Genomic DNA, 238,959 nt, shown 5'->3' with positions numbered 1-238,959 from the left:
AATATCCTCATGTTGAAATAACTGGTGGTGGGAAACTTAATATCCTCATGTGGAAATAACTGGTGGGAAACTGCATATCCTCATGTGGAAATAACTGGTGGGAAACTGCATATCCTCATGTGGAAATAACTGGTGGGAAACTGGGAAACTTAATATCCTCATGTGGAAATAACTGGTGGGAAACTGCATATCCTCATGTGGAAATAACTGGTGGGAAACTGGGAAACTTAATATCCTCATGTTGAAATAACTGGTGGGAAACTGGGAAACTTAATATCCTCATGTGGAAATAACTGATGGAAACTGGGAAACTGCATATCCTCATGTGGAAATAACTGGTGGGAAACTGGGAACTTAATATCCTCATGTGGAAATAACTGGTGGGAAACTGGGAAACTTAATATCCTCATGTGGAAATAACTGGTAGGAAACTGCATATCCTCATGTGGAAATAACTGGTGGGAAACTGGGAAACTGCATATCCTCATGTTGAAATAACTGGTGGGAAACTGGGAAACTTAATATCCTCATGTTGAAATAACTGGTGGGAAACTGGGAAACTTAATATCCTCATGTGGAAATCACTGGTGGGAAACTGCATATCCTCACATGGAAATAACTGGTAGGAAACTGCATATCCTCACGTGGAAATAACTGGTAGGAAACTGCATATCCTCATGTGGAAATAACTGGTGGGAAACTGGGAAACTGCATATCCTCATGTGGAAATAACTGGTAGGAAACTAAATATCCTCACGTGGAAATAACTGGTGGGAAACTGGGAAAATAAATATCCTCACTTGGAAATAACTGGTGGGAAACTGGGAAACTTAATATCCTCATGTGGAAATAACTGGTGGGAAAATTAATATCCTCATGTGGAAATAACTGGTGGGAAAATTAATATCCTCATGTTGAAACAACTGGTGGAAAACTGGGAAACTTAATATCCTCATGTGGAAATAACTGGTGGAAAACTTAATATCCTCATGTTGAAATAACTGGTGAAAAACTGGGAAACTTAATATCCTCATGTAGAAATAACTGGTGGGAAACTGCATATCCTCATGTGGAAATAACTGGTGGGAAACTGGGAAACTTATTATCGTCATTTGGAAATAACTGGTGGGAAATTGCATATCCTCATGTGGAAATAACTGGTGGGAAACTGGGAAACTTAATATCCTCATGTGGAAATAACTGGTAGTAAACTGCATATCCTCATGTGGAAATAACTGGTGGGAAACTGGGAAACTGCATATCCTCATGTGGAAATAACTGGTAGGAAACTGCATATCCTCATGTTGAAATAACTGGTGGGAAACTGGGAAACTTAATATCCTCATGTGGAAATAACTGGTAGGAAACTGCATATCCTCATGTGGAAATAACTGGTGGGAAACTGGGAAACTTAATATCCTCATGTTGAAATAACTGGTGAGAAACTGCATATCCTCATGTGGAAATAACTGGTGGGAAACTGGGAAACTTAATATCCTCATGTTGAAATAACTGGTGGGAAACTGGGAAACTTAATATCCTCATGTTGAAATAACTGGTGGGAAACTTAATATCCTCATGTTGAAATAACTGGTGGAAAACTGGGAAACTTAATATCCTCATGTGGAAATAACTGGTAGGAAACTGCATATCCTCATGTGGAAATAACTGGTGGGAAACTGGGAAACTTAATATCCTCATGTGGAAATAACTGGTGGGAAACTGGGAAATAACATGTTGAAATGGTGGGAAACTGGGAAACTTAATATCCTCATGTTGAAATAACTGGTGGGAAACTGGGAAACTTAATATCCTCATGTTGAAATAACTGGTGGGAAACTGGGAAACTTAATATCCTCATGTTGAAATAACTGGTGGGAAACTTAATATCCTCATGTTGAAATAACTGGTGGAAAAATTGGGAAACTTAATATCCTCATGTGGAAATAACTGGTAGGAAACTGCATATCCTCATGTGGAAATAACTGGTGGGAAACTGGGAAACTGCATATCCTCATGTTGAAATAACTGGTGGGAAACTTAATATCCTCATGTTGAAATAACTGGTGGGAAACTGGGAAACTTAATATCCTCATGTTGAAATAACTGGTGGGAAACTGGGAAACTGCATATCCTCATGTGGAAATAACTGGTGGGAAACTGGGAAACTAAATATCCTCATGTTGAAATAACTGGTAGGAAACTGCATATCCTCATGTGGAAATAACTGGTAGGAAACTGCATATCCTCATGTTGGAAATAACTGGTGGGAAACTGGGGAAAATGAATTATCCTGGGAAACTGGGAAATAATCCTGGTGGAAAAACTGGGGAAACTTAATATCCTCATGTGGAAATCACTGGTGGGAAACTTAATATCCTCATGTTGAAATAACTGGTGGGAAACTGGGAAACTGCATATCCTCATGTTGAAATAACTGGTGGGAAACTTAATATCCTCATGTTGAAATAACTGGTGGGAAACTGGGAAACTTAATATCCTCATGTTGAAATAACTGGTGGGAAACTTAATATCCTCATGTTGAAATAACTGGTGGGAAACTGCATATCCTCATGTTGAAATAACTGGTGGGAAACTGCATATCCTCATATTGAAATAACTGATGGGAAACTGGGAAACTTAATATCCTCATGTGGAAATAACTGGTGGGAAACTGCATATCCTCATGTGGAAATAACTGGTGGGAAACTGGGAAACTTAATATCCTCATGTGGAAATAACTGGTGGAAATAACATGTGGAAATAACTGGGGAAACTGGGAAACTTAATATCCTCATGTTGAAATAACTGGTGGGAAACTGGGAAACTTAATATCCTCATGTTGAAATAACTGGTGGGAAACTGGGAAACTAAATATCCTCATGTTGAAATAACTGGTGGGAAACTGGGAAACTTAATATCCTCATGTTGAAATAACTGGTGGGAAACTTAATATCCTCAAAATAACTGGTGGAAACTTAATATCCTCATGTGGAAATAACTGGTAGGAAACTGCATATCCTCATGTGGAAATAACTGGTGGGAAACTGGGAAACTGCATATCCTCATGTTGAAATAACTGGTGGGAAACTTAATATCCTCATGTTGAAATAACTGGTGGGAAACTGGGAAACTTAATATCCTCATGTTGAAATAACTGGTGGGAAACTGGGAAACTGCATATCCTCACGTGGAAATAACTGGTGGGAAACTGGGAAACTAAATATCCTCATGTTGAAATAACTGGTAGGAAACTGCATATCCTCATGTGGAAATAACTGGTAGGAAACTGCATATCCTCATGTTGAAATAACTGGTAGGAAACTGCATATTCTCATGTGGAAATAACTGGTGGGAAACTGGGAAAATGATTATCCTCACGTGGAAATAACTGGTGGGAAACTGGGAAACTTAATATCCTCATGTGGAAATCACTGGTGGGAAACTTAATATCCTCATGTTGAAATAACTGGTGGGAAACTGGGAAACTGCATATCCTCATGTTGAAATAACTGGTGGGAAACTTAATATCCTCATGTTGAAATAACTGGTGGGAAACTGGGAAACTTAATATCCTCATGTTGAAATAACTGGTGGGAAACTTAATATCCTCATGTTGAAATAACTGGTGGGAAACTGGGAAACTTAATATCCTCATGTTGGAAATAACTGGTGGGAAACTGCATATCCTCATGTTGAAATAACTGGTGGGAAACTGCATATCCTCATGTGGAAATAACTGGTGGGAAACTGGGAAACTTAATATCCTCATGTGGAAATAACTGGTAGGAAACTGCATATCCTCATGTGGAAATAACTGGTGGGAAACTGGGAAACTTAATATCCTCATGTGGAAATAACTGGTGGGAAACTGCATATCCTCATGTGGAAATAACTGGTGGGAAACTGGGAAACTGCATATCCTGCAACTGGCTGCTGGACTTCCTGTTGCAGAGACCACAAGCAGTAATGTCAGGGGACAACACTTCAAGCACTCTGACCCTGAGCAGGGGGGCCCCTCAAGGGTGTGTGCTCAGCCCCCCTGCTCTTCACACTGCTAACACATGACTGTACAACCACTCACAGCTCCAACCATCTGGGGTGAAGTTTGCGGACTGACACAACACTGGTGGGCCTCATCACTAAGGGGGCGATGAGGCTCACTACAGAGAAGAAGTAGACCTGCTGGCTAAATGGTTACCAAAAGACAACAACCTCCTGCTAAATGTCAGCAAGACCAAGGAGATTGTTGTCAACTTTCAGAGAGGCCACAAACAACTGCCACCACTGTCCATCGACGGAGATGCTGTGGAGAGTGAGCAGCACAAAATTTCTGGGGGGTGCACATCAGCGACGACCTCTCCTGGACCACCAACACAGCATCACTGGCGAAGAAAGCCCAGCAGCGCCTCTACTTCTTAAAGCAAATTGAAGAAGGCAAGTGCCACGCCTCCTGTCATGACTACATTCTACAGAGGGACCATCGAGAGCATCGTCTCCAGCAGCATCACAGTGTGGGGCGAAGCTGCACAGATCAGAACAGGAAGACCCTCCAGCACTGTTAACACAGCTAAGAGGATCATTGGAGCACCACTCCCCTCCCTACAGGACATTTACACCACCCGCCTCACCCATAAAGCACTAATGATTGTCAAGGATACAACCCACCCTGCACACAAACTGTTCAGCCTCCTGCCCCTCTGGAAGCGGTACAGGAGCCTCCTCCCCGCACCACCAGACTGGCAAGTAGCTTCATCCACCAAGCAATCGGGATGCTGAACACTCTACCCACTCTCCCATCACTGACAGCCCCCCCCCACCAGCCAGCCAGGAACCTAGGAAACTAGGATCCTGTCTACCCTAACCCTCTCCCCCAACACCGCCCTGTGGAACTGCACTGTGTGGGCAAGCCCTAACGTGTTGCTGCTTCACATCAAGCCTGATATACTTGAAATTACTGCATACTGCATATCAATGTAATTATACAGGTCACACAAGCACAAGTTTAAACTTCATGTAACTGTTAAGACTATATAAATATACAACACAACTACCTCTATTATTTTTATATATATGTCCTATATTTCTATTTTGATACATACATGTTCTATATTTTAGTCTTGCACTTTAATTTAATGTTTATTGTCTATGGCTATGTCTATAGTATGTCTATGTCTGTATTTAAAGCATGTCTATGTCTGCATGGGAAAGTAAGAAACGAAATTTCAATTCTTTGTATGACCAGTGCATGTAAAGAAATTGACAATAAAAGCCGACTTGACTTGACTTGACTTGACTTGACTATCCTCATGTTGAAATAACTGGTGGGAAACTGGGAAACTTAATATCCTCATGTTGAAATAACTGGTGGGAAACTGGGAAACTTAATATCCTCATGTTGAAATAAATGGTGGGAAACTTAATATCCTCATGTTGAAATAACTGGTGGGAAACTGGGAAACTTAATATCCTCATGTTGAAATAACTGGTGGGAAACTGGGAAACTGCATATCCTCATGCGGAAATAACTGGTGGGAAACTGGGAAACTTAATATCCTCATGTTGAAATAACTGGTGGGAAACTGCATATCCTAATGTGGAAATAACTGGTGGGAAACTTGGAAACTTAATATCCTCGTGTGGAATTAACTGGTAGGAAACTGCATATCCTCATGTGGAAATAACTGGTGGGAAACTGGGAAACTGCATATCCTCATGTGGAAATAACTGGTAGGAAACTGCATATCCTCATGTGGAAATAACTGGTGGGAAACTGGGAAACTTAACATTATTATCTTATTATAACTGCTAGCAAACATTAGAGCCATTCCAACTGTCAGTTATCGTCAATTATCTACTTAAATAATTTAACCATTTAAATTATCCACCTATTTAACCGTTCAATCAATCCAACTATATTAAACCTCATCTACCTAGCAACCAATATAGTTTGTTTTTACTCTGTATGATATTTTACATCATATTTTTTGCATTTTCATGCACTGTATTTCCTTCAGGAAATGCTTTTCTAGTTTTAAACTTAACCTTCCTCTGATTTTAATCACCTCAGTTATCAATCAAAGCAAACAGGGAAAAGAAATGGCAACACAATCATGAAAAACACTCAAATAAATAAATGTGCAGATAAGTCTGAATTAAAAGCAGCACTGGTTGAAGCCTGGAAATATTGTAAACAAAGTAACGTTAGCTTAATTTGCTAGTGTATCATAGTCTGGTTAGACTGTTCAGTTTTGTGTGTTTAAGTTTCAAATGAATACTTTTTCTCCTTGGGACAGGCCCGTTTGAGTCTTGGAAAATACTTTTCCATTTGCATCGGGATTGAGTTGATTAGAACTTAGCAGTCAATTTGAATGCAAAAGTTTTAAACAAATTTGTGCAGCCTGCTAATGATGCTAACCGGATTTAATAGCAATTTAGCCAGTCATCTTGGACGATTAATGTTTGGATTACATGTTGTGCATGCTGAGGAGGGATGCGCCTGTTGAGAGGGAGAGAGAGAGAGTGTACGGGGAAGGAGAGTCTGTGATGAGGTAGGCCTACTTCTATCGCCTACTCTGGTAGAGTTTGACATACTACAATGCAAGATATATTTAGCCTATTTATTTATGGACAACGTAAGGCAGGAGGTGTGTGTTGCTTTTAATTATGAATGTTCTATATCGAACGTATTTTTTATTGATATCGATTACATGTCTATTGCGATACATATCGCTATCGTTTTATCGCCCAGCCCTATCTCAATAACAATTTTAACAATTTTAACCTTTCGTGCACATAGTCTATTGACATTGATTGATACACTGCCCTCTGGTGGACAGAACATATAGAACTTAAGTTTGATACCAATATCGGTCTTACTGGAGACATTTAATGGTTAAAATATTATTAATACATATTCGAATATATTCGAATTTTAATATTAATAAACAAACAAACTTCGAATATGATTTTTGGGCCAAAGTCAAAGCCCTAGTGCATAGTAAAGGTAAGGTAATGGCGGCCTTGCATTGTACGATTTTGGTCTGTTTTCACAGTCGGCGACTAAATTTACAAAGTCGGACAGAAATCATGGGAGTTGTACTGGAATCGCGCCGCGCTCCCGTCAATTAGATCGTTAAGTGTATGGTATCTTAGCGGTTTTAAGTCAGTCGGAGTCAGTCCTTTTCTAGTTTTGCCGTTACAACAATATCTAGTTCTAGTTTTGCCGTTACAACAATATCAAACATGTTTAACATGTTTGATATTATCGCAAGTCTTTCTAGTCGTAGCTCATGCAAATAGTGACATGAACTATAAAAACCAATAGTACCTCTCTCCAACACCAAACAGGAAGGGGCAAAGTAGGCGACAGCTGTAGCCTATATGATCATTTGTTATTCTTATAATATTTGTCATTTCTAATACATATTTAGTCGGCTCTTCCGCGTGACAACTCTATATCGGTTAGGGATGTCACGCATGAAACAATGCTGCAGAAACACGAAAATACGACTTTGAGTTTAGTAGGCTATCATTTCAGTTCCTGTTTATCTATTGCACGATGGGTAATAATTTAAAGGAATCTAGTTGCAGTCTTGTAAATAGTGACCCTGCAAGATCCATAGTCATTGCAAAATCATAGTCTGTGACTTAAAACTCTACTACACTGTAAAAAATGACACAGTAGGAATGCATGAAAAAAATGAGGCAACTTATTATACACGTGAAAATATCTAGGAAAAATATAACCCTATTATTTTTAAGAATATAGACTTTAACAAATCATGGAAATTTACTTAAATTATTCATGTATACAAAAAAGAATGTGTAAAATATCTCAATGCAATTAAGCATATTCAAAATAAATCAAGGAAATTTCCCTGATTTTTTCTGGTTAATTTCGCATGATAAAATCACGTGCAATATAGTTGCCTCACTTATTTTGAGCAGTTATGCATGTTTTAAATAAATCTATTACCATACATTTTAAAGGATGTGGTGTATATACACAATTAGAGAATCAGTATGTTATTTAACAGCATTTATTCAGTGTAAATTAAACCTGACGTTGAGAAAAAAAATAACAATAGCTTGGGCATTTAAAAATATTCAGATGACTGACAGAGCTATAACAAACATATCATCTTCATCAACATCTACACAAAATCCTCCAACTCTCCGCAAAAAAACAGTATGGTGTCTGGCCGCTCAGCCAAACTGAGTAATCCCGGACAAAGGGGCCTTGGTCAGACAGGTAACCAAGGACCCAATGGTGACTATGAATGAGATCCAGAGTTCCTTTGAGAAGATGAGAGAAGTGTAAAGAAGGACAAACATCAGTTCAAAATTGTTTTTACACAACAATTCTACTACCAAATTTAGTTTTTTTCTTGTCACGCTGCAGGCAGGTTGTGTGAGAGGCTATATGTGCACAATAATGCTTCTACTTTGTTTTTTCACATTACACTGTAAAAAATAATAAGTAATGGTTACTTGAAAAAAGGGTGGAAACTCGTTGCCTTAAATAAGTTAAGTAAACAAAACTTTTCTCTTCCAAGTTATGTTTACTTGATGTCTACAAGTAATGCTTACTTAGAAGAAGTTATCCTTACTTAAGACTTTAAAGTTCTGGTTACTTACTTCCAACTAGTAAAGTTTACTTCATGCCCTCAAGTAAAGCTTACTTGAAACAAAGTTGTATTTACTACTGTTAAATGAGTTACCCTTACTTTAAGTTGTAAAGGGTACTTTTAGTTGGATAGTAAAGTTTACTTGCAGAATATACACAAATAGTTGGCACTATTAGATTAGATAACTTTATTGTCATTTTGCAGAGTACAAGTACAAAGACAACAAAATGCAGTTTGCATCTAACTAGAAGTGCAAAAAAAGCAGAAAAATGCAATCTGATATACAAAGACAGGTGGTGCATAGACAGGATAAGAAATATGCGGTGTAAACAGTAGTATACAGTTGGTTTACAGAAGGTGGTTTAGAGTAATATAAATTAGGTATATAAATATGTGCAGTGTATTAGCAGAATAAATATGGATATTCGGTATGAACCATATAGACATATATGTACAGTATACAGCTATGTGCAGTGTGGTAACAGTACTGTAGTGCAGAAACAGTAACATTATAACAGTAGTAAGAATACGTGTATGTGCAGGATGAATAGTATGAAGAGCAGTAGAAAATGCCAGGTATAAGTGTAATTACAGTATGTACATTTGTAAATAAATAGAACACTATGGGTGGAATAGGGTAGTGCAATTGTCCTTGAGGGGTTGGGTGTCCCCGTCCAAGGTTTCCATGGTCATGGTGGACACCTCAACAGGCACAGGCAAGGAGGCATTGGGCGGGGGCTTAGTTGGTTGGTTGTCACCGGGATGCAGAGCTAGAGTTCAGTAGGGTGACAGCTGCAGGGAAGAAGTTTCCTCTGAACCTGCTGGTTCGGGTGCAGAGAGACCTGTAACGCCTCCCAGAGGGGAGTGGGGTGAACAGTCTGTGGTTGAGGTGAGAACAGTCTCTGATGATACTGCGGCGCCTTACGCCAAGCATCACTTGCCCTGGATGGCCTTGATGGAGGGGAGTGAGGAACCGGTGATCGTTGGCCAGTTTTCACCACCTTCTGCAGTTTTTTCGGTCGTATTCTGGTGTAACCTCCATGTTTCAATCAGTAGTGTTTGAGCAACTGACCTCTGACTTCACATCCAAACAAGCACAACTTACATGTCCAGTTCATTGCTCTGCATTTTCAGTTTTCCAACTGCAAAAAGAAAACGAGGGCAACATTATTATCAATATGCATCTATTGGCCATGTTTAACAGCTGATTAAGTTTATCACATTAAATGTTAATTTAAATTATTTCTCCAGAGACCTAATTAATACTGTTAAGCTAAAAATATTATGATTTGGCAACTTAATTTTCTCTATTGCTTCAGGCCTAGTACATTTATCACAATAGAATTTAAAATGTCAATCATACGTTGGAATTATATGGATGCCATTTTGCACCTCAATAACGGCACATTCGTTCAAATTCCACACACTGCAACCTAAGTCCTCTTGCTAAATCACAACGAAAGATTTTAGATAAAAGACCATGGCTTTCTCAGTCAGTAAGGTTATGAGTCCAATTATCCTAATTGTTTTATCAATACAGTAGGAATATCGACGTAAACCATACACAGTTTAATCTTTACACTTTTGAATCAACTTAGCATGCTAGCAAGCGTTTCTCATGAGAAATGGCTAACGTTAGAACTAAACTTCATTAAGAGAGCTCATGAAGACAACTGCTATTGGCAAATTTATACAGCCTAGTTCTAGACCCCAGGCACCACCACTTCCTCATAACCCGATAACATAAAAAAATATCAAAGGGCTTGAATACCTAGAATATTTGTTTTCTGCTCTGCATGGTCTGAGGCAGTGTTAACAAAGATCTTTGGTGTTAACTCGTATAGAAGCTAGCTGCTATCAGTTAGCTGCAAACTGTTAGCAGCTAGCGCATATATCGGCCACTTAGCAAGTTGAACTTAACATTACCCCAGCTGTTAATGAACCCGAATGTACAGTTTTGCACAAATGCTGTTAGTTCAACCTATACTGTAAACATTTGACACATTAATACATACTGTAAACTTACCGGACAGAGCAAGTCACTGGTGAAGCTGCGTTACACTCCCATCCCAAAAGTCAGCACCACCGTAACACTGCCGACCGTTGGCTGTGGAATCCAGAATGCTCCCTCTGCTAACTGTAATGGCGTGTGCACTGCGTGAGTCCAGTTTACTCAGGTCTGAGTTGTGAAGCTTACTCGTGTATCTCAAGTTTTAGACCCCATTGTTGCAAGTTCGGCACATTACTAATGTTACTCTAGTAAGAACACTAGGTCAGCCTATAGTAAGTAAAGTATACTTGTGTTACTGCAGTAAGATGTAGTGTCATTTTTTACAGTGTACAAAACAAAACATACCCATGCATTTCAACAATGTGGCTGACAAGGATATGATGCCGTCTTGTGCAGTGTGTCAAGGTGCTCAATCTCTTATACTCCTCCATTGTTTCCTCTCCCCCTGAACTCTTCTCCAGAACCTCCTGGACCATCTATGGGTAAAAGAGAAACAATAACGGTGATACACTTGTAAAGAGAAAACTTACCTGCACCCTCTAAAAACACAGGAGATGTATTAAAGTGTAACTCAAGAGTACATACAACCTAGGACCCGCAGTAGCGCGGAGGTACATTTGTTTTTCTAAAGTATTATAAACTTTTGAAAGTGTACAGGGAGATTATATCAAGACCTGTATCTGAAGGAAGAAAATTGCCTAGATTCATGTTCCGTTAACGTCAAATGAGCGGGCGCGTTCGATCTTGCAGCACTGGATCTGCAAGCAGATCTGGCTGAATCTAAAAAACATGCCTTACGTTCAGCCAGATCTGTGTAGTGCTGCAAGATTGAACGTGCCCGTTGATTTGACACTACCGGAACACGAAGCCAGGCTTCCGCATTTGGAGGACAGACAAGGATTTCTCCTAGTGAGACTTTACTTTTAAATGCTCACCCATTTGGCCTTTTCTGCTGCATCCCCTATGGCAGAGGTGTTCTCTCCTGCACCAGGAGATTGATGTCCCTTGTTTGAAGAGGACCTCTCCATATTACTTCAGAAAAGTGAAGAATTTAGAGTAAAAGAACCTGCTGGCACAAATTCTGCAAAAACACAAAATTGGAATCTTAAAGGGACACCAGGCAAGCCTGATGCTTTTCTCTCTGAAACTCCCCGCATTTCGGTCTGAAGCTCTTTTCCTTTTCTTTGCATCTTCCGTCAAAGGGTTTTCGCTGCTTCTTCGCCGGCTCTGCCATTATACACCGTTTGCAACAATCGCTAGCGTTTCGTTAGCCTCCCTCTGTGCTGTGGATGCAGGATGGAAACTGAAACTGCTTCGATTAAGCGGGTGCGATACACTGAACTTGCAAGCGGGATATTCTTCCTACAGGCAGTAGGGCGGTGAGAGAGTCTTCATTTGCCCTGTAATGAGTCATTTAACCATATACCGACTTACGAAGATGAGTAATTAACACGAAAACGTTGCCTGGTGTCCCTTTAAAGGGTTGCTTTAAGAGTTTAAGAAATTCAGTTTCCAATTTTAGTTAATTTAATTCAACTAAAGGGTAACAAAATCTTTTTTTTACCTTACCCACTGGCCAAGTGATCTGATATCAGATGCATGCAAACATTGATTTCAAATTTATTTCATTCAAATACTGTATGCGCATGAACACTAGCTAAGCTCACATAAAACCTCACCTTCTTCAATGAAACTTTCATAAGAAAAACCAGGCTGCAGTTTGAGGTACTTTTTAGTCCACAGTACTAGACCTTGATGAGCATTTTGCCAACCCTGTTAAAACAAACAAAATCCATAATTATATAAACACAAGAACCACAATTGACTATCAGCAGTATCAACTAACTAGCAAAGGACTTCCAAAATTCGTTCTGAAATCATTTACCATGTAGGCTACCAAATGTTTTAACCGCAGACAGACAGAAGTGTGTATGTGTTCAAATATGTTAACATAATCGCTAAATCACCCAAATAAAATAATATCAGTGGCATACTATTGCTGAGAATGGACAATGCACCTAACCTTAATCGACAACACTAAAGGCCCATTCACACCAAGAACGATAACTATAACGATAACTATAAACAAATATCGTTCTCGTTAACATGAATGACGACGTTCACACATAAACTATAACGATAACGACATGAAGAGCGATATCGTTGGGGATCACTTTCAGAGCGATTTTCACAACGATAAAATGCTAATAGCCAATCAGAACCCATCGAATTTTAGCCCTCACATTTATTAACACAATGAGAGACTTTGTTTATTGTTGTTCAGTGTGAACGCTTTTATTGTTATGATTATAGTTATAGTTATCGTTCTTGGTGTGAATGGGCCTTAACAGTTACCTTACACCACGTGTATGCTACAAATGCCTAATAGAATGCCCTGGTGGTCTCAGCTAACGTTAGCTACAAGCAAAATATATATAACCTGAATTAAAAGCAAATAGTGTTCAGTTCAATCAAACGTCAATTAGTTGACAGACTGCTTTAATTAGTCAGTCAACAGATCCCTTAGTGCCAGACAAGCCTTTGGAACCACACTAGATCGCTTAGAACAGTGGAGTCCTGGCTAACTAATGTTAACCAGCTACGTTAGCATGTTAGCTATTCCCTCAGTGGTGGCTATTAAAATTCCAACCGTCTTTTCAAATTCGTTACAGAAAGATTAAGACGTCGTCGACTCCAATATTATATTAATGTCAGTTTAGAGTGTCCCAAGTATTACAAATGATTATAAACTTGGCCATTTCAAATTGATGAGGTTATAATATAACCTACCGAAGTTAAGGTTAGCTTGCTGGTTAGTTTACCAACCATCTAGGTACAGCTAGCAACCTTGCTACTGTTAAGCTAACTTCACCAATATTTCCTAGTAGGTCAAACACGTTGGTATGAAAATATATACCTGTGATGTGACATTACTTAATTGTATATTTGTAGTACTTTTCATGCTAGCTTTCACAAGTAGCAGGAACAAATTACTTTACCTTTTACTATTCCATGCTGAACTTCAATGGCGTCCGTCTTCGAGGCATTCTTTTCAAAATCTCAACTGTTTTTCAGATGTTTAAAATATTTGAGGAAAAGGCTGCACATTTATCAGTGAGAAATTGTGCAACTTCAAACAATTCTTTTAGGGAGCATTTTCTCTGAATTTTTTTCTCGCAAATGTAGTTGATTTATTTGGGGAAAAACATAATAGTTATTTTTTTAAGGCGACTGCTTCAAGAAATTAAGTCATACTTCATTTTTTTGGTGTAATTTCCGTGGCACCAGGATTCATTTTTTACAGTGTACTTGTCTTTAGATGTGAGAGGGTCTGAGACTGTAGTCTTTCAAAAATCGGTAACACTCCATAATAAGGTGCCATAATAAATAGCAAACTAGTAATTACCTAACCCTTTGTTAATATTTGTTAATTGTTACATATCTATTTGGCACAAGTTTTTTAATCATTAATTAAATATTAGTTGTTTGCATAAAATCTGTATGTTAATGTTTTAGCAAATCTATTAACTAATATTGTATTTATATGTGTAAATAGTTAACTAAATGTCTTTTTGCCACTAATTAAGTTATTTCTTGCATCATTTAAACGTTAAATGTTTATTTGCAAACTATATGTTAATAGAAAAGTTAATGACTTATTATTATTTAACTAATTGTTATTAAACTGTGCTTCTGCCTAGGGGTCGACCAATTATCGGCCAGGCCGATTATTAGGGCCGATATTTAGGATTTTTATAATAATCGGTATCGGTCATTTTTCCCACCGATAAGCCGATATTGAAATGGATAGAATGAAAGAATGAAACGCGCTACATTGTAAAGCGTCTCTCACTCCCTGCATTTGCTACACTGTGGTCAAAAGCATTGTCCCGCCCACTACACCGTCTGATTTGTTAGTTAGCACGAATGCAGCCAATCAGAATCAAAGACTGAACACAGAGAAAGTTTAGGATTCTCACTGAGGCAGACTGACTGGGCTTAAGCTGTACGGAGCTATTTTTCGAAGGTAGCCTAAGGAAGGTAGGTACCTTACTGTACATTGCTGAAGTTGCAATGAATCACAATCATCTACACTGAAGTTACAAAAACACCACTTTGTAAGCTATTGTCTCTTTAATCCGGATCAATAAGCTCCCACTTCCTTTATTTAGCGAATTCCCGATTGATGCACGTTAGTGCTGTTTGATGAAGTTGCAATGCTGTTTGCTGAAATTGCAATGAATCACAATCATCTACACTGAAATTACAAAAACACCACTTTGTAAGTATTGTCTCTTTGATCCGGATCAATAAGTAAAGCACCCACTTCCTTCATTTAGCGAATTCCCGATTGATGCATGTTAGTGATGTTTAGCCTACTAGTTACAAACTCAGGTGCTGCGCATCGCAAGTTCTTTGCCTCTGCCTCGTCCATTAATTGTAAATAACGGGACACCTTGGCAGACGTTATCCCTTAGGCCTACATAGTAGACAAGTCCTAAATTATGCGATAGTGAACGTCAAAAAGTCTAGTTGCTCCTTTTTGAAACGGACTGTCAGAAAAGACCAGGGTACAGGCGCCAAGGGCCAGTCGTAATTTAATCCGACCTGAAGTAAATCGCGTCCTGAGCTGGCTATTAACGTGCCTTTTAGGCTAACAAAAGTGTATCATACACAGGATTTACACTTGTGATGCAAGTTGATAGACAATTGTGTATCAAAAGAAGAAAGGAAAGTTAGCATAATAAGTGCTTTTGAATGTTTTTTTGCAGCATATCGCCTTTACTATCTACCCTCCTTTTTGACAACTGACATCGGTTTTTGGTAATTATTGGTAATAATTGATATCGGTATCGCCCCTGAAAAAACCATATCGGTCGATCCCTACTTCTGCCTATCCCAATATGAACTGCTCTCCATAGGACCCTTACAATAGATAGATACTTTATTGATCCCCAAGGGGAAATTCAAGAAAAAAACATGGAGCTACCTTGACATGCTGCCACTGTTGTCGGTGCCGGAACCGCTTGCAATAAAGTTGGTTAAGCTTAATTAATATATTAGTAGTATATAAGCGTGGGGCCCCTTATAATAAAGTTGGTTAAGCTTAATTAATATATTAATAATATATAACTATCAGTATGGGGGACCCTTATAATAAAGTTGGTTAAGCTTTATTAATATATTAGTAATATATAACTAGTCAGACGGTGAAGGGACTGAAACCAAAACTGGCTTATCACATTTATTCCTTTCGGAAAAGTTGAAACAAAACAACAAGTAGTTAAATGGGCTGTATTACATGCATGATTCCTATACCATCACTGGCAGCCCTACTAGCAAGGGAGACATGCGACATGGAATGTCAAGGTGCACTGAACGACAGTTTATTAATATTCTGAGACTCACTAAACACTCACAGACGTAGACCATAGGTAATGCATAAACATAATGCTAAACTAAATGTACATTCATTTCCTGCTAAACTGAATTGCACTTTCCATGCACACTAAGCTAAACTACACTGAATGCATGGAAAGTTGCTAGCGGAGTTTACAGCTAGTCACATTAGACTCAGTGTATGAACTCGTTCGTGGTCATAATGAAAACATTAATAAACGTTCTCTAAGTTGCTAGAATTGCACCCAAATCTTAACAATACATGTAAAGTTACTTAACAACATTTTACAGTTACAAAATTAAAACAAAGTGGGGAGAGCTTTATACAGTCAACCTACGCAGTGCAAAGTAGGGGTGTGACTTTCGAAACCGCCTCGAATCAGTGTCGAGGCTTCGAAGCAGAAGTGTTTCGAAACACTGCTTCGAAACGTGGTTCAAAACAGCCATGTCATGTGACCAATACTTCGAAACATCGTTCAAAATCCCCATGTCATGTGACCAAAGTTAAGTGAACCTTCGGTGCATTTCACCGGTGTGGGCAGGCGTGCCCGCGCATTCAATTAACAGTGTAGACTATTCTTAAGCAATAACCATGACGGTGTAGTGGTTAGTGAGGGCGTTTTTTGCACGGTAGGCCTAGCCCAGGCTGCTCAAATGTGGTTCCCCATCCAGTAACTGACCAAGGGCATGACTGCTTAGCTTTTGACAAAGACTGAACACAGGTAACACAGCAAGCCACAAACTTCAAAGACTACATCTCCAATACGAAGCATTTCACAGATTTGTTTCACCCTAAACAGTTCTGAGGTGTCGGAATTGTTTCGAGCGATCGGAACAATTCGGCACAATTGCTTCGAACGTGTCAGTGTTTCATAAAGCCTCGCTTTTATGGAGTTACATTTGTTCCACTTTTATGAGCGAGCAATAGCACAATTTGAGCACAGAAAAATATTTTGAGCGAGCACACAAATTATATTTTGAGGAAAAATGAAACTCGAGCACAAAAAAACTTGTAGTTGAGCAAACAGGAATCTATGTTGTGCTCCACAAATGTCTTTGCCTGTTTGCTAATATCAATATGTATGTGCAACATCAGCCCCCTTTCTTTCAGTTTCACTGTACGTGCTCACATGTTCCTCCGCTAGCTCAGGAAATCTCTGTCGCGCTCGCTCAACTTCGTCTGTCTGCTCGCTCAAAACTCCAGTAGGGGTTAAGTCATTAGGCTTGTTCGACTTCGGCTGAGTCTGACTTGGTCTGGCTTACTAAACGTAAACGTGATCTTCAGAGGCTAGCCGGGAGGAGCTACAACAGAGGGCAGCTCATCCCGGACAGAAAGGCTACAGTCTGCCTGACGTGACTCGCGGGAGACATCGCGGGAGATATCGCGGAATGTTGCTTGCAATAAACACAGCAGAACTTTCATTCTTACTCATTAAAATGAGCATGATGACTGACGAAATGAATTCTTATGATGCAGTTTAAATAAACCACTGTTGTCATACAGTTAACAGGCCTGCTTTGTAGCACATAAATTCAATATCAAGTGTTTTCCCTATATGTGTGTCTATCTATTTAACCAACAGCAGAAAATAACAGAATATCCAAACATTTTCAGTAGGCTAGCCTACCATTGTTGCAGAAATCATGTATGAGAAGGTATCCCTTCGATTTCTGTTTATTTTCGCATATTCCAACATAAAGAAGCAGCATGAGACTTCTGTCAAAATCGTCATGAGGACATTCCTCCCAAATGGCCCTATCACGTCTTTGAACTGACGTCATGAAGGCGTGTTTCAGCTCGTGCAGCTCGTGGAAGGCAACTGCAAGATCTGTCTGCAGGCTAAGACTCCCGCGATATTTTAAGGCCATGTGACATGGTGTCACGGTGGTAAGTCCCTCCCCGGCTGACAGAAGTCGACAGAATTTCTAACCAGCAAGCATTGCGTCCATCCCAGTATGCATTGTGTTCAACCCAGCATGCATCACATCAAGTCAGATCTGCCGCAAGTCGAACTCGCCTATTGAGAGACCTCAGACCATAGACATAATATACATAGACACCGCATCGACCGCTACTCCTTACTAGTGCTGACGAGATTTGGAGCCGCCATCTTGGACCGGTCATCCACTCCACTCAGTGTAATCTGTTTGGCCGGTGAGATGAGCTGTCAGTGCACTTAATTAATCATATCTCACTGAATACCGAACAGATTCTCCATGTTTTTTTTTGCTGCAAAGGTCATACATGTAGCTATGATACAGGACACATGATTTAGTGTATTTTAATATTCATAGTGGGTTTAACAGTAATAGAATATTCTGATATATGATATAAAGTGACCTGACGTCCGATATCAAAACTGGGAACATAATCCATGTTTGACAGCATAGACAAAACTAGTTTGATACAAGTTTAATGAGTTAAATATAGTTCACAGTTGACAGAAAAGTTCCATCAACAGCATTATTCACAGTCCACAGAAAGGTTCCATAAACATTTAAGTGAGATCAGTGCCATTCAGACATCTGAGGGGTATTCCAAGTAGGCCTATGTGGTTTAGTGACACACTTGGGTAAATTGACTCAGAATAAGTTGTAAACCTCCCAGTAGAAAAGCTGTATGATACAGGAAACATGGTTGTGTGTATTTTAATATTCATAGTGGGCTTAACAGTGATAGAATATTCTGATATATGATATATTTGTCATGAGCTCTCTCTCTGCCTGGTAACACGTGCTGATTGAAGTCTGATGACCTCCACTGGGTTCAATATCAACAGCATTTGTTAGACAAGTTCCATAAATATTGTAAAGTGCAAGTTTGTAGGTTTGTTTCTGATCCTTAAAAAACAGACATTGGTTTGGCATAGTAAGTGTAACAGTTCATCAATTCAAGACAAAAAGGTGACTTGTCACTTGTACAGTGTCAATGGGTTCATCAACAGCATCTGTTATTTACAGTTCACAGAAAGGTTCCAGCCCCAATGAAGAGATTAAATAAAAAGGAATTAAGAAACATTTTAGAAACTGCTAAGATCAACCCGTTCATTGCAATCAGTAAAGAATCAGGGAGTGTCTTCACAGGCTCAGTGAGACAGAGTTACCGTGATGCAGTTGGTTCTATGATTTCGACAACTGGTGCATGTCATTTTGTATGTTCCCACCTTGCTAAAATTGCTTGGGTACACTTTGGCTGAGAACAAAAGTGCTTCAGACAGCAGGTGGGCAAATAAGATGGCATAGTAAACTGGGTACTCCATAAAAGAGGACTGAGTCAACCAGACGATGGGAAAATGGGACACAGAGTGGCGAATGCAGGTGATAAAGGTGGAGCTCATAAATCAAACATTCAGTCACAGTGTAGCAGATGCCCTGCAGTAATGCAATGTAGAGCTGCACCTTCCTCAGTTCCAGGGGTGTGAGGAGACCGTTCAGTTCATTCGTGGTAGTCCTTGAGCAGGGCAGTTGTTCTGGGGAGATATAAAATAAATAAATGAATAAAAAGGGATTTGAGATGTATCTTATTTTTGTTAGAGTGAATTACATGTGAATAATATGTTGGGCAAGCTACTTGGGAATTGTAGTGAGCAAAACTAGTGAGAAAAACTATCAGTTACTCTGCCATGAATAAAACTTCACTACACAAAACTACCACCCCAGTCAAATGTAGCAAGCTTAGTAACACAAACACAGCAGTAGGCTAGTTCACTACATAGGAAGCTACTTTAAATTGTGCTAATTTCACATGACAAAAGTGTAGCTTGTTTGGCCAAGCTACTTCATATAAAGAAGTTAAGCTATTGAAAAGTTACTTTATTTAGGAAATAGTGAAGCTACCATCAACACACTTATTACTAGCTAAGCTACAAGTAGCAACTGCCCGATAATGGGCTACAGTCTGTGCCACTTGTGTAAAATTCGCCGGCCAATGTTATATTAGTAATATTTGATTCATTTCTACAATAGCATTCTTGTGTCAGTTGTAATGTAAGTCAGTGTTATGGAATATGACTCATCAAGTCTCAGTTCATAGCCGGGTGAACACCTGAACACCTAGCAAGTAGCCTAGCTAGCTGGCTACGATTTACATACAATAACAAAGATCCTTGCTCCTTTTCAACTCTCTGGTAATATTGCATTCACAAAATACAACCAATAGTACGATAATGTTAAATCTTACTTGTGAAAAGTAATCCCCCGAGCCCTGTTTGCGATGGTCCGCCGATTTGAGCAGGAATATGCTGCACATTGCTCTGGCATCTTCTTTCTTCTGCTGCAACTATAGCGGCTGCATTTCCTGTTTCCAGCAGCCAATGCTGTGTCTACTCTGGCACAAAAGGATCTGGCTCAGACGTCTATTTTTTACTCCTGAAGAAGTAAAAAACTACACGTGGAGGCGTTATTTTGACAGACGTTTTGTCTTGAACGGCTTGCCATAATTTAGAGACGAATGACCGCGTCGCAGGAAGTGCATCATAACAATGGGACGCCAGACCCTCTTGTAACAGCTGTACTCAGTGATACTGCAGACTCGTAAAAGTAGTTAGAAAATAAGGCAGAAAAACGACAAGTTTCCTCATGATGCTTCCTTATGTTGGAATGTGCAAAAATGTACAAACAATCAAGAGGATGCCTTCTTGTATGTGATTTCTGCAACAGTGATACTGCAAACGTGTTGATAGCCTATTGTTGATTCATATGCTGTAGCCTAAAGCATGTCACACAGTAGCCTAGCCTACAGAAAACACTTAATTGATGTGATATAATGATAACTTGTATGCCTACAATGGTTTATTAAACATCATAGTCATTTATTTAGTCAGTCATCATGTTCATGTTAATGAATAGGAAGGACACCTAAACGATAGCCATAAACCACAATTTCGCGCAGTATCTGCCGTGAGTCCCTATGCGTGAATCACGAGCTCCTTCCAGCTGACTGGCAGATCTCGTGGACAGTCAGTCGCGATCCGATTATTTAATAAATAAATATTAATTAATATTAATATGAATATTAATAAAAAGCTTCTACCTAATGTGACTATTTTTTCCATGAACTGTAAAAGAAAACACGTTTTTTCCAGCTGTATTCTCCATAAAGAGTAAAGAATTTTCCCAATAGCAAGAGCAAATTTATCGTAAAGACAACATTTATATTAATGTCTGCATTTTCATAAAAAAAATAACATTCTTTTTCTGAAGAGTAACATTGCACAACCACACAGCACTACACATATTTTCTAATTCTATCCAAAAAAACCTTGAGTAGATACATTAAGTAAAAATAAATGACAAGCAGTTTCAAGACAACCACAGAAAACACACATGTCAGATATATCATCTCTGTATCTTTTAAGCAAAGAGTTGGTGGGGTAAAATAAGTGGATTATTTTAAAATAAATTTCTTTGATTTTGTTGTTTAGAACATATTTATTGTAATAAGACCAAACCCTATCCCATTGAATATTGTCAAGATGCCACCCCAATAGCACGAGGGTGTGACAGGGTGAAGTATTATCTGTCTTAACCATTTATTGTTACATTTTCTATTTTTTATGTTAATACCATTCAGTAAAATATCTGTCTGTAGAGTTGATTGCTCATGAGTTCTAGAACCCAGCAATCTCAAAAAACCATCAGGCAGTGCAGCAAAGACTATACTGTATTCTCTGGGATGTATTGGGATAGCAAATTTGTTTAAAAATTCGGAAAAAGTCAGATATTGGCCATTTACATTGATTAATTGAGAAATAAAAATAATGTTGTTGTTTACCCACTTTTCATTAAATATTGATTTATTTTTATATTTGACAAGTTTGTTGTTCCATATTAAGTGTTTATGTGGTGAGAAGTTATGCTTGTAGGTGAGAAGCCAACATAAAAGTGCCTGCCTATGAAAATTGGACAGTTTAATAGGAAGTTTGTTAATATCAAAATTACACTGGAGCAAAAATTCTATTCCACCAACTTTCTGGAAAATAAGATTTGGAATTAAATACCACAACTTGTTTTTGGTTTTAACGTAATCCTTAAGGCATTGCAGCAAATCACCTAGACGTCATTTTTTACCTCTGACGTCAGACACAAAGTGTTTGCGCGTGGCACACGTAAAAATTTGACGTCTGACGCTCAGATGTCTATTTTTTACTCCTGAAGAAGTAAAAAATCTACATGTGGAGGCGTTATTTTGACAGACGTTTTGTCTTGAACGGCTTGCCATAACATACTTACCAAAGATGCATTTTCATGTGGCGTTCTCCAATGTTCCTTCTTTCCCGATACATACAGTCGGTTAAGACGTTCGGAAAGGTTACCGCCCCCAAAAGGGGGAAAGCATGCTAACATCACACGATGGAAGTCAATGGGCGAACTCACTAGCATTTAGACTTTATACATTCGTTTTACATTCAGGTGGAGTTCTGCTTGTTTCTGAACACAATACTTTAAAGGAATTGTGTTTACTTAACTGCCCAGTGTATGCTAACAACCATATTCACCCTCGATTGCCCAATGTTGACGACAAATTTCTCTGGAAGCTATACAATGGTAGCATCATTAGGTTGCTAACTGGCTAATCGTCAGTGTAACATAGGTAACATCATTAGGTTGCTAACTATATCGTCAGTGTAACATAACCAACTGGTACACATTACTTGTTAAAACTATTCCCACAGACATTGTAGGGAATGTGCATTCATGTGAGAATAAATTAAGATGCAACTTATGAGTATGTGGTGTTACGGTAAAAGGCTTAGCTTGCTAAATCGAGCTACACAGTCCGGCCATTGAAAGCAGTTCTACAATGAGTACACTCGAGACAGTTCTGGCCGTTTAACTGGAATTGGCAAAATGAGGGAACTTAATGTTACCTTAACCTCGTTGACACACAGATAACTCTCAGTTCAAACGTGTTTGTGCCGTTTATTGATGTTTGCTAAAAGATGTAATATTTTTATAGGTGTTTTCTGTACTCAAGCCGGTGCACCGCCATTAGATTACATGCAATTGATACGTAAGTTACGCATGTAACTATGGATCTGTGAGACCGAGGGATGACCGTCACTACGGTCTAAAAAAGGAATGATCACCTTCGTTCTGCCTATCACCAAGACCATATGTCAACAAAGTCATGCCCATGACCTCCGGAAGCAGAACTCGAGCTTGTAAATAGCGGAGATTGCTCCCGGTTCAGTCTCCTACCTTGAGCGCCTCAGGATGGTCCAAGCGACAAGGATAGTGACGGTCATCCCTCGGTCTCACAGATCCATAGTTACGCGCGTAACTTTACGATCTGTTTCGACCTCACTCTGACCGGCCACTACGGGTCAAAAAAAGGGATGACACATACCAAAAAAGTCGCGAGGAGCTCTAAGCTAACCATTAAAACCTTGCTCGGTCACAGACATGAGGGCAGCGTCGCCAACCGAGCTGGGCGAAAGTGACATCCACCCTATAAAACCTGGTAAAAGTGCAGAAATTAAGCCCATGAAGCCGCTGCACAGATTTCGCTTGCTGGTACCCCCTTAAGGGCAGCCCAAGACGTAGCCATACTCCTGGTGGAGTGAGCCCTTGTACCCGAAGGGACCGGCATTTCCAGAGCCTGGTAGGCATGGGAAATAACCTCAACCAGCCAATGCGACAGCCGCTGTTTGGAAAGCGGTAGTTCCTGCTTCGCCGCCCCATAACAGACAAAAAGTTGAGTGTGTTCCCTCCTCAACGACTGCGTACGGGCCAGATAAGCTCTCAAAGCCCTGACTGGGCACAGAGTGAGCAACTTGTTGCGCTCTGCCTGTGAGGCAGCAGACGGCTGGAATTGGGTCAGCTCCAGAACCTGGTTGATAGACTGCTGACTCAGAACCTTAGGCAGGAAGGCTGGATTAGGCCAAAGTGACACGCCAGTGCCCCTGCCTGCCACCTCAGGCAGTCTTCGCTGACGGAGAGGGCGACAGCTCCCGACTGGCGCCCAAAGAGCCAGGAGAAAGCTAGTTTTCAGAGACAAAGATCGCGGATCTGCATCTAAAATGGGCTCATACGGGCCTTCAGTAAAGAGACATTAAAACGGTGGGCAAATCCCAGTTTGGTGCCCGCAGTGCTTAACTGGACGCGAACCGGGCGGGCCCCTTTAAAAACTGACCAATCAGTGGATGCCTACCCAAGGGTCTGTTATCCGCACCCTGGTGAAAGGCTGAAATGGCGAGGCATAAACCTTCACAGTACTGACCGCCTTTGCCTTGATCCAAATAGGACTGCAAGAAGCAAAACTTGTGGCACAGGGCAAAACCGCTGGCTCAAGACCCAAGCTGGCACACCAATCCCGAAAAGATCCTCCACCTGAGTGCGTAGCAAGCTCTAGTAGAAGGAGCCCTGGCGTTGTTCAGAGTCTCCTGCACAGACTCAGCTAGCTGTTCAATGACGGACTCTGCAGGGGCCAAACCCACAGGCACTGGGCACCTGGGTTCGGATGCCAGATCTGCCCGTCTGCTTGTGACAGAAGATCCGCCCGGCAGGGTAACTTCCATGGCTGACCCTTGGGGAGCCGGAGAAGGTCTGGGAACCAGGCCTCGCGCCACCGTGGAGCAACCAGCAGAACTGTGTGTTGGCCCTCCCTGATCCTCCGCAGGGACCTGAGGTACAAGAGGGGATGGAGGAAAAGCATGCACAACAAGCCTGTCGGCCAGTCTTGTGACAGAGCATCCAGGCCCAAACTGCCTCCCTGTCCCACGAGAGAGTACCACTCTGGGCAGTTAGTCGTTTCTGCCGACGCAAACAGGTCCACTTGTGCAGTCCCATACTGAGCCCAGACCTGGCTGACCACCTCTGGGTTCAATCTCCATTCCCCCGGGAGTGGCCCGGTCCTGGAGAGAATGTCGGCCACCCTGTTCTCCACGCTTGGAACGTGTACTGCCCTCACTGAAGCCAGACGCTGCCATGCCCATGACAGCAACTCCTCCGCCACCTGGAGGCACCGCCAGGACCTCGTGCCGCCTTGGTGATTGACATGACACACCGCCGAGGTGCTGTCTGACCTCACCAGAACCTGTTGGATTCGCAACCCTGGCAGGAACCTCTGCAGGGCGAGATGGATGGCCTTCAGCTCGAGGATGTTGATGTGCTCTGACGTCTGCTCTGCTCTGCTCTGATGTGCCACACGCCCCTCGCTGACAGCCCTTCCCAGACAGCTCCCCAGCCTGTCAGAGAAGTGTCTTGTGAGGAAGGCCCCCCAGTGGAACACCCTGGAGTAAGAACCTCCTGTCCCTCCAAGGATGCAGGGCTTGGATGCAAGCAGGAGACACCCGCAACTTCACATGCCTGTCGTCTCTCGGGTGGAGCTGAAAGGCATTGAACCAACACTGCAGGGGGCGTGCGTTCAGCAGGCCCAATGGCAGTAAGCTGCCGCGGCCATTAAGCCCAACAGCCTCTGGACTTTGTGGGCGGTGACCAGTCTGCCCAGCCGAAAGCCTGTCAGAGGCTCGGTCAAGCTGTCTGCCCTCCGTGAAGTGAGAGACGCCGTCATGCTGACCGAGTCGAGGAGGACACCAAGGAACCGCCTGCTGGTGGGGCTGCAAGTTGCTCTTTTTTCCAGTTGACCGTGAAACCCAGGGCCTGGATATGGGTCAGAACCGTGTTGGTGTCGCGCACCACCTGCACCTGAGATGGGGCACAAATTAGCCAGTCGTCCAGGTACGGTGGGATCTTTAGGCCTTGACCTGCAGGGGCTAGCTCGCGGCTGCCACCACGCCAGTAAAAATTCTGGGGCCAGTGAAAGGCCAAATGGGAGGACCTGAAACTGGAACACCCTGCCTTGGAAGGCTAAGCGGAGGAAGGACCTGTGTGCTGGGCAGATAGGGGGACGGAAGTACGCTGGTCTTTTAGATCCAGAGACGAAAACCACTCCCCTTCCTGGATGGAACGAATCACTATTCCAACGTGGACCATTTTGAATGGCAGCACCTTGAGGTACTGGTTCAAGGGCCTGAGGTCGAGGACCGGCCGGTAACCTCGGGCCTTTTGGGCACAATAAAATATTTGGAATAAAATCCAGTGTGCCGTAATGCAGCGGCATTCTGAGATGGCCCCTTTCAGAAGCAACTCCTGGACCTCCTTGACAAGCACGGAATTTAAAAGGAGGTCTTTCACAGACGCCATCTTGACCCCTGAAAACATAGGGGGGCCGCCGAAACTGTAGGCGTAACCGCGGAGTCACCGTGAGCCACAACCCAAGAGTCTGGCACAATCCCTTCCCAGGAGGTCCTGGACAGCTGGGAAGGGCAATCGACGGGCAGCCCCGATCCCTAGGCAGGACCGCCACCGCGGCCTGCACCTCTGCCTGCCCCGCCGAGGTCTTTGCTGTCCTCTGGGCCAGGGAGTTGGGGCTGAGCTCTGGTCTGGTGCACGAAAAGTGCCGGGTCCCGCTGGGCAGCATAGTTTATACTTACCTGTGGTAGCCGGGCGGGCTGCCACCGCCCATACTTACCTGATGCTGCCCTGTGGGGAACCGGAGCCCCGCCTGTGGCACACACGCTGACCAGTTTTCTAGAAGCCAGCCTGTTCCACTCTGTCCAGCACCCCCTGGGAGTCTGGATGGAACACATGCCCAGGCACCACGGGAGACCTTAACAGGTCTGTCCTGATGGCATCAGGGAGAGAGGTTTGGGCAAGCCACACCTGTCACGCACAGCAATCAAGAGAGGCCATAGCACTCCCCACATCACGCGCCAGCTAGGAGTGGGCTGACAGTGCTGCATCCACCAGGGCCCTTGCATCATGGTCCTCCGGCTCATCGCTTTTCGCAGAGCCGCCAGAGTGATAGCCAGGGCGCTAGTTCATACTGGCTGCCCGCTGATGCGCCAAAGCAGTGACTGATGAGACGGTCCGTCTTGGCACACTCTTTTACGCTGGCAGCGTGGATTGGGAGATGCATTGGCAGGCCCCAGGGAAGTCCAGGCGGCGATGGACTGCTCGACCGGTGGCATATCCCCTAGCCCTGAGTCGGCCGGATAGGCAGCCTTTGCCAGCTGACGGCAACCTGATTCATTGGGGCTGTAGCGTTTTACCCCATGCCGCCCGCAGCACCTTCGTAATCCACTGCCACGGGTATACAGGGTGGTGGGCTGCTGTGCGAGACGCCTTCCCAGACGCCCCAAGGGAAGCCATGTTCGGCATAGGGGCCTGAAGACCCAGGATCTTGGAGGCACTCAACACCCGTGACATCAAGGAGCCGACGGGACCTCCCCTGGCACCGCGGATTCATCAGTTGGCTCCACCATGTCTGAATGTAGCTCATCCAGGAGGCCGCCCCCGCTACGCCATCGATCGAGAACGAGGGGCATGGGAGCGACAGCACATCCACATCACCCAGATCAACATCCGCACCATGGCTCTCAGGCCTGATGGGGAGAGACCTTCCTGGCCAGGGGGCAGAGAAGGGATGACGCGGCCCTGGAGACCCTCCAGCCTGTCCATCCTCCCAGCCAGAGCCTGGAGAGCTGAGAGAGAATCCAGTTTACTCCGTGCCACCCCTCGGGTCACGCAGCTGGAGCCGAAGCTTTAGCAGGTCCAGGGACCTCCACCTGATCATGCCTGGAAGGGGACTCATGTTGCCGTCCCATTTGTGCGTATGCAAGCCACGCCATGCCCATGAGAGTGGGATGGTCGGTCGGGTGAGCCGCCTGTCCTGTCCACACACGGGCCACATGCCTGGTCAGCCCGGGCGGAGCCGCTCCTCCCCAGAAGGTCACAGCAGGCGCCGCAGGGGCTGTCGACATCCTCCAGGAGGTGGGCGGCCCAAGGCAGGCGGACACTCTCTATGCCCGCCATTGGGGCCATCGCGGCCCTACAGACTCTGCAGTAGTGTGCCGCCATAGCCTACCACAGAAAAAACACAATGCAATACAACACAATACAATACAATAAGGCACTTACCTTGGCCGCATTAACGACTGGGTCGCGTAAGCAGCAGCCCGTGAAGAGATACAGCAGTGGTGTAATACAGTACACGGGTGGCCGGAAGCAGCGTGCGGACACGCTTAGCAGGGTCACACTGGCTCCAGCTAGCTGCGGACAGCAGCGACGGGTACACAACAACAGATACACAAAGAAGGCGGCAACTAGTGCGCTAACGCGACGACGACGCATACCAGTGGACAAATGGAGAAAAGACAAAAGCAGCCCGCAGGCAAGACTGCACCTAGCAGACACAAACAGCTAAACTTACCTTTGCAAGTAGCCTAGCACACAACAACAAAGCTAACAAGAAGCACACAGTAACATTACTGCCGCCGAGCACAACGCCGCTGATCAGGCCCACACAGGTTCCGCTGCCAGAGCAGTAAACAGAAATAATAACGGTGGCCCACGAGGCGCGCGGAACCACTCCAGCAGGCTCACACCAAGCCCAACTAGCCGCGGAACAGCCAGATAAGGTACACAGTAGTTAACAAACAACAACCCGAAACCTGGCACATAATAAAAGGAAAATAACACTGAAACGGGCCCGCAGCAAGCGCCAACGCAGGCAGCAGGTTTTCACACTAGCCCCTCCGCGCGGTATGGGGTGAACTCAGGAAAGGCGCCAACAAGTTAAACAAAGTTTTCCTGAAAAACACAGGTTACCGCCACATGCAGACTAACAAACACAGTCAAAGCAAGAAAGCAGTGAAAGTATCGCACTAATGCATCACAGGTCTCAGATGAGGCGATCAAGGTGAGAGACTGAACCGGAGCACTCCGCGCCATTTACAAGCTCGAAGTCGTTTTATTCGGAGGTCATGGGCATGACTTTGTTGACATATGGTCTCGGTGATAGGCAGAACGAAGGTGATCATTCCTTTTTTGAGTGAGGTCGAAACAGATCTAATATTTCCCCCCTTTGGGGCGTTTCAGCCACGGTAACGACTGACACTAGTAAATGACGCTAGGCGTTGTGGACTTCAGCAGCCAATGAGAATTGGACTTCAGCCCCTGAATTTTCTGATTGGTTGATGAATTGTGGAACAAACGTAACATTGTCGACATAGTTTTGAGCGAAAGCACACAGACGGGTTGAGCCGAAGCGACAGAGATCTCCTGAGCTAGCGGAGGAACAGTTTATGTGAGCACGTACAGTGAAACTGAAAGAAAGGGGGCTGATGTTGCACATATTGATATTAGCAAACAGGCAAACATAGATTCCTGTTTGCTCAACTACAATTTTTTTTGTGCTCGAGTTTCATTTTTCCTCAAAATATAATTTGTGTGCTCGCTCAAAATATTTTTCTGTGCTCAAATTGTGCTATTGCTCGCTCATAAAAGTGGAACAAATGTAACTCCATACGCTTTGCCCATCCCTAGTGCAAAGCATACCGCTTCTGATCAGCTATGGCAACAATACAAGGACAAAACGCAGCAGAGCTGCAGTATAGCGTTTCTCCAAAGGGGGCTCCAAAACACCAATCTCAATAAAAAGCCATAAATTCCATAAATTATCTACAAAGCTAATCAGAAAAGCTAGATAAATAATAATATGTCATTAACTTTTATATTAGTATATAGTTTGTAAATAAACATTTAACATTTAAATTATGTAAGAAATAACTGTTAATTAGTGCCAAAAATATATTTAGTTAAGTATTAACATATATTAATACAATATTAGTTAATAGATTTGTTAAAACATTAACATACAGATTTTATGCAAACAACTAATATTTAATTAATGATGAAAAAACTATTAACTTGTGCCAAATAGATATTTGAGTAACAATTAACAAATATTAACAAAGGGTTAGGTAATTACTAGTTTGCTATTTATTATGGCACCTTATTATGGAGTGTTACCCAAAAATCTTTTCCAAATCTTTGCAAATCTTTCCAAAGTCTGTCAGTGTAAGGAGGGCTTAAGGTGCTCTGTCTGAGTGAGTGTCATGGTGATGGTGCAAATGAGTAACGGCTCCTACACACAGCTTCGTGCGTTGCGTTGCTGGAGACGCATCCCATTCACTTTACATGGGCTCACGTCATCCATTGCCGAACTGAATTGTGGGTCCGTTGCGTCGCGTTTCTCCCGTCGCTCACGTTGAGAAGTTCAGCTGTTGCTGCACCGGCCAATCAAGCCAATCGACGGATGGCACCAACCAATCAAATTACTGTTTTACTTCAAGTCTGCATTTGCATTGCTACCGTCGGGAACACCCACTGGCATGCGTTGACAGAACGCAACTGTGTGTAGGAGCCGTAAAGCCAACTGTGCAACAGTGCAAGAATAAAGTCAATATATATCTATATATCTATATATATTAGCCTGGGTGTTCCCATGCTGCCTTGCGCGCGATTTGATTCACGCTGCTAAGGCAGCCTGGAGACCATGGAGCAAATTTTCGCCTGAGATAGGGAACCAATCACAGAACAGGGGGGAAAGCAAGACGATGATGAGCTATGCACAGACGATTTGATAGACATCCGTGGTAACCCAATAAACGGATCTGGGCATTTTTTTCAAATACGAGAAAATGAACGTTTGGTTCCCAGACCACGTCTCATTGAGAAGTGGTGGCGCTAGCCAGGCTATATATGTATAACTATATTAAGAAAAGGTATAAGTGTGGCCACAGTTCGGCTGTGGCATGGGGGGGGTACAAGGGGGGTACAAAGAAGTTTATTGTCACATGCATATAGTTACTGGAAGTAAGAAATGCAGTGAAATTATGTCTGGTGTCAGCCTATTTGTGCATTAATGGGGGGTAAAAAGTGCAGTAGAAGAGGGGTTTAGTAGATTAAGTGGCAAGGGCTGCATAAAAAAGGTGGGGAGGATTGGGATTGGGTGGGGGGCACCAACAAGAAGCACCCAAGAGCAACAGGGCAAGGAAAACTCCCTTTACCAAGGAAGAAACCTTGGGCAGATCCACGGCTCAAGGGGCTAACCCAACTGCCAGGGTCTTAGTGTGTGTGTTGGGGGGATGACAGGGGAGATGGGATAGTGTGCTGTGTATGTGGGGAGAGGGCAGTGTGCAATATGTGTGTTGGAGAAGTTTCCTCATGAGACAATGACTGAGCTAGGCAATCAAGGACATGGGTAGATGGAGGAGAAATCAAAAATAATAAATAAAAAGTGTGCAAAAGTTGGAGAAAGTCAGATGTGTGTGTGTGTGTGTGTGTGTGTTTTGACGTGTGATGAAATAAGAAAATAAATAAAAGGTCTGTAGCATAGGGAGAGGGATGTAAAAGTGCTAAAAGTCTTGTAGGTGTGTGTGTGGGGGCGGGGGGGGGGGGGTCATGAGTGCTGAGGAGTGAATGAGTGCAAAGTCAGTATAGTGTGAGTTCAGAGTTGGGAAATGTTTGAGAGTGCTGAGGCGTGAATGTGTGCAAAGTCAGTATAGTGTGAGTTCAGAGTTCGGATGGCCTGGGGATAAAAACTTCTCCTGAGTCTCTCAGTTCTGGCTTTGTGACTACATAGGTGTCTTCTTGATTTCAGCGGTAGGAATAATCCATTGTTAGGATGAGAAGAGTCCTTCAGAATCTTTTGGGCTCTTAGGAGCACTCTTCTGGAATAGATATCTTGTAGAGCAGGGAGTTGAGTTCTTATAGCACGTTCAGCTGAGCACTACTCTCTGCAGAGTACTACAATCTCTAACTGTGGAGTTCCCATACCAGGTGATGATGCTACCAGTTAGAACACTCTCAACCGCTGAAGTGTAGAAGGCCTTCATGATGGATGTAGAAACTTTGAATTTCCTTAGCTGACGAAGGAAGTAGAGTCGTTGTCTGGACTTCTTCAGAACATATTGAGTGTTAACAGTCCATGTTAAGTCTTCAGTAATGTGGACACCAAGGTATTTAAAACTTGTGACTCTCTCTACAGGTTGCCCACTGATCATTAGTGGGGTGTAACTGTAGTTCTGCTGCTGCCTTCTGTAATCCACTACCATTTCCTTGGTTTTATTGATATTCAGTGTCAAGCTGTTAGATTGACACCACTGTGCCACCTCATCAACCTGATCCAAGTAGAACTGTTCATTGTTGTTACTAATCAGGCCCAAGATCACTGTGTCATCTGCAAACTTGATGATGGAGGTATGACTACTGTTGGCTTTGCAGTCATGTGTGTAGATGTTGTACAGCAGTGGACTCAAAACACAGCCTTGGGGAGCAGTGCTGATGGTTAATGAGTCAGATGTCAGACCCCCCACTCTAACCACTTGTGAACGGTTGGTGAGGAAGTCAAATATCCAGTGACACAGGGTGGTGTTCAGTCCTAAGGCCTTCATCTTTGTGACCAAGGTGAGAGGTACTATCGTGTTGAATGCTGAACTAAAGTCAATGAACAGCATCCTCACATAATTCCCATTCCCCTCCTCCAGGTGAGTTAAGGTGGTGTGCATGAGGTTTGAGATGGCATCCTCTGTAGACCTGTTGGCTCTGTAAGCAAATTGGAGGGGGTCAAGGAGGCAGGGAGGGATGAGCAGATAATGTTTTCACAAGCTTCTCAAAACACTTCATCACTGTAGACGCCAGGGCTACTGGGGTAGTTATTCAGACATGATGGACTTTTGTTTTTCGGTACTGGAACAATAACAGACTGCTTGAGGCAAGTAGGAACTGTCTCTTGAGCCAATGATGTGTTAAAGATATAAGTGAACACAGGAGCTAACTGAGCAGCGCAGGATTTCAAAACCCTGTTAGAAATTCCATCCGGTCCAGTAGCTTTTCTACAATTTACCCTCCTAAAGGCATTGCTCACATCGACCTCAGAGACACAGAAAGGTGCATCCTCATTTGCTTCACATGCTGCAGCTAGTCCAATATAGTCTGTGTTTTTCATGTCAAAGCGAGCATAAAAAGCATTAAGTTCATCAGGGAGGGCTTTACTCACATTCATCATAGGAGGGGACTTTCTTTCAAAGCCAGTGATGGTTCGAGTCCTTTCCACACTCTGCTGGATCACCCTCCAAGAAATCAGCTTCAACTCTGTCTCTATAGCGCCGCTTAGCATCTTTAATAGCTCTACGTAAACTATAAGATGCTGCTTTGTAATTTTTTACAAAATCCCCCTGCTTTGGGGAGGGGTTATGCATACTGTATGTGCTAATATAGCACGCAAACAGTGAGGCAGAAAGACAGTGTTAAAAAGTGGCTAGTGGACAGACAGTATCCAAACCTTCCTCAGTCTGTCTGTTGTGCAAGGCAGTGAGCGAAGTCTCCAGCTGATCAGGCTCTTCTGCTTTACAATGGAGTGGATGACACTCATTGTCCAAGACATTGATCAGTTTGTTCAGGGTCCTTTTGTCAGATATTGAAGTGATGCACTCCAGTTCAGCTCCTACTACAGAGCCAGCTTTCCTTACCAGCCTGTCAAGTCGCCCTGCATCCTTCTTCTTTGTGCTTCCTCCCCAGCATACCACTGCATAGAAGAGGACGCTGGCAACAGTGGCGATTACTGCTCTTTGGAACAGGGGAAGCTCTGACAAAAATGGTAAATTATTAAATTAATATTATTAAGGTGCTATATTGTTCTTTGAGGGCAAAAAGTATCTCAAAACCCAGAATAGGCCAAACAGTAAGCTATAGAGTTGGCATGGCAGACATGGCATAATGTAGCCTACACCGTTATATAGTGCGCTACCTAACTTAGCCTAAATACACAGCTGAAACCAAAGCAAGTCACAAACTCTGTAACTCCACATTACGGTTTTATTTACAGTATGCTATTTACGAAGACAAATAGAAACTGACTGTATTGCTCCCAAATTATGAGAATTTGAGCTGCAACTTGCCTTGCCTCTCGACTTCACCTGCCAACACTAACGTTAACGCATCCCTTGAACTTGAACCACTTCCAGATTGTGACATATGCTGTCAATCAAAAAGAGTCCAGCCTCTATGATGGTTCCTCCAATCATCATACAGAAGCTCGGCGTCCGGGCCATCCCACTGTCCCATTCACTCCCAGAGACGCCGGGCTTCCCTGGAAATGACGATTTTGTGGCACTTGTCCAATAAACGTGTAGCTTTTCTGCACTGAGGTCAGCCCACTCTGTAGTGCCATTGAAAGTCCAGTGAAGCCGAGCGTCTATGGGTTTTTTGCATGGTTTTTTGATGGATCGTGTCGTCACAGCAATGTATTACGGGTGCACAATCACGATAAATGACCAGCAAAACCTTATTGCTGAACAAACTAGCCATGGAGAGAAGGTGGAGTCTAAATTCCAGAAAGGAGACCTCAAAGATGTATGGCAGGGGCTAAAAGTCATGACTGACTACAAAGCCCCTGGTCCACCATCATCCCCATACCCAAGAAGCCTAGACCAGCCTGTCAACGACTATTGCCCAGTTGCACTCACCTCTGTGGTGATGAAGTGTTTTGAGAGGCTGGTCAAAGCCCACATCTGCTCCTCACTGCCCAACACCCTGGACCCTCTACAATTTGCATACCGGCCCAATAGATCCACTGAGGATGCCATTGCTCACATACTACACATTGTCCTGTCACACCTGGACAAGAGCAAAGGGAAAGTGTTGAACTATATAAGACTATTATGTGTTGACTATAGTTCAGCATTTAATACTATCCTTCCCTCCACCCTCATCTCAAAGTTCAGTAGCCTGGGGCTGAATGGCGCCCTTTGCAGGTGGATCCTGCACTTTTTGACAGAGAGACCTCAGGTGGTGAAAGCGGGCAAGCACATCTCATCCTCCCTAACCCTCAGCACAGGGGCCCCCCAGGGCTGTGTTCTGTCCCCTCTGCTGTACTCCCTGTATACACACAATTGTGTAGCCACTGCAGACTCCAATACCATCATTAAGTTTGCTGTAGTGGTAGGCCTAATCCACAACAACGATGAGACGGCCTACCTGGAAGAAGTGAGGTGCCTGACCCAGTGGTGTCAGAGGAACAATCTCCACCTCAACGTCAGCAAGACTAAAGAGATGCTGGTGGACTTTGGGAGGAAGCAGGCGTGGGACTACACTCCCTTATCCATCAACGGGACCCCTGTGGAGAGGGTGGATACATTCAAACACCTCCAAATCACCGAAGATCTGACATGGTCTACCCATCTGGACACCGTGGTAAGGAAGGCCAGGCAGAGACTGTACCATCTAAGGAGGCTGAAGAAATTCAAAGCATCCAAAACAGTCCTGCAGAGCTTCTACTCCAGCACCATTGAGAGCATCCTGACTGGGTGCATCACCACTTGGTATGGAAACACCACCATGCAGGACCGTAAGGCTCTGCAGAGAGTGGTGCGTTCAGCTAAACGTACCATAGGGGGGCAACTCCCTAACCAAGGGGACATCTACACCAAGCGGTGTAAGGACAAGACCACCAAAATCCTTAAAGACCCCAGCCACCCAGACTATGGTCTGTTCTCTCTGCTTCGCTCAGGAAGCAGATATTGTACACTGGCTGCAAGGACTGAGAGACTAAGGAAGAGTTTCTTCCCCCGAGCCATCCGGTACCTAAATGGCACTGTTTAAGCACTTTTTATTGTGTATACCACTGTTCCCCTGTAGAGAATACCACTTCTTCCCTATCTGCAATAACCCCCTGACATCTTGAATGTATTGTTTCTTGTCTGTCACTGTTTTTGGCAAGTTGTTCTATGTCAGTTTGTGTGTTTTTGCTTGGCATGGCGCTGACTGTAACATTTCACTGCATTGTATGTATGTGACAAATAAAATCTGAATCTGAATAAAGATAAACATGTTTTCAGCATGATCTAGTTGGAATAGTAGGCTAGAAGCTAATGTAATAGTGTTATTTGATGCGATTTTCTGTGATATTTTAGAGGAGGCTGAGCTTCCCCTGTAGTCTTAGAGCAATCACCTCTGGCTGGCAACAATAGACTGGTAAAACATCCTGAGGAGCTTGCTGCACACATTGAAGGACCGCAGCCTCCTCAGGAAGTACAGCCTGCTCTGCCCTTTCTTGTAGGGTGCGTCAGTGTTGGCTGACCAGTCCAGTTTATTGTCCAGGTGGAGACCCAGATACTTGTAGGTGCTTACCACCTCCACATTGACCCCATCAATGGAGACTGGTAGCAGAGTGGGCTTAGACCTGCGGAAATCCACCACCATCTCCTTGGTCTTTGAAGTGTTGAGTTGAAGATGATTGAGTTTGCACCATTGCACAAAGTCCTCCACCAGGCTCCTGTCCTCCTCCTCCTGCCCGTTCCTGATACACCCCACAATTGCAGTATCATCAGAAAACGTCTGCATGTGGCATGACTCGGTGTTGTAACAGAAGTCAGATGTGTACAGGGTGAACAGGACTGGAAAGAGCACAGTTCCCTGTGGCACTCCGGTGCTGCTGATCACAGTGTCAGAGAGACAGTTCTTCAGTCTGACGAACTGTGGTCGCTCGGTCAGGTAATCTGTAATCCAGGTTATCAGGTGAGCTTCCACACCCATCTGCAAGAGCTTGTCTCCCAGTCTGAGGGGTTGGATGGTGTTAAACACACTTGAAAAATCAAAAAACATGATTCTTACAGCACTTTTCCCCTTGTCTAGGTGAGAATGTGTCCTGTGTAGAAGATAAGTGACGGCATCGGGGGTCTGTGTGTCTGATGGCTGTTGACTGAGGTCGTTGTCACCTCCTTGTTCATGATCGCCATGTGGGGGAGGGGTGCAATATCCAGTGATGGTGGGGGTACGATAGCCTGTAATGGGCGCCATCTTGGGAAAACAGTCACACAACCAGTCGAACTCTCTCTGAGATGTGAAGTGAATCTTGCCTGAAACGTTGTTGCTGGAAGAGACGTTGTATACGCGAGATGTAAATGAATCAGAAGGGACGAGGAAGGTGAACAAACACTATGTGTGCTAAGTGAAGAGAAGAAAAGAAAATGGTTTGTGTTTGTGCTTTTCCCGGCTGCGATAAGAAAATGAAACATTACAATAGGGAAAGTTTTCACAGATTTCCTTTGCAGGACAGCGATATATTGAAGCAGCCCCCCCCCCCCATAAATGCACAAATAGGTGACACCAGACATAATTTCACTGCATTTCTTACTTTCAGTAACTATATGCATGTGACAATAAACTTCCTTGTATCCTTGTATCCTTGTACTTCTCAGGGTGCCCCACACACATGCTTCACCCATCTCTGGGGTCCCTCACACTGGGGTCAACCTATTCTGGGGGTCCCTCATACAGCTCACACACTGGGCAAGCTTCCAATGACCTCACGGCAAGCCATCCCACTTCTGATGGCTTAGTAAGCGCTTTCAGATATAACCTCCGGAGTATATGAGGAGGTTTGTCAAACGGAGGTCCTACCCTTCGGATGATTCAGATATGATGCTAACCTGCGGACCTAATACTGACCTTATACGGACGTATGTGTGAACGATACACGCACATTACAGAATCTCCGTGTGGTTGTCGAGTGAGGGGTGGGGGCTTGTAGAGTTCACAAGATGCGAGATATGACGAGAATAATATGCGCCGCTGCCTGTCACAGCTGCTTTTGTTTTACAAAATGTAGCCTATGCATTATGTAGGCTAAAGAAGAGAAATCTATTGTGCATAGGCTAATACTTGAAGTAGGCTAGTCACATAAGTGCCCACTTGAAATTGACCTAGCCTACAGTATTTGTATGTGTGCTTCAAATAAACACATTTATCTGTTTTCAACGTTATGTACCAGAATTACACTGTAGCTATAGAACCCCAAATCTGGTTTGCGTTGGAGAGAGAGAGCATGCACAAACTTTATGGTAGGCTACCAGCCAATTCAGTAGGCTAACTCAAGACTTCAAGATCATACAACGTTTTTAAGCAACAAACAAAATACTAACATTAATAACAGTGAAGTTGTTCGTTTTTTCATGGTTTATTTTTTCCAAAGGCATCCTCTCCCCATGTGTCGCATTTACGTAAGGAGCTTGGAACAAAGTTGGGTTTTCTTCGTTTTCATTTTCTCTAGGCATATATGCTCAGCAAATATCAGCGAGCTCAGCAGGTCATGAAGGCTATCAATGAACAGAAAACCGTGTTGGCTAACAATTTATTAAATACTCCTGTTATTGTCGTCCACGACGTCACTGTAGGCTACTGCCTTTTCAGCACCTTCTGCTTATGATGATCCAGTCTTCTGAATTCGTTTGTCCTTGCCATGCAGTTGGAGGCTAACGTGTCTCTAACGTTCCCTTCAGGTGTTCTATCAAAATGTTGTATGCCCTCATGGACAGTAGCTCCGTGATGTCTGCATCTTTCCAGGTCGGAGATTTTCTGGACAGCACTATGCCACTCCATCATAACACTGGCATTTAAGTCAGATCTAACCACATGGACGCATCGAAAAGAAACGCCACCAACACGCCCTCTCACTAGGTGTGAATTTTAACCGCATGTTCTACTCCTCGTTCAGACACAGCACATTTACATAATGTCCGGAGGAAATACTAGGGGGGGGAGTAGTATAAACACCGGGTGAATTCGGACTTCCATATGACCGGTTATGTCGTTCAGATATACGGCCCCACCGTTTAACATCGGCAGAACCTCCGGTCTTACACGTATGTCTGAAAGCGCTTCATATGTAGCGAAGGGAGAGAGAAGTGACCCCCACCCGGTCTTGAACCCGGGTCTCCGGGGCACTACACCTGCAGCTTGACCGCAACGCCAAAGAGCCAGGCCCGTTGTATAGTAGTATAGTATATATACTCTTTTGATCCCATGAGGGAAATTTGGTCTCTGCATTTATCCTAATCCGTGAATTAGTGAAACACACTCAGCACACAGTGAACACACAGTGAGGTGAAGCACACACTAATCCCGGCGCAGTAAGCTGCCTGCAACAACAGCGGTGCTCGGGGAGCAGTGAGGGGTTAGGTGCCTTGCTCAAGGGCACCTCAGCCATGCCTACTGGTCGGGGTTCGAACCGGCAACCCTCCAGTTACAAGTCCGAAGCGCTAACCAGTAGGCCACGGCTGTCAGAGCGCATACTCAACTGTAGTGACGGTACTCCATAACTTCATAATATCCAGGAGAGCCCCCAACCCTCCCAGAAGAATTCACCTCAAGAAAAGTGCTGTACCGAGAGCCGAGAGACCTGTTGCGGATAATCTGGATGAGGTAATGTGTGAATTTGTTTGGTCATTGATCTACTAGACCGTAATTGTATAAGCTAGCCATTCGTTTGTAGGAACTACGTGGGGGAGGTGCAAGACAAAACTTTATTTTCTTGCTGTTGCAAGCCTTTGCTGTAGGTATACCTTCATTAAAACTGTACATTTAGTGGATTGCATTTCCATTGCCACAGAGAAAGGTTCTTGGAAAAGTTGTCCAGGTGTGCTAACCTGGCTGTGCTGTGATATGAGTGCGGCTGAAGTTGGTTTGTAGTTTGTGGGGGATGGTTGGTTGGTCTAAATTGGGACAGCTGGTCAAAATTCTATGACGCTAAACAGCAGCATTTATGCCAAGCATGCCATTACTTTATTCTGAAATAATTTGGGTTTTTTTCAACATCTGTAGTAGGGCAATTCCATGCAAAACTGTCATGTCCATAACGACAACTAAATGCCATGGTATTTGTATGATGCGAATGATTATGTGAAATGTTTTTCATGTAAGTTCTACAACCAAGAACAGTGAATGCTCAAATTTCAAGTAATCATCATTCACATCATACCATACAATAATGTACAATACTGTGGCATTGTGTTGGCGTAATGGACGTGACCATTAGTGGATTAGTGGATATACCATAGTGTGGAATTGCCCAGTATCTTACGTACATTAGTTTAATTTGCAATGCTTTACAATTGTAAGTGCATTCAGATGTGTGTGTGTTGATCAATGTACTTGTGTACTTGTACAATGTTCACATGTTCTGCAAGTGGTTCTGAACCCTCTGCTCAAGAAATTATATCAGATCTAGCTGCACTCCGACAGTCTACCCCAAAGAGGCTCCAACACGCAGATAGTGTAGAAGCAGCCCGGTCAAGGAGGTCCAGTCCACCACCTGCCTTCAGACTTTCACTATCAACTCCTGAGCATGCTTCAGTCAGGCCACGTACAACACCAACGTCCTCTGGAATGTATGTCGCATGGCCTCCAACATGGGAACTGTCAGAGGTAAGCTCTGCATCAAGTTGATAGTCGAGTAGTGTTGACATTCACCAATGGCAACAATGAAGTAACGCTGTTTTTATAAATGACCAGGATATGGCTGCAGCATCAATATCACATTGGAGTCCTACCCATACAGGCAGTGGAGCTATGTCTTTTTCAAGTACCCTTGGCCTCTGTGATAATGTTGATTAGATTCCGAAGTAAAAGCTTGATTTTTTTCTAACTATGTAATGTCACACGAACAGGAAGACATGGAGGAAGGTTCAGGAGCATCTGTTCATGATCTAAGTGTTAGCTTTGGGGAGATGGAGATGGACGATCCTGCTGATGCTTTCAGCCATTGAGTGACACTACTACTTCCAGCCAAGGATCAGGTTCGGGCTCTGCTTCTGACCAAGGGACAACCAGTGGATGGGCAGGAAGACAGAAAGTGGACGAGTCCAACTTACTAAAGCTCTTCAAGACCTGCCACATGTGTGATACAGCTATTGAAGAGAAAAGGATGGTGACACGAGCCAGCCAACTGAAAATCTATTGTACATGCCTACATGGACATTCAGGGGAGTGGGCATAATGTCCTGACCATAGAGACATGGGACGAAACAATCTCCTGACCTGTGCGCCAACACTGTTTACAGGAGCCACATACACTGACATAAAAGAATGGGTGGATCTTATGAACATTCCGATTCCTGGAAAAACACAACATCCAGTCAAAATATCTAATTCCTGTCATAAACAATGCCTACAAACACCAACAGCAAAAAATCATGGAGCGACTCACTCAGCTGTCTGCCTCTGGAGAGAAGATTTGAGTTATGTGGCGATGCAAGGTGTGACAGTCCAGGTGAGCAGGATCACTAATTGAACTTTGGTTGGACTATTAAACATGCTTATATATATTTATATTTATGAAGGTAAATGTATTTATTTTCCAATAGGTTTCAGCAGTAAATATTCTACCTACTCTTTCCAAGATGACACCTCGAAGAAATTGTCCATTATGACTTGGTCCAGGTAAATATGAATGCATTATTCTTATGTTAAATGACATTACCATGGCTTTGACAAAGCCTGTAGTCGGAGGCAGTTTCTCAGGCTTGATACTAGTTATATCTCACAAAACTGAGTACACCCCTCACTTTGTAAATATTTTATATATTTTCATGGGACAACACTGAAGAGATGACAATTGTAGACTACAAGGCTACAACGTAGAGTTAGGCTACAATGTAGAGTAGTCAGTGTACAGCTTGTATAACAGTGTACATTTACTGTCCCCTCAAAATAACACAACACGCAGCCATTAATGTCTAAACCACAGCCAACACAAGTGAGTACACCCTTTAAATGAAAGTGAAAATGTCTAAATTGGGCCCAATTATCCGTTTTCCCTGCCCGGTGTCATGTGACTTGTTAGTGTTACAAGGTCTCAGGTTTGTGGGGGAGCAGGTGTGTTAAATTTGGTGCTATCGCTCTCACACTCTACTATACTGGTCACTGGAAATTCAACATGGCACCTCATGGCAAAGAACTCCCTGAGGTTGTGAAAAAAAATAATTGTTGCTCTACATAAAGATGGTTAGGCTATAAAAAGATTGTCAACACTCTGAAACTGAGCTGCAACATGGAGGCCAAGACCACACAGCGGTTTAACAGGACAGGTTACACTCAGAACAGGCCTCGCCATGGTCAACCAAAGAAGTTGAGTGCACATGCTCAGCGTCATATCCCGATGTTGTCTTTGGAAATAAATGTATGAGTGCTGCCAGCATTGCTGCAGAGGTTGAAGGGGTGGGGGGTCAGCCTGTCAGTGCTCAGACCATACAACGCACGCTGCATCAAATTGGTCTGGCTGTCGTCCCAGAAGGAAGCCTCTTCTAAAGACGATGCACAAGAAAGCCCGCAAACAGTTTGCTGAAGACATGCAGACTAAGGACATGGATAACTGGAATCATGTCCTGTGGTCTGATAAGACCAAAATAAACTTATTTGGTTCAGATGGTGTCAAGCGTGTGTGGCAGGAACCAGATGAGGAGTACAAAGACAAATGTGTCTTGCCTACAGTCAAGCATGGTGGTGGGAGTGTCATGGTCTGGGGCTGCATGAGTGCTGCACTGGGGAGCTACAGTTCATTGAGGGGACCATGAATGCCAACATGTACTGTGACATACTAAAGCAGAGCATGATCCCCTCCCTTTGGAAACTGGGCCGCAGGGCAGTATTCCAACATGATAACGACCCCAAACACACCTCCAAGATGACCACTGCCTCGCAAAAGAAGCTGAGGGTAAAGGTGATTGACTGGCCAAGCATGTCTCCAGACCTAAACTCTATTGAGCATCTGTGGGGCATCCTCAAATGTAAGGTAGAGGAGCGCAGCGTCTCTAACATCCACCAGCTCCATGATATTATCGGAGTGGAAGAGGATTCCAGTGGCAACCTGTGAAGCCCTGGTGAACACCATGCCCAAGAGAGTTAAGGCAGTGCTGGGGTGAGGGGTGTACTCACTTTTGTTGCCAGTGGTTTAGACATTAATGGCTGTGTGTTGAGTTATGTCAAGGGGACAATAAATGTACACTGTTATACAAGCTGTACACTCACTACTTTACATTGTAGCTAAGTGTAATTTCTTCAGTGTTGTCCCATGAAAATATATAATAAAATATTTACAAAAATATTAACTCAGTTTTGTCCTAATGAGTTGCTCACCGTCCACCCTCCGCATTGGACTCTCTCTCTCTTTTTCACACACACACACACACACAAAGAAAGGCAGAAAAGAACAGATCTCGGCTTGTGAAGTTTTGTTTGCGTGCAACAGACTGTTTCTATAATCACAGATACAGTAGAATGAAAAATGACTGCTTTGGACCATTATTTGCCAAGGTATGCTCATGCATTTTGTAAAATGCCCTATGGAAACTCCCCATAGGACTTTTGGACCATAGGACAAAATGCATACTGTCAATAAAAGGTTTACTGTGTGGCAGCCTTTAGGTGTAGAAGCATAATCCTGGTCTCAAATGAAAGGTAGCACTTTGAGGTTTATTGTGGACTATTTAGATTGTATGTTAGATGTTCTGATATAGAACGACTACACAAAATATGGAATATTTTTGCATTTTCTTTGTTGGTTCAATGGGTGTGTATAAGATGCATGCACAACTAATATTGGATAAAACAACATGAATATTCAATTTCTATGGATTCCTGTGAATATTTCAGTACCAATATGCTGCATCCACTTATTGCTAAGGATACACACTGCAGCTAGAAGGTAGGGAAGCATCAAAGGCAGAGTAGGGGGAGGAGGGCTAATCTGACAAAGGGAAGATTAATCTGACAATGTAAAACACTATACAGATTGTGGATGAAAAAGGTTGTCATATGGTTTCCAAAGAGTCCAAGCTTTCAAATGGTGTACTGTAGGCTATAGCATTACTATGCTACATTGCAATTGAGAATGTTCGGGGAATGTGGGGGAGGGGGGTAGGTGTTCCAACTAGCTGAGCAACATAGGTGACCACTACTGCATAATTTCATGGAGTGTAGGCCTACTCTATTTTTATTTCTGAACTGTGAAATTCAGCAAATATGTGGTTGTAAACTTATTGCAGTGTCATCATAACTATTCCACCTACATATTCAATTCTGAGGCTGAGGTCTCAGAATTGAGGTCAGCTGAGGTTTAGTGACGCCCCTGTTAGGGGGGCTGAGCCCCTTCAAGGTCTGATATAGCCTAGGCTACTAGAATCGCCCCTGCCGATAAACACAACCAAGAACAAAACCGAATAGTTTCTAGCAGAAATTATAATCAGAAGTTAATTTTCACCAAAAACCGGGACAATTCGTGTCCCAGAAAATAGTAATTATCCGGGATAGTCACCCAAAAAAGAGATCAATCCCAGAAAATCCAGAGCCTAGCCTACTAGCCCACTGAGTGAAGACAATCTTTTTCCCTCGGTAGGAATAGGCCTAATCTCACTTTCAGGGCTGGACTTTCTCCTGAATGGACTTTGACCTAAGAGGCTAATTTATAGGCTACGCTACAAACCGACCTAACTTAACCTCAATTGATCGCGCTTTCCACTTTTCTTCTTCACAGCTGTATTAAACGCACCGGTAAGTAGGGGAGAACTGGTACAATAACATCGGTTGATGTAACAGTGTTTTATTCTCAAGATATCGTGTAGCTACGGCAACGTAAACAGACACATATTATACAATGATCTACAATCTTGCAACCATCAAAATATGAATGGTCTAGCCACAACATATAGGCCTACGATATTAACCAAAGTGCAAAATTCAAGCATCGCATTAAAAAAAAAAAAAAAAAAAAAAAAATACGAAACTGTTTGTTAATGCGCAAGGTAGGCCTACCCCTTCTAATGCGTACATGGGTCAAAAATGACCCGCATTAATTTCCTATGGTTGGCAAGTCATGCATAGTTGTCTGTTTATTTGCTATATTTTAAATATGTAGGCTATTTCATCCTTCAATATGTCAGATGTCCATTAAATAACTTGTTTGTGATCACTGGCATTGCAAATCATATTTGTTATTTTTCATTAATTTAACATTAACAAACACAGCTTTTGCATTATTAGCTTTTGCCTAAACCAGTTTTCAAACATGGGTAAAAGACGACCCACATTAATTTCCTATGCTATTTCATACAGTTTGTGTGTTCCTTTCCTATATTTATTGAAAGTCATTTTTTATCATTCAATATTGCTTGTATTTATCAAATAGGCCTAGCTGATTTTTTGATTGCTACATAGTTATTTTTACTTTTCCTGTTTTATTTTCTGAACATAGTTTTTTCTATTACCCCTTACAAAAATGACATGTTTGTGGCAGATTTGCAGCACATTTGCAGTGATTTGTGGGAAACAAATTAGATCACTAGAATACTGCTAGAAGTTTGCCAATATTGGCCGCTAGAGGCACACCTCCAGCAAAGTTCTGGCAACAGTGACAAGTTTTCTACTAGTGGCAGATGTGTTTGCCAGTGATTTGCCACCACACTTAGCCAGTAATGGCAAACTTCCATGTGCCCTTCATGCATGCACTTCTTTATATGTGTCATGAGAATACTTTGCCTAGCTCCATTTTGAACATCCACCATAACTCCACCGATAAAATCAGGAAGCTGATCAGTTAAACTGGTATTGGCATTGAGGGTGACAACATGCAGCACTCTGGACCAGGGAACCATGAGCCATATTTATGTTCTCTGCATAGATGAGTAGACATACTAATGAAAGCAAAGATAGAGATTGCCCGTGTGTTTGTAGTGTTCTTGTCCAATGTACTGGATGTAATTACCTTTGATACTAACTGCCAGTCATGTGGACTTGAGTCACATGACTTGGACTCAAGTCAGACTCGAGTCATGATTTTAATGACTTCAGACTTGAGTTGATAAAATTCGACATGACTTGCGACTAGGGTGACCATTTTCATAACACCAAAAAGAAAGGACATTATGCGGCATATCAATAAATTACTATGGTGTACATAGGACTCTGGTATACTCTCATTTACAATACAATTTTGTGTGGTTTAACTATTACGGACGGGCCATCTCTAGGCTTTTACCCTGAAATCGCACTGTTCTTATACTCTAGAAGCCACTGTTCTCACCCAATTTGGCCCACCATCAAATGCTTGACCTCTTTGGAAAGCTGAGACAGTTGTTTCAGTAGAGACCATCAGAATAACTGTGTGATGTACTGACACAGGGCTACAGAGGTTAGGATATAGTTTTTTCTTCTTGCCGGACTGCAAGCATCTCTGAACTGACCACAATTCAGCCCTCTAGGTCCCTTAAATGGAGTTAGAAACACAACTGAGCCCTAGCACCAGGTCTCGTGAAGCTTTGTGCAAAAGTAGATTAATATAGAATGAAAATGAGTACTTTAGACCATTATTTACCAAGGTATGCTCATGCATTTTGTATTTTTTGCCCTATGGAAACTCCCCGTAGGACTTTTGGTTACCCAAAATGCATACTGACAATAAAAACGGTGTCCGTTAAAGTTTAAAGATGATGTTTGTGTAGCTGAATAGGAAAAAATATTACTGAAAAGTCAAAAAGTGTTTATTCACAGTATTTGCATTTATAGAATGCCTTGTGGTATGTGTGTGCCGCTACCCTCACACGCATTATGCACTGTAGGTGTGTAGGGCACCAAGAGACAGAGGAAGGACGTTTACAATGTCAAAATGCACCAACAGCATGTTACATAAAGATGATACTTTTCGGGTCCTCTTCATTAAGATCCAACTTGAACTTATGCTACTCCATTTAATTGAGAACGCGTCTGAGCACGCACAGAGGGAGAGAAAACAAGTGGCAGGTTCCAGCTGGCTTGTCATTGTTGATGATGATTGATATCTTCTTTTAAATATAAGAAATGTATAGGCTATATTTGAATGGAGCTGGTAAAAAATGATCATGAGAACGTGTGGACAGTGGCACACAATGGGCTTAAAGTGACAGTGCACCATTTACAAAAGAGTTAAACAGCATCAAATGTGTAGTATTTCTTAAGAAATTAATACTTTAAAACAAAATTACTGTCATTATTGTCTTTTAAATAATATAAAAGTGTTGACCTTGGCTTCCCTTATGAGTCGCCACTGGCAGACAGCCTAATAAATTGTTTGCAGGCAAATCTGTGGCCTAGCGCAGTAAAATGCCATCAGTCAAATTATTACTCATCCTTACAGTGGGTGCTGCACTGTGTCATGTAGCTATCCGTTTTGTACAGATTACTCAGGTATGCACATGTGTATATTACACAGGTATGCGCATGCATATATCGTAAAAGATGACAGAAACATTGAACATATTTTAATCTGTATTTCTAAAAAAAATACTGTGGATTAGATGGAAGTGTTAAAATTATGATCGATAGTCTAATAATGGCATTATTAAGTTAAGAGTACCTAATGACTTGTTTGGGACTTGGACTTGGACTCGACTTGGCCTTGGATCACTTGGACTTGGACTCGACTTGCCCTTCTCTGTATTTACTTGGGACTTGACTTGGACTTGACTGCTAAGACTTGGGACTTACTTGTGACTTGCCAAACAGTGACTTGGTCCTACCTCTGCTAACTGCATAATACCCTGATAATAAGCTGGGCAAAGAGCTTGTCATGCCACACAGGATAAGCAGTGTGGAGGTCACACTCAAACACATATAGAGCCCTATTTTTGCTACCTGGCGTATGACGGAAAGCGGATTATTATCCCAGCACAAAGTTTATTCTTATCTTGCACATCTAGTTTTTTGAGCAACGCGCCAAGGGGTGTGGCAATTAACGGCATAAGGAGGGGTCTGGCGCGTTGTCTAAAATCGCTAGCGTATACTACCTAAAATACATTATGCCACTGACCAAGAGAAACCTGGCCAAAAGTCCATGGCGAGTTGTTTGTTTATATGTTATTTTAAGAGCGCATTATCAACAGTGATATGGGCAGGTGCATGGCAGTGAGCGTAGTCTCCAACTGGTTAAGCTCTTCTGCTTTATGATAGTGCTGTGGAGTGGATGACAAACATTGTCCAAGATGTTGATTAGTTTGTTCAGGGTCCTTTTGTCTGATATTGAAGTGATGCACTCCAGTTCAGCTCCCACGCCAGCTTTCCTTACTAGTCTGTCTAGTTGCCCAGCATCCCTCTTTTTAGTGAAGGACCGCAGCCTCCTCAGGAAGTACAACCTGCTCTGCCCTTATAGAGTGCTTCCGTGTTGACTGACCAGTTCAGTTTATTGTCCAGATGTAGATGCTTGTAAGTGTTTACCACCTCCACATTGACCCCCTCAATGGTGACTGGCAGCAGAGCGGGCTTAGATCTCCGGAAATTCAGGACCGTCTCCTTAGTCTTCGCAGTGTTGAGTTGTAGATGGTTGAGTTTGCACCATTGCATAAAGTCCTCCACCAGGCTCCTCCTCCTGGCCATCCCTGATACACCCCACAATTGCTGTATCGTCTGAACATTCTGCAAGTGATATGACTCGTGACTATGTGTTGTAGCAGAAGTCAGACGTGTACAGGGTGAACAGGACTGGAGAGAGCACTGTTCCCTGTGGTGTGAAGGGTGCAGTCCAGTCCTTTATTTGGCGAAACGCAGGTGCAAATAATCTCCTTTACTTTCTTTGGTTGTATAGTCTGCGATTCACATTAGTTATTGGCATAGCAGTGACGGACTGGGATTAAAAAACGGCCCTGCCATTTTCACCAACCAGCGGCCCACACGGGGACGCACATGCACGCGCGTGCACGTGCCCGCAACACACAGATATAACTTCACATGTACGGAGCTAGTAATCAAGGATCTTTGGTTTTGTTGGTAAATGGGAAACCCATGTATAGATCATCAGAGCAGCCGCTCCACAAACGTGTCTTAATTAACGTCATGCAGTTAACAAGGTGCGAAGGAGCTTGCTCTGCTCCGCAACCCTGTCTATCACGTCATCAGCATCCAAGTTCATTAGGACCTCTTTCTCTGTCGCCATCAGCATAAAGGCCTCCAAATTATCCTGTGACAATCATGTCCTAGGCGATTCTTGATGAATTTAAGAGTGGAAAAACTCCGTTTGCATGCCACTTGAGTACATGACGGTGTTAGTAGGAATTCATATGCTAACCATATATAGTTGTAGGCACAGGTAAAGAGGTTTAACTGCTGGAGAAGGAAATGGCAAAAGATTGTACAATTCTTGCAGGTAGCACATTTCTTGCTCACCAGGTTTATTCCTATATCTCCGCGGCATCATCAAAGTCTGACGCTACAGTCTATGCTTTGACTGTATAGGCTACTCGTTTAGAGGAGACTTTTTCAAGCTGTCCCAGTGCGTGGCGAGATGTGTCAATTCCGACTGTAGATTTTCAACCGTAGCATTGGTTCATGTAGCCTAACTTTTGTAAACCAATAATAAAATAAAAGATACAGGCATATTTATTGTATTCCAATTTCAATCAATGCACTTTTTAATCATTTGATTGAATAAGGTTACAAAAGAATGTAGACTGATGTAAATATTGAGGGTCACCATGACTGTAGTATAGAGCAGGGGTCTCCAACCTTTTTGGGAATGAGGGCTACCTGAAGACCCGAAATCATATGGAGGGCTACTCATTTGAAACAAACATACCCTCACCCCTTTTTTGCGAGGGTAGTCCTCCTAAATAATAGGCCTATGTGATTTTTACTTTTAAATTATCAATATATGTGCAGGCCTAAACGTCTTTATATATTAAGCAACTGTATTTTCAAATTTAATATCAATAACCTACAGTATGCAACACTACCAACATTTTTGTTCAGTTTGTTCATTTCAAAGTTTGCATGGGGAATCTAATCTATTTTTTTTTTTTTTTACAAAAAAACTATCTTTTTGTGCAATTAATAATTTGGGTTACAATTTGTACCCAATTTATACCCACCCACCATTATGAATTCAGGGGTTGTTTAAGTTCTGATTTCAGTGGACAATTCGGTTTTAACATTTCAATAGTAATCGCCCACACCACCCTAACATATGAAAACTCCTTTTAAAGTTATTGCACACCTGAAATGATCCATGATCTGACAAAAAAAGGCTCAGTCATGCATGCTATAACATTTTCAGCGCTATTATACGGCAGTTGCCTACGGAGGATAAAAGGCCTGTGAGCTAAAGCAATTGTTTTTCAGTCCTTGAACAATCATGCAAGAACCGTATTTGACGAACATGGAATGGCCACAGAACTTTTGCAAAGATATGCTTCCACTGGCTACACCAGACAAGCAAGTTTCTTCCCCCTTTACTGTCCGTTGTTGTTTAAAGATTGAATGGGAAACGGATTTGGAGCCAAAGGCTAAAATTTAACGCAGCTACAATTTGTAAGGCATCACCAATATCAATTTAATCTTACAGATGTATGGCTACATACATTCTTAAAATGGTTCTGGTCTAGACTTAAATATCTATTGAAAACAAAAAGTGCGCTGGGGGCGCCTCATAGCCGTCCAGGTAGCCCGCGGGCACCGCGTTAGAGATCACTGGTATAGAGACTCATATCTGGTATAAACTGATCAGTTTCCCACTGTGAAGAAGGAAAAGGGAGTTAGAGATAAATGGCTGATTCGAAGCCATTTAACACTATTGATGCTTGATAGTGGGTCGAGAGATAATGTGAAACCGGCCTTGCGATGAATAGGCCGCGCAAACCCGACAAGCATGCCGCTCCGTGATTGGCCGGCCCAAACGGCTCACGAGAGGCCGCAGCCCTTCTGGCATCTGCCCAAATGCCAGACCGTCCAGTCCGTCACTGGTTATTGGCTATCACCACAAGTGCATAGGCTACTAAATGCTAGGCTTACCCAAGTTCTAGACTATTCCGTCGCCACATTTATAATATTGCTATAATATCTTTGATACTTTTTTCCTGCATCAAATCGTGCATTCTCATTTAGTGCGCATCTACTGTAGGCTTAACATGATTTCTAAGCGACTTGTATGCTCATATCTGACTTCACTAGACTATGAATGCATTTATTTATGTTGTAAGACATGTAAAATAAATACTAAAAGACACCAGTACTATGCAAAAATTCATTTAAACTTAAACCGCACTTCCCTAATAACCTCTGACTAGTTCTCTCGTGTCAGTCACTGACAGTAGCTAGAATGCATCAAGAAAACACATAGAAAAACACTGTTAAGTCCACCAAGTCATGATAAGCTATTAGCGCTGCGCAGCACCAGTTGTGATATTTAGCCTACTGAGTGTAATCGTAGGTAATGTCATGTATGAAAATTAGTATTGCTAGGCAATACTATAACAAGTGTCAAGTCCAGGGCAGCTGAGGTGTGGCGATGACATCATCAATACGCAAGTATGTGGTTTCGCCGTCCAAATGAACACGCAAGGGGTACGGTTTCAAATGTGTTTCACCCTGGGACCTGGTTTCAAAAAAGTGTGGTTTCGGGCAGGGCGTTTACAGGATTCGTTTGGACGATCGGTTACAGATCGTAGCATAACTCACAGCACAGAACACACTTACCACAAGCATAGTTAAGTAAGGGAATACATGTCAATAACACAGTATGGTGAATTATGTCCATAGTGTCCACTACAGTGTACTATAGCCTAACGGAAATTGAGTTGGAAATACTTAATGAGTTTCTAACAAAAGTAGGCTGATATATATTTTATGTTTTGGCCCGTCAGTTGAGTTCAAAATAAATGGACACAACGAAATAACACTTGATTTTTGTTAAAAAGTCAAGTCAATTAATCAAAAAATTAGTCGAAAGATTAGTTGAAATTAGTCGTTAGTGACAGCACTAAAAACATGGTTTAGTGGAATAACTGTTCCATGGTCTTGTGTGCAAGCCGATTCCTTCAAATGTGCCGATGACTGTCAAAATACCAATGCGCTGTTTAAAGTTGTGCTGCTCGCTGTTAAAGGGAAGGACAGATGTCATTCTCATTGAAAACTTGCCTTGTTGAGCCATCCGCCCAACGTTGATTACGAAAACACTCCCAACTGGACATCCTAAATTTAAATAAACTTTTCGCCAGTGATCATGCGTTTTAAACTACGATAATAGGGCCCTCAGTTCACCTAATTAGTTGTGAACTGTTCCTCCTTTAGTTGTCTTTATTATTACCTACACTATTATAGCCTTTTGTTGCCCCCGTCCCAACTTTTTTGAGACGTGTTTCTGGCATCAAATTCAAAATATGCTTATATTTGAAAATCTCCTTCAGCAGTTGATATATTGTCTTTGAACTATTCTCAATTAATTGACATGATTTGTAAATCATAGCATTCTTTTTTTATTTACATTTTACAAAGCATAAACATTTTTTGGAATTCGGGTTGTATGCTGATAACTGCATGTATTTCTTTGTATTTTTTTCCAGACATGCGTGTAGCAGTTATTGGTGCCGGAGTCATTGGCCTCTCAACTGCTCAGAGCATTTATGAGCAGTACCATGAGCGAGCTAGTCCACTGATCATAGAGGTGTACGCAGACCGTTTCACCCCTCTTACAACAAGTGATGGAGCAGCTGGGTTTTGGCAGCCATACCTCTATGACAAGGGCAACAATCAGGAGATGTGAGAATTTTACCCAAATATTCTGAAATTCAGTATATTTTCTGCAGATAACATTGTCAAAGATTCTAATATTTCATAAAATGTCAATGAAAACCAGTTCCTATCACAAAATCCATTTTTAAAATATGAAGTATTTAGCTGTGAAGCCACTGAGAAACCACAAAGAAAAAGTGTAAAAACATATAGGAATTCTAGGGCATAATTATGTGTGTTAACAAACTGTTTGTTTTCAAAGAGGTTGCAATTGTGCGTGTAAGTGCTGCACTGTTTATCCATGAGGCATCTCAATGAATTTCAAAAATGTTTTTGGTAAATATTTTCTAGGAAATGGAACAAGGACACCTTTGATTATCTGCTAAGCTTCCTGCGTTCACCAGATGCTATACAAATGGGTATCTTCCTTCAGTCTGGCTACAACTTGTGTACAGAGTCAGCCCCTGTGAGTGCTACAACCATCAAGTTGTGGTCCTATATATCCAATCTATTAGTCAGTGCTGCTTAAGCGTCTGTTAACCCTACAGATCTGGGCCCAGTTTCCCGAAAGCATTGTAAGCCTCGGTGATAAAGTCCCTCTTACGAATGTCTTAAGATCTGCAGACTGTTTCTCGAAACCATTGTTGCTTAAGAACATAGATCTCGTAGATCTACGGGTGATCCAGAATACTTGTTACTGACTAAGAGCGTCTTAACAGGTACTTCTTACTGAGGTCACCAGCAGGACATACTGGGAATTTACAACAAAGAATATAATTATCCAACTCATTTTGGGCATGCATTTTCACATCAAAATAAGCCAGTATGATTTGTTGTTGTTGTGGAGCGCATGAATTTGAATCTCCCACACCAAAACACTATTGCGCAGGCAGCACACACAGTGGGACTCACAAATAGCAAAGAATAGGCGTGACTGATGTAGCCTACTAAGTAGACTATAGCCTAAGCCAATATGGTCATACATCTTGCAACAAATAAGATAACAGTGCAACAATCTAGGTTAATCTTAAATAATTACTATTATTTATTTATTCATTTATTTATTTATTAACTATTATAATTTATTATACCAGACCTACAGACCCTCTTCCCCTACCTCAACAGAGGACCAGGCCCCTCCACAACTGCCCAACTCAGAGGCCCCCAACCACTCCTCCCCTTCCACCACAATGACAGCTCTCTCCATCCTGGAGAAGGAAGTTAACAGAGTGTTCAAAAGACAGAACCCCCGCAAAGCAGCGGGACCAGGCTCTGTTTCTCCCTCCACCCTGAAGCACTATGGCGAGCAGCTGTCTCCAGTGTTCACAGACATTTTTAACATCTCACTGGAGACATGCCATGTACCAGCCTGCTTCAAGACCTCCACCATCATCCCCGTCCCCAAAAAACAAAGATCACAGGACTGAATGACTACAGACCAATCCCACCTTAAAACCATCACAGACCCACTCCTGGACCCCCTGCAGTTTGCCTACAGAGCCAACAGATCTGTAGACGATGCAGTAAACATGGCCCTCCACTTTATCCTCCAACACCTGAACTTGGCAGGAACATACGGCAGGATCCTGTTTGTTGATTTCAGCTCCGCCTTCAACAGCATCATCCCAGCTCTGCTGCAGGACAAGCTCTCCCAGCTGCATGTATCTGACTCCACCTGCAGGTGGATCACTAACTTCCTGTCTGATAGGAAGCAGTATGTGAAGCTGGGGAAACATGTCTCGGACTCCTGGACCATCAGCACCGGTTCCCCTTTACCCTTCTCTCTGTATACAAACAGTTGCACCTCCATCCATCAGTCAATCGTCAGTCAAGCTCATAAAGTTAGCAGACGACACCGCCCTCATTGGGCTCATCTCTGATGGTGATGAGTCCACCTACAGGTGGGAGATTGACCATCTGGTGTCCTGGTGCAGACAAAACAGCTTGGAGCTAAATGCTCTAAAGACAGTGGAGATAGTTGTGGACTTCAGGAGGAACCCAGCCACACCCGCTCCCATCACTCTGAGTGGCTCCCCTGTAGACTCTGTGGAGTCCTTCTGCTCTCTGGGCTTCATCATCACCCACACCTCGTGGGAGCTGGACACCAGTGCTCTCACCAAAAAGGCACAGCAGAGGATGTACTTCCTGCGACAGCTGAAGAAATACAACCTGCCAAAGCCAGTGATGGAGCTCTTCTACACCTCCATCATTGAGTCCATCCTCACCTCCTCCATCACCATCTGGTATGCTGCGGCCTCTGCCAAGGACAAGCGCAGACTACAGTGTATCATTTGCTCTGCTGAGAGGGTGATTGGCTGCTGTCTGCCATCCCTCCATGATCTGCATGCCTCCAGGGCCCTGGGGCGGGCAGGTAGGATTGTGGCTGACACCTCCCACCCCGGACACAGTCTCTTTGAGCCACTCCCTTCCGGCAGGAGGCTGTGGTCCATCAGGTACCAAAACCTCATGGCAAAAACTTAGTTTCTTCCTAACTGCAGTTGGCCTCATCAACAAAGCCCGGGTCCCTCACTGTCACTAATCACTTAACGCTTAGGCCTCTATCATGATGGTCTAAAGCACAGTCTAAAGTCTATAATCATGATTCAAAGCTTATTCCTACCGTAGACTTGAGTTTTTCGCCATGCCCGTCTCTTTTTTTGAACAACGAGCCAAGGGGTGTGACAATTAATGACCTAAGGAGGGGTCTGGCGCATTGTCTAAAAATCACTATCGCACCTAAAACGCATTATGCCACTGATCAAGAGAAACCTGGTCAGAAATCCATGGCGAGTTGTTTATATGTTATTTTAAGAGCACATTATCATATGATATGGGCAGGTGCACCACCCACCCTGCTTCTCTCATCCACAAACGCTCACCAGCGCAAATTCATGCAAAACATTACATATTACATGATTACAATGGGAAACATAATTAGAATAAAGATATTACACAATGAGTAGTTCACTATTATTTGCAAATTGGTAATGACGGATAAAAATGATTAGGCGAGAGGCAAATATGAAGCACAGCTGAAGACACACTGACACGAGATGTAAGCAACAACTCCTCTGCAGGATAAATGTCTTTAGGTTTTTATTCAGTCATTTGAACATTATTGGGGTAATTGTTGCTTTTTTCAGGCTGTTTTCGATGGTAACCTATTTTCAGTCAATAGTGAAAGTGTGTATAACTGTTTTGTCGTTGACTATGAGACCACAGTGAAGTTTGTCAGACACCAAACAGGACGAGGACCACAAAAGCGTCACGTTAGAATGTTTATTTAAGGGTTGGGGGTTACAGGGGTTTCAGGGGTTCCGGGAGTTCCAAGAGTCTGCGTGTGTGTGTTCCCCCAATAGCCGAGCAGCAATGGCAGGAGCTGGATGATCCGGGAAGTCCTGGGGGAAAACACACACACAACAGCAATTGAAACGAAGCAGCAGTACAGTCAAAGGGCTAGGCTGTATTCAGTAGAAGAGAGACGGAAGGCAGGTCAAGATTACGGGGCTGGAGATCAAAGAAGTAGTCGGCGGGTCTGGGTTCACAGGCAAAGAGTAAGAGTCGTTTTCCAAGACAGGCAGGTAACTGGTGCGGGTTTGCAGACGATCTGACAAGTGTGGACTGAAAAGCAAGGCTTTATATACCGGGCATGATGAGTGGTGAATGCAGTGCAGCTGGTAGGTAAACGAGGGTGAGGCAGAGCAGAGCAGGAACAGGTGGAGGTCATCAGACTTTAATCAGCGCGTGTTACCAGGCAGAGAGAGAGCTCATGACAGAAGTTGGTTTCACTTTGCCAATGAGTTCAAATAATAGACGAGTGCAGATGTGTGTAGGCTATATACTCTGCTAGTTTTTAATAAAGCATGGAATACCTGTTCCATACGGTCTTGCGTGCAAGCACAGTGCCGGTGACCATCAAAATATTGATGTGCTGTTTGAAGTTGCGCCACTTGCTGTTAAAGGCAAGGACAGATGTGACTCTCATTGGTTTAAAGGATGTTGTGCCCAAAAACATAAGGCCCACCTTATGCCCACCGCCAAGCACCGGGCATTTGATAACGTTTCATAACTACACCACACCCAAAGTGGACTGAACAACCCACAAAATTTGTTTAAACTTTTCGTCAGTGACTATGCATTTTAGAATGTCATGAGAGGGCCCTTAATCTGTTTCCTTGCCCCCCACTGACACCATACAGTCACGCTGCACTAATAAGAGATATGTGATTACATATCATCATTAGGCTATTATAGGGAAATTCACAATCACACCCAGAGAAAGTTTTTCATTTCCGCAAAGGAATTCAAACGTGAATTTGCAAGTGAGACTTGTTAAGGTCACTTCAGGGCAGACGAAAAGTAACAGCGAGCAACACTGTTGTTAGATCCACTTTAGCGAAGCATAGGGTGTGTGTTTATTAGTCTATTCTCTTTTTCGATGCCCTGAATCGGGTATCAATCATATGATGAGATGATGAGAGATGATTATAAAGCTCGCCCTAAGAAACAAATAGCAGGTCTGCAAAAATAGCACAAAAAGAAGCCAATACGTCTGCTATACCTTTCATTTTCTCTGACTGTGTCTTGTCACTTTCTCTCTCTACCTCTCTCTCGCATAAAATCGATTTGCAGGAGATTCTAATTCATGCGCTCCACCACAACAACAAATCATACTGGCTTATTTTAATGTGAAAATGCATGCCCAAAATGTACGCATTTATGCAGGTACGCAAAATGTGCACAGGTTGGCAGGTCTGTTTTGCGCTATCTTAAAAGTTAAAACCTTTATAAACCTTTATAATAAAAAGCAAAATTTACTTCAATGCATGATGATGTATGCAAAATAATATTTAACCTTGTACTGATGAAGTGAAAAATTACACTGGATTCATATGTCCACTCTCAACACACACTAATATTGGAAATATGTATATCTCAGAATTGTCAAGGACCATTTGTTTTTATAAAAAAAACACAGATAATGAAATTTCAAGAAAGTATAATGTTGAGTCTTTAAAAAAGTCAATGCCTTCTACACAAGGCAAGACAGTCTATATTACTCTTCTTCCTCCTGTTATGATTTATTTTCCTATACTGACTGGTAGACATTATCCACTAGAAGTGTATTATAGCATGGAACGGATCCCTACCCAGATACACCATTTACTTAAAGGTGCTCTAAGCGACGTTGGGTAACGTCACTGGAACAGTTTGTTATGTTTTTATGGTCCAGGCTGGACCAAGTTGTTTTTGTTTCCATTTTTTGAGCCTGGGCTGTCCACAGATACCGCGTTTTTTACAGTGTATTCAGGGCACAGGTAGCTAGCGGATGGTTAGGTGATTTTTGCTGCATGTGACTAAAAATGTTTTACCGTAGAAACTGTGTAACATTGCTTAGAGCACCTTTAAACTTAGCTTACTGAAACAGAAAGCGAAACTACAGAAAGAAATTGTAATTTTTAAAGGTTTCTTTATAGTTATCCAGGAAAATATACTCATGTGAGAGATGAAACTTGCATCTAATCATATTCATATCATATTGATATGGCAGCAGGTGAAATGGATATGCCATGATGACTGAATACTGAATCAACTTACTCTAATGGAATATTTATATTGTTTTTTTTAGGAGCCTTCATTTAAAGACATTGTGCTGGGTTTTCGTCAGTTAACGGAGCGGGAGTTGGAGATGTTCCCTGGCTATAGGTAGGGTATTATCTTATTATCACTTCTGACATTTGTACAATAAAGCTGCCACTGATTACACTGATTACAGCTTGTTTGCCTTTGTTTAATTTTGTGCACATCCCCATTTTAATCTGTTTTTATTTTCACCATGACTACTAAAGATACAATTGCAACTCTTATTTCTATTGCTTGTAAGTAACTCACCTGACCTGTTGCTGCTTTTAGATAGATATATAATTATTTTATTAATCCCCAAAGGAAAATTATGGTGTTAAAGCAGCAACTAACAATATTAATGTATATCCCACACACATCCACACAAGTAACTATAATTTCAGATATGGGGCTCTGTCGTGCACACCAGCACAATTGACTTTGTATACTCGCGCATTTGTCTTTCCTATTGTGCAGTCAGCGCATATTGGAATTTTCCCTCCACAGGTACATGTGCGCCTATGGGGGCGTTTCAGCGAAAAGAGGGGGCGTGTTCCGGCGTAAACGGTCCCTGTTGATATTTTGCTGTTTCAGAGAACAATTCCGCCACAGACCAGGAACCTCATAGTCTAAAGTCAGTGGCGCAAATTCAGATGCTATTTTAAGGGCGCATGCATGGCCACAGGCCTGCAGAAATGAATGCTATGCACACCGATCTACAGACACCCTGTGCACAGATGGAAACATTCAAAGCCTTGATAATATTTGTCCATTTCCCGGTTTTGTTCGTGCATTGGTCAACTAAAAATTTAGTAGCCTATATAGTACATCTATGCAATATCTTTACAACAACGCCTAATTACGACCTATTAATTTGGACAACTTTATACAGCCCTATAAAGGCTAAAGTTACCTGTAGTTTTGTTCCATTTTACCGTTGTGTATGGCTTTAAACATCGTGTTCGCTTTAACATCAGCCTATAAGCATTATTCCAGCTGCGCTAAGGTTTTAAGCACCATAATTTTGCCTACCTTGTTGTAGCCCATCTGAAATAACTCCAAACTTTGCTTTGTTCCCTCCATCCTTTCGTTGTTTTCAAAAAAATATTTTATATCCATGATGGCCTTGAAGTCTTGAGTTTGTGAATTCGCTTAAGTAAGCTTATTATGTGCTGTTAACCAGCAACCATAGACAGTAAAAGAAAGCAGCAAGTAGCCTTGGCTACAATTTCTGTAGTTGCTGCGTACATTCATTGTTATTCTCTCTCCTGCTCAAACAAAAGTTGTGCGTGCATTAAGTTGATGATGACGTGTTTACAAACTCTACTTTACATAAAATATTGTAAATAGCCTATTGTCATGCAGTTAATGGGATACTGTGCAGAGTTGGAAAGGTCAACTTAGAAACTGTTTCTGTTGCCTGATGGTAAGGTACAACCGTAGCTTACACCTGCATAAGCGCTTGCTTGGGCGCCTGTGTTGCGCAATGCACTTTGCTCCTCTCATCTATACGACGCAGTTCCCATTTCTCCAAACTATACATAATTACAAGGACAAATATTGCTACACGAGGATAATCAGTGAGGTGTCCGATGTGAAAAAATAGGTATAAATCTAGCGTGCACATTTCCACGAATCACGGATGTGTTGATGACATAAATTAGGAAATATTAGAGGACTTAATAAGACGTGATGTTGAACTGCATGCCAATGCCATTTAACCCAAATGCCCCAACAGCAGCACGGGAGAGGAGAGCTTATCTGACAGATCTGCATTGTCTATACTCTATAGTGAGGTAGATTACATTGCAAAAATATCACCATGCATTCATAACCTCGTGAATCAGTGAGCGTGATCCCAAAACATCGGAAAGTGACATTTCTGTATTACATTTTGTCAAGAGGAAAAATCAATAGCAAACTGTTCCCAACTGACTATAGCGCTGTAAAATAGAAACAGCGCCCAAGATCCGCCCACAAAGCGATTTGCGCGAAGTCAGTTGCGCTAAAGTGCAAGATATTAACGTTTTTCATGTGACATATTCTAGGTTCTATAGCTTTGTTTACATCCAGCTGGTAGGCAAGGGACAAGTTGAACCCATTGAACATCGTTGTCTGCAGCTGCCTCTCAGTAGGCTACATCTCTGTATTTCAGCAATGTCAACATTTCAGGCATCAATAAAGGTGATGATGAAACGTTATCCCATTGTTCAATATTTGATAGCCTGTCACAGGAACGTTGTTTCGCTAAAATCGCCCTGATTTGGTGCATTTATCTGTATCGATAACGTTATGGGAGAACCTGCATGTAGCCTAATGGTAGCCTGACTTTTTTTCTCTGTTCAAAACTCGGTTTACACGAAGACAATAGCCTTTCTTAGAAGCTGTGAAATTTGACCAGAAAGGAACATGTCTTCCTTCTGAAAACAATATTTGATCATTTAACTTCACCTGAACAGCGACAGGTCTTGGTAGGCAGTAGACTCAGCAGACGTTAAAACGGTAGCCTACTGTTATAGCCAGAGTCAGTCAGCATCATGTAACATTAATGGCGTTAGTCATGAATCCTGTAACATATTATATCATATAACAGCGATGGCTTATTCGAAGACGATCTGCATGGATATATAACCACCCAGAAAAACTCAGAATGTGAGTGATAAAGTTTATTAATTGTATGAAACTTTTCATTAGTTATCCATAGCAGCATCGCCTATATTAGGCTGTTATGCTAGCTCAGCCTTTAAATATGTTGTTATTTTGGTCATGTGGACTTGATTAAACGGGTAAAGATAATTCATAAACTGCTTATTTCTTACATGACTGAAGCAGTAGCCTAGGTTCAACAGTGGTGTTTGAGGTTGCTGTGTTAAGTTGTTGTGTGTGATCGCTAAACAATTAGGATCAAATCAGTTTATTTTGACATACGGGAGTTAGCCTGACCTGTAACGTTAGCCTATAGCACATAAGCCTATTCTGTTTTCATTTATTAGCATTTGTTGTGATTATATAATCAAATGACACTCATGATAACTTGAAATAGAAGGACAGAAGATAGGTGATTGATGTCCACAAGCACGAATTTCACGAGACAAATTAGAACAAACTGTTCCGGTAAAAATAATCTTGCCATGTTTAAAATGCTGCACTTTTTCCCTTCATAGCCTATCTCTGGCAATTAATTTTTGAATGACCGTAAATAGTAGTATTTTAGCCTACGTCTTCGTAGACAGTAGGCTACACCATTAGGCTATCTTGAGAATAAGACTTCACAGCTGCTAACGATCATCCTCCACAACCACGAGGATAGGTAGGCTAAACGGCCGTTAAATTAGCTTTTGCTTCTTATTGTAAAACCAACTGTTAGGGCCTACACAAGTGGTCGGCATCCCGGTCAATATTTGATATTAAAATTTCAATTTTGAAGCTATTTGTAACTATGTGTAGCCTATGCAACCCGACTGTTGTAGGCTTGCCTACCACTCTCTGCAGTGCCTTGCCTACCATTCTAGCCTACCACTCTAGTTGTAAACAAACGGTCACATGACATTATGACGTAGGTGCAAAACCTTAATAGCCCATGAAGTGTTTGTGCAATTGAGTCATTGTTTGGCATAGCAGTGGGCAGGAATGGCTTTCAACAGTCCATATTGCAGCAAAGTTGAGGCAGCCTCCAGCTGAAAACACTCTGTTGTCTGACCAGTAGTTCATGCATCATTTGTGAGGAAGCAGTTTTTGCCACTTCTCTCAATAACCAACTCTAGGGGCTCCAGTGAGCCAGCTCTTTTAATCAGCTTGTTCTTTTTTGATGTCGTTCGCTGATGCTGCTGCCTGAACAGAGGGCTACAAAGAAAATTGCACTAGAATTAGCAGACTGGTAAAACATATTCAACATTCTGCTGCACATTAAAATACATACGTTTTCTCAAGTAGTCTGCTCTGTCCCTTCCTGTAGACAGCCCCAACGTTGGTGCACTTCCAGTCCAGTTTCTTGTCAGGCATTTAAAGCCTACTTTTTCACTCAGTGTTCAACTTAGCCTTGACCCTGGTCCGGGACCACGACTCTTTTTTTTTCTTGGCCACATTTAATTTGTGAAATTTGTTTCCACACCTTGCCACAAACTGTCCACCAGTTCTTTATTCTCAGTCTCCTCTCCATCCTTTACACACCCCACAACTACAGATAACAGGTTGCAGAATTGTGCTGGAAGGTCTGAGGTTTGTAGTGTAGAGAGGAAAAGTGAAAGTACAGTCCCCTGCAGTGCTCCTGTGCTGCTAACCACCTACTCAGCAGGCTTGTACAAAATTCCAGAATTGAATTGAAACTGGCTCTTAAATTCCAATTCAATTCTTGAATTTCCCTTGCATTTCAATTGAGGCAATAAACAGGAAGCAGAATTGCAATTTGAATTTTGCACAACCCTGCTACTCAGACACACAATTGATAGTCCTCAGCACTATTAATTGGCTTCAGGGATAATAACTCCTGCATTTCCTGCATTTCACTGATCACTAAATGTATCATAACTTTTGAAAGGTTAAGGATATTCCAATTCAGTTTGTTTTGTTAAATAAAATGAATGAACAATGAAGAGGGTCACCGGAGATGTATAGTATCTTTCAGGTGGCTCCTCTACTTTGTGCCATGCCAAAATGCTCTTGACACGGCAGTGTCAGTTTTGGCAGGGATGTAGTGGAGGCTAAACGCAAATAAACACAGTTTATCCACCTCTGAAATTTTAGAATTGCATATTATCCATATTCACAATATATACACTCATCAACACTCTAGGAACCATTTAATACCACTGGTATTATTATAAACTTTGGACAAAAACCTCCACCATCATCAAACATGTTCTAAATGCCTTTTTTAAAATCTGATACCGCATGGCACAGTCCACCTCACTGAGATCACAGAATTCATAGTTTACCCACCTCTTATTTTACCACTACATCCCTAGTTTTAGGGTTAGCCACGGTCAAGTCGGCCGCTTTTGGCAGGCCAGGCATGCCCGTCAGTGGCCTAGGCCATAGGATAATGACCAGTCACCCCCTTGGCTTAAACAACAAATCAAATGGCAGCTTGAGACTAAAATTGGACTGGTATCAGAACAAAAACTACATTTTATGTGTATTTAAATACCGTGTACATATTTCCTGTGTTCTCTGGTCATTCTAATTAAGAGTGAGAAATAAACAATCCCAACAATGGTCCTTCTGGCATTACTGAAGCAAAACATGTAAAATTTAAGACATAGAGCCCTATTATGACAGTCTAAAGTACATGGTCACTAGTCCAGTCCAGTCCACATTGGGAGTGTTTTCGTTATCAAACGTTGGGCGGATGGCGCAACAAGGCGTTCCTAGGTTTCTTAATCAGTCATGGGTGTGTTTGATATGGGTGTGTGCGAGACCGTATGCAACAGTCAATCCACTAAACCATGCTTTACTAAAATCTAGCATAGCATAGCCTTCACGCATTTGCACTCGTCTGTTATTTGAACTCATTGGCCAAGTGAAACTAACTTCACTGTGGTGTCAGGCAAAGACAAAACAGTTATACACAGTAAGTTACTTTCACTATTGACTGACAATGGGTTACAATCGAAAACATAGGCTGGAAAAAGCAACAGTTACCCTAATATTGTTCAAATGACTGAATAAAACAACATTTATCCTGCAGAGGAGTTGCTTATATCTCGTGACAGTGCGTCTTCAGCTGTGCTCCATACGTGTCTCTCGCCTCTCCCCTAATCACTTTTAACCGCCATTACCAATTTTCAAATGATGGTGAATAACTACTCATCATGAGATGTACAGTATTTCGTAATATGTTTATTCTAATTATGTTTCCCATTGTAATCATGTAATTTTTAATGTTTTGCATGGATGTGCGCTGGTGCGCGTTCATGGATGATAGAAGGATGGTGCGTTGTGCAACCGCCAATATGACTGTTGACAATGCGCTCTTAAAATAACATATAAACAACTCGCCATAGACTTCTGACCAGGTTTCTCTTGGTCAGTGGCGTAATGCATTTTAGGTACCTTGCACCTTAGCGATTTTTAGACAAATAGACGTGCAAAATAAGAAAATAAACTTTGCGTCGGGTGAAAAACGAGTTTTACGCCATGCGCCAGGGTGCAAAATAGGGGCCTAAGACTTTTGCACAGTACTGTACATCTATTTATTCCCTCACTTATCTACCTTCACAAAGCTGAACACGCAGTGCGGTTCCTAATTGAGTAAGAAGACAGACTGGGCACAACAATACCAGCCACTCTCTGAAACAAACTAGAGACAGAACTTTATACAGTATTTTGGAGGAAGATCAGAGAATAATGATGATTACTGAGGTCTCACAGTTGTTTAGACAGGCATCTGCACAAGTGCAGTGGCTGGTGACTTTACGTCAAGTTCAAGCTGTTGGATGCACTGTGTGCCATTAATCCAAATCAGAGGAAAATACTCACAGCAACCTTCTCTGAACCTGGCGAGCTCTTTTCCATCATTACTTGATATCTTTGAGTTCTTCTGTAATTGAAGCAATTATTTACCAGGCATGTTCATTTGATTAAAACATTTATTTCTCTCTTGTTTAACGATGTAACCTGCATTGTGTTTACTTTCCTGGACTCAAACCAGCAACTTGCAGCACCTCATATTGGGAGTTACCGGTAAGCGTATCCTAGGGTGTTAGCGCTCTCAATAGCACATCTCTTTAAGGACAATTCTGGCAATTCTGGCTCAGAATGTCCTCTAAAGGTTTCATTTTGTGTGGCCTTCAACGAGCCTTAGGGAACGTGATTTTGTACCTTTATTTTATTTGTATAATTATGCAGGGTCCAATGTAATATTCCCCCCACACATTATTTATTTACTGGCCCAGAAAAGTTATTTTTACACAAAACTGTATATTTTAGTAGCCTCACATGCTTAGCTACAACTAGTTTGCATCACAGCTGAGCTGAGCTGAGCTGACTCGTGATGGTGACTGGCAGAAAAATGGGCCAGTGAGCCATTGTTTTATGTTGAACCCTGAATTATATTTACACTAACACTAACTCACTGTGTTCATTATACTTGTATTTATTCATTTGGCTGAGGCTTTTATCCAAAGCGACACAATTATTGCAAGGACAATTCTCCACTGAGAAACACAGAATTAAAGGGGAACTATGCAGTTTGTTTATCTTAATTTACCTTAACTTCACAGCTTCGGAGTCATTGGAATAGCTATATGAGTTTTTCTGGGGCGAATGGTGGCCGTCTTGCTTCCCCCTAGCAACTGTGAACAGAAAAACCACCCTTGCAACTTTGGGCCGGCAGACTCAGAGACAGAAAGTCTCGCAGCCTCGCGATGTAACAAATTACTTTACTGCACTAAATACATACAGTACATGCCAGGCACCGGCTAGAACAAAGTAGCGATGGCGATTCTCAGACATTCGTCATGGCTGAGCTAGCGAAAAGAAGCAGAAAGCGAGTAAGTTGTCGGAGGAACAGGGAAAGAGGAAACTGCAGACTGACCGATTGAGGAGTGTCATAAAATACTCTGAAGCTGTAGGGGGAGCTCTGCAGAGATACCTGCGAGCAGAAAGCGAGAAAACGGTGAAGATATTGCCAAAACTGCATAGTTTCTCTTTAAATGCATTCCTCAAGGACACAACGGTGAAAGACGGGAATTTAACCCACAACTTTTCTGGTTACTGCATGTTCGCCCAGCTCCTTAGCCACTATACTACTACCACCCCATTGTGTTCCATTTTAAAAAAGCTCATAACTTAAGCTAACAAATTATTTTTGTGTAATGAAATATTTCTGTTGCATCACTGAGAACCTCACATTTTTCTACTCTATGTGCCTCCTGATTTTTTTTCGTTGAGTGCCACCACTTGTACAGTCCCTCCATCACTGTCATACTATCCCTCTCTTACTGTCAATTCATCGCTTTTTGTTTATGCTAAATTGGATATGTTAATATGCCTTACGATTCAGAAGTACCAGAAGAATTGTCTGTGCATTACCTTATCATTTCTCCAGTTTCCGCTACAAGGTGGCGGAGTAGGTATTGCACTGACTGCACAAACAGTCCTTCTTTGTACCTTTCTTTTCTTTACTTCACACTTACAAATGTAAAATACTTTATTTTGTCTCCAGGGAACCTCCTAACAATAGTATAGAAGTATAATGATATTTTGAGTCTAGAATTATAATCTATAATGATGATGATGATGATGATGATGATGATGATGATGATTAATAATAATAATTGTGGTGTTATTATTCCTATGTTAACTATTAATGATAATGCTGAATTTCTTACAGTCATGGATGGTTCAACACTGCACTTATGGTTGAGGGAAAGACCTACTTACCATGGCTTATGGACTGGTGGGTGGACCCATTTTACAAATATATTTCAGAAATCTCTTCATTTTCCTTAATCACTGCATCACTGTACAATTTGTGATTTCATTTGAGGTCTCCTTATTTGACATAATAAAACACAACACAACACAGCGTTGTTGTGATACTAACTTACTTTTTTATTTTCAGGCTAATACAAAGAGGTGTAAAGTTTTGCCACAGGAAGATAAATTCGTTTCAGGAGGTTTGTTTGTGTTCCCAATATGCAAGAGTTCATTACAAGGAGAGGTGTCTGATATGGTTGTAACTTTGGGTCAAAATATCTACAATCTTTACAAAATGTTAGTAAATTTATAACAACATTTTTAGTAGATTAAGATCGGCCACTGTCACGCAGTAAACACTGCTGCACTCCTGCAAGTGTACACCAGCGAACTCCTCTGGCATACAAATAAGAATAATAAGAATAAGAATAAGAAATATAGCTGCAAGCAGCAATGAGGGGGCCAAGCAGTTAGGCTGGAGTTGCCATGGCAACTCAATGTTGTTACATCAGACATATGGCCGTAAGCTGTCAGAGTAAGTTTCATGTCTAGCAACAAAGATTGCCTGAGATATAAGGTAACTTTTTGTTTTGGCGGCATCGCAGTGGATTTTTATTGGCTGTGTTGGGCAAACGCTTGTGAATATGGCTTCAAAAATAAAGACATATCTAAGGCTCAGTCTGAACAGTATTAAAAGACACTACTGGTAAGTTTAATTCCAAACATGCCAACAGTTACAAGCCAAAATTCATTTTTGCTAATTGCAGTGACCCCTAGAGGTCAAAGGTCACCAAATCTCTTGAGTGTCCTCCTAATGGGGTCATGAGTCCATGTTTCAAGTTTGGTTATGATACATGTAAGGGTTGCTGAGATATGAGCTCACTTCCTGTTTGGCGGCTTTGCCGTCGATTTCAATTGGCTGTTACTGGCGAACGGTTTTAGATATGGCTATAAAAGATATGCCCACTTTTGTTGGGCATGGTCTGAAGATGGTCTGTGCCAATTTTGGTGAAGATCAGATGAAATTTGTGACCTGTGAAAACTTTTTAGTGTTTTTAATTAAATCCAATATGGCGGCTGAATCTGATGACATCACAAGTTGGCTTTGCCACCAATTTTGATTGGCTGTCACGGTTTTGAATTTGAAAAATCTGTTCAATAACTTTTGTTCGGCTTGGTCTGAAGATCATCTGAACTGTGTGAGGCGTGAAATTTTAGTTTCACTTTCGCTAAAATCCACTATGGCAGAAAATCCATGATGGCGGAAATTGACGTCATAACTGGCGTTAAACTTGGCTTGGTCCAAGGATTCCTACGACACCTCCTTTTTGACAATCGGGTCAGCGGGTCAAAAGTAACGTACGTGAATGAACGCACATCCAAATTTGGCCTGTTGGTGGCACTAGAGTGCTCGAGGTGGGGACATGAAACTTGGTGAAGTTACTCATGGCACTGTCCCCAATCAGTGTGCCAAATTTCACAACTTTTTACCACACGGTTCTATGGGCTGCCATTGACTTCAATGCCTTCGCATAGAAATGGGGAACACCACAGGTCAAGGACGTTGTTTTTTTGGTACAGTTGCCGATGGCAACAAAGAAGCTCCTTTCTTGTAGGTATGTTGTATTTAGTCTTTTTGCTAGATTTTTTGATCTTCATATAAGATTAATAACACTTGGTTAGATTTGATTAGATAAGCAGTTTTTGCAGTGCAGTGTTTTAGTCTGAGTAGTAATATGTTGAGATCAACAATGTTAAAGGCTGCACTAAAGTCCAATAACTTAGGACTGCTGGTTTGCCTGCATCTCTATTGAGGTGTATGTCATTTAAAAATGTTATATTATACAGAACCAAGACTTTATCATGGTCAGAGAAATTAACTCTGGTCATTAGGACACTATCTCATCCAAGATTAAATATCATCTTGTGTTGTTGTGTCACTTCAAACCACTGCATTATACTGGTCAATGTTTAAAACAGCTAAATATAAGTTCAGGTAAATAATACTCTGAACCTTATTTCTCCAGTTGGCTGACAGTGGTTTTCAAGTCATTATTAATTGTACCGGAATGCGATCTGGAGAGCTGCAGCCTGATCCACAGCTCCAGCCAGGACGAGGTCAGATCATTAAGGTTAGAGCTGAAAAAGATAACTGCACAGGTCATTTCTAAATTCCTCTGCAACTTGAAATAACTATTGTCATTTTGACATAACAATGTGCTATTGTCACCAGGTGGATGCTCCTTGGCTTAAGCATTGGATTCTCACACACAACTTCGCAAAAGGCACTTATAACTCACCTTACATAATACCAGGGTAACTAATATATCTCTATCTAGGCCAGAGTTTTTATATGTTTTAGGTACAATTTACAAGAGATAAAAATTGGTGCCGTAAAGAGCTAGCACTCCAACACCGACAATGACTTATGCTTTAGAAAGACGACTTTTGAAAGACAACAATATAAGTATATATATATATATATATATATATATATATATATATATATATATATACTCTTTTGATCCTGTGAGGGAAATATGTCACCCTATTACGCAAGAGCAGGTGAAGGTAAAGTGTTTAGATGCGTAGAAGTATTTTCAGGCAGGTCATTGGGCTATATTTATGTGGAACACATAATTTATAAGAAACACAATAAAAATCACAAATAATTCTGTATTCTGTACCTACTTTGCCTCTTCCGGTGCCAGACAGAGCTCATATATTGGTCTTTATATTGCCCACATCACACGGTTCACGACTGTGAAATCATTTGGAAATCGTACGGTGTAAGGCTGGCATAAGTGCCTATAGAATTTGGGTCATTACAAGACAAAGGACACTAACAGTGTTCTGTTTAGTTGTCCTACCGTGTCAAAACGTAGTACCATTTGTTGGTTTATTGTAGTAAGGCAGGCGATCAAATATTTTGTAGCAAAACTTCAAAATAAACAACGAGACAGGTAGACTAATACATTATTTTCACTGATCTACAGCCTACTTTCAATTTCAACCTTATGTTTTGAAAACAACAGGAGTCAATAAAATAATATAATTATTACAAAATTCAAAGGGAGGATAAAATTAGAGGATTTTGAGGTCAGACAGTTGAATGTGATATTTTTACAATGGACATTTTTAGAATGTGCCTGTGCATTAGGCCAGTTGCGGAAAAGGCCATTTAGTTTGACATTTGATGATAAGTTTGATGAAATTATTGATTTTGTTCCTAGTTAAATGTTGAAGATTCTCATAAATTTCCCTTTAATTCATAGTAATATTAACAGATTATGAAATATTTTAAATTCAGAACCTAACACTGTAAAATGGACTATAGGAGTCGTTTGGTGACTGTGGGAGGAATCTTCCAGTTGGGGAACTGGGATGAGGCAAATAACTCCATTGATCACAAGAAGATATGGGAGGAGGCCTGCCAGCTGGAGCCCAGTCTTAATGTGAGTCTATTTTAATGTGAGACCTTAAAAGGTTTCATGTCTATTGTTGTATATTTATTATGACCACCGCTAGGGCGCTAGTGCTAGGCGGTCATATAGGAGTTGTCAACATTTTTTTTCAACGTTTCCCAGAACACCGTAATAACAGGGCATATGAAACTCTTGCACTGGGCCCCTCGCAAGCTGAAAAATTTAGTTTTGGTAACATTTATGATATAAGGGTACATGAATTATCATGAATGAAGTCATTGAAATGAGGTCATACAGTAGTCTGTCATTCATGACCTCATACATGAACAACACATCAACTAAAGTAAACTAAACTATAAAGTAAAGTAGTAAAGTATACTACTCATGCAACAGAGAATATAGATAGAGAAAATATTTTCAATCCTTTAAGTGTGGCCGTGTAGATAAATCTTTGTCTATCTTTACAGCATGCACGAATTGTAGAGGACTGGACAGGGCTAAGACCTGTGCGCAGCAGTGTTCGACTCGAAAGGGAGTCTATTCAGTCTGGTCCAGTCACATTTGAGGTAAGGCTTCCATAGCATCATTATCAACAATCATTTGGAAGTATCATACCATCACAAAGTTTTAAGTGTTTATCCTGTTGGAATTAGAAACCTTATTAAAGGTGCAGTCAAGGAATTTACTCAATTTCAAATGAATCATTTTTTTTGTCACATTCAACAATCATCTCCTCGCTAGCTGCCTATTCAGTGAGTACACTGTTAAAAACCCGGTTTCTGTAGGCAGCCCAGGCTCCAAAAACTGGAAACAAACAAAGTGGGGGTAGCCTGTAGCCCAAACAAAAACAAAACGTGTAATTTCTCTGGGAATACTGAAGGCAGGGGTGAGCTTCCTCTCTGGCGTGTTTTTTTTTTTTTAATCCTTGTTTTTTGCACAAAACCATCTGCTAATAAATGTAAACATACACACAGAGCAACTTCCTGCACAATCCCTTACTGCACCAAACTATTTCGATTGTACTGTGTATGACTGGGTTCACTTAAGTCAAGTCATTTTTATCCTTAACTTGCCCAGGGCTGAATCTTCTAATGCATATTAGAGGAACACACAAACTTTTTTGGAAATTAGCCTAAATGAACTGTATACCATCACACTGGAGTAATGTAGCCTACCGTATTTTCCGGACCATGAGTCACACTTTTTTTCATAGTTTGTCAGGTTTTTTAATACTTATAGTTAGGTGCAACTTACCGATATATATGAAATATATATGTATATAATTTAACATGAATTGACATGAACCCTACATGAAACATTACCGTCTACAGCCGCGAGAGGGCGCTCTAGGCTTGTGGAATGAGATCGGGAGCTTGGTGAACTTGCAACATTTCAGACATTTTTTCATCCTTCAACCCAAAAGTTAGAGGGGGTTCGGGAGTGTCACCAAATGTATTAAATATTGTTATGTAAATGCACAAGTTCTGCACACTTTCAGTCAGAGATTAGGGTTAGCACTAATCGTAAAACACATGTGCATACCGTAAAATCCTCAAATTTACAGGCCGGGATTTTATTTACAAATAAAGTTCAGCCCCCAAATAAACCGGGGTAATAATTGCCTACATTGTTTCGATTAACTCAATGAAATAAAAGAGCTCTTCTTAATATTTTATATTGTTGGTTGTTTTAATGCTGTTGCCAATGAAAAATCGTTGTCCTACACTGGGTATCCAACACGTTGCTCTCAAGCTACCAGTTGCTTGCCTGGTCTCGCAATAAACAGTAGGTGGAAATCCCGACACTCTTCAACTACATGAAACTTAACAGTGAACCATCAAAAAACCCCAGATTTTAGTGCCTATCAGTCCCAACATTTAGCAATATAATCAAACAGTCCAAACGTAAATTAAATCCCAAACCAAATCTTCTGCTTTTGATACCGGTATGATGCTCCAAACGAAACACATGTCTCACAATAAAAAAGAAGGCAATACAATGCACAAAAGAAATAAATGCCTGCCTTGAATACAAGCCTGCCCCAAATAAATGCATGTGCTTTGCGCAGCTGAAGTAAATAAAAGACCCCTGCCGTGATTTAAGGATTTAGGAGTCCGTCTGCTAAACATTTCTCACCCGTTATCCAGACATGCATGAAAACATTTGAAAACAATACTCTAATAGGTTATTTTGAGAATAATGACTTTCTCTTCATCATTATCCTAACTGTTAAAACAAGGCAGATATGACGAGGCATTAGAACAATGTTTACAGAGATACACTGTAAGGTTGGCTGCAATGATTATGCAGACTGTTATGATTGACTGACACATGTGCGCACACGCACATTATCAAAATCATACGCCAGATGCTTTAGGTGATAGTCTTTATACATGGGTTTAGTTAATGATCAGGCTATAATAATACCACACACAGTGGTTGGTGTAAACCGGGACATTTACAGGGGCTTTTGTTGGGACTCGGAATGTTATTTTAAACACGTTTATTTTCTCTCTTGCTCTCTCCGAGGTAGCCTGCCGAGTGTAATGGATGCCAGCTAGCTTAGCTGTGCGTGTGGATCGTTGGTAAACCTCACTCCCGACACCTCAACAGTGCTACTGGCATGCGTGCTAGTAGCCTGGGCTTTAAGCTCAACTGTCAGCACGCTCGACTCCCGATCCGAGGTGCTGCTGTTCGCGGGTTCGAGTCCGGGCGTGTGCAGGGCTGATTCCCGCAGGTTAGATAGATAGATACTTTATTGATCCCCAGGGGAAATTCAAGTTCAAGGTTGAACACAATGCAGGTTTGGTGCCATGACCCGGATCGGGAGTGAGGCATTTTTGACTGATGCAACTTATAGTCCGTAAAATACGGTATGTTTTAAGAATACAGTTATATTGTAACACCTTTCAGACATTTAAGCAGCCTTTGGAACTAGCAGTCAATGTATCATACATTCACAACTGTCATCCTACTACTTCTGCGTGTTTACTGATACTTGCCTCTTTCATGGTCTGTGCATCTCTAGGATGATGATATTTTGCACCTCCAATATTGTCACGTAATTCACTATCTATGAGGTGATTTTTTTATACTGGGATAGTCCTAGTAGGTTTTAAGATTATGGTGTGTGTATTTTACAATAGGCTAACAAAACAGTTTTTAATACGCACATCCAGTTATTTTATTATTCAAAAGGTCATCATTGAGTAAACTGCAGATTTTTCAGTGATACTTAGACGGCAACTAGTGTTTTACTTTATCTTCAACTTGGTACTGGTATAGGTCTCCTGAGAAGGTTTAACAATGCAAACTGTCTAGTACTGCATATTCAGAACAAAATGTTTGAGTCATTAAAACAATTCAGTAATGACCTCATTGTGCAGTAGCAATGCCTAGGCCCTACCATCTGACACATGACTATTCTTTTGTTTTACATACTGTAGTAACAGGTACATGTAGTATTAACTTGTGCATTGAAGATCATGTAACAATCAAACCTCCATTAAACATTATTATATATTATGTTCTATTTTGAACATGTCATTCATGTTGGTTTTTAATTGGAGTGAATTAACACCAAATTAGCACCCTCTTTAAAATGTTGGAGTTGGTGTCAGATGTACCGGTATTTATTATTTAACGTTACGTTTTTCCCCTATTTTTAATGTGTCATATGTTGTGATTAACACCTGATTACAACGTTTAATACACATTTCTAAATAGGGTTTCTTCTACTGGTATCAAAAAACATGTTTAGAGAACGCAGTGTACAGTTTTGTTGAACACCAAGGTACAACCTAAATCAAACGTTGGATTTGGTTCAAATAAAGTGTTTTGCTGGGTGTACCGTGGACCGTGGGTGTATTTCAAATATGTGGTTTAGTGACAAACTTACTGGGTTGACACAGCCATTATTACAAGATGAAGAAATAAAAAAGCCATTGCAAATATTTATGATTTATGTTGGGACAATTATGTTGATCATGACAGTTTTGTGAGTTATATATACATGTGAGTTATTAGTTAAAATGCCCCAACAAATGTCGTTATCACAGGTTATCCACAACTATGGCCATGGAGGCTATGGGCTTACTATTCATCGTGGCTGTGCCCAAGAGGCTGCAAGACTTTTTGGGGAGATCCTGAAGCTGAAACAATGGGAGAAAAAGTCACATCTTTGACCCAGCAGACCAACAAAGCAGCATTACGTTGATATTTTAATGTTAACATAAGTGAAAATGAAGGTTTTATAGAAGGTTTTAAAGATTAACACAGAATTATTGTTATTGAGACACATGAACCAAACAAACTGGTAAACATGGGGAAATTGAAGTAGAGTAAATCTCAATAAGAAATAATTCCATCGGTTTTTAGATGAAAATAATATCTTAAGTTGCAACATTAATTTAATTATGTTGTTTAGAATGATGTAACATGGAATTTAAGAGAACTAAGAAAGTATTATGGGGGTCATCATCATATTCAGGTGTATACTTTACTTACTGTACCGATGGAGTGTTAAAAGAGCTGTATAGATAAAAAAAAATCATCTGAAATTGATCAGCAAATTAATGAGGCTTTTGTCTGTGGATTTATTATTCATATTCTTATTTTGAATATGACTTGCTCCAGTCTTAACAGCAATTTCAATTTCATTTCACTTATAGAGCGCCAAATCATTACACATGTCTCATGTCGCTTTACACAATGTTAGACAATCAGAGAAAAGAAAAGAAGGCCCATGGGTAACGGGCGAGGAAAAACTCCCTAGAATTGGAGATACATATAGAAAGAAACCTTGAGCAGATCCACGACTCAAGGGCCTGACCCATCTGCCTAGGGTGGTTGTACAGCGTGAGGCATGAAAAGTCCATGACGGCACTATGCTATACGGTAGCAGCTAAGGCAGGTGAAGGGTAGACGACACCAGCGCAGGTATGGTCAGTGACCACCATCGCACGCATGACTGGGGCGCCAGTCACACAAGGACATTGTTGGGTGGTCCATTCCAAAAAACCCTGAGGTGGGTGAAGTTCCACACTGCACCATACCTAACTATGGGAGGCACTAAAGAGGTATGTTTTAGGTCTAGACTTAAAAATAGGGAGGGTGTCTGCTAATCGAATTGAGGGAGGGAGATTATTCCAGAGGAGGGGTGCGCGGTAGCAGAAAGCTCTGCCTCCTACTGTAGTTTCTGAGATTTTTGGGATTACAAGAAGTCCAGTATTCTGTGATCGTAGCGGTCTAGGTGGGTTATATGGGACTAGGAGATCTTTAATATATCCAGGTGCCCGGCCATTTATGGCTTTGTATGTTAGAAGTAATATTTTGAAGTCAATACGACTTTTAACAGGCAGCCAGTGTAGAGATGCTAGGATAGTGGAAATATGTTCACAGCTCGTCTACTCTCCATATGCATCTCAGTTCTACACATACACTCAAGTCTCTCTCATCTTCTCAGTCCATCCATGTGCACGGGCCACAGCATTATACAACAATAGGTTATGTTGCTTAGATACAGTTAAGCTACTTGGGTACATTGTAGACAAGTAGACATTGTAGACAAGTAAGGCCTAAATATTGTAGCCCCAGTATCTATTAATGGCCTATCTTAAATTAACATGTTCAATTTAAGTTCCTGCAACAGTGAACAGTGGATACATTTGTGCCCCCTTGGAAAAATATGATGTCCGTCCGTGAATTGGTGTCTGCTGCCAGGTCTGTCTACTGTAACTCTGAAGGAGCTGGCCAATATAACTTCCCAACATGTTGCCGTGTTCCTTTAAGTTGCATTCAGTCCAAGCTATTTGCTTTCCCCTTTGTAGGGGTTTTCTCCACTCTGGGGGCGGTACACACCATTATGACTAGATGCTGAATATATCTATGGATTGAATTGATTGGATCATCTTTAATGTCCCCATGGGGCAATTTGGTTCACAACAAGTAGCCAGCACAAATACACTCAATAACATAAAACATAAGATAATAAATAAGGACATAAATACAAATGATATAATCAAATATAATCAATATTCAAAATATAAAATCACATAATACTTGTGCTTAATCACAAATATGGTCCAATCTGAATGTAAACATACAATGATGGCAAGTTGACCGTTTGTTAAAAATAACACCAACTGTTAATGGGACAAATGATCTTCTCTGTTAGACTTAGCCCGCTAAGAAAAGAATACCTCCTCCCTGATGGCAGGAGGATACACATACCCTGCTGCTGAGATTAGTGACAGATATCTTCTGACAGAGATTAACAATTTTACCAAGTCTATTTTTGTTTGTCACAGTCAGGTTGCCAAAACAGCAGAAGTTAAAACTGACTCAATAAAAGATTAGTACAATTGTGAGATCTTTCATCATTGAACCCCTTCAACTTTTTGATTGACCTTTTTATAGCTGGAGTCAGTATTGGCATCGAATGTCAATTCATCATGTTAGATGTTGCCATGGACAACGTCATGGTCATGCAGGAGACTGACAATCACAGACTCATTAGCATATTCACATGGGTTTCTGTGACCTTATTGTTAAAAAAAAAAAATGGACCAGCCAACATAGTGCCAGATTCAATGTCTGAAAATCGCAACACCCTGTGAACTAGACTATGGGGCTGCATGCAGTTGAAAGCTGATGAGAAGTCAACAAAACATAAGCGCATGTATCCAGCAACAGGTGCCCAGCAACAAAGTCCAGCAATGTCCTCAGCCCCCTTGCTTGGTTGGTATTGAAATTAATTCAGGTCAATTATGCTCTGTGTCATGGACAATAGACTCCTCTTCGCAATACACTCAAAAATGTATCTTTCATGTGGTATTACATTAGAAGAATCTTGTACCCAGTACCCACTAAAATAGCATTAGTTTGTGTGGGTGGGTATTAACGCATTGCATTGTGTGTTAAACAAATGAAAGCCCCAGCTAAAATGGTAGCCCTGTCAAGTATTTTTTATTACATTTGTCTTACGGTTATAGTCTCATAGTCCCTTAGTAAATAATTCTGTTTATCCCCAGAGACAAAAAATACTATTTTCTGATTGGCTGACAAGGTGACTAATTCTATATCTGGTCATCTTTGAAGTCTGGTAAAAAGTTGGATCACCATTCAATTTCAATGGTCTTTTGATTGAAAATAACAACCATGGTATGACGGTTGAACTAGGCAGCAGGCTTCGCAACAATGGAATCAACTGTAAACAAGCTACCTACCCATCGTTATCACAGTCAGTAACCAAAGAAAGTAGTACAACAAACTCAACAAGTCGGATTATTTTTTAAAACTCCACTTCACATTGTAGAGTTCTTTGCCTCCACCTCGTCCATTAATTGTGTATATATCGGGACACCTCTGGGCCATTATCCCTTACATAGATATCTTCACAGCATAAACATCTAAACAGCAGTCACGTACACACTACATGACACAGGTAGGCCTACTTAATTGTAACAAGTACAAATAGGCTACAAATACACAAGTATTGCATTACAACCAAGAGCTTTCTTTTTAAATTTACCTCTGCTCAAACCATTCATACCATTTATATTAACATTATGGCCTCTTTTGTCTTATTATCTTATGTCTGGCGCATCAGAGTGCCAGGCTGATTGTAACTGTTTTTGCTAGTTTGTTGCCAATGCAGTTGATCAATATACCCTCAGACGCACACGTTATGTAAATAGCACGAGGTGTGGTCAGGTGCAGCCATCACACATTGCTATTTTGATGCCACTGAAAATGATGATGCCACTTATCAAGAAAAACTTGGTCTGAAGTGAAAAGCACAGTATGCTATGGTTATTTTGAGAGTGCACTGTCAAGAAGTCTTGCTTGTGATCTGTCTAGTGACGAGACCCAATGAGACCCTGGTAATGAAATGCAAAATAATTGGGGTAAGTGTTGCTTTTCAGCAACACTTTTCAGGCTGTTTTCGTTAATAAATAACTGTTTTAGAAATGTTTTGTTATTTTCCTACAAGTGCAATTATTAGGTGAGTACAGATACGTACTCTGCTTGCCAAACACATGCACCTATTTTAGCAATGAAAGCTTTGGTGGAATACTACTATTCAAAAGAAAATTGTGAGTGCAAGCAATGTCTTCTACAGAGTTAACTCGTCGTCATAATACCAACACTCCTTGCTCTTAAAGGAATGGCAGATGGCACCCACATTGGTTTATTTGGATGTTATGCCCATAATTAATTAAGAAACATAATAACAACCCTTTTGAACCATGCGCCAGGCGTGTCAAACTAGCAAAGTGGACTGGACACATCCTAAATGCACTTAAACCACATGCTTCAGACCATGCGTCGTCAAAATAGGCATTATAGTATTAGCATAATTCTCACAGCTTCATGTGACGGGAACATGTAGCATTCTCAGTTTCACCAGGTGATTCCTTTTCATTGACAAACCTTGACAAGACCGCTGCAGTGTCAAATTAGATTGCATGGATCAATTAGCTGTAGTCAAATGACTACAGTGAAAACAATATTACCCAGTTATACATTTAATGCTTTATCTGCACCAGGGCTACATTGTCCTGAAGGGTTACTGTACATAGGCCACAAGACCAAGCCTCAGTGAGATTGTAGGGAGCAATTGACACACATTAATATTGAATACATTTTTTGCCTGTTTGCTCGTTATTTTGATCTATTGACAAATTTGTATTTGTTGCTAGTGAATGCAAATGTGAAATGTCAGTAACAATGGAAAAGTACCAAATACAATTAAAATACAATAGACCTCAACAGTCCCGCCCACAACCGATTCCGGAAGTAAGAATTCAATACAATTTCTCCATTGACAATTGGAGTATACGCCGTAAAATCCTAACTGTCCATGGTAGACTTAAAACCAGCTTCGACATGACTAAGCGATTGTTTATGCTCATATAGACGCCAGACGCCCATTTTCACGAAACTTGGTGGAAATGTCTAGCATGAAACTGCAGATTCAACCCTGTCAATTTCTTTGACTAAGAGTAATTCACAAAGCATTTTAACCCTAAAAGTAGCACCTAAGTCTGGGACAGCTTAAAAGAAGTTGAGAGGACTCCTAACTCCCTAAGACCTATTCACAAATAATTCTGAACCGCTTTTAGTGGCATTTCACATTGCAATGTTATGAAATAACGGTTACAGGAGCTCTCAATTGCGAGGGAATAATTGTAAACCTGTCACTCCCGTGTTATGATCAGCCAATCAAGGTGGTCACTTCAATCAAGCTTGTGCATGACTAATGACGTCAATCATAGCAACGAAGACTCATTCTTAATTTAGGAGTTCATTAGGAGGTCATTTTTCCTTACTAAGAGTAGGTCTGAAAGGCTTTGTGAATAACTTTTAAGAGAACTCCTAGCTAAAATCTTATGAGTACTCCTAGTGGCAAGATAAAATGCTTTGTTAATACGGGCATATATGCTTCAACATTTCATGGGATCCTCCTTGGGATCCATGCAACACATTAACACCAAGGTTCATGAAAAATGGATCTAGTTTTTAAAAAATCCTGCTAAAAAACAACAGCAAAAACACATGGATGAGAGGTAATGATGAAAACCACCTTTGTGGATTTAAACATACTGATGCTGATCTATGAATATCAGATTACATATGGTTATGATTGACTGGAAGATATAACACTTGACACAAACAAATAAATGAGCAAAATCATTCATATCAAAATAAGTACATGCTGATTTTTTGTGTCTCTTCTCTTGTGTTTTGTCTATTCAGTCATTGGGGTTACAGTTTGGATTGAGGACACCACCAGGACTGTTGACAGAGTCTCGACCCATCATCTCTTGGCCCCACTCACAGTGGCTCGACTCCTGCAGGCCCCGGCCTGTGGTCTCAATAGGCAGCAAGCAGGAGGCAATCGCTGCCAGCAGACAACAGCAGCAGTATACAGACAGGGTGAGATACACCGATTTTTCCAACATTACCTGAGATTATAACAGAAAGCATATTAAATTACAGAGGAAATTCTTATGCTAGGACTACATTTCAGATGAAGTTCCAAGTATTTATGATGTCTGTACCACAAGATTTAAGAAAAGTTACAAATATCATGTATCGAGGGTGCATACACTTACAAATGATCCATATTTATTAAAAGGTAACCTTTGGATACTAGCTGGTGAGCTAACTTGTTTTAAGGGTGTTTGACATTACATACTGTTTTGTGAGAATAGATTCCAGAGATTTGGTAACAATTGATTTCATGCGAATACATTAAAGGAGATTATAGTCCCAAAGCAGCATGCAAGTTCTGTTAGCATTCTGAATCAGCTGGATAACTGCACTGTTCAGAATTCTGAATGGCCAATTTTACCAAATTACACATAGAAAGAAAGGGATCACTATAGATGTGGACATAAAACATGCTGCTGTATACCAAGTTGGCATTCATAAGTACAATCAAGCACATGCTGTGTATTGGGATTGTATCTTAAATAACCATTTGCAGAAGAACTAAAAAATAGATGTATTAATAAGTACAGTTTCTGCACGAAATGTCAAGTATGATGCTTAAAGGAGAATTCCGGTGTGATATTGACCTAAAGTGTATCGAAACATGATACCGAGTGTGAACGTATGTCTCATAGCCCATCTCGGCTTGTCCCCTGCACTCCAAAATCTGGCTAGTTAGCCGATGCTACCAACATCTTTTTCAATAGTGGTGCTTGACATCCGGGCTAACCATGCAAATAAATCACTGTTTTACACCCATTTCACGAGGGCTCAATGTATCTCCACTTCATTGGTAGACTTCAGAGGCCCTGACATTTAAAGCGAGACATTGAGAACTTTGAAAAAGCACTGGTAGTTTACTTACAAGGCGATTTATACAGACAGTATCTTCCACGAAGTTTCATCTTGAATTTAGTCGCGATAAAGTCGAACATAGTAAGAATGAACAGGTATGATAAGGGATCCAGATTCCAAAAATAATTCAGTGGAAATGCATGGATTCCAGTTGCTGCTACTGGAAGAAACTGGAATCCATGCATTTCCACTGAATTATTTTTGGAATCTGATCCCTTATCATACCTGTTCATTCTTACCGTTGCTTCGAATTTATCGTGACTAAATTCAAGATGGCTGCAAACGTTAAACTTCGCGGAAGATACTGTCTGTATAAATCGCCTTGTCAAACTACCAGTGCTTTTTCAAAGTTCTCAATGTCTCGTTTTAAATGTCAGGGCCCTAGGAAGTCTACCAATGAAGTGTGGAGATACATTGAGCCTCGTAAATGGGTGTAAAACAGTGATTTATTTGCATGAGTTAACTACCGATGTCAAGCACCACTACTGAAAAAGTTGTTGGTAGCATCGGCTAACTAAGCCAGATTTTGGAGTGCAGGGGACAAGTCGAGATGGGCTATGAGACATACGTTCACACTCGGTATCATGTTTCAATACACTTTAGGTCAATATCACACCGGAATTCTCCTTTAAGACACTGTAGAAGGTAATTGTGTTTTACTGCACCTGTGCCACAAAAGGTGTAATAAGAGCCCCAACTCTTGCCATTCCACTGCTTGTGCCCAAACCCAGGGCTCTGGTGGCAGTAGGGTACACCTTTAAAAGCCATTATAATCAAACTCAATTAATAAACTGAATCAAAGTGAAACACAAATTTGGGATGCAGCATCTATACAATTTATTCACTAAAAGTCCCCCCCCTGATTGTCATCAGGGGGGGAAACTTTGCCATGCTATGCAGTTTCTAGACAATCTAATTCACCTTCTTAAGACTAAAATAGGTATTAAAGTAGGGTAGGTGAGTAGTTTACCTCTGGGGTATAAACATAAGCAGCCTGGAAACCTCCTGCAATGAAAGCTCGTGCGATGAATATCAGTACTGTCAGAAACGTCCTGCCACAGACAGATAGGACCAGCCGTTACAATCATAGATTACACCCCATAATGTTTAGCACCAAATGCTATAATACTGTCATATTTTAATATAGTAGTTTATTTTTATATAGTTGTGCTCTTAAGTTTACACACCCTGGCTGAATTCATGAAATATTGGTCAGATAACCTGTTTTATTTACAGGTAGTGATCAGGTGAAGCCATTCATTATTATCACATGATTATGTGTGCAATTTTTTATATTAATAGCTGAAATTATCACCCAAATGGTCCTGTACAAGTTTTCGTATCCTTGAATGTTTGGTTTGATGAAATACAAGTTGACCCACCAAAGTTTAATTGGATATCAATGGTAAGTTTCCACACCTGTGACATGTTTGATTGTAATTAGTGCCTGTAGGATAAGAAGGCCTTGCATAGAGTAATCAGGTGTGCAGAGAAAATCACCAACACTGCACTTCCTGGACTTAGATAGATAGATAGATAGATAGATTAGATAGAAACTAGAAAAGCATTTCCTGAAGGAAATACAGTGCATGAAAATGCAAAAATATGATGTAAAATATCATACAGAGTAAAACAAACTATAGGTAGCTACAGCTACCTAGTTTGGTTGCTAGGTAGATGAGGTTTAATATAGGTGGAATGACTGAACAGTTAAATTGATAACAGTTACAATGGCTGAACAGTTAAAAAGTTCAGTAGTTTAAAGGGTTAAATTGTTTAACAGTGAAATATTGTAGTGAGGACTTTTATTTTGAAACAGTTTTTGGCAGAGGAAGCAGTTGAACAGGATGTGTAGTCTTAATAGGGCCAGTTTGTATGCTTAAAGCCTGAGACTGGCAGTTGATCCAGGTGGCCCGAACACCTGCCATAGGATTCTAATTGCTTAACGGCCGTATTGTGATGTCATAATCATAATGTTAAGTCAATGGGGAAATTTTGATTAGTTTTTAATTAATAGTTTAAAAAGTATAAAAGTTACAAAGCTGAAAAATACATAGCACCCATGTCCTAAGTAAGACCTAACGTAACATAGTTTGAATGAAGTTTCTACGTTAAGCGGTTGAAGCTGCATTAAGTCGCTGTTAGAAGAAGAAGAAGAATAAGAACTAGAAAAGCATTTCCTGAAGGAAATACAGTGCATGAAAATGCAAAAATATGATGTAAAATATCATACAGAGTAAAAACAAACTATATTGGTTGCTAGGTAGATGAGGTTTAATATAGTTGGAATGACTGAACAGTTAAATAGGTGGATAGTTTAAATGGTTAAATTATTTAGGTAGATAGTTGACGATAACTGACAGTTGGAATGGCTCTAATGTTTGCTAGCAGTTATGCTAACTATGTTAACAAAGATAATAATGTTAACCAAGTTACTATGCTAACTAGCATGCTAACAATGTTAAAATGTTAAGTATGCTAACCATGTGACTTAGCTAACTTAGCTAATCATTTTTAGCAGTTATGCTAACTAGCATGCTAACATGCTAACTATGCTAACCATGTTACTTAGCTAACTTAGTTAATCATTTTTAACAGTTATGCTAACTATGCTAACTAACATGCTAACTATGCTAACCATGTTACTTAGCTGACTAGCTACAGTGGGTAGGAGTCATAGTTGATGACAAGTAACAGTTACAATGGCTGAACAGTTAAAAAGTTCAGTAGTTTAAAGGGTTAAATTGTTTAACAGTGAAATATTGTAGTGAGGACTTTTATTTTGAAACAGTTTTTGGCAGAGGAAGCAGTTGAACAGGATGTGTAGTCTTAATAGGGCCAGTTTGTATGCTTAAAGCCTGAGACTGGCAGTTGATCAGGTGGCGGAACACCTGCCACAGGATTCTAATTGCTTAACGGCTCTATTGTGATGTCATCAGCCCATGTTAAGTCTATGGGGAAATTTTGAGTAGTTTTTAATTAATAGTTTAAAAAAAAGTATGAAAGTTACAAAGTTGAAAAATACAAAGCCCACATGTCCTAAGTAAGACCCTCCATAGCGCATTTTGAATGAAGTTTCACGTTAAGCGGTTGAAGCTGCATTAACTGCGTTATAAGAAGAAGAATAAGAAGAACTAGAAAAGCATTTCCTGAAGGAAATACAGTGCATGAAAATGCAAAAAATATGATGTCAAATATCATACAGAGTAAAAACAAACTATATTGGTTGCTAGGTAGATGAGGTTTAATATAGTTGGCATGACTGAACAGTTAAATAGGTGGATAGTTTATATAGGTAAATTATTTACTTGGTAGATAAGGTTTAATATAGTTGGAATGATTGAACGGTTAAATAAGTGGATAGTTTAAATGGTTAAATTATTTAGGTAGATAGTTGACGATAACTGACACTTGGAATGGCTAATGTTTGCTAGCAGTTATACTAACTATGTTAACAAAGATAATAATATTAACCAAGTTACTATGCTAACTAACATGCTAACAATGTTAAAATGCTAAGTATGCTAACCATGTGACTTAGCTAACTTAGCTAATCATTTTAAGCAGTTTTGCTAAAAATGCTAACTAGCATGCTAACTATGCTAACCATGTGACTTAGCTAACTTAGCTAATAATTTTAAGAAGTTTTGTTAAAAATGCTAAGTAGCATGCTAACATGCTAGCATGCTAACCATGTAACTTAGCTAACTTAGCTAATCATTTTAAGAAGTTTTGCTAAAAATGCTAAGTAGCATGTTAATATGCTAGCATGCTAACTATGCTAACCATGTGACTTAGCTAACCTTGCTAATCATTTTTAGCAGTTTTCTTAAAATCTTCCAAGAAAGCATCTTAACATCTTAACTATCTTAACCATGTGACTTAGCTAACTTAGCTAACTGTCTACAGTGGGTAGGAGTCATAGTTGATGACAAGTAACAGTTACAATGGCTGAACAGTTAAGAAGTTCAGTAGTTTAAAGGGTTAAATTGTTTAACAGTGAAATTTTGTAGTGAGGACTTTTATTTTGAAACAGTTTTTGGCAGAGGAAGCAGTTGAACAGGATGTGTAGTCTTAATAGTGCCAGTTTGTATGCTTAAAGCCTGAGACTTGCAGTTGATCCAGGTGGCCCGAACACCTGCCATAGGATTCTAATTGCTTAACGGCCATATTGTACTTAGTTAACTTAGCTAATTATTTTTAGCAGTTTTTTTAAAAATGCTAACTATCATGCTAACATGCTAACCATGTTACTTAGCTAACTTAGCTAATCCTTTTTAGCAGTTATGCTAACTATGCTAATGAACATGTTAGCATGCTAACTATGCTAACCATGTTACTTAGCTAACTTAGCTAATCATTTTTAGCAGTTATGCTAACTAGCATGCTAGCAGTTTAACTATGCTAACCATGTTACTTAGCTAACTTAGCTAATCATTTTTAACAGTTATGCTAACTATGCTAACTAACTATGCTAACTATGCTAGCATGCTAACTATGCTAACCATGTTACTTAGCTAATCATTTTTAGCAGTTATGCTAACTATGCTAACTAGCATGCTAACATGTTAACTATGCTAACCATGTTACTTAGCTAACTTAGCTAATCCTTTTTAGCAGTTTTGCTAAAAATGCTAACTAACATGCTAACATGCTAACTATGTTAGCATGCTAACTATGCTAACCATGTTACTTAGCTAACTTAGCTAATCATTTTTAGCAGTTTTGTTAAAAAAATGCTAACAATGCTAGCAATGCTAACATGCTAACTAGCTACAGTGGGTAGGAGTCATAGTTGATGATAAGTAACAGTTACAATGGCTGAACAGTTAAAAAGTTCAGTAGTTTAAAGGGTTAAATTGTTTAACAGTGAAATATTGTAGTGAGGACTTTTATTTTGAAACAGTTTTTGGCAGAGGAAGCAGTTGATCAGGATGTGTAGTCTTAATAGGGCCAGTTTGTATGCTTAAAGCCTGAGAATGGCAGTTGGGACAGGTTGCCTGAACACCTGCCATAGGATTCTAATTGCTTAACGGCTCTATTGTGATGTCATCAGCCCATGTTAAGTCTATGGGGAAATTTTGAACAGTTTTTAATTAATAGTTTAAAAAGTATAAAAGTTACAAAGCTGAAAAATACATAGCACCCATGTCCTAAGTAAGACCCACATTAACATAGTTTGAATGAAGTTTCTCGTTAAAGCGGTTGAAGCTGCATTAAAGCGTTAGAAGAAGAAGAAGAATAAGAAGAAGCCTAGGAAGAACAGTACAGTGCATTTTCATGCACTGTAATAAGAAGCCTAGGAAGAACAGTACAGTGCATTTTCATGCACTGTAATTATACTAACTAACACTTAATCTAAATCAATTCTAAAAAAACAGTATCCACATAGTGGTGATTAATCAATCAAGAGGCACTTGTAATGACTGAGGCAGGGAATGAGCCTGTGATTCTCTGTGCATAGTAAGGTAAGGTAAGGTGCTCTGTGTGAGTGAGTGTCATGGTGATAGTGGTCATGGTGATAGTGCAAATGAGTAGGTCCAACAGTGCAACAATGCAGAAATAAAGTCTATATATCTATATTCTATCTAACTATTTTAAGAAAAGGACTTCGGGACATCTAGGCGCTGCCTGTCAAGGGGCAAAAAGGATTTTAAAGGACTGTCATCACCCTGGCCATAACATTTTTCAATGGTTGCCTTCTGGAAAGCGGCTTCAATCTCAAAAGGCCAGAACAGAAAGACTAAGAAGAAGTTTTTTCCCCCAAGCCATAAGGACAATGAATGCATAATTCCCCCCTCTCCATACACGTTTTAAATTTTATTTTTTATTTAATCCCCACATCCCTTCTGTTTTCTATCTTCTTACTTTTCTATTATTATTAAACTTTGCACAGCTGGGAGTTGCAGTCGCAATCCCCATTTCACTGCTTTTTGTTCCACAAATTATGCATATGACAAATACATTCTTGAATCCTGAATCTTGAATATGATAGTCAATGAATTTTGGAGCTCTTGGGAGACCTCTGCACATTTCACCCTGGGCTGCACTGACTGAATATTTCTGAGAAAAGGTAGCTGAACTGTATAAATCTGGAAAAGGCTATAAAAAGATATCCAACGATTTGAAAATGCCTGTCCGTAGTTTTTAAAGTCCGATAAAGAAGTGGAGAATTAGTGATTTAGTTGGATCAGGCAGACCAACAAAGATTTCAGCCTTCAGCTTCACTGCAAGTTAGTGTTTCAAACTGACTGTCAAAATCCACAATAAGTAGGCACTTGAACAAAAATGGGCTCAAATTGGCAGAATAATTTAATGTCTGTGCCACAAAATGGCAGCTGAAAATATGTCTCAGAACTTCTGGAAACCAAAACTGATTTAATATTTAAATTGAACACAACCGTAAACGTTATGTTTGGAGAGGAGTCAATAATTCCTGTGGTGAAAAGTGAACCATCCCTGTTTGTAAAGCATGGTGGTGGATCTCTGGACAGGGCAAGAAGAATGGGCAATTGTGCCACCTCAGATGAAGGTACTCCTCCACAACTGTTACAAAAGACTATACGCTGTCATTGGTGCTAAAGGAGGTAAAACACAATATTAAGGACTGAGTATATAAACTTTTGATTTCCTTTACTGCTATTGATTTGTTTAATGATCACACTACTCTGTGATGCCTTATGGTTTAATTTGAATCCCATTCAAATAAATGCCATGTGTTTTGCCTGATCACTTGCGTTTTCTTCAAAGAATGGTACAGAGTATGCTAACAGAGTATGTAAATTTATGAGCACAACTGTATAAGATCTTCACACACACACACACACACCATACAAAAAATGCAGACAGTGATGTGGGGGCCAAGCAGCTAAGCACGGCACCCTTGAGTGAACAAAAGGGACCAGTAGGATAGTCAGAGCCTGCAAGGCCTACTCTGCAGGCCTACACTGTAACTATTTTTTGTAACTGTTTAAAAAAATCATGGATTCTTAATACTGTGTACATGACACATCGGTCATTCGGAAATACCAATCTCTGACTCCGGAAAAATGTCTTGAACGCAATGCCGGGTCAGATTTTATGCTTGGAGACTCGTGCAAAAGTATTGTGCCCAGAGTTACCCGACATGATGTCACAATCATGCTCTCCAAGTGGCCTTCATTGCAACAACGTAACCAGAGGCGAACCTCACTCTCATCAGTCTGTAGGCAAGGTGATTTATCACCAGGGTGCGATTTGTGTAAAAACCAGAGGGGATGATTTTGAATAAGTTTGTAACCCCCGAACGAGTGCTTTCTCGTTTGTCCTCCGCAAACTACAGGTGTTTCGGTAGAGAACCATTGAATAATCGATGCCAAGCAATTTCTGTAACACTTTTTGTGACATTCAGCAAATATCTCCTCATTTAATGTAAGTTCCTTCGGACAATAGGCCTACGTCCTACTCTACGTGCAGTTGTCCTCCATCTCAGTTGCATCAGTTTTCTAATTTTGAAGGTTCTAAAACATTATTATGCTTCACTGAATCCTTCTCGTTTTCTTTCATTTGTCCAGCTTTTCCATTCGCCTGAAACACTCATTATTGCTCATTTACATTTATTCATTTAGCAGACGCTTTTATCCAAAGCGACTTATTATGTTAACTATATTACAAGGGCCATTGCCTGGCCGTATCTACCAGGGACGTGCACAGGGGGGTTGCTCAGGTTGCCCGGGCAACTGCCCATATGGCCTTCTCGACTCACGTTGCCCTTCCGAGGGGAAAATAAATAAATAAATAAATCGTACAATGGATGCAGAATTTCACGTAGGCCTAGATTAAAAAAAATCGCAAAGCCTCATTCACTTCCATTCGAGCACCGAAAGTGAAAGTAAGTAGGGAAGGGCAAACTGTTTACGTGGCTTCAGCGCTGCACACGACCGGCACCAGAGCTGAGCCTGCATGAGCGGCCTTAGAAGGAGACTGTCGCGAAACCACGTTGTCGGAATAAGTGAGTTTGTGATGTATAACAAACGAACGATCATCATCAAGTTTTATCAAATGAATTCAAATCTTCATAAATCCAAGCTGAGTTTGCCACGTTTAGCCTAAATAATCAGACAGATAGCTCGCAGACAAGCAGCCTGTTACCACATAGCCCGCCGAGCATTTAATTTGGTTATCAGGCTGCTGCTATTTTTTTCCTGTGACAGAGACGACATTGGTTATCTTTACCGCAAACTGCTTCTCACTCTTAGAGAACGTTTACAATGTCAAAACATCATGTTAAATAGAGATGATAAGCCTACTCTTAGTTATCTCCTTTGCAGCAGAACTAACTTGAACATTATGCTACTAGCCTACTGTGCGGCCCGCCGGCCAATTTTCAAAACCCAATGTGGCCCTTGAGCCAAAATGTTTGCCCACCCCTGCATTAGGCAAACTAAAGCTAGCCTACATGTCTGCTGATAGTTAGTTTCTCACATTTTGTTTTAGCAAGTAGAATGAATGATGGAAGTAATGCATCACATTAATTATTTTATTCAAAATGGTTAAATGCCTAAATCCTTTCCACTATTTTGGCTATTGTTTGAAGCCAAGATGCCCACTGAAAAGAGGCGGATTCAGGAGAGGGAGAGACAATTCAGGGAGGCAGCAAAGGGCAGCACATCACTGCAGGGTTGGCTACGAAAAAGCCAACCAGCAGGTGAGACAGAAACTTTCTGTGATAAAGATGACATGACACTGTGTAAGCGAATTGATTAATTAATCAGACTCATATTTTAGCCTACTAATGGCAATGTTTCATAATTACATTACATTTAAGATGAGGAACAGTCACAAGCCTCCAGAACATGTGAGGAAAATGTGGACCAGGAGGAGGCACATAGGGCAGGTAGGCCTAAGTGATGATCACCAAATATGAGATGAGAGGACCATGCTAGAAAGTACAGGGTTAAAGAGCAGCATGCTAAATAATTGTAATCTAAAAAAAACATAGGCTATCATTTCAAAGATCTTGCCTGAGCAGAACATAAATACCACTAGTGGGCATTAAAATAATAATGATAATGGCAATAACAATAATATGTAATTGGTCAGATGATGAGCCCACATTTGGAGAAACCTATCAGTGACTTGATAGGATATTGATAGGGATATTGATGTTGGTGATTTTCATGACTCAAGTCATGTTTTTCTGTGTTATTAGTTAAGGTGATTGCTGTATTTCAGTGTTTTACTTCTATATATATATAGAAGTGTATATATATTTTAATAAAGACCCTGTTATTCTCAGTCCTTCATATAGCCCGTGAGTTTTTTAAAAAAAAAATTTTTTTTTTGGGGGGTTTTTTCAGGTCAGAGCAACTGCCCCTCAAAATTCCTGTGCACATCCCTGGTATCTACCATAGAGGACAGGTCCTCAATATTTCTATCTTCAAGTTTTGCTTCATTAATTGAAAATAATGGACAGGACAATGCACCGTCACGTGACACCAGTGTTGGGAGTAATTCCACTACTTTTAGTGGTAATGAGCATGTAACGAAGTATTTTTGTAAATCAAGTAACACAATTACAATTACTGAAATTTCAAAGAGTTTGTTACTTGCGTTACTCTGTTGATCTTGAATTAACGACTGCAGACAAGATGACAGATGCACTTCTGATCTAACGTCTCCCGACCTAGCTGTGTTTCCAGCGATTGTGTTTCATGTTTAGATTGCATTCTTTACAGTTAATAGGAGCCTCCTCAGATTCCTCCTTATTTCGGATTTATGCTAAAACACACAAGAGTGCATTAGGCTACAATTTAAACGGGCATCTTAAAAGCCTTTTCGTTTCCATCTCATAAGCTCCACTACAATAAAAGCGCATTGTTGTTCATTTTATCTCTGCTCTTTTTCGCCTATAGCGCAAAAGCCTCGTTATATCAATTTCTCATTCTTACAACATAGCCACGCCATAACACCAATAGGCCTACATACAGTAGCCTATAGCCTTGGCACAAGCAAGCACACGTTTAACTCGAGAGAAAAATGCAATTTCACTTACCAGATAAATAAACCTCCAAATAGCCTACCGTACGTAGGCCTACTACAGCGACTTGAGTTATTTGCACAGTATGTTTACATCGGAATTGACGTCCATGGTGTTATGGATTAATTTGTCTGCGACGGAACATGCAACTTCTCTCTGGAACACCTTATCAGCTGAAGAGTAACCTTCTGCATAGTGCGCGACAACCCCAAACCCTCGGATGCGCATTAGAACTTATTTCGGTAGGTCAGCACTTGTGCAGCGCAGGCTTTTCCCAAACTGGTGGTGCGTAAAATGCTATATAATACAACTGTGTTTAAAGCAGAAAATAGGCCATTTTACATTGTTTCACATTACATCCCATTGAACTCATTCCATGTAGCCTACAGAAGGATTGCAATAATAATGATAATAATAACGTATTACTATATTGCAGAATTCAGTGTCAGTGCACCACCATGCATACTACTAGTAACGTCTGAAGCCTCAGATGTCCGGTCAACTCCACCACCACCAGATAAAAAGCATAAGTGGCGTATGTGTCGGAATCATGACGTTGGAAGTGGAGTTGCGGGGTTGCGGCCGCTCCAAGACACTGTCATTCTCCGTGTACACTGGACATGCAACTGTGTTCTGTACCCAAAGCATACAGTAGGCCTATGCTTTCTCTGTCTATGATCTGCAGGGTTAGGGCCTCCTCGACGAGGGGATTGCTGGTCCGCGGATAATTTCCCGCACAATTAAACGATATCATTGAACCGCGGACCGAAAGAAAAAGAAACGAAACATTTCCCAGAATAGGAAATATTTCTTAATTTATTGTTATCAAATAAAGAGGCATAGCCTTAGGATGTAGTGGTGTGAGCACTCATTCTTGTGTGTGCGCATCTGTGCAAGTTAAACAGTGGAACCACTGGAGATAACGTGGGTATAGCAGCAACAAACAACGTAGCCTTTTTAAAACAATGAACGAAGCGGACTCTTGCTGTCCATGAAAACATAGATACTGGCTAGATCTTGTTAGGCATGTTTACGTAATTTAGGTTAATAAACATGTTGCATTCTATTCAGCCTGATTATGTCATTCTTTAAGCTACATAGCCTGTCTCCAGTGTTCCTCAACTTGACTAGTCCGGAAAACGAAACCTCTGCCGGTCACTTTGACCGGCACCATTTTTTCCTAGCGGAAACTCTGGCATGTGAATGTCTGCATATCTACTGTGTGTGTATGTGTGTGTGGGTCTCTTTATGTGTGTGTGTGTTTATGCATGTGTGTGTGTTTATGTGTGTGCGGGTGTGCATGGGTGCATGTGTGTGAGTGTGTGCATACGTGTGTGTGTGTGTTTATATGTGTGTGTGTGTGTGTGTGTGCATGCGTAGTACCGTTACTACAGTAAATGTACACATATCTTAATTTATTGTATGGTCCCCCATGAATGGACAGATCAAAAAACAATGGTTCTGTGTCATCCTTGTGGGGCTACATGCCCACCCAGTTTCGTGCACCCCATCTTTCAGTGTACCGGGAATCGGTGATAATAAACCGCCGTGCAGAGAAGGTCATGATAAACAATGCTTCTATGACTCCTCGTTCCAACAATCAAACTATTTTTGTGATTGACTGTTAGAACTACCCTTTTCTAGAAACACCAAATACATGAACGATAGTTCTAACTACCAAGATTGCAATGGAAGGTAGCCAGAAACCCTTTCTAGAAACGCACACCTGACTGTGTGTTGTTCTGTATGTCATATAAATTACTGGATGCCAAAATCTCACTTTGGATGAATATCTATCTATCCATCTAATGATAGGAAGGAAAAGTATAAACACTCATGGTGTTTGTGCATCTTTGCTGCTTAACCCCCCCCCCCCCTTTTTTTAAATGTATGCTCACCTCCCTACACAAGCATAGAGTAGCAAAATGCATAAGGAGAAGATGAAAAAACACAGTGCCATGGTCTTTCTTCTACCAATACGATCAATTGCCCACAAGGTCACCAGCAGACCTGTGTAAATCAAAACAGCAGATTATAAACTACCCTGAATTAAGACAATGTATGGAACAAGCTTTGAATTGAAGCAATTACCTGGGAATTCAGAAAGAGTAGTCCACAATAGGTCTTTGTAGTCATCCGAGTTTAGGTATTTACACTCCAGGCTGCAGACTGGCTCTTTACTGGCTCTGGAACCTGGAAAGGACATCTAATGAAACTTAATCTCAAATTCCTGTCACAGAATAGATAATTTGGGACACAAATGCAGACAGCCCTCTCTTCAAGACACACCTCCACATGTATCTCCCTCCTGGAAAAGCTCTGTTGTCAGCAGAACAAGACCATAGTAAGAGAATGCATTCGAGAACCTAGAACAGATGTTTCAACTGTCATTTACAGATGGGGTAAAATTATTGAAACATTTCGCAATTCATTATGGGGTAAAGCAGCATTAAGCCTCAAAACAATTTCTAAATGTTCTAAATGTTTCTAACTGGCACAACTCCTCAGTCTCAGAAGAATGGCATTGAAAGTAAGTAAGAATCTATTTTATGGCAGAAAAGTGTGTGTGTGTGTGTGTGTGTGTATATATATGGATACATTTCAAGTGTAGTCATTGAAATGTCAAGAGTATCATTAGTGCAGTAGACATGCAAAAGTTCAAGTGTATCATTTATCTGTGTAATCCAATGACAGCTTTGACGATAAGAGTTTACATATCCCATCATTTTGTGGCTTAACATGGATTTTAATCATACTAGTTTTTTTTTATTTTTTATTGAGAGATTCACTGCAATATCACAATAACAGAGTTGAGGAATAATTAATCTATTGTTGGTGTATCCTCAACATTTTGTGTAAATTAATGAAAAAAGAAGCATTATATTCCTCACTGCCTATCTGAAATATCCCACCAGAGGAGGTGACAGCTCTCTGTGCAGGCGTCATGCATCGCATTAAAAATATTTTATGCAGTTTTATGACAGAGGTAACAGAGTTTATAAGACATTCATCAAATTCATTCATACACTTTCTTGAAATATTAAAGAGGCCAGTCTGAGGGATTGACAGTCACTTCTTCAATAAGGACTATTTAGGCAGAATAGTCTGCCTGCTCTTTGCCAACATGGCCTGGGACTGAAAAGAAAAAGAATGATACCTTTCTGTCAAAAAACTGTTTAAGAAATATAGAACATATTTTGTCTAAATGTAGACAGTGTCATAACCACAATGCCATCATTCATATAACATTCATATAAAAAATGTACATGGTCAGGAAACATAGGGTTACTTTTTTGGTAGTGGCAATCGCAACAGACCCAAAATGCACTTATTTGCTGTCTATAGGGGTTTTGCAGTTCAGCTGCATCATAGTGTGCTTGACAAACCATACAAAATGGCTTTTAGATAATTTTCTTTATGCACACAAACATGTTCAAATAAGTGAAAAACAACACTTTGGAGTGCTTCCTGGACTCACAAGGAGTTGGTCTGAGGTGCTCTTTGGATGGGAAACATTAATTAAAAAAAACAAGGAAAACCAAAAGGCCTCTCTTAAAAGCCGATATTGTCATGTTTTTTATGTTTAGAAATTACACTATAAAACATTATGATAATGAAACTCTAAAATGTCTAAATACCTAACATTACCTTCAAAACCAACAGTAATGTAATGTAAGCATAATACAGTATACTGCACATCAGCTGTTACCATCATACCAGTTGATATGGTTGCCATTGTCTAGAGCATTTATATAAACATCTCTATGCCTTACCAGATAAACCATAATAGAATGGTAGTCCAACGAAAGTGTGGGGAAAATAGGTCCTGGATTTTCCCTCTGTCCTCCTTTTGACAAAGTCACAATAACATTATTAATGGTGTCACAGTAACTAAAACAATCAAAACTTAGAATATCAATTTTACACTCACCTGTTCACTAGGTTTCACTGTACACAGTACAAGAACAAAAACATAGGTTTGAATGAGTATGGTAAGTAGTAGAGTATGCTATGTCTTTTCTTCCCCCACCCATTTGGTTGATGATTCGCAGGACACCAGACCAGACCACTGATACACATGAAATTACAAGGTTTTCTTCCATGTAGGGGTCATGTCCCTTCATGTTAACCCTCCACCCCCAGTTTTTGCTCGACGACCAACAATTTTTGTGCAATCCTGGGGACATTCTACCAGAAATGACTAGTTCATACGGGAAACTCTGAGTGACGCTACTAATTGGTCGTGACGTGTACCAATCAGTCTCGTTTCTATTGCCAGGGTATTTTAGATATCCGCGGTCCGATGTCAGACTCACGCAGTCATGACTCGTGAGATGACAGCGCTAAATTGCTCACTCCTCTTCCCTAGCTCCACCTGTCTAGATCTGCTTAGGATAGGGGGGTCTTTTTGATTCTCATCTATGCTTGTTATTTGTTCTCACGCAGCAGCATTCTTCAGCGGAAATTGTATTGCTCATGCAGCTTCATTTATACAGCTCTGCAGCAGCAACATCTTGAGCAGATCTAGGCCTCCATGAGCAAGCATCCTACCTTGTACTTACTTACATCAATAAATGCATTCTCTTTCCATCTGTAAGTTTCTTGTCTGAAATGTACATTCTCTGTCCTGAAATTATAGTAATGAATAAAACATATATAATCCAAAAAAGCCTTGAACTGACTAGATGATTGTTAGTTGTTCTTTAAAGGAATGCGCTATTCATTAGGTTATCAAATATTTTTTTTTTCTTAATGAAAATCACTTGAAAAAAAATTGGACTGTGCCCAATCTGATTTGATATACGTGTTTCTCAGTTTTGCTACGATAAAGAATTAACAGGCCCTGATAACTTAATTTTTAATTTGACATCAAATATATGCAAGATGCATGCCATATACAAGTTTCACTGTATAAAGTAAATTCTGTCAAACCACGGTCAGTCCTGTCACATAAAACATGGAAATAAAACATTACTATTTTGAAAAAAATACTGATTAATCAACTATGTAGATGAAGGTGGGGTATATATATCCACCATTATGTGTTTATAATATTATGAGTGGCTGATGGTTCTTATGTGCTTACTATCCACTACAATTGTCTGTAGAATATATTTCTTATGAGGATTACCATGTTAGATACAATCAGGGACATGTTATCAACAAAACAATGTTATTTGTGTAACAGAAATTTGTTAGGGAATCATTCTATCATATACAGATTTGTCCATAACAAAGCCTAACTTTTTTAGGGTTAAATGTGTCTAAAAATGTATTTTATTCAAGTACAAAACATCTACAGATGGCACAATAGGTATTTCTCATAGTTAAACATACCCTCCATATGACAACATTTTCAGATTCAAGAATAAGAATTCCCCCCCCCCACTTACATTTCTGGTAGAATATCCTATTGGTGTCTAAGAGACATATCAATGCAGCTTATTATGACTCAAAACTGTGAAATGGTTATGTTATTGTATTTAGCAGATGCTTTTATCCAAAGCAAGTTACAGAATATGAACATTACAATAGTGAGAATTGACAGTTTGTTTTAAAGTTGGTAATCCTACATTAAGCCAAATAGTAATAATAACAATAATAATATCGATAACATATGGTTATGAACATAACCTCGGTTCTCTAAAGGAGAACACGAGAAGTTAACCCACGGGAAGTTCACCCCCGGTAATGTCATCGACCTGAACCAGTCTACAATCACCTGCCTCTGAGGGGGGGGGAATATTTGCATGTGAAAGTCTATATATCCTACATGCAGAATATTCCTCCTATTCTGACATTCTGAAGCACCTAATGGCCAGAATCAGGAGTCAATGAGGAAGAAAGGGTTAACGTCTTGTGTTCTCCTTCAGAGAACCGAGGTTATGTTCATAACCATACATTCTCTTTCAGTCAAATTCACTCAATGTTAACCAATGGGAACACGTATACCAGGGATCTCAGTGCGACTGTGGCTACATAGTTCACCAACTCATAGTCAACAAGATGCAGGAAGCGTGCTTGAAGATCAGTGATATACTGTATACCGCAGAGTGAGAATACACGCATGTAGAAGTTTCATGGTCTTACACACAGCAGAGTATTTCCCCTCACTCCTGCCGTTTCATAAATCTGATAGCATGCGCTGAGCAGTTTAGCAAAATGCCACTTGCGCTGCGCTTTACTTGGCGCAGCGGCAGACTAGTTCTTGCGCGCACGTGTAATGTGAACCCCCCTTAAGCAAATGGCTAATGCATAGATACCTGATGGGATATCAGCAGGTTGATACTAAAATGTCCCCACTTGCTAGGCAAGGGACTGTTCTCTATCATGTCCACTTAGGCAGTGAGTCATCCATATGTCAAAAGCAGAGCTGGTGCGTGGTGACTTGTATTAGTCAACAGGCTCAAGCTCTCACGTCCGCGTTGGCAAGCAATGCACCAAGTGGGGAGAGGTCTCTCACGTCCACTTGAAACTTGGAGTGATCTAACTGGCTAACACAAGCAGAGGTGTTGCGAGTGCACAGTGAAGGGATTTGAATCGTCTGATGCTAGCAGAGCTTGGCAAGAGTGCGTATGCTTGCGTATAGACTCTATACTATAGAGTGAAGTCAGTGACCGGTGATTTTGGTTGTTTCGATAGTTGCATAAGCACACTGATAATTGAGCTATCTGACACGAGCAGAACTTGGCAAGCATGCAGATAGATGTTATTTCCCAAAGTGGAGCATTCTTCCTTTATAGAATGCTTCCTTGTGAGTTGGGTTCTACGAAGATTAGGACTCTACTTTGGAAGAGACTAGCTAGTGTGGACGCTTTTAACTGCACGCTTCTGTTTTGACAATGCCGCTGCTAAGATGCATGTCAACGCAGAGGATTATGGGTATTTTGTTCACCTGAGGATCCAAAGATGCATCCTTGAAAATTCTCAGAATGAAGGGCGCTGTCACACCGGCACTGGGCTCTCCCTCAGCCACGCCCACTACTCAATCTCTACTCAATCAGTATCATCGTTCACTATCCCCAGCCTTTTAGCACTCCTCCCCTGTTGCCCGTTTCAGCTCATTTACCCACCTATAAAAACCCTCTCCAGTCCTCAGTTGTTGTCTGGTCTCCTCTCTATATGACATACAGATTCACTCCCTCAATATTGGCACTCCAGTGCTTCTCCAATTTATCCAGTGTTTTTCTCCTGTGAAGTTAAGTTTAACTTCTGGGCTTTTGTATACCTAAGTTTGTTGAACAGTTTATCTAGAAGTCTTTTGTCTTCCGGTATTTTTGACTCTGCCTTTGTTACCACTCTCCTTTGCGATCTCCTGTGTTTTTGTCCTCTTGGACTCTATGTCACGCATTAACTATTTTGGCCACTAGATGTCGCCAAAAACTTCTGTTCTGTCCCTAGCTAGTCACTTGTTACCCAATCCTCTTGTTATCCAATTAACCTGTTCCTCATTGTCTCTGGTCACATGTCTCATTTCCTCATTGTGTCAGTGTATTTAAACCCTGCTCTTTGTCTGTGTCTTTGCTAAGTCTTCGTGATTACCCTGTGTGTCTCAAGCTCTAAGCCTTTGTGGAAATTTTGTGGATTTTTTGCCCTGTGGATTCTTTTACCTCTGTGTTGAGCCGGACTGTTTAAGGTATCTCCTTTGGATTCTCCTATTGGATTTGTTTGCCTTTCCTCCCTCGGACTGAACTCTGTTATCCGAACCCTGGCTTGGCTCTTGGACTTTGATTTTCTGGATTACGCCTTGGATTGATGTTTTTGGATTTAACTTTTTGGACTTTTTGACTTTTTTCGGATCTTCTGAGCTTTTGTGTCTAAAACCTGAAATAAACTCAGTTAATCTTACTTTGTCTGCGCTGCACTTGAGTCATTAGTCTCAGTGGCCTAGTGGGTTAAAAGTCAGTTTGCCACTCCGACGGCCCGGTTTCTAGACCCGACCGTGACACTCTACTTTGTTTTTGATACTGTTTTGACTTTTGTTTACTTGACAAGAACTTTCATTAACAACACCTGTAGATTTTACTCTTTGTCCTGAGTCTGTGACCGGCGCAAATTTAGAAGTATTCTTGACATCCTTGAAAGGTGGCCGTTGAGTATGCTTCCTTGACTTTGGGAAACGGCTAGAGCATTCATCGCTGGGTGAAGTGAGTGACATGTGGCTCTTGTTTGTTGGACAGTTGCATAAGGATGGGTGAAGGTATTTCCTGAAGCCCACCTCGCGCTGAAACATATCTGGTCTATCGATACACCTTTTCATGCCCCCAAAGATGCTCTCAAGTATTAGGGGGTTGGCACGCCTGACACTTCATACACTAGAGGGATGACTTCCACTAGCCAGTGGGAGAGCCTCTGTTTTGAAAGTGCAAGACAAGCAGGTAGTTTGATTATTCTACTCCTCGGGGCTGAGGTTGGCACTATAGGCAGATAAAATGGGTTTGGGTTGGGAACCACTTTCAAGTCACATTTTGAGAACTGCATGCATGCAAAGTTCACAGACAGCGCTGTCACTTGCTTGACCGAAGTCAGGGCAATGAGGAGGGTAGTCTGAAGTGATAGCATAGCAAGGCCCGAAGAGTGCTGAAGAGAGCTTTGAGCACCACCCTAAGGTCCCAAGCAAAACGCGAGGGGGTGTGCTTCTGGCATCATTCCGTTTCAGCCTAAGTGGCAGGCAGAAATAGCAGCCAAACCTTTAGTGTGGAAGCAGAGCAGCCAAGTTCTAATAAATGCTGTAGGAACGTAAGCACTGATTCAATGGGACACGACAGTGGGTCACAATTGTTGTCAGTACACCAGTCTGCAAACATTTTCTACTTGAGTGCATAGAACATTCTCATACCTGATATCATACCTGAACACCCTCCAATAGGGGTGGAAAGGTACACATATTCATACCGAACCGTTTAGGTATGAATGTACCAAATTGCAGTCTTTATCAGTAATCAACAGCTTTTTTGCATGTGGATCATGTTTCAAATTTAAGTTCCCACACAAACATATTAAGTGGGTGGACCATATCTCAGTTTAGTCAATAAACATCAAAAAACATCTATTCAAACTACTATTTCCGTTGTGCATCAACAATGGATTTGATTTTTTGTGTACGGTTACAACCCTACCCTCCAACAGTGTAACATTTTGAATTTATATTCATTCATCTTTGAGTGCAGGGGTGGAACGACAGAGGTTGCAATGGTGTTCAGACACAGCTGCGTCCACAACATCAACATTCACGCCTGTGCATGAGCAGCGACTATAATTAGGAAAATATTGGGACATTACCTTCCATCGATTATAAGTTGGTTGTAAATTCTCAATAATTTCTATGTATGATGTTTTTTACCATCAACTTATAGCCTGATGTCATTCACTCTGCAGTGATTTGAACAACGGAACAACCACCAAACAACAGCGCTTTCTAGACATAGGTGTTACAAGGTCATTGTTTGAGCGAAAGTTGTGTCGTACCACGGTGGCTTAGCAATGACGAAGCTAACTTTTGAAAAAACGCACCTCTGATCAGGGAATGACGGCCAGTAACTTGATTTGCACATAGTGTGGTGAGCATTTATGTATGATGTAACCTGTTTACACTTTAGATTAGGGGATGCAAAATTCTGCTCCATACATTTACAAATTAATTGAGTGATGCCAATTTATTATCCATAAAGCACCTTCTGGAACCATGGGAAAGCTAAACTGGTTAGTCTTTGTATAATACCCCTGGGTGCTAGCCTGGGTTTTCCCATGCTGCCTTACGCACGCTATATTCAGACTGCTAGGCAGCCTGGATTCTATGGACATCGTTTTCACTTCAACGAAGGAACCAATCACAGAACGGAGGGAGGGCAGCAAGACGATGACGACACACCGAAGCCGTTATGAGCTACGTCCAGACGCATTTGATAGACATTCGCAGCGCCCAATAAACGGCTCTGGGCATTCGTAAACCACGTCTCAAATACGAGAAAATGAATGTCTAGTTCCCAGACCCAATCTCAATGAGATGAGGTCTGACGTTAGCCAGGCTATAGCTGGGTGCAGTGGATATAAATATTCAGGAAATGTTTAGTCACATAACAAATTATTTATAAAGGGATCTTTCTTCAGCTATTTTGAATGGCTTACAAGTGAATCATTCAGCAACAAATTATTTACAAATGGTTTATTAATGATTTATTAATAGTAATTACACCACTGACTTAGCCTGGGAATACCTATACGAACTTTTTGCAAATTTGGGATTTGCTCTGCAGCTCCGTCTGGCCATTGAAGCCCATTTCCAATGTCCCTAAAACACGGGCATGCAAATACAATCGCTAATCTGGCATGGACGTGTATTTCTTTGAAACTGAATAAACAACTGCATTTAAAATCTTTGTTTACAAGATTGCTACACTTCTGAAATGATATGGTTAGAGTTTAATGCACCAATTTTAGTTTAATTTCACTGCTAGTTATGCCCCTGCTGGAAGTCGTAAGTCCATGAACCTTCTTCAACTGAGAAGGGTCTGGTCTCAACGAGGCTACCATTGACTAATAGTTTAAAAATAATGCATTAATTACTTAAGGAATGTCAATACAGCATTTATTAATCATTTACTACCATATCCAAATGTGTTCATAATTATTTCATTATTAAATAAAGGATTATAAAACCAAAATATGCTGGAATTAAATCAGTGCAAATGTGATATACTACCTGTCTGGCAGCGATGAGCTTGCCTAAAGGCATGGGTACTTTGTTCTCCATAGCGATGCGTTTCAAAGTGTTCAGAGCTTTTTCCTGATTTCCCGTTAGCACATCATAACGAGCACTTTCAGGAAGCCACTGGAATGGGAAATGGAAATACAAACACACAAAGCAAAAAGATTTTAGGAAAATTAAAGAGGACATTTAAAAAAACGTCAATATACCAAAAGGATGAAGCACCACAACACCCTTTTCAATCCTGAAAAGACCCTGTTTAAAGATGCCTGTTTTTGTGTCTGTTCTGTTCCAATTTTGCATTTTGCACGATGGCCTCGCTTCAACATGTATCTAACTGTAAAGGCCAACGCCCACTGGCGTCAACATTTGCGTCTATGGATTAGATGTTCAATTAGACAATTTTCTAAATGTTGACGTTGACGCGCTTTAGACACCACCAGTGGGCTTTGCACCATTAAAAATAATAGAGTTCTAAACTTTGGTGTCACTTGATGCGCATTAGACAATCCCAGTGACTGTTGGTCTTAACACCCCCATCTGCTCCTCTCCCCTCGTCATCCAATCAGTGCTCAGCATCACCTAAGTATTGATCATTTAGCTTTGCTACCTCATTAGTCAATCACGGCCTGCACCTGCTATCAGCTCATTATTCTTGGTCAGCTGATCCTGAACCACCTCTATATAAACTTTTATCACCTCTATATAACTTTTTAGCACTCTTTGTGAAAAATTGATGTCTGAGACAGCGATTTTGCATGTCTAAACCTGACTGCTCTGTAATGAGCCTTTTGTTGCTTCTTTGAGCCATTCGGTCTTCTTTGTTGTAACTTCGCCTTGGCCCTTATTTTAGGCAATCTTCACAAAATGTATAAAACTGACAATGTCCCTGTACCATTCGGTAACTCCTGCCGTATACAGTACATTTGTAATTAAATGACTGGATAGGCTTTTACCTGGCATGCCCTCTAAATAATCTATTAGCAGTGAGGTCACTTTTGAAGATTTTTGGGCTGACCCCAAGATGTTAGTTTTCAAGATGTTCCTAGTTTTTATAGCCATTCATGAACTTGTGAGACTGACGCCTAATTACTCTTCCGTAAAACACTATAAATTAATTAATTATTAACAAAATATACTTAATATGAATTTCAAAATATATGAAATAGAAACATGAAGCCCTCTTTTTAGTGAGTGTGTTGGGGGATTGAGTAGAGTCTGGTGTGGTGGGAGGCATCCAAATCAAATCAAATAAAAACAAAAGTATCAATCTAAATTCAAAATTCAATCAATTCTTAACTTATTATCAGTATTGAACAGGAGTGTAATCACATTACATTTGTCCGTAACTTAGTAGTGTAACACGTAACACTACAGTTCCAAACAGTGCGCACAAAAGTTAGATTCTCCTATTTGAGATAAGCTACTAGGAAATAGGAATCCTTCTTTCTCAAGCCGTGGGGATGCTGCTGCTGCTGCAGTGTTGTGCTTTAGCCTGTCATGAGGAGCAGGGCGCATCATCAGATCGCCTCCTACAACACTGCCTCTGAGAAGGACTTCTTGGTTTTAGATGATAAGTCTTTGCTTTCCTTAATTCAATCAGACTGTTTTTAAGGTCTAACATAATAAATAACATTTTAAGCTAAATATTCACCTGAACAAGACAAACAGCAGTTCAAAATGTGGTGGTGAGTGAATTTTTAAGTTAAACTTCATTCTTCATTAGTGTCTGCTGTGTAGTGTGTGAGTGAATGTTGGTGTCAGTCAGTGGCATCCTTATATGGGCTATATGGGCAATCGCCCAGGGCGGCATCTTCTGTTGCAAAAAAAAAAACATTGGAGTATTTGTTTGCGCCTACCGGTTGTTTTGTGAACTTGAGGACATCATTCAGTAAAGGCTGTCCTGTGAGGACATTTGTTCTCTGCATTTTACCTATCCTGGTGTAGTATGCATACATTCACACACACACACACACGCTTGGAGCACTTTTTTTCATAGCTTGGCTGGCCTGCAACTTATAGTCAGGTGCGACTTACATATCAAAATATATATAATTTAACATGTTTTTAAATGTTAGTCAGTTTCAACCGCACATCTTTTTCTCTCTCTCTCGTTCTTGGAGGTAGCCTCCCGAGCATTTGCTCTGCTGCCAGCTTGTGCCTCCACATCGCTCAAAATGCTTGACTGCATTGCATTCTCCACATTTCTAGCTACATTTTCATGTACCACATCGTTTTTGTTCAATGAATCTTTTGCAAATTGTATTATAATTACTGTCGGGCCCTCCTTGGCTGCCTTCGTTATTGCCCAGCTCGCCTCAGCTTGCCGCCATTCACTCATTCGTCTTCATTAACATTCCCGGTAGAATTCTCAATCTTTTTGGCCTCTATGTGTCCAGTTACATAGTCTGTCTGTTCTTGGTCTTGGATTTTGTGAAAATTTCAAAATATTTTTTTTAATTTTGTGACTGATGCGACTTATAGTCCGGAGCGACTTATAGTCCGGAAAATACAGTACACCTACACACCCGGAGCAGTGAGTATCTCCTAAACAAGCGTTTTACATTGATTTGATGCTGGTCTTTGTTGAGGCCAGTGTCGTCGTTAGACCTGGGCATTCGAGGCTATAGTCCCGGATGTCTTGGGAATAGCCCCGGATCTCTATGCCTTAAAAGATAATGAAAATCGTCCTAGAGATTTGTATGAGGTTCCAATCGGACGCCACGGCCAGCAGCCACAACTGCAACATTGTTACTAACGCTGACCTGGCATTCCTTACTGACTCGGAATAATTTGTTGCAAATTCAACATCAGTGTTCTATTCTTCCCCCCTCGGTCAAACTGATATTACCAGAGCCCGTCTACAGTTTAATAGCCTACTATTGCAGCATATAGTTATGGATACAATATGGATACAAGAAGGTTTTTTGGGTGGGAAAAACAGCCAGTGCAAGAAGAGACTGAGACATCATCTCCCCCAACCCCTGATAATACTTCCATCAGCTCAGGTTTGTGAAAAAAGCAGCCAGCTCTGGCTTTGAATTAATGGTCTGTGTTACTAGCTAGTAGTAGCCAGCCTCTGTACCTCGCTAGCTTTAAGACACTTCATTTGGATAACTGAAGAGATAAACTTAGGGCCAATCTCAATTCTCTATTTTACCCCTTCCCCTTCCCCCTTAGTTTTTTGGCGCTGCACGCGGAGGCTAAGGGCTATCTCAATTCTCATTTCGATCGAGGGGTAGGGATAAGGGCAAGGGTAGATACCCCTTAAAACCAAGTAAGATCGGGAGCTTACTTGAAACCGAGGGGTAAGAGAAATACCAACATACACCGCTCACACCGGAAAAATAAGCACACCGAGAGATTCATTGACATGAGTGTTGGCATTAATAAGGATTATAAAATTAAAATGGTAATTGTTTTATGTTGCATTCAATCTTGTGACGATATATATTGAAGGTCCTGTTCTTCACGAGGAAGTTTTCAAAAAATCGCTGTTTTGTGAATGTTAACAGCACATCATTATTTTATGCCGAATGTCTCGTGATTTTTTACACATTTCCATGTCTACCCCGCGAATTGGCAGCATACCATGTCAGAAATGTAAAGTCCAACAGCAGCTAAATTCGCTGAACTTTTTTACCGCTTCGTCTGATGTGAATGCTGCATAGGCCTACTGCTGCCGACTCGATAGGCAGGTAGCGATTGCTTCTGATGTCAAGTAACGACCATTTGGATATTATTGTAAAATATCAAAGGAGTTGTGGGATGTTTACATAGCAAACTGCATGTTTATTTTGTCCCCATCGCTGTTTCATTCACCCGGACCAAGGTAGGCTGCGAATGAACATAGGCACGTTCAGCTGTTGTCAGGGGTGAAAGTAAGCCGGTACTGGCCGGCACGGAGTACCACTAAAATATTTGAGAGGGTTCGCCGCATCGAAAGAAAACTATACTGTCTCTGAAAAATATAGCACTTTCAGCATGACAACACAACTGCTAACGCCAAATTACCAGAAGCAACACGCTTTCCCCAAAATATATTTCATATACATCGTTCTGAACTGAATCTGAATTGTGTCTAAACCTCCCCTGCAGCTGGACAGACAACGAGCAAGCTATAGCTGCACAGTAGCCTACAGTAATTAATTGCCTAACGTGCACTGGTATCCAAAGTGTTTTAGCAGACGGACGTTTCTTGGAAAGTCTCCCAAATAAAAAAAAACATACAGGCTAAAGAAAAAAATATGTTGATGTTTCAATAGCCTATTCTGGTTTTATGTGTCCAGTGTTTCGCTAGAGAGACAGGAGACAGACAGTGCGGTACGGCTTAACCAGATCTTGGCGCAGCAATAATGAAAGTGTTTTAGCGGACAGAAGTATGTTGCCCAAATAAAAAAGGCATGACTCAAAGAAACGTGTTTCATGATATACAGTAGCCTATATAAAAAAAAAAAATTGATTGGAAGTGGGAGGATGAGCAGAGTAACTAGGTTAAATAAATAAATAAATGTTGAAATTAAGTGATTTATTCATAATCAAAACAGATGCAGGTGGGTTAAAGAATGATACTAGAGTGATAAGAAGTCCTAGTGAATGCTTGATAAGTAGACTATAATACAGTAAATAAACAAATAAATAAATAATAAATAATTAGGCTAACTGAAAGGGCACGCACGCTCTGGGCCAAGATTATAACTCTATATCATAGTACCACCAAGAAATAAAAACTACTTTCACCCCTGGCTGTTGTTGAAATAATTCCTGAACGGTTTTATTCCGAGCTGAAAATGCAATTATAGCCTATTTGACAGACGACAGGTTGCTAGTGACAAAATATTAGCTTTCAGTGTGGTACGATCTCTGTAAATTACGTTAATTCAAGTGTTTCAATCATCCAGCTCTCCCTTATGGTTGGCTAGTGGTATCTCATTTCCAAGGGGAATATTCTTCACCCCTATGTCTTGCCACTCGGTTTCAAGGGACAAGGGCTAGGGGTATGAAGGGTTAGGGGAAGGGGAAGGGGTAAAACAGAGAATTGAGATTGGCCCTTAAGCTTAAGTATCCTACCGGCTCTGTAGGATCGAATCACATTCTTCACAAGCATTCGTTTTCCATGAACTTGCTCCATTAAGTCTACTAGTACAGTAGTCAACAGCCTTTTTAACACTGCTAGCTACAGTACCATAGGGTAGGGGAGACCGGGGACAGTTGCAACAGGGGATGGTTGCAACATGTCAATTTTTTTAGGTATGAAAGTATTTATTTTCTTGAGCTTTGTTTCTGTTAAACTGCTGTCACTGTTTTTGTGATTCAGCTCAAACTTATATGATTTAAATGAGTGATATGTTAACTTTAAGCTACTATAGTTAGCATGTGTCAAGGTCCCCTTGTTTAGCTAGCACATGAGGTTTTATCATGGCTGACAGGAAAGGGGACAGTTGCAACAACTGTTGCAACTGTCCCCGCATAGTCCCCGCATAAATGCATAAATATGATCATATCAAATATATATTTTAAAAACATGTTTTACATGACAATAGTCTTAATAAAAGTGAATTGCCTCCCAAATTGTTCCATTCTTCCTATGTCACTAAAGTCCTACTGTATTTTATATCAATTTCAATATTTGACATCTGCACATAAGGCCTACTCATCTAGACAAATCTATAATTGTCATCTAATCAAAGCTGGTGAATAAATAACACTGTAATATAATTATAACTTACATAACTTGTATTTACATACAAAAATAATCATTTTGCTGCACTGACATATATTGTAATATATTGTATTTTTAACATGTTGCAACCATCCCCAAACAATGTTGCAACTGTCCCCGGGCCGGGGTCAGTTGCAACATCTGACTCCTTACAGTCAAATGCAAATTGTGAAAAATGTAGATTCTGTAATTATCTTTAAATGGTTTAAACTATTAACAGACATATGTAAGTGTATTGTATAAAAAATTGGTTTGTCTAATCCAAACCGTCTCTGAGTAACAGAGCCAAATGCAAAAAGCATTGCAACTGTCCCCGGTCTCCCCTATAAACCGAGTGGAAGAGCCAGGCTAGCCACAGGTAGTCCTAGGCAAACATACCCATGATTTCCATGAAAACTGAAAATTGAACAAGGAGTTGTGTTGGATTAATCCATTTACAGTTAGTGATTAGAGTGGCACCTGAAAACGATGCATTCATTCATCACGTAACGGGCATAACAAATTGTTTGGGTGTGAGGTCTCTGTTAAATGACGATTTTTTTTTCTCTTAATGCCCCATAAATAGGCCTACCACCATACTCAGTAGGCCTAGGTCTATTGAGGGAAAATTAGCTTTATTTGTTATTAAAATATGCTAATAAGGACCCCAACGATTGGCGTTCCTTTCCCAAACTATGTTGAAATTGCATCTTTAACATTTTCAAAATTTCCCGGACCCCTGCAAAAAAATAAAAAAATTGCACTTGTAACAGACGTCGTAATTCGTCCGCCGCTCACGGCCCTCGAACCCGCCACTGTTCAGTTCGCCTCCGTTACACACTCCTTTTGCACTCCTAGTGACACCCCTAGTTGAGGCTATATTTATGGGTATGCATTGAGATGCTATGCATGTCCTGTGTCACTGGACTCAAGAACCAATTTCTAGACAATGTAATGAAGTTGCTCTCCATGCATATCTAATATAGGCAGTGGCAGAACAAGTCAGAGCCGGGCCGGGGGCGGGGCACATGACCGGGCCCTTTAATAAACTCATCATAACATAATTTTACAACATAGCCTACACATGCCCGCAACAGCGGGTCTTACAAGCGTCAGTGCCACGGAGAGCAACTATTTAATTTTGAAGTCCATCGAACGTAGGCTACATGAAGTGTAACCAAGAGAACAACAACAAAAACATTAGGCTACATGACCCCTAATAATAAAACAACAATAATACGCAGCAGTGGCGGAACAAGTCAGAGCCGGGCCGGTGGCGGGGCACATGACCGGGCCCTTTATTAAACTCATCATAACATAATTTTACAACATAGGCTACACATGCCCGCAACAGCGGGTCTTACAACCGTCAGCGCCACCGAGAGCAACTATGTAATTTTTTGAAGTCCATCGAACGCATATGAAGTGTAAACCAAGAGAACAACAACAAAAAACATTAGGCTACATGACCCCTAATAATAAAACAACAATAATATGCAGCACTATTTGAAGGGCATACGACGAGCCTTGCGCTCCGCGAACTCGTCCACGATGTTCTGTGTATGTCCATTTTCTTTGCTCTCTCATTCTCTATGGACAACATGGCAAATCCACTCAGTCTCTCCTGTCCCACTGTGCTCCTCAAGTGGTTTTTAATGGTCTTTAACTTGGAGAATGAGCGCTCAGAGGTTGCAACGGTGACGGGAAGAGTCAAAAATAAAATTAGGACGGTGCAAATCTCACTGAATGCAGAAGTTACTGCTGGGTGGTTGCATTGACGGAGCGAGGGGGTGGTTTCGGGTGCTCAAGCCCCGAATCTTTTTTTGTATGTGTTTTCAATTCCCAACGATTCTAATTTCTAATTTAACTTCCCCTCGGTTTCTCTATAAATGTTACAAAATGTAGCCTACTATTACTGAGCAAATATCAATTACTTTCAAAGCCCAATATTGACAGATAATCTGATTTCCCACACGATGAGTTTAGGCAATGCCAGAGCCGAGAGCGGTTTACGTCATAAACCTGGCAGGAAAGTTCAGAGCGGCGCAGTCAGTTTAAACAGCAAGCCGGTAAGGAAAACTATTGTCAAAACATTATAGGCAATTAGGCTACTGTACCCCGGAATACAAAAATAAACTTCAGAAAGACATAAAGTTTGTTGTACTGTATTCTTTAGTCTGTATTCTGTAGTCTCAATGACCGAATCAGTAGATATACCTGTTGTCAGTAGAGTTCGTTCAATTAATTGTAGGCTAGTAGCCTAGGCAAATATGAAACGGAGATGTAACGTGGCTACCTGCGGGATTTTGAACTTGCATGTTTCATGCATTTTAGGGTAAAAAATACCATGTGATTGATGTGTTCTCCATTTGAGGAACGATTATGGACGCGGCACAGACAGCTCAGACACAGGCCATATAGGCCTGGTTAGGCTACTTTCACTTTCTTCTATCAAATGTATCATGACGTGTTGTCACAAAGACTTACTCCAATTAGAAAATCGAAACCAAAATCATCATCAAAAAAAAGTTCATCATTGACGCCTGTAGGAGACAATATCATAATAATATAAATTTGCACGTCGTAAAGTTCAATATGAGAGTTAAAATAAAGCCAGTCATACAGCAGAACATTTTATTCAATATTTTACACCTACTAAATCATCAAAGTAAATTTCAAAACTTTTCAGCAACTGTGAGTCATAACTTGTCCTGACTGGGGCGACCTATAAGCCTAATACGTCCCACTCTGATGAAAATGATTGAAAAGAAACCGTTTGCATGATTTTAGCTCCTCCGGCCTTGTGCTGTGGGAGAGGCCCGTCCCACCTTACCCGGAGGTGGGGGAGGGGCACCCTCGCACCTGCGGGTCCCTGGCGCGCCGCACCCCCCAAACCCCCTCAAGCTCCGCCCCTGCTTATAGTATAGTATAGTATATAGTATAGTATATATACTTTTTTGATCCCGTGAGGGAAATTTAGTCTCTGCATTTAACCCAATCGTGAATTAGTGAAACACAAACAGCACACAGTGAACACACAGTGAGGTGAAGCACACACTAATTCCGGCGCAGTGAGCTGCCTGCTACAATGGCGGCGCCGGGAGCAGTGAGGGGTTAGGTGCCTTGCTCAGCAATCTTCAGGCCGCGGCCCACTGGTCGGGGCTCGAACCGGCAACCCTCCGGTTACAAGTCCAGAGTGCTAACCAGTGGGCCACGGCTGCCCAATAGGCTACTGTATAAGGTGGAAAACCTAATTCTAGTTTGCTACTGCTTTACTTGAAAATACTCTTTCTTGTTGCATTGCGCCACAAGATATGATATGTGCTTCAGATGTTCTGCGTTATTTATATTACGTATATTTCTAAGTTATTTATTACTTCATATGTCAAATTGTGAATTTTCAATTATTCTTTACAGAAAACAGTTTGGTTATTAATAATCCATAATTTGACATCGAATTTACGGCTTTAATGTAGTGTATTGCTTATGTGCCACTCCTCTCTGAGTCTGAGCCCCTGCCTGGCAAAAAGCAAACATTTTCAGCACAATTTTAGCTTATTATAACTTTGTGTTAATCCCCCAAAATGTTAAGTTTGTAGAAGTACTTACGCTGTTTTGCAGTGCTGTAGAGGCTTGCTGCTGGGTAAAATAACCTTGATACGCTTAACATCTTTCATTGATATATCATTTTGACAGATTGGAAAATAAAATAAACAAATAATTCTGTGATTCTTCATAAGTAATCAGAGCCCTAAGTTTTAGCATTTAGTCTTTTCATCTCCCAGTTGCAGGATTGCCTTGTACTCTCCAGAGTCAGGCTCTCATTTCTTGTTTCTAGTTGTTGGTATCTTGTGAATTATGTGTTTTTTTGCCTTTTGCCTACTCCTTGCCTGAATCCGAGGGCTTCAAATCCAGAAGTACTTTGTCCACTTGTCCTTCTTTCCTGGTGCTTTGTTGTTCTCTGTTAATTCTGATAAATGCACTTGTGTTCTTTACTCACTGGCAGGGCTTGAGAGTGGGCAATAGCCAAGTTGGAGATGCAGTCCCCCTTGTGTCACAAATTCAAGGATTTTCTGTATGTAAGTTTTTGACCAGAAAACCCTGTGGTGAGAGGCATCATGTGGACATGTGGCAGTATGTAGATAAGCTGGGATTCCTGTAACCACAGTAATGCAACAGAACTCTCACTTAGGGGCCGTGCACACGACGCCGGTTTTTGTGAAACCGGTGAGGTTTTGTTAACGGTTACGCCTTGCATGTACACGACGCCGGCAGTTTAGGAGACTGAAACCGATAGCTTTTGAAACCGGCTTCCGGCGGAACTTTTGAAACCGGCCGGCTAACTTTCGCTGTGTAAACGCTTCGTAGGTGCTAAGCCGCAACTTCATGACGACATAGCCCCACCTCTCAACTCAGCCACGGCACTCGACCTGACATGTTGCTTGTCAAAACAAACCAAACCATTTATTTATCATATTAAAATGTTTTTCTTTCCCCTGTCATGATTTATGTGCACAATGTAGCCTATCAGCCTTTAGTGGCTAAGTTAGAAGCACACGTTAGCTTAACTTAGTTAAACATTAGCTTACTGCATGTTAGTGTTTTCTCCAGTGGTGCTCAGACCTAATGCAATGCGCGAGGCTAAGCATTTGAAATTTCACATAGCAGTCACATACCTTGAAAATGAACTTTATTAGTTTAACAGTTGAATTGAAAAACCGAATTGTCTGTAGTCTCCTTTATTTCATGCGACTGCTTAACCAGAGCACTTATTGGACATTCTCTGGCTTAACAAACTGTTTCAACAATATTTTCTTCTACGCGATTCACGCGAATTTATCGTGAAGCTTCTGCACAGCGGCGCCATCGACTGGTCTGGCATATGCACTACAGCACATTTAGCCGGTTACACCTCTGTGTGTACACGCAAGGTTTTTTCTTGCCGGAGTCGTTAAAGGTGTGAAAGCGGTAAGAGAAAATCCACCCGGCGGTGTCGTGTAAACGGCCTCTTAAAGGAGACATCTGCCAATTTTTCCCATAGATCTCCATTTCTCGAGGTCACGGAGTACTGCCTGTACGAAAAAAGAACCCGAAAACAAAAAAACGGTTTTACCTACCTCGAGTTGCTGCACCCAACAGCTAAAGCAGCCAGGCAGCTACAGCGCTACACTCTGGGGGCATGAACATGGGGCCTCATGAACATGTCCCTAGAGTGTAGTACTGTAGCTGCCTTTAACTGATGGCTGTTGCAACTCGATCTAGGTAAAACCGATTATTTTGTTTTTTTTCCCGTACTGACAGTACTCAGTGACCTCGAAAAACGGAGATCTATGTGACAAGTCGCTGGATTTCCCACTTAAATTAGTGAGACTTATTGAAATAAGCCAGGACTTGAAATAAGCCAGTATTTAGCTTGCTTGATGGAGAGCAAGAGATATCCCTCTTGCAGAGATATCCCTCTGGTCTTTATTTCACTTACTGGTTTTGTTCATTGGTATTGGTTCATTGATTTCACCCGTGCCGTGTTTTGTAATTAAACCTGTGTTTAAACCCTCATGTACCTCAGGCTTTATTCTGTGTTCTTGTGTTCGTGTTCAAATGATGTGGTGTCACTCTTTTCCTGTTCTTGTATACATGTTTGTTTTAGTTTCAAACTTAGCACTGTTGAGCATTTGGGTCCTCCTTCGAAGCTACACATTAAACTGACATTGAAAAAAGTCTCTCAACATTTTTCTCTCAAAGTCTCTCAAATTTCAGTTTAGTTTCAATTCCAAACTCAGAGTCTGTATTTTAGCACCATATTGATCATGCATTTTAATCACCATCCCAATAAATATTTGTTCTGATACAAAATGTATAATGTCTGTGTTTGAAATATAACATGTTTATATATGTTTATATATATTTACATCTTTCAAATGTGTATATACTTACAAAGCAGAGGACAGCGAAGATCAAGAGAGGAAGCGTGGAGAGTGCAAGCAACCAGCGCCAGCCCAGGGTTGGCATAACCAAGATGGCTAGCAGTACCTCAAACACAGTGCCAAGTGCCCAGAATATCTATAAATCAGAGTATGCCAGTGAGTTACAAGATGATCCACTGCAAAAACTCATATCTACCCAAATGTGTTAATCTTATATAAACAAAAATCTAGTTGGTATTGTTTTTAGTATAAAGAAATTTACCTACCACTTTCTCGTAAGATCATTTTGACTTTAATAAGACCTGCTTATTTTAAGGCATCTAATGGCATCCTTACACCAGAATTTTTGAAAAGATTTGGAAAAGAATTTTGAAAGACTACAGTCTCAGACCCTCTCACATCTAAAGACAAGTCACAGAGTTTTTAAGTCACAGACTAGTCACAGACTATGATTTTGCAACGAGTAAAGATCTTGCAGGGTCACTATTGTAAGATTACTGATTTTCTCCTACAAAATATGTCCGAGTGACTCAAATGATTAACTGGCGTTCTGAAGTTGAATTTACATCAGCACCAAGCTCTCATGTCTCAGGCAAAGGTATGTAAGTTTGCCAAATGGTGTTCAAAGATAAAGAAGGTTCTTCCATTGATGCCAGGCTCTCCCCTGGAGAGAAGCCAAATGGCAACTAATTCAATTATAGAATGGGCCACAGAGAAAAATCAGCGTGAAACTGTCACTGACAGAGATCCACTAATGAACAATTTACATTAAGAATGATTTATTTCGTAACTTCAAAAAGCCAGTTGGCTTAATTCAAATACTTTCGTAACCACAAAAGTTGGCTAGCTAATTTACACAAAGGGAGTTACGTTACGAGATATATGTTGTGGTTTTCATGGTTTAAACATGCATTCTGACTGTGGTGTTTCGACGTTATCGTTGCGTGACATTGCTGTATTTTTGAATACTATTACTGTATCGTTGCAAACTTTGCTACTGCCTATTATTGGATTAAAGGACTTATTTTGCAACATTTTTGGAAACCATCCTCAGTTTTTCTTACACTATTTATAACACTATTTGCAACTAGATTCCTTTAAATTATTTCCCATTGTGCACTAGATATTAACATGAACTCAAATGATAGCCTACACATCAAAGTCATATTTTGTGTTATCTGCAGCATTGTTTCTTGTGTGACATCCCTAACTGATATAGGGCCCTGTTTTCGTAAAGCAAAACCTGGAGAAAAGTCTATAATCATCGCGACACAAAGCTTATTCCTATCGTAGACTCGAGTTTTTGCGCCATGCCCATCTCTTTTTTTGAGCAACGCGCCAAGGGGTGTGGCAATTAACGACCTAAGGAAGGGTTTGATGCATTGTCTAAAAATAGCTATCGTACACTACCTAAAACGCATTACGCCACTGACCAACAGAAATGGTCAGAAATCCATGGCGAGTTGTTTATATGTTATTTTAAAAGCGCATTATCTACAGTGATATGGGCAGGTGCAGAATGCACCCTGCTTCTCTCATCCACGAACACGATTGCAATGGGAAACATAATTAGAATAAAGATATTATGAAATACATCTCACAATGAGTAGTTACAGTGCCTATAAAAAGTCTTCAGCCCCATGCTAAGTTGACTAAAAAGAGGAATAAAAAAAATCATCTTTTGGAAATGGATCTTAATGCCTTAATCAAAAAATGAGGAAAAAATCCAACCTTTAACGACACCAATTTTCTTTGTGAATGAAAAATGTATCGTAAATAAATAAATGTTCTTCATTAAAATACAGGGTTGGGTTAGGTATGCTTTTTAATTAAGGCATGAAGATCCATTTCCAAAAGATGATTTTTTTGGACTGACACCACAGTGAAGTTAGTTTCACTTTGTCAATGAGTTCAAATAATAGACGAGTGCAAATGTGTCTAGGCTATACTCTGCTAGGTTTTAGTAAAGCATGATTTAGTGGAATAACTGGTCCATACGGTCTCGTGTTCAAGCAGATTCCTTCAAATGCGCCGGTGACCATCAAAATACCGATGCACTGTTTGAAGGGTGTTAAAGGGAATGACAGATCACTCTCATTGGTTTAAAGGATGTTACGCACAAAACACGCCTATGACCGATTAATAAACATAAGGCCCACCTTCTTGCGTCAAGCGGTGGACATTTGATAACGTTTCATAACTACACCACACCCAATGTGGACTGGACAACCCACAAAATTTGTTTCAACTTTTTGCCAGTGACCATATGTTTTAGGCCGTCATGATAGAGGCCATAGAGTTCTGTCACGTGAAATAGCCGACTAATATTTTCTAAGAAACAAAATATGAAAAAAAAAAAAAAAAAAAACATTTAGACTTCAACTGTAGCCTGCTTTGCCCCTTTCCTGTTGGTGCTGGAGAGTGCTAATGTTGGTGCTGGAGATAGCTTACTATTGGCTTTTATTAGTGCTGTCAGTTAAACGCGTTATTAACGGCGTTAACATAAACCTATTTTAATGTCGTCAATTTTTTTATCGCGTGATTAACGTTCTTTTTGGTGTAACAAACTTTGTAGTTTTTTCACATGCTGTTGCAACAACTAGTAACGTTAGAACAACTACAACACCACACTGGATCTAGCTAGACCTGCTGCATGTACACGCCCCCTTTTAGGGGAAAGGGAGCTGTTTGGATAATGGAAACCTATGCTGCATCAACGTGGGGAGAGAAAAGGGCTTATACTTACTAAATCTTGAAACAAACGTGAATAAAAGGCACAAAATAAGGTTGGTGTAAGAGTTATCTGTGTGTTTATGGGATTAATGTGACCATTATGTTTCTATTTTTTGCTCTTTCCAGTTTATAGCTACTAACAGGAGTGTCACGAATGTAGGCACAGTCAAACTGCCCGTGGCTGACTATAAGTTCTTAACTTTACATGTCATCAACTAAACATAAGTCACATCATTCTATCACTTGTAATATGAACGTAGCCTTTTTCCTACAACTAGGTGAGATAATTGGCTATGTCTGTTATACTGAAGTTCCACAGTTAGCTAGCTAGCAAGCTAACCGTTTTACATGGGATATGGTAAGTGTAGCTACGTGCTGAATAGGTTGTATGGCTACATAGTTTCGACATGAGTAAGTTACATACACATAATTCTTCATAACTGCCCTGTTAGTAATATGATTGAATGGCCTGTAAATTAATAACTAGATGTAACATCAAGGTGTGATTAGGCTAGCTGTCTTTCCCATTTGTTTGTTTTCCGCTAAAATGGGGCGTGATGCAGATTAAATGTAGCCTATCTTTATGATGCGCCTTTAGTAGGCTACATCAAGGCATGCTGCACACACTTGTTTGGGCTTACGAGCCGGCCAAAGAGTAGATTCGTGTAAAAGAACACCAACGGAGTTCTGAACTCCCGGTCAGCTGAATGGTGTTTTAAATTGCTGTGGACACCGATGCCGACATGAGTGCGATGCACTCTGCTTTCGACATTAATTTACTGTACATTAGATTCCATTCTTTTCAATACAACTCTGCACACCAGCATCGCACTTTGCCGCCGTGTAAATCACGATTCAGTTATATTTGGTCGATGCCGCTCCATAAAATCCATTGTTCATCTAGTGTTTGCGTGTTAAAAACTTCGGCGCTGATGTGTGTGGCAAGTGACAGTGCACCATAGACTGTAAGCCTATAAAATGGCAGTGCACTCATGTCGAAAAGTTCCTTAATTTCAACTGAATTCAAAGATAATGAATATAGTATTTTATGTTTGTTATGCCCTTTATTAGCTATATTTCTTAAGAATATCTTGTGTTGCCTCAGGTCTCCTGCACATCTTTTGAAATTTGATTTGAAATAATCAAATAGACCTACATCTTAAAGTTAAGTTAATGAAGTAACTTGCTTTGCTTTCATTTGAATCCTAATCAAGATACACAATAATTGCTTTATATTGTTAATATGGACTCCTGGAAAGTTCAGCTATGCAAAATAATAGAATTTTAATCATGCGATAAAATATGTGATTAATCGTGATTAACTATAGGAATTCAGCGATTAATCGTGATTAAACATTTTAATCGTTTGACAGCACTAGTTTTTATATTGTTCACGTCACTATTTGCATGAGCCACGACTTAAAGACTTGTGTCTTTTGTTATGTTTGATATTGTCGTAATGCCAAGACTAGAAAAAAATGACTCTGAGTGACTTAAAATCGCTAAAATTGGCACCTTACAATAAACAATGTAGTTGACAGGAGCGCGCCGCGACTCCAGTGAAACTTCCATTATTTCATTCCGACTTCGGAAAGGAAGTCACCGACTGTGAAATCGCACGAAAATCGTGAAGGTTAGCATTATCAAGACAAAATGGCATAACGCACTGGCAGCCAAAATAATGACTTCAAATAATTTACTCTTATTAAATTAAGTCAAAGGATTGTACAGGAAAGCACTATGTAAGTGTCTTCACACTAAATACAATACCAACTAGATTTTTTTATCTTAATATATGATTAATAACACTTGGTTAGGGAAGCTGTTACCACAGAATTAGCATTTTGTGAGAGAAAATGTTGATATCTAGTATATCTAGTAAGTCTGAGATACAGTCTTAAAGTTAATAAGCATCTGAATGCATGTGTGTACATGTGAAAAACAGTACTATACCTCAATCAGTAGAATACATGTGGCCCTTGACCTCATGGGTAAGAACTCTGCATACAGAGTGACACTGTGGGGAAAGAGTGGAAATTGCATGTGTGGGCCTATAAATGCAGACTTTCGTTTAAGACGGTGGTGACTGGAAAAAGAAGAAGATAATGATCTGACTACACAAACAGTCCTTTTTAATATCCTATCTTTACACTTACAAAGGTAAAAACACTTTGGTTTATCTGCAGAGACCCTCTCCATAGTAGCATATACGTATAATGAGCCTAGTTAATGGCTTAAAAGAGCTACTTTGATTTAGTGAAGTTGCCCCCAAAGGCTATGCTATGTGCTATTCAGCTGTAAATGCATATTCTGGTCTGCAAAACTGCACCAATTGCTGAAACAACGACCTTGTAACAACTGTGTCTAGAAAGTGTTGTTGTTTGGTCGAAGTTCCGTTAATGAGTGTTAATGACGTCAGGCCATTATAAAAAATAGTCCTGCACATTTACTAGAGCATCTATAGAGCTACATCATACATAGAAATGATTGAGAATGCACAACCAACTTATAATCAATGGAAGAAAAAGTTTCTGTCGTGTCTAAACACCATTACAACTTCCGTCATTCCACCCCTGCGCTAAAGATGAATGAGTGTAAATTTAAAACATTACGATAACTTAAATACTCAGTTGGAAGGTGTTCAGGTATGAATATGGAAGGGTCAATCTATGGTTATGGTTATGGTTATGGATTTAGCAGACGCCTTTGTCCAAAGCGACACATAAATACAAAACAACATAATATTTAAAATTGAACAGGGAACAGATTAAAAAATAGGTCAAATATAGTAAGGAGAATAGTTGTAGTACACAATAATATCAATTCAAGCAATAGCCTAATAAAAAGCAATGTAAAAAAGGGGAAAGGCAATAATAAAACAATAATGTCAATTCAATCAATAATATAAAAACAATGACATGCTAAGACTACATTAAGGAGAATATCAATAATAAACAATAATGTCAAATTAATTAACAGCCCAATTAAAATAAAACAACATTATATAAACCATAACACATAAGCGCTTAAACAACTAAGTATATGTTGAATAGGAATGTCTTTAGACCCCTCTTAAACGACCCAAAACTACCACAGGAACGGAGAGCACTGGGCAGTTCATTCCACCAACATGGAACCACTGAAGAAAAGAGTCTGGAATTAGACCCAGTTTTCATGACTGGTCGACACAACATACGCTCACCAGAAGACCGCAGTGGGCGGTTGGGGATGTAAGGCTTGATTATTGAATTAAAAATAACTAGGAGCAGATCTAGTTAGTGTCCTATAGGCCAAAGTGAGAGATTTAAATTTAATTCTGGCTACTATAGGGAGCCAATGGAGAGTAACTAGGAGAGGAGTTACATGTGTCCTCTTTGGCTGATTGAAGACCAGGCATGCTCCAGCATTTTGAATCAGCTGTAATGATCTTGTTACACAAGCGGGTAAGCCAGCTAATAGTGAATTACAATAGTCCAGCTTAGAGATGACCATGGTCTGAACAAGAAGTTGTGTGGAATCTTGTGTCAGATAAGGTCTGATCTTCATAATGTTGTAAAGCATAAACCGACATGATTTTGCAATAGAAGCTATATGCTCAGAGAAGTTAAGTCGGTCATCAATTACAACACCCAAGTTTCGGCCGATCTAGTTGGGGTCAGTGAAGTTGAGTCAAGCTGGATGTTAATCTGTTGGGGAATAGCTGTTTTAGCTGGAAACACCAAAAACTCTGTTTTTGAGAGATTAAGCTGAAGGTGCCGATCTTTCATCCAGGCTGAAATATCCTTAAGGCATGCAGAAATCCGGTGGGAAACACTAGAGTAATCAGGTGGGAAAGACAGGTAAAGTTGAGTGTCGTCTGCATAACAGTGATAGTCAAATCCATGTGAGCGAATGGTATCACCTAAGGAAGTGGTGTAAATAGAGAAAAGCAAGGGTCCTAATACTGATCCCTGAGGCACACCTGTGGTGAGGTCATGAGACTTAGATACCTGTCCCTGCCAAGACACGTTGAAAGAACGCCCTTTAAGGTAAGATTCAAACCAGTCAAGAGCTTTTCCAGAAATTCCCAGTTCAGATAGTATAGATAGGAGAATGTCATGGTTAACAGTATCAAAGGCTGCAGATAAATCTAGTAGAATTAATACTGATGACTGAGCAGAGGACTTAGCTACTCTCAATGCTTCAGTCACAGACAGAAGAGCAGTTTCAGTAGAATGACCACTCTTGAAACCAGACTGCATAGGTCTAGTAGATTATTCTGATGAAGAAAGTCACAAACTTGCTTGAAGACCACTTTCTAGTCAAAATCTAGTCAAACTAATGCAATTAAAACATTGTCATCTGCAAAATATCCATCAACGCTTCAACGACTACTCTCGACCTGTCATTCCAATTGCCAAACTTTCCACCCATGTTCACGATTGAGCGTTGGAACCATAGATACAGTATATATCATAAAGGCTAGATGTCTCGTCCGCGCTGCTGGCCAATGGAGGTCGATGTCTGCACCTCGCGGCCATCTTGCCACAGTCAGCTCGCTAACTCATAACATTGTGTTTCAATGGTGCACTGTAACGGCAGGTAGTGACCTGAAGGTGTCATTGTTATAGCCTGGGGGCATTGTTCTGCCATAGTAGAAGAAGAGATATACCTTACATCAGGTACCACAGAGCCCACCAGATAGCTTGCCTGTGACAAGATGGCCGCCTGTGATGCCGTTAGAGACTCCGCCATAAGACATCTAGGGCCAGATGTACTAATGCGTTTGCGCCCACTTCAGGCATATTTGTTTCGCAACGTGCTTGTAAAATCATTGCGAGGTATGTACAAACAGGCCGCAATGATGTAAAAGCGCAAACTGCCTGTCGTGGGAGCTGAACATGGCTAATTGCGTTTTTCGTGTCATGCATATGCATTCATGGGAGGATCCAGGGGAAAGTGGGAGTTTAGCATAAAAAGATGGGAGGGGAAGCGTAAAGACCGCTTAATTATGTATTCCGCGTTATGTACAAAGACTGCTCCTGAAAGCGCACGTCTATTCTGTGCCTAAATACTTACGCTTTGTAAAAGCAGGTGTTAATCCAAATTGCAGTTCAATGCGTCAATAAGAGAACCTTTCAAAGACAACAGAATCGCTATTTAGAGCACCAGTTTTGTAAATATATGTACTATCAAAAGCAGCCTTAACTTTCGTTGGCCTTTGGAATGTCTTACTTTCACTTTCACGTCATTCACTTTCCTACTTGCTAGATTTTACCAATTTTCCATAGCCTACGTGCACAAGTACTTTGAGTAAAACTACTGATCTTCATTATCTCCCTGCTTGTTGACATCTTATCATGTATGGTATAATTTCATGATCGCTAAACGTTTGATTCTTTTTAATGTTGTCATCAGTTAACTTCATTCAACTGTGCTTGTATAGGCTATGCCATTCAGTTGTGGACGTTCGTAAATTGCGTTTATGGGCGGAGAAAGGTAGCCTGGTGTTATCTTCCTACGTACTTCCGGCCAAAATTTGATTTCAGCCTCGCACGTAGTCTGGCCCAACCCACAGTATGCGGTTCATGCGATGCGACCCGCGCCAATCAGCGAACAGTTGAGTGATGACGCGGAACTTGCCTGCCGAGTTGCTTGTAGTTCAACAGCACAGCAACAATGGCGACGGAGGAAGAGACGCTAGAAGCTATCCGCGAAGTTGTCGCAACTCTCGAGGCCAACACGCAATTAAAGCAGGAGCAAGAGGCTTGTCTTGTCAATTTTATAAATGGCAAGGACGTAGAACTCTCCTTCCAACTGGCTTTGGGAAAAGTTTGATTTATTAGATGGTGATAGCTAAACCTAAACGCACAAGTGTACTACATGCATCACTACTTAACATGTTTTCAAATAAAAGTTTGCTGCTTGTTATTCTCCCCCCTACTCTCAAATTACCTTAACAAAATCAATGCGGCATAGGCCTACTTAAGGAATGGAATGTTAGCTATAGCTACCCTACCGAGTGGGGCTCAAGGCGAGGCGGTGTGTCTTGACATGAGCTAGCCGGTTACCGAGCGGAGCTCAAGGCAAGGCTGCTGTGACTGTGCTTGACTGGGACTAGCGGTTACCGAGCTGGGCTCAAGGTAAACCGCTCCGTGTTTGTGTTTAACAGAGGCTAGCCTGTGGCCGAGCTGGGGTCCAGACGAGGCTACTGTGCTTGTGGACAGTAACGTTAGCCAGTCACCGAGCGTGGCTCAAGGTGCGTTGTTTTATGCCGAACAACTGTTAGTTTAACTGAGCAAGCTCCAGGTTAAATAACAAGTAGGTCGTCAGTACAATCCAACTTATTCGAGAGTGTAGTCCCAACAGCCCGTGGAGAACGAAGTAAGCTCCGACGAAGTCACCGGGCTGCGTAGAACAACAATCGCCTGATAAGCGGCGAGAAGAGATAAGGGGGAAAACTGGCGTGTGACAAGAGCTGATATAATCTCGGCGACGTGACTCTTTTGGTATACAACTCTCGGTCTGTGGCTGGCGCAAGTTAGAGATATATCCACTACGAAGAGACTGCCCTGGTGGTCAGGTAGCCTGCATACTAGCCAGCGGTCTGTTTACTACTGAGAGCAGAAGTGGGAAGCGTAAAAGCCTGAACTCCGGCACACAGCATACGTCATTACCAAACGTTGCTGATTGGTTAAGGGAACTCCAATGATTTTAAACCTCAAAAGCATCCGCCCATTACGGAGACAGATTATTATTACTTTGTTCCAGACTGTATGACGAAGAGAAACTATATATATACTTTTTTATCCCGTGAGGGAAATTTGGTCTCTGCATTTAACCCAATCGGTGAATTAGTAAAACACAAACAGCACACAGTGAACACACAGTGAGGTGAAGCACACACTAATCCCGGCGCAGTGAGGTGGTTAGGTGCCTTGCTCAAGGGCACTTCAGCTGCGGCCCACTGGTCGGGACTCGAACCGGCAACCCTCTGGTTACAAGTCCAGAGTGCTAACCAGTGGGCCACGGCTGCCCCAAGTAGTCACAGGCGGTAAGGACCAGGAAAGGCAGAGAAAGGTGCAGTTTACACTAGTTTGATAAATATGACGGAAACTTGTGTCTGACAGCGTTCGCAGTCTGCGGTTTATCCATGACGCTGATAATGCTACGTTCGCAAATGTACGTACATCGGGCCCCTAGTGTTTATTATATATACACTGCTCAAAATAAATAAGGGAACACTTTTTCATTGGAGTATAGCATCAAGTCTATCAAACTTGTAAGCTATTGGTCTGGCCAGTTACGTAACAGAGGTGGTTGTGAATCAGTTTCACCTGCTTTGGTGTCATCAAAGTTAACAACAGGTGCACTAGAGGGGCAACAATGAGACGACCCCCAAAACAGGAATGGTTTTACAGGTGGTGGCAACTGATAATTTTTCCATCTTTATCCTGCTTGAGTGATTTTTCACAAGTTTCGCATTTGGGTAGGGTCAGTGTCACTACTGGCAGCATAAGCCAGTACCTGGAGCCTACAAAGGTGGCACACCAATACATTCCATTGCCAGGACTTCTATGTCTCCCAGCGCAGTCTCAAAAGGAGATTCCTGGAGACAGGCAGTTGCTCTAAGAGAGCTGGGAACTGTGGTAGGAGATCCTTTACCCAGCAGCAGGACCAGTATCTGCTCCTTTGTGCAAGGAGGAACAGTAGGAGCCCTGCCAGAGCCCTACAAAATGACCTCCAGCAGGCCGCTGGTGTGAATGTCTCTGACCACACTGTCAGAAACAGACTTCATGAGGGTGGCCTGAGGGCCCGATTGCCTCTAGAGGGATCTTCTGTGCTCACTGCCCAGCACTATGGAGCTCAATTGCCATTTACCATAGAATACAAAATTGGCAGGTCCGCCATTGGCGCCCTGTGCTTTTCACAGATGAGAGCAGGTTCACCCTGAGCACATGTGACAGACGTGAAAGGGTCTGGACATGTTGTGGAGAACGTTATGCTGCCTGCGACATCATTCAGCATGACTGATTTGGTGGTGGGTCAGTGATGGTCTGGGGAGGCATACCCTTGGAGGGACGCACAGACCTCTATGGGCAAGACAACGGCACCCTCACTGCTCTTAGGTATCGGGGATGAATCTTCAGACCCATTGTCTGACCCTGTACTGGTGCAGAGGCCGCTGGGTTCCCCCTGGTGCACAACAATGGCCGGCCACATGTGGCGAGAGTGTGCAGGCAGTTCCTGGAGGATGAGGGAATTGATACCATTGACTGTCCCCCACACTCCCCTGACTTAAATCCAGTAGAACACCTCATACGAACTACTGAGTACCATTTTGAGTTGCTGCAATGAAATTTAGGCAAAATGGACAAGCTTGTCGCATCATTTTTTTTCACTTTTTTCATTGATTTTCGTGGGGGTCTTTGAATTCAGCCCTCTGTAGGTTGATCATTTTCATTACCAAAAAAATAATGTGGCATCCTTTACCCAGTACACATTACCCAGTGCATAACAGTATAGATATCCAGAGTTTTTTCCCATTGAGATCAGATGTGTTTTCAAAGTGTTTTTTTTGAGCAGTGTACTGTATATCTATGGTTGGAACTACCCTTTCTACTGTAGAAACACCAAATCCAAAAATGATGGTTCTAACTCAAAAGTTTGCAACAGCAGTTAGCCAACGACCCTTTCTAGAAACCCACCCCTGATTGGTTAGGTTTATCCAATTGTGTGCAGAGGCATTTTTTCCCCAGTTTCAGTTGAAACATTCCCCTGAACAGAATTGAGTCTTGCTACATCAGGCTACTGATGCAGGTCTTTTCTTTTGTTTAAATGCTCTAAAACAACACTTACGATTGTGGTGCCCCTCCAATGCCAAATCCCACGAGAGCACGAAGGAACAGAATCCAGGGATAGATTGGAGAAAATGCACTGAGAATGCTGTAAAACAGTGTCCACAACACACTCATCCTCAGGCCCTGGTATACATACAAGCGTGCACACACACACACACACACACACACACATACACACACACACACCGGAACAAATGGTTTTAACTCCTTAGTTTGTTGTTTCAGAAATTATATGATGAAAATTATTTTGAAATATGTTAATGCAGCCTTCAATCAGAGAAGAGAACTCACTGTTTTCCGGCCATACTTATCCGATATGTTCCCCCATAGTGAAGAACTGATCATCATTCCAATAAATACAACCTAGTTAAAAAAAGAAGAAGCTGAAATCAGAAAGTAAAAATAAATAACTAGTGGCAGCCAACTCTGCTGACCCAACTGAGTTCTGTTCTCCATCCTAAGACCCAAATAGCCATATAAACATTAATCGTACATCAAGGATGTGTTGAAAGAGGCTAGCTACCCCTGCAATACACAAAAACAAATAAAAAAATTGCAAATTGTACCGAGGTGAGCAGTGCTACCTCCCAGCTGGGTAGTCTCCACTCACAGTGAAGCTGGGGAGCCAGTATACTGAGTATCATCATCTCCATGGCATCAGCCATCTGAATAATTACAAAACAAAAAAGGAAGGAGTTTCAGAAGTGTAATGCCGAGAAAGGCTAAACAAAGTTTTGTCAGGCTTTCCTTCCATTGAACCAATAGAGGAACACAACAAAATAATGATGATAAAGTTTATCAAATCAAAACATTTGAAGAAATGAAATCATTGGTCATGAACTACTTCATGTTACTGGGTCCAGGCCACTTGTTAATGAACCAGCACAATGTTTTCCATCTCTCTTTGTAATTTTGTAATATGTAAATTAACACCATGACCGTCTCACCCATGATAGTCCAGTGAGGATAGACAACTTCCACTGGAAAGTCCCAAAGCCAATGGCCTCAACTGCATCTTCCACCATAAAGGTATCTAGGATAAAAGCAAACATCATACTACATTTTCACTGGAAATTGCATACGCTGGATTTGATATGGAAACCCAGAGGTGTCATTGCACATGTGTATATCCACAGGATATGCACTCATTTTACTAAATTGTGTGATCATTTTACTAAATCTTGCTCTCATTTTACTAAATTGTGCACTCATTTTGCTAAACTGTCATCTCAATTTAAATGAGCGCACAATTTAGTCAAATGAATCGACAATTTAGTAAAATGAGTACACAATTTAGTAAAATTCTCTCGATATACAAAAAATCTTACAATGACACCTGCCGGGCTCTAATCACTCAGGTCATTGCATTCACTAAGCAGAGACATTTCTACACAATGTTAAAACAGCATTGAAAATCATAATTTAGTCAGGGCTATAGAATTGTTTAATTCTTGTTGTACCATCAGTGGGATTGGCAAATTCCCGCGGAACTGAAGCACCATCAGCCAGGCTAGGGCCAGGTTCAAGATCAGTTTGGGAAGTGTTCATCTGGACATCTTGTTCCTTGATTGTATGGTCATCATCTGAGCGAGAGCTCTCACCTGTCCGGCGAAACTTCACCACACTGTAAAATGTTAATTAATAGAATAATCCGTCAGTCAAGAGTTGTTGAGAATCGTTTACTTCATGTACTCCTCACAAACATAGTATAAGAATAGTGCTCTACCGCAGCAGCAGGAATATATTTTCCAAACGGAAAGCCCCGAGGGGATATAATACTTTGATTGTCAATGGCAACTCAACAATGTCAGCTGCCACTCTCAAATGGACGGGTTGCACTGTAGAGCTCCCTCTAGAGTCGTGATATATTTATATTTGATTGACTGAAAATCTTTATTGACGTATTTTGTACAAAGGATGATTCTTATATAAATAAATCAATAAATAAAATGTTTTTATACATTATCAGTGAAAATTATTTCCACTGTGGCCTTTAAAATGTATGCGCTTGGTAGTGTGTGCCAATATTTGCAGGTGTAGGCATGTCTTAAGGTGAATGTAATTATGTGCAAAATATAGAAGACAGTCCAAGCATCCCACAGACATAAAGAACATACAGTACAACATAAAACAGAGTAGAAAATACAGTGCATATGTAACAGAGGCGAACTGAGCTAGCGTGCTAGTTGCCCGTGTAAATCCTTACAGCCCTAACCTTAAGAACGCTTCTAACCGCTGAGTTGGAAGCCTGGGCTTCTAGCTCAGTGGTTAGAGCGTTCGACTCCCATGCCGGTGTGTGTCGAGGAGGCGGGTTCGAGGGCCGTGAGCGGTGGACGAATTATGACCTCTGTTACACATACAGTGCATGTAACTATAATGACACTACTACTGTCTACTGCCCAGCCAGCTCTTTAGGGATAACTGACCAATACTGCCAGTTGACTTTAGGTCTGCTGGTAACCCATTCCATGTGACTGCTGCTAAATATTGAAAGCCCTTATTTACTTACTTGATGAGCCCTTACCCATGCAACTTTTAAATCTGCATAGAACAAAATCAGTGGTACTACCCCTAGTTGAGTAACTAGCAACATTTACAATTATAACAATATATTTTCTCTATCCTCTACTTTGAGCTACTTAAGGCTACTGAAATGAGCTGGGTTGAGGTATGAGTAAGATTGAAGTTTAAGAATAAGCCTCACTAATTTGTTTTCTGATGTCTGCAGCTTCTGTTTGAAAATCTTTGGAATGTGTGTGTACCATGAAGTGCTAATTAAAGGGACACCAGGCAACGTTTTCGTGTTAATTAATCATCTTCGTAAGTTGGTATATGGTTAAATTACTCATTACAGGATGAATGAAGGCTCTCTCGCCCGCCCCTACTGCCCGTAGGAAGAATATCCCACTTGCAAGTTCGGTGTATCCTACCCGCCGACTTTCAGTATCACAAAGTCTCAGACATCACGAGAAGCAGAATCCGTTTACATTCTGCATCCCCAGCACAGAGGCAGGCTAACGAAACGCTAGTGATTGTTGCAAACGTGTGTAAAACGGCAGAGCTGGCGAATAAGCAGCGAAAACCCTTGACGGAAAATGCAAAGAAAAGGAAAAGAGCTTCAGACCGAGCGAGGGCTCGCACACATATCAACACGTACAGACGGTAGGGGGAGCTTCATAGAGAAAAAGCATCAGGCTTGCCTGGTATCCCTTTAAAGTGGCATTGTATTAGGGCCCCAGTCAGAATCTCAATAGCTTTTCTATCAATCAATGAGGTATTCTAGCTAGATATTTTTTTTCTGATTTACTTTAGACAGAACTTTTAGAGCTTTGCACTCCCCAGATAATTCATTGTCAAGTATGCAGCCTAAGTAAGTAACTGATTTCTTAGTTGTAATTTCAGATTCACCAACTACCACATTGAATCCAGATGACTTCCTTAGCTTTGTATTTTATTCAAATAGTATTGATTCAGTTTTGCCAAGATGAAGAGACAGATTGTTTTTTTTAGATAACCAAATGCTGACTTTCTGAAGTTCTAAACTAAGTCATTTCTCTACTTCTGCTTTATTAGGGGCAGCTGTGGCCTACTGGTTAGCGCTTCGGACTTGTAACCGGAGGGTTGCTGGTTCGAACCCCGACCAGTAGGCCACGGCTGAAGCGCCCTTGAGCAAGGTCCCCTTGAGCAACCCCTCACTGCTCCCCGAGCACTGCTGTTGGTGCAGGCAGCTCACTGCGCCGGGATTAGTGTGTGCTTCACCTCACTCTGTGTTCAGTGTGCAGTGTTTCACTAATTCACGGATTGGGATAAATGCAGAGACCAAATTTCCCTCACGGGATCAAAAGAGTATATATACTTATACTTAATACAATGAGACACTAAAAGAGCTGAATCATCTGCGTAAAGATACAGATTGCAATCACATGTCATTAAAGGAGAATTCCGGTGTGAAATTGACCTTAGCTGCACTGAAAGATGTTGCCGAGTACTTACTTATGTGTCCAATAGGCACCTTCGGTCACCCCCTAGTATTCCGAATTGCGCCGATTTTCGCCGAACATGCATAAGGTTTTCAGCTAGCTGTGGGGGCATAGCGTAGCCTATGCAGCTAAATCGCTATTTTTACACCATTAAAAATGTTCCAAGTAACTCCACACTGCATTGGTAGACTTCTGAGGGTCCTGACATTTAAAACGAGATAATGAGAACTTTGGAACAGGAAGTTTATTAAAAAAAAGACTGTTTATACAAGCAGTACCTTCAGAGAATCTCTCCGCTGGCCGCCATCTTGTAATGAAGTCGCTATCAGTCGACTGCCAAGCACGAACGAACAGGAAGGACAGGGGAACAGATTGCAAAAGTAATTACAAAATTACTAATTACAAAAGTAAATAGGAAATATATAGTTACTGTCTACATGAGCATGATGAGTACACGGTATCAACAAAGCTCAAAAGGTTTTACATCAGTGATGGGAATCTCGCGTAATGTTGTTGACGGAAGACGTGCTGCACACGTGAAGGAAACAGCTGATCAGTTGCTGCACACGTGAGGAGGAGCATGTGTGCAGGCTACAGGTATACCTGACGAGGTGAAGAGCAGGAAGGATGGTTCGCGTATGTGCAATACCAGGTTGTGGCAAGAGGATGTGGAGCTACAATCCAGAAACGTTTCACAGGCTACCTTTCCAGGAGCCCACTTTGAAACAGTGGATTGTTGTTTTGCAACTCGATGTCGAGACACCTGTCAATATTCTAAAACAGAAGGATTACCGTGTATGTAGTCGACATTTTGATGCAGACGAGTTTGCTATCCCTACAAGAGGATCAAACCCCCCAAGACGGGTACATGTGAAGAAAAATGCCATCCCGAAAGCGACAGTAATTGCTCCGGAGGTATGTATGAAATTGACTATTTGCATATAAGACTACGTTTACACGAAGCAGGGTATTTTCCTAAACGAATATCTGACCATCTGCGTTTGCAAATAAAACTGCATTTACACGAGACCGTTTTTTTTTTTATGTGTTTTTACACAAACCCGTGTACATACATGCTGTCATGAGCACGCCAAACCACAGTGGCAGTCTAACGATAAGCTCAAGCTCACATTAACCAATCAGAATCCTGAAAAGTTGCCCAAGCCACCGGAAACGGAAGTGTACTTTCTTCTTCGGATAGCAGCCGTAAAGCAAGTTGTTGTCGATACAACAAAAAGGGTCTGCACCAACATAAACGCGATGGCTATTCTGAGTGCATCCATGATCACCTCAGCCCCAAAATGTGAAGTCGCACGTGAGAACATGTAAATGTAAACATTGGTCGCACATTTGGTGTACTTCTGTCGCATACTGTGACGTTGGCTGCCCAAAACTCAGTTTACCACAGTTTACAACCAAACCCATAAACAAAGTTTTCCAAAAAAATCACTTTGGCCGGAGTTTTTTTGGATAACCGTTTTACGGGGCGAAAGGCTCAAACGTAGGGAAATGTCTTCCTTTATAAAAATACACATGCTTGTGTAAACAGGGTCTAAATCACACCGTTTTGGAATCGTGTAACGTTACATGACCAAACTTTGCTTGCTAACAAGCCACTTAGCTTTGTATTCCGGAGAGCAGTTGATGCTGACGTTACTTTTCCGAGCCCGCCATCAGAAATAGAAAGAAATGTAGTTTGGGAGGGAGGAAGAGGTGGGCGTTGATTCAGTGTGTATTTTGATAAATGGAATAGATGTGTGGGGGGCTTTCCAGGTAACCTAACCTGGCCGAACGTGACTTGGGGTCCGCCGAGGTGAGTGGGGGATGGTTGCACCCATTGCATTGGGAATGGTGTCCAAGTCAGTCACTAGTATCCGGAAATTTTGAATAGCGTAATAGTCATTTATATTTTGCAGATCCGATGATTTCAATTTCCTCGTATAATCTGTGTCTTCTTCGTATTCTGCCATCTTCTCAAGATTTGCAAACTTCCAAGTCCAGTCCACAAGTAATGTAAACCAGGGGTCCCCAACCTTTTATGTACCATGGACCGGTTTGATTCCCACGGACCGGGTTGGGGTTGGGGTTCCATGTTCCATATGTGTTGTGCATGCATTACTTGAAAAGAACTAGCTCCAGTTATGTATGAACAGTGAAGGTAACAAACTCTTAAAAATGTGAAAACCGTGAACTTGAAGAAGGGAAAATTGAACAATATGAACTATGAAAATTGAACAACTTAAAGCTACATATATCAAATGTGAACATGGGAAACATGGGAACTAAATGTGCATTACAAATATAATCAGTGGGAGCCCTGTGCTTGTTTTCCTGCAACAAGACAAGGTGTTGTCCACTTTCTCCTGGCAATTTCTGTGACCCTGAAGACTAGCATTGTCTTCCAGTTTTGATGTTAGTAGGGGAGACCGGGGCTGGTTGGAACACTTTTCACTCTCGGTTATATTTCTCCGTCTTACAATGCGTTGAAATGGTCAAATTGTGATTAACTGAAAGCTTGGGATCTCAGCTACAAAATGTATATATTCAATGTCAACAAATGATCCCTTGTTTTGAGTTATATATGATTAAAGTGGTGTTGTGCACGTGTGCCAACCTGCCCCATGCACGGGGTTGGTTGGCACATGTAGTCGGGGTTGGTTGGAACACCTATGTTATAGTCCTTTTCAGTACTTCTTTTGCTTTTGTTTGAAGTGCTCATCTATATCACTACCTGTAGGGGTTTGCTGATTTATTTTCTGTGTGTTTTTCTTCAGTAGGGCTCACCGTCAAGACCAATTTGGTCCCTACCGATTTTTTTTTACTTCAAATGTTTAAAAAGGTCTGAAATGCTTCCAAATGTAAAACTATGTTCAGTAATTACAATAACAATGTTAAAATAAAGATTGATGATGTTTTTATGTGTAAAATACAAAGTTTATAGATGTCACAAAATAGCCATAGGGAATGTATGTGCCAACTAACCCCAAAATCAGTGTGCCAACCTGCCCCGCCCACATTAGGTCAAACTTTTTTGCACAAATGCTGTTAGCCTGCTAATATCAGTCACCTCAGGTTTTTAAACTTCATTTTAAATTATAGATGAGTCCCCTAGCAATCAATTATAATGAATATTTTTTTTTATATCCCTAACTATTACCCTTCTAGGATGTATTTAGTGGGAGGTGCATATTCTAAGTTTTGACACTACAAAATCAAAAAAGTTGTTCTCACCTAAAGGGTTAATGACCTGGAGACCAGTTACATACATTGAGTTTACTCTACTCAATAAGGCCGTCAGTTTAGTGTTGGAATTTTGTTGCAGCTCCCTCTAGTAGCCTGGATATTAACAGTGTTTCAACCTGCCCCTGTTCCAACCAGCCCCGGTCTCCCCTAATGTGGCATGTCCGTTGTTATCTGTTCAGTTGAAGTTAGGGGTGGGCAAAAAATAATATCTAATTATTTTGACGGTAGATATCAATAATATAATTAAATGCTAATTTGTTACAAGCCACCTTATCATTTCTTACAAAGCACATTAAGGCAGGGGTCCCCAACCTTTTTATGTACCATGGACGGTTTGATTCCCATTTTTTTTCACGGACCGGGGGTCGGGGTTCCATGTTCAAAATGTGTTGTGCATGCATTATATAAAGGGATAATGGGCGACGGTGGTCTGTTCACAGAAGTTAATGCACGGTCGAGGTTGTAAAACGGCCCCGGCCAGCGGCGGAGGGCCGTTTAAACCTCGTGAGTGCATTAACTTCTGTGAACAGACCACCATGGAGTCCATTATTCGCTTATTCCAAACTTGCGTTGTGTTCATTTCCTGTTACAATTTAAAGCGTTTTAATAGCTAAAACTGTCTTGTTTGTAGAACTAATTTCTTCCGACACATATCAACTAATTTCTCAACTCACAGGACAAACTGCCGTTACTAGTTCTAAATGGATGGTTGACAGCCAAAGGCCAGTCGTTAGTTCTATCTCTCCCGTTGTAACTGGCGTATCCCAAGATTCTGATGAACTTTAGCTTTGAAACATCGCTTTTACTTAGCCTGCTGTCATCCATCTAGCTAAAAGCCACCTCCGTCATATGCTACAATGTTGCAATGTTCTGAACCCCTGCATTTTACAGCTCGGATGCAACGTGACAGTTCATTTAAACTTCACCAACGAAGTTCTTTAATTAATATACAAGTGTGATCCCAAAAAATGGATCTACTTCATAGGTGTGCAGATAACATACGGTTAATGGTGGATTTCTAAATTATGTAGGACAATGGGAAATTCAACCAAGCAGTGGAATAATTGAAAAGAACTAGCTCCAGTTAACAGTGAAGGTAACGAACTCTTAAAAATGTGAAAAACGTGAACTTGAAGAAGTGAAAATTGAACAATATGAACTATGAAAAATTGAACAACTTGAAGCTACATCTATCAAGTGTGAACATGCTTAACAAAATATGGGGAACAAATGGAACTAAACGTGCATTACGAATATAATCAGTGGGAGCCCTGTGCTTGTTTCCCTGCAACAAGAAGGTTCCATCAGGGGGTGATGGAAGACAGTGACACCCTCAGTGTGTTTGAAATGTCCAGTCGATTGCGCAATTTGGTCTTAGTTGCAGTCATTGCAGAAAACCCGCCTCGTGATAGATACGTGGTGGGAAATGGTAGCAACGTTTTCAGCGCTTTCACGGCTATCTCGGGATATTCTGCATTGGTTTTGATCCAAAAACCCGCCAGAGAGGTTTCTTCATACACACTCTTAAGACCACCGTCATTTGCAATTTCGATTGACTGCTCTTCCTCCTGCGCTGACAAGTTAGGACTATTCGGGATATTGACAAATGGGTTGCAGACCCACTCACTGGTTTGCCGTAGATCTTTGGAGGATGGGAAGTAGCCGAATGCTCAAACTCATTTGAAAGCGCAACAAGGTGATCGCGCAACAAGGTGATCGCGCACCAGCTGCGAGAGAAAGGGCCCTGCCTCAGTCTCTCCCAAAACCCCCACTACTGTTTGGAACATATCAAATACACCTCGGTCCACTGGTCGTCCCCACAAATCAAGCTTGGCTTACTGTAAATGCAGCGACTTTATCTGCCAGTTTAAAGACAGTCGTCATTCTCCCCTGGAGTGACAGGTTAAGGTCATTAAAGGAACCATATGTAAGATTGTGGCCAAAACTGGTACTGCGATCACTTTCAAATTACTGTAGAGTGGTGTATCACCTCCCCCTCCCCCCTGACTCGAGGTTGCCAACCCGGATGCCGAAACACTACTGACTTTGTGATTAGTAGATAGGTGGCGCATCAGGCCAAAACACAACATGACATGACAAAACACAACATCAACATCAGTTGAGGGCTGCAACTTCACTTTTTAAATGACAATATCCTGGCCGGAATACTGTTGTCAGTGATATAAGTATTTGAAATTAACATGATTTCTTAATGTCTAGTGACATATCAGGGCCATTTTATGATTAATTGAAATACATTTCTTACATACGGTTCCTTTAAGCAACCCGAATATGTCACATAGGTAAGTGAGTTTTGACACCCAGTCCTCATCACTAAAATGTGCAGCTAACGGTGACTTTTTTTCTGTAAGAAATCTCTGCAGCGGCTCTCGCAACTCAAACACTCTGGCCAGTGACCTGCTAAAGATGCTTGTTTTTTGTTGCTCATTCTAGCAGTTTAGCTAACTTCGTGTGACACTACCGTTCGCCAAGAACTGATCAAGTGAAGTGAGCTGACCTGAGGCTGCGCAGCGCTGAAGGCTATAAGTGTTGAAGGCGGGACAGACAGACGTAAGAAAATAGACCTTGCAAAATGCAAACATGCGTGCAATCAAACAACTGCATATAGGCCTATGCCATGTAAAAATGTGACATTATTGCGAATTAAATTGAGTTTAGTTTGCATGCATTTTTTTTTAAACTCATGTCGTAGGCTGTTTCCTTCACATGTGCAGCACGTCTTCCGTCAACAACATTACGCGAGATTCCCATCACTGATGTAAAACCTTTTGAGCTTTGTTGATACCGTGTACTCATCATGCTCATGTAGACAGTAACTATATATTTCCTATTTACTTTTGTAATTAGTAATTTTGTAATTTTGTAATTACTTTTGCAATCTGTTCCCCTGTCCTTCCTGTTCGTTCGTGCTCGGGAGTCGACTGATAGCGACTTCATTACAAGATGGCGGCCAGCGAAGAGATTCTCTGAAGGTACTGCTTGTATAAACAGTCTTTTTTAATAAACTTCCTGTGCACTTCCAAAGTTATGGTTATGGTTATGGATTTAGCAGACGCCTTTGTCCAAAGCGACACATAAATACAAAACAACATAATATTTAAAATTGAACAGGGAACAGATTAAAATGTAGGTCAAATATAGTAAGGAGAATAGTTGTAGTACACAATAATATCAATTCAAGCAATAGCCTAATAAAAGCAATGTAAAAAAAAAGGGAAAGGCAATAATAAAACAATAATGTCAATTCAATCAATAATATAAAAACAATGACATGCTAAGACTACATTAAGGAGAATATCAATAATAAACAATAATGTCAAATTAATTAACAGCCCAATTAAAACAAAACAACACTATACAAACCATAACACATAAGCGCTTAAACAACTAAGTATATGTTGAATAGGAATGTCTTTAGACCCCTCTTAAACGACCCAAAACTACCACAGGAACGGAGAGCACTGGGCAGTTCATTCCACCAACATGGAACCACTGAAGAAAAGAGTCTGGAATTAGACCCAGTTTTCATGCCTGGTCGACACAACATACGCTCCAAAAGACCGCAGTGGGCGGTTGGGGATGTAAGGCTTGATTATTGAATTAAAATAACTAGGAGCAGATCTAGTTAGTGTCCTATAGGCCAAAGTGAGAGATTTAAATTTAATTCTGGCTACTATAGGGAGCCAATGGAGAGTAACTAGGAGAGGAGTTACATGTGTCCTCTTTGGCTGATTGAAGACCAGGCGTGCTCCAGCATTTTGAATCAGCTGTAATGATCTTGTTACACAAGCGGGTAAGCCAGCTAATAGTGAATTACAATAGTCCAGCTTAGAGATGACCATGGTCTGAACAAGAAATTGTGTGGAATCTTGTGTCAGATAAGGTCTGATCTTCCCTAATGTTGTAAAGCATAAACCCGACATGATTTTGCAATAGAAGCTATATGCTCAGAGAAGTTAAGTCGATCATCAATTACAGCGCCCAAGTTTCGCGTGCCGATCTAGTTGGGGTCAGTGAAGTTGAGTCAAGCTGGATGTTAATCTGTTGGGGAATAGCTGTTTTAGCTGGAAACACCAAAAACTCTGTTTTGAGAGATTAAGCTGAAGGTGCCAATCTTTCATCCAGGCTGAAATATCCTTAAGGCATGCAGAAATCGTGGGAAACACTAGAGTCATCAGGTGGGAAAGACAGGTAAAGTTGAGTGTCGTCTGCATAACAGTGATAGTCAAATCCATGGGAGCGAATGGTATCACCTAAGGAAGTGGTGTAAATAGAGAAAAGCAAGGGTCCTAATACTGATCCCCTGAGGCACACCTGTGGTGAGGTCATGAGACTTAGATACCTGTCCCTGCCAAGACACGTTGAAAGAACGCCTTTAAGGTAAGATTCAAACCAGTCAAGAGCTTTTCCAGAAATTCCCAGTTCAGATAGTATAGATAGGAGAATGTCATGGTTAACAGTATCAAAGGCTGCAGATAAATCTAGTAGAATTAATACTGATGACTGAGCAGAGGACTTAGCTACTCTCAATGCTTCAGTCACAGACAGAAGAGCAGTTTCAGTAGAATGACCACTCTTGAAACCAGACCGCATAGGGTCTAGTAGATTATTCTGATGAAGAAAGTCACAAACTTGCTTGAAGACCACTTTCTCCAAAACCTTTGACAAGAAAGGAAGAAGGGAGACAGGTCTGTAGTTCTTCACCTCAGTTGGATTAAGTGTACTTTTCTTTAGCAGAGGTGTAACCCTAGCCTGTTTAAAAGAATAAGGAACTATTCCAGAACTGAGTGAAGCATTAAATACATGTGTGACTGCTGGTAGAACAGCGGGTGAGAGAGACTGTAGAAGAGTGGACCGGACAGGATCTAATGGGCATGTTGTTGGACGACATTGCTGAAGCAATTGAGAGACTGCTTCCTCATCAAGAGGAGAGAAAGAGTCAAATGATGCGGTCATACTAACACAAGGCAAAGCCCTCCTTATAGGAGCATCAAGCTCTAAGTTCCTTTCGTACTGAGACTATACTGTTCGTCAGCCATGGATGGCGAGGTTTAGAACGAGTAGGTCTTGAGGAAAGAGGACATGCTGCATTCAGACAAGATGCCAGTGTAGAGCAGAGAGTCTCTGTAGCGTCATTAACCTCAAGTGCCAAGAATGAGCTAGGAGTAGGTAAAGCAGATGTTACTAATGTTGCAAAATGGTCGCTTGAGAGGCTTCTGAGATTACGCCGGAACGAAATTATCGGAGGAGGAGCTGCTGGGTTATCCAGGAGACGCACAGAGAATCTGATAAAGTGATGATCCAATACATGTAATGGATTAACCAAAACGTTGTCTGTATTACAGTTATGTACCAGAATTAAATCAAGATCTTTACCAGCCTTGTGAGTAGGAGCACTGTGGACACGTGTGATATTAAATGAGGAGAGTAAGGACAGGAAGTCAATTGAAGACGAGTTATCCAAATGAATATTAAAATCGCCAAGGATTAATAATGGGCATGCATCCATTGGAATAGCAGACAGTAGAATGTCCAACTCGTTCACAAAGTTCCCAAGTTGTCCTGGAGGGCGATAAATAACCACCAAGTATAATTTGTATGGTTCAGTTATCATGATGGCATGATATTCAAACGAGTTGTGGACCTGAGCAGGCAGCAACTGTGTAAACCTCCAATCATCAGAGACGAGAAAGCCTGTCCCGCCTCCTCTACCAGACTTAACGACTGGTATGCGAAAAAGCATAACTGGTCGACAACGCTGCAGGCGTGGCAGTATTCTCCGGCCTAATCCACGTCTCTGTAAGCGCAAGCAATTGAAGCGATAACTGTGAGGCAAAAGTTCTCAGTATCTCGTTTTGAATGTCAGGACCCTCAGAAGTCTACCAATGCAGTGTGGAGTTACTTGGAACATTTTTAATGGTGTAAAAATAGCGATTTAGCTGCATAGGCTACGCTATGCCCCCACAGCTAGCTGAAAACCTTATGCAAGTTCGGCGAAAATTGGCGCAATTCGGAATACTAGGGGGTGACCGAAGGTGCCTATTGGACACATGTAAGTACTCAGCAACATCTTTCAGTGCAGCTAAGGTCAATTTCACACCGGAATTCTCCTTTAATATACAGCAAAAAGAATGATGGACCTAAGATGAAGGACCCCACATGTAAGTGGAAGAGGTGTTGATATAGTTCCACTTATTCTCTGCCCCCCAAAGAAGACTGGATCCATCGTAGAGACGCATAGTTAAAACCCAGGGCTCTAAGTTTGACTAAAAGAATATTGTGGTTCACAGTGTCAAATGCTTTTTGGAGAACCAACATAACTATAGGTTACGGTATGTAACCCCGGTTCTCTGAGGGAGATGAGTGAGACATCTCACTATGGAACACGCCTCTTGCGTGATAATTCGCTGAAGCCCAATTCAATCACGCCTTTAGGCCTAATTGGTCAGTGCAGCATTCTCCTGTAAAATACGCCTGCACAGACCCAATTCCTCATTCCAGGAAACCAGCTCTTCCTCGCGGAAGCAAGAGGGGCAATCTAGTGAGATGTCTCACTCATCTCCCTCAGAGAACCGGGGTTACATACCGTAACCTATAGTTCTCTTTCGGTCGATTCGCACGACATCTCACTATGGGATATAGAAAGCGCCTCAATTGCCAGGCTAGCTTCCCGAAACAGGCCCAAGGCAACAAGAAAGTCGCATCAGGTACTCGACCCCAGAACTGCATGCTCTAAAGGGGGAGCTGTCACATCCAAACGGTAAAACCTGACAAAAGTGTCTGAGCTCGCCCAGCTCACAGCGCGACACACGTCAGACACAGACACGCTGTGTTAAAGAGGGCCCAAGACGCAGCCACGGCTCGGGTGGAATGCGCCTTGACATTAACCGGGGGTTGTAGCCCCTCACTCACATAGGCTATAGAAATTGCCTCTACAAGCCAGTGAGAAAGTCTTTGTTTGACCTCGCAACGGGTTGGCAAAGCACACAAACAACTGATCACTCCTTCTGAACACCCTAGTCCTGTCCTTGTACCCTGGTAAAGCACGGACTGGGCACAAGGCATAAAGCCAACGATGCTCAGAGGAGGAAAAGGGGGGCGGGTGAAAAGCATGAAGCTGAACCAGCGCAAAGCTAAAGTCATTTGAAACTTTAGGAACAAATGCCGGGTTAGGACGCAGAGTTACCATAGAATTCCTCACTGCAAACGGAGTGCGTGCAGGATGCACAGATAACGCGTGCAGCTCTCCTACTCGCTTGGTGGTACCCAATGCAAGCAGAAGTGCCGTCTTGTAAGACAGCAGCCTCAAGTCAGCCTCCTGCAGGGGCTCAAAGGGGGCCGCACACAATGCGTCCAGCACTAAGGAAAGGTCCCACGGTGGCATAACAGGCCTAGACACCGGCCGAAGACGCCTAGCACCTTTCATAAAGCGACACACCAACGGGTGAGATCCCATCGCTATTGTGCCAATGCCTATGTGGCACGCAGATATAGCTGCCAGATAAACTTTAACTGTAGAAAAGGCTTTGCCCTGGTCCAACAGCTCCTGTAAAAAGGAAAGCACAACTGGAACAGCACATTGGTAAGGTAACTCTTGACGCTCCTCACACCAATGCTCAAAAACCCTCCATTTCAAGTCATATAAAGACCTAGTAGAGGGCACTCTAGCACTCTGAATAGTAGCAATCACATTCAAAGGCAAACCAGCTGAGCTTAAATTGAGCCTCTCACGGGCCAGGCCCAAAGAGCCCACCTGTCTGGGTGAGGGTGGAAAATTTCTCCCCTCGCCTGGGAGAGCAGGTTCCTGCGTAGTAGGAGGCGCCACAGTGCGGCATAGAGAAGCTGAGCTATTTCTGCTAACCAAGGACGTCCCGGCCAAAGGGGGGCTACGAGAATCATTGTCAGACCCTCTGTCCTTACCCTGTGCAGTGATGGCAGAATGAGGCTCACCGAAGGAAACGTGTACAGCAGAACGTTTGGCCACGGGTGTGCCAGAGCATCAGTGCTGAGCGGCGCCTCGCTCGCTGTCAGAGCAAAGAATAGCGGACAATGCGCGTTTTCTGGCAATGCGAAGAGATCGACGGCAGCCCTGCCGTAATGCATCCAGATCTGCTCCACCACCTCCGGGTGAAGTCTCCATTCCCCTGGGAGCGGATAGCCCCTGGACAGCATGTCCGCCCCTGAGTTCAGGAGTCCTGGCACATGCGTTGCCAGGGAGAAAAGACGCGCGCTGCTCCACAGTAGCAGTCTGCGGGCCAGGCTGTGCAGCTGAATTGAGCGCATGCCGCCCTGACAATTCACATAAGCGACCACTGTGGTGTTGTCCGTCCTCACTAGCACATGAAGGCCTTGGAGGAGCGGGAGAAAATGTTTGAGTGCGAGGAACACCGCCAGGAGTTCCAGGCCATTTATATGCACACCCTGCAGATGAGGAGGCCATAGCCCTCTCACTCCTCTGCCCTCCATCAGAGCACCCCAACCGGTCAAGGAGGCATCCGTAGTCACCACCTTGCGTGTGACAACGCCGCCCAACAACACACCCTGCGTGAATGTAGTCGGGTCCCTCCACTGCCTGAGCGTGTGTAGGCATTCCACTGTCACCACCACCCGGCGTTTACCCACGTTTACCAGGGAGGGCGTTTACCCACCGCTGAAAATCCCTCATGAAAAGTAGACCCAGAAGTACTATGTTTATGACAGATGCCATCAGACCTAGCATACGCAAACATAGGCGATATGACACTTTCTGATTCAGTCGAAAGAGGGCCAGGCACTGCCGGAATGAGAGCATACATTGGGGAGACAACGTTGCGCGGCGTGCAACTGAGTTGAGATTCACTCTCAGAAACACAATCTCCTGTGATGGGGTGAGAGCTTTTTTCGCTGTTTATTCCGAATCCCAGGCTGCAAAGGTGGGACAGAAGCAGCTCTGTGTGAGACGCGGCCTGCTGTCTCGATGTCGCACAAGACAGCAGATCGTCCAAATAGGCCAACACCCGTATTCCCCTCTCCTGCAGTGGGGAGAGCGCCGCCTCCACGCATTTTGAAAATATTCGTGGACTTAGCGCTAGTCCGAAAGGAAGGACAAGAAATTCGTAGGCCACGCCCTCGAAGGCGAACCTTAGAAAATTCCTGTGGGGCAGAAAGACCTGGATTTGAAAGTAAGCGTCCTTCAAATCTACTGAGGTAAACCAGTCGTTCTGATGAACAGAAAGTAACAGGGTTTTTTGTGTCATCATCCTGAACGTTGTTAGATTTTAGTGGTTTTCTGTATGTCATTCTTTTGGTTCTTTGTTTAATACTGCAGAAACTGCGGGGACAGAACGTTTATTGTAAGCAGACAGAATGTTGTCACCTTACAATAGCAAATGGTGTACCTAACTAATTGTTCCCCCACAAGAGACGCCCCCCCCCCTCCAATTTGACCCCAGACGTGAATGTATATTCTGGTATTATAATTAACCAGGAGTTTCCTAGTTCTTTGCTTCAGTTTCTTACCTTGGCTTCACCTTGCAACATTGTGCTGTGCTGTGCGTACAACAGGGTTACCAGAACTCTGTTGTTACATCCAGAATAAAGAACTATTCTTTCGCAAGCCAGCCTCAAGTTTTTACCTGCTCTTAACTACACTGGAATCTACTCGGTCAACTGTGTCTCCATTTGGAATTAAGGAGACAATTTTATTAGCATTCTTCAACGTGAAAAGTCTAAGATAAGAATTCAGTGCTTTCAATTCCAAGATGGGGCGAATGTCGCCCCCTTTCTTTGGAACAAGGAAGTAACGACTGTAAAAACCTGTCTGGCACTCGTGACTGGGAACCACACGAATCGCACCTTTGTTTATTAACTCATTGAGTGCCAAAAACTTAATATTACGTTTTTCCTTCCCATGCGTTGAGTGGCAAAAACGTAATATTACGTTTTTAGCTTTTTTTTTTATTACGAAACTAGACACTCTAACACACCTTACATGTGATTTTGGGAACTCTGTGATGAATGGAAATGAAATATATGACGATCGAAAACTCATGAAAACGCACAATCTGGACATTTTATCTGGACATTTTATCATAACTCGGTTGCCGCTTTGGGTCGAATCAGTGACGCTTGCACGTCAGCTCAAAACCAGGCCATTTTCGTGGGTCTATCACTAGGTGGCAGTCTCGCTGATCACTTCCCGGAAAATTTATAGGCAACACTTCATATTTCGTGAAAGACGTTTTATCTCCATTTCTAGAAAAAAACAGCGATTTTGATGAAAACTAGCCACTGTTTAGCTTGGGATTTCTCAGGAACAGAGGCGTGTACTCAAGCTATAACACAGAATATGCTGTGGCTGTACAAAAATCATCAACAATGGTCTAGATTGCTGGCACTAGGGGGGTATTCCATCAACCTCGCTAAAGGCCAAACCTGGCTTATTTCGATAAGTCTCACTAATTTTAGTGAGAATTCCATTCCATTAATGAGGTTAACGTGAATCCCAGTTTGGTAACCATGGGAATTTATGCCACAGAACTAACCTGCTCCATAGCAGGTTAACTTTCAAGCTAAATTAAGCTGTGTTGCAAAAAAAGAGTAATTAAAGTATATAATATAAAAACACAACTAAGCAGTAAGGACAGTAGAAGATAAAGAATATGCTAAATATAATAAAATACAAATTATACTAACTAACACTTAATACAATATATACAAATATTCTAAAATACAAATTACAAAAATACAAATTATACTAACTAACACTTAATCGAAATCAATTCTAAAAACAGTATCCACATAGTGGTGATTAATCAATCAGAGGCGCTTGCAATGACTGAGGCACGGACTGAGCCTGTGATTCTCTGTGCATAGTAAGGTATGGTAAAGGGCTCTAAGGTGCTCTGTGTGAATGAGTGTCATGGTGGTAGTGCAATGGTGATAGTGGTCATGGTGATAGTGGTCATGGTGGCTCATGGTGCAAATGAGTAAGTCCAACAGTGCAACAATGCAGAAATAAAGTAAAGTAAAGTCTATATATCTATATATTTAACTATTTAAGAACATGTATAAGTGTGGCTACAGTTCGGCTGTGGCATGGAGGGGGGGGGGGGTTATGCATATGTGCTAATGTGCTAATATAGCACACAAACAGTGAGGCATAAAGACAGTGGTACAAGTGGCTAGTGGACAGACAGTACCAAACATGGAGGGGGTGAAGAGGCAGACAGACTATGCAGAGAAGTCTATCTCTCCTCTTCCCTTCAGTGAGGCATTGAACAGTTCAATGGCCCTGGGGACAAATAACTTTCTCAGTCTGTCAGTTGTGCAAGGCAGTGAGCGAAGTCTCCAGCTGATCAGGCTCTTCTGCTTAACAATAGTGCTGTGGAGTGGGTGACACTCATTGTCCAAGATGTTGATCAGTTTGTTCAGGGTCCTTTTGTCAGATAGTGAAGTGATGCACTCCAGTTCAGCTCCCACTACAGAGCCAGCTTTCCTCAATTCATTGGCTTTTTGTCAATTCGCCCGACTTCCTTCTTCCTTGTGCTTCCTCCCCAGCATACTACTGCATAGAAGAGGACGCTGGCAACAACAGACTGTTAGAACATCCTGAGGAGCTTACTGCACACATTGAAGGACCACAGCCTCCTCAGGAAGTACAGCGCATCAGTGTTGGCTGACCAGTCCAGTTTATTGTCCAGGTGGAGACCCAGATACTTGTAGGTGCTAACCACCTCCACATTGACCCCATCAATGTGGACTGGTAGCAGAGCGGGCTTAGACCTACGGAAATCCACCACCATCTCCTTGGTCTTTGAAGTGTTAAGTTGAAGATGATTGAGTTTGCACCACTGCACAAAATCAGTTGGAAAACGAGTCCAAAAAGATGGTTCCGTCAACCTAGTTCCGTCAACCTCTCGTCACCTGTAGCCTATAACTTCAAAAATAGAAGTAGGCCTAAATGTTTTTTTCCGACAGTGCACCAAGCATGGATTTACACATTCATTAGCTCCAAAGAATGTATGAAGATTATACAATTAAAAATGTTTTAACTTCACATGCGTGTGATTCTAGGAATCGTGCTACTCTGCGTCACTTACGTTCGGTGGTGGTGTAACGTGCAGCGAGACGGCATAGGAAAGGAATTACTTTCTTGCATGTTCGCAGGTTCGCTTCCCATTCCCATAGTATTAAGGCTACATTGTTTATCACCTTGATAATGGCATTTTTAGACATAATCTTTGATGAAAGACATATGTCTACTGCTGATGAAGGGTCATGCACATTTGGTAGGCTGTTCAGTGACAGCTTTGCGGGCTATATTATAGGCTATCTGATGCAAGCCAAACGATAATTATTCTGTAGCCTAGGCAGCTAATAATCAGAGGTGGAAAAAGTACGAAAATATTGTACTCAAGTAAAAGTACCAATACTTTGATGAAATATTACTCAAGTACAAGTTAAAATATAGCTGTAAGCAGCAATGAGGGGGCCAAGCAGTGAGATCAGCAGGCCAGATTTGCCATGTAAGTCAATGCCGTTGCATCAGACATATAGCCTTCAGCAGTCACAGCAAGTTCCATGCCATACAACCCAAGATTGGCTGAGTTACAAGGTCAAGTTTCACATCAAAACATAACTGATTTTGTGGGGCTGAACCAGGGCTGAGTGTCGCCGCCCCCTCCCCCAGCCAGCCCACCGCCGCAACCGCCCCTGCCCATCTCACCCCGTCCCACCCTTCCACGCACACATTAGAATGAACTAGATGGAACTTGCTGTCATCAGTTTCACATCAAAAATAAAAGATTGACTGAGATATGATCACACTTGCTGTGATTTAAACACAGAGGTCAAAAATTGACGTCATAGGGTGTGTTGAACTCGGCTTGGCCCAAGGATTCCAATGATACCTCATTTTGCCATTCGAGTCAACAGGTCAAAAGTTACGCCCCGCGGAACACAAGTCCAACTTTGGCCTGTTGGTGGCGCTATAAGAGCTTGAGGTGCCGGCATGAAACTTGGTGAAATGAATTATTGGACTGTCCCCAATTAGTGTGCCAAATTGTATAACTTTTTACCAGACGGTTCTATGGGCTGCCATTGACTTCCATTGCAAAATAATGCGCATCAGCAACTACTGGCCAAAATGCATTTTTGTCAATTACGGAGCCCCCTAGAGGTCAAATGTCACCAAATTTCTTGAGCGTCCTCCCGATGTGGTCTGAGGTACTTGTACTAAGTTTGGTTTTGATACATGAAAGCGTTGCTGAGATATGAAATCACTTCCTGTTTGGCGGCTTCGCCACAATTTTTTATTGGCTGGTACAGGCCAAAGCTTCTGTCAATTGTTCCAGAAAGCAATGCACTCATCAGGCATGGTCTGAAGATGGTCTCTGCCAATTTTGGTGAGGAACAGATGAAATTTGTGACCTGCCAAACTTTTTTTTTTGTGTTTTTGATTTAATCCAATATGGCGGCCGAATCAATTACGATGACATCACAAGTTGGCTTGGGTCGGCCTAAGGACCTTCAACAGTAGTAACAGACACCACTAGTGGGTTTTAATTCTAAGCAAAACTGCTGCTACAGGCCAAAAGGCATGTTTCTTAATTACAGCGCCCCCTAGAGGTCAAAGGTCACCAGATTTCTTGAGCTTCCCCCTGATTGGGTCCTGAGTCCATGGACTAAGTTTGGTTATGATAGGTGAATGGGTTGCTGAGATATGAGCTCACTTCCTGTTTGGCGGCTTCGCCGCAAATTTCGATTGGATATTACGGGTGAACAGTTATAGATCCGAAGATGAAAATCGATAACTTTTGTGCGGCTTGGTCTGAAGGTGTTATGTGCTAAGTTTTCGTGAAAAATCGGACAAACTATGTGAGGCGTGAAACTTTTAAAGGTTTTGACAAAATCCAAAATGGCGGAAAATCCATCATGGCGGAAATTGACGTCATAGGGTGCGTTGAACTCGGCTTGGTCCAAGAATTCCAAAGATACCTCATTTTTGACAATTGGGCATACGAGTCAAAAGTTACGTGCGTGAACACATGTCCAACTTTGGCCTGTTGGTGGCGCTAGAGCGCTGGAGGTGCCGGCATGAAACTTGGTGCAATTAATTATTGGCCTGTCCCCAATCAGTGTACCAAATTTCACAACTTTTCACCAGTCGGTTCTATAGGCTGCCATAGACTTCAATGGCGGAAGCGTAATAATAATAGGGAAGAAAAGATAGAATCACTAAGGGTTGCCCTGCAGCTTCGCTGCTTGGCCCCCAAATATAGCTGCAAGCAGCAATGAGGGGGCCAAGCAGTGAGATCAGCAGGCCAGATTTGCCATGTAAGTCAATGCCGTTGCATCAGACATATAGCCTTCAGCAGTCACAGCAAGTTCCATGCCATACAACCCAAGATTGGCTGAGTTACAAGGTCAAGTTTCACATCAAAACATAACTGATTTTGTGGGGCTGAACCAGGGCTGAGTGTCGCCGCCCCTCCCCAGCCAGCCCACCTCCCAGAACCGCCCCTGCCCATCTCACCCCGTCCCACCCTTCCACGCACACATTAGAATGAACTAGATGGAACTTGCTGTCATCAGTTTCACATCAAAAATAAAAGATTGACTGAGATATGATCACACTTGCTGTGATTTAAACACAGAGGTCAAAAATTGGCGTCATAGGGTGTGTTGAACTTCGGCTTGGCCCAAGGATTCCAATGATACCTCATTTTGCCATTCGAGTCAACAGGTCAAAAGTTACGATCCGTGAACACAAGTCCAACTTTGGCCTGTTGGTGGCTTAGAGCGCTTGAGGTGCGGCATGAAACTTGGTGAAATGAATTATTGGACTGTCCCCAATTAGTGTGCCAAATTGTATAACTTTTTACCAGGCGGTTCTATGGGCTGCCATTGACTTCCATTGCAAAAAAATGCATCAGCAACTACTGGCCAAAATGCATTTTTGTCAATTACGGAGCCCCCTAGAGGTCAAATGTCACCAAATTTCTTGAGCGTCCTCCCGATGTGGTCTGAGGTACCTTGTACTAAGTTTGGTTTTGATACATGAAAGCGTTGCTGAGATATGAAATCACTTCCTGTTTGGCGGCTTAAGCCACAAATTTTTATTGGCTGGTACAGGCCAAAGCTTCTGTCAATTGTTCAGAAAGCAATGCACACTCATCAGGCATGGTCTGAAGATGGTCTCTGCCAATTTTGGTGAGGAACAGATGAAATTTGTGACCTGCCAAAACTTTTTGTGTTTTGATTTAATCCAATATGGCGGCCGAATCAATTACGATGACATCACAAGTTGGCTTGGGTCGGCCTAAGGACCTTCAACAGTAGTAACAGACACCACTAGTGGGTTTTAATTCTAAGCAAAACTGCTGCTACAGGCCAAAAGGCATGTTTCTTAATTACAGCGCCCCTAGAGGTCAAAGGTCACCAGATTTCTTGAGCTTCCCCTGATTGGGTCCTGAGTCCATGGACTAAGTTTGGTTATGATAGGTGAATGGGTTGCTGAGATATGAGCTCACTTCCTGTTTCCAGGCTAGCCCGCAAATTTCGATTGGATATTACGGGTGAACAGTTATAGATCCGAAGATGAAAATCGATAACTTTTGTGCGGCTTGGTCTGAAGGTGTTATGTGCTAAGTTTCGTGAAAATCGGACAAACTATGTGAGGCGAAACTTTTTTAAAGGTTTTGACAAAAATCCAAAATGGCGGAAAATCCATCATGGCGGAAATTGACGTCATAGGGTGCGTTGAACTCGGCTTGGTCAAGAATTCCAAAGATACCTCATTTTTTGACAATTGGGCATACGAGTCAAAAGTTACGTGTGTGAACACATGTCCAACTTTGGCCTGTTGGTGGCGCTTAGAGCTGGAGGTGCCCGGCATGAAACTTGGTGCAATTAATTATTGGCCTGTCCCCAATCAGTGTACCAAATTTCACAACTTTTCACCAGTCGGTTCTATAGGCTGCCATAGACTTCAATGGCGGAAGTAATAATAATAGGGAAGAAAAGATAGAATCACTAGGGTTGCCCTGCAGTTGGCTGCTTGGCTAAATATAGCTGTAAGCAGCAATGAGGGGCCAAGCAGTGAGATCAGCAGGCCAGATTTGCCATGTAAGTCAATGCTGTTGCATCAGACATATAGCCTTCAGCAGTCAGCAAGTTCCATGCCATACAACCCAAGATTGGCTGAGTTACAAGGTCAAGTTTCACATCAAAACATAACTGATTTTGTGGGGCTGAACCAGGGCTGAGCAAGCCGCCCTCCCCCAGCCAGCCCACCAAGAACCAGCCTCTGCCCATCCCACCCCGCCCCACCCTTCCCACGCACACATTAGAATGAACTAGATGGAACTTGCTGTCATCAGTTTCACATCAAAAATAAAAGATTGACTGAGATATGATCACACTTGCTGTGATTTAAACACAGAGGTCAAAAATTGGCGTCATAGGGTGTGTTGAACTCGGCTTGGCCCAAGGATTCCAATGATACCTCATTTTGCCATTCGAGTCAACAGGTCAAAAGTTAGATCCGTGAACACAAGTCCAACTTTGGCCTGTTGGTGGCGCTAAGCTTTTGAGGTGCCGGCATGAAACTTGGTGAAATGAATTATTGGACTGTCCCCAATTAGTGTGCCAAATTGTATAACTTTTTACCAGACGGTTCTATGGGCTGCCATTGACTTCCATTGCAAAATAATGCGATCAGCAACTACTGGCCAAAATGCATTTTGTCAATTACGGAGCCCCCTAGAGGTCAAATGTCACCAAATTTCTTGAGCGTCCTCCCGATGTGGTCTGAGGTATTTGTACTAAGTTTGGTTTTGATACATGAAAGCGTTGCTGAGATATGAAATCACTTCCTGTTTGGCTTCGGCCACAAATTTTTATTGGCTGGTACAGGCCAAAGCTTCTGTCAATTGTTCCAGAAAGCAATGCACTCATCAGGCATGGTCTGAAGATGGTCTCTGCCAATTTTGGTGAGGAACAGATGAAATTTGTGACCTGCCAAAACTTTTTTGTGTTTTTGATTTAATCCAATATGGCGGCCGAATCAATTACGATGACATCACAAGTTGGCTTGGGTCGGCCTAAGGACCTTCAACAGTAGTAACAGACACCACTAGTGGGTTTTAATTCTAAGCAAAACTGCTGCTACAGGCCAAAAGGCATGTTTCTTAATTACAGCGCCCCCTAGAGGTCAAAGGTCACCAGATTTCTTGAGCTTCCCCCTGATTGGGTCCTGAGTCCATGGACTAAGTTTGGTTATGATAGGTGAATGGGTTGCTGAGATATGAGCTCACTTCCTGTTTGGCTTCACGCAAAAATTTCGATTGATATTACGGGTGAACAGTTATAGATCGAAGAAGATGAAAATCGATAACTTTTTGTGCGGCTTGGTCTGAAGGTGTTATGTGCTAAGTTTCGTGAAAATCGGACAAACTATGTGAGGCGTGAAACTTTTAAAGGTTTTGACAAAATCCAAAATGGCGGAAAATCCATCATGGCGGAAATTGACGTCATAGGGTGCGTTGAACTCGGCTTGGTCCAAGAATTCCAAAGATACCTCATTTTTGACAATTGGGCATACGAGTCAAAAGTTACGTGCGTGAACACATGTCCAACTTTGGCCTGTTGGTGGCGCTAGAGCGCTGGAGGTGCCGGCATGAAACTTGGTGCAATTAATTATTGGCCTGTCCCCAATCAGTGTACCAAATTTCACAACTTTTCACCAGTCGGTTCTATAGGCTGCCATAGACTTCAATGGCGGAAGCGTAATAATAATAGGGAAGAAAAAGATAGAATCACTAAGGTTGCCCTGCAGCTTAAGCTGCTTGGCTCCCCAAATATAGCTGCAAGCAGCAATGAGGGGCCAAGCAGTGAGATCAACAGGCCAGATTTGCCATGTAAGTCAATGCCGTTGCATCAGACATATAGCCTTCAGCAGTCACAGCAAGTTCCATGCCATACAACCCAAGATTGGCTGAGTTACAAGGTCAAGTTTCACATCAAAACATAACTGATTTTGTGGGGGGCTGAACCAGGGCTGAGTGTCGCCGCCCCCCCCCAGCCAGCCCCCGCCGCAACCGCCCTGCCCATCTCACCCCGCCTCCCACCCTTCCCGCACACATTAGAATGAACTAGATGGAACTTGCTGTCATCAGTTTCACATCAAAAATAAAAGATTGACTGAGATATGATCACACTTGCTGTGATTTAAACACAGAGGTCAAAAATTGACGTCATAGGGTGTGTTGAACTCGGCTTGGCCCAAGGATTCCAATGATACCTCATTTTGCCATTCGAAAGTCAACAGGTCAAAAGTTACGTCCGTGAACACAAGTCCAACTTTGGCCTGTTGGTGGCGCTTAGAGCTTGAGGTGCGGCATGAAACTTGGTGAAATGAATTATTGGACTGTCCCCAATTAGTGTGCCAAATTGTATAACTTTTACCAGACGGTTCTATGGGCTGCCATTGACTTCCATTGCAAAATAATGCGCATCAGCAACTACTGGCCAAAATGCATTTTTGTCAATTACGGAGCCCCCTAGAGGTCAAATGTCACCAAATTTCTTGAGCGTCCTCCCGATGTGGTCTGAGGTACTTGTACTAAGTTTGGTTTTGATACATGAAAGCGTTGCTGAGATATGAAATCACTTCCTGTTTGGCGGCTTCGCCACAAATTTTATTGGCTGGGTACAGGCCAAAGCTTCTGTCAATTGTTCCAGAAAGCAATGCACTCATCAGGCATGGTCTGAAGATGGTCTCTGCCAATTTTGGTGAGGAACAGATGAAATTTGTGACCTGCCAAAACTTTTTTGTGTTTTGATTTAATCAATATGGCGGCCGAATCAATTACGATGACATCACAAGTTGGCTTGGGTCGGCCTAAGGACCTTCAACAGTAGTAACAGACACCACTAGTGGGTTTAATTCTAAGCAAAACTGCTGCTACAGGCCAAAGGCATGTTTCTTAATTACAGCGCCCCTAGAGGTCAAAGGTCACCAGATTTCTTGAGCTTCCCCTGATTGGGTCCTGAGTCCATGGACTAAGTTTGGTTATGATAGGTGAATGGGTTGCTGAGATATGAGCTCACTTCCTGTTTGGCCTTACAAGCAAATTTCGATTGGATATTACGGGTGAACAGTTATAGATCCGAAGATGAAAATCGATAACTTTTGTGCGGCTTGGTCTGAAGGTGTTATGTGCTAAGTTTCGTGAAAATCGGACAAACTATGTGAGGCGTGAAACTTTTAAAGGTTTTGACAAAATCCAAAATGGCGGAAAATCCATCATGGCGGAAATTGACGTCATAGGGTGCGTTGAACTCGGCTTGGTCCAAGAATTCCAAAGATACCTCATTTTTGACAATTGGGCATACGAGTCAAAAGTTACGTGTGTGAACACATGTCCAACTTTGCCTGTTGGTGGCGCTAGAGCTGGAGGTGCCGGCATGAAACTTGGTGCAATTAATTATTGGCCTGTCCCCAATCAGTGTACCAAATTTCACAACTTTTCACCAGTCGGTTCTATAGGCTGCCATAGACTTCAATGGCGGAAGCGTAATAATAATAGGGAAGAAAAGATAGAATCACTAAGGGTTGCCCTGCAGCTTCGCTGCTTGGCCCCCAAATATAGCTGCAAGCAGCAATGAGGGGGCCAAGCAGTGAGATCAGCAGGCCAGATTTGCCATGTAAGTCAATGCTGTTGCATCAGACATATAGCCTTAAGCAGTCACAGCAAGTTCCATGCCATACAACCCAAGATTGGCTGAGTTACAAGGTCAAGTTTCACATCAAAACATAACTGATTTTGTGGGGCTGAACAAGGGCTGAGTGTCGCCGCCCCCTCCCCCAGCCAGCCCCAACGCCAACCGCCGCCCCTGCCCATCCCACCCCGCCCCACCCTTGCACACGCGCATTAGAATTAACTGGATGGAACTCGCTGTCATCAGTTTCACATCAAAAATAAAAGATTGACTGAGATATGATCACACTTGCTGTGATTTAAACATAGAGGTCAACAATTGAGGTCATAGGGTGTGTTGAACTCGGCTTGGCCCAAGGATTCCAATGATACCTCATTTTGCCATTCGAGTCAACAGGTCAAAAGTTAGCCCCCGTAAACACAAGTCCAACTTTGGCCTGTTGGTGGCGCTTAGACGCTTGAGGTGCCGGCATGAAACTTGGTGAAATGAATTATTGGACTGTCCCTAATTAGTGTGCAAAATTGTATAACTTTTACCAGACGGTTCTATGGGCTGCCATCGACTTCCATTGCAAAATAATCGATCAGCAACTACTGGCCAAAATGCATTTTGTCAATTACGGTGCCCCCTAGAGGTCAAATGTCACCAAATTTCTTGAGCGTCCTCCCGATGGGGTCTGAGGTACATGTACTAAATTTGGTTTTGATACATGAAAGTGTTGCTGAGATATGAAATCACTTCCTGTTTGGCGGCTTCGCCGCAAATTTCGATTGGCTGGTACAGGTCAATTCTTCTGTCAATTGTTCCAGAAAGCAATGCACTCATCAGGCATGGTCTGAAGATGGTCTCTACCAATTTTGGTGAAGAACAGATGAAATTTGTGACCTGCGAAAACTTGTAATGATTTTTTTGATTAAATCCAATATGGCGGCCGAATCAATTACGATGACATCACAAGTTGGCTTGGGTCGGCCTAAGGACCTCCAACAGTATTAACAGACACCACTAGTGCATTTTAATTCTAAACACAACTGCAGCTACAGGCCAAAAGGCATGTTTCTTAATTACAGCGCCCCCTAGAGGTCAAAGGTCACCAGATTTCTTAAGCGTCCCCCTGATTGGGTCCTGAGTACATGTACTAAGTTTGGTTATGACAGATGAATGGGTTGCTGAGATATGAGCTCACTTCCTGTTTGGCGGCTTCGCCGCATATTTCGTTTGGCTGTTACGGGCAAACAGTTTTAGTTCCGAAGATGAAAATCGATAACTTTTGTGCGGCTTGGTCTGAAGATGTTATGTGCTAAGTTTCGTGAAAATCGGACAAACTATGTGAGGTGTGAAACTTTTTAAAGGTTTTTGAAAAAATCCAAAATGGCGGAAAATCCATCATGGCGGAAATTGACGTCATAGGGTGCATTGAACTCGGCTTGGTCCAAGGATTCCAACGATACCACATTTTTGGCAATCGGGCATACGAGTCAAAAGTTACGGCGTGAACATACGCCCAAATTTTGACCTGTTGGTGGCGCTAGAGCGCTGGAGGTGCCGGCTTGAAGCTTAGTGAAATGAATTATTGGACTGTCCCCAATCAGTGCGCCAAATTTCACAACTTTTGACCAGTCGGTTCTATGGGCTGCCATAGACATCAATGGCGGAAGCGTAATAATAATAGGGAAGAAAACATAGAATCACTATGGGTTGCCCTGCAGCTTCGCTGCTTGGCCCCCAAATATAGCTGCAAGCAGCAATGTGGGGGCCAAGCAGGCAGTTCAGCAGTCCAGATTTGGCATGAAACTCAATGCCGTGGCATCAGGCATATAGCATTAAGCAGTCACAGCAAGTTCCATGTCAAACAATCCAAGATTGGCTGAGTTACAAGGTCAAGTTTCACATCAAAACATAACTGATTTTGTGGGGCTGAACTAGGGCTGAGTGTCGCCGCCCCCTCACCCAGCCAACCCACCGCCGCAATCGCCCCTGCCCGTCCCACCCCGCCCCACCCTTGCACGCACGCATTAGAATGAACTGGATGGAACTCAGTTTCACATCAAAAATAAAAGATCGATTGAGATATGATCATGCTTGCTGTAATTTCAATGCCCCCATAGAGGTCAAAGGTTACCAACTTATTTGTGCATCATCAGGATGAACCAGACGGTTCTAAGGGCTGCCATTGACCTCCATTGCAGAAGAATGCAGCAACTACAGGCCAAAATAAATTTTTGCTAATTACAGAGCCCCCTAGAGGTCAAAGGTCACCAAATTTCTTGAGCGTCCTCCTGGTGGGTCCTGAGGACCATATACTAAGTTTGGTTTTGATACATGAAAGCATTGCTGAAATATGAGCTCACTTCCTGTTTGGTGGCTTCGCCGCAAATTTTGATTGGCTGTTACAGCCGAATGCTTCTGTCAATTGTTCCAGAAAGCTAAGCACTGATAAGGCATGGTCTGCAGATGGGCTCTGCCAATTTTGGTGAGGATCAGGTGAAATTTGTGACTTGCGAATACTTATTCATGTTTTTGATTAAATCCAATATGGCGGCCGAATCAATTATGTTGACATCACAAGTTGGCCTGGGTCAGCCGAAGGACATCCAAAAGTACTACTAGACACCACTAGTATGTTTTAATTCCAAACACATCAACAGCTACAGACCAAAATGCATTTTTGCTAATTACAGCGCCCCCTAGAGGTCAAAGGTCACCAGATTTTTTGTGTGCCCTGATGATGGGGTTATAAGTCGATGTCCTAAGTTTGGTTATGACAGATGAAAGGGTTGCTGAGATATGAGCTCACTTCCTGTTTGGCGGCTTCGCCGCATATTTCGTTTGGCTGTTACGGGCAAACAGTTTTAGTTCCGAAGATGAAAATCGATAACTTTTGTGCGGCTTGGTCTGAAGATGTTATGTGCTACGTTTCGTGAAAATCGGACAAACTATGTGAGGTGTGAAACTTTTTAAAGGTTTTTAAAAAAATCCAAAATGGCGGAAAATCCATCATGGCGGAAATTGACGTCATAGGGTGCGTTGAACTCGGCTTGGTCCAAGGATTCCAACGATACCACATTTTTGGCAATCGGGCATACGAGTCAAAAGTTACGTGCGTGAACGCACGTCCAAATTTGACCTGTTGGTGGCGCTAGAGCGCTGGAGGTGCCGGCTTGAAGCTTAGTGAAATGAATTATTGGACTGTCCCCAATCAGTGTGCCAAATTTCACAACTTTTGACCAGTCGGTTCTATGGGCTGCCATAGACTTCAATGGCGGAAGCGTAATAATAATAGGGAAGAAAACATAGAATCACTATGGGTTGCCCTGCAGCTTCGCTGCTTGGCCCCCAATAATAAGAATTCATAGAAACACTAAGGGTTGCCTCGCAGCTTCGCTGCTTGGCCCCCAATAATAAGAAAACATAGAAACACAATGGGTGCCTTCGCAGCTTCGCTGCTTGGCCCCCAAATACCGATCTGAAAATGTACTCAAGTAAAAGTAAAAAGTAGTTCATTTCAAATGTACTTTAAGTAAAAGTTACTTAGTTACTTTTTTTTTGGGGGGGGGGGTACCAGAACAACCAGTTTTACCAGAGACTTTCTAATGAGGAGATACAGCACTCAAAAAATCCTCCATAGTAATGCATGGGGTTAGTTTGTAACTGCAACAGTTGTCTACACATATCACAACCCTTCCGCGGCAAAACGTCGACATGTGAATACATTGAGCCAATCATGTGGTGTGTTGTGAATACATTGAGCCAATCATGTGGTGTGCTGTGAAGACATTGTGCCAATCATCTGTTGTGATCTCGCCGCTGGAGCAAGATTGGTGTCGTGAAGCCTTACTCACACGCATTTCTGCAGAAATAAATGCCCGATAACTGCCCAAAAAGCGTTGCAATATGGCCGCCGAGTGGAGGTACTTGCCTAAAAGGACTTTGGTCCTATCTCGAGTTACTGCAGCCAGCAGCTAAGGCAGCCATGTTCATGCTCCCAGTGTGAAGCGCTGTAGCTGCAGCAACTTGAGCTAGGTAAAACCGATTGTTTCAGTTTTGTTCATACCGACAGTACTCGGTGACGTTGAGAAATGTCAAAAATGTGTGAAAAATCACCGGATTTCTCCTTTAAGTTTGAGCAGTAGTTGATTTTCAAAGTTAGTTGCACTCATCCTTGGTCACTTTGCAGTGAACAGTAATCCAGCACAACTGAAAAGCCCCTCACAGGCAGCTGAGGCAGGCAGGCCAATGTTGAGTTGCAGAGTTTTTTTTATATTTGGGTTACGAGCAGAAGGTTCAGCAGATTAAAGGCTGTCAAACTGGGGGGGACTAGGACCTAGGACCCCAATGGAGGAGGGACACAACATTTTCACCAGGCATTAGTAATAACTCAGGTAATCCACAGATATAAAAAACCAAACAACTCCATAAGTAGAGTCATGTGTAATGAAGTGAAATAACACAGGGAAAAAGTATTGAACACACTAAGAAAAAGCACTAAGGCAAGGAAAGGGAAGGAACAAGCTGGAATCTGTAAGTAGTTAGAGAGTAGTTATCCTTTCTATCTGTGCAAATTAATATAAGCTTGGTTAGTAGCCTACATATTAATGGGCTATAAAAAGGTTTTTCATTACCAAGGTGTCACACAGGAAACATTTCATGATGGATAAAAGCAAAAAGCTCTCACTAGACCTTTGCAACCTTATTGTTCCAAAACATATCAATGACACTGGTTACAGATGCATTTCAAAACTTCAGAATCTTCCAGTAAGCAGTATTGTAGCCATTATCTGCAAGTGGAAGGAACATCACTGCATCATCAACCGGCCATGCACAGGATCTCCTCGCAATATTTCTGACCAGTGAGTCAGAAGGATAGTCAATTCCAAGAGCCAAGGACCACTCGGAGAAAGCTCCAGAAAGACTTAAAGGCAGCCAATTCAATTAAATTCAATTAAACAGTTCTGGAAGTAACTAAAGATCAGGATTCACAAGAGGGACCCCTAGAATCTGTTTAGAACAATGGGCCAAAATCACACCTGATACTGCGACTAATAAGTTTTGTCATACAGGAAATGTCTTGAAGCTGTCATTACAAACAAAGGCTTTTCCACAAAGTATTGAAGAAATTTCAGTAGGCACGTTCAATACTTTTTTTCCTGTGTCATTCCACTGTATTACACATAACTCTTATGTTTGGATTTTTTGGATGTGTGTTAATATAATGTGTGGTGAAAATTTCAAATAGACACACTGGAAGTTTAGGCTAATTACTGAAAAAACATTTAATACTTATTTCCACCATATATTTATTTTACCTGAATATTTTAACTTCCTTCCTTTAACTTCCTTCCTTACTTTAAATGTCAAAATGAATGTCAGATGAAATTTAAAGTTTGACTTACTGTGATTTTGTATAAGCCTACAACATAGTGAAAACTGTCTAAGGTTACTCTCACTCTCCCTTGCTAAAGAGCTAAATGGTTTAGTCCGCCTGCACGATTCATAAGGTAGTCTATCTTTTGTTTCTTTAGCTGAGCATCGCTAGTAGGCCTAGTGGACCGCTAATTGTTGTGCTGCTGGTGCAATGTCTTTCTCCAAGAAAGCCAAGTCAGTTTACCAAAAACAAAGGCCAAAACAGGAAAAAGAGAGACATTAAAATGAGGGGAAACTGCTAATAAACTTTCCAAAGAAAGGTGAGCACAAACGTCAAAACACAAATCCCATGGTGTTTGAATATCTCCGCAATCATTAGTGCTAAAACATACTGAAACAACCCTTTGAAATAGCGGAAAATAGCCTACACATGTAATCTGATGCATCTCGTGACCCATCTCCATCACTTTCAGAAAGACTGCATGGCGCCAGCTTGATTTATGTCCTGTTGTAGGCTAGCACATGCTGATCATTATCACTAGGCTAGTGGTTTAGGGCGCAATTTTTTTTCTCTCCCTTTCTGTTTTCGTTAGTCTTAACTTTTTTTTTTTTTTACTCAAGTAACGGATGGGATTTTTGATGTAGCGAAGTACAATACTTAACTCAAAATGTAATCAAGTAAAATTTAAAATACCGATTTTATAAACTACTTACACAGCATACACAGAAAAACTACTCAATACAGTAACGCGAGTAAATGTATTTCATTACTTTCCACCTCTGCTAATAATTAAAACTGCTTCATGAGTCGACGATTGTTCATGAATGTCAAATCAACTGTGTGCTACACAGATTAAATACTAGGCATAAATTGAATGGAAAGCCATTGCATTTCAGATAATTTTATTTCAAACACTTTGGGACTTATGGTCTTGGGACTTATGGACTTATTTGAGACAATAGGCTATTATGTTGATCCTAATTTATTTTATGACCACCTACACCTAGACAATAATTTGGAGTGAACTCTTTTAATATAAGAACGTAGGCTATAGATAGTTTTGAATATATGCCAAAGTTGTTTTTGAGTTTATACTATTTATTCATTCACTAGTTTTGTTCAAGCATAGACTGTATAGTCTATGTGTTCAAGAGTGAAGCCAATCAAACTCGCAATTGATTTTAAACCATTAGCATTGTTATTTTAAATGTATGCTTTCATTATTCTCCAATTTCTGTAGACAATCTATTTTTTGGGTCGATGTTAAATTTGATGACTTTCGATGAAAATCCTGTAGATGGCGCTTGCCTATCGAACAGAAATCGTCTAGTATTGTCTTAATTTTACGACATATATCGTCTTTTCGTCAATCTACTGTTTTGGTCTACTTTTCTACCTCGTGCATGAGCAGAGATGAAGCTAAACTAAACCTCGCTTGAATAAACGAGGCCAAGATGCCTCTAACTTGAGTTAATGGAACGGCTTCAGCCCCAAGTGAAAGTCTACGCTAGTTCAAGCCAGGCTATTTCTGTTAAGCGCCGCCTTCATTAGCGAGGTTGATGGAATATCCCCCAGGAAAAAGCTTCCGAAAACAGCTTGGCATTCAATGAGTTAAGGATGCTATCTCGTCCCTCAGAACACAGGCTCGGTCCCCCTGGGCCGCTGACTGTAGAATGCCTGCAAACCGTGGTGGCCTGCGAGCAAACTGCAGCCGATAACCCTCCCTGACAGTTCTCAGGACCCACTGAGATGTTGTGCATGCCTGCCACTGAACAAAATGATCTGCCAGTGTACCCAGGGGTGCTATAGCGCCCCCTGGAGGGGACTGCAATACCAGGTGTGGCATACCCAAGGACAGAGATAGGAGGGATGAGAGAGCATGCTTATGGACTGGGGTTCTAATAGGGGTTGTTGTATTAAGAGCCCAGGAGAAGCATGACTGGGGGCGGAGGCCACAGGAAGTGTGTGTGTGTGTGCACTCCATTGAACTTTATTTTGTTTGACACTGGGGACATGTGTGTGAGCAAACACTTTATTTCGTTTGACACAGGGGTAATGTGTGTGGGAAAACATTTTATTTTGTTTATCAGTGTGCATCTTAACCGTGCTCTCCGGGGGAGTTGCAGAGGCAGGTGTAACGTGCTTTGGTGTGACTGGAGTGGATCAACGGGGAGCCCAAGGTGCCGATAACCCTCCAGATGCACCGCCCTCGGCGCTAGGCTAGTCTCTTCTTCCTCCTGCCCTGCGTGGCTGTAGCCGTGGGAGCGGTGGTAGCTGGCGCAGGACCGGGGTTGAACTGCTTTCTAGCCCTCTGGATTCACAGGCCTCTGGTTAGGGGCCTCTGGCAGCGGGAGTCGAAGGCAGGTTTACCTTGCTGCTGCTGCTGTTGTGCTGGGACCGACGAAGCCCTCCTCGGGAGAAAAGACTTGAAAGCCTCCTGCTCTTTTTTCTTAGCCTCAAACCTCTCCAGATAAGCGAGAAGAAGAGTCGAGGCGTTCGTTGCGCGCCCTGTTTGCGCAGAAGATTTGTAAATCTTCTCAAAGATCGACGCAGTAAAGCGGTCAGCCTTGTGTGGGAGCTTCGGAGCGGTAGCGGAGATACCGAAGTAAAGCCGTAAACCGGGGCGCGTGCTGAATACAGCTTATCCCAGAACTTGGTCAGATCCTCCATGCAATCGGGGAACGCCGGTAAAGTCTGCCGGATTGACTGTGTAGTCGGAGGCAAAAACTTTTCGTCCAGTCTGGAACGCTTAGCTGCGGGGGGAACCGCTGGCCAAGCTACACCAAGCCTGTCAGCAGCGAGCTTACACGCTTCGTGAAGGCTAGTGCTAGACACTGCTGAAGACACGTTTCCCTCGCTGGCTAGTTCGGGTTGAACCTGGGCCGCGGGAACGGGAAGCCCCTCGTCGTCTTCGGCGTCATCAGAGATACCTCCCGAAGCTGCGAGTGACACAGAATCCTCTTCCTGAGCAGGCAGCGGCTCCTCAGCCTGAAGAGAACAACCACCGATGTCAGTGACAAGCTCAGACGAAGGAGTTAGCCCAATCCTTGCTATGTAGCTCGTCGTCCTCTTCCTGGTCAGAAAGAGGCTGCAACATCGGGTCTTTGCCAAGGCATTGATCCAAGAAGGTCGCTCGTCGCCGGAGACAGCCTGAGGAAAGCTTCCGGCAATGCTCACACGAACCTGGTGAGGTAAGTGCCTCCTTAGCATGAGGATAGCCAAGGCATACGGGACACAATGGGTGTGTATCCCTAGCCGCGATATTGAACCTGCATACGCTGGGACAAGAGCGCGCTGGGCCCTTAATCTTTTTATAATGCCTCTGTCGACCTAACATGCTAACATATTCTTACTTTGGAAAACAAACATTTGCCGATATCATCGCCGATCATCAGAATATTGCAACAGATTCTGTGTTCTGGACTGCAGGTAACTTGTTAAGCCAGTGGTTCTCAAACTTTTATTTCATTCCCCACTTTGATCAAGGGGCATGACTGATGATAGTGGAGATAACGTGTTATCCTGAGGCTTTTGCAAGTCAGCATCTTCGACGGTAGTCTATTAAAAATATAAGTTTTCGATGTCCCAAATGGAGAGCCATACTTTGTTGTTTTTAACGATCTCTATACTACTCACAAAAATGTAGGCATGGGGACATGATGAAGTAGGCTATCCAACTGTCGTGTGTTAAATTATTATGATTACGAGCCAGTGGTTTTCAAACATTATGCATGACTCGGACATCTAACTAAATGCAACAGGCTCATATTGTCCTCGCATTCGCAAAATGAGGACCAGTGTTTTGTCAAATTGCAAATAGCTATTAGTTTTAACGATTTTTTTTATGATAGTATGAAGTGCTTTTTGTATAGGCTACTATCTTAATCTTGGAATATGGGGAGGGAAGTGGCGCGTCTGCAGTCAGCCAATATAAAGCAGATGTATTTGTTTATTGTACAGAAAAATAAAAATGACATGTCAAGCAGTCAATTGACTACATTGCAGTCAAGAAGTAGGGCCAATTAAGACACTGTTTTGATTTGCGTAGTTGCGTTACCCCCAACACTGACAATAACATAGACAGCAAATTAAGATATTTTTTCGTTTTGTGGAGCGGCACCGGTAGGCTATCAAAAGCAGATTTCGATTTTCGCTACCACCGTGTAGTCAAGCCTTAAGCCATACCCAAGTAGCCCTAATCGAGGTAATGTTTAATTATGATTTATTTTGTTATTGAATTCATAGGCTGGGATTCCTCTCGGTAACAATTACGTTTAAAGGTAGCCTAGCCTCCTGCTTTTTCAGAAGGGGCGGCAGTCAGGCTACTGACAGAGCGATGTACAGTGGCTGAAAGTGGTACTAAAGCTTCACGCAGCTTCACGCCTCGTAATGCGCGACTGAAGTGGCCATTTGAAAGCGATGCCCACTGTATAGCTCAAGCGCTGGTAAGCGTAAAAAAGAAAGCGTAGGAAAACGCAATAAATGCTGTAGGTCAAACACCGGTTGACGCCCGGCGAACGAGTGATAGCTCGCTCTGTAGACTGTTAAGTCGACGCTATGCAGACCTAGAGACGCTAAATTCACAAAGGGCTCAGAAAAGAACACCGCGAGTGAAGAGGTGAAGAATGAGGAATTGGGTCTGTGCAGGCGTATTTAACAGGAGAGGTGGGGCTCTCGGCTGCACTGACCAATTAGGCCTAAAGGCGTGATTGAGTTGGGCTTCAGCAAATTATCACTCAAGAGGCGTGTCCCATAGTAAGCTGTCGAGCGAATCGACCGAAAGAGAACCGTGCCACAAAAATTTGAAAATTCTGGTTGCTAATCACACCATTTTAAAGTGATTTGAGAGGGACAGGATTCAGGGACAGGATTCAGGGATAGGCTACTAAAGACAGACTCATCTTCTGTCTGTCTCATGTCATGTTACCCCCATGCATTAAACCACATACCACTGCTTGACTAAATGAAAAATATAGGCCACTGAACATGGACATCGTCATAGTTGACATAAATTACGTTTTGTGCCAACATGTTGTAGAAACACAACCACAGCCTTTATTTGGTGCAAATCTTCTTCTTTGCTTTGGTTATAGTCCGTGATTCACAACTGTAGGCTATCACCAAGTGTATAGGCTACTAAACGTTTTTGCAGTTTGTGTGCCGTCATCACATTTTGCAAAATTAGGCTACCTTCGTTACCAGTTGATCGACTTCATTGATTGATTGTGCATCTAATGTAACACTTTCGGTGGAGAGACTTCCACTTTCCAAGTTTCACTTTCACTGTCGTTGTGAGCTAAAAGGCTACTATATGGGAAATACTTTGAAGTTCCTTTTGAGTCCAAAAAAAGAATGGGTTTTTCTTTAACCTGTGCTACACTTTTCCACCAAGTTGTGCGAAAATTGTAGGCTACCCGTTTTTTTTTTTTTGACAGACAAACCGCACTACAGTAGCCTAGCCTACATGGTGCAGTACATGGAAGCTCTTGGTAGCGCATGCAACTAACGTCCATAAAAACAATATATTCATGGAATAAAACTAGACCTCTGATTGCTGTTTACGGTTAAACTGCGATGATGTGAACACCAGCCAGCGGAGGACACTTACCGGTATATAGCCTAGGCTACCATGCATGGACTCGTAGGCTATAGGCTATTTCCCATAGACAGTAAAATAAAGATATTTCCCCACAAACCTAACAGCTGCTTGGACAAATCCACTTGAGGGGTGGGGCAGGGGGGCGCGATCGTAATACACACTGAACCTGTCATGAAGAGGCCAAAATGATTGACCTGTCACCCCCCAAGACAAATGGATGCAACTGCATTTATAGGCTAGCCCTAGGCCTACATGACGGGCCGCAAATAGGCTAAATAACTTTTTTTTTTAAATCCCGTAGGTCACCGGCCCACATGTGGACCGGCCCACTGGGCATTTGCCCGGTTGTACAGATTACCAGTCCGAGCCTGGTTGCCATGTTCTACTTTGCTTCCCTTTTTATATAAAAGGATTGCTCTTGCCCTTTTGAACTCATGTGGAAACTTGCTTAGTTCTTTTTTAGATTTGTTGTTAATGGCTGCATTTGGCCTTGGAAAGGTTTGTGCTCCCTGAGTGCTTTTTAGTTATGAAAACGTTAACCATCAGCGACACATGGAAAATATAATGCTAAGGGACCGTTCGTTATTCATAAACGGGGTCACCGGAGAAAATAGGGGAGGGTCATGTCTTTTTATTCTTTGTTGAGGGGAGGGTCACCTAATTTTTTTTTTTTTAGGGGGGTCACCCATCTTTTGTATTAATGAAAACAGCAAAAAATCAAAGTGGCTTGTTTGATTGTTGATTTCTGTCGCCATATAACGTTCTCTATCTGTCAACATTGAACAATGAAAATAAGGGAGATTTCTCACGCAAAATACAGAAAACATCCGTCCCCATTAACGTTGGAAGGGTTGGAGCAACAAAGTAGCCTACTTTATTCACGCTTAACAGCCTATATCCATTTGGTCAACTTTATCCAGCCCTAAAAAAGCTAACTTTGGTTTACTTGTAGTTTACGGTGTAGCCTAGCCTAACTTTAAACAATGTGCATGCTTATAAAGCATACTTGTGCTTCATTCATCCACACATCCAGCTCCTAACGTTTTGACAAGCATTTCTACCAATTGACCTTGTTCCTGCCCATCTCTAGCTTTGCTGTCTCCATCCTTTCTGTTTTTGTTGTTTGCAAAAAAATATATAGTAGGCCCTATTTATTGGTAACCAGCAACAAGTGCAATTTGTTAATCGCTGTCATTCTCTCTCCTGCCAACAAAAATGTGTTATGTTCCAAGTAGCAGTGCGTAATTCTGCTTCATAAAGCAGAATACAGATTACAAATACATTGGTCATATAAATAGCCAGTTTATGGTCTACAGTGTAGGCTAGAGTTGGTAAGTTATGGTAGGCCAACTTGGAGTGAATATACAGGGGGATTTCTTTGGCTCTTAGCCTGGCAGGTGCGCACGTAGACATAGCCTACGGCCGAACACTGCAAGCGCCAATGAATCGTGCTCTCACAACAACCACGTTGTTAACTTAAATAGGCCTACTGTAGGTTAACATCACTCTGAGTTCGCATTCAAGCAAGCAAAACGATGATTTGAATACATTTGTTTCTCTGGAAGGGCAAGGGGTAACAACAGGACAACACAGAGACAGGCCAGAATGCAGGACTAATGTTATGAGAGTATTACAGTAATATGGGATATTCTACGGGAAAATATTAAAACGGCAAGACAGCGGGGAAAAGTTAAAATGATAGGCCTAAACCCGGAAAAAGTTGGCATGTTAGGTATTTTTCGGTCCCTGTGATTATTTGTGAAATTGTGCAAACGGTCTTTTCAAGTCATTTGAGAAGGAAGGAGTGTAGCAAGCTCCCAAATTGACGCTCGTCTGAGAAATTGAGTTTTAGATAATGTTCAGCTTTGGGAAGCCAAAGCCTAGAGGAAGGAAGCCTAGAGACGAGTCCATAGCAACAAGTTCATGTGTTGAATTTGTTATTACCCAGTGTGCTTTGTTGAATGGTCTCAATGTTTTGTTGTTTTATTTCATGTGAATACTTACTAGAGGAGTAAATTATTTCAAGTAGGCTAATGCAGTTGCAGGAAGTGTGCATTTAGTGTCCATGCTTATTGTGTTTCCACAACAATGTTAGTGAGTAAATCTACTGAAATGGCCACCATCTTGGTGAAGTGTGATGTGTAAGATCAGAAAGCAGAGGGTGAGTTAAGAACGATTGTTTAAGTCGATGTGTTTTCATAGCGCTCTATAGCGTGGGCGGAAGGTATTGATGATTGGCCGGGGAGGGTCATGTCTTTTTTGAAAAGACTGCTGGAGGGTCGTTGAAAATTTTCTTGCAGGCAGGAGAGGGTCATGCAACTTTTGATTGAAGCACTCAAAATCCCTCCGGTGACCCCGTTTATAAATAACGAACGGTCCCTAACTGAAACAACTGATAAACAAGTAGGCCTAATAACTTTCCAAGACAACATCAAACTAGGCCTAGGTGAATTCACAATCGCACTCAGTTGAGATTTTTTTCGCAAAACGACATCTGGGGGAACGCAAATTTACGAGTGAACACTGGTTAAGCTCACCTCATCAAGTCTTTTGTGTAACCCACCGTTGGCTGAAGAAAATATAGCATAACGAGAGGCCATTAATGCTTTGCTTGTCATTCTCACTTGTCACTTTCTCTCACATGAAATAGATTTGTGGGAGATTCTACAGTAAGTAACATGCTCCAGTGAGCTTCCCGGAGAAGTTGGATGTCTGCTCGTTTTTGCATAGTTTTAAGTAAGAAATCGTACCCGTGTACTTTGATGTGAAAATGTGTGGTTGCTAGGCAAAATGCGTATAGGTTGGCAGGTCTGCTGTTGAAGTAGGTCTACTCTATTTTTTAGAGGTAAATACTGGTATTGAGGTATAGTGAAGCAAAGTAATCTCAGTCTAATGTTAGACTACATTGCAAAAATATCACCATGCATTCATCATTCATCATTCACCTCATTCCGTGAGAGTGAGCACAAAACATCAGAAAGTATGTCTTTGTGACATTTCTTTATATACATTTAGTCAAAAACAAAAATGTCAGCCATGGAAACAATTGTGGCAATTTCTGTTTAACCGAAGCTAATTTGGGTGGGTTTGTCTGGGTTTGTCTTCTCTGTCTTTTATTGCCCTGACGAGAACGAGGGTCTCCTCGGCTGTGAACCACTCGTGGCGTGCACCTGGCAAATCAGCCATTATAATTTTAAAGGGAATACGAGATGACGCTCTGATTGATGTATTGCACATTACGCCAAAACCACACCTATGAGTAATGTAGCTACTTCAGACCAACCCAATTTTAGATTTGCGTCGGGCACAAGAGTCATTTATCCCGCCGGTATAATAACAACAGCGCCCGAGATTCATCTACTTGCGTTTTGCGTTTGATACTTGCGTTTCAGATCGTTAAGATAGGGCCCTAACCTAGGTACAATAATCTCAGTGGGTTTGGGGAAAGCCATGGTGTTGGCAATGGACATGTTACAGCACACAGGGGTTAGGTCTCGCCCTTGAGTAGAGGGATGGCGGTGCTCCATAGTTGTAATCTACCATTGGCAATTTCCAAAAGGCATGTTTTTTCAACACTGCTTGTGTAGTTTCCCTCAATACATGGAACATGTGCAGCTATGAGTCTGTGCCTAGGCACAAAACAACAGAAAATGTGTCTAACATTTGTCCACTGCACGAGAAGTTACATAGTTACGGAGCGGTTACGGAGTGCCGGGACAGACATGCGGAACTCAGCACTAATAAGAGATACGTTTGATCCTGAATCCAGTAGCACATAAATCACCTCAATCACACCTTTGACAAGATCCAGGCATCTCGCATTCAGTGTTGTTCAGAGAGACATTCATAACAGAGTCATTGTCGCCCGTGTCAGTCTGTGGGCCAAAAGAGAGCGCAACTAACTTTTAGCCTGCAACATCAGCTACATCCCGTTTCCCTGTCGGCTGAGCTGTCGGCTGTTCGTTGTGTGGTGAGATAAAGTGCACTCTAGGTCTCCTGGGTGTCTCCTCCTCATAGTGGGTGTGATGGCATGGGCTGGGGCTGTGCCTCCCTGGTGAGCAGGCAGGACAAGGACTCCCGTGGCTGCGGGACGCCATGAACGGCCTCTGGTCACCTCCAGGTGACAGGAATCTCCTAACCGGTGAACGGCCTTGCTGTAGCTCACGGGACGTCTGTGACTGCCATCCAGAATCTCCACAGGTGCAATAACATGATTGACTTTCCTCAGCCATCATTTTCATCTCGACTCTCATATTCCTCAGCTCCTCTGCAAGGCCATACTGCTTTGTGTAAACCCCCATAATCAGTCACTGAGTGAACAGAGGCTACAGGCTACATGGTGCTATATACTAGCAGTGTTGGGAACGTTACTTTAATAAAGTAATTAGTTATAGTTACTCACTACCAAAAAGTAACTGAGTTAGTAACTGAATTACTCTATGATAATAGTAACTCGTTACCAGGGAAAGTAACTATTTGCGTTACTGTTAAAAAAAAAAGTTACTATATGTCAAAGAATTTGGATTTTTTTAGCAGTTTTGAGCAGCCAGTTCAAATGAGTAGAACAGACAGGCTACATAACTTTATATATTTATTAGATAGATAGATAGATAGATAGATACTTTATTGATCCCCAAGGGGAAATTCAAGATATTGCACATCGACAGACCTACGGTTGACTTCAGCCTGTGTCATAGGTTTTTGTTGTGAGGCAGAAAGATCTAGCTTTTGCTGCTTGGAGGACTTTGCTCCGAGACCTTCTTTGCTTGTGGATGGCGAGCTATCATCTGTGGTGGAGATATCAGTGTTTTTGGTCACTAGTTTTAGATGAGTGTTTGAGATGCTTCATTAAATTTGAGTTGCTTACAACGGATTTCGACAAAGTCTTCGCTTCTGGACATAATGTACACATTATATGCACGTTCTTGCCTTTGACCACAATGAATTTGAAGTAGTGCTTATATCTCCACCTTGAAAATGCCAACTTTTCATCGGATTGCTCCTGACCTCTGCTGTTTCGTCGAATCTCTATTTTAGCTGTTGCGTGTGTGTGTGGCGCGTGTGCTGGCAAGTGTGTAAAAATACTGGCTCTGATTTGGCCATCATGAAACATGACTCTGCCTTAGCCAATCATAATCGCTTACGTCGTAATTAACCCACCTCCTCACTAGCTCTGAGCCAGGGGTACGTTCGGATTACACTGTTTATTCAATCAATGCATAGTAACGCACCGCATTTAACGTCCAGTAATGTTAACGGCGTTGTAACGATGGGAAAAGTAATTAATTAGATTACCCTGTTACTGAAAAAATAACGTCGTTACCTAACGCCGTTCTTTTAAACACTGTATACTAGCCTGGCCACGCCCACCTTTCTCCTTTCAGGGAGATACTATATAATTCAGTTGCCCTCAGACAGGCCAATCAGCGACGAGAGGGGATGACGAAATCAAAACTGACTGTGGTAAACAGTAGAAGCAATGCCTGCAAGGCTGCAAACATCAAATATTGTAGTTGGAAAAATGCAGAAATGTATTTCATATACATGGCTCATATACATTGTTTCCTGACTGCCGATTCTGTTTATAGTTTGTAAAGTTTAGGTGGATCTCTGATCGATGTGATTGAAATCATTGGACCACCCTAACCAAAGTTAATGCTATGTCTACGCCCGTCACCATGTTAGCGTTGTAAAGGATTCCCAATCGTGAGTGACCAGACTATTCACTCGTGAATGAGTTTGGCTTACCAGGCAAGCTTTATACCCCTCAAAAATAAAATAAACAGTCATGTTTTCATATTATAAGACGCTTACGTTGGTGCCACCTTATCTGTCCCTTTGATATTCATATGTTATTTGTTCATATTTGAAAGGATTTCTCTTCTTTAGATTCCGCACATACATTGCCCGTCTGCTTTGACCATTTTATGTCTGAGGTTTTATCATGGAATCCACAGGTTTTTAGTCAATGCAAATGGCTCACTTAAAAAAAAACTGGAATCCATTTACTTCTAATAATCACCTTCTTACCCCAGAGGGTGAAGCACAGTTGATTGAAATTACAATTGACTTGTCACTAAGCGCCGCCCTTAGAACGCAGATGAGCCAATTACAGTCCAGCCTCAACTGACTCGGACATCAGCTCGAACAACTCCATAGGAAACAACAGGGAGGAGGCATAAAATGACAAATTAATGGTGGATTTATGGAGTCAAAATATATATTTCCTCAAAATACCCTGACAGATAACCACGGTCAAACTATGTGCATGGGAGACGTGTAAAACCGATAGGGGGGTACCCTGAGAGGTTAGAAAATAGGGGAATATTTCATCAACAGTAGCCTACAGGACGTCTCTCACGCTTACAACAGCTCGACATAATGCAGGCTACTAGGCTACAGAGACTACAGGATTTACATGGTGCTATATACTAGCCTGGCCACGCCTACCTTTCTCCTTGGAGTTTATTTCCTCAAAAAACCCCGATGGATAACCACGGTCAAACTATGTGCATGGGGGACGTGTAATACCGATAGCCAGTACCCCGAGAGGCTAGAAAATGGGGGTATATATTATCAACAGTAGCCTACAGGACGTCTCTCGCGTTTGCAACAGCTCGACGTAATGTAGGCTACTAAGCCAACAACGAATGCACAGTAACCAGGTTCCCTGTTAAATCCCAAGAAGAAAATGCTCATTAGCCAACTACTATATTCTTACTACATCGAATGTTAAACATAGCCTAACATATCTCCACAAGCAAGAATTCTAAGAAGCAAATTAAAAGCCCCCTAAACAGTTTTCTTTTACCTTAAAATAATGTTTATAAAGTCATTTTGATGGCACAAAACTCATAATAGGTTGAACGGCACTTCTGCCACAATCTGAGCAGGTCTATTCGCTTGTAAAACAGCCATAGGAAGTTGCTGTTCGGGTAGGAAAACTACAGATTACTGTCGGTGTATTCGCTCTATATTGTCTTGAAGTTGTGTTTATACTTTTTGTAGCAAAAGACACATCTTCTTTTACACAAACTCGCGTCACAGACCTACGTCACACACCACTTGGAGGTGCAATCAATCGGAGTTTTGGTTGATTTGACCATCAGTTAACTTCGAAACAGGTATTTTACTTTGGATAGACAATAGCAATACATCATAGGAGTGATTAACGTCAAAATAGCTAGACTGGAGAAACTCAACATTTGACACCTCCACCTGTTTAGTGTTCTAAAGACGTCAAATAGTCCACTATAGTTACCAAATTCATAGCCAAAGAGCCAGAAGGAAAGACGCATGGATGGCTATAAAAGCTGTGCTTTCATTATACAACTAAACACGACAAAATACATTTATAACCCTTGAGCCAGCTCCTTACTATGTGATCTCAATGGCAATGCAGCGTTTGTTTGCACCTCCAAAAACATGGCGTACCTGGTTACCTCGCAAAAATGCCCACAAATACTCGTATGTTTGTGTGAGAATTTAGCTTGTTTATTATTGCGCTTATCAACTGTAGGGGGATCCCGAGAGCAAATCTTTAGCGCTGCTTTAAAACAAACCATTCCGGTAAACAAGTTGCCTATTTTCAAGCTATGCTTGAATTTCCTTATTGTTTCCTTAATATCTCTGGCAGTGTTTATTGGACACAATTCATTTTTGGATGGCTGCAGATTGTAGTTGTATGATATGTATGTTTCCATAGCGTATCTTGAGAATAAAACAATGTTACAAATGCACCGATTACAATTATACCAGTTCTCCCCTACTCTACTACTAAACAACCTCTGTAGCAATCAACATGATTACCCTAGCAACTAGCATAACAACCACTTTAAATAACATAGCAACCTTTATGATTACTCTAGCAAGAATGACAACAATCTCAATTATCCTGGCAACAACCTAGCAACCACTACCATTATGTCAACCTATCAACCGCCATAGCAACAAAAATGATTACCCTAGCAACCAGTATAGCAACCACTTCAATTACCCTACTAATACTGATACAAGGCATCTTCCATCCAACTTTCTCTCCATCCATCTACTTCAAACCATTCATCCATCCATTAAACTATCTGTCTTTCAACTTCCAATAAACTATCTATCAACATCCATGTCCAATTCAGTTACTACCTAGCAACCGACATAGCTACCTGCATGATTACCTTAGCAAGATTACCTTAGCAACCAACATATCAACCACTTTGTTTAGCATAGCAGCCACCATGTCTAACCTAGAAACAGCCTATAGCAACAATCTCATTTACCCTTGCAACCACTACCACTACCATGTCAAGCTAGCAACTGCCATGGCAACCAACATGATTGTTTCCAATGCCAACTACTCAACTTCTAGGTCCTCTTTCACTCTGTGTTTCTCTCCATTCAACTAGGAATATTGACACAAGGCACCTTCCATCCAACTTTCTCTCCCCATCCACCTACTTCAAACCATTCCTTGCGTATTTAACTGCTCAACTTCTAAGTTGCGGTTAACTTTTTGTAATGTTGCAGCCAGGCTCGGACTGGTAATCTGTACAACCGGGCAAATGCCCAGTGGGCCGGTCCACATGTGGGCCGGTGACCTCCGGGATTTTTTTTTATTTAAGTTATTTAGCCTATAAATGCAGTTGCATCCATTTGGCTCGGGGGGTGACAGGTCAATCATTTTGGCCTCTTCATGACAGGTTCAGTGTGTGTTACGATCGGCCCCCCTGCCCCACCCCTCAAGTGGATTTGTCCAAGCAGCCGCTAGGTTTGTGGGGAATAGCCTACGAGTGCATGGTAGCCTAGTAGGTGCCCTCCGCTGGCTGGTGTTCACATCATCACAGTTTAACCGTAAACAGCAACCAGAGGTCTAGTTTTATTCCATAAATATATTGTTTTTATAGACGTTAGTTGCACGCGCTACCAAGAGCTTCCATTTACTGCACCATGTAGGCTACTGTAGTGCGGTTCTGTCAACATAAAAAAAAACTACGGGTAGTCTACAATTTCCGCACAACTTGGTGGAAAAGTATAGCACAGGTTAAAGTCAAAGTATTTCCCATACTGTAGTAGGCCTAGCCTTTTAGCTCACAACAACAGTGAAAGTGAAACTTGGAAAGTGGAAGTCTCTCCACCGAGTCTTACATTAAATGCACAATCAATCGCGATTCGCGAGTCGATGCAGGTAAAAAGTAGGCCATCAACTGGTAGGTTAGTAACGAAGGTACACACAAACTTGGGCAAAAACGTTTAGTAGGCTATACACTTGTGGTGATAGCCTACAGTTAATGTGAATCGCGGACTATAACCAAAGTAAAGGAGATTTGCACCAAATTAAGGCTGTGGTTGTGTTTCTACAACATGTTGGCACAAAACGTAATTTCTGTCAACTATGACAATGTCCATCTTCAGTAGCCTATATTTTTCATTTAGTCAAGCAGTGACATGTGGTTTAATGCATGGGGTAACATGACGTGAGACAGACAGAATCTGTCTTGCCTATCCCTGAATCCTGTCCCTCTCAAATTACTTTAAAATGGTGTGATTAGCAACCAGAATTTTAAAAAAAAAATGTTTTTTTTTTTGGGGGGCGTCGTCGGTCCAGTGGTGGGCCGGTCCAGGAGAAAATTGCCAGGGCCGAATTTTGTTCCCAGTCCGACCCTGGTTGCAGCAAATTTTCAGCAATGTCATTATGCAAATTAGGTTTGTCACCAGGAGTTCACTAGAAGTTTGCCATTATTGGCTATCATAACACCCCCAATTATCACCACTTTTGTTCAGAAACTCTAAAACAACGATGTTTTTTAACACTCCAAAATAACATTTGCTAAATGAACCTTACATTTTTCAGTAGCCATAGGTGTGTAGATTTGAACAAAATCTGGTTTGGTTCTTAACGGGAGCATTTACTGCCTGAAATATCCGATTTTGTTTACCACGCTCGGAGTTATAGTGCTGGCCTGATGGGTCGCCTATTTACGCCGTTTCAACGGCACATGAACGGTTAGACCGAGAATTCTCGTCATGAAATTAAAAGTCCACTGGAGCTCCACGCGGTTGTGTACACGCAGCCTTACAACACTGTTGACACAAGGCAAAATGTCCTTTTTGGTACATTTAGCTAATTTAGATACACCTATGGTGTGGGTGGTTGCGTTTCTTTAGGAGTCCGCCATCTTGGTTTGTATAGAAATGGATATTAAGTGACACATACACGCAAAACGGGGGAAATACAGGACCGCTGGTAATAGAGGGAGTTCCGATAAGTGTGATGGCAAATCACTGGCGAACACATTTGCCACTAGTGGCAAACTTCTCATTGTTGCCAGAACTTTGCTGGAAGTTTGCCTCTAGTGGCGATATTTTCTAGTGAACTCATTTGTTTCCTAAATATCACCCACAAGTTTGCTACAAATCTGTCGCAAACATTTAATTTTTGTAAGGGCTCTCTTGCTATGTGCCCCTCTCCAATGAACTAGGAATAATGATACCCTAATCTACACTTCCCCCGCTCAAGTGCATGCATAGTGCTGTTCCTTTCTTCTGAAACGGGTGTCAAGTTCTCAAAGGTCATGAAGGAAACACAAAATCTCATATTGATCCTATGCACCCTAGCAACACCTTAGCAACCACTTGGATTACCCTAGCAACATCCTAGCAACCACTTTGTATGCATTAGTAATTCCTTGAAAGTGCATTTCATTTCCGCTCAACATAGAAACTTGGTTCAAATTTTGCGATATGTATTTTTCATTTTTGTGCTATTTATTCGTTTGAGATATGAATTAAAAACTAAAACACTCTCATAGTTATAATGACATCATAATAAGACAATCAAGCACCTGTAGCGCAATCAAGTACCTGTGCTCTTACCGACTGTACAGCAACTTTTCTAGCTGTCTCTCTTCAACTGGATCTCTCACTTTCTCATTCCCCAATTCCCAGAGCCTGGGCTCCCTACAGAGACTGGATTATTTTACAGTCTACTCACGGAATAGGAAGCTAGTGGATGATTGCTGAATGTGAAAAAATGTTTTGGGCTTGAAATAGAGTACAATTGCTGGCTGCACCTTTAACTGCTGAACTTCAAAGGCTCTCTTTCCCTCTGTCTCTCACCATTGACCTAGAAATATAGATAAACTAATTTGCACTTCCTCTCCTAAAGTAAACAAATTGCACTGTTTCAAAAGAAAAGCTCTTAAACTTTTAACTGCTCAACTTCTATAGGCTATTTTTTTTTATAATGTGAATAACCAATTTAGACAAGCTGTAATAAGGATGAGTATATGAATATTGATACACTATTCTACACTTCCTCTGCTTGCATGCATACCTAGTGCTGTTTCAAAATAAAAGTCCTTGCATATAAAAAGAGCATTAACAGTAATAAGAGCAGGAATATTCAAGGCACCCTAGCAACACACTTCATTTACCCCAGCTCTATATACACTTTACTTGGCTATATTGTTTTATTCTTGAGTGAAGCAAACAAGATTTGGCTATTTTCAAGAAAAGTAGCAGCAAATGTTAATGCCCCTATATATGCTCGTTTTAAAGGCCTAAAATTTACGACATGGTGGTGCATTATACGTCCAAAAGAGGAACATTTGTGACTCGAGATAGCCACAGTGATGTTGCAAGCAGCTGAACCTTGTTAATTTTTGAACATAATAAGAATAAAAAATAGTTAATGACTATTGTGTTTTCGAAAAAGTAATTCTCTTGAAGTAATTCTCTCAGCCTAAGGCTATCCTAAGCCATCAAATGTGTCAACATATCGGAACGTCACATATTACCAACCGTCCCGTATATCCAACCTCTTACGTGTATGTGTCACTTAGCCTACTATTCATTTCTATACAAACCAAGATGGCGGATTCCTAAAGAAACGCAAGCACCCACACCATAAATGTATCTAAATAAGCTATACCAAAAATTACATTTTACCGTGACTAAAAGAGCTGTAAACAGTCTTGTAAGGCTGCGTGTACAAATCCGCTTGGCGCTCCAGTGGAATTTTGATTGAGACGAGAATTCTCAGGCTAACCGTTGATGTGCCGTGAGAAAGGTTGAGAATAGGCACCCACCAGCCCAGCACTAAACTCCGAGCATGGTAAACAAAATCGGATATTTCAGGCAGTAAAAGGCCTGAGGGGTATTCTATCAACCTTGCTAAAGGCCAAACCTGGCTTATTTCGATAAGTCTCGCTAATTTTAGTGAGAATTCCGTTCCATTAATGAGGTTAACGTTAATCCCAGCTTGGTAACCATGGGAATTTATGCCACAGAACTAACCTGCTCTGTAGCAGGTTAACTTTCAAGCTAAATTAAGCTGTGTTGCAAAAAAAAAAAACAATCAGTCGAAAAACGAGTCCAAAAAGATGGTTCCATCAACCTGTGCTCTCGTCACCTGTAGCCTATAACTTCAAAAATAGAAGTAGGCCTAAATGTTTTTTTCCGACAGTGCACCAAGCATGGATTTACAATTCACTAGCTCCAAAGAATGTATGAAGTATATTTACATGTATAAAAATGTTTTAACTTCACATGCGTGTGGTTCTAGGAATCATGCTACTCTGCGTTACTTACGTTCGGTGGTGGTGTAACGTGCAGCGAGACGGCATAGGAAAGGAATTACTTTCTTGCGTGTTCGCAGGTTCGCTTCCCATACGAAGTATTATGGCTACATTGTTTATCACCTTGATAATGGCATTTTTAGATATAATCTTTGATGAAAGACATATGTCTACTGCTGATAAAGGGTCATGCACATTTGGTTGTTCAATGACCGCTTTGTGGGCTATATTATATCTGATGCAAGCCCAAGGATAATTATTCTGTAGCCTAGGCAGCTAATTAAAACTGCTTCATGAGTCGACGATTGTTCATGAATGTCAAATCAACTGTGTGCTACACAGATTAAATACTAGGCATAAATTGAATTGAAAGCCATTGCATTTCAGATAATTTTATTTCAAACACTTTGGGACTTATGGGAGACAATAGGCTATTATGTTGATACTAATTTATTTTATGACCACCTACACCTAGACAATAATTTGGAGTGAAGTCTTTAATATAAGAACGTAGGCTATAGATAGTTTTGAATATATGCCAAAGTTGTTTTTGAGTTTATACTATTTACTCATTCACTCGTTTTGTTCAAGCATAGACTATATAGTCTGTGTTCAAGAGTGAAGCCAATCAAACTCGCAATTGATTTCAAACCATTAGCATTGTTATTTTAAATGTGTGCTTTCATTATTCTCCAATTTCTGTAGGCAATCTATTTTTTTCTCTCGATGTTAAATTTGATGACTTTCAATGAAAATCCTGTAGATGGCGCTTGCCTATCGAACATAAATCGTCTAGTATTGTCTTAATTTTACGACATATATCATCTTTTCGTCAATCTACTGTTTTGGTCTACTTTTCTACCTCGTGCACGAGCAGAGATGAAGCTGAACTAAACCTCGCTTGAATAAACGAGGCCAAGATGCCACTAACTTGAGTTAATGGAACGGCTTCAGCCCCAAGTGAAAGTCTACGCTAGTTCAAGCCATTTCTGTTAAGCGCCGCCTTCATTAGCGAGGTTGATGGAATATCCCCCTGGTAAGAACCAAACTAGATTTTGTTCAAATCTACACACATATGGCTACTGAAAAACTGTAACAAAATGGTTGGTAATTAGTACGTTTACGATACAGGCTACGGCAACATACAGGCTATGGCAAGTAGGCTACAAATGCACAGGAAAAGTCTTAGGTCCAAGATATTCCATTCAACTCTTCAACTTTCCAATCCTCCAATCCTTTCCATTCAAGCGTAGCCACCGCTCACGTTAAAATTGAAAAATGGCATGCTTTGCGCGGAAATGAGCATACAGCTTTCTTACGGCTGTTTTATGTTGTAGGCCTACGCACATTTCATAAATGAGTGCCACTGTAACGTTGGCTGCAAAGATTATGCAGACCACTATGACTGATTGACACACACACACAGATCAATGACGTGACATGCAGACTTCTGTGTCGGAGTCCATTACTTTGGTTTAAAATAATTGTAAATTATTCATAACAAGCATCATTTTATTCTATAAAACCTGTATAATTTGAACATATATTCTGTTTATTATAATATATATATATATATATATATATATATATATATTATTTTTTATCATCTTAAACTCTCAAAATGTCAGATGGTGCAACTGTCCGAGCAAATTAACAATGTGAAAATTATTAAATATAGAATTTAAAAGGTAAGGAAACAAAAAATAAATACCGGTATAAGGGTTAGGGCTGGGCACCGAAAGTTGATGCTTTTATGGCACCAACCCGAAATGCTCGATCCTATTGGGTATCGAAAAATGTATTATATTTTGATGCCAAATTCCGATACCTAAAGAAATAAATCTTAGCGTCTGTTAGCTAATAAACACTTGTGGGGCAGCCGTGGCCTACTGGTTAGCGCTTCGGACTTGTAACCGGTTCGAACCCTGACCAGTAGGAACGACTGAAGTGCCCTTGAGAAAGGCACCTAACCCCTCACTGTTTCCCGAGCGCCTGCCTGTAGCAGGCAGCTCACTGCGTTGGGATTAGTGTGTGCTTCACCTCACTGTGTGTTCACTGTGTGCTGTGTGTGAGTGTGTTTCACTAATTCACGGATTGGGATAAATGCAGAGACCAAATTTCCCTCACGGGATCAAAAGAGTACATTACAGATTACACAGGTCACACAGAAGAAGGGTTGAAATGAAGGATCTTTGAACATCACTTCTCCCTTTTGATTTTGAAAACTCTTCCTCACCTCCAATCATGACAACTACAACATCATCCACACCATGATGGTTTCTGGGCGAAATGGTGTCCTTTTCTCTCCCAATAGCTGGCCACCGATTAGCTAATTAATCTAGCTATTCCCTCAAGTGACAAGCATTATACACAATGCTGGCTTGCATTAGAACAAATCTCTTCTCCACATAGGGTTGACAGTGTAGTGTGGCTTAATCCACAGACATCACGCTCTGTTTCGTGGCACCTGCATTGCTATACTAAAGTTGTCTATGGTGCTGAGGAGTTTAATTTGGTTAGCTCACATAGCAATCTCTCTTAGCACAAAAATCACTACATGTCAGATGACAAATGTGTGTAGGGCAAAACGTCTGACTGTATTTCAGACCGATACATTATCAACAGTTTGGCAGGCATGATTATCCAAAATCTGTGTTATTTTGCCATAGGAAAAAAGCATGGACACATTGTATACAAAGGGGTGTGTAGTCTGGAGAGGTGTATTGTTTTTTTCCATATAATGTAATAAATGCCAAATAAATCAAAGTGTGGCTCCATTTCATTAAGGTGGATGCCAACACAGCAAAATGCCACTTAAAAAAACATTTAAAAAAATGCACTAATCTGTTAGGCTACGTTTACATTTCTTCACTTTAATACTGCAGATGTTAAGTAGGCCTATACAGCAATAATCTCTTAAGTATTGTTTATTTGTATGATTTCTACAGATGTGCATATGCAAAAAAGTTTGTATTTATGTTAAATTTCACCACAAAAGGAGAATGTATTTTTGTTGTTGAAATTGATTTACAAATATATGGTATCGGAAAAAGTATTTTTTAGGAACCGACATCGAAATCAAGGTATCGAAATTAGAACCTTATCGAAAAATTTTGAGCGATACTCAGCCCTAATATTATGTTGTTGAAGACCTTTCAAATAAACAAAGTTTACTAGTTTAATAGCTCTTAAATTGTTTGGAAAATTGAAAAAAAAACTTTTGCCTGGAATCTGACATGTCAAACGCATTCATAAAACGTTTATTTTTAATTGAATAGGGAAAAGAATAAACAGGATACTGCCTCATCAAGAGGACCACAAGTGACCTTTACTGATGAGTGAAAAGTTTGTAAATCGCTTGATAAAAAATATCTACTTTCTCTTCATAGTTGAACTTGTACAGTTTACATATCAGGTGGTACAACCAATGTAAAACTAAGAAACAGTTAATTTAATATACAACTCTTTATTGTATTGAAGAATTGAATAAACTTGCTAGGTGGTGCAACCAGGTTAAATACTAATTTAAACCAAGAAATAGTAAATCAAAGTGAACAAAGTGTTGAAAAATGTGCTGTACCTAATTATTTTTTAATTTGTTAAGTATTTATTTATTTATTTATTTACATTTTAAATGTAAAATTGGATGTTGGAAAACCAAAATACCTACCCTATACAATAAAGTATTCATACGTTTTCATAAGTTACTTTTAATACCAAGGTCAACTACAAAATAATATTGTGTTGAGCACTATAGACACTCTTACCAAAAAAAAGTGAAAGATTATTTTGAAAACACATTTTTTAAAAACTTTGTCAATGACCCACACACACACACACACAACACCCACACACCCGCCCCGCTCCCCAGATCTCCGCCCCTCCATGCCCACCCACAATTTTCTCTTCCACAACGTCCAGGGTGTAGTCTACATGATTTGTTTTGTGTTTTTATTTACATTTCAGACAGAGACCCAACTTTTTGTAGGCCACATATCCATATGCACTTGTTTCCTATGCCTGTACCATCCACTTTGTGTGGCCATATCCTTCAAAAGAGATGATTTAGAGTGTGTTACTAACACTAATGTTGGATCAGTGGAGGGTGAAAGGTTAATATGAAAACCTAAATGAGCCTTCATTGCACTTTGTTCTTGAAGAAAAAAAAAAAATATATATAAATATATATATATATATATATATATATATATATATATATATATATATGAGGCATAATAATGTTGAGGCCTTAGTTGAGAAATTAAAACGCATGGCTACTTGTATTTTAGGGGTCAATATGGCAGTCATACTTGCCTATTAAAGGCATTGGCTTTTCATGTTTCAATTATGTGACATGAAAACTAGCAATAGGCAAAACCATTGCTTGATACCATGGGTACTATTTTCATTAGCTTCAAACAACTACGCCTGGTCATCTTCTACGTCTATTTGTCATGTTAGTTTGGAGACTATAGGAAACCCACTCTGGGAGTGATGTTTGGTGACGGTCAAGGTGTAGGCTAGTGGGGTACGGTAGGTACACATTGAATCATGAACGTCAGAACAGGCTAGCAGAGCTACATAAACCCCCAAAACGTCTAAGCCATGGCCATAACCCACAATAGAATATGGCTATACGTGTTTTCCCATCTGTATCGAAATGATCCTTACATCATAGATGACAACAATCATAACATTCGCCGACGTAAATGCGCATTTATGCAAGTGTGAATGAGTCTATAGGCTGTAATTTGCACTTACGGAAGCTGTCGTAACTGGAACAAATCTTCCTCCATTATGGAGACTTTTTCAGCAGATAACCTTTCTTTTAAATTCAACTACGTTAGTCTACATTTTGGTGCGTGCGAGCGAGGGAGCGAGATTTCAGCACCATGAGCTTGCGGAAAGGTACACGCCAAAACAGGACCGCCTACGGAGGGGCGGTGCGACCACAGCTTGATGTCGTAGTGGTGTAGATAAGTATAGGCTATGCCAGTGTTTCCCAACCTTTTTTCCTTGAAGGCCCCCTTGCGTGTGTCTAAGACAAGCCCTACCCGAACTCCTACCCGCATACACACACAAAAAGAATATTATTGTGATTAATTACAATTAGAAATAGCTACATGAATTTAAATGTGGAACAAAAAAATGTTTTAATTTAAAACCTCTAGTGGGGTCCGCGGAGCAGGTTGGGAATCACAAGGCTATGCTTTCTGTCACAAACACCACTTGTTACGCTACACCACACCATGGTCAATTATATGGAAGTGTGCATGCATTATATAAAAAATATCCTCTTCAAAACTATGATCGGTTTAAAAATTCTTAAAATATTGAATTAAGCATCAGAGGTCTCCATCACTTCTGTAAGTTCTGTAATTATTGCCCTTACAAAGTGTAACTGTGGTTATGGGACAAATAAACAATCCCAGGTTGCTCCGACATGCAGTATAGCAGTCTATCTACCAAGGTAAGGGTTGGGTCCTCACTCCTCAGCCGCCTCACTGTCAGAGGGGCCTTATTCACCTTCCATCAGGGGCCTCTGGCCACTCTCCACCCATGACATCAATAAGCTGATATCAGCATTGTTCCTCTGCATGTCTTTGGTTGAAATACCATCCTGAGCCATGGAGTATGACAGGCTGATCTGGTGTGGTCACCTGCCAGTGGACTGACAGGAACCTGAAGAGGGGTGTCCACTATAGACACATCAGTTTGTGTTGCTGCATGAATGTTCATGGGTCAGGCCTGACTGGTAATATCACAGTCATCATCTGAAGATGGGTGGCGAGACATAGCGTCCACGTTTGCATGTCCTAAACTATCCTTGTGAGCTATCACTCACCCAGTCATAAGGGTCAAGCTCCAGGGCCCACCTGCTGCGTCTGCCTATTCAGGCATTAGCCAGGGAGAGGTGTCCAAGAAGGGGCTTATGGTCAATGACAATAGTAAGAGCCTGAAGTCCTAGGTAATGTCTGAAGTGATGTACGGCCCACACAATGGCCCGCATCTTCCTATCAAAAGTAGACCACTTCTGTGGGTCAGGGCATAGCCCTTCATGTGAAATCACATGGCTTAAAAGTATCAAAATGTATTATAAATGTATTAATACCTACACATTCACAGCATATCATAGGATCTTTAAAGAGTAGAGTGTTTTCACTCCCTGATTTGACATCATACAGATTTAATGGTCATGTAACAAAAAATAAGATGTTTTAACCATCTAAGCATGATGCATAGCTAAATGTGGGATGTCTTACTATACTCTGAAGAGGCAAAATCAATGTGGGGAGGAAAGAGAAAAGCTGAAGTACAGACTAGCTGATGGTGACAGCTTCTCTGTACAGCTTCTCTGTACAGCTTCATTCTACTATGAAAACAAGAATAAAGAGAACAAACAGTAGCTATCAGATCTACAAGAATGACAAGACAGTATAACAATCCTCAACAAAATACTTAAATATGGTTAACAAAACTTTAACAATTCATATTAACATTCACATATTGAGGTCTTAGAACCAGAGGGGCGTAAGTGACATTTCACCAACTTTACAGGAAGGCCAAAACAACACCACACGGTTCAGTGTGTTCAGTGTTAAGTCCTTTGGTTTTTCACTAATAACTCTAAAATCACTTTTAAAATTATTTTGTCCTTTTGACAGAAGAAAGTGGGGTTGTTACGATAACAGATTTTTTCACAATACAGATCAGATCACAAAACAGATCACAATAATATTTGAAAAAGTATCACGATAACTGCTTTTATCACAATAATTACAAGTAATTCAATAATGAAGACTGCAGAGAGAACTCTCAAAACTATTATTAGCATTTTTTGTTCTCTTTCATCATCTAATGTCAATGGGGTGAATTCTCCCATGTGCGTAAGGGTGATGCTGGAATTCTGACTCTCCGCGACCACATCCCAGCGAGATAGGGGTCCAGCATGGGTCCGCTCACCGGTGCTCCTCCTCAGGGGATGGCTCTCCCTCTTCGGATGTGAGCCATGGACAACGGTCTTTCACGTCGGCGCTGCATGCCACCATTACGCACCAACTTCAGCCGGCGATGTGCGACCCACCAGAGCTGCCTGTGTTACAGGCCCCCATCCCGGCATATGGTCTTCCCATCTCACCACTGTCAAGACACCTTCCCATGGTGGGGTACTGTACATTTTAATGGGACTATCTCGGGGAAACTGACGATTTCACCTGTTAGGTTTACTCTCATAAATGCTCGGTCACTGGCAAATAAGACTTTCATTCTTAATGATATTATTTTATCTAGCAAACTGGACTTTCTGTTCATAACTGAAACTTGGCTTACTGCTTGTGATGTCTCCCCTCTGGGTGATCTGTGCCCTTCCTAATATGGGTTTCTACATACACCTAGAACTTCAGGCCCTGGTGGTGGTGTTATGTCTGTTCAGGATGAATAAATCAATAAATAAAAAAGGGGGGACTAGCAAAACAATCAAATATTATTTAATAAATAGACCTAGAAGAGACTGAGTTAGACAAGACCCAAAGGATTCAAACATAATCAAAAAGTGGTCTGACACATCAACAGTAACAGTAACAGAGACAGGGAAACCAGATGACAAAACAAGATCTAAGGTGTGACCCTTTTGATGAGTTGGGCCAGTTACAGATTGTGTTAGGTTAAATGATTCAATAAGGCTTAAAAACTCATTGACCAGCGATTTGTTAACAGATGTGAATATTAATGTCTCCCAAAATCAACAGTTTATCAGATCTAGAAGCCATGGAGGACAGAAGGTCAGAGAAATCTTGAATAAAACCACTGGAGACTTTAGGAGGCCTATAGATCAGTAAACATAAAATAGGAATAACTGTATTAACCATTATAAGTAGCCTTTATAGGGCTGTATAAAGTTGTCCAAATGAATGTGTTCTAATTAGGCGTTGTTGTTGTAAAGATATTGCATGTGGATGTTGTACTATATAGGCTACTTTTTAGGTGACCAATGCATGAACAAAACCGTAAATGAATGTTTCTGTGTGTGCACGGGGTGTCTGTAGATCGGTGTGCATAGCATTAATTCCTGCAGGCGCCCCTATGGCCATGTATGCGCTCTTAAAGGGTGTATCAGCGATTTCAGGCCCAAACATAAATCATATTCATCTAATCTTTCCTAACGATCCGCTAACTGTCTGCCCCATAAGCAGGCCATCAAAAAAGCATGTGTCTGTAGGCAGCCTTGGCTCCGAGATCTGTACACAAAAACAATTGCTACCAACAAGGGTTGGCAACCCACTCAAAGGCAAAATAAAGTGTTTCAACCAATAACCGACGAGATGCGCGTTTAGGAGAGTTTTAATTGCACAGGAGGGAGGGGGATGGAGTAGCGAGCTAGCGCTCTGTTTTGTTTAAACATCAACAGAAGTGACGTATCCCCACTATCGCTGATGCAACCTTCAAAATAGCATCTGAATTTGCGCCACTGACTTTAGACCAGGATTATCCTGGTCTGTGGCATCATTGTTTTCTGAAACTGCAAAATATCAACAGGGAACGTTTGCACCGGAACAAGCCTCCTCTTTTCACCTCTTTCCCCTGTGGGCGCAACATTTCCTAATTTACCATCATGTAAACCTGTACGTGTGGAGGGAAAATTCCAATATGCGCTGAATGCAAAATAGGAAAGAGATAAGCGCTTGTATACAAAGTCAATTGCGATTGAGTGCATAGGGGCCCATGTGTTCTACAGTTGCATGCACCATGAGTAAGAGGCACAAAGGGGTTATTACTGATCATAATGTGATGACTTTGACGGTGAATGCAGTTACGCAAGTCACCACCTGTTCATGAGATAAGGGTTTGATTGAGTGAGTGGACAGTGAGTCGTTTTAAGAGTCGAGTGCTGCTTTGTCAGGTAAGGCTGAGCAGGGGGCTGTTTTTCGTGGAGCAGTGGACGTTGTTAAGTGCTTGTACGGGGAATGAAAGTTGGGGCTTTTGAATTGAGCAATTTTAAGACTTTGGAGTAATCAACGCAGGACGCTTTGCTGTGGATTTAGGCGGTGCATTTGTGTGCTTTTTTTGGACTCTTTGTGGGCATCGGGACAACGGTGCCCACAGACTGTGTTTGCAACCCACGGGAGGGTCTTGGCAACTGCTGGATGGAGGGAACTTTGGACGATTGTTTTAACGGTGTTCTATGAATTGTTTGTTTGTTTGTTTGCGCGTGTGTGTGTGCGAGTGTGTGTGTGTGTGTGTGTGTGAGCGTGTGTGTGTGTTGGGGAAACTTGGGTTTCTGGTCTCACTATGATTGAGTGTTTGATGTCGTGGGTGGGTTTATAGGGAATGTTTTAAAAATGTATGGAATATTTAAGCCATATAGTCTGATTAGTTATTAGTGGTTTGCTGTGTTTTTGTTACTGAGCTTGATGGTCATTTATGAATTGAGGTGTGCTAATGTAGCCTATTTATTTTTATAAGCGTATAGCCTATTTATCCCTTGTGGGCCTTGTGGGTGTGTGCAATATTGTGTGATACTTCTGGTAGCTATTGGCTTGGTGCTCGATAGATTGGTTAACGTTCCCTTATTCCTCCGATTCGCCTCAATCTAGTATTTTATGAGATATTGTTAATAATAAAAGTATTTGCTGCTTCTCTATAATCTTGCTGTGTGCGTGTCTTGTGTGGAATTAGGATCGACCTCGACTTGGCCAATGGTTATTGGCAAGTCGGTTATTGGCATATAGTCTGATTAGTTATTAGTGGTTTGCTGTGTTTTTGTTACTGAGCTTGATGGTCATTTATGAATTGAGGTGTGCTAATGTAGCCTATTTATTTTTATAAGCGTATAGCCTATTTATCCCTTGTGGGCCTTGTGGGTGTGTGCAATATTGTGTGATACTTCTGGTAGCTATTGGCTTGGTGCTCGATAGATTGGTTAACGTTCCCTTATTCCTCCGATTCGCCTCAATCTAGTATTTTATGAGATATTGTTAATAATAAAAGTATTTGCTGCTTCTCTATAATCTTGCTGTGTGCGTGTCTTGTGTGGAATTAGGATCGACCTCGACTTGGCCAATGGTTATTGGCAAGTCGAGGTCGATCCTAAGGATCGGCCCAAGACAGCTTTTACCACAAAGAGTGGCCTATGGGAGTTTAACATGCTTCCTATTGGCCTGACAAACCCCCCCAGTACGTTCCAGAGATTAATGAACCTCGTATTAGCTGATTTACAGTGGACAACTTGTCTAGTTTACCTTGATGACATCATTGTATTTGGCCGCAGTTTTCAAGAGCATTTAAGTCGACTGGGTGAGGTTCTAAATAAACTACATGCAGCCCATCTAAATGTAATTTGTTTTCCACTAGGGTACAGTATTTGGGGCATAATATTTCCGCTGAAGGGGTAATGGCCGATTTTGCAAAGTTGGAAGCAAAGTTGGTCATGGCCAGAACCTAAAAACCAGACGGAAGTAAGGAGCTTTGTGGGATTGGCCTCATATTATCGACGGTTTGTTAAAAACTTTGCAGAGATTGCCCGACCTCTGCATGCACTGACGGAAAAGGGGAGGAGGTTTAAGTGGGATGAGTGTTGTGATGCTTTTGTTGCCCTAAAGACATGTTTGATTTCAGCTCCGATCTTGGCATACCCAGATCCACAAAAAACATTTATACTGGACACTGATGCGAGTGACTGTGGAATAGGTGCAGTTCTGTCCCAAGAGGATAATGGATTGGAGAGAGTAATTGCATACGCTAGTAGAACATTGACAAAAACGGAACGTAAATATGCAACCACTAAAAAGGAATTGCTTGCAATGGTAACTTTTACAAAGTTGTTTAAGCACTATCTACTGGGTAGGGAATTTACTTTAAGAACTGATCATAATTCCCTCCGCTGGCTGCATAATTTTCAGGGGTTAGAGGGCCAGTTGGCCCGTTGGGTGGAGCAGCTGGCAAGTTTCCAGTATTGTATAGTGCATCGGCCAGACAAACAACATGGAAATGATGATGCTTTGTCCCGAATACCCTTCATAGAAGCCAGTAGTGCAGAACAGACATCTGATCAGTCTATGGGATCACCAGTAAGCTCTTCCTCTATCCGAACATTACAAGGAGCCCTTGAACAGGGTCCATGTCAAGGGGAACCCATGGATGGTAGGGATGGCCCATTGTCAGAACAGGGAGCGGGGGGATCGCTAAGTGGAGAAGAGCTAAAGGTGCCTCAGCAGAGTGACCCAGACATAAAGCTCTCATTACAAAAGTAGACCACTGTGAGGGGGGGTGAGACCGAGGGTAGCTGCCCAGCAGAGTTGAGGACATTTGCTGGGGTGTGGAGTCAACTCCAAGTGCAGGATAGGATGTTGGTGCAGATACCTGTGGCCCAGGAAAATATAGACTCTAGAGTTCAGGTGGTCCTTCCTAAAACCATGGTGCCTTATGTCCTTTCACATTTGCTTGACACGATAACAGCCGGTCATTTAGGTGTTCAGAAATGGCAAGGCAAGGTAAGAGACCGCTTTTATTGGCCAGGGTGGTCGGGGGACGTTAAGAGGTGGTGTGTGGAATGCAGGGAATGTGGTTCACGTAAAGCGGTAGGCCAAGTGCCTCGTGCCCCTCTACAACCTTCTACCACATCGCGTCCGCATGAGCGCATGAGCTGCTATAAGGTCAAGGTTAGCAACTCTCTTAAAGTAACATAACAGTGTTTTTAGGCCATGGCCAGGCAAGCTTAGGTATGACCTTTTGAAAATGTTTATAAATCATAATAATCATAAAATATTCAATTTAATGTAAAAACTGTGTTATTCACATAAAGGTGAAGTGTGTACATAGTTGTCCATAATAATACCTGCAAATTTTGCTTCAGATTCAGGGCCAAGAGTATGTAATTGTAGGTGCCAATTATATTATTTTTATAATTTAAATAGTGACTAACTGTTTAGCATGAACAATAGCTTTAAAATGGTTTAATTAGATTGCAATTTAAGCAATTTTTGAAATGTCAAAGCTTTTCATTTTAAATTTAAACTTCCATAATATACCCACTTAGAAGCAAGGAAAACTTGTCTCACCACAGAATGCAAGTGAACGCAGATGCTGTTGGTTGGTTGTTAAGAAATGATCATACCCACTCTTTCACTCACTCTTATTCTCTCTCACACACACTTTGGGCCCTATTTTAGCAATTTAAAATGCATGGTCACTAGGACATCTGTCATTCCCTTTAACAGCAAGCAGGGCAACATCAAACAGCGCATCAGTATTTTGATAGTCAGCGGTGTATTTGAAGGAATCTGCTTGTACGCAAGACCGTATGGAACAGGTATTCCACTAAGCCATTCTTTACTAAAACCTAGCAGAGTACAGGCTACACACATCTGCACCTTTCTATTAATTGAACTATAGGCAAAGTGAAACTAACTTCACCGTGGTGTCATAGTCAACGACAAAACAGTTAATTACTTATATATACACAGTTAATTACTTTCACTATTGACTGACAATGGGTTACCAGCAAAAACTTAGCCTGAAAAAAGCTTCCCCCTATAATGTCCTATAACCTAAGGACATTTATTCTGCAGAGGAATTGCTGCTTACATCTCGTGATGGTGCGTCTTCAGTTGTGTTTTATATGCGCCTTTCGCTATAGACCAGACTTTTCTTGGTCAGTGGCGTAATGATTTTTAGATGTAAGATAGCGATTTTTAGATCATGTGCCAGACCACACCTTATATCGGTAATTGCCACACCCCCAAGCATTATTTATTTAATAAAAGTGAAGTGTAAGATAGGAAAAAACTTTAAGGCCAGAATAATAATACGCTTTGTGCCAGGTTTGCATCACAAAATAGGGCCCTTTATCTCACTCTCTTTGAAAATAATGGGTATAGACTGAAATTGTATGAGCAACTGATCTGAAATCAAATAGAACACAAGTTTCTTCATTGATGTTATGAAATGAAATTTGATATGGAATATGATGAATGACATGAATACATATCAAAATATCCAACTCAGTTTACTTTGATGCCTATTTTCTGTGTCATTTTTTCTTGTCCTATTGCTATAAACGTTTTATGGTCAATTGGTGTAACCGATTTATGTCAATTGGTGTAACCAGTATTTTGTCTAAAAGACTAATAATGTACAAAAAAGTTAATATGGATAATGATTTAAAACTCTACTTCACTGTAATAATGGTTGTTTAAACCATTTTTACTCAAATGGTCAAAGAATAGACATAAAACAAGATGTTAGCATATGGTCTTGCTCAGTACAATGAAAAACCCATATAATTTAAATTTAGAAATAAATATAATAAAACATATTCTAATAGGATATTACAAAATAAACTAATAATTTCATGAGAGCAATTGCATGAACTCTAGGAGGTGTGACATATTAGATATTTGTCATTTTTGTGGTTACACCATTTGACAATTTAACAGGCTGTTAGTTCTATCTTTTGTTAAAAAATAGTATACACATCATATTAAATAATATGAATACAACAGAAATACAAAGTATACACTTTAGCAAATCTCAGGCATGTTTTGTTTTAAAGGTTTAAACATATTTTTAATTTTCTCATCTTACCAACCCTTATATGTTACTGACCCATATATTAGTCATCAGTGATTATTTTTCAAAGTGGACAGAGGCCTTCCCTATGAAAAACCAAGAGGCCTGTACAGTCGCAAAAATCTTGACTGAGGAATGAGTATGCCGGTATGGTACACCACGTACCATTCACTCTGATCAATGCAGGAATTTTGAATCACACTTGTTTAAAGGTGCGATATGTAGGATTGTTACCGAACGTTCTGTAGGCCAAAATCAAAACACTGGTGAACGTTCTCAAGACTACCAGACGCGAGCCTCTTCTGGGTTGCCAGATGTAATGAAGACTTAGCTAACGTTAGTTGACCTGCAGCTGCTTTAACGTTTCTCCAACCATGACCCAGCTACACATTACGGAAACAGTGGAAACAAAAAATACCTCTCTAACCAACGTAACATATTTAGCTGAAGTTAGCGATGCAGATGAAGTTTAGCATAGGCTACCTGTTGTGGAGAAATATATGGCCAGCTCTGCGTCAGACTTGATATTCTTCGTTTCACGAAGACGTCACCATCTCAGCAAGCTCCTCCGATGTCCACTTAATTTGTTTCTTGTTTTAATTTTGGAAATTTGCCTGCCTCGAGAGGGCGTTCATGACTACAACTGACAGCTGTTGACAGTTGGCCTTTGCTAATTTGCCAACCCAAATGGGAGGACGTGCTAGCCCATTATTAATACGCTATTCTAGAATGAATCGTTCAAAACATAAACAAAAATTCCAAGAGATTCCGCCCCGTAACTGATGTTTTTTCATTGGTTTTACTGGGTTTTACAGGTTAGAGTAATGTTGTCAAATAAGCCATTACTTCAATTCATCGTGTTTCCTTACTCTCTGAAAACATATGGTGATCATTTTTGGAACGGTTACAGTTTATTTTCCATTATTTCCTACATACTGGTCCTGGAACTGTGCAGATTGCTGGATATGCATAAAACCAGGACAAGCCCATATTCACCTCAGTCAGATGGGATGGTGTAAAGATTTAATCGAACACTGTTATCCATGTTGTCTTTGTTTGTGGACGCAAATCAGCTGAATTGGGATGTTCTGCTACCCTATGTCATGATGGCATATCAAAGCAGTGTGCATTCAAGCACAGGGTTTTCTCCCTTTCGGGTTTTCTTTGGTCAGGAAATCGTTTTGCCAGTAGATATACTGTTAAATCTGGATAATCAGAATAAGTTTGCATCTGTAAATGAGTATGTTTCCAGATTGAATGAGGTCTTATCCACTGTTTTGGAGGCAGTGAAGAAACATCAAATGAAGGCTTCTGGTAACCAAAAGAGGAATTTTGACTTTAAGGTCAATTTCCAATATTACTCTGTGGGAGAATGGGTTTGGTTGAGGGATAAAACAAGAAAATGAGGTATGTGTCCCAAGTTACAGAGGAAGTTTTGTGGACCATCTGAAATTGTGGCCCGAATTTCAGAAGTGTTATATACAATACGGCCAGAGGGGGGCTATGATATGACTAAGATATGACTGTACATTTCAAAAGGTTGAAACCGTTTGTGTCTCCTACCTTCTCAGGGAACCATACACCTCTGCTTAATGGTCAGGGGCGGACCTGGACACTTTGAGGCCCAAGGCAAAGGATTCCGAGGCCCCTCCGAGCCCCCCCCCCCACACACACACACACCCACACCACAACCCTAAAACTAAAACACACTTTATTCTGTAATAATGGGACGCTGAGGCCTACTCAAATACAACAAATATTTTTTGCCATAGATGACAATCAAGAAACAGTTGTAAAAACCTTTGAAAGTATTACAATTATGTGTTGTGTACATAAATGTATTGTGTGTGTCTGTCTGTGTGTGTGTGTGTGTGTGTGTGTGTGTGTGTGTGTGTGTGTGTGTGTGAGAGAGAGAGAGAGAGAGAGAGAGAGAGAGAGAGAGTGTGTAAGCTAGGGGTTTGGGGTCTCTGTGTGTGAATATACTCTATGTAGCTATGTGGGCTACTGTATGAGAGTCTGTCCATGTAGGCTATGTGTAGAAGAGAGGGAGAGAGAGAGAGAGAGAGGAGTGTGCGTGCAAACCAAATGAGGTGTTCGATCTCCAAAAAAAGCCGACATCCAAAACAATAAACAGCATTATGCACTGACCCAATAAACTAGCCATTTTCTGTTTATTTTTCTCCATTTTTCATGGTCATGTAATAAAAGTTCAACCGTGAATCTTCTGGGTGGTTTATCTGCATTTTGGGGAATTCAAAAGTTATTAATTTGCACTTCTTTTTTTTTTACGATTTCAACCCGCTCTGCATCTCTTACGGTGTCTTGCCATAATGTAGGGTCGTCACTGATAACTGTAGTGCTAGGTATCGTGTTAGGGCTACTCACGTTACTGGTTTCGTTGTACCCAAAGCTTCTGCTACTGAAATGGTGTCCGTAGCAGCACCACCAGCACCAGTGCGGACTTCGGCAGTGACAGTGATCTTGTTCCTCACGACTGTTTCACTTAGATCAACATCATAATCATCATCATCATCAGTAGAAGAATATGTAGTGCAAGTTGCCGGTGGTGGTGCATCGGTGCCACAGCTCCTGCAGCTAGCATTAGTTACACCACCCAGCTCAGCCGATGTTGCAGATGTTGTTGCATCGCTGTCCAAATTATTTTCTTCCGTTGAAGAATTCTTCGACTGGAAGAAGTTGGTTAATTTAGGCAATTTCTTTCTAAATTCTTCCTCCTCCCTTTTTCTTTTTCGTTTATCACTTCCACTCTGGAAACGTTTCATGGCTGCTGTCAATCGCTCTACTCCACACCTTACCAAAACCTCGTTCAGACTAGCTAGTTGCTGCTATGACAGGAATATTTTTTTTAATTTTTATTATGGATTAGAATATATTGTTTGGGTGCGGTGATCATTTATTTAAAAAAAAAAAAAAAACCATATGGGGATGATGAGGCCCCCTGGTGGCCGAGGCCCCAGGCAATTGCCTGACCATGCCTAATGGCAGGTCCGCCCCTGCTTATGGTACTGAAAGTCCATCTACATCAGCAGCCAGGCCCTCCCAACCAGGTCACGGACCCTCCCAGCCCGCCTTTACACTTTCTCAACCAGCCCCACGACCACAGAGATCCAGTGGAAGGAGGTATGTTGCTGGGTTTTCTCAAGATCACGCCAAACTAGTGCGGCTTCTGCTGACTTTCCAGCCTCTGCTGTGGTCCCTGCCCCTGCTTCTGCTGTGGCCCCGGCCCCTATCTCTACTATAGCTCCTGCCCCTACCTCTGCTGTGGCCCTTGTCCCGGCCCCTGCTGTGGCCTTTGCTCCGGCCCCCGCCTCTGACGAGTCTTTTGTTAAAGAGGGGGGTAGTGTGATGACTTTGACGATGAATGCAGTTACGCAAGTCACCACCTGTTCATATGATGAGGGTTTGATTGAGTAATTGAATGAGGGACAGCTGGACAGTGAGTCGTTTTAAGAGTCGAGTGCTGCTTTGTCAGGTAAGGCTGAGCAGCGGGCTGTTTTTCGTGGAGCAGTGGACATTGTTAAGTGCTTGTAATGAAAGTGGGGCTTTTGAATTGAGCAATTATAAGACTTTGGAGTAATCAACGCGGGACACTTTGCTGTGGATTTAGGTGGTGCATTTGTGTGCTTTTTTTGGACTCTTTGTGGGCATCGGGACGCCGGTGCCCACGGACTGTGTTTGCAACCCACGGGAGGGTCTTGGCGACTGCTGGATGGAGGGAACTTTTGACGATTGTTTTAACGGTGTGCGAGCGCGCACATGTGTGTGTGTGTGCGTGTGTGTGTGTGTGTGTGTGTGTGTGTGTGTGTGTGTGTGTGTGTGTGTGTGTGGCGTGTGCCTGGGAGGGATAATCGCTATGATTGAGTGTTTGATGTCGTGGGTGGGTTTATAGGGAATGTTTTAAAAATGTATGGAATATATTATATTTAAGCCATATACAGTAGCCTGATTAGTTATTAGTGGTTTGCTGTGTTTTTGTTACTGAGCTTGATGGTCATTTATGAATTGAGGTGTGCTAATGTAGCCTATTTATTTTTATAAGCGTATAGCCTATTTATCCCTTGTGGGCCTTGTGGGTGTGTGCAATATTGTGTGATACTTCTGGTAGCTATTGGCTTGGTGCTCGATAGATTGGTTAACGTTCCCTTATTCCCCCGATTCGCCTCAATCTAGTATTTTATGAGATATTGTTAATAATAAAAATATTTGCTGCTTCTCTATAATCTTGCTGTGTGCGTGTCTTGTGTGGAATCTTGGAGACGACAACCGGACCTTACCGGTTTAAGAAAAGGTGGTGGCAGTGTACCTAATCATTAGAAAGTGTTGTCACATTACAATAATATGCCTGATTTATTAAGGTTTAAATAAAAAAAAAAAATAGAGTTGACATGAAGTGAGGACACAACTTTGAATAGCAGTTTTTATGTAAAATAAAGATGTTAAGTTCACTTAAGGTGGAATTCTCCCATTCGCTTCGCTTCGTAAATCGCTTCAGTTTATGTAAAGCACATTGAACTTCTGAATGCCATTTAAATTCAGAAAGAACACAAATCAGTCTTGATTTTGAAAACGTAAGGTGAACTGAATAGCAAAGGCCTAAAATATTGTGTCATCACATAGCCTAACAAAGACTTGAAATTTCACTTTTGCTTCAAAGTTTGTTTATAAAGAATCAAGACGTGCTTGAGGTGTGTAGATTCATAATTTAAAAACTCAGTGTTGAGAAAGAATATTTCAATGGCAGCTGCTGCTCATCAATTTATCTATGCTAATGATTCTGTAGACTGACACCGCAGCTTCAAATACAGTAGAGAATCGAGAGAGACGGGAGAATATAAACTATGATGCTCGACAATAGGCACGTTAAATAGACGTCTGTGCAAATGTGTGTCAAGTTGGAAAGAAATGGACAGATTCGAATGAAGTAGGCTATGGGATTATGAATTCAAGTTAAAACTGAAGTTTAGTCGGTAAGATCCAATATCCAAAGTGGGTGGTTATAACAGGATTTTCACTATTTAACAATATAGACTCATGGATAAGGTAGCCTAATGTCGGGAAATATGCCACCGTGTGATGAAAAACATGAAGCCGTATCTGCATATTAAGCACCAAATTTGATACTCTAATGTTAATTTGCAACGTTCTGTCTGTTACCTACACATGTATTTAGAACTAGGCCTACTGCCTACACGAGCAATATGCTGTTTCACCTTGTAGTGGCGCTCGACCTTAACCTGTTGAGGAGTACAGTCACAAATATATATATACTGTATGGACCCTTTCAAGAGAGTTCCATTGTCAGCATCATAGTTGGCCCCTCAAGACTTCCTTTTTAACATTCCATATGTTATCTTAATGCAGAGGAAGTAGATTGGGGCCCAAATAGAACACCCAAGCATTGTTTTTGTTTACCTTGTTGAAAGGGTCTATAACATGACGCAACAATTACCCTCAGGGACTTTTCTGCCATTAAACAATTTTAAGAACACTGAAACTATAGAACGTTCGCATAGAATTCTAGAAGGAGCCAGGAAAATAATTCACTCTCTGGGGAATGGCATTGTCTTAAAGAATTCACTCCTCAACAGGTTAATACAGCCCTCGGGGAGTGCAGCTGAAAAGGTGCTTAAAGGGATACCAGGCAAGCCTGATGCTTTTTCTCTATGAAGCTCCCCCTACCATCTGTACTGTACGGTCTGAAGCTCTTTTCCTTTTTCTTTGCATCTTCCGTCAAGGGTTTTCGCTGCTTATTCGCCAGCTCTGCCATTTTACACATGTTTGCAACAATCACTAGCGTTTCGTTAGCCTGCCTCTGTGCTGGGGATGCAGGATGTAAACAGATCCTGCTTCTCGTGATGTCTGAGACTTTGTGATACTGAAGGTCGGCGGGTAGGATACACCGAACTTGCAAGTGGGATATTCTTCCTACAGGCAGTAGGGGCGGGCGAGAGAGCCTTCATTCGTCCCGTAATGAGTAATTTAACCATATACCAACTTACGAAGGTGATTAATTAACACAAAAACGTTGCCTGGTGTCCCTTTAAGCCAGTGGCAGAAAGGGTTGTATTGTAGAAATGCCCAGATATTGGGGGTTTCTCCTCCATTGCACGTAATTGACAGATTTAAGCGAAGTGGAGAATTTGCGCAGACTGAAATGCTTTTTTTTTTACTTACGCACCCTTACACAAATGGGAGAATTCCCCCCTTAATGTGACATTTTATATAGTCACTCAATTAATTTCATAGTTATATTTATGCATTTGTTGCACATGGTGAATGTTTAACGTTATGACCTCTTGCTGAGGACAGACTAAATTGCAGTTTTTCAGGGTAACATCTGTATTTTAAGAAATTCCGTGCGTAATATTTCATTCATCCCTCCTGGTCGGGACAGTTGAAACAACATAAGGGGACGAATGAAATTTCTTGAATTTCCCCTTGGGGATCAATAAATTAGCCTATCTATCTATCTATCTCGAAACATACAGTTTTAGCCATATAAACGTCCAACAACTTCGAAATTTTACTACATATCATGAATGGTACTCCCAAAAAGGTTTTATTTTAGATAGATTGTTGCAGGGCGGTTTATACGGATAGTTGCAGGTCTATACGTCTTTGTGCGTGTCTGTTAACAACTCATTGCCATCATCGTGAAGCGTGTATGAAGCGGTTTTTGAAATATCATGCCCTGTGGATGATTCTGCCATGTTTATACTGTAGCTAGAACGGTAAGCTTTTTACGTGGGTTAGGCCACTGCACATCCAAATAAGTAGGCTTAACAAGAGTATATTTTGAACTCTGAACTTTGCATAGGCTACACAGCTCAAGTTGTGAACAAGCAATATCCTACAAATAATTTAAAGTTCTCAAACTATGAGTTTTATGAAGTGGTGGCAGAAACATCTGAAATGACCACCATTCTAACTTTCACTCACCTGATGAGAACTTTGTGAACTCTGTATGCACATTTGAACGAGTGAATAAAAAATATAAATAATTATACCAGAAAGTTCCAGAATTATGACTTGAATAGAAGTTAGTTAGTTATAAACAATTAATTGATACATTTTTAGAATACTTTGAGCACTGATGCAGTCAGCAGAGGCCTCTTACATTGTTTGCAGGTAGGCCTACTATACATTTCATTCCGTTTTCGATGGCAAACGCGAAACAGCGCCAAAACAACCACCAGTGGACAAAAAGAGTATTACATGTGTACTGTTAAGACCCGCCATAGAGAATGAATGGGGGAAATTACGGAGGTTATAGTTTGACGATGTCGTACTCCCGTGCGGGCCGGATCCTATATACCACGGACATGTTTTGGGGGGTCACCTAAAATAAGGTGGCGGGCCGTAGTTTGGGGACCACTGCCCTACCTGGTGGGCCCAAATGTATTTTCATCTTCCTAAAACTGTTTTCCATATCTCACCTCCATAAATGATTGTTTAGACACAGATATTTGTACATTTAATTAAAATATATGGACTTACAGCCTGGTCGGGACGTCCCGACACACACATATGTCACTATCTTGTTTTGCTTTCGATGTAAACAAGCATGCGACATGAAAGTCTGGGATTGTGTAGAACACTAAATGGTCTACTGAATGAGCTTTAAGTCAAACCTTTCAATGAAAAACACTCATTGATAATCGAAAAAATGTAACCGCTAATGAAGTTTACTTTTGCGTATCAAAACTCGTTTATCGCCAGTAACTCTGTGATAAAATGACATAGCAGGGAGATATTTGGCTGATAGAAGGAGGTTAACATGCTCTATGTTTTGACCGAAGGACGTCGGTCTATCATCATTACACTTGGAGAAAACTGGATTGTTTCATTCATCCCGTGTTTCATTCGTCCCGGCTCTCCCCTACATTAGATAGCTTAATGTTTTTATAATATTCTGCTAGTCAGGTCAACAGAGAAAATCATTCGTGTCTCACTGCCTCATCAGGAAGACATTTACCCAGAGTGCTGTGTGCGGAGAGCAGAGGGCATAGAGCTGGTAAGTCCCGCCCTTTCCGCTATCCTCGCTGGACCTCTAGACTGAAAAATCGTTAATGCAAGTGAATGTGAGAAAATCATTATTTTCTGGTCCCGTTTGAATTTTGCAATGAATGTGAACATATGTTGTCTGTGAATTTTCAATATAAATTTTCGTGTAAAGATTGCTACAATTGAGCGGGTAGAAGTTTGATGCGGTTAAACTTTGTGTGAGAGCACTTTGTTGCTACAACTTTCCGCTAGACGACAGCTAACTAGTTTCCCATAACAACCATCAGTTGGTCGAGATGTAGAGGGTTATTAAGATCGACTTTGAACACAGTGAACCATACAACTTTACAATCACACTGTATCATAGTGTTAATGTATTGAGTGAAGCTAGACATGTTTCGAATATTTTTGTTACCATGTGTGTTTATTCCTGCCGTTACAAAAACTAGCATTTCAGTTAATGTTAGCGATTAGAGCTAGCTCACGTCACAGGTGACATGTAGTCTTTCTCGTTATGTCTTTTCCACAACTGATAGCCGAAGAATCATATAATGTACTGTCAAACTCGTAACATGAAAAATGATATAAAAAATTCACAGACAACATATGTTCACATTCATGGCACAATTTAAACGGGACCAGAAAATAATTATTTTCTCACATTCACTTGCATTGACGATTTTTCAATCTAGAGGTCCTCTGGGGGTTTAGCGGATGGGCGGAAGGACCCCACCCATCCTTCTCATGGCCTGTTCACCCTCATGCCAAAAGACTCAGATGCAAGAGAGCAAGGACTACCCGGCTGCTAGCTTTCCCCCCACATAACAGTGATATCAGACGTGCTGAACCAGAGAGTGTGAATTAAATTGAACCAACTTATTTATCTATTTGTAGTCATATTCGTTTTTAACCAATCCTAGTCCTGTTTTAACCTATTTATAGGCTACACTTTAGCATTAGCATAATTTATTTGATGTGTGAAACACAATCTCGTTTTTATGTCAAGTCAAGTCAAGTCAAGTCGGCTTTTATTGTCAATTTCTTTACATGCACTGGTCATACAAAGAATTGAAATTTCGTTTCTTTCTTTCCCATGCAGACATAGACATGCTTTAAATACAGACATAGACATACTATAGACATAGCCATAGACAATAAACATTAAATTAAAGTGCAAGACTGAAATATAGAACATGTATGTATCAAAATAGAAATATAGGACATATATATAAAAAAAATAGAGGTAGTTGTGTTGTATATTTATATAGTCTTAACAGTTACATGAAGTTTAAACTTGTGCTTGTGTGACCTGTATATTTACATTGATATGCAGTATGCAGTAATTTCAAGTATATCAGGCTTGATGTGAAGCAGCAACACGTTAGGCTCTTGCCAGTCACAGTGCAGTTCCACAGGGCGGTGTTGGGGGTTAGGGTAGACAGGATCCTAGTTTCCTAGGTTCCTGGCTGGCTGGTGGGGGCTGTCAGTGATGGGAGAGTGGGTAGAGTGTTCAGCATCCTGATTGCTTGGTGGATGAAGCTACTTGCCAGTCTGGTGGTGGGGGGCGGAGGCTCCTGTACCACATTCCAGAGGGCAGGAGGCTGAACAGTTTGTGTGCAGGGTGGGTTGTATCCTTGACAATCATTAGTGCTTTGGCGGGTGGCGGGTGGTGTAAATGTCCTGCAGGGAGGGAGTGGTGCTCCAATGATCCTCTTAGCTGTGTTAACAGTGCTGGAGGGTCTTCCTGTCCCTGATCTGTGCAGCTTCAGCCCCACACTGTGATGCTGCTGGAGGCGATGCTCTCGATGGTCCCTCTGTAGAATGTAGTCATGACAGGAGGCGTGGCACTTGCCTTCTTCAATTGCGCAAGAAGTAGAGAGCTGCTGGGCTTTCTTAGCCAGTGATGCTGTGTTGGTGGTCCAGGAGAGGTCGTCGCTGATGTGCACCCCCAGAAATTTTGTGCTGCTCACTCTCTCCACAGCATCTCCGTCGATGGACAGTGGTGGCAGTTGTTTGTGGCCTCTCTGAAAGTTGACAACAATCTCCTTGGTCTTGCTGACATTTAGCAGGAGGTTGTTGTCTTTGCTCCATTTAGCCAGCAGGTCTACTTCTTCTCTGTAGTGAGCCTCATAAGCCCTTAAGTGATGAGGCCCACCAATGTTGTGTAGATCCCCCAAACTTCACCAGATGGTTGGAGCTGTGAGTGGTTGTACAGTCATGTGTTAGCAGTGTGAAGAGCAGGGGCTGAGCACACACCCTTGAGGGGCCCCCGTGCTCAGGGTCAGAGTGCTTGAGGTGTTGTCCCCGACACATTACTGCTTGTGGTCTCTGCAACAGGAAGTCCAGCAGCCAGTTGCAGAGGGAGGTACTGAATCTAGCTTGTCCAGTTTGCTGATGAGTTGTTGTGGTATTATGGTATTGAATGCTGAACTGAAGTCTATGAACAGCATTCTCACATATGAGTCTTTATTGTCTAAGTGGGTGAGGGCTGGATGGAGGGCAGAGCAGATTGCATCCTCCGTGGATCGTTTGGCTCGGTATGCAAACTGGAAGGGGTCCAGGGTGGGGGGTAGGGTGGCTTTGATGTGTGACATGACTAGCCGTTCGAAGCACTTCATGATTATGGGCGTGAGTGCTACAGGACAGTAGTCATTTAAGCATGATGGTGATGATTTCTTTGGCACGGGTATGATGGTGGCAGTTTTGAAAAGTGATGGGATGACTGCTTGCTCCAGAGAGGTGTTGAAAATGTCTGTAAAAACATCCTTCAGCTCTTCTGCACAGTCCTTCAACACTCGTCCTGGTATGTTGTCTGGGCCTGCTGCTGCGTGGGTTAATGGTGGCTAGTGTCCTCTTCACGCTGGCAGAGGACAGGTACAGGGGTTGGTGGGGGGAGGTGGGGTTTTCTGTGGGTGAGTGTCATTTTGTGCTTCAAAAACTGCTTCAAAAACTGTTCAGGTCATTTAGCAGAGAGGTGTTGTTCTCACAGCTCCGTGCGCAGGCTTGTAGTCAGTGATGGCCTGTATGCCCTGCCATAGGCTCTGTGCATCTCTGCTGTCTTTGAAGTGTGTTGTTATTTTGTCTGTGTAATCCTTTTTTGCCTTCCTGATGCCCTGGGACAGGTTAGCCCCTCGCTGTTCTTAGGCCAGCTACATCTCCAGCTCTGAAGGCTTTGTCTCTGGCCCTCAGCAGTCTGTGGGCGTCTCCTGTCAGCCATGGCTTCTGGTTGGCCCAGTGGTGATGTGTTTTATTTCTGTAACATCATCGATGCATTTGGTGATGTAGGAGGTCACAGTGTCTGTGTATTCCTCAATGTCAATGTGGTTGTTGTGGGTGGCAGCTGTTTTGAAGATATCCCAGTCTGTTGTTTCAAAGCAGTCCTGAAAGTTGTGAGACGGCCCCCTCCGGCCACATTCTCACCTCCTTCAGAACCGGTTTGGTGACTTTTGCTCTTTGTCTGTATCGGGGCAGCAGCAGGATGCTAATGTGGTCTGATTGCCCGATGTGGGGGAGGGGTTTGGCTTTGTAGGCTTCTTTCTGTGGGGTGTAATCAAGGTCCAGGGTGTTTTGTCCTCTTGTTGGGAAGTTTACATGTTGGTGAAATTTTGGTAGTACAGTTTTGAGATTGGCGTGATTGAAGTCTCCAGCGATGATTGTGAAGGCATCCGGGTGTTCACTTTGTTGTTCACTGACGGCCCGATACAGCTCATTCAGTGCCATGCTCCTGTCACTGTTTTTGTTGCTGGGGGGGATGTACACCGCGACCAGCAGAATCGCGGTGAATTCCCTGGGGAGGTAGAAGGGTCGGCACTTAATTATCATAAACTCCGCCAGTGGAGAGCAGTGTCTGTGTACTACCGTAGCGTCTCGGCACCAAGCATCATGTGTGTAAACACAAACTCCTCCACCACGTCTTTTGTCTGCTGTGAGTTCATTCTTATGTGAACCATAAGAATGACGAATAAACTCTATGTAGGCCTGTCTATATTTTTTCTGTAGGCCTGTGGATTGTTACAACTCTCTATGTGATATATGATTCTGGGTAGAACCAGAGTAACAAGTAATAACTATCAACTTTTATTTTGAAAACGAAGAACGGCGGCCATATTCAAACTGCCGTTATTGTCGTTGGCTACACGCAGCTTTCAGTGTTCCACAAAACTCAGAAATCGGAATTTCCGACTAAATCTCATTTTAGTCAAACTGGTTGATCGACATTGCACCACGTCCTTATAGAAAACAAAATACAGAACAGCACTCGGCCGTAGTTCCTGCTCGTGACCTTAAGTAATTGCCCAACTTTAAAATCGGAACTAAGAAACTGGTAACAGCTTGGAACGCTGCATTAGAGAATTTCCGTATACAGACTGGTGTGGTCTAGGCATAGGGTCTAGGCTAGGCTAGGGCAGTGCGACAGCGTCTTATTGACATTTTGGCACTTGAAAGACTATTTATGAAAGTGCATGTGCTCTTTATCGGTTTGTAGGAACTGTTCTGACATCGTAATAAATCACTTAACAATCAGTATGTTACTGACAATGTCACAAGATCGCTCCAGAGCATTTTTGAGAATAAGCGTCTGTAACGTCTGAGTGAAATGCGACAGACCGCGCTGTCCAAGTGCTCCCTGAACTACTTACACCCTTGTTCCAGGAGGTAGCCGTTAAGCAAGACAAGTAAGATTGATTACAACACCGGTTATTTTTCTTTGTTTATTTACTATATCATATTTTGAGTTTAGACTAGTATTTTCACAATATCATTAGATCTAGCCTGTCCTGCAAGTAGCCGATCATAATGAAAATTCCTCCATCACCAGGAAGCTAGCAATCTAGCATGGGATTTCAGACTGGGGCCAACACAACAAGTTAGGTAGAAACTAGAAACTGAGTGGGCTATAATAGGCTGCTATCAGGGGTCTCGAGTTTCATGCATTGACCGCGACGACCTCATGCCATGCATTTTCTTACGCTACCTTCGATCGTCTGATATTCCTCCCATGTTTGTATTCTATCCTATACTGGTGTTACGGTGCAGATCCACTTTCGCGACACGGCTGAGGCGTGACCCTTGTTCAGAGGTGTGTGGGCTTAAAATGTGAATTTGCAGCTAGTCAGTTATTTTAACTAAGTCTGGCTTTCACCAGACCAAGCTCAATCTTTTAAGATTGGAAAAAGAAGGAAAAAGAAATCGCCGGCAGATCAGGGTTCACCCAGCCTACTTTTAACTTGTCTTCTGTTTCTCACAAATGTACAACCATTTTAGGAATGTAGCATATCAGTATTCGAAAATATTAATAGCCAATACAAACAATGCAAGCCGTTTCAAAATCGTTCTATTTAAATTACTCAATGCAATCTCAAATCCGCACCAGAAACACCAACAGTCTAGCCTAGAAATCTAGACGCACCCTAGCGGCAGCAAATGTAACTTGCAGCCAGGGTTGTCTAGCAACTCTGTTGGCTTGCGAGCTGGAAAAACCAAACTTCGGTCAGGCCAATCACATCTTTAGAGTCGGTGGATGGGTTTAACATAATAACGGCAGAGTTGCGACGGTTCCGCGTGAATTCCCTGCTACTTGAAAACAAAGAAGATGGATGCTGGTGCTGAACAGCTGTCTTTGAATGGCGACTCAAGTTAAGCTTTTTTTTAATTTGGCAAAAGTTTGAACAACTAGCCAATGCATGGAACCCATGAGTTGTAGCGCTATCTTATTGCGCCTAGAGGGAATTTGAAAGACAGCCGTTTATCTCGCCCCTCCCAGACCCTACATCTTGATGTTTCTTGATCTCATCTTGATCTTTCTCCAAATCCTAGTTTCGTTTGTATTATGGAATCCTAGGTAGTCATGGAAGAGATCGTTTAACATTAATTTGTTTTGAGAACCAAAGTTTCACAGGCACTGTTGTCATACAACAAGGGACCTACAACCTTGTCATTGGATAGTCGATAGTGTTCAATGGATTAATTTAAAGATGGGCATCGCCCAAGCGCCAACATTCTAATCTGAACAATGAAGCCCAACCGGAAGTTTGAAAAACTGCAATACATCGAAAATCCACTTGGGACTGGACCCAAATGTCCATAGACTCCCATGTTAAAATGTCTGTTTTCACAGCGTAAATTCATGCTTTTAAAGCCTTGTCCCATGGACTTTTTTTTTTTTACTTTTCGGTAGTTTCCCAGTGCCTGACAACTGAGGGGGGTGAATCTTTTTTCTAACTCGTTAGTTTAGATCGCATAGTTGGCAAGTCTGACAGAATGTTTAATGTTTACAACTCTCATGCCCCTCCCCCACTACCACCGAGCACCCTCTCATCGAGGTTGTGCTCGTCAGTGCGCACCAGACTGAACCAGACTGTGATTGACAGTTCATTGGACCAGAAGAACCGGGAGCTGTGGATTTTTGCAAAACAAATAACAGCCTCTAGGTGGAGGTAGAAGTGCGTTTTTTTTTCTGAAACGGGCTGATTTATGTTGTTTTGTCGGAGCATTGTGTCGGTTTCAGTGAATTTGATAAAAAAAATCTTGCCAACTGCAGCTTTAATCAAAATAATTAATGATGTACAACTAATACCCCACTACGATTTTGTCATCAATTCACGCCAACACGTTGACACAAATTAAGTTTACAAGTAAATTAAGGTTACAATGAAATGGCTGCCACTGAGCATATGAGATGGGTAACGTTAATCACAAAAAAATAAAGGCAAAGATACATTTTTGTCAGTAGTGAGTTGCTGAACCTGTAAACTGCTAGGTTACTCTACGTGAGTTAGTGAACCTGTAACGTTAAACTGCTAAATTACTCTACGTTATTTTACCGTAACCAAGGGAAGGATAGCTAACATTAGTTTATTTTACCTAGAAGCTGCAAACTCAACTCTTCATTCTCAACTTTTCAACCGTTCACCCGAATATTACCTTTCAGGATACAAAATAAGGTGCCTGAACATGGCATTAAGAAACATAAATGAACTTACCAGCAAATTTATGTTACGTTATGTTAAGTCTGTGCCAGTCCATCTTGTAGGCCTAACGTTACAGATAGCTGAGGCTGCTTGGCTGAAGAGGCGGGTCCACCGGCCGGCTCAGTCTCACACAAAGCCCCACCCCTTTACCCATACATGGATGTGGGCGGAGTTAGGATTTCCCAAGATTTTCCAAAATGGCACCGCCCATAAACCTTTTCGCTGTGCTGGTGCGTTAAAGACGCTTGAAAAGACGACAGAAGTGCTACAGTACACGCAGAAGTAGATCTGCACCGTTAGAGCACCGTTAATGGGAATTATCCCACTTCCCAGTGCAAACAAACCAGAAAAACTACTGTCTTTCTCTATTGAAAGCCTGCTGAGTTTTAAGTCTAAGTGTGTTATTTAAAATGGTCCTGACAGTGGTAACGGTGGGTAGTTATACCAAAGTCCTTTTAGGCAAGTCCCTCCACTCTGAGGCCATTCCAAGAGCTTTTTGGGCAGTCGTCGGTCATCCTATTCAGCAGAAATGCGCGTGCGCAAGGCTTCACGACACCAATCTTGCTCCAGCAGCGAATTCACAACACATGATTGGGAAGATGTCACACCATATGATTGGCTCAATGTATTCACATCACACCACATGATTGGCTTAATGTATTCACATGTCGACGTTTTGCCAAGGAAGGGGTGGGATATGTGTAGACAACGGCCATATTGACGTTACAAACTAACCCCATGCATTTCTATGGAGGATTTTTTGAGTGCCGTGTCTACGGCAGTCTAAAGTTATACCATAGTAAATCTATCTGAAATCTGAAATATCTTGAACACAATTTAAATCTCTGTCTATCTTCAGATTTCTGTGTTAATAGTTTTGTCAAGATTATGTTGTAATGTGTTTCAGGCCCAAGATGTTGAGAAGCTGGGGACTCATCGGTGGAATAGTGGCAGCCATGGCAGCTGGTGTTTATGTATTGTGGGGACCTATTTCAGACAAAAAGAAGATGAGAAAAGGTATTCTTATTTCCGTTATGTGGAGCAAAATGAGTCAAAGGTGGTGTAGTTGTTAACAGTTTGACTACACATTTTGTACTCATGTAGACACCAAATTATAATATTAGGCTATGAGAGACTAGGCTTAGTATTAGGGGTGCAATGGATCACAAAGCTCATGGTTCCAAACGTATCATGATTTTGAGTCACAGATCAGATAATTTTTCGGATGAGCAAACTTTGCTTTCTGTTTCTATCTATTATATCTATGGATCATAAATGGCCACAGTAACAAAGAGGAATTACTGAAGAACTTGTAGTTAATGGACCTTTCCGCTTTTGAGCGTTTTTTCCCGCCCACTTAGTTACTGTTGTTAAGGTCCCACAGGCTTTTGCATCGGTAATGTTAAACTTAATGTAGGGATACATTATTTAACAGTTATATATGGTTATTTGCATAAATATCAAGGTGTACCGCTAGCAGGGCATTGATTTTAAGCTTACAATTAGAATCTTTGAACTAAAAAACAAGTGAATTTGTCTCAACGCAGCCAGGCATGACACCACAACTAACGTTATCCCACACAAATAACATTCTGATCCTCCTAACCATGCTATAAACCGCATCATGTTAACTTGCTGTTTCTATTGTTTACCCATCTATGCCGGTTTAAACAAGATTTAAGGGCAGCCGTGGCCTACTGGTTAGCGCTTCGGACTTGGAACCGGAGGGTGACCGGTTCGAACCCCAACCAGTAGGCACGGCTGAAGTGCCCTTGAGCAAGGCACCTAAGGGCTTCTACATACTCTACGCACCCGACCGGTAGCGCGACAACGTGATGTCAAAATGACGTAGATCTTGCTGGCGCGCCAGGATTGAAGCCAGGTAGCGTGAGGTAGCGTACCACTCATTTTTTTTTTTCAGACGAGCGCGACAAGGCGGAAACAGGAAGATGGACTAGTTCGAGGGCAAGCGAGAGTTGCAGTGTTTTGTTACAATTTTTAATAGTTTGCTGGATAAGTTAACAAAGTTACCAGTGAGAGTTGCAACACATGGAATTAAGAGGAAAGAATAGAAACGATTTATTTTCAAACAAAGGATATCTATTAAGGCCTGAACAAAATCTCTTTCAACTTCAGGAAATTACACAAACTCAGCCAGCTGCTAGCTAGCTAGACAGCTAACTAAACTGTTTCAATTATTAAAATTTCCCTCGGGATGACTAAAGTATCTATCTATATATCCATCTATCTATCTATCTATCTATCTACCTGTGCACACACCTTGGAAACTAGATGATAATGATGATGGTAGTTGTGAATAGTAGCAACCAAAGTCTGAAGTACCATCACAGAGGCTAGCTAGGTAGCTACTAGTGTTTCTTACTGCAGCTTCTTCAGCTGTGTAACGTAGTTAGCGTTAGTCTTTTCACAACAGCGACACCTCTGTTCAGGAGAATATTGCAAGTAGTGTCGCGACCACCACGCGCGAGTATAAATGGTTACGGCGTTTCTGTGACGTCACATTGTCGCGCTACTGGTCGGGTGCGTCGAGTATGTGGGACGTTTAACCCCTCACTGCTCCTCGAGCGCCGCTGTTGTCGCAGGCAGCTCACTGTGCCGCGGTTAGTGTGTGCTTCACCTCACTGTGTGTTCACTGTGTGTTGAGTGTGTTTCACTAATTCACGGATTGGGATAAATGCAGTGACCAAATTTCCCTCACGGGATCAAAAGAGTATATATACTATACATCAATGTAAAGGTAATGATGTAGGCTACCGTGATTGTTGAAGTGTAGCAGTTTATTTCAAGAAACAATTAGCATGTTAGCCATGGTATTTTACACAAGTTTATGACCAAATAATCTCGAGACTACACAACCTCATTGTACGTGAACTGCCTAATATAATAGCTGTTTATATCAGAACCATGTCAGTGTTTCCCACAGGATTGGATTAGATTTGTGGGGTGGTTAAGATTGTCTTGGTAGTGTATAGGTCTAATTGAGTGCCTGTCACTTTAAGACGTTCGTGAGGGAACCCTTGCAATTGTAACAGTTAAAAGGCTGCTGATGTGTGGATGTAATTCATAACTTTTTCTACATAGTTAGTTAAAATAATGGTTCGTACTTCTCCTTGGGACAAGCACTTTTGAGTCTTGGAAAACACTTTACCATTTACATCGGGATTTTGAAAACATTCAGTGTCAGAGTCAATAAAATGACCCCTGCATGAGTAACGAAATTGACAAGCAGCTGTAGCTGTAAGCTAAACTCAACATCCAAACAGTATTCTAACGCTAGCTTTAAGATACTGCTTGATTGCATAACTTGACTTAGTCTCCCCAATGTACTATGTTGTGATAAGACATTAGCAGAGTTAACTTTAATGCAGCAGTTTTGAACAAATTTGCGCAGCATGTTCACGATGCTAAGCGGATTTAATAGCAATTTAGCCCGCCGTCTTCTATGCAATGCTTCTATGTGGCAACAACAATCCTTCAACAATCGTGAATGTTTTGTTAAATGCAGCGGAGGGGCAGCGGGCTCGTTACGAGAGAGAGTGGGGCAAGAAAAGGCTGCGTGCGTAAAGCGCAGCTCAATGAAAAGATTTTATCTTATATTTAATTTAAATAGTACAACATAGAACATTAATGTGTGGCGGCCAGTTTTGATTTTGTTTTTTGGCCCCGCCACAGATTAGTCAATGTATGGGAAACACTGCATGTCTTCAGGCTACCAGTGAAATGTATTGCAATTCCAGTAACGTTAACATAACATGATCAATTCCCACTGGTATCTGCTAGACAACAAGTACCAAAACATGATTAGTTCATAGATTTCAGATGTAAAATTAATTTTATACAACCCCACCCCCATCTTGCCTGTTCATAATTCTGAGAAATTCTTGTGTGCATGTGTGCGTGTACATGTTTATGTTTATGTGTGTGTGTGTGCGTGCTTGTGTGTGTGTGCCTGCGTATGTGCCTGTGTTTGTGCATGTGCATGCATGCGTACATATGTCTACTGTGTGAGTGTGTCATACGTAGGATTACTGTGAATGTATGTGTGTGCGTGTGTATCTGTTTATGCACATGTGTGCACATGGAATGGGTTAAGATGACCCCTGGAGGCAAACATACAGAAAAAATTGGTCATCCTAGGCCCTACGGTTCTCAAGATATTCACAGAAAACTGTGTCTGCCCTACCCTCCTTTTCGGGGTCCAGTCCAGCGGGGGGGGGGGCTACAGATCAAAATGAAAAACGATGGTTCCATGCTATCCATGTGGGGTTACATGCCCACCAAGTTTCGTGTACCCCGGTCTTTCAGTGTCCCGGGAATCCTTGTTGGTGTACGGTCACTAAATGTACACATAAATTATTTTATTGTAAGGCCCCCCATGAACGAAAGTCCACGAAACTTGGCATGCATTCGGAGGGTGTCATAATGATCCTACATTTTCAATTTCGTGCAGTTTTGACCATGTCAGCCAGAGATATTCCGATGAAAACACCTAATTTTTTGCTTTTTAATTATTAAATAGGTGGCGCTATACATGAAAAGTGGTAATGGGATAGGTTGACATGTCCCCTTAAGACCAACATACAAAAAAAAGGTGGACCTCCTAAGCCCTACGGTTCTCGAGATATTCACAGAAAACTATCTCCGGCCACCTATAGGCCAGTTGGTGTATAGTAACATAAATTAATTTATTGTGTGGCCCCCCATGAACGGAATTCCATGAAACTTGGCGTGCATTCAGAGGGTGTCATAATGATCCTACACTTCCAATTTCGTGCAGTTTTGACTATGTTGGGAAATGAATGGTTATGGAATGGGTTGACATGGCCCCTTGAGATCAACATACGAAAAAAAAATGGTCCTCCTAAACCCTACGGTTCTTGAGATATTCACAGAAAACTGTGTCTGCCCTACCCTCCTTTCGGGGGGTCCAGTCCAGCGGGGGGGGCTACAGATCAAAACGAAAAACGATGGTTCCATGCTATCCATGTGGGGCTACAAGTTTCGTGTACCCCGGTCTTACAGTGTCCCGGGAATCCTTGACGGAAATTTGGAGATGCGAAAAAGAGAAGAAAAAAAAATCTGACTAAACCTATATGACCGCCGCTTCGCTGCGCGGCGGTCATAATAAGTCTTTTTACCTTAATAGCATGCTTTATTTGAGTGTTAACAGTTGATTTTCCAGCGCCAATCAGCAAATAAAATGGCCACTTCAGATTCCATTAATCCTTTGCTTAACTTACTCTGCTGTAGGTTGTAAGCTTAGCTAAATAATTTCAATTTTTCAATTTAATTTCACTTATAATAATAATAATAATAATATTTATTTATATAGCACAATTCAAGCATTGAGCACAAAGTGCTTACAGACAAACATGACGAGCATTTTTTCTATGCACAAAGTGCAACAAAAGTGCTTCACACACAAGACCCAAACAAACAAATAACAAAAATGCCTAATAGAAATGCGAATCGCCAGCCGCATCTGGTACACGATGAAACATACAACATGTGAAACATTCAAGACGGATAACAAACAAACAAACAAAAACAAATAATAAAATAAATAAGACATTTTAAAAAGAAAACTCATGTTAACTTAGTCCAGTTGGTTGCATCTAGTTAACCGGCTGAATAGTCCAAGGGCAATGATGAAGGCACACAGCTGAGTCCAACCCGGAGGATTTAACGTTTTCCTGGCAGTCTGGAGAGCACTTTAAGCAATGAACAGTCTGAAGTCGTAGGTGATCCTACAGATCAGCAACTCGGTGAACATTGACAGCGACTGTTTGTTGTTCAGTGAGATCGCTGTCGTCAGAGTTCTTCAAACTTCCTTCTAACGTTAACGTTAGCCTACTCAATCCAGACTCCAGGCAGCAGAGCATGGCAGCTCACAGGTCAATCCAGTGGTCGCGGCAGCAGAGAAATCCCTTTCCGAAGCGCAGCACCGTTCACGGAGGGAGTACACCAGAGGCCCAGGACAAAAGCCAACGCCAACGTTAGCCATGGCTAGGTCCTTAGGCCAATGGACTTTAATGTTAAGTTAACTTAACGTCACAGCATCAACAGACTTGTCAGCAAATAAAGGACTAAGAATAACACAAAAACTACCCAAAAATAACGCAAATAAAGAGAGAATACAATTAACTAGACAAAAAATACAAAAAAATAAACAGAACATTACATAAAATTACGAACATTACATAAAAACAAACAAAAACATGATGCCAGACGGAGCGGCATGTCTCGCCAGCGTCCCCGTAACCTAGCAACTACTTATAGAGCGCTTATTCTCAATCGGTAAGGATAAGGACTTCCTTATCTTTGAAATGTTCCTTAAATGGTCAAATTAAGTTTTGGTGATCTGTTTTATGTGATTATTTAGTGATATTGCCCACCTGCGACTGATATCTACACTCACCACCACAGCCACTGTTTGTTTGTGGGACAAAAGGAGGAGCTTCAGGAAAATTGGACAATTTGATTGGTTTTTAGATTATTTCTTTATTGACAGACCAGAAAGGTCCATTGTTGGTATTTGTGGCGGCCAGCAACAAGGGCTTGCGCTTTGAAGGATTATGTTGCTGATTATTATTATTATTATTATAATTATTATTATTATTATTATTATTATTATTAACTTTATTTGTTATAGAGGGACAGTGTACACTAATTGATATTTTACAAAGAAAATGTAAATGCACCCAATTATAGCCAAAAGGCTACTTTCCATTGGTAGTCCCCCTGCCAGAAGGAGCATAGCAAAATTACCTATTAATTAAAAGAATAAATTACAGCAAAACCCCCACACACACACACACACACACACACACACTCCAACAATCATACTCTTCTAATCTCATACACTAATGCTGACAGACTTGGTTGTCTATCAGCCATTTCTTTAATTTTTAATTTTAATGAACTATAAGAACTGGACTCTCTTATGTTTTGTGGGATTGTATTCCACTCACCAGCTGCTTTATAAGTGCAAACTGATTGACCAAAAGTTGATTTCTTGTAAGGCACTGCACAATCACCTCTAGCAGCCCCTTTAGTAGCACTGGTTACAGATGATCTAAATTGCAGTAGGCTGCAGAGTGGTGGTGGAGCTAAGCTATGTCGGATTTTTATACAAAACAATTTTTAAACATAACAAGATTGTTCCAACTTAGAAGCCTATATTTGTTAAGTATTGGACAGTGATGAAAAGATCTTGTTTTTTTATCTAAAATCTTGACAGCTTGTTTATATAAAGATATTATTGGCTTTAATGTCATGGAGTTTGCAGTGGCCTATGTTGGTACACAGTAATTAATATGTGACATTATAAGAGAGAACATGTACATTTTTGCAGCCTCTGTTGACATATGATTTCTAAGATGTCTAAAATTTGTGATTCTACTCACCTTTTTAACATGTTGCTTGAAAGTCAGGTTACTGTCCAAAATAATGCCTAAATATTTATATTCATTTACAATTTGAATTCTCTGCCCTGAAATGAAAACATCAGGCTCTGTATAAGATTTTTTTGTTTTAGCAAAGAACATGGCTACAGTTTTAGAAGTGTTAAGTTCTAAATGACAATTATTCAACCAATTTGAAACATTAATCATAACTGCTGTACTGCAACCTCAGAATGATTTTTACCTTTAATAAAAATGACAGTATCATCTGCATAAGGATCTCACTGCCTTGGCACACAGATGGAAGGTCATTTATATTGACTGAAAAGAATTGGACCCAAAATTGAGCCTTGGGGTACCCCTGTTACAAGATCTTTAAAGGAGGATTTTGTATTTTAACACATTGAGAGCGGTTAGTAAGGTATGATTTAAACCAGTTAGATGTATACTGAGAAAAATTAAACTGAACAAATTTTGACTGAAGAATATTATGATTAACTGTATCAAACGCTTTTCGTAAATCCAAAAATATCGCCCCAACCACACCCCCTCTCCAATATTGGGAGAAGCTCCCTCGACCCTGAGTCAGAGAAATATTTACAATATGCGTGATTGGTTTAATCAATGAACCTGCACACTCCCTAATCATAGCATAGTCCATTTCATAAACATCTTTTGAAGATTTAGGTTTGAGTTAATCAATCACTTTTAATACTTGCGCTTCAGAGACTCTTTCAAAATTAAAAATGGGTCCTGGTATTAGTTCCTTGATATCATATTGCTGGTGCAAGGAAAAACTGTAGGCAATAGTAGCTACCGAATCTACAAAATAATGATTTAATTCTTCAGCTACATCCATTGCCTCATTTGTTAGTGCGCCATTAATTCTCAGTTCGATCTGTTTTCTAGCATTGTTTTGTCCAGATAGTTTCTTTATTTGCTGCCATGTCATTTTAGAGTTTCACTTATTATTTACTATTATCTCAAGGAAGTAATTTGCCTTGGCTTTTCTAAATTCTTTTGTCACCTTATTCCTTATTGATGTAAATTTAAGCCTGTCAGTTGTCAATTTAGACTTCAGTGATGCTTTTAGGATCTGATCTCGTTCTTTCATCATTTGAAGTATACTTTCATCCATGGAAGGGAAGCCCTTTTGTTTTTATTTCTAGACATTTTTGAAAATTCTTTAATAAGTTTATGCAGTTTATCCACAAAATACTGGCTAGTAAAGTCCAGATTATCTGATTTCATTAATTCATCCCATTTTATATTCTGCACATCATTTTTAAAATCTTCCATTTTATTCTTTGGTATCTTCATATAATCCATGCTCCGTGCAGAAACGGAGCCTTTCTTTCCATTTACTTTTCTAGCCGTTAGTATCAGATTATGATCAGAGTCCAGTTATAAAGTTATAAGATTTAATTATTCTTTCAGGTTTATTGCTAAAAGCTTTGGCATTTAGATGCGGTTTTGATTGTTTTCATACTGTGACGTTTAAAGGTTAACGCTACTTGCCAACCTGGATATACGAAAGTGGACAGTAGCGTAAAACTGCCATACCCAAAATGTTGGTGATTTGGTTTACCGAGTTTACTCCGTTCTTGGGAGAAACATTGATTAGAATACGGTCCTGAATCAACTACAGTGGGTCCCAGTTAAGTGTGGACGGGTTCCTTCATGAATCACGCACCCCATTTTCTCAGCAGAAATGGCACAAACTGCAGTTGGCACAAACAACCACAAGGTGTCACTTGGGAGTTCTGCCACTACTATTTTTGATGCGACTTGACTTACTGCTTCCATGACGCAGCAGGGGCACGGGAACTTAAATTGATCACGGTAGTTTAAGCTTACACTTGACAAAACATTCTAATATGAAAATGTAGATGCAATTGTTGTAAAATGGTGCAGCTCCTTTAAGAAAGCACCGTGCGCAGGGATGGAGAGAGAGAAAGCGAGAGGGGATATGTGCGTTAGATGCGTGTGGAAAAAGTATGTGCTGTTGAGACTGGAGCGAGTCATATTCAAAATAATGCAAAAAATAAATCCGCAGATAAAACCAATTATCCTCATTCATTGCAACCTCAGCATGCCTGCTTGCCGACGTTCAAACGAAAAAGATATCAAAGCACCTTTTGCGTTTGAATGTAGCACAAACAGCTGGACAAATGATTTAGCTAATTGATTATAGCCTGTACACCAGCAATTGTTAAACATGTACCTGTACAAGTACATTGACAGTAGCCCAGCCTAACAGCATGTTGTAGGCCTACTGTAAAAATTTAACTTAAATTGCAACCGCAATATGCCTGCTTGTCAACGTTCAAACGACAACGAAAAAGATATCAAAGCAACAAGAGGGTTGAGTCTGAATGACACTGAGTTTTTGAAGTTAAGAAATATTTTCGGTTAAAAAAATGGTCATTCTTCAATCTCCTTCACTGACACTTATGGAAAAGGCTTAACATCCCAAAACAACGATCAATGATCATCAAATTTCTCTCTCATATTGCTCCTCATAACCATCTATGAAAAAGTGTTTTTTCTTTTCTTTTTGAGCACGTCCGAATCCCAGGACATAACGCACTGGACCTTATAATAGGCTCGAGATATAATTCCAAAGGGGGCAGATAGGGGCCACTGCACTTAAAACTTATGAAGCTTCCCGAACTTTGAAATTGCGATCAGTGACTGGCATCGGGTGAACGAAGCTTTTCGAAGTTGAACAGGCTATTAAAAACTATTTGCGCACCTCCATGTCACCGGAGAGACTGCATCCCTTCTATGAAAAAGACATTAGGCTACCTGCAAACTGGCCTATGATTTCATTGCTGAGTTTGCGGCAAAGCAAGAAAATGTTTTTTTCCTGAGTCAGGATATGGCGAGTCAGTATCATTTATTTGTCCAATGTTAGCCTATAGATACAGACCAGTACATCTTATCAATAGTTTGAATGTCGTGTGTGTTTCTGCTCATTGACAAATACCGTTCAGCACAATGATTCATGCCCAATTAATTCCCCCTGTTAAAGTGTTTGCCTTTGTTACACTATTTGGTTTCGTGATGTAGCCTATGATAAACACCATATGGCCAAATATGTGACTCAGCTAATGTTATAGGCTATACAATTGAATTTCCCCTCTTAAAGACAAGCTGGTGTAGCTTATTAGACTAGGCTACTATTAAAATACACCGACGGTAGCCTTGGCTGTGTGTAAAGTAAGCTATCGCATGATTTCATGCACATAAGTGAAAAGGGCCTTGCATCTGTCAAGTTCGCACAGGGCATCGCACCCCCTTGCGACGGCCCTGCAGCTCCTCCTAAGACAGCGAGGAAAAAGTTAAAATACGCGATAAACCCGGGAAAAGTTGACAGGTTTGTTTCGGTACCGGTTATTATTTGTGAAATTGTGCAAACGACAGCCTTTTCAAGGCATTTCAAGGAAGGAGTCGTAGCATGCAAGCTCCCAAATTGACCCAGTAGCCTAACGGTACCGATCCACTTGCACGACACGTCATACGCATGGGGTCGCGCTGCCTCCCCTCGTTCAGTTGTGTGGGGGCGTTTTTGTTTAAAATGTCAGTTACCAGCTCATACTCAGTTCGTTTTAACGTATCTTAAGTGTTTTTCCACAAATGGACCACAATTTTAGGCATGTACTTAACAGTATACAACACATTAATAGCCTAAACAAACTGTGCAAGCCATTTCGATATCCTGTTTTATTTAACCCTTAAAGGAGTACCGTCACACTGGTGTGACGGGAATGTTGGGAAATGAACGTTCTAAAGAATATCTGGGTTCATTGAATTCAACATAGAATTTTAGAACCTTCAATTGTTGCGGAACTTAGAATGTTCAAAAACCTACACCTTTAAGGGTTAAACTACTCAATGCAATCTCAAATCCTCACCAGAAACACCAACAGTCAATATATTCATCCAAATCCTAGTTTAATTTGTTTTATGGCCTACTGGGTGGTCGTGGAAGAGATCGTTAAAACATTATTTGTCTTGTAAGCGGAACCAAAGTTTCACAGGCACTGTTGTGGTAGTACAAAGGACCTACAACCTCGTGCTTTCGATTTGATAGCCGCCTCGCGTTCAACGGATTCGCCTATTTCACACCGCCATTTTGAATATCGATAAGCCGTAAACTCATTTCCGGTTAACAATGTCTTATGGAGAAACGAAGGTTATCGGAGCTATCTACAAGTTTACAAGGAATTTGCGGCATCTGCCAAATATTAATCTGTCACAGATGGTAGATATTGTGGAACATCACACGAAAACTAAGTGATCCAAACTGGAACGGGGATGTAAATTGTTCCATGAACAATTTATATACAAATATGAAGGTAAAGTCAGTCAGCTAGCTAGATGGATAATACTAGATAAGACACAACAGCTTGTAAATGCACTTCAATAAAGCAGTAACAAAATGATCCTGTAGCCTACTTCTACTAAACCCTCAGAATTGGATTGTAGATATAGATTGTTCCATGAACAGTTTATGTTTTGTGAAGGTAATGTTGATGTCAGCTAGCTAGGTGGCTAACGTCCGATCCAAACAGCTTGTAAATGCACTTCAATAAAGCTGTGTAAAGAAATGATGCAGTATTTTATTTTGAAATTATTACGTGCATGTTGTTGTTGTATAATGTCCAACGTAGTAGGCCTAGATGGTAGTGTCGTTGTGAGATGTCGTTGTGCTACCAATCTCTCGAGGTGTAGTGAACATTGAATCTGTCAGGGGCAAAAGGAACAAGTACGTCAAAATAGCTATTGTTTACAACAGTCTTTTTGAAGGGGGTGCGTTGGCCAAATAATATTAAAAAGATGCAACACTGGTTGAATCCTACCTCACAGGACGCTCGTTTAACGTATCATGGCTTGGTCAGCTATCTGCACCTCACCATCTCACCACAGGGGTCCCCAGGGCTCAGTGCTGGGCCCCTCCTCTTTGCTATCTACACCACCTCCTTGGGACAGATTATCCATTCGCGCGGCTTCTCATACCACTGCTATGCAGGCGACACACAGCTCTATCTGTCCTTTCCACCTGGCGACCCCCTGGTTTCCTTGCCGGATCTCAGATTGCCTTTCAGACATAGCTACATGGATGAAGGCACCACCTCCAGCTGAACCTCTCAAAGACTGAACTGCTGGTCATCCCAGCTAAACCTACCATACACCACGACATCAACATCAAATTTGACTCCCTGTCTGTTTCACCGACCAGGACTGCAAAGAAATCTAGGAGTTGTTCTCGACAACCAACTAAACTTCTCAGATCATGTTGCCTCAATTAAGCCCGGTCATGCCGTTTAGCACTCTACAACATCACGGAAAATCAGGACTTACTTGACTCAAGATGCTACCCAACTTCTGGTTCAGGCAATAGTCATCTCACGACTCGACTACTGCAATGCCCTCCTGACAGGTCTCCCAGCCTGCGCCAGTGAAACCACTTCAGATGATCCAGAGCAGCGGCTGGCCGCCTGGTCTACAACCAACCCAAAAAGGGCACTGCGCTGCTCATTCAGCTACACTGGCTACCTATGGCGGCCCGCATCAAATTCAAGTCTCTAGCGGCTTGCCTACAAAGTAGTCTCGGTTCTGCTCCCACCTACTTGAATGCCCTCATACAGACTTACACTACCTCCAGACCGCTGCGCTCCTCTGGCCGAGCGGCGTCTAGCTCTACCACTGGTGCGCTCAAGCCAATCCAAACTTTTCTCATCTGTTGTTCCTGGTTGGTGGAACACACTGCCAGTTCCTACAAGGGCAGGGACATCCTTTCCACTTTCAAAAACTCCTGAAGACCCAGCTCTTTAGAGAACATCTACTCTCATAGCAACACTTACAACAAGTCTTACTGATCCTAGCACTCACCAGCCGTTTTAAACTGACAAGTAACTGTTAAAAACAGCACTCACCCGGCCACTTATTCTTACTGTACTCTAATGTTTTTAAACTGTCCTAAAATTGTGAGAATTGTTCTAAAACTTACTGTTTACCATGTTGTTAGTCACTTTGGTTAAAAAGCGTCAGCCAAATGTAATGTAATGTAATGTAATGGTTTGTCAACAAAAACGTTGTCTAGAGTATGCATCAATTATTGTTTTTAACCTGTTTTTCGTGCTAAACGTCACTGAAGCCTAGTTGATTGAAGGATGACATCTTACTTGCAACAGTGTCGATGCCTGAGACCTGGGCGATGTTTGAGCATCTTGCAATGTTAATAACAAATGCACCTTCCTGTGTAGACTACAGTAAGGAGCCTAACTTGTGAAAGTTAGGTGTGTTTTATGGGGAAATGTTTTGGATATCATACAAATGATGGTCATATGAAGGACAGATATACACACGAGGCATTTAATCAATTATATACCAGCTTGGCTTTTTATGTAAGATTGCCTTTTATGTAGGTACATTGCAAAAGGCAATCTTACATAAAAAAAGCTGGTATATCATTGATTAAATGCTTGTATGTGTCCTTCATATGACCATAATTTTATGATATCAAAACATTTCTCCATAAAACACACATAAGTAACAAATTGTTGCAACACTATGGAAGACAAAGCTCTTATTTCTTTCCCAAAAGTTTTAGTTGTTGTTCCACGGGTTAAGGTTCAGAAACTTTTTTTTGCTAATATGTTCCACTCATCATGCTATTACTAACACTACCGACCCAGCAAGACTTGGGGGGATATGTTGTTTTTTGTGTGTTGGTAGAGGACTCTGTAATCACATTGTTGCACATGCCACGCACTCAGGTAAGCGTAACCTAACCAGTTGGTCATTAAAAAACAAAAACATTGGGGCGGCTGCAGAGTGAAATCCACATTATATATGCCCTATAAAAGGTTAGTGTCAAAGTAACATGTAAACAAGAAACATATTTTATTGAAAAAACTTGTGGACATCATAGAAATACACAACATGGAACAATACATGAACACCCAAAATGAACACAATGAACAAACTATAAACCAATTATATATATATATATATATATATATATATATATATATATATATATATACACACACACACCCGAGCCACCTGTAGAGAGCAGGCTCACAGCAAGCCATGAGGTCCTTGCTGCCAGGAGAGATGAGACCCAGCAGTGGTTGGCAGGGGAGGATCCTCAAGGAGCGTGGCAAACCGCCAGATATGCGGCAGGGGCTGGAGCCAGAAGTGCTCCACCACTCACGTGGATCTCTGGTAGGTCAAGGTCTCCCACTGCAGCATCATTATGATACATCTGGGTGCAAGCCTAGATTGTCAGGTGGTTGATCCTTTGCAGGTTCCCCACTTTGTACTAATGGAGGTGAAATGGCCAGACATCACCAGCATCACAAGGCACCTCACATCAAGTTCGTTGGGGAGAAACCTCAACTAAAAATGAGTCAGCGGAATTTCACCCAGGTGCAAGGTCAGCTTGCGGTCACTGGCCTTCCCTGGTGTGACAGTCACTGACACCAAGTCAGACATTTCCGTGTAGAGGAGAGGATTTGGTGAGACGAGTCCTTCATTGAAGTTCTGAAAGACAAATTAGATATTTTTTATCATTCCACATTTATGGACGTATTTCTTCAATAGTGTGTGTGTGTGTATGTGCATGTGTGCGTGCTTTGTTCAATTTTCAATTTGTCTGTTTTACAATTATTCTGTTGATCAGCATGTGGGTGTGCATGTGTGTGTGACATATTTCTCGATGTATTTTCTTGATTTTGGATTCAGTGATAATTACTAACAACTTAGCATGTGGGAGTGCGTGCGTGCGTATGCATATAGAAGAGCAGGGAAGTGAAAATACTCACGTGACCACACCAGCACCTCCAGTTCCACTATCCTCGTGTGAGCTGCATCCTATGCACCTACTGTACCTGATGCAAACAAATAGACAAGTAGAGAAAAAGTAGAGAAATAATGAAACAGATCACAGCACCTCTTTAAACTCAGTCCATATCAAGAATAGCTTATTTTCCTGATGCTGACATCCTGCTAACCGTAAACAACAATACTTATTAATTATTACGGTACACTACAATTACTGTAGTGTGCAATGATGACATACTGTAGTAAGTTATGAGTGCTGTGACACAAAATAACATCACAATAATCTGTGTTTCAGTAAAAGGTGTATGAAATATAAATGTATGAAATAATCTCTTGTTTAGTTTAAAACAGACACACTAACACAATTTGCTGTCTAAACCTAGCTAACATTACTATCTATATCTTTGCTTTGTGACCTAGGGCTATTGGCTCTGTGCAGCACTATAGAGACAAACTTCACATAGTGCACGTATGCGGGTGGAAGCTAAAATCACGTAAATATCTACTTGAAACAGAGCAGACTGGCACACAGCAGTGCTCCTTGGAGCTGCCCACGTGTTTTAAGAAGCGTAAAACACTTACAGCAGCTGAAGCATTCATCTTTAGGTGCTTTTTAAAAGCGATTACAACGAGCGAGAAACGTGTGCCGTTCACCCACCATAACACAAACACGAAGTTCGTCTTTCATACATTGCCGTAGGCTGGTGTATTTAGGAAAAAGGTGGAAGCTAAATTTGTGTTTAATATCAACTTGAAACCGAGCAGACTGGCACACATCAGTGCGAATCAGTCACCCATGGTTTTAAGAAGCTTAACACTTGCACATTGTAATGTTATTTCTTACGTTTTTGGTAAAATTTAAGTACTCATTATCTAGTGCACAGAGCCAGTAAAATCCTCCAAATAAACATAATGTATATGCAAATCTACACTTGGCTATTTATCTCCTTGCCAGTTCATCTACTCAGATCAAATCTTACCAGGGGATGGTCGTGCGTCGTAGTCGTGGTCCGTAGCTAAGCTAGCAACATCAACATCTTCATTTCCACAAGGTTGTTGGACTTCATTAACATCAAACCCCAGTCTCTCAGTTGTCCTCTCAAAAACAGACTTCCTGGCTTGGGTTGTGTCAGAGACCCATGAAAAAACAAAAGGTACCGCGTCTTGTTTAACTCTGGTTTGTTAAAACCACTAGGTGTTTTGTACAGGTCACTGCTATGGAAATGCATACTAGAAACGACTATTAGAGACGTTAAACAGTGGGCCTTCCTCTCTCCTGATGGCTTGAATCCATTTTCTTCTACGGTCCACATTGCGGGGAAAATTATGAAAGCTCAAATATGGTTGTTGTTATCTGCTGTTGGTACACAGAGGTACAAAATACCGCCTTGTGCAAATCATCTGTGCTATTGCCATTCACCGTGAATGGTATTCCGCATGACCGGAAGTAGCGATCCGTCTTAACATAGCAAAACGGAAGAGACGCCATTTTTAGATGTGAGAGGCTAATTCATTTGCATAAAGATGGGCCCAGCTTTTGACAGCATAACATATTTTCAAATGCAGCTGCCTTCCCGAATGCTTTCTGGAGGCGCGTTAAAGTCGCTTGACGTCACCCACGGGACTAGAGTGGAATGAGACGCGACAAAATGAAGTGTCGTGCAAGTGGATCGGTACCGTAAGGCATCAATAAATTGTTGGGACTGGGGAGGGTCATGCGTTTTTTCTCAATCACTTTGGAGGGTCATAGAAAATGTTCTTGCTGGCGAGGGAGCAGGGGAGGGTCCGCGTCTTTTTTGACTAACGTTCCCAAAACTCCTCCGGTAGCCCCTTAAATAAATAACGAACAGTCCCTAATTGATTAATAGCCTGTAGCCTACCAGCAATTGTTGAACATTGACCTGTACAGGACATTGACAGTAGCCCAGCCTAACAAGCAAATGTTTCAAAAGACGCAATTAATCAGAAATAAATAATGTAATCTGCATCGCTTTATTAACAAACTGCAAGCAACAAGAGGATTGAGTTCAATGTGAGGCCAAACCCAAGAGCAGAGCCTATCTGTTAAGGCAGTCAATGGGCTATATGGTAACGAGCAGTGTGTGCCTGGAAAGACGATAGATGACGGCTCTGGTCATCCCATACCCTCCCCCCACTTCCTGTAGCCTACCATTATTAAGGCCTGCGGGGAGTAGGCCTAGCCTAAGGCCTAGTCCACGCGTACCAAACCGATCTTTTTTCCTCTGTCTTCCCTGGAATCGTATCAAGAATATTTGCGTCCAAACGGATCCATCTCAACACGACTCAACACGTTACTTCCAGTGTTGGGAGTAATGCGTTACAAAAGTAATGTAATTACTGTAATATATGGCTGTTTGCGGTAACGCGGTAATGTAAGGCATTACAAAAAAAATTGGGTAATATTTTACCGGTACAAACTTCAGTAAGCGTTACAATGCATTTTAACCAAAAATTAAGCAGTGTTTTGTTTTGATACATATTCAAAACACCACCGCGAGAACAACAGGAGAAAAATCCGCAAAAAAATAGTAGAAGCGTTATCTCCTGATACTGGTTGAAGATGACTGTGGCTGCAGCGGACTCTATTTGCGGGATGGACATAAGCCCACGCTCAGAGACAAGGATATGAAGAACATAATAGTTCTTCACTTTGTGCTTAAACCGAAGATCTCACTATGCCTGTGAGGAAATAGCACAAGTCATTTAATGAAACATCTAAAGTGGTGCCACGCTAATCTTTTTGATTCTTGATTAAACACACACTTCTAGTGCATGTCAGCTTTGTGCTGTGAACTTGAATTCACAATTGAACTTAAAGAGAATAAAGGGATAGAAATGCAGAAAAAAGATTGTGTAGCCTGGCAGTGCCACCGCTCCCACCACGCGCATCACACACTTTGCGTAGGTCACCAAAGGACAGAGGGGGCACCCACATGTAACCAATGAATTGTAGCTTTACTGCAAACTGCATTTCACTCTTCATCAATAGCGTTTACAATGTCACAATGCACTAACACCATGGTACATGCAAGTTTGATACTTTTTGGGTTCTCTCAATCTCCACCACGTAGTGCTAGAATGGAATTGGTGGGTCTTCAATAATTCGTTTTCCAAGCATTTACATGAAGCACATGATATGCCGAGTTGACAAAAAAATAATCCATTCAGATAGCTAGGTGGATACCAGGCTCATAATTCACTTTTATTTGCAGCAACATGTTATTGCATACTTTCCAAAGCAATGAAGGCTGCTTAAAACAACTTAACATTGTGCATATTATTGTTAATATTGTGCTATCAATGTAACTCAACAAACAAGGCTTGTAAACAAGAGCTGGCAAAAAGGCATTATGAGAACGTAAAGATCAATGCTCTTAAAGTGACAGTGCACCATTTATAAGAAAACAGCATGAATGTTTAAAAACACAGTAATGGTCTGTAAATAATATACCTTTTATTTTACTTTAGGTTTTTGAGTTATCATTTAAATGTCACTCACTCAAAACCACTCACTTAGGGCACCAAAATGGTCAGTAGGCCATTTATATCACAATTTACCAGACTTAGACCTTTTGTCGGTTTTTAACAAAATTCTGACTATGATTGAGCGTAATAAACTGCATTTCGAATGGCAAATCCATATTTCCAGATATTTTGGTGAAAGTAACTTAAAAGTAATGCAATAGTAGTGTAATGCCTTACAATTCAGAGACAGTAATATTATAATGTAACAAATTACCTTGAAATGACAGTAATAAGTAATGCATAATACGTTTCGATTTTGAAGTAACTTGCCCAACACTGGTTACTTCATACCCCAGGCCTATAGGTGGCACTGTTTCTTTACATAAATTGACCAAAACTTGCGCTTTACAAACAGACAGAATAGGCTACGACGAAATGGCTAGTGCAAGGAAACCAGAATTGTTTGTGTGGACTGATGATGAACTGTCAACTGTAGTCAACTGTAAAACTAATAAACTTTTTTTTACGGTTTGTGAAGGGTGCAGACCCGTCCTTTATTTGGCTAACGCAGGTAGGCCTACTAATCACCTTTACTTTCTTTGGTTGTAGGATAGTCCGTGATTTCACATTAGTTTTGGCTATCACCGCAATTAGGCTACTAAACGCAAGGCTTACCCAAGTTCTAGGCTATTTTGTCGCCACATTTATAATATTGCTATAAAACCTTCGTTAGTAACAGTCAATACGTTTGCCTGCATCAAATTGTGCATTTGCATTCAGTGTGCTACCATCGGCTTAACGTGAGTTCTAAGCGTCTTTGTATGCTTATATCTGATTTCACTCGACTGTGAATGCATGTATATATGTTGTAAGACATGTAAAATAAATGAATGACACTGGCACTACGCACAAAATGAATGTAGCCTAAACTTACACCGCGACTTTCCTAATAACTTAAGTTCTCTCGCGTCACTGACAGTAGCTAGAATGCATAAAAAAACACGGAAAAACAGTGTTCAGTCCACCAAGTCATAAGCTATCGGTAGCTGGCGCAGCACCAGTTGTGATATTTATCTTCACGGAGTGTAATCGTAGGTAATGTCATGTATGAAAACTAGTATTGTTAGGCTATACTATAAGTGCAAGTCCAGGGCAGCTGAGGTGTGGCGATGACATCATCGATACGCAAGCAGGATGTGCGGTTTCGCTGTCTAAACGAATTCAAACGGGCTATGGTTTCAGATTTTTCCACTCTGGGACCAGGTTTCAGAAAAGTGCGGTTTTGGGCAGTGCGTTTACAGGATTCGTTTGGACACTCGGCCAAGACGAAGCAAAACCTCTGCGTTTAACCTAAAAAGCGTCTCCGTGTGGACAGGCCCTAAAACGACTCGTTGCCGTTTTGGGACATTAAGCTTTTTCACGTTAAGCCCCCCTCCCTCATCCCCTTCTTTCACAAGCAGTGAGTTTCACTAGTCACATGTTTTAACAAGGAACACTTGTTATTGAACTAATAACAGACGTGTGTCGAAAATTTACTTTATTTTCCATACGGAGAAATAACATATGCAGAGTCTAACCAAGGTCAATCTTGGCAAAAAAAAGCCCTCAAACCTGAAAACACATGAGGCAAAAGTGCAAAACATCACAAAACTAACTAAACGCGCATATTTTTGTATTGCAACCATTTGCAGCCTACAGTTGTAACGGCGCGTTACAAATAACCCCGCTGGGTCACGTTTCTTTTAAGATAAGAAAAACACGTCCATACGGACTGAACATTTGTGGAACACCGTCTCATAGTAATGTGGTTAACTGACCAATGTCCCGATCAACCATCTGCAACTAGGAAAAAGTCCATGTTACATTTAACCCCAGCGTTACTTTTGTGCCCCGGGCTCCCCTGCAGCTTTCTGAAGCTGTAGGCCTAACAACACATACCACCTTGACGTGAAAAAGCTTAAGCTTATGTCCCAAAACGGCAACAAGTCGTTTTACTCCCCGTATGCGCTCATTATGAAGAATGTTTAACGTGTCACAAAAACAGCTATCAATTAATTACCAAACGTCTTACAAAGGAGCAACACCTTGCAAAAAATTATAACAATAGGCCTAGGCCTTTATATGGCTCTGCTCCTGCCCAGATTCAAACTGTCTGAAAGTTGCAGACCTGTTCTGGGAATACGTGCATTAACCCACTCGACCGTCAGACAACGCTATCTGCTTCGAGTAGGCCTACACTGGTTGCTGTGGCAGTCTTGAGTGACCAAATTCGTTTTCCTTTGTCATATGAATGCTGTCATTTTGTTAACATTACTGTTAAGGAGATGCTGTAGGCAAAGGCTATATTTCAACCTCGTTAGTGTAGTAAAAAAAATCTGAACTATTCACGAGGTTTCTGGGCAGCATATTTATGTTCTGTTAGCAAGTTTAACTTCTCATGACTGCCGACAAAGTAGCCTACTGCCAGCTGACGAAGCTCTCATTTTAAAACATTACTGAGAGACAGGCAGGCACTGTACAATCAAGAAATCTTGCCACTGAATCCAAAACTATGTTTAACATTATGGACAAAGCTTATAGGCTGTAGTGGACTAGCATGTTGCAGGGGCTGCTAAAAACACAGAGAAACAAACTGAAAACTCGGCCAATCACAGCCCTGCGGACTATGCTGCCCCCAAGCGGCTGCAGTTGTACTTACATTTCACCCAGCTGCGTGAATCACCTTGATGGTGAATGAAGTGTCAATTCTTAACTGGGACCCACTGTAATTTTGTTCCAGTATCTACAAACTTTGAAAGCAGACAATAAATTAATAGTGCCAGGAGTATTCCTGAGCCACCTGCACCTAAACTACCTGTTGCGGACATCTTGGCTACTCCCACTCCCTCCCGAAATATCGGATCATAAATGGCCACAGCATACCATGCAAGTTAGCCTTATTCTGATTGGAGTGCTTGCAAAAACGATGACTGCCAAACCACAACAAATGTCTCATCGTGAATGTGTAATTTACTTCTATGGCAACGAGTTCTGAAGATATAATGTTCACTATACACACGTCACAGCATAAGTCATCTTGGTTATCTCTGAGTGGAAAAAAAAATGACTTGAGTACTTTAATACCACTGAAAATGCATTTAATTGAGATGGCTTTCCTTCTCACAGGTTTAGTGCCTGGCTTGTTGAATTTGGGGAATACTTGCTTCCTGAATGCTTTACTTCAAGGCTTGGCATCATGCCCCTCCTTTATAAGATGGCTTCAGGAGTTTTCAGAAAGAGGGCAGGGCAGGCTTGAAAGGGGGCTGTCCACAACTCTGCTGCAGCTGCTCAGAGGTAAGAAAGACTACAAATATAAATGAAACAGAAATCCTCTCGTTCTTACTGTACATACTCACACCATTTTAGACTTTTAGACAATAAGTGATAAGTAAGACATACAACCGCTATGTGGAAAGTGAACATGAACTGCTGGGCTGCCAACTTTTCAAAAAACCTTGGAGTATGATTTGGTGGGGCCAACCAAAATTTGGCCACGTACACTAGCCTGGGTTTTCCCATGCTGCCTTACGTGCGCGATTTTATTCATGCTGCTAGGCAGCCTGGATTCCATGGAGCAAATTTTCGCCTCAGTTAGGGGACCAATCACAGAACGGAGGGAGGGCAGCAAGACGATGACGACACACCGAAGCCGCTATGAGCTACGTACAGACCCATTTGATAGACATTCGTAGCACCCAATAAACGGCTCTGGGCATTCGTAAACCTCTTTTCAATAATGAGAAAATGAATGTCTAGTTCCCAGACCCCATCTCAATGAGATGAGGTCTGACGTTAGCCAGGCTACACGTACACAGCACATTTTTGTTTTGGCTCATTAAGCATTATTACAATTCTGCAAAAAATGCAAGTATGTATATAGCAAATTATACCATTTACCATATTTTAGTGGTTCTCAGTGTAGGGACCAGGGTCCCAAAGTTAAATTAACATTGGGGTACCAAAGGGATCTACTAGGACCACTGAAATTCTAAAGAATGAGAACCACTTATTTACATAAATTCTAATCCTTACCAAACAAAATAAATTGAAATAAACGTTTTTGGACACCAGAAGGGACTAGTGGCCAAAGACCAAAGGGGTATCCTCAGCCTGAACCTGCATTGCTCCAATGCTGTGTCATCCTAGGGGGGTCAGGGCATGCTCCCCCAAAAGAAAATGTTGCACATTTAAATGCATCAATCTGGTGCACTTTGAAAAGAAATTCAGAGGCTTGCAGACTTGCTTTATTTTTATCTATGGATAAAAATATTTGTGCTGTAGCCTAAACTATTTTGCACTTCAGAATGTTAACCATGTACACACAGGTGGAATAGTTATGATACTGCAATAAATTCACAACCACAAAGCATATTTGCTGAATTTCACAGTTCAGAAATTGTCAAAAATAGTGTACATTTCAGAACATCTAAGATAAGCCATCTTGGTCATTGTAATCCATCTATACAGTTGTGAGAATAAGTTTACACACCCATGCTAAAGTTGACTAAAAAGAAGAATAAAAAATTCATCTTTTGGAAATCTTAATGGTTATGGTTATGGGATTTGGCAGACGCCTTTGTCCAAAGCGATGCTTAATATAATACTTAATGCCTTCATTTTAAAAATGAGGAAAAATCCAACCTTTAAGGACACCAATTTTCTTTGTAAATGAATAATGTATCGTGACTAAATACACGTTCTTTCTTAAAATACAGGGGACAAATGTATACACACCCCTATGTTAAATTCTCATAGAGGCAGGCAGATTTTTATTTTTAAAGGCTAGTTATTTCATGGATCCAAGATAAATGCATCCTGAATAAGTTCCTTTGGCCTTTGGAATTAAAATAACCCCACATCATCACACACCCTTCAACATACCTAGAGATTGGCAGCAGCAGCAACTTGGCATGATTGGAAAGCTTAGATTCCGCACGTTCATGTGATATGCTGTGTGATATCTGTGTGACGAGTACTCCGCGAGCAATTTATTTGAACCTGGACTTGAGATTTTACTGGCGCACAGCAGTTCAGTATTGGGGCACGTGCCCCTGTAAAAAGGCCTGGACGCCTTGTCACCCTAGCACACATAAACTCATTTGTCAGTTATTTGACCTACCGAGTTCACACTTCAGCGTGAGAAATCGGGGGTGTGGCGTGAGAGCGTGTGATGCCAATCAAATGAGTGAGTCTCCCGGCCAATGCTTGAGAGTTGGCAGCCCTAGAAATGTTAGACTTGGACAGAAGCAAATGTGTGTGTATGATAATGAAAGTTGTATTCAGTGAATCAGTACTGTTTTAGTTATGTACACTACTAGTCAAAAGTTTGGACACAGCTACTCATTTGTCCAAACTTTTGACTCGTAGTGTATATAATCTGAAAGTCAGTTAAATAAAAGGTTAAACCCCTAATCTGTAGCTCTGTCCAGCCATAATCCCATAGATGATGATGTTTTGGATGCCGGGTGCCTCCTAGATGTCCTAAGACTCCACAGATGGCATATCAGCTTATTTGAAGAGCAGGTAGGTAATGGAACATTGCTGTGTTAAGATAGTGTTGCACTGTAATATGGTATTATTACTTTTTTCTTCACTGATGTCCCTAACTGTAGCATACTATATGTATTTGTCTGTGTGAACTGAATTGAAACAGACTCAATGCAAAACAAAGTCATAAATATAGGAATAAATATCAGGTTCAAGCAGCATGAGCAAGGTATATCATAGGGCAGTGGTAGTGTAGGGGTTAAGGAGCAGGGCTAGCGTGCAGTAGCCCGAAGGTTGTAAGTTCAATTACACCGTTGTGCCCTTGACCAAGGCACTTTACCCTAAATTGCTACGGGGACATATAATCCCCTGTAATATAGTTGACATATGTAAATCACTTTGGACAACAGTGTCTGCTAATTTAATAAATGTAATATCTCATGGGCAGAGGTGGAAAGTAACGAAATACATTTACTCACGTTACTCTATTGAGTAGTTTTTCTGTGTACTGTATTTTGTATTGTAAAGTAGTTTATAAAATCGGTATTTTACATTTTACTTGATTAAATTTTGAGTGAATTATTGTACTTCGCTACATCAAAAATCCCATCCGTAAAAAAGTTAAGACTAACGAAAACGGAAAGGAAGAGAAAAAAAAGCCCTAAACCACTATAGTGCTAATGATCAGCATGTAGGCTAGCCTACAACAGGACATGAATCAAGCTGGCGCCATGCAGTCTTTCTGAAAGTGATGGAGATGGAGCTGGATCACGAGATGCATCAGATTACATGTGTATGTATTTTCCGCTATTTCATTGGGTTGTCTCAGTTCGTTTTAGCTCTAATGATTGCGGAGATAGTCAAGCAAACACCATGGGATTTCGTGTTTTGACGTTTGTGCTCACCTTTCTTTGAAAAGAAGTTTATTAGCAGTTGTTTCCCCTCATTTTAATGTCTCTCTTTTTCCTGTTTTGCCCTTTGTTTTTGGTAACCTGACCACCAGCAGCACAACAATTAGCGGTCCACTAGGCCTAGCGATGCTCAACTAAATAAACAAAAGATAGACTACCTTATGAATCGTGCAGGTGGACTAAACCATTTAGCTCTTTAGCAAGGGAGAGTGAGAGTAACCTTAGACAGTTTTCACTATGTTGTAGGCTTATACAAAATCACAGTAAGTCAAACTTTAAATTTTGTCTGACATTCATTTTGGCATTTAATTTGGAAGTTAAAATATCCAGGTAAAATAAAAATATATGGTGGAAATAAGTATTGAACGCTTAAATGTTTTTTCAGTAATTAGCCTAAACTTCCAGTGAGTCTATTCAAAATTTTCACCACACATTTTATTAACACACATATAAAAAATCCAAACATAAGAGTTATGTGTAATAAAGTGGAATGACACAGGAAAAAAGTATTGAACGTGCCTACTGAAATTTCTTCAATACTTTGTGGAAAAGCCTTTGTTTGTAATGACGGCTTCAAGACATTTCCTGTATGACAAAACTCAGTAGTCGCAGTATCAGGTGTGATTTTGGCCCATTGTTCTAAACAGATTCCAGTGGTCCCTCTTGTGAATCTTGATCCTTAGTTACTTCCAGAACGGCTGCCTTCAAGTCTTTCTGGAGCTTTCTCCGAGTGGTCCTTGGCTCTTGGAATTGAATATCCTTCTGACTCCCTGGTCAGAAATATTGCGAGGAGATCCTGTGCATGGCCGGTTGATGATGCAGTGATGTTCCTTCCACTTGCAGATAATGGCTCCCATGCTGCTTACTGGAAGATTCTGAAGTTTTGAAATGCATCTGTAACCAGTTTCATTGATACTGTATATGTTTTGCAACAATAAGGTTGCAAAGGTCTAGGGAGAGCTTTTTGCTTTTATCCATCATGACATGTTTCTTGTGTGACACCTTGGTAATGAAAAACCTTTTTATAGCCCATCAATATGTAGGCTACTAACCAAGCTTATATTAATTTGAACAGATAGAAAGGATAACTACTCTCTAACTACTTACAGATTCCAGCTCGTTCCTTCCCTTTCCTTGCCTTAGTGCTTTTTCTTAGCGTGTTCAATACTTTTTCCCTGTGTTATTCCACTTCATTACACATGACTCTACTTATGGAGTTGTTTGGATTTTTTATGTGTGAATTACATGAGTTATTACTAATGCCTGGTGAAAATGTTGTGCCCCCCGTATTCCACTTTTCAAGGGCCCTCTCCTCCATTGGGGCCCTATACTTCCCACTTCCCCCCCCAGTTCGACGCCCTTTAATCTGCTGAACCTTCTGCTCGTTTCCAAATATAAAAATTCTCTCTGCAACTCAACATTGGCCTGCCTGCCTCAGCTGCCTGTGAAGGGCTTTTCAGTTGTGCTGGATTACTGTTCACTGCAAAGCGACCAAGGATGAGTGCAACTAACTTTGAAAATCAACTACTGCTCAAACTTAAAGGAGAACTCCGGTGATTTTTCACATTTTTGACATTTCTCAACATCACAGAGTACTGTCGGTATGAACAAAACTGAAACAATCGGTTTTACCTAGCTCGAGTTGCTGCAGCTACAGCGCTAGACAGTGGGAGCATGAACATGGCTGCCTTAGCTGCTGGCTGCAGCAACTCGAGCAAGGACCAAAGTCCTTTTAGGCAAGTACCTCCACTCGGCGGCCATATTGCAACGCTTTTTGGGCACTTATCGGGCATCTATTTCGGCAGAAATGCGTGTGCGTAAGGCTTCACGACACCAATCTTGCTTCAGCAAAGAGATCACAACAGATGATTGGCACGATGTCTTCACAGCACACCACATGATTGCCTCAATGTATTCACATGTCGATGTTTTGCCGCGGAAGGGTTGTGATATGTATAGACAACCCCATGCATTAATATGGAGGATTTTTTGAGTGCTGTTCTCCTCATTAGAAAGTCTCTGGTAAAACAGGTTGTTTTGGTACCCCCAAAAAAAAAAAACCCAAAAGTAACTAAGTAACTTTTACTTAAAGTACATTTTAAATGAACTACTTTTTACTTTTACTTGAGTACATTTTCAGATCGGTATTTTAACTTGTACTTGAGTAATATTTCATCAAAGTATTGGTACTTTTACTTGAGTACAATATTTTCATACTTTTTCCACCTCTGCTCATGGGAGAATTATCAATGATATGACCGGTTCAACAGGTGGACAAAGAATGTTTATGGTGCTTGAAGTACTCATAAAATGCATTGAATTGGGTTTCATAGGAGCATAATGGGTTTGGTGGGTCAATAAAAAGTCCAAATACAAGCGAAATGTACATTTAACAGATTATTCCACTCATAATCTGTGAAAAGTCCACATGAAATAAAAAAGCTCCATTGCTAACACCTCAGGCAAGGTGCAGGTGAGGCTATAGTAAAGGTGTAGGAACAGGTAAATTGGCATTGTTGTGCTGGTTAACTTACCAGTAATATGTCAGGAGCTACTGTACATTACCATGTTGAATGAAACATAAGGCGTCACTGATATGTTGACAGCTGTCTCACACACACATAACTAAAGATCACTTTTGCCTATTGTGTCTTTTAGAGCTGTAGGGCTATTAGCAGTACTTCATGTGATTTCCTCATACCTCCTAGGATGCTCACGAGCTCTTCCATGTTCTTACTTCCTCACTGGAGGAGGAGCGTGATCCCCAGACCACAGTCATCCATTTGTTTGATATGGAATCTCTGGAGGTAACACACCCACCATCTAAATGTTTCTTCATTGTTTACTTTTCAATCTCTGATCTCTGAAATGTACTCCTCCTGCCCTTTGTCTCTGAAATGTATTTTGTCTCTGAAATGTACTCCTCCTGTAGAGTTCCTCAGAATCAAGAGAAAATAGTTTATCCTGTAGAGGTCGAGGTGAGATTTATTTGGCATACAGTTTTATTTTGTATTGGGAGGGGTTTTTTGGGCATAAATGAGGTTTATTGCTGATGTCTTGGTAGGACCACTGCATTCCATTCCAAATCTGTGGAGGAACCAGCACCCTTTTCATGGCCGGCTTATGAGTTATATGGCGTGCAAGCATTGCAAACAACAGGTATGCTATTGTGAGGTGTGTTTTAGATGGGATTTTTTATTGGTTTACAGTTAAAGGAGAATTCCGGTGTGATATTGACCTAAAGTGTATTGAAACATGATACCGAGTGTGAACGTATGTCTCATAGCCCATCTCGGCTTGTCCCCTGCACTCCAAAATCTGGCGCTAGTTAGCTACAAGAATATATGCAGGAAAGATGTAATGTGACAATTAGGCGACCTTAAAATACTCAGAAGATGTGAAATGGGATGAAACATGTAAAAGTGAACTTTTTTTTTATTCTATGACCAATTAAACTTCATGGATAGATTTAACATAGTAAAAAAAATCTAATTCTATTACACTTTGAGGTGTAACGACCACTCAGTGGTGCGTCACAGATTCACACCTCAAACATGCATTAACTTGTGCTAACACTGTCGTCCAATATCCCGTGCTTGGTTGAATTTCCAATTGATGCATTCTTAAAACCTCAATTCTTTAAAACGTCAACTTTTAGATATGAGCCCACCAATAAAGTAGTTCCAGTTTTTTCATACAACCCCAAAACAGAAAAAGTTGGGACGTTGTGTAAAATGTGAATAAAACAGAATGTAATAATCTGCAAATCTCTTAAAGGAGAATTCCGGTGTGATATTGACCTAAAGTGTATTGAAACATGATACCGAGTGTGAACGTATGTCTCATAGCCCATCTCGGCTTGTCCCCTGCACTCCAAAATCTGGCGCTAGTTAGCCGATGCTACCAACAGCTTTTTCAATAGTGGTGCTTCGGCATCGGGCTAGCCATGCAAATAAATCACTGTTTTACACCCATTTACGAGGCTCAATGGCTCACGATAAGTCGAGCGACGAGTAAGAATGAACAGGTATGATACTGCTGCTACTGGAAGAAACTGGAATCCATGCATTTCCACTGAATTATTTTTGGAATCTGATCCCTTATCATACCTGTACATTCTTACTGCCGCTTCGAATTTATCGCGGACTAAATTCAAGATGGCTGCAAACGCTAAACTTTGTGAAGATACTGTCTGTACAAATCGTCTTGTAAGTAAACTACCAGTGCTTTTTCAAAGTTCTCAATGTCTCGTTTTAAATGTCAGGGCCCTCGGAAGTCTACCAATGAAGTGTGGAGATACATTGAGCCTCGTAAATGGGTGTAAAACAGTGATTTATTTGCATGGCTAGCCCGATGTCAAGCACCACTATTGAAAAAGCTGTTGGTAGCATCGGCTAACTAGCCAGATTTTGGAGTGCAGGGGACAAGCCGAGATGGGCTATGAGACATACGTTCACACTCGGTATCATGTTTCAATACACTTTAGGTCAGTATCACACCGGAACTCTCCTTTAACTTCCTTGATTATCTCTCTGTTTACCAGTATTAGCCTGTATACCTATTTCCTGACTGCTGAATCTTTCATTTCTTTTAATGTTGGTTGGCAGCTCCTTGAATCCATTCAATTGTGTCCATGGGCACCAGAATTTACGGTTAGAGGCGGTGGCGTGCAGATTATCTGGAAGTTTAGTACTTTCCACATAGCAGATATCACACACTGTGCATTTTCATGTTAACTGGCTAAGTCACTATTTACACTGGGCTCTCACCTCTTCAGAGTGTACAAGTTTACATTATATATACTTTTGGACACAGTGGCAGCTCCCCTCTTGCTCCTATCTAAACCTTTGTAAGGTTTGCTCATTTTAATGATATTAAAGATTGATAGTATCTTTTCATTGCCTTTAACAGCATGCAGATCTACATTTGTTATAAAGACCTACTGGTATTACCGGTCTTGGGTTGTGAGTTAAGGTTACCTGAGCGTGAGCTGTCATGCTAAATAAAATTTGCACTGAAATCCATTTCCTGATTTATTGCCCTATCCACATTTTTAGGTTTACGTTTGTTTAGCTTTTTAATTGATAATGTTGAAAACCACGCCATGTTTGAGACATGAACTGAGGCTTTGTTAAATTTCACATATCCTACCATTCGATTTAGTGTTTTCTAAATGGTCTCCCCGCTGTATTGACCCTAACTTTCTCCTCATATTCCAATAACGGAAACAAAAGTACTCATATGAAAATAAAACTGAAACCCTGGTTTCTATACTGTTTCTTTCATTTGCAACAGTTTCTTTGCACTGATTGAGATAAGACACGTGTAGCTTTCTAGATCCAAAAAGGGACCAGTTTGAAAAGGGTTGAAATATCCTATAAATTCCTATAAATTAACAACTTTTTGGTCAGTATGCATCTTATTGTCCAGTGTACCATGTAGGTTGACAGACTGAACCTGAAATTATGACATCATAGGCAGACCGAGTTCTCTCCGCAATTTGTTTCTCATTTGAACACTTGAATTTTGTTTGCAGAGCCCAGTTCGATATGACTCATTTGACAGCCTATCCCTCACTATTCCCTCAGTGCTGTTGGTAAGAATCTATGTTATTGTTGCTTGTGATTTACAGAGTATGACTTGTATATGTGCATTTGTGATGTGATATAGCTTTATTTATTTATTTTAGGGTCGAACCATCACTTTAGACCAGTGTCTGCAACATTTCATCTCATCAGAAACCATCAGAGAAGTGGAATGTGTAAATTGCACAAAGGTATATTTTCGCAGGGATCATAGCCGTCATACTAACATGTGAAAGTGACTGATGTATTCAATGCAACCATGAGAGATGTATTTTGATGCTTTCTACTCCTAGTTATTGTCTTTGTGTACAGCTCTTCATCATAATTAGTGAATCATGTTGTGATTGGATTGTGTTTCCATTGTGTTTCTGTAGATGCAAGCAGCTGAGTCTTTGAATGGTGAAAGTCAGAGGACAACTTTCATTAAGCAGCTGAAACTTGGCAAGGTAGCCACCTCACAACTTTCATTAAACAACCAAAACATGGCAAGGTAGCCATCTCGTACCCCTTTTATTTATGTGGATATTTAGTTTTCTTGTTTAAGTTTTCATTTTGGCCTGCCACTCAAAACAAGTGAATATTTTACTTTTCCCTCATGTGCATATGGTTTTTCATGAACATTTCTGAACATAACACGAAAGAATGCATACAAAAGCATATTGCTCCCCACTAGTGATGCTAGTGAGGACCAAGACCAGGAGGATTTTGGCAGCACAATTTCTATAAAGTAAACGCAATTGGCTTACAGGCCAGTGTAAGCGGCTGTGGAGTGTGGCAACATGCGTGCAAATAACTCGCGCAATAGCAGCAGGGACTTTGCCAGATAATCATGGTTAGGATCTAAATGTTATCTGTTCGGGTACATTAGGTGTTTTATGAAATGTATGCTAATTAAGGCGATCATCTGGATAATTAGTTTAAACAACTATTTATTATAGTGGATGGAATCCACTATCTTGAAATCTGGCTTCTTCTCATAACCTTTTCTTTTTACCTTTTCAAGAATGAATGCGACTCTAACCGCTTAACGTACAGACATGTTGAAATAACCGTTGTGTAGGTCTGGAGTTGGACAAGAGAGTTACTTTTTCAGATTTTCTTAAAAGTTTATACTTTTTGAGAAATAGGGGATTAAAAATGTCAAAAAGCTCATTTTTCCCCCATAGACTTGTATGGCTGTGATGTCATAATGGCCTAAAGCCAGCTGCACTCTTTAAGCTCCCAGAGAAGTTCCCGGGCTAATTAGAACACTGGCAAAGGTGAATTCCACTGTCTCATCTTCTAATGCATACAATCTGGCACTCCCTAAAACTACAGATCCTGTTTAAGTGTTTCCCGTCTGTCAAAATAAGTCACAGCCATATCTCATTCTTAGCGCATTATATCTCCAGAACGACTTGACGCATATGCTTCCAATTTCGTACAAGTATTTGTATGGACTCAAAAGATTAAGTGAGCTGATGTTGGAGGTCAAATCCATGAATACTCTGAGCGCGATATCTCAAAAATGCCTTGACATACATGCCTGAAATTTGGATTAAGTGTTTGTATGGACTCAAAGATGAAGTGAATTGATGTTGGAGGTCAAATGTCAATGTGAAAAACACCTTGAGTGTTATATCTCAAGAACACTTTGACACACAAGGTTTTTTTGGTATGAGGGTTTGTATGAACTCAAAGATTAAGTGATTCAATGTTTTTCTTTCCAGGAATCTCCCTACCAACATTAAGCCAGCAGCTTTCCATCCACTATTGTAATTCCTCTGGCATTACATTTTCTAGTTTATTTTTATTATATGGATAGGCTTTGTCCCCTTCAATGGGTATTTTTGTATCCAATCAACTCTGGTGTGCATGTGCATTTGAGAAAGAGAGAGAGAAGGAGAGAGGAACAGAAGGGTGAATTTCACTTTAGCCTACCGCATAGGCACATAAGTATGTTAACCCAGGACGTTACTAGCCTATCTATCAAATTTGACCCGACCCACCTGCAACCCGCGATTTTACCTAGCAGTCTCACCCGAACCCGCGGGTCATAATCCGGCCCGCACAACACTACTCCCCACCCCTGAAGAAAAACAGTGATTTTCTATTTCACATTATTGACAAAGAGGACTGTCATCCCTGACTTCCTTTTAACTTGTAATGAGAGCCACAAACAACATGTCTTTGACCCAGATTGGATTAATGGTTCAGCAAAAGGTTCTTGATTATTTACAGCAGTTATAAATGTTTGTTAAAAAAGTCCCTGTGCTTCCTGAAAAATGTGCCACACACCCTAACATATCAGTAAGGTTAAATGGTTTACCCTTCTAAGAGTAGTGCTTAATGTAAGACTGCTAAATACTGGTCTTCATATATTTTAATTATGTACTTTGTTTACCTCATCTTGCACTAGCTCCCCCAGTGCCTTTGCATCCACTTGCAGAGGTTGACTTGGTCCAGTGAGGGCACACCTATCAAGAGGCAGGAGCATGTACACTTCACAGAGTATTTGTCCATGGATTGTTATAAGCACAGTGCTTCAAGCCTCCAGCAGACAAATGACATTACCCAATCTGTTCATTCCCAGAACAGTGGTAAGTGGACTGAAATGCTGTCCTTACACTGAGTTTACAAAGCAACTTGATAGTTACTGTAAATAGAGTCAGTGCTGAATGAAATTACTTGTTTCCAGCCATAGAGTACAGCAACTTAAAGCCTGGGTCCACAGGACCCTTTCCTTCAGTTTTTCTGCATTCTCCAACTTTAAGCCATCCATCCAACTTCGTACATGACTACAGGTACAGAAGTTCTATAAATGTGTCTTTGAGGTTATATTATTACAGGGAAATTATCTGATGTACTTAGCTTAACATCCTTATGGCCATGGTCATTTTATGTTGGCATGGTGCTTTACTGCCCTCTTCAGTTGCACTTTAATATTTGTAAACTACACAATAGTCAATTAGCATAAACATATTTTTGAACATGCAAGAATCGGTTGCATTTGATTTGAAATCACACTTTATTTGACAAATTCAGCTATGTGTGTCCTTCATCCACAGGTGCTCGGAATACCTCTTCAGATTGACAGCAGTTGTAGTTCACCATGGTGATATGCATTCTGGACACTTTGTTACCTACAGACGTTGTCCAGCTTCTCCTCACTGCCCATCTTCATTCAGTTCTCAGTGGTTATGGGTGTCTGATGACTCTGTCCGTAAGGCCAGCCTGCATGAGGCACTGTCATCAAGTGCTTACCTTCTGTTCTATGAAAGAGTCTGTAAGCCCACCCTCCAGACAGAGGAGTAGGAGCTGGTGGTCAAAGGAAGCGTGATCATTAAATTATTTTGGACCAAAACACCTTGTGTGCCACTGGGAAAAAGCCCTCCCTGTCTGTCATGGTGTATCATTTCACAGATGTACTAATTTCTGTAAAATCTTGTTACATGTCAGTCTTACAAATATAAGTATGCATTACAATTTTCACAGCATCCATGATGCACGTTAACCATTTGAACAAGTTCCCTTGTCAGGGAGATCCGTGACCTCACATTACCAAATAACACTGAAACAGACAAGTAGATCTGAGCCTACATAATTACCTAGGACATGAAAAAGTTTATTGTGCTCTTGTGAGGTAACATGTCTACATAGTTGTCTCAGATGTATCAGGCAGGCATACTCTGTTTCTAATAATGTTGTCCCACAAGCCAGGCATTAGATTACTGAGTATTATGGGACAAATTGCATCTTAAACTGCCAAACCACATGGGGCTAATGGGTCTTAAACAAATTGTCTTGACTTAAAGTCCAACCACAGAGCATTGCTTTTGTTTGTTCTGAAATGAAGCGTCTGATATGAAGTTGTTTTTGTTTAAGTATGTTAATTGTGGTTGCTGCATAATTACTCAATTCTGACGGGACAAATTAGTGGCACACTTAAAATCATTTTGAAATCTGCACACTTTCTTCTACCAGTTCAGCAATTTACCATGTTATATTTTGTGAAATCAGTGTATTTTCCTTTTTACCATTATAGGGTAAACCTGGTCATCTCCATGACTGTGCAAAGTCAAAGCGCTAAATAAACTTTTTTTAAAACATAAAAGTAAGTACCCAGTTTGTGTACTACTAGTGCTTAACACCCACATAATAAGTGTAGTTTGCATTAGTGTGGTAGGTACAGTATGTCTATCGAGGAGTCAATCACCTGAGGGAAGATGCTCCTAAATCTCAGCTTTTTAGTTTTTTCATCTTGCAATAGGTTTGTGTGATGATGGTACGGTCCAGTAACCTGACCCTAGCCAGATGAATTTCGTTCCGCTTAGCTCCGCCTAGCTTCACTCACATCCATCTGGGACATTTTCCATTGAGAGTGATTTCTGCAACCAACTTTATGGTTCAGCCAATCAAGACGCAGGGCGGGAGTTTCATAGATGACATAGACATTTTTTGATTAGGCCCAGCCTTCTGAAGCAACACTTCAATGGATCGGTTCCAGATGGATGAGTGGAGCTAGGCGGAGCGAAATTCATCTGGCGAGGGTCAGGTTAACGGTCCAGCATAAACAGTAAAGATTTTTAAGATGGTAGCCATTGTTTTTTACTATTAATTTATCATACACATAATCTGAATCTCCATTTATAAGTAACTAAATAACTTATAATGACAATGGCACACATTTCAAGGCTACAAGAATATATGCAGGAAAGAT

The 238,959-nt window shown here is 41.4% G+C and overlaps 3 protein-coding genes across 5 annotated transcripts; 2 read left to right on the top strand and 1 right to left on the bottom strand.

Moving 5' to 3' along the window:
• Positions 1-43,861: 43,861 nt before the first annotated feature.
• LOC125294710 (D-amino-acid oxidase-like) lies at positions 43,862-74,231 on the top strand. The gene is made up of 11 exons (XM_048243663.1): positions 43,862-44,214; positions 52,023-52,218; positions 52,543-52,657; positions 57,821-57,897; positions 66,146-66,211; positions 66,377-66,431; positions 68,259-68,363; positions 68,465-68,547; positions 69,569-69,686; positions 70,124-70,222; positions 73,715-74,231. The coding sequence occupies exons 2-11, from the start codon at positions 52,025-52,027 to the stop codon at positions 73,838-73,840; spliced, it is 1,038 nt and encodes a 345-aa protein (XP_048099620.1). The 5' UTR covers positions 43,862-44,214; positions 52,023-52,024; the 3' UTR covers positions 73,841-74,231.
• A 1,316-nt stretch (positions 74,232-75,547) lies between these two features.
• On the bottom strand, positions 75,548-179,830 carry LOC125294508 (synaptic vesicle 2-related protein-like). Of its 2 annotated transcripts, XM_048243332.1 has the most exons (17): positions 179,674-179,830; positions 128,690-128,744; positions 125,892-126,055; positions 125,379-125,464; positions 124,998-125,096; positions 124,723-124,794; positions 124,430-124,554; positions 117,545-117,608; positions 112,869-112,994; positions 101,228-101,356; positions 94,299-94,372; positions 92,815-92,891; positions 92,617-92,718; positions 92,424-92,535; positions 81,478-81,559; positions 81,173-81,262; positions 75,548-79,624 (listed from the first exon to the last, which is right to left on the bottom strand). In XM_048243332.1, exons 3-17 carry the CDS (start codon positions 125,977-125,979, stop codon positions 79,412-79,414), a joined length of 1,539 nt encoding a protein of 512 aa, XP_048099289.1. In that variant the 5' UTR covers positions 125,980-126,055; positions 128,690-128,744; positions 179,674-179,830; the 3' UTR covers positions 75,548-79,411. The 2 variants fall into 2 exon arrangements, with proteins under 2 accessions (XP_048099289.1, XP_048099287.1); XM_048243330.1 differs by lacking the exon at positions 128,690-128,744.
• A 20,848-nt stretch (positions 179,831-200,678) lies between these two features.
• Positions 200,679-238,353, top strand: usp30 (ubiquitin specific peptidase 30). 2 transcript variants are annotated; one of them, XM_048244023.1, is made up of 13 exons: positions 200,679-201,181; positions 204,379-204,491; positions 225,404-225,571; positions 227,697-227,800; positions 231,384-231,482; positions 231,608-231,653; positions 231,740-231,834; positions 234,212-234,271; positions 234,365-234,451; positions 234,635-234,706; positions 236,659-236,839; positions 236,938-237,043; positions 237,308-238,353. In XM_048244023.1, the coding sequence occupies exons 2-13, from the start codon at positions 204,389-204,391 to the stop codon at positions 237,552-237,554; spliced, it is 1,368 nt and encodes a 455-aa protein (XP_048099980.1). In that variant the 5' UTR covers positions 200,679-201,181; positions 204,379-204,388; the 3' UTR covers positions 237,555-238,353. The 2 variants fall into 2 exon arrangements, with proteins under 2 accessions (XP_048099980.1, XP_048099979.1); XM_048244022.1 differs by having other exon boundaries at positions 200,680-201,179; positions 204,382-204,491.
• The last annotated feature ends 606 nt before the right edge of the window (positions 238,354-238,959 follow it).

This window comes from Alosa alosa, chromosome 5 (assembly GCF_017589495.1).
Source record: "Alosa alosa isolate M-15738 ecotype Scorff River chromosome 5, AALO_Geno_1.1, whole genome shotgun sequence".
In the NCBI taxonomy this organism is placed as follows: domain Eukaryota; kingdom Metazoa; phylum Chordata; class Actinopteri; order Clupeiformes; family Clupeidae; genus Alosa; species Alosa alosa.
The sequence above is the reverse complement of the archived record's forward strand: the minus strand, read 5'-3'. Positions and strand labels throughout refer to the sequence as shown.

Bases quoted from the DNA above. Each gene is read 5' to 3' on its own strand.
- usp30 (XM_048244023.1), top strand. From the start codon at position 204,389: ATGTTGAGAAGCTGGGGACTCATCGGTGGAATAGTGGCAGCCATGGCA. The intron at 227,801-231,383 runs GTAGGTAATGGA...CATACCTCCTAG, and splicing joins TCAGCTTATTTGAAGAGCAG to GATGCTCACGAGCTCTTCCA. The intron at 231,654-231,739 runs GTGAGATTTATT...ATGTCTTGGTAG, and splicing joins TTTATCCTGTAGAGGTCGAG to GACCACTGCATTCCATTCCA.
- LOC125294710 (XM_048243663.1), top strand. From the start codon at position 52,025: ATGCGTGTAGCAGTTATTGGTGCCGGAGTCATTGGCCTCTCAACTGCT. The intron at 52,219-52,542 runs GTGAGAATTTTA...AATATTTTCTAG, and splicing joins AAGGGCAACAATCAGGAGAT to GAAATGGAACAAGGACACCT. The intron at 52,658-57,820 runs GTGAGTGCTACA...TGTTTTTTTTAG, and splicing joins TGTGTACAGAGTCAGCCCCT to GAGCCTTCATTTAAAGACAT.
- LOC125294508 (XM_048243330.1), bottom strand. From the start codon at position 179,708: ATGGAGGAAGATTTGTTCCAGTTACGACAGCTTCC. The intron at 117,609-124,429 runs GTAAGTGTTGTT...CTTTCCCCACAG, and splicing joins ATTGGAGGGGCACCACAATC to TGTCACTCTGTATGCAGAGT. The intron at 81,560-92,423 runs GTGAGCATACAT...TGTCTGTGGCAG, and splicing joins CTCTATGCTTGTGTAGGGAG to GACGTTTCTGACAGTACTGA.